Source organism: Nipponia nippon, unplaced genomic scaffold, assembly GCF_047370975.1.
Source record: "Nipponia nippon isolate SJK-2023a ecotype South Korea unplaced genomic scaffold, ASM4737097v1 scaffold_10, whole genome shotgun sequence".
Taxonomy (NCBI): Eukaryota; Metazoa; Chordata; class Aves; order Pelecaniformes; family Threskiornithidae; genus Nipponia; species Nipponia nippon.
The window spans coordinates 8,861,678-9,150,035 of NW_028262291.1; the positions used below are offsets into that span (position 1 = coordinate 8,861,678).

A 288,358-nucleotide genomic window follows, 5' to 3' on the forward strand; every position below is an offset into this window, starting at 1 on the left:
ACGGGCAGCCTGCAGGATTTACAGGAGTTAGCAGGCCAGCAGGCACGGACATGCCTTGCTCACTGGTGCTGCACAGGGGACCTTAGCACTGTGCGTGGAGCCGTGCCTTCCACAGCGCAGCTGGACACCAGGGTGCAAAGCGCCTGAGTGCTCTCGTGGCTTTAGTCCTGACCATGCAACAGCAATGTGAAAAGTGAGTGTGTTGGTCCCTGGCCAATACCAATGAGATGTCATGTTTGCAAGGTATGTGAGAGGGAAAGACAAGTTGTCCTTAATGATCAACAGGGAATATCAGGTTGTTGTTCCTCTCATGCTTCCCTAGCAGCTCTCCAGCTTTGCCCCCAGCGGTGCGTTTGTTCTCAGTCATATTCTGATCTAGTTACAGTTAGCTTTGGGAACAGCCCCTGCCATTACTGACAGCAATGGTACGTAGCCTATTGACTTCAGTAGGAGGGGAATGCCAGCCCTTTCTACGCGCATGTGTGTGTATGAGTGTCTTTTGAAAAGCACTAGGCATACATTAATACTAATAACTAAAACCGCTATTCCTTTGCATCTGCTTGATAGGCAAACCGCTCTATGTATCAATTAAGTGAAAAATAAATGCTAAGGAGAAAGTAATATCTTTAACAGTGTATTCACTGGCACATACATATTTATTAGATATCAAATATAATGCTGCTCATATTATTGTTTATGTTCACCATGAAGCCCTAAAGTCATTTATGGTATCATGGTTTAAATGATGAAAATCAGATGCAATAGCATTGCCATATTCCTCAAAGCAGGCTTGCTGATAAAGCCCTGCTTTCTATTTTTTTATTTCTTTCATACACTTGGTCCATTATTGATGTGCATCCTGCATGGGACATCAGGCTTTTCCAACCTAAGGGGATAAAATTCATTTCTAGACTTTTTGCTGTCTGCAAGTTTTAATGCAACTTTATCCTAGTCGTCCCATCTTTAAAGGCAAACCAAAGGGAGGCAGAGGAAGCAGGGCTCATTTAATGAAGGTGCAATGTGTGGGTGAGGTGAGTCAGGAAACACAGCAAAAGCATGTGTGATTTGCTAGATATATGAGTAGCAAGGGGACTGTCTCCTGAAACATGGTTAAATATGTAAACTCTGCCTAGGGAAAATGTTTATTTACCTAGATTGACAGCGATCAGGGTAAAAAGCACTCAAGATAAGTGGCTCTTTCGCCAACTTTAATTTGCTGATGGATGGATTGATGGGAGGATGGTCAAAGAAATGACAACATAACTCTCTGTAATGGAGATATCCTGTCTGCTGGATTTTGCAGTACCATTTGGTCTAATTATTCCTGATCCATCTATGAGCAAACTTTGCTGCCAGTGAGACAAGTTGTCATTCCTTTACTCTAAATAAAAAGATGTGGAGGTGAGATCAAGAACAATTAGAGCAAAGGATGATGACATCTGCAGTCAAAAATATATACAAAATCATGCATATTACTTAAAGATGGTTTACTATATTAATTGAAATAGTTGTGCATTCTATTATGCAGTTTGTATGGGAACAGATGGCCCATTTCACAAATTAAGCCTGGTCTTTTTACATTGCTTCAACAAAATAATGGTGAATGAACACTGCTATTGTAAGTGATCCCAAGTTCAAACCTCGTGGCATCAGAATGGGCTATGCTTTTCTGGTGGAAGTTAGCAGGAAAGCAAGGAAATCAATCATAGAATCATAGAATCATAGAATGGCTTGGGTTGGAAGGGACCTGTAAAGGTCATCTAGTCCAACCCCCCTGCAATGAGCAGGGACATCTTCAACTAGATCAGGTTGTGCAGAGCCCTGTCCAACCTGACCTTGAACACTTCCAGGGATGGGGCATCCATAGCTTCTCTGGGCAACCTGCTCCAGTGCCTCACCACCCTCGTGACCAGAGGCCGTTCCCTCAGCCTGGCCTTGTGTGCCATGTGCCCTGGCCCCTCACCATCTCGAAGGCTGGGTCCACACCCCATGCATCAGTGTCTTTCCTGGACTGGGGAGACCAGAAAGGGACAGAGGAGTCCAGATGCAGTCACCAAAGTATGAAATAAGAGAGGAAGAAAGCATTTTTACTTATATTTTCTTGGTGTATTGTTTTGGGTTTTTTTTAAATTGCTTATTGCCCAACTTTGAAAAGAACTCATGAAGCAGCTAGAAGGGACCTTCATGCTGAAGACCAGCACTTCTTCCTGGCAGAACTGCACTCTTCTGCTTCTCAGCTGTCTCTCTAACTTCTTTGCTTGATCTGTTGCTATTGCGCACTGCTGTGGAGGGTCTGGCTTCATCTTCAACCACCTATCAGGCAACCTTCTCATCCTCAGACTGAAGAAACCCCACCTCCAGGCCCCAGGGACCTCAGTGGTCCTCTGAGGGACAACCCCCGGCACAGTAGCCTGGCAGAAGCAAGGGCGTCTCATCTCCTTTTCTTGTGGCTCAGAGTGGAGGAGATGGCACCCCTTCAGGAGGGGTGAGGGGTGGGAAAAAAGGGCTCGCACCAACTAGGACAATCAACAGAATAATTGTTGATGGCAGGAGATGCAATGGGTGAGCCCGCAGGATGACCAGGCACCGAGGCTGGGCCTCCCAGCTAATGCCAGGTGCGAAGGGTGGGCCGATGGTAGGGCGCTGGCTGGGCTCTCCTGTGACGCCGTGTTGATGGAGTCATGGAGGCGAGCCCTGGCACAGTGTAGTGGTGCAAGGGGAGCCATGCTGGACGTCGATCCACTTCCATTGGTTCTTCTTGGTCTTCTGGTGGGTCCACCTCCATGGGCTCCACACCATCAGCCACATGAGCGACAGCCATCACTACCATGCGGCTGATGGTGTCCCCCCTCTGACGCTGCCTCCTTTTCCTCCACCTCTCCTGCAGCCACCTCTCTGCCTTCCCACACAGATGTGGGCAGCCACTTGCCTGGCTACTGTGGGACCCCTTTCTTCCAATCATTCTTGGATTCCAAGGGCCTCGAAGCTCAGCGAATTGTGGGCCAGCTGCCAGGGTCCCTATCAGGAGGCCACTGTGATGGCAAAGTACGTGGCCAAATATGGCTGTTCTGGGAGTTGGGGAGCCTGTGACCTGAAAGATGGGCTCATGTGGGAGAAGAAGGAGGGTCGGGGGGCTGAGGGCCCCTTTCCTGGGGATCGCTCCCCTGTGCCCTTCTGCTGCCCCTTGGGCACAGGGACTGCCCTCCACCTCCCCTCGTGTGCCTGAGCTCCAGCCCCCTCCTCAGCCCGTGCCTGGGCTCTCCTGGACAAGATGGTGGCAAGGGTGTTGCAGGAGGGTCGGGGGTCCTCGGTGACCCACCACCAACCTGGCTCCCTGCAAGTGGCGCAGCCCCCATGCCCGACAGTGGCTGAGAGGGGGGAAGCTTCCAGACATCCCGCCGGCGGGAAAGGGAGGCGCAGCCGGCCTGCGCAAGGCCTCCCAGCAGTCCATAAAAGAATTGCTGAGTGCCAAGTGTTGCGCGGGCCCTTCTTCCCCGTCCCCCGGCCCTGCCCCTGGAGCCTGGGGAGGTGCCATCTCCTCTGCACGGAGCCCCGAGGGAGAGGGGAGGAGAGGGCCTGGTGTCCTTTGGGCCGCTGCACCGGTGCCATGCAAGGGGTCTGTTGGAGGCCACCAAGGGAGCTCCCCGGGGCCTGGAGGTGGCGGGTTTTTTTTTCAGTCTGAGGTTCACCCTTGCTCCATTTTCTCATTTTAAGGACAAACCTTCTCACTTTTTTCTTTTTTTTTTTTTTTTTTTTTTTTTTGATCCCCAGAGATATTTTTGGTGTTCTTCTCTAACACAAAGTATGGTCTGAATCCTCTGCTCATCTGGGAGTTTCACCAAGACGTTTCACCACGGCTCTGGCAAAGACAAAGAGCAACTCATAATGCTTCAGTCTTGCTCACACTCTTCCTGGAATACAAAATAGTTAGACTACTGGTCCTGCAGCATGGAATAAGCTGGGAAATGGGCTGTGGGTTGTGGTAGCATATGAATTTTGTGGACTGTAGTGACAACAGTTTCTCAGGCTTACAGCAGCAATGACACAGTTGAGAAAGAGTCCCATATGTGAATATGGTCTGTTCTGCTGCTCAGTCAGAGGTGACTGCTCGCAAAGCGTCCTGAGGAACCACAGAAATATTCTGCCGTTATTACTGCACTTACTGCAGAAGAAAAAGCTGCCAATCAGCAGTACAAACTGATGTCTCAGATTTTCTGATCTGGCTGAAATATGCTTGCTCCAGGACTAACAGTGAAAGAGCAAATACCAGTAGCTGCTTCCCTAGCCAGAGGGGTGGCAGCACCCAGTGTAACTAAAGGCACCCATGAGGTTGCTCTAAGGCAACACAGCCAATGCTAATGCTTGTTTTCCAGTGCTGGATAGCCTGCAGTTTCTGAAGAATCAGTTCTCTTTTAGCTCAGACTCCCAAAATTTGGGTTAACCCATATCAGTGTCAACACTGGAAATTGCATCTACGGTGCAGCTTATTTTATGTGGGCTGGCACAAGGATGGGTGGCATGAAGGAGGGCTGCAGTTAAGAGCAACTGCATGTGAAACGGGTGCTGGTGTCAGCTCACATCTTCATAGAAACCATCACCACAAACAACCTGAGCGTGAGCTCTGCATGGGCCTCTCAGAGGAAAATTCATCATGGTGGGGAGGGGGGGTGGGAACTAAATTACTTTGGCACCAAATTCACTTAGCCTGGACCCACTGAACGTGTGGGCCTGCCTGACAATGTTTGATTTGCTAAATGGGAGTCAGGCAGTCCCCCACCTTGTAAAGCCAGGGCCCTCCCCACAGATGTCTGCCAACAGCGCAGGGGACACTGGCAGCAATTAGCCACCACTCTGAGACCAACCACTGATCCCAAACTCCTCTTGGAGTAAGGACGAGGCTGGACTGAAGCACGGGGTACACGCTGCAAGGAGCGGGGGACCTCCAGGAGACCATGGCTCCATTGAGTTGTCCCTGCCAGGGAGGCTGGCACACCGCGGGGGAGAACCAGGAGCCCTTTGACAGCTCTTCTCATGAGCGCAGCACTGCAGGGTAACTGCGGGCACGACCCTATCCAATGCACTGCTGCATGGCTTGGATCAGCCCCAACTACACGACAAGCACATATGCTGCTGCTGGAAATTTTATGTGGAAAAAAACTAGCCTAGATTGTAGTTTATAGTTCTTTTCAGCAGGACTGCATGAAGCTAATGACACAGAAAGCCATTTGGGTTAAATTGTGAAACTGAAAGATGCAGCACCTGCTTTTATGCTTCACGTGTTACTAAAAATACTTCTTCCTTTCTAAAATGCAACACAAATGACAATACAAAAGAAAACTCCACAATGACATTGGTGACATTATTAAGGGGGGTTTCATCAGTGTCCCTGTGCACAGAAAGGTGGAAAAAAGATAGCAGAAACAGAAAACATTATTAAGCCATTGCTTAAACCCTTGGTGCATCCATATTTGAGGTAATTCATTGCACTTCTGGTCTCTCGATGTAAAAAAGGGGATAGTGATAGGTTTTAGACAAGAGAGATGAGAATGATCCAGATTAAGGAAGAGCTTCCATATGAAACTAAATAGGATCTATTTATCCTGAAAAAGAGACTCCTGAGGGGAGAAACATGGCACAAAGGTGTGGAGGAGGCGAACCAAGTACTTCAACAGACAGATGAGAGAGAGGGGTTTAGAAACAAATAAAAGTACCCAATTTAACTGAAATCTAACATTTCAGGGGAAGGTGTGGAAGCCAGGTGAGGTCAATTGTTCAAATAAGGGCTTTACGCCGACCCCCTCGGGGACAGCACCCCTGCGGCTGCCAGGGGCCACATGGTGCAAAGGCCACCCAGCCCGGTTGCAGGTGCTGATCCGACCCGTGGCGGGGCAGAGCCTGCGGTCAGCCACGTCATCGCCCCTGACCCGTGCCACCGCAGGCAGCGGGTACAGGTGGGCACATGGATGCCCACCTCACCAGGCATGGGGAGACCCCAGGGGGTCTCAGGGGATGCTGCCGGGACCTCTAAGGAGTCTCCTTGTCGCAGGCGCAGCTCACACGATTCAAATATCACATTTATTCCTAAACATTTTCCCCCTTCATTCTTTAAAATCAAACAAAAAGCCCTGACTCAAGCAAATTTTTTACCAGTGAAAAGGGAGCATTGCCAGAGAGTACGAACCCCTGTAGAGATTTTACTTTTGCTATTGATTTTATGCGTGAGATGCTTAGCTACTCTGATAATATTTGACAGTATAAGAAGCCAGAGAGAATAGAAAGGTAACAATGTCACCAGGATAACTGATAAAATTTTTGGAAATTGTGGTTTTAAATCTGACTGAAATACTTCATTGTTTATCAAGTTAAGAAGTGTTTTGACAAAAAAAATCCTCCTCCCATTGAGGGGTTTTAATTTTTTTATCGTTATTTTTGCGAGAAGGGTATGCAAGGTAAAATGGGATATATAAGAGAGCTATAAATGCTTCATAAAAGGAGAAAATGTAAATGGCAGAAATCTAAGTGGTGAACTGAGGCATTCATGGTGCAGGTACATACATTTCCTACCTTGCTAACAGCTTGCTATGTAACTTATGTCGCGTTGGTATTAGGGCAGTTTCTAGAGTGTTAAAATCCCTCAATGAAAGCATAGTTTTTGAATAAAGAGGTCTCTGAATAACAGCAGTGCTCCCCTGGGACAACGCAGACCAGAAGGCATGGGGATGGGGGATGACGTGTCCTCAGCTCCTCTGGAGCCTCAGAAGACATGCAGCCAGACCTGCCCTTTCAACAAAAAGTTGCCCTACCAAGCAAGGCTGCACTCTGAGGATGTCCATCCACCCAAAACAAAACCTAGAGCCAAATGTGTACTAGAAGAATGTTCTTTTCAAGGGTAAATTGCTTCTAAAAATAAATAGTTTAGCTGAAAGGCTGGCTGTAGTTTGGGTGCTCCCTGGGTTTGGTCGCCCTCCTGGGGGTAACAGTTTGGATCTTTTTGGACTGAGGGAGGACTTGAATTCATGTCAGTCACTTCCTGGGCAAGTGCTCTCATATCAAGGGTCTTCAATATAAAGCATAAGCTAATGTATTTTAAAAGTGCAGGTCTGGACAGCTGAGCTCTGGAGGACAGGCAGAAGTCAGAGCATGACTGAAAGAGGGTAGATATAGACTACATACGAGAAAGAAATTTCGTACAAGGGTGGTGAAACACTAGAACAGGTTGCTCAGGGAGGTGGTAGATGCCCCATCCCTGGAAACATTCTATGATCCCACCCTTCGTGGTTCCAGCTGGTTAATGCCAGGACCTCAAGAGGGCCAAGGTTTTAGGGCTTGCCCTTCTGGGCAGCCCGTTCCTCCTCACGCATGGTCCAGAGAGCCTGGGCCTCATGCTGGGCTTCACGCCAGTGGCCTGGCCCTGAAAAACAAGGAGGTGCTCTCTCTGACCTCTTGCTGGACTGCCTCTGCACCGAATCTGTCCCCAGAGGTGCCTGGTTTTGGTCATTTAAATTATGTGTCAGAAATATTTATTCATTTAAAAAATTAGTGCTTTCCATACAGTTACTTGAGGATTGTATGTCAAGAGATTAAAATATCTTTCATTTCAGTTCGTTTAGTTCAGCAAGTCTCCCCACTGCAACTGTAACCCACTCTGCTGTCAGGGAATGTACTAGAGCTACCGCAGAGTTAGAGAACCAAAAAATATACATTTGAAGTGACAGCATGAAAAAAGTGAATGGGGGTGAAATATAATTAGTTGAGGCAAGGACAAGTAGGTAAGTCTCCACAGTCATAATTTATGTGGGATATTGTTATAGTTATTACCATGCAATTTAACAGGAATACACCAGAGCAATTTTCATATCTTAAAACATGCAGATGCACTCACATATATATGAGAAAAGTCTTAGAACTCAAATCATCCAAAATAATCAAGAAAGTTATTATCATAAACAGCACAATTAACATAGGATCACAAGGGATGAGTCTCCATTTCTGATAATCTTAAGAGAAAACGAAAGCGTTATTAAAACTTTAGTGTAGAAATGGTAGCTACGTTTGCATCTCTGTGCACATCACCAGCACTCTGTAGTCTCTGTCAGTCCCTCCTCTGCTGTTTCTTTGCCAGTCCCAGAACCAACAAAACGTGTAGATTTGAGATCTCCTGAACCATCAGGGGACACACGTGGTACTGAAAAATATTTGGACTGACCTTGCCAGTTTCAATTGATTTTTTTTTTTTTAACTAAAGAGGAACAGTCTTCAGTTACTAAAGAGGAGGAGGTATGGACACTATGGGTATAAACTTCTGGGGATTTAAAGTTGCAAAAAGAAAAATGGTGCTTTATGAAGGTCTGTGCTGCCATCCATAATTTACAGGCTTCTTTCTAATGTTGCTGTCAATACAGTATTACTCTCATCAGCTGTATAAATTATTTGTACCAGTAACATGAAACACACTGCTACCATTTCAACAAAAGGAGAAATTAATCATTTTAATTCATACTTAAATTGCTGAAGATTATCCACTGTCCATTAGATTTCAACAATATCCCAACATAAGCTGTTCTAATCATATGCTAAAATACAATAACCACCAACTCTCAGAACCAACTGAAAAAAATCTGTCACTCCCACACTGATCAAGTTTCTGTCTTCCTCAGAAGTTTTTTTTCTCTTCTATCCCTCTAATTATGTGTGCCCAGTGTGCTTTCAACTTAATATATGGCCAGCCCTTGCCTCCTCATAGTTGCCTACTTAAGGTGAATAGCTTATGTATATAAATATTTCAGTCTAGTAGGTGGGGTTTAGAAAGAGTTGCTCTTGTCTTGGGGCATGAGGATAGGCTGGAAGAACTCCTGAGGTTTACTGTTGCCTTTAAAATCTGTTCCTCAAGCTTAAAAATGTTGTCCCAGGTTTGGAAAGGGAGCACTTAGTTTGGAAGGAGGGAAGAAGTACCGCAGCTGTCAGTGCCACTGCTGGCATTTCCGGATCACAAAATCATTCTTTGTCTATTGGCCATGTACTCAAATAACAATAAAATGAATCTCCAGATAATGCAATTTAGTGGTTTTATCTTTTTCATTTTGAGCCTAGAGGTGAGTTGGGACCTTCTCTGAGTTAGCGCAGAGAGCCCCGTTACCCTGAGTCTGCCTTCCCGGCAAATGACTGTGCAGTTAAAGCAAGAGCCACACAAAACTCTTACAAATTAAGGCTTATGCATGTTTGTTTAGATCCATATTTTAGATGCATCAAATAAAGACAGCCCATTTTGTTATTCCATTTTTTTTCCCCCGTCATTTTTTCTAATACTGTGCCAGTCCATGTCTGTAAAAATCTTCTTCCCTCTGTTTGCTGAATCATGCCTGGAATCCACATTAGAAGTCAAGTGTAAAAAAAAGGAGGGGAAGCTGTGCTACAGGCAGCTGTTGTTGTCAATGCCCTTTCTTTCCCCGAAATAAAAGTCACACAAAAACTTAAAATCTTGCTAGGCCTCTACTCCTTATTGTCAACATTACCTCCCTTCAGATCTGTAAAAGGGCAAATCTTTTCCTAGCAACAGCATTAACTCATTCACAAGGTTTTGAAAATAGGCTGTCTTTCCCATAGCTGACAACACCTTGTACTGTTCCTACATGCCTGCAGTTTAGCATGTTATAGCCTCTCTTTAGCATTAGGAACTATTTCACAGTAACTCCAAAAAGAGCAGAGAAACAGTAAATCCTGACACTCGCCGGAGCATTTGCTCTGCTCTAATCAAGGCACCCAATAACAGAGCAAGGGAAGAGCTATTGATAGGACTTCAGAGGCACATGTTACAAATACAAAGTTACGGCAGAAAGTTTTATAATCCAGTATTAATTTGAATATGTGGGAATTTTCTGATACAATCTCCAGTCAATAATTAGGTTACTAATTGACAAGACACTCTTGTCTCAATAAGAGTCATGATCATACTCCTTAATCATTGTGTAATGCTCCTTGAATAGGAAGCAAGGCAGGTAAGCATAACCACATAAGAAAGATCTACAGTTCATTTCATATATCTAAAAATAGATACAGAGCTAGATATATTTTGTAGCAGCACCTAAAATGTTTTATGTATGTATCTTTCTAGCTTCTGGACCAAATCGAACTTTATTCCTTTTTCACAGACCACCAACTCAATAATCTTATTTCTCGTCATCAGTGTGAGGCACCAACACATTTGTCTGCACCTCCTAACAGGCTCTCGGCTAGGGAGCTGAAGCCAATGTCTAGCGGCACTATTTCCCTCTCTTATTAGCAATGCACAAAGCATATTTTCAGATAATTGGGTTTCAGGAGCCACATGCTCCTGTCTCCAGTTGAACAAAACTAACTTCATCACGCTGGCTGATGAAGAGCTATGGCCATATATTGCCTGCCGAAGGCCTGACCAGGTGCTCGCCAGCACTGGCAAGCAGTGAAGCTGACTCCTAACAGCAGATCTTTGGATTTTTCTTTACATTGCTGTAGTTTCCAAACTGTGGCTGATCCCTTGCCATCCTTAAGGTCCTAATAAATAGTCCTTTCATGCTCTAGGAAAATACTAAACAGCAACACATATGAACCTGTCACTTTGGTATGACAGGGACCTTGACTGAAACCCCTTATGTCTCTGCCCTGTCACCTTGTGTCCCAGGCTCTATATGAGGCTGGGGAGTTTGCAAGACATCAATGGCTGACAGTGGTTCACTGGTCTAAAGCGCTTGGGAGTCACAGGGTTATTGAGTTATGCATCCTTAACGATGTTAAGAGTGGCCTGTTGAAATCCTATCTACCTTTGGGGAAGGACCTGCACAAAAAACATGGATCATAACAACCATATACTGGTTGAGGCTCAGCTCCAAATCTGAACTTTGTGATGGGTCCCTCACTACAGAGGCAACGCATGACACTACTATGCTACACTGGAAAAGAAAAGGTATTCAGATTATAAAAATAAACCAATGATTTCTTTTTTTGTATACATGCAAAAATGTGGTCTCTGTGTATTCAAATGACAGGCAATTCCAAAAGGGAGTGGACGTCATTTAAAATACATAACTCTAGACCAGCTGTCAATCTGAATGCTTTTTAATAATGCTACTAGTATTTAGTGAGCTACTAACAGCCTGAAATCCATTGACATTTCTCATTCAAGACAAAGACGAAACCTAAAGATGCATATTTGGGGATATGTCAATGCTGCAATGAAATGAGGAATAGAAACCCTGTGTGATTTTTGCAGTATTCTCTACCAATTAAGAGTTAGGCATTTTATCAAAACTGTTCACAAGAGTTCTTCATTCAGAAATTATCAAAGAAAGTCTCCAGACAGCTGACCACAGTGAGTCTCCAGAAGTTGTCTTATTTTTTTTCCGAAAGGAAGCAAGAGGCAGAATCTCGTAATCTGCTCCTCAACCTATGGATCTCCTTGCCAGCAGATGATGTGGATTTGGAAAGGGGAGACTGGACAAGCACTTGAAAGAGATCTACTGAGAGCACTTAAACGGACAAATTGCATTAGACTTGGGCAAGCTCTTAAATCAAAACCAGTTTGAGACTCGGAGAGTAATATCATATGGAAATATCATAGATGCGTGCCTTGTTCTTACTCTACCCTAGGTGCTTGCTATGGCCACTGCTGGAGACAGGATGCTGAGATGTGCCTTCCTCTGAGTCCTTATGGTTATTCTTATGTTCCAGTGAAGTCACAGTAAAAGTCCTGTTGGCAGGAAAGACATGTTGGCTTCATGTTGCCTTCATGTTGGCATGAAGCATGTGGTTAGCTGTCCATCTTTTTTTTTTTTTAATATATTTTCTAGTCTTTAGTGCTTCAGTTACCTCTCAAATCTACACCTACAAAGTAATTAATTCCTAGCGGTACATAAACGGTTATTCTGCTGAATTTTAGATGGATTACATCTCAGGTGCTTCAAGACAACACCGAGGTGAGATGACTTCCCTTTTACTTCTGTGATACACCTGAGAAAGTGGTGACGCATCCAGAGCAATTTCTCTGCCTTGCATTTCTTTCCACGTACACATCATCATCCCTTATTTTTTTTATTACTTACCAAATTTTTGTGTGTTGCTTTTGCTTTTCACTACTGTGAAGTTACATAAGGTGACTAATGCTCTCTGACTGTGTAATAACTACATTTGATTTGTGAAAAAATAATTAGAGAAGAAAGAAACCGCCCTTGGAAAAAACCGTGAGACCAGATGGAAAGGTATGTCTTGGGCGTGGGAATGGTTACACAATAGTTTTGGTGAAACAATCATTTAGTGTTTTTGTTCTCCTCCTCTGCTTGCTCAGTGATGACCTCAGTGACCAGTGTCTCTTCTTAATTATCAGAAAAGTTTGGGAGAGAAATTCATTAGGGAACTTTGCCCTTTGTGACCAACAGATTCATCTGAGTTAAGCTTCTCCAAAACTTTTGACCAGCCAGGGAAATTCTTCCCCATAACTTTAGTATTTATCAGAGGGTTTGGTTCAGTTTCAGAGGACAAATCACCAGGCTGGTGTCTCCACACCCAGGTGGGAGTGAATACAGACCAACCTCTGCCAAAATAATAACAACAATAAAGAGAGATGTGTTGACTAGTCCTTGTGCTCAGCCACTTCCTCCACTGGTGAAGCAGGAAACAAAGGGGAGAGTTTCAGAAAACAAAAGCAATGCAATGTCATCTATTAGCATTTACTACACCTTGCAGCGGGGGCTTCATGCTTCAGTGGCACAGATTTAGGACTACATACCTTGTGACAGACCTCAAACTCCTTTTGCCCTTTTCCATAGGATTTGGAACAGCAGTAGTAAGTGCACGAGACGGTGAGACTGTGCAACTCTCACTGTCCAAAAAGCTGTAGAGGGATCTGAGCTTAAACATAAGGAGTTACTTGACTCAACGTATTGTGTGAATCTGAAATAAGATTGACATTTCAGAGAAGTTCTAACTTTATTCGCTTGAAAAGTTTTCCTCCTAAAAATATTTCCAATAAATGTCCAAGGGCACTAGAAATCTCAAAAAGGCACCTGTTCCTGCAGGCTTTCCCACTACCTTTCAAGGTCAAAAGCTTATGGCTTGATTTAGGTAGTACATATTAGCATGGCAGGGGAGATCTCAGTTGGTGCTGACCACCAAAACTGCATTGGTTTATGTAACACTGAGCAATTTATCACATCTGGCGAGAATTAATAGACCGTCTTCCTGCATGGATACAACAATATCATTTCCACCTGACTTTTTGATAAAAATCCTCTAAAAACTCAGTATTAAAATAGGTCTATCTACTTTCCTGTCTCAGGATTCTTCTTCCTCTCTAGTTAAAACACCCTGGCTTTTCTAGGACACAGCTTTACATTTCATTTGGTCTGAGAATCCAATGATCAGGATAGGGTGCAATACAAGTAATTTCCTCCAGTTCCAATGGGATCTCAGACGCTTTCAGCTGGAGACATTTTAGAGCTGGAACCAGTTCTATACAGTTCTGAAAAGCGTCAAGCCAAGTTTTGACATGTCATAAAATATTTATGTCTAACCTGGGAACTTGTGTAGAAACCGAAACAGGATTAAAAAAAAAGACCCAGTCAGTATGATGGGGCTATATATATAAAGGTTCTCATTCACTCTTGCATTTCACTATTGAATCTTAATTTTGCTACAACGTCATATTTGTTCCATTTAAAAAATACGCCCCCCCCCAAAAAAAAAAATTCACGAAAAATTAAGAAGAGTTAGGAACTATACTTGGGGTCTAACTCCACTCTCCAGCAAAGCCAGGGTGTGCAGAAGGTTGATTTCTTTCAGTCTTAGCAGCACTTGTTAATTCACAATCCAAAGGACCTATACTGGCTCATTTAAATAGAAGTGATGAGAATTTTAAGTCTTGGGGAAAAAAAACCTCAGGACGTTCAAGTCTGAGATTTCTCTGTTTACCTTCCTAAAGGTTCTTTAGCTTCTCCCAACATTAAAATCTATACACATATATTTGTGACATCAAGAAAAACGTGGGATTTCAGAAGCTTCTCAGCACTTGCTGGTAGAGAGAACCAGTTGGGACACAAATCTAGTATTGACTAACTGTTATCTTAATACACTGTTTATATTTCAAATGTTTACTTAATTAGGTGGCTAGTTGTGGTAGAGATCACAGGGACATTATCTATTTATTTATTTATTATGAAGAAAGCCTGTTCTCCAAATCTTATTTACTTCTGAAAAATGAATGGGACTGAGTAACCAGTGCCAGGGATGAGTAATCAGTGCCAGGTTACTCGTGCTTCACTGGCTTGTGAGGGATGGGAAGCTCACCCACATAGCAGCTCATCAGCCCAGACTTACCCTCTGCCTGGCTCAGTGTCTGGTCACTGTGGGTTCCCACTGTGCTGCTTTCCGCCACCTCAGATGGCCATGCCAGTCAAGTGGGTATCAGCTATTTCTGGCTTTTTGAGGTAGATGTCTCCTTGCTCATCTTAAAAAGATGCTTCAGTTGTGCCTGTGACACAAGCCAGAATTCAGACTGGCGAATGTTATTCAGTTCCGTCACGCGTACCAATGAGTGTTCGCAATGACGGCTTAGGCAAATTTCCTAACGATATGTTTCTTCTTGATGGGGAATTGTTGGCCAAGAGCTCACGAGTGAGCAGTGCACTCTTTCCAGGAGAAAAGGAGGTCTGTTCATTGCCCATGTAGAAATTCAGATGTCAGAGGGGTGTTCAAATAAGGCCTGGCGATGCAGACACAATTAGCGGCCGTTGCACCTGCCAGACCTGCAGCAGATATTAATGTTGCTCAGAAAAAAGGGTCATGAACAGAGATGTCAGACTCTGAGACTCCTAAGGAAATTACGCTGTCAGCAAAAGGCCAGGCAGACCCCCGAGACGGCAGAACGCGCCAAGAGGTTCCTTTTGCTGGGAATGCAGAGTTTTCCCCGTGGGGAGTGGGGGTTGGCAGCTGCACACCTGCCTCCTCTGCAGCGTCCCAAGCGCCTGCCCAGATGGGAGCGTTTGCTGGAGATGGCCCACACGGCTCCGAGCAGTTTCCTGAGCCCTGTGGCTACTGTCAGGGGAAGGAACAGTATGTGAAACATGGCATCGTTTCATTTCGCTAAAAGGAAGCAGATAACACAATGGATAAAATAATGTTCACAATTCCCATGCGTGGCTCAATACTGGTGCTTAAAAGGATTGTTTGAATACAGTGGGCCAGCAATAAGCACACAGAGAGGAGTTTTTAAATGTTTCTAAATCGCACTGCAACAAATTCCCTGCATTTCCTCCCAGTTATCACAGTCTCCATCACCATGACACATAAGTAGCTGGTGTAGTGCCTTGCTCCATATACCTTCTTGTTCTTGAAGCAATTGGGCTGCTCTGCACTTTGAGTGTTCTCCTTTCAGTTGGACGCTGAAGGGCTCACATTAAAAAGCAAAAGAGCTTTGTTGAAACTTCACCCGTGAAAGGCTACAAGACAGGACAGAAGCCCTGGAGCCACAAGCTTTGCCATGCTGATTTCTACAGACCTGGCCCCAGTAAATGCCCTCACACGCCTGTAGCCTCCATCTGCTGTGCTCAGTGAGAGTGAGGGACCTTAGAAGGGGATCTGCTCCCCCAGGCCTCCTGCACTGCCCTGCAGCCAGTGTGCTGCACAGCCTGCTGCCTGGAGGTAGCCCCTGGGGAACGGGGTGTCCTCTCCTGCCTGCCCCTCTCACCGGCCAGCTGCCCTGTGCGGGGCATCAGGCAGGCAATGCTTGTCTGGGATCCAGTGCCAGGAAACTTCTTCCAATAAGAACCTTCAGGCTTTTCTTTTTCTTTTCATGAAGAGATCAGGGTACACTCTTACTTTAAAACATGATAAGAGGAGGTGATGGAGATGTAACAGCCACAAGCCAATTAGAGCACTCACCAGAACGTGGGGACATGGGATCCCCTCAGCAGCCCATGGACAGTTGTGCTTTTGAAGTTAAATCCTGAAAAAAAAAAAACCAAACCAACAAAACCAGATAAATCATCCCAGGAGCAAGACCAATGCCCAGGACTCCAATGAACAGTCTAGGTGGCAAATGCCACTAACGCTTTCCTCTTCTCTTTGGCCCAATGAGACCTGAGTCATATTCTGGAAAGTGGAAAGCTCAAATCCATCACAAACATCACCTGATCTGCAACATGGAAAAGAGCTAGAATAATTGCTAAAATATGAAATTAAAAGTTAACTCTTTCCTCCTGCTCCCACAGCCTCTTCTCCCACCTTGTTTCCTAGAAATCTGTATCTGGATTCTCAGATCGAGAGTCGCTGCAGCCGGCCGCGCTGGGAGTCCACCCAGAGTGCTCACTGAAACACCCCAACTGCCCAAACTTCAGCAAGCTTCTGGCAGCAGCATGAAAACCTCAACATTTGCTGCATCAGTGAGAGAGAGAGAACAAAGTTACTGTACATTTTAAAAAACTTCTCGCTCTGCTCTGGATCTAAGGTGAGCGAAGAGAAAGCCTGCAAGTTTGTCCTGCAAGGGAGAGAGTGAGCGAGCTGGGTATCGACAGGGCATCTTAATACAGTTACAAAATTAAGTGAAGGGCACTGAAAGAGGGATATTCTGTCACCTAGTCACTTCTCCTTTTGTGAAGCCACACATAACACAAAGTTAATTAAAGCTTCTACTCAGAGAAAAAGGAATGTTCCATTTGGTAAATTTAGAAACAGCTGGTTAGTTTTATCCATTACTTTTGTGCTAACATCAGTTGAGCTCATTCAACTCTCTCTTTTTATGAAGCTGTCCTTCCTATGCTACCTGATAGCTACTAATTGCTGCAACTACATTTCTGAATTGCAAATTTTCTGCACTGATAAAAACTTTGATTGCCTGTCAGCTACACATAAGGAAAAGATCACCAGTGCTAAATGAGGTGTTCCACGCTTGGATAATAATGCCTAATGAATTATTCAAAAAAGAATGCTTGAATGAAGCAAACAATTTGAAGGGTTACTAGCAGCCGTAACAGTTCAACAGCCAAAAGAACAAAAGTATCATCCTGAAAATTACACTAATGATTAAAAAATGCGTATTAATTCTACATTTGGAGAAAAAAGAAATGCCAATCTGATTTTAAAGGTTAATCATTATTTTTTCACTAATGCTCTAATCTCTGGGAAAAACACCCTTTACCAATATTTTGGGACATATAATATTATGACATAACATATTTATATAATTTTCCAGGCATTAACCCTCTCTGCAAATCTGAAATTTCACTGTAAAAGAATGAAAAGCCCCATTTAAAAGCTATTACTGTCCACAGGATTCTTTCTGTGGCTTTAAATGAACCTCGGATCAGGCCCGGTTACCAGCACAGCAGCCTCATACTGGTTGCATTGTGGTCAAGCACCACTCAAGGTGCTCTCAAGAAGGGCTGTCGAGCCCGACCCCTGCCTCGGCTGCACCAAAACACGGTCCAGAGTCTCTGAATTACTCCGGTGAAGCCAGAATCTGGTCCTCACCGTTCACTTTACGTAAAGATTTGCTAAATGAGAATACGAGTGATGGAAACAACACACACATTCAAATTATAATAAAAATAATGGCTATATTCACATAACTGCTGTAATTAGTAACTCTTTCCAGCCCAGATTTGATTGTATCTTTAAAAAAAAGTGGATGGCTAATGGGGAAAGAAATATTTTCTCTAAATGCTGTTGGCTAAAAGGAGAAGGATAAAAGAAACAGAAATCCTTAATAAACCATGAGAATTTCATGGATGTCCAATGCCGACACATTTTCAGCTTTCATAAAAAATATATTTCCAAGACCAAAAGTGATAATTTATTATGACAGACTCTCTCTGGTTGCCAAAAACCAAGAAAAATCTGAGAACTAAATCCTAACGAACATCTCCTGTAAAATATTAGCATTACCTGTACGTGAAAAATAACGGTACAATGGCAGTGACACATTTATTTGCTTTGCTGTTAAAAACACTCCCAATTGTTCCATTTGGAACTGAGCTAACGGAGACGCACCATCGTATGCGGAGAGGTCTCACAATGATAGCACAATGTCGACTATGCTAAGGAAGGATTTTTAAAATAGCATTTATTAAAATGAAACCCAGTCAACCACTTAGCTACCTCTGTTGCAATTTTACAGCTATAAAGCCTTTGGTATTAGACGCCAATTAGTGATTTTATTATAAAGATGTTCAATGTCAAGATAACACTTCTTCTCATTTCTGGCAGTGACACTGAATGGTGGATAGAAGAAATGACTTCAGGAAAGCTTAGCTGACCATCTGCTTAGGCCTGCTCACTCACTGATGATTAATCCTTTCCCTCGAGGACAATGTCTCCATGTGTTTCTCTTGCTGTCTTTTTAATGTCACAAAAAGAGGTTGATAAACACATTCAAGTCACAATTAAAAAACATTTTAACTGACCAGTTGCCACTGATGATATTATTAGACAGTTTTAGTCACTGTTGTAACAATGCGTTTAGTGGTGTTGATGTGAAGTGGAGATGAAGTTTCTTTAATGTGCCTCCTACCTATTTTTTGTATGTTTAAGTGACATTTAAATGTTTACCTTGATGCTTGCAAGCAGGCAGTTTGCAAGGGGCATGGGGAGAGCGTTGTTTTTTACCCTACAGAAGCAAAAGCTCTGGAAACAATATTTGCAGGACTGCAAGGCAGCTGCTGTGTTCCCTTGCCTGGGGTGGGGGATGAGGAGGAAGAGGAGGGGCAAAAGACTCAACAGATATTTTAGGTAGATTGCAGCAATTACTTCTAGTCCCATACATGCTTCTGTCAAATGTACAAGTGATTGATTTGCCATTTCCTCGTAACAGGTTAGAGCACAGTGGTGGGCTCATGGGCCTCATGAACACGTGGGAGTCACACGTGTGCTGGGACATCACCCTGGTGGCACTGAAGCTGTTATAATAACAAACAGAGCAGCGTTGGGTCCTACCTGCCCTCTTTTCTCTCGAGATGATGGTAGGAATTTTGCTCCATGTGGGAGGCAGGTTCGTGCTCGCTACTTTACAGAGCTGTTCTGATGGAAGAGGTGATTAGCAAAGGACTAACCGCTGACAAATGAGAGGACCAGCTTTCATGAGGACTTGCAGTCACAGAGCTCAGCACCTCTGGCCACGAGATTACTTTTTATTTATATTCTAAAATAAGGATTTAGGGGAGTAATTTCTGGTGCTCAGGGCCTGACCTTTCATCTCTACCCTGGCATTTTCTTGCATAGCATACTTTTATTCCTCTAATTGATCTGCACGTGCAAACAACAGAATCAAATTTCTTGACAGTCCCAGAATAGAAGAACTATGATTCCCAAGTAGGTGGGCTGAATTATTTATCACCTACCTGATTTAAATCGAATTTGGCCAGCAGAACAGTTAACGATGATCTGCTTGCAATTGATTCCAAATGTTGTCCTGCACCTATGATAGTAGTGGTTTTCAAACTCTTTATCCACATCACTACATTTACTTCCATGAAGTCTCACACTCAGAGCATATCAACCCCCATCAAACAAAATACGTGGAGCACTTGATAAATCAGAAATCAAATAGGAAGGAAGTCAAATAGGAAGGACCTTTCCTTCTCAAAGGAAGCATAAGATCTAGTGATGTGAATCTACTTTATTCTTGTGAAGACATCATGGGAGGCATTGACTTCACAATTCTAGTGATGAATTCAAGCGTCTCCGCACAGATCGCCTCTCAGAGTTTCCTTTACCTTTTTCAGACCTATATCTACATCCTTGCCTCTCATTAGATTAAGGGACTTAAACTGTCTTGTGACTTGGTGGCATTTCTACATCTCTGAAAGTTTCCATACTAACAAACACACTGTCCATTGGTATCAAAGCCAGTCACTGTTTTTTGTTTAACCCAGAGAACTGCTACTGCCCCTTCTGTGGCTACATGGGGTAGAGACAGACACTCCTTGGTACAATCACATCCTCCCCTTGCAAGCTGGCATCTCGCAATAGGAATTTTGTTCATGAATTGAGATCATGATCTGGCCCTGAATGGTCCTACCTCTCCTTTTGCTGTACTGCCTTAGCTTCACATGCATACATAAAATAGGGCAAGGTTAGGGAAGAACACTATAATTACCTGCCAAAAAGTTATGAAATATGCCAACAATACCATCTTCAACATGAACAGGTAAAGAAAAGGCTCTCCTGTTGAAACAAAAATATTTACTATAATTTTAGCTTAAATTTGCCCCAAAGTATTCCTAACAGAAAAGGTATTTTTTTCAGTCCTACAGACCTTAGCAATTAATGTCAGATGTGACATGATAGGAAGCCAATAAGTTATGAGGGAGGACATAAGAAGGCGAGAAGTAGAAAGTGGTTACTTGTTGAAGGCAGATTTGACTTCTGATTTCATTGAAAAGATATGAAGAGGGATTTTCAAAAGCCCTGGAGTGACTTAGAAAACCAAGTCCCATTGACTTTTAATCAATTAGACATTTTTGAAATTCACGTAGACAATGAGTAAGCAAGTTTACAGTCCAGTCCAACCTGCACTGAAGTTGATGGTAGTGTTTGCTTTACGAAAGATAGATCTAGTCCTTAATTAGATTTCCCAGAAGCATTGCAGGAAAAAAAAAAAAGTGGTTTATATAAAGAAAGGGTATGGCCTTGCAGTTTACCAGTTCAGAAGGAGCATTTGATGGCATGAGAGCAAAGACACAGATATGGAACGAGAAGACAAGCAGGATGTCATAACTCACATCACTGGTGGATGGACCTAGGTAGTGTGAAATTAATAGCAACATTAGGCGTGACAAGAAGGAAAGGCCAGACAGCCTGAAGATCATGAGAAAAGGTAAGAACTTGGTGTGGCACAGAAGAGATTCAATGGAGAAATATATCAGAGGAAGAGAGGTGATTACAGAGGTGAGCCTTTAAGATGATTTTGGCTGAAGTATTTTTTCCATATGATGGCAGCAGGAATGGATATTGAAAACTTATTTTCCCATTAACCAAAAAAATAGATAATAAGGAAAAGGATAGGATTTTAAATTCTGTATCACTGAGAAAAAGTTGGTGCTTATAAATGGTTTCTTTGGAAAGCATCAGGATATATATACCAGTTTTCTGTGGAATCACATAGATGTTTTATAAGGGGAGAAGAGGAATAACCCTTGTAGAGGCTCTCAAGGGATGGTTGCTGACATGGAAAACCATTTGCCCCAATCAAACTTTTGGTTTTAATCTGAGATGAAGGCTCTAAGTAATTTAAGGGTGTTTCTGTTTACCCCTCAAGGTTCCTGGAGGCAAGAGAGAAGCTTCTGTGATCAATAGTATCAAATGGCATGAAGAAGCATAGAGCAATCCATATGAACATACTTGCTTTTTCAAAAGCAGAGATCATCTACTAGATAACAAGGCACTTTTCACATCAAAACCTACAATCAGTCAAACAGACCAATTCAGTGTAGTGGTAGGGAAAAAAAAGACTGACTTCTGATTTATTAGTGTTCTTAGAAAGTGGAAATTAAGCAGTAGGTGGTACCTTGAGCAAAATTTTGAGGGTGGATTACTGCAACAGATCTAGGCAAGTATCAGCTAGTAACAATTTTTAAAATGCCATTTAAAGATTTCATCTTGCAATAATTTCCTGTGCTTATTACAGAACCACCAGTTTCTCCGATGGACTTGTGGCAGTGTCTTCATAGAGCTGGATGTGAGAAGTAAAGTTCATTCATTCCCAAAGTCTAGCTCATATATTATCCAACTTTAAAAAATGCTATACCTCATCTTTAGGATATTGTTTCCAGTGATAAACTACCTGCTCTCTATTTTAATTTCTTATCACCACATGTTCCTTTCACTTAAAAAAAAAAAAAAAAAATCCTTTATTCTAAGAATTTTGACAGAACAGTACAAAAGGCTCTTCCTCTTCATAAAAAAGGCTATCATTTTTTCTCAAGTCAATGATAAATTCCAGTTAAAATTTTATGACTGAAATTTCCTGACTTAAGACTTTGGAAGCCAAATTATTCAAGAGTCTCAAGGAGACTGTTCAAAAATGAGACACCAAGAGTGTCCAGACACTCAAAACCATAGGCTCTTACTGTAAAACTGCCTGCTAAGTCCATGAGCAGTCCAATTTAAAATTAAATCATAAGCCCAATTGCACTAACAATTGCAAAAGCAGGAATGGATCTGGACTATACTGTTGAACTAGAAACCCATTATTAACAAGGTATATTTTAGGAGTTGAATCAAATGCTGTTGTGTTTGCAACTGAATTCTACCAGGGGGAAATCCAGAGGAAAGGAAAATGTGCTACAAAGGTAAGCCTTTTCATTTCTCTTTTTGTGTATATTTGGTTTGTGAGATGTTTCCAAATCATAAAAAGACGGCTTTGTAAATAGAATGTGTAATATGATCCTGAAAAAGAGGCAATTCCTTGCCTTCATGAAGCAGAGCTCAGATGGCAAAAGAAATGAAGTAAAAAATTAAGAGAATAGTGACAGATTTTTATAGAGACATTTCAAAATGTTGACATTCAAAGTAAATTCAAAGAGATTAAGTGGCTTTGAGCAGTGAAGAAACAAATCACATATACCTGTCATCAGTATAACACTGGAAGCTGAAACCAAAACCATCCTGGTGGCTGAAAAAACAAAAGGAGGAGCATATACCATAGAGATAGGTCTGCATCCACCAGCAGCAACTAAAATGACTAGTTCTGATAAGGTGGTAATTTTAATGAGTCACATAGTTAAGTGTGTTATGACTGTAATCAAGGCGTCAATAAAGCTCTACAAGTATCCTGCGGTCATCAGGACCATTCAGAGGGACTGCTGTCTTGTGAGTTGCCCCTGTGACAGTGTCTCTCCCTCTGCTGTGATGAATTTAAGCACCACAGACTCCTACCCAAATGTCACAACTTAGCCTTTCCTTAAAAAAAAAATCAGATATATCTCATTTTTTTGTTTCTACTCCGTTGGCAGCCTTGATCATCTGTTTGGCCGTTTCCCCTACAAATGTCTGTATTTTTCTCTGGTGGCTGTTTGTGCCTGGAAGCCCTTACCCCTGCTCTTCCTTGCATCACCAGTCCTCCCAAAACATTCTCCCGAGCACCAGCTTCTATTGCCAATCGTTAGCAGGAAACTGCCCATCACACCTGGAAAATTAAGCTGGAAACTGAGAAGTAAAAATAGAAAAGTAGGCTCCATTTTTACTTAATCCAGTGAATTCAGAGATGCATGACTGTAAAGAGATGAAAAATAGGTGTTGGGAATCACGGCAGCCACACAGTAGGATAATGGGAAGCGCTGGTGTTAACCCTGAAAGACCAAAACAAATCACACAGACACTGCCCTGGGCTATTAGATCTGGATTAAGTAATGAATTCATCAGATCTCCCAAGATCCAGGTGTGTGCCTCAAATCTTAGCCATAAGCAGTTTTAACAACAACACATAGTGCGCACATTATGAAAAGCCAGATATATGGCCAAACCCACATCAAGCATTTCACTCGAGTCCCAATACAACGTCCTATGAAACAACTATTTTCATTTCTCTTTACCTTACTGCCACCAATACAAGGGTAAAATAGAATGGTGTTTTCAGGGTGGTTGTTCCAGCACATTTTAAAAGTTCAGTTACTGCACTTGCCTTGCTTTTCCAGCTCTAAGACTCAGGGACTTTTCTTCATGCATCCAGTTAACTTTGTTTTTCATCCTAGTAAAACCACAAGGTATGGAGAAGAGATTTCAGAAAACCTGAGCAACTTAAGAGCTTTGTGTTGAACTGGAAAAACAAGTAATGAATGGGCAGGAGCAATACACTGTAATAGAGAGAAAACCAAATGCCAAAGCCAGTCCCGTCTGTGTTCAGTTTTTCAAATATTTCTCTCCCTGTATACATTGTCTAGGACAGCTATCTTCTAGTAAAGGCTGTTTTGTCAAAAATGTTCTAGAGTGACTTTATGTTTGTCATCTCTATATCAAGAACAATGTGCATTATTTCACATTTCTCAGTAATAAATTTAATTTGCCATGTGTCAGCTCAATTACTGAGCTGATCTAAGGCACGATGAATATTTCTTGCCACTCATTTTGTGCTCAGTATGCATCATAATTTAGTATCATCAGCACATACAGTGAGTTACAGTGGGTCTTTCTAGCTAGGTAATTTATTTAAAATCAAACTATCAATCCAGGTATTAATCACACTTAACTCTTCCCTTTTGGGGGACAAAGATCCCTCAGCACAGAAAATTCGTTTTCTTTCATGTATTTCTATGCCATGTCCTTCTCAGCCTCTGTTAGGTTCATCTTCAGAAACAGCCTGTCATGTAGATCCTTATCAGAGATTTTCTGAAAACGTAGATAAAATATGTCATATGCACTGCAATTATCTACTTTATAACTCCTAAGCTCATTAAAGAGGTCAATTAGTCATTATTGCCTTTTTTAAACCCCCTCTGGCAGCCTCAGGTTAGGCTTTGGCTCCTTAATGCAGGCAGTACTCAAACCCAGAGAGTGCTCCCAGGAGCCAAGCGCTTCTGCAGCCAGCGCTGAGTACCAGCACTTTTAGAGGGAAAAAAGGGAAAAGAAAAGGAAGGTAACTGCCCACTGTTCCACTCACATATTAAATATTGATGAAAAGACTGAGAAAATAGAGCTGGAAATATAAGGAAATCACATCTGAGAGAAGAAAAAAAAAATCAGAGAGAGAACAGGAGGGAGGGGGGAGTGAATACTGCAGAGCACTTTTGTAAGCAGAAGCTGAAATTAGCAGGGGGGTTATCTATTTGTAAGCAGAACAAATACAATTAGATGGTCTCCCTGCTAATTTTGGCTTCTGGTTGCACAAGTGCACTGCAGGGCACACACCTTCCTTACCATTTCCTCCTGTTCTGTGCTTTCCAGGTGAGATCTATGAAACAGCAAAGGAGGAGTGCCTCCATTTTGAGCACTGACTGTAAGCGCCTGGCTAGGATGATTCCTAGCAGTTTGTTATAAAAATAAGCACACACAGATTTGGGGTTATTCCTAGCAAAATCTTCCTCACAGCACTGCTCCAGTGTGGGGCACTGCTGGATGAACCAACAGAGCCAAGCATCCAAGAAGTCTCATGGCTGCCTCATTCTTCCCCTGTTGGCCCATCTCAGTTTCCCTCTGGGTCCCAGACAGGATCACACAGAGTCATGGGAAGATGGAGAAACCCAGCTCAGTGGGGAGGACAGGGAGAGAACTGTGCCCCAACTCCAGCTGAAACTCCATCTAGGACCCCTTTGCAGAGCGTGTCTTCCCTCTTGGCCATGAAGCATTCCCAACTCATGTCCTTGATGTTCTCTCTGCCATTGTTGTGGTGCAAATTGGAGGAGAGAAATGAAATGGAATAAGGGAATGAAAGAAGGCTATTCCTGCCTCGATCTCATTATCTCTGCTGAAAAAATGAGCAATCATGGCAGTGAGAAACAAAATCTCTGAGGATTGCTCACTCCAGGCAGAGAAAGCAGCAACGGAGGGAAAGAGAGCATTAATACGTGCTTTGCAACCAACTGCATTCCAATTTACTACTGGAATCTATCTCGCTTTTATTAATTTAGGAGTGTTTCTAGTTTAGTCTGTAATCTGTGCTCCACATTTTACTGAATTAGATTTCTATTTTCCTTTTCTATTCTTTTTTCTTAGTTTTGTTTGTCAGTGTTACAGATGATCACATTTCCTTCTATTTGCAAGTTTGCTTTATCTATATTTCACAGTTGCAATCTGGGCTGTCCACTATCTTATTACTGTGTGATAAGTGATATCTGCTATAACTGCACATGAACTCATTTTTCTCTGTTCCTTTCATATCCCTTCAAAGTTGGCTCATTGAAATAACAAATTGTTGTCTTGTGGCTGGGAATTATTAGTTTGGGCTTATTAGTTTTGATCTCCAAGGTAATTTAATGTGTAACCTTATTATAGTTACTCATAGCTCAGGACTCTCTTTAAAGTCAAATTTGGTTTTACCTTCTTAGCTATTAATTGCAACCTAGCTGGGCTGTGCATATATTGGAATGAAGCAAGTCTTTCATGAACAAGTCTCTGCATCATTTCCTAACCCCCACGTTTTAAGCGCACCCAATTAATGAGGACAACTTCCATGCTGAGGTAGGCAACACATGCTATACTATTTGTGATAGTGTCTTTTGTATTTACTACAATTCAGGCTAACAACATAACAGAAAGGGTTTTTTTAATAGAATAAGCCAGTCTTGCACTATGACAAGCTAACAGATTTATTAATATCTTAATACCTGTGATATACTGAGTTAATTTTTTTTTTCTGTACACATTTCTGCTATTTATGTCCTTGATCCTCCTATTTCATCCATGCTAGTGGAACTTTATATCCATGCTGAATCCTATGAAGGGCCACAGGGGCGTTCTCAGAGATAGGGATGTGTCCATTTGCAGCAAGTCAGACACACAAACAGCTGAGTTCGGCCAAACAACAAATACTCAGATTTTTTGCATTGCTTCCCAAACTAGGCATGTTAATTATTAAACTTGTTTCTAAATGGCCTAATATGCATTGGATATACTTACTTGTGCTAAAATTCCTCATGATCTAGAGCTCAGAAAGCTGATGTAGCTGAAATTTATTAAGAACTTGAAGGAGTCTATAATAACGCAATGCAAAGAAAAGCTTCATCCTGAAGGAAGAGTGGATGCTAAGAGATCCATAGTGAATAATAGAAAGTTATTTACATGGCATCACCAGTAAGAGATAAACATATGAACGAATAGGTAAGAAAGTAAGTTATAATGAACATCTTGACAATACTGGAAGAGCACTTAGGGGGTTTGTCTTACAACTGAGAAGAAAGCACAGCAGCAGGGAAGTTAAGTAGTCTGTGAATCTGACCCTTCACATCAAAGAGATGATGTTTTACTCCCCTTCATTTATTTATTTAAAAGTTTTCCTGTTTGTGAAGACACAGTATTTTTTTTGGGGTGGATGTGGGTGTGTGTGAACATGCTCCTCTGCTCATGAATATGATCATACAAACCTATGCATTGTTGAGAAATAACTGTACATGTACGCTGCTGTGAAAAGGGTTTTCCATGGTGATCACCGAGTCCAGTGAGAAAACAATATAATTTCAAATTTTGCTAACACTCCCGAATCCTCAGCCACCTCCTCTGTAGGAAGAGTAACACTCTGGTTAATGTGAAACAAGATCACCATGGATAAGAGCACTTGAAGACCTCTACACCAGGACTATGACTATTTAAAAATATTTCAGTACCCAGACCTTTAGACTTTCATCAGTGCTCAGACCTGCATCTCTGGAATACTAAACCCACTAAATATTCTGTAGCAAAATCATAGGTCTGGGAGCAAAAATCCTGTTTTACTAACTAAAAGCCATCTTACATGCTGTGCAGTTTTTGCCAGGACCATAGGCATTAAAGGAAAGTGCTATGTAGATCAAATATGGGCTCACCTGCCAGGCAGCATATGTTTTGCTACTGTCAAACCCAAGGGCTCTGTAAAGAATTGAGACAGATGCTCATCTCACCTTCTGCACCTTTCGGAGAGATCATGTCACAGCGTCCACATCGTTGGAATGCTTTATTGCGAAACACAGCACCCTTTTTAACACTAGTTTGCTGGCAATCTGAGACTTGCTGGTAGAGGTTTTCTTCCACGCCAGCTGGTCTTGGCTATCTTAAGTTTTCCTAAAGTGACATGTTGGAATTCCCTTCATGCATACCAACCTGGAGATACGTGAGGTTCAGTGAATTGTAAACTTTCACAACTGATTTACATGTTCCAGGTTTTAATACCCTCTCAATTCTTAAACGGATTAAGGAGGACAGTCTTTAACCACATTTGACACAGATTATTCTCGACATGGCCTATTTTTCATGGTAGTCATTTATTGTACTTGGTAATTAGCTATATGGCCTTTTGCATTGATTTTTCTTTTCTGAATCTACTTTAGGTCTGCTCCCTAAATGCTGGATATGGTGTTTAGTGACACCACTTTTGTTTATTCTGCAGTCTGGCATATTTGATAATTCATTCATTTCTTCACATGACATAAATTGGCAATGAATAAACTAAGGTTGGAAATAAAATGGTTTTGGCTGTCATAGGATGGATAAAAGCCCTGGAATAGCTGCCCAGTAATAGGAATAGTGAGGGCCAAAAACCCAACTGCTTTTTTAGATGAAGCTTAATCAGTTTCTGAAAAGGTTTATAAGACCTAACATAGTGGCTCTGATAACGAGGAAATGGGTCCCAAAATACAGAATGCCTTTTCCAGGCATATGAGAGATGAGTGTGCACACACAAGATGATTCATCGTCACAAAATATCACAGCATTTTCTTGTGTGTGCATAAAGCAAACAAAAAATTAATCATAGCTTGTTCCTTGTAGGCTTTCCTTTGTGCCTTGGAAAGGCTAACTCTAACTTTGAACAGCTATTGTTTCCATAGGGGAAGTCTGACTTTTAAAAAGTTTAGGGGCACGTGCAGACAACTTCTGATGCAGCACGTACTTGCAGTTTCTAGGACTGCCTATGTTAGCAGTCAACCAGACCGTGCTTTTATGATATTTTCCACAAAGATCAGACATCACTGTACATGCTTTTTTGTGCACACAGTTGCAGGCTTGCTATTTTGATAACCAAGTGATCTTTTTTTCAGGTTTTCATATTTGTCTGGAGACAGATTTCAGAAGGTTGTCAGATGCACCTATCTGTTGCACAGAAAGCCTGAAAGCAGTGAAGGAAATGCACACAGCGCAAGTGTTCCAGCTTCAGCTTATTATCCAAATGCTGATGAAAGATGATGACCTTCAACCTCCCAGCAACAAGAAACAGCATTAGTGAAGACACGGGAAAAGGCTCAATAGCAAGCTTTGGCCCATAAACCTTCCCTTTGCAACTGTAACAGAGCTACAGTGGGGCAGTGCATGGAGTTGTATTTGTGCAACGTGCAAAAATGCAATGCAGCTTGATAGGTGAGGGCATGTTTGGACTCCACTGTCTCCCTGTGGCTCACACACATGTCAATGCAGACAGAGTAAGAGAGGTGATGCCCAAGCCCCCTACTAATCCACCACATCCATTTCGCTCCCATGATTTCTGCTGCTTCTCTCTCCCAGGTATATTCCACTTATGAAGCTCCTTCCAGCTCAGCTTGCATCTATGGACCTGCGGTCCCTTTTCTTGGACAGTAGCAGGTGACAGAATTCAGTGTCTGCTCCCTTTTGGTGCATTCGTCACTTTCACCTTATCTCTGACAATACTGGAGAGGGCTGGGAACCACAGTAACACAGAAAAGCACCCATCAAAATACAAGTCAGTTTAGCAGAAGAGTCAGATAACATCCACACCTATAACACCTAGACTACGTCTGCAACCCTTACGCTGAGATCTCCTTGTGCAGCATAAGACAAATGTAATCAGCTCCAGGACAGCTGCCAAAAATCCCTTGAGGTGCCTCAGGAAGGCAGAAGCCCAGCTTCACACACCCTGGTCCCCAGTGCCTCACATGGGAAGACCCATGCTAAAGCCACCTAAAAGAGAAGAGAAAAGCATTCCCTGCCCTTCTGTGTATCTGTTACAACAACAGATACCATGACTGTGACAGTTTGGAAGCAGACCCATGGGACCCATTGTATATCAGTGTGATGGTGAAAGGCAAACACGGCACAAAGGCAAAAGGAAGCACAAGAACCCAGAACATAAGCATTTAAACAAATCAATATGCTGTTCTCCAGAAGCAAGCTCTCCATCAGAGCAGGCTTATGGCTCCATTTGACATATTCCATGCTCCAGTCACCCACTCAAGTCATCACCAGCAATGACGTTTCTGTTGCTGCTGCAGTGGCAGGAGGGTATAATTTTTCAGAAGGTGTGGGGCATAGGGTAGGGCTGAATTTATCTGCCACTTAGCGAAACGGGGAAAAAGCCAGGAGGGACAATCAGGTAAATATCTACATGTAATAGTAAGACAAATAGTTTCTGCACCAAATGGGAGCTGTAAAGCTGCCTTTGCCTCATGTAGTAATAGACTTGGGAGCTGTTTGCATAGCCCTTTATATTCCCAAACTTAGTTCTGTATACTAACCCAGTCCAGACCTGCTCTTTTACAGGAGCTCATGGAGTATGGAAGCAGGGTTACCACTCCTTGAACCTAAGAGAGGTCAGGCTCTTCTCTGCACCAGGGCAAAGCTCTCACGGCAGCTTTGTCAGCACCTCAGGCAACAGAAAAAGGGTTTTACCATGGAGATGTACTCAGGGGCTCAGGCTGTGGATGAGTCTCTGTAGCCTGAGATTTTCTAGCTGCCTCATGGAGTGTTAAAAACAAGAACAAGCTAGCATCATTTAGACAAAAATATTACTTAACACTTGAGACCATCCCAACCCAGGATAGTGGGAAACCCTTTGAGGGTTATATCAGTATCACAAAGTGTCTTAAAACTTTTTCAAACCCTACTCTGAATGTCCTCAGCCAGAACAAAGAAGTGGAGTCAACCACCATCACTTGTAGCAGAGAGTTCAGTAAGAATGCAACTGGGACCATCCCACCCCGGTCACCAGAGAGCCAAGAGGTCATGGAAATGACAGTTCACTCTGAACTGAAGAGAGACTTGAAATATCAGTTCAACAACAAAAGGGTACCTATTCCCATCTTGAGCCAATCTACAACGCTGGGTCTGAAAGAAAATTAGCGTAATAAAACATCAAGTCAAAGCAATATTACCTGCAATCTCAGTTTGGTTAATTACAATGATTTTAAATATTTAATGTTGGAAGCGTGAGGAAAATGCAGAAACTGAATTGAAAATTGATGTGAAGATGTGACAATTCCAGTAACATAATGCCTTTATAAGATGGACTACTAATAAAATGCCTTATATAATCAGATGCACAACAAAAATGCCTGAATGTGTCTTGCCATGTATCAGATAAAACGTGGAGTACTTATTTGGCATCAAAACTAGCTGCTAGTCCTTCAGCATCCATCCCACTTGCAATAGCTTTAGAAAGAACAAGACACAGAAGCATAAGAGGGAAGAGAAAGAAGACAATGATAAAGATATGAAAAATGCCTGTTTAATTATGCTCCAGATTTTATCTGTGTTTCACATCAGCTCTCTCTCTTTCCTCTCCAAAAGAAATAACTGGCATGTGCTGTATTTTGAAAGTCGATTGACACAAAGAAAGAGAATTGGCCATGTCTCCTGGCATTAATCTCCCTCCACAACAGCCTGTGATTGAGTCAGAGCTATTATTCTCACTTTCAGGTCTGAGTCACTATCAAAAAGGATGCTATTTCTCCAGCATCCTTTCCAGCAGGGATATACGCTGTCTGGCAGAGGTGGTACAGAGCACTTCAAGTCCTACAGGATTTGCTCTGGCTCTTGCTTTTGATCTGTTCACAGCTCATTCAATGAAAGACACCAAACCAAAAGGAGGACAAGGAAACAATATTGCTGTTCCCATTTTCTTATTATCGACTTTCTTACATCCTTCTTTAGTTTACTCGTGACAGCATCTAAAATGTTTTGTTCCTCACTATAACCACATTGCCTCATGAAAACCCTTCCCCATTAAATTTGAACTCATCCCCTTTACTTCATACATACAAAACCCATCATCTCCCATTATAGCTTCTCTTTTGTCCTCTCTGCTCCTCTGCCTTCTGCTTACATGCATCTAAATCCTTCTTCCTAAAGATCAGGTGGCATCCTTATTCTGCTCTTAACTTGAGATAGTCTTTAACTGGCCACCTTCAATATCCCTACTTACACAAGGAACTGAAATAACCTGCAGTGTCACTCTACAGCCCAACTCCTGAGCTCAGTATAGGACACCAGGTACTCAGAAACATTAATTCTCATCATATATATCATGTCTGCTCCCTGCCCTCACCTTCACCTCAGCAAAGCCCTGTACCCCCCCCTCATTTACCAACAGAAGGAGGAACGATCCTGTGCAGGAGGAAGATACTCAGAACCACAACTGCTTGCGCAGCTGATGAAATGGTACATGTAGCTCACTGACCCTTACTTTAAAGCTTCAGTTCTTTATCTCTCTCCAACCCTCTTTTAAAGTAACTACAGAGCTTTTTATTTGGCTAGCGAGATGGAAGAGACTGGCTTCAGATGCAGCACTTCCTCCCTGAATTTTCCCAACTCTCACTAAAGTGTCTGGGCAGCTAGGACTCAGTGCACCCAGGACAGAGAGCAGGCACCTTTCAGCCTTCCCTGGTGAAGACAGAGTATCACACTTGTATCAGAACCAGCAAATTGAATGCTGATCCTAACAAATGCTCCTGGTCTGCTTTACTCTGAAGGTGAAGAACATCTCATCTTCTCTTTATTTAAGATCTTATTTTGTTCTCTTCAGCAGAGTACCTGAGTGCTTTCCTCAGCCAAATTTCTCAGCTCACCACCTGCTTTCCTTGCAAACACCTGTGGAGATCTGAAGGCAGAACTGTGTCTGTTGATGCAGTTATGAAAATAATGCAAGACTCACATCATGCTATCCTTATGCTTAGACCCTTTTAATCAAGCAGCTTTCCTGAATTATTTTATTGAACTCTTTTCAGGAACAGTTCTGACTTCTAGTTTTAGCACTGCAGACATTCATCGTGACCGGCTGTGGGACTGGCTGGCAGATGCACCCGGCTTCGGAAGAGAGACAGGGCTGAAACTGCTCTGGGGTTTATGCAGCATTCATGGGAGCTCATTACATGCAGGAGATCACATTCCAGTATTTCTATTAGCAAAGGGATATTTGTCCAACACAACTGGGTGCCAGTGTCCAGGGCACTCATCCTTCCCTACCTCAGCAGCAAAGATACCGGTGCTCTAGAATGGAGTCCCTTCTAGCAGGTTTTGGATGGGACCATTTCTGTACCTGAGGAGCTGACAGCACTACAGCTTTTTCTTTTTTTTTTTTTCTTTTTTTTTTTTTTTTTTTTTCCATATCTAAAGTTTATTTTTCTCCTGTCATCTGAAAAAAAGTTGAGCTACAGTTTAAGTACATTTTTGTGTCTGGACAAATCTCAAAGAGACGTCACTTAATCCCTTCATCCAATATCACACTTCGCTTAAGTGACTTTTCAGAACTAAGGCTGTATGGAACTGACTGTAGTATTTTACCCTCACTGTGAAATATTCTTCCCTTTTGTGACACTAGTCTTCAACTAGTCTTGAAATGCTGTAAAAATGCTGACAGAAGAAATACCAGAGAACGGTTTTAAAAAGCTTGTGAAGGATCGGTAGGTCCAGAGGTGTTTTTTCAGCATCGGAACAGCTAGGGGACATTTAAAACCAAATGGAAAAAATTCTAGAGGACACAGAAGATTTAGTGTATTTGAGAGAGTCACCAACATGAAAGGTAACATATTTTGGTGGAGGCTGGAGGGGACAGGATCTGATGGACAGTATGTCAGCCCTATAGTAGTAATGGGGGGGGCAGGCGGCACTACTGGAACACGAGGAAAGCAATGAAATGAGAAAGGTAAATGAAGCGAAGTGTAGCATCAGGCAGAGGCCCCAACATCACAAACACAGTCACAGTGTACAGTCTCATAGATCCTCTGAGTTTTACATTGAAGAGAAGTGACAAAATCATCAGGAGAGAAATGAGAATGACCAGCAGAAGCCTGGGGAGGAACAGTGTGAGAAGGGAGTCAAAAACACTAAAGAGCTGCCTGAGGTTAGTGCTACTGGACTACGATTTATGAAGGGATACATTCAAAACTGCCTCAAAGGTTAAATGTGAAGCTTGGACAAGAGAATGAGAGAAAAGAAAATCTTCAAGAGTCCAAGATGCAAGCAAGATACATGGCACATACAGCTCAGCTAGCACAATTGCACTGTGAAACTGAATTCCTGAACAGCAGCTCTTTGCTTTACTGTCCTGAAGTGGCACTCCCAGTCATATCTTTGTCGTTTGAACCCTGCTGGCTTCCACTGCTGCAGCACCTGCACCACAACAAAGGAAGGAGCCTTAAAATAAGGCCGGGGAAGGTTCATTAACATCATACTAGTCTTCCAAGATTTCATTTTCAAATGTAAGCACCAGTCCACATATATGCTTACGATACAGATGCATGTGTGCACACACAAGTACATATACACATGTAGATTAGGTTGCATATTTTGCTGCTCATCAGAACTCTTCAAATACTATTTAGTTGTGTTTTAAAGTTTTTCTTTGGAATCCAGATACAAATAAAAGTAATTTATGCAAACATGTCCCACAGTCTCACTTTGGAGACCAAAGCAGTACTTCTCAGCCTCCCAAACCAAAGTCACAGTAGAGTTATATTTATAAAACCCCTTCCCATCTAAGCTTTTCCCAAGTCTTTGCTGAATTCTGGAAGAAGCCATACACTTTCCAAAGCAAGGGTTCCCACAGGCTCTTTCCTGGACCCACACCCCAGGCCTCCCCTTTGCATTTGTCCAGCTGCATCAACAAGAGTCTTGTCCAGCTACAGATTGCAGTATGCGGCTCCTGAATGGTGGAATTTGTGGCCAGCTAGTTTAATTTTGCACCCTCTATAATTATGGGGATTATGCTGCTTTTCATTTGAATCATATAGCCATTTTTCACTTAGCTTTGTTACATTTTTAATTACGACCTTAGGTTGAGGTGGTATAATTTTACTTTAAGAGATATGCCAGAACTCAAGTACTGACATCTCCAGGTTTCATAGAAATTGCAGGGATCATAGAAATTTAACTTGATAATTACCTCAATATTTCAAGTCAGACAATCACCGTATAAAATAATTATGGGTTGTTGCTTTTCCAAATTCACTTTGTGGGTTACTGCGGGTTACTGCAGGTTACAATATATGATGTTAGATAGATATAGAAATAGAGATAAAAAGATATAATATAGCGAAACACAAGATTATTCAACCAGATGTATAAGGAATACCAAAAGACAAAGAGAGGCACCTCTTTTAAATGCATAAAATAGCAAATACCACATTTCCAATTAAGGAACGTTCAGATCAAGGATTCTTTGCCACCATCTCTTTAGCCACATAAATTTCTTTCCCCATGGGACTTGCAAAGATGCAAAGACTGGCAAAATGGGAGCAAAAATGCCCTTTGTGCACTTCTTGCATGATACCTTCAATAACTGGCCCCTTTGTCACCCATATACTCTCTCTTCTTTTACTAATAGAAGCACTCTTGGCCAGCATTTTGTCATGTTCCTTGGCACAATTATGGTGATTCAAGTCATAAGCTACTACTTGCTAAGGTTTTCTTTCTTCAGTTTTAAAAAAGCAATTAACAAAGTCCAAAAGGGGAATATTTTAATATACCATAATTTGATTACATTTCATGGTTCTTTTTCCCCCCTCAAAATGCCAATGCTTTTGTTATCTCTTGCATGTAAAGATGAAGAAAAAAATTACTTGGCATGATTTCCATCATGTTGATTCTTCTGGGTTCTCAAATATTATGATCCATGGAAAGTCTGGATTCATGCTTACTTCTACTCTTCATTAAGTCAGTTGTAGTTGAATTGCTGGTAGGGCAGGCTGCTGATACAGTAGGTGGGCATGCTGAATAAAATACATACCACAGCTGTACCTGCACTTGTCAGAGAGCCAACCTGCTTTACGCCAGTCTGTTCTCTACTGCTTCCTGGTCATAGCCCATCTGTTTCTGAATGCATAAAATGCTGAAGAACACAAATATCTGAACCTATTATAGGTAACATGCTTCAATTAGGTTCTGATAGTGGAGCTGTGCTTAACAGACTAACATTGGTAAAGTCTCTCTTTCAAATTTGTCAATAAAATAGACACACATCCATAGATATTTCTGTGGAACTGGGAGGCTTTTCTATGTAATGGCTTCTACATATGGTGCACCTGGCCAATATTCGTGCAGTTGCAAACAAAATCTAAACCAAAAATAACTGCCAAACCAGAGTACAGAAGGTTACTAAGACAGATTAGGTAAAAACCTACATATAGGGAGAGGTTCCACAGTATGAGCACTCACAGGTGAAGTAAGCCAGACAGCTATTAACCTGAAGTTTACCAGTAGCTTAAAGGAGTGCTTTACTTTTCAGTTGGATTCAGTGATAACACAGAATGATAGTGCATGCAAAAACGATGAAACTAATAAAAGTTTACCTTGTACATATAATTTTTGCCTGGGCGTGAAACAATCAACTTTACAAGGTCAGTTTCATAAAAACTAAGAATTAGACGAACTCAGCAGGCTGTCAATAACTGATTTAATAGGAACAGACTTTAAACAGAAAAAGTAGGTGAGGGATATATCCCCATGAAATTTGCTGAGAATACCTACAGTACCTATGATTAAACTATCTGTCCTCTGGATGTCATCATTGCTCTTTTTATATGTTGTTGGTTAAAGGTGTATTTATGTAGAAGATAACTGCAGTCCTAAGGAAGTTGGCTTGGGTGCATCATTTTTGGTAGCTCAGTGCGTTTCTAATTAGAACTGAATACACAAGAGTGTGGTCCAGATCATTACTATTTATAATCTACAATGAGCAATTTTCTATAATGTAATGCAAAAAAAATGACCCCCTGTGTACATTTCATTTGATGTGAATTCACGTCTCTGCTTCCAGAAGCACTTTATGCCTCTTCACAAAAAATTTCCATCTTTCCATATGTGCAGCTGAGACATAGCTGCCAGTCAGCAATAGTGTTTGCCGTATTTGCAAAAATCTTTGCTTTAACATGGAACCAGAATTTAAAATTTCAAAATAAGGTGCTAGGTTTCTCCAGAGAGGGAATACTCCATTAGCGCTGATGTACCAGAGCAGAAAGGAAAAATTTGGAATACACCTTACTGTGGCAAGATTGACCCTGAGAGATTTCTTAGAGAACACAGACCAAAGTGGGGCACTGCAGATATTTACCTTATTTCCACAGGACCTTTTATAAGATATTACAGCGAAATACTCTAAGTAGAAGCAGATTCTAGGCTGAATCATTCTCCCAGCATGAGGTATAAGGTTGAATTCAAACCTTCTCAGTACGTTTCAAGTCCAGATGAATCCAAAGACGAGGAGGGGCTGGCTGTCCTAGCGCAGTTGGGCCTGTGGCAGGTGGTGCAAACTGAACTGGCCCCAGCTAGCTAGGAAAAGAGACTATCACCTCTGCACTTTTTTTCCTGAGCTGTGCCAAATGTTTGTCAGCTGCTGTCAGCATCCATCCTGAAACACTTGAAGCAGTGTCAATTTTAGCAGCATGGGGATCACTCCAGAAATACAAGTGTGATGTCCTTCTCCCTTCTGCATGGCCATTCCATGCAAAGTGAGTTGTCAGAGAGCTACATTACACCAAAAAACCCTACAGCTTTCACAGAGGAATTATTACAGAGCTTTCAGAGAGAGATGCTGCCCAAGTTGTGCAAACTAATGTTTAACATATTCCTTCCCAGCAATAAACACTCCTCTCTCACAAAATTGACCGAGGCTGAATTCTGCACAGGGGCAGGGGGATAGGTGCTCCATTCCCAGTTTTATCCAAAGTCTTAGTTAGACGGCATTCAGCAAATCACTTACACTTAGGTCTACGGAAAGCACCTAGGCTGAGCCTTGCAAGAAACAGAGACAGCTTCAGTGCTGAGCCTCTGAGCTCCTGGTCAGCCAAGCAAAGAGGCGCTTATAGTCTCTTAGTTTTCTACGTGCTTATGATTTTGGGGATGCTCAAAAGCCTTGTGCTCTTGGCAGGGCTGAACAACTCAGCATTTTTTTCATGCCTCAGCCCTGTGAGGATCATAAAACTTGATATTCTTAGAAGTACTTCACAGGTAGGGGAGAATCTCTTAGGTGAGCTAACTGGGCAAATCCTTCAAAAAGGGCACTTACCTTTCCTTTGAGGAAGAGGTGGAGGGTTTCCTCATCCTTTTACCCAATAGCTAGTAGGTAGCACACCAACTTCTGATGAAAAAGCCCATTTCCAAGGGTCCTTACTTCTATTTAAACAGAAACAGAGCAATAGGTGACAGAACAGGGACAAATGACAGGATTTCCCTCTCCCAGGGAAGTGTTTCAGCCATACAAGTAAACAATGTGGTGTGCACTTGCTCTGTCTCTTTAGTCCAATTAATCCTTTTAGTTTCATGCAAGTGGAGAACCTTGAAAGAAAAAGTTTCTTTCCCCATACCCCAATAGCCTCTAACTGGAGGCCAGAGCACTTCCGTGGGAAGCAGGAGATGCAGAGGTAAATATCTTCAGACAGTGATGCATTTGGAGCCCCCAAATACTGGCCACTGAACTGTTGTGTTGGAGAGGGCACCAACACTGCCCTGGCCATGCTTTGGAACATGTTGGGTTTCTTTTTGAAAAAAAGATGCCTCTGTCTCTGCCTTCAGGAAAAGATCTCTAGCACCAGGTAAACAGTCCAAATACTACAGTACATACCTATTGGCTTGCTTAAACACTGCTCCATGCTCAGTCTGCTGGGGTTTTGTGCATTTCCCAGCAAAGGCAGGGCATGGACAGGTAGACCAGAGCCCCTCCACCTCCACACCAGCAGGACACGGGCCAACAGCGATCTCAGTATGACAGAGCTGCATTAGCCCAGTACTGACAGGCTCAGGCTTTGAGGAGGGCTTATTGGTTTGGACACAGCAATGTGTTACTATGGCTTTATGGCTTCTGGATCAGAGCTGGCCCCAGTTCCATCTGGGACACAGAGAGACTCTCCCCCTAGAGAAGCCTTATATACCAAGCAGGGCTGTGAAAATGTCTCACTGGCTATCACAGAGCCAAACCCTTCGGAGGATGTGCACTTCAGCTTCTCCATGTCATCTTTTCCTGACTACCCAGTATTTTCAGAGGAGCTGAAAATTGTGCCTATTCATTTATTACAGTTGGGACACCATTTTGTAGTGAAGTATGAAGCAGCATTATTAAAAGATGTATTTTGGGATGTTCAGTCTATTGTTTTTAAGCATCCTCTGGAGATGCAGAAACATGGCTAGAAAAATAACTTTGATGTGCTGCCCCTTTTCAACACTGGAGTTTTGCCTTGCATGTTAATGTGTATGTTTTCATGCCTCAGCTACACTAACTGTACTCCTTTCCTGTTTCTATTTATTTTGGAAGCAATATATGTTTACTAAATCAGTCGAAAAGTGTTAATGATCAGTTCACAGAATACTAATGTGGATTCGAATTACTTTCACATGAATCAAGACAAATTGAAAAATACTATTTGATCATAAACTGCTTCAAATCCATGTCACAAGAATTCTAGTATCTTGAAATAAAGATTCCTTTTTTTCATTTTATTAATATCACATTAGATATTTACATTGATCAAGAAGGTGTGGGGACAAGAACATGTGGATCATCTCTGGTTCATATAACAGAGAAGAATGAAATAAACCCTCTCTGTGTGTGTATGTGTGGCAAGGAGGGAGGATATCAAAACCAGTTGCACCACAAGCAATGTCTCTTCCATGTGCCTGAAAAGGAAAAAGGAGACACGTAAGAGGAAGCAAAAGAGTAGTGACATGGGTACAGCCAGCCCTGACTCGTAGCATATTATTCAGCCCTGAGCAATACATGTGAAACCTGAAGACTGGTAACCTACGTGGACACTGGGTCAAAATGTTTCTAACAGAAATTTTTACTGCTCCCCAGAAAATTCATTGAAATTGAAGCATACTCCAAAGATGAACCAATTTCAACAACACTTCAGCTTGATCCTGTGTTTCAACACAAGCTGTGTTTCAAACAAACAAAGCTGTGTTTCAGAACTGCTTTTCAAGCATGTCTTATATTCTAAAGGCAGGAACTTCCCAACTATGAAATTCCTATAGGTTTTAGTAGGGGAGAGTATCTCGATTTAGTGACCGCCACTGGGGACAGGCAGACAACTCAGACATTATAGTACGCATGCCGTTTGGGAGCAGTGTGCTAGCTAAGAGCGTATGCCATACCCACTGGCCATACCTACATATAGGTGACAAGGAACACACAACCTCTAGCAAACCAGGCTTCAGTCATTCTGCTGCTCACAGAAAGCCATTTTTTTTCCATCTGTTAAAATCTGTCCTTTCCAGGCTCCCAGATGTTTTAAATTAACCTCTTAGTGCTTTATCATACAGAAATACATGTATGCTACACTAGCAAAACACTTCTTACATGGATGCATTGTGATAATACAAATGATGACTTTGCTGGGCAAGTCAAACTAGCATCACTGAGCAAATCAATATTGGAGGGTAAAAGCAGTTTTGCTAGGAAAACTGAGCTTCGACCGGGGTACTCGCTAGATCCCAGTGCAGTGAAGCTGTGCAGGCAGAGCAGCCTGTTGTGCAGACCAGTACTGGACACAATGTCCTCTACTTTCTCCTTTCTCCCTGTAGAAAGCAGAGAGCTTACAGTAATAACGCTAATCATTATATCTGCCTCGTAAGCTGACCCCTGAGGAGCTAGTGGATACTAAGAACTTCTCTCTTTCTTCACCTTTTCTTACCCATGAAGGAATAAGTGCAGGCACACATTTCCTTAACCATAATTGTCCTGAATTGTAGTTTAGGAATGCAAGCCAGGCTGTAAAGCAGGGTTCGCCTCCTCCACTACCGTTTTGCAGAGTCCAGGTAGAACATTCAGCTGTTCCTTTACTGTTTTATTTTATTTTTTATACAAAAATGTAATCTATCATGCATATTTTATGCATGACAATTAAGACTCATCTAGGAAACTATCAGAAGGAATAGGCTCTCCAACCTGCTCTATTTCATTCAAGACAATTTTATCTAACCAATTTTTAACAAATTTAAAACATTGCCCATATCTACTCTAGCTATGAGGCACTGGTAATCAAGTCAAGCACCATTGACTATGAGAATAGTGAACTGTAGAAAATGACTTCTCAGCATTATGTAGTGTCACAGCACAATTTAAATAACACGTTCATTATTCAAGGTCTCATAATTCGTACATATAGAAATAGATACAGGGAGTGGAAAGAGGCTTTCAAGCTTTCAACAGTTAAATAAATAAGTGACCTGTATCATTACAAGTGTACTGCACATTCTTTAAATATCTGATAGGTTGTTGGGAAGTCCTTCCAAAATTAAGTCCAATAATACAAAGTGCTAATTTAGGATGAGAGGTGCACATACAGTAGTGACGGCTATTACATATTGACACTGCTTTGAAATGAATGAACAGAAGGTCTGAGAGAAACTGTGCTTTCTGAGCAGGAATCTCAGACATTATTATTATGCTGATGTACAAAAGGGGTCTTACAACCGTGATTACAGAAATCTAATATTAAAGTCATGCTCTTTTCTATAATTTGAGTGGATTCAGTATTTGTTCCTGTGCAAGGTGGAATTTATTGCAGAGGTGGTTGTCTTGATTTTCATATGCATTTAGAAGATTTCAAAGTGAAATTGTTGCAATCACATTCTATCTGACATTTCTTGTAGGAGCATAGTTGAAAAAGAGTATTCTACAATTATTTTTATAGTACTCAAACCCAGTCTCATATAATTTCCTGTAACTCAATAATATCATATTATATTAGATGCATGTGAGTTACAAAATATAAATACGACATGACTGCTTATCTATAGATAAAATGTATAGATATAATAATCTGAGCTGTTTATAACTAATTTTTAAGGAAATTTACCAATTTAATATTTGCTTGTGTATTTTGTAAAAGGCCAATAAATCTGGCAAAAACTATTTAAGAAAGACAAACCAAATGACAAAATGACAAAGAAAAACACAAAAGAAAAAGACAACCCAAATTTTATCCATCAATTGTTGCTAAAGCAAAAGAATCTCAGAAGTCTTTCCTGCACCGGATACTTGCCCGCTTGGGACATGTTATCTGTCTCTGACGAATTTAAATTGTGAGCGAGAGATGAATTTATGCCATGCTATTAAGTATCTCAACAGAAAACATTTTTCCTTCTTCTTTGAGAAGAAAGTCTGTCTCTCTAGATGGAGCCAGGGCAGACAGCTTTATTCTCCTCCTTACTGAGGAACAGATGAGAAACACTGTCCTCTTCTGCCTGACACTGGAGCAAGTCTTTCAGAGGCCTGGTGTTTCTGGGGCATTTATGAGCTTATTATTCACTCGCTGTTGACCTCACAAAGCTGCCTTCCCAAAGAAAGACACAATTTCCCTCACCTCAGGACACACAGGGCGGTCCACGTCCTCCTCTTTCTGGGTAGTCCTGTCCAGACACCCATTTACCACTGGGGCAGGGATTGAAAATATTCTTGAAGCCTTGTAAATCTTCACTTTGCCATTTGCCATCTTCATGGATACTCCAAGCTCTCCCCTTCATCTCTCAATCCCAGGCATGAATATACAGCCTGCCTACATCACTCCCTGTTTTCAACAAATCCTTACTCCTACTGCCTCGTCCAGTCTATACAGTAGGCAGCCAGCTGTGCCTGATGTGATCATAATCCCTTCTGAATCTCTCCAATGCTCTCTCCTAACTTCCGTCCTGTCTTCTATTCCGCCATATCACATAGAATTGGCTCTATAATTTTGCCTTGGCCTTGTTATCACACCAGGCCCTATATCGAAAGCATCCTCTCTTTCTTAATACTTCTCAATGTTACCAAGCTGGTGAAGCTTTAATCCATTCTTTAGGCATTTCTACCATTTGTTCATGGCAAACCCCCATGTAGAATTTCTTTTCCATGTCGATTACTTCTCCATACACAATCCTTCCTGAATCCTTGTTCATGACTAAGGGGGAGATATTTCATATTTACCAAGGGATAACAGCACATACAAACTGTCACTGGTGATCTGTAAGCCCCTACTCCAGCAGGTCTTGCAGTATCTTGTTTATGCAGCCATGTCTTACTGCAGCATCTCAAAACAGGCTGGGTCTATCCTGCCAATCATAGATATATGCTCCATAGTACGTCCTGCATCCTCCCCTGGGTACCCCTGCTGCAATTCTGCTGCACAGTCAGATGCTGTGCACCTTCCTCTGTACACCCTGATTTCCTCTGGTAGAAAAAATGGCTCTGTGTGCAGGGAGGATGCTACTACAGATTCCACAAAGACCCACAGCCTGGATGGTGAGGAGATCATGATTACAGTCACGCTGTAGGAAACACTTTCCCTATAGGGCACCAGCAATCTTTGTACCTTAGCGCTGATGTAAAGTGGCTTTACTGAGGTCAGCTGAACTGCATGAAGTTGCAGTGGATTTGGCTTCATGTTATCTGACTATTAAAAAAGATCACCAGGCCACATCATTCATTCAGTGAGCATACCCTATGTTCCTATGCCTCCTCTGCTGTCTGTGTTGCTCTTTTGGAGAGCTAGCTATGTACATGGACGTCCCTGTAGGTCAGACCAAAATCCATCCTTGCCCTGTATCCTATCTTTGGGCTATTAGCAGGAGGTTCTTAGAGGACAAGAATAAGAAACAGGACAAATCAGAAATCCCTGTGCATACTCACTCAGCTTCCAGCAATCAGCTGCTTAGAGGACTTTCTGAACTAGGGCTTGCCACAGTACCATCATGTTAATAGTCCCCCATGGACCTATCGTCAGTAATATATCTTATTTTTTTGAACTCATAACATCCTGTGGAATGAGTTGCACAAAATAATTATGCCCTGCATGACAAAAGTTTGCTTTAAATTCCCTGTGTGATTATAACATTGGAACCCCCTTAGGTCCTGTATTGTCAGAAACAATGCATTAGTCACTCCCTAATCACTTTCTCCATGACACTCATTACTGTGCACATCTCTTGTCTTTTTCCCGTTAGTGGATCCTCTGAAGGGTCTAGATTATTTACTCTCTCCCTGTTATCTTTCCCTGTACCTTTCCTAGTTCTGTCCCTTTGAAACACAGCAATCAACCAACTACAAGATTCAAGATGAGGACACATTAGAAATGTGCACGGCAGAGATTTTAATGGTCTGATCTGACTGGTCTTTCTTGTGACTAAGTTGTATTTAGTGAGTTTGGCCAGCACCAGGACAAAAATAAAAATAACAATTAAAATAGTATTGGCTAACACTGGTTTCTCAAGGAACAATGTGAAACAAAAAATAAAATAAATAGGTGGAATAAAAAATAATCACAAGATGATTTCCAAAACGAAACAGTCAGTTCTTTTCCCCAATATCTAGTGAAAGCTTCTTTGCTCTGGGAGGAAATTCTCGAAGAAGTTTACCACTTCAGGGGAATGAAAAATAAAGGGAAATGCAGAGTTGACTCTCGAGGTCTCTGTGATACAGCAGACAATTGCATCTGCTCTGCTATTGACCCCTTGAACAGGGTTTCAGAAAATCCATGCATTTAAGAAACACTACATGACAGGTTATTACTTGCTAGAACTGTCACTTATCTCTGGCTGCAAGTGACTCAGCTGAACAAATATCGTCTCATACATTATCGTGTATCTGTTAGCAACAAGATTGCTTTTCTTATGCATGGTCAGCACAACACTTTTTCTCTTCCGAAGGCAAAAAACTAGGGTACATTTAGGCTGAAGAGCTCAGTACCTTAATAAGACACTTCTAGAGGCAGCTGCACCTCTGGGTGCTCTCAGAGCACCTATATCAGGAGTTGGACTTCTCAGCATTGCTTGCTGGCAAACTCTTGCCATTCCTCTCTAATTCACAGCAGAATTGAGGCACCTCTTCACTAGGACAAAGCAGTTCGCAGTCACAGTTAGCTAACGGGAGGCAAAATCCTAGCAAGGATGTGACAGTCTGCAACTGGTTCAGTCCCTTCACAAGCCGAGTCTCATGCAGCCTACGTGACCATTACAAACTGCCTTGTCCTCATTACAGTTTTCTCTTACTTACTCTTTTTCCCTAGTGAAACAAAACTTTCTCATTTAAAAAATGGCTTTTATACAGCAGTCAGTAACTGATTTAACAGCCAGTAATTGAGGCCACTTCAGTGGGATCTGGAATTGCCTTCTTCAAACCACCTTTAAGAATTAGTACCCTTAATGACCTATAGAGTTAAGCAACCAGGCTCTTGTCTGGTGCACAGACCCTGTGCAGGTGACAGAGATCCAGACAAGCTGTCAATAATTATGCAAGAACATACTCCCACGTATCATGCCAAGTCTTCTCTGTTATCATTAAGAAAACATTAAACAGGTTAAGCAGGCATCTCTTGTTCTGCTGGCTTTACTAATCTAAAAGTTCGTATATCAATTGATAGGTAGCTATCACAAATTCCATGAAATATGTGTGTGGAAATAACTTCTTTCCTTATGCTTCTGAATAGAGATGGAAAAATGGAGTCTGCTGTTACTTATTTGTTACTGAATAAGTGTTTCAAATTTCTTCTCAAGCAATAAAGAACTTGCATCTAACCCCAATGAACGTCCACCCCACTGCAGATGCAAATCCCAAGCACTGCCATTTCCTAAGGGCAAACCCTCCTCTGCCACAACTGCAAACCTTCTGGCTGGACTCCAGGGCCCTCCTGCCATCAGGGCCACCTCAAATTCATGTTATGGGTACAAGCTGAGAACTAAGACTCTTTGTCTGTAGAAAGCATCCAGCCAAAGCCTTTTGACCCACACACACTCTTTCCTTCTTTCTTGCTCTCACCTTTAAAATTGAGCATAGTTGTTTTTGCAGTAGAAGTGATGCTGATTCGAAAGATCAGTACTCAGGCCAGCGGGAAGACATGAATGTATATCACTAGTACAAGACTAGCAAACCAGATTAGCAAGCCAAGACTGGCAAGCCAGTTTCTTGATGGGACAAAGACTAGCTCATACCGCCTGTTCTGCGGCCCAAGATACTAAGTTCAAATGGTAACATTTACACTTACACTGCCCAGATATAACCAGACATGGTGTGAAGTACAGAATCATGGAGTCATAGAATCATTTAGGTTGGAAAAGACCTTTAAGCTCATCGAGTCCAACCGTTAACCTAACACTGCCAAGTCCCACTAAACCATGTCCCTAAGCGCCACATCTACACATCTTTGAAACACCTCCAGGGATGGGGACTCAACCACTTCCCTGGGCAGCCTGTTCCAGTGCTTGACAACCCTTTCGGTGAAGAAATTTTTCCTAATATCCAAGCTAAACCTCCCCTGGGGCAACTTGAGGCCATTTTCTCTCATCCTATCACTTGTTACTTGGGAAAAGAGACCAACACAGAAGATGAAGTTTCTTCTCTGGTGGGAATTTTTAAGAGACATTTATGGGATCCATTCACAGGGTATGGCCATGGGAGAAGGCAAAGAAAGACTGTGTAAACCAATCTGGATGCTGGCTTGTGGCTTGGGACACGCAGTGATGCAGGGAAGGAGGAGAACAAGATTCTGGTAACCATCTAAATTTAGGTGATCTGGGAGAAGGTTTAAATACAATCTCCAGAGTAGATGGTGTGAAAAGGTGGGGAAAGCAGCTTTTCATCTAGACAAAATGAAGGAGCTACAGACAGAGAAATTCACAAAGTGTGGAAGAACCATTTAGATTAGGAGCTGGGGCTAAGGGGACCCTTTGGAGAAGTTACCACAGGTTGTGATCAAAAAAATGCTGAAAAATGAGAGCATAATGCCTAGTCAGTATATGGGAAGCTTATTTTTTTTAAACAAGTCTGACTTAATTTTTTTATTTGTCAAAAAATTTGATTGTCAAAAATAATTGCATTTGAATTTTGAATTAATATTTTTTGAAAGTTTTTGCATTACATTCTGTTAAAAAACAACACTACTCAAAATGTATAATGCAGTAAAACATTAAAAACTGACAAAAGCACTGTTATTGGTTATCATATATTAATATGGGTGCATCTAGTAGTATTTCCAGTGTTTCTATTACTTTTTTTAAAACCCCTTTTGACTACATTCAGAACAGGAATTGATGGAAATATATTTACCTATCCAGGAGAGAAAATACTTCAAATATTTTAAAGTGGCTACTTTAAAGGTATGCAAAGAAAAAAATTGGTCAAATAACTGTTGGAAGGATAAGGACTGGTTAGTTATAATGTGCTATTTGAATCAGCTTGTAAAACAAAGCAATATTTTTAAAAAGGTCTTAATATAGGCAGACACAAAGTCAGATATGTCAAAAGAGAGAATGTAGGTCACACTAACAACACAGTATACCATATTCTGAAATGCAGTGACACTGAAAAGGACTTCAGAAAATCAATTTACCATGAATTCCCTATGCAATCTATGGGCTAAGGTTAATGCAATACTTGCATGATTATGCAGGAGACGATGATATTACAGGTATGTATCACTGATGGGACCAGCATTGCTATGTCCAGTTCTGGTATCCAATTTTCAAATAATGATGATTCTGGAATATTGCAAGGGAATCAAGAATGAGTCACTAAATTATTTGAAATTGTGGAAGCCTTACCTGTGCATAACAAACTGCAGACAGCCACCCCAAAAAAGGCAGAGATAACTCATCACAGTGCCAGGGAAGCGCTGGGAAGGGATGGTCCTGACAGCAGTACACTTTCAACTAGGGAGGAAAGCTGCAAAAGTAATTAATGATTAGAAAGAGAAGGTAGACAAATGCCGGTTGGAAAAATATGTGTCTGTTCTTTTAATGAGTAAAGTAAGTATTAGGTTAAAATTAACTGCTTGAGAGCAGTGGATATAATAAGCTGATGTCTTTTCAGCAGAAATGAGTGCCTTTACAAAAGATACACTGCAGCTCATCTGGGACTTGGGGGCTGAAATCACATGGCTGGCATGATGCAAGAAATAACAAACACTAGATGTTCTTAATAACCATAAAGCCACAAAATCATAATACAGTCAGTAGAATATGGGTATTTTGACACAAAGAGGAAGCAGAAGTCAAGGAAAAATAAATGTTTATGTTTACATGATAAGCTGTTTACCAGTTAGCTTTCAAAACAGAAGAACCCACATCAGCCGAAACCGACACAAAAGTACACACGCTACTGCCTTAAAAAATGCAGGACAGAAATTAGGTTCGTGAAAAAATTTCACAAGCAAGCAGTCAAAATAAAAGAAAAAGTAATTCTTTCATACATGCATGCATACAGAGGCACATACCCAAGAAGCAGGAGGAATGAAGGAGGAACAAATGAGCATTTAAGGATGATGTGTTCAAAGATCCCAAATATTTTATTTACACCTGTATTCATAAAAGGGTTCTATAATGTCATTTCAGCACATCTATTCTCCCATGTAAGAAAAATAAATCAATATTAAGGACTGTTTTCAAGGTGGAAGGTGCTGCAACATTGGCGTTTGGGAGCAACAGATCTCCAAAACTGGCTCGTGTGCATGCAAATATTTCAAGTAAGTGTCGGAGGAACTAATTAAAAAACCCTACATCCTTGCTCATTACCATCAGCTGCTGGAGAGCTGGAAGCTGCTGTGTGAGTACTAGCTTTAAAAAACACGTTGAAAATTGCAGCCTACTAAACCTTACTCTACCACCAGGAAAACAAAACTCTTAAAGTACGAAAACAACCAGATTATTGTTATATAAAAGAGAAAATAGTGCACATTTTTTTAAAAGAAAATTGCCTCAAGTACAAGCATATCTGATTAATCTACTGCTCTTTCTAAAAACAGCTGATAGCCTTCATCACAAAAAGTGACAAAGGGAACAAAATCAACTTGGGAACTAAAAATCACCAAAGAAGAGGAAGCAGAAAAGGCTTTCAATCGCTTTGACAATGAGGTGACTCAAAGAACTGTGTTAGGTACAGCGTTGTTTAATATGTTAGCAAACAGGAGAAGGGGCTTCAAAAGCCAGCTGATAACATTGGAATTTGATACAATTATTGAGACTTGGCTAATATTATGAGAATATTATGAACCACTTCAGAAGGACCTAATAAACTAACTAAATAGGCAGAGAGATGGCAAATGAAGGTCACGGGAGAGAGACGCATGTGAATGCGTATTAGAAAGAATTACTCCCACGCATCTGTGCTAAAAGGCCTGCACTGACACCGGCTTCGACCACATACAAAACCGTATTTGTGGGCACTGCTATTGACACTGCTGGAAGAGCTCCGGTAGGGAAGGGAAATACTTGTCTGGATCAGGCCCTACGCTGAATTTGTGACCGTTGTGGGGGGAGGTGGAACGGAGCAAACTGTGGGCAGCTGGCCGAAAATCTGCCCATCTGCAAGAACAGGCAAAGAAATAAAGCAAAACAAAACATGTTCCTTCTGCTCCACCATAAACAACTCGACCACGAAAAGAAAGACTAGGTACAGACTAAACTAGGAAATAGTGAGGCCATTACAATTTCATTTTGTAAAGGAGTGATTTGGCCTTTCTGCTCAGCACAGCCCAAGGAATTGCAGAAATGAAATGGGTCCCAGAAGAGGCCACAGAAATGATTAGCTCGCTGAGGGGAGAGCAGAGAGGAGGCTCACCCCCGGTGACACGTCCGTCCGCTCCCCGCAAGAGCCAAGCTGGCATCAGGAGACCCTGGTAAGAAGCGGTAGCGAATTACCCCTGGGGAATGACCCAGGTGAATAACGCCGGGGACCCAGGGGAGGGTCGGACGAGAACCGTGGTGGAGTCACGTTTCCCGCAGCACGCTGTCAGCCCCTGCAGAGAGGGCTAACCCCGGGGAGGCTGCCAGCCGTCCCCACCCCACAGCCGGCATCCACTGCGGGGGACCACAGCTCAGGAGGCCCCGCCGGCACAGGAGCCTCCATCCCACACAAGAAGGACCTGCCGGCACAAGAGATTTGGAAGCTTTCTTCAGGATAAGGGCCAAATGCCTTAAGCACCCCAGTAAATGCCGCCAAGCTCCAGAGGTGCTGGAATAATATCAGCTTAATTTATGTGAAAATGAGGGGTTCATGTGGGCTTGGACGTCTGACTACGTAGCAAGTTTTAAGACTAAACAAAAAGGGACTATCTTCATAATGGAAAAAAATAACGTTTTATTATAACCAAGTTTCTGAAGATATTAGTGACAAAACACAAATTGTTCAGTGTTTTCTGTTATAGCAAGCAGATATAGAACAGAATAAGAAAATACCTGGATGTTTTACATTATGCTTTTATGTATTGTGCATTGAGCTTGCCTAAGAGCTAAACAGCATTTGATTTGTGCCTAACAATAAATAGAAAAAGGATTGGCAATTAGGAATGTGGGGCATCTATTTTTAACAAAATGTTTTTAAACTTTTGGCTAACTACGAGAGAAAGGCAGTGCCATCTGTTGGGGAAAACCAGCCGGTTCAGGAAACCGCAGCGGGCACGTCGCTGCTTTGCCTTTGGTAGAACAAAAGCCCGCTTAGACCCAGTACGTGACAAGCCTGGTTTGATGCAGGATAAACTTTTTCTGGGGAATAGAAAGGAGAAGTAAAACAATCTGGATGGATTTAAAACCGAACCGTGTTAACCAGCAGCTATTAGATGTATTTAATACCTTTGCGCTTTTTCCCAGCAGCAGGTTCAGATTTGCGGAGGCCAGACGCGGGGCGCAGGCTGGAGCGAGGAGGGCAGGAGAAGCCGCGGTGGGGTAAATCCACGCGAATTCAGCTACTGTTGCAGAAACAGAAATTTTCCTTCCTTGACATTTCATGAGTCAGCACTTCTGATGTCAAGACTTTACACTCAAATTGAAACAAGCAGCGGTCCTGGGTGGGAGGAAGATAAATCTGAGCTCCACAAAGAGATAAGCTGGCAAGCTTAGGTGATCTGTCAATAATTGGGGCTTGTGTAATTTTTACTCAGCATTTGCAGACTGCTAGTGATTTCGCTTTAAATATGCAGCAGTCGAACGGTTGTAGCCAAATGCAGGTTTTGATAGTTGCACTGAATTCGAAAGCCAATGTATTTAACATTTAAATACACTGCATGCACCTTATGAATTATTTACTTACACCAACCTTTCTGGAGATGTACGTATATTCTCACACCCACACAGGCATAGCAGCACAAACACACCTATGGATATCAGCTGAGTCTTTTAGCTAATCATGCTTTTCTGTAGCTATTTAGCATGTTACATTTACAGGTCAGGGTAGGGCAGTGGATATCAAATATGGACATTTTTTTTGCCCAGTGAGAGACTGACACATCGGCTAGAATCACATTGATGGTTATTCAACAGAACTGCAGAAGCCGCTATTTTTGCTCCATTCCCACAGCAGCAATAAAACAGTAGCACAAAACAGAAAGTGACACACCAGATACATTGAACAGCAGCTGCCCTTAAAATCCCAGCAGCCCCCATGGACTGATTTGCCATTCGCAAACGGCTAGTTTTTGGTTTTTTTTTTTCTTTTTTGGACTGAGGGGGTGCAATTAAAGAAGAGGAGGGGAAAAATGGGATCATACTAGCAGTAAGAGCAAAGAGTAAACAATGAGACCAAAAATACATTTCCTCAGTTGAATAATCGTGCTGTGAGATGCGTGGAGAGGAATGCATCAGTAAGGTGTTTTCTTTAAGAGAAGATTATCAGGAATAGCAAGTGGACAGCCTCATGCTTCACTGTCCAGTCCTTGCCTGATGGGTAAAAAATTCATTTTTTAGTCAATATCAAAGCAAGCAGTTGTGTATAAAAGCCACGTAAATGGTGAAAGCATACATCAAACTAAGCCCGGAAAACTTATTTTTAAGGTGTTCCATGCTGCCCTGTTTTAAGTATTGCACATCATAAGATATGAAATGAAAAAAGCACTTCTCTGGTGCCAAAGGGGAGAGGGACTTGAAAGAACCATTCACAGAGGTACCATTTCACTTGTAAGAAGTGCACTCTGATTTTTTTTCCAGCTGAACTCTGTAAGCGTGTAAAGTCCAAGCAAACAGCATATTAATCTTTGATGAAGCAAACCTAAAATTGTATAGGCTTGGATTGCAATCATAATTATATTGTATTCAAATACAATTCCATTCTGAATAAATGCACTTAAAGTATTCTGTAGAACAATATTCCATGGGGAGACTGAACTAAACAGGACTTTCAAACTCAAGATGATATACAGGCCAGCCAGAACTAGACTTGGAGCTAAAAATATTCAATGACCCTATCACTGCATAGCTTGTGATAGTAGTCTTTTTTTTCCTAGCATATGTTCACAGATATGTCATCATCATCTGTTGTCAGACTAGTGGCAAATAAAGACTTGCAAATTTTCCTAGATTTTTCACATCTCTACTTGTTCCAGCAGCAACATTGCCTGCTTGCCTGTTATTCACCATGTCTGGCATGTTCTAGGAATTCTCAGTCATGGTAAGATCTTGTGCCCTCAATATTTGTTTGCTTGTTTTATTAAAATAGATGTATAGCAATTTCTTTTATTTTTTCCTCTTTCTTATTATCCGTATTACGTTTATTTCTTCTGATTTAGGTAGGACAGGAATCCCTTTCTATATCCTGCACACACCCTCAACAGTTTAAGACTCAAGTCATCCTTTTATTTAATATCAACAAACAAAAAAGCCATATTTGATATTGGATGAATATGTAACTATCAGCACAGCAAAGCTCGGCTAAAAGGCATGTCCCCAGTACTTCTAGCCTGGGGATCTGGAAACACTTCCCAGCTCCTGTGACTGTTCTGCCTGCATGTCAGGATCAGTCCCAAGTCTTAATCATTTCTCATACTCTGATTTTCACTGGGAGAAGGTCAAGGCGTACAGGTTAGGAACATGCCACAGCGTGCTGTAATAGGTCTGGATGATCTGAACAGTAAGACACTGGGACTACAGGGTACAGCCATAGAGTGTGATATGGATTTTGCTATTTACAGCACGGGAATGTTGTTTTTTGCCCCAAACTCAGGAATTTGCAGTACAGAAAATTGATTTCTGAAGTGTGAGAGCAAGTGAGTATTAACTAGCATTAGTGGCTGGTATCCACTGCTACAATTCTTTCATCACACCCAATGAGCCAGAGTTTTGCTCAAAATTTATTATTCTATTTAGTCAGGCCCAGATCAGCAAGCAAGGTAAATACGTGCAGAACTTCACATCTCAGTGGGATGACCCAAGTGAGTAAAGACAGAATTGTATTTTAAAAAGTGTATTGTCAACGCTCACAATAGGTCAAACTCATCCACCAGGTAAATTCCACGTACCTTAGGGATGCTATACCAAACATGCAGATTTTAAGGCTGTGAGTTAGTTTCCCTGATGCTGATGGGAATTTTAACCTCAGTCAAGGCAGTGTCTGGGCCTGAAGGAGCCTGAAGGCCAATAATCACTAGCAGGTGATGAGTGTCTGTGCTGAATACTCCCATTTAAAATCCTGCCAGGCATCTATTTGCCTCTTCAGCTCCTTAGTTACTTTTGTGTATCTGGCCTTTGTTATTTGGAGAGTCTTTGGTTTATTCTTCTTTCTATAGTCTTTTGTCTTCGAAGGATTGATTTATTGCTATCTGATATGAGCTACATAATCCAGCAAAATTGCCTTGTCTCAACAGCAGAACTCTGCTCAAGATTTATGTTTCATCGATCCTTCCAAGGAAAGTACTTGCTTTTTCTTCTTTACGATTTTAAATATTTGCCTATTCAGAAGTAAAATCCTCTTTTAGGAAAGGAAATTAACCTCAAATCTGAATCACTTTAAACTCTGAGATAGCTCAATTTAGGACTTGCATTACATAACATAAAACCATACACATGTTCCCTGCCACCCATGTTCCCCTGTGCATTTTTCCTATTGCACTCGGATTGTTCCTACCCCTCACTCCAGCTCTTCCTCAGAACTTCCTTACCTTCTGCCTGGACTTCTCTTTCTTTTTTGTTGTTTCAGCTTGTTTGAAACACTGTGGCCAACACAGTTTTAATTGATCTAACCCTGTCATTCACTCCTTTTTGAATCTCTGTGATTCTTTTTCTTCCACTGCCTGGAATGAGGGTTTTACCTTCAGCCCATGCATAACTGTCTCCTCGATTGCTTAATCTCTTACCCATCATCTTCCACTCATCCTTGGTCCCTTTCTTTACTTCCCTTCCAAATGTGGATTCTGTGTTAAAATCCTCATGAAAGCAAATGTTGTGAAAGCTCCTGTAACAGCAGATTGTTTCTGATGTAATGATGAATGCCGCAGTTTAACTTAAATAGCTATTTCACTTATCAGTAAATGGCTCTATTAGAACATCACAAACAGAGTTCTGCAATGCACCTTCTCTGGCACCTTGCAGGGTGCACCTTGCCATCAAAGGCAACGCAGCAAGGGGAAGCCCTGAGAACAGCAGCTTTATGCCCACCTGTGAGTCCTCCAGTTGTGGAATTGCATGAACAATTCTGTAGCTCAGAGAGCTGCAAGGCAGGGAACTCCAACCAACGACTTATCACCTCCTTCCAAAATTGCACAGTGCCTAAACTGACCCTCTGTTACCCCTGTTTGGAGCCCTCAGTCTGCTGGAGAGCTGTAACCCCCTTCACAGCACCATTGCACCAAGGAGGGACAGCAAGAACAGAACATGGTCCTCTAGACCTGAACATTCAGTGAATGGATGGGGCTGTGAAGAGGGGAAAGGGGACATGGCCTGGGTTTTTCTTCTGCAGAAGTCCTGGTCCCAGCTGTTGGGTCTGGAAGTATTTTGCTCTGGAAGACAGTCACATTGGTCCTTTAAGAATTCAAAGTAGTCTTCAACATCCTCTGCTTCGTGGATGCACTCATAAGCAAATACTTAAAGGCCAAACACGCAGTTTTTACACCAATAAAACTCACATTCAAAGTGAGAATGTTGTGGAAATTAAAAGCCTCTGAAAAATCAGGTGACCTTTACATGGACCCCTTGCCTCACCTATATAGCTACACTTTTTTTGCCTCAGCTACTTTTCTTCAAAGGTGTCAGAAGTTCTGCAGCCTCTATGTACTTCAGCAGAAGGCACTGATGCTTGATGTCTTTTAACGATCAACCCATTAAGTTCGATGCCATTGACCTCTGCAGCAGTGCTTACTATGCACAAAATATGATAATATTAAACATTTTAAAGAGTTTTTTTATGTTTCATTTCAAACCAAGTATTTCTGATTAAGACAGTCAGTTCAATTCCTATCACAGTTTGCATCTAAACCTTTTTAAGGTTTATAATAATCTTCTATATCTAAAAAAAGAGTGATGACTAACATTAGGTGTGCAAGCAGATAGTTTTAACGCCAGAACACAATCAAGGGTGGCCAGGTAGGCTTTGCTGTTCTCAACTAAGCTACGTATGAGATTTCTGATGTGATCATTCACATTTATGATGACTGTCAATCCAACATCTGCTTTTACCATATTGGACTGTGAATATTTCAGATCAACAACTGAAATCCAGATGTGTTTGTGTCATGAACTCTATGCACTCTACTTGAAATGATTTGTCTTTATAAACAGAATTAAGGATGCACTCATGCTTGCAATGGTATCCTGAAATGTTCCTCATGCATAGCAGAGCTTTTGTGGGAGAATCCAGCCACCTGGGTCCAAATTCCCTAACACCCTGGGCAAGAGGCATGTGCAGACAGGATTCTCTCCCTTCTCAGTGCAACAGCTGGAAGTACAAGACAAGCCATCATCACATTCTACGCCATTATTACCCCCACTTGTAATTTATTTCTCTTGCACTAAAACCCCCAAACTTTCAGTAAACAGTCTCCCCTCTAAGGATAGCATAACACTTTATATATGGTCACAAAAGCAACAAAAGCCATACATATTTTTTCCCGTGTCTCGCCACACAGCTGGATAATTTTAAAAAGAAAACAATTTATACAAGCAGTACATTTGAGACCTGCCATGTTTTATCAATTACCTTAACGCTTTGCCCCTTTTTTACTATTCAAGTTGAGGATTTCTGCCCTGGTCACTGGCTTCCCCTTCCCCTACATGAGGGAAGCCCCATGTAGAGGGATTGGAGGGCTGAGAGCTGCAGGAGAGCTGGAGGGATGATGACCTGTAGGGAGCATGGAGCACATCCCATAACCTGGAGGTACAGCTATGAGAATTTTTCAGACTGACTTTACGAGGACCATAGGGTTAGCCTAAATACTAAACATGGGGAATTTTGCATATATCTAATGCTTTAACATCCCCCCTAAAAATAGTGCAATATTTCTAATTACAACACAGAAAAGTTGTTGTTAAGGCTTAACTCATATCAGAACTTCTTAAGACCAGTTACGAGCTTTTTTCTTTGTTTTCTCCTTCCACCAAGCCTGGGTACTAACTGGTGCTATAGATTGAGTTCATGTGCACACACGCGAGAGCCACACATCCAGCTGCCCACTTGCACATGGTATCAAATATGGACGCCCAGACACTGGCACCCAGCTCTTACCAAAATCCTCAACTTCCAAGAGAAAATAGATGTTCACAGATTCAACCAGCTCCACTGGAGTTTTGCTGCTTTCAAAGGAGTACAGAGGACTGCTCCTTTCTCTGTGTGCGGTAAAACATTCAGAGTTGCTCTGCATCTACCATTAGCGTGGTCCAATGTGGCTCTCAAACTCCCTGCGACACCGTGGGGAAGCACAGCAGTGTGCACAGCTACACGGCGTCTCTGCCCCAGTCACCAGGGCAGCTGCGCACAGCCCTGCTCAAGGCTGCAGGTAAAAGTGTACCCGGAGGACAGAGAATGGACTCACTCTTACTGGAGCTAAACTTCAGAACTATACCACAGAGCTTAAAAACATGGCACTGAGTAGGGTAAAAAGATGGGAAAGAGATAGAGGGAAGTGCTCACCACAGCCAGGGGACCTACTTTTACCAGTCTGGGTCACAAATGCAGTTTATTTTCCTAATTTCTGCTCATTAACACATTTATTGGATCATCCAGTTCAGATGTGTGTAACCTCAGAAGCATGTTCCTTGTTTGTTAAAAGTACATGGCACTTCCCATATTCTGAGGAGAATTTATATTTTTAGACAAAAGCCTAAGTAAAGGTGCTTTTAAGAAAACAGCTACAACCAATCAGGAGTATTCGGACAAAAAAAAATAATTCACTGGAATATACTGATTCATGGAACCCTGCCCTTTCTTTTCTTTTTTTCAGTAGAAAGGTCAGAGAAATATTTTTCAGAACTCTAACAGACTATTTGGAAAAAAAAAAGCTATAGAGAATAAAGATATTACTGTATTCACCCGAGACACAGGAGACCCAGATTCAACTTGGAGCTTTACCTGATTTGATTTTGGCCTCAGCACATCCCAGCTGAATGCCCTGACCGACTGCATGCATCTCAGCCTCTGGTACTGGCCCAGGGAATTTATAGAACCTTGAAATTAAAAATGTTCCTTGGATACTCATCAAGGAGGCAGGACAATGGCAGGAGTAGGACCCAAATCTGCACAAATAATGGGAAAGAAAAAACAGGTACAAGAATAAATTTGCCCAAATGAAAGGAAAAAAAAATTATTTTACAAACATCAGTCAGAAAATGCTCTAAAACAGTAAGATGCCTAGTTCCTCTACTTTAAAAGCAGGAAAAATAGAATTTCTTCCATCAGCACTGAAATCCTCATTTACAGTGATAAATATGCTTTGGCCATCCTCTTGAAAACAAAATATAAGGATCATCAAATTCTAATACCCCTACGTCTGAGGAAAACTCCCAGTGACTTTATTAAGAGTTTTGTCTTGATGAATAGAGATTTTAGAGTTCAGGAGGTGGCCCTGAAATTTCAGGGTCAGATCTCTTTAGTAGCACAACTGAACACAAAACAACCCAGCTCAAAGGAATCACCCAGGACTCTGAAATTCTTCTCCTCCCCCTAAGGCATCATGCAGCAATGTACAAGTTGCAAATGTGATGTGCTATTTGCCTTCTATTTGCCAAGATTTGGATTCCTTTTCTGATCCGGACTATTGTGCTATCACACTGAATGCCAGTGCAGTCTCAGAAAATGCCATAAGATGCTACAAGTCCATGGGTTCTCAGATTCTGCATTTCCCACGCTGCTTAGATTTACTTGTCACTATTTTCCTGCTTGATAACTGCAGGGATGAGAATATTAGGAGTGGCAGTCTAATCAGTGACCACTCTGGGCATTCAACCTGTCAGAGCTGAAAACTCATGAATGAGCTGCAGTGGGTCAGTGATACGCTAGCACATCAACCAGAGCAGGAGGTTCCTCTACAACAGGGCTCTTCTTTATCACATACTCAAGAGAGAAATGGAAGCCATAAAATAAAATTAAAAAAAAACCAAGCCAAAACCAAGCAAGGATCAAAAATCACACAACACAGATCTAAGTCGCTTTTCAGCTTGATGGAAATATAACAAAAATTTACTTGTCCTTTAGACACAATATCAGGTAGATATTGAACTAAAGACGACTTTTTTTTTTTTTTGCAGAGTCATATCAAAGATCTGACACTTTCTCATGTAGTAGATCCAAATATGAGACATGCACAAATTCTTATAAATCTCATCAATAGCTATTTAACTATATATATATATATATATATATATATATATATATAAACATAAACAAAACCCACAAGTACAAGTAAATGAATTCAAATGTTCACATTGCTCAATTAAAGCTCAGCCAGAGATGGGCCTGGGCAGCTATGGCCCCAGTTCAACAAACCACTTAAGCGTACGCTTAAAACAAGCTCTGGATCAATTCCCAGCGAGGATTAATGCATATTCGTAAATGCTTCGCTCCTTTGGAGATCACAGAATGGAAAAGCCTTAAAAAGTAAAAGCACAATTCTGGTTGCTTGTTTTTAAATTAGCTTAAGCCAAACTGAATATTCTAGACTCAGCAAAGTCTCCAAAGACAAATGTTTATTTTCATTCTATAGCACCTTGTGCAATGAATTACAATTTGAGAATGTAGCACAGGGCGGCCAGAGGGAAAGATGACGACAGTAGGTGGAGGTTAATGCAGAAGGACTGTCTGAGCTTTCCAAGTACATTATAATAGAAAGCACATGAATAGGATGGCTAAGCCGGTAAATAATGATAAATCAATCTACTGCTATTTCTGTGGCTCTGCAAGATGCACATGTCCTGACACTCTTGTTTATGTATTAAATTGAGAATGTGAATTGATACAAAGTGAAATGTTTCCTTTCCCTCAAGCTCCTTTTGTGCCTAGATGGACTGATGTTCACACTCCACTTTTTTCCTTTGGTTAACCAAAGAAATAAATTCTTGATTAGATCCACATTATTCATGTTTCGCAGAGAATTTTTTGCCTACACATACAAGTCCTGCTGGGGTAAGCCAGCAGAGACCTATTGACTTAGTGTCGTAGCAAATTACATGGCCCTATAGTCAGATGAAATATTAACTCAAGGGACTGATAGTTTCACTGGATCAAAGACCGACTAATGAGAAACAGAATACTGGTTTTCAAAGAGGGTTTAAAAAGTTAGAACAAAACACAGATCACTTAATATACTGCAAAAGTTGCAGTAACTTCCTGACAGTTTGCTTGCCTACAAACCTCTTAGCCCTGATTTATTAATATTGGATGCTGTGCCAAGTTCTTGTCATAAAGGATAGATGCTGTGTGCCCACGCTCTGCTTGGAACTGCATAAACATGATCATCAACTAGATTTGACATCATAATCAAAACAATGAAAATAAGTTAAAGGTGGCAGGCAATATCTGAGAAACTGTATTAAGAAGCTGTGTCTACATTAAGAAAAATAAAATTTGTCTCCACTGATGGAGGGAAGGACCTATTTTTTAATGGAATTCAGGTGCTTAAAGAAGCAGATGGGTGCACAGTGGGATTTTTAGAAGCTCTTAGATGGCAACTCCCACTGAAATCGCTGTGTATTAGGCAGCTAGGTACTTTGGAAAATTCACATTACCTGCATCTTTAGGCACCTAAATACCTTTAAATATTTGGCCCAAAGACAGCTTACTGTAACGTCATAGGAAACAGAATAGTCCCTGCTCAAGGGAAAACAGTTTATTGTATGGTCAATTAATTTTCAAGCAAGAGAAATCCATATAAGCAATTTGTAAGAGAAATAAGGCCAGAACTCCTGAGCTATGACTTCTGAATGGTATTTTGTAATTGAAAGAAGAGATACGGCGCACAAAGAAATCTTGGGCGGTTTTTGGCAAGATTATAACAGAGGTGATACGGGTACAGATTAGGTGCTCATCTTAAACTGGAGTGCATCTGGAATGCATGGGCCTTAATCCCACCGAAGAGTAAAAGATAAATGTGGTACCTCTGTGTTTGTGAAGGAAGTCAGGGCTGGTAAGCGCGAGGGCTACGGGAGGGACACGCACCCTGCAGAGAAGGCAGGCAAATGGACATAGGCGTCATTTGTCTCTTTGGTCGAGGAGAAAGACATCAGCAGTCACAGCTTCTGTCCCGAGGAAGCTCAGGAATTCTGAACGTGAACCCATAAGATTTTTAGGAACGTTTATGTCGACCACTGTAACGGGAAGGGGGCACTCCAGGTGCCATGGAGGTGAGATACTGCACCCAAATTGGCTCACTACCATTTAGTTTTCTAATTCCACTGGTCCAAGTGCAAACTGAAGAGGCCTAAGAAAGCAAATCCCACAGAAATCCTTTGACACCTACCTCAGCAGTGGGAGCCACAAGTAAAGAAGGCCATCTACAGCCTGGCTTGTGTCCAGGCTTTGCCCCATTAGCCTGAAGCCCAGGAAATCAAACAAGTTTCTTGGCTTACCTTTTACAGAGGAGGAAAATAACAGTTATGGTTTTACACTGTGCCACCTTTCAGTGGCAGAAGAGGATTTCTCCTGCATCACCAATCTGTGTATCCCATCCAAGTCACTTCATTTAATGTGAAAAAAACAAGCAGTGACAGAACAGGGCCCTTAGAGTAAGGCTCCCAGCATAAAGCAGCCACAAGAATTTAACAAGTGGGATTTACTTAACTGGTCACTAAGTGTTAGCATTGCTTTAAAGACATATGGCTGAAAGTGTTTCTCTGGCCATAAAGAAACAGAACTGAGAGAGCAGAGAAAATGCCTGGCAAGCAAACTCTCTCCCTTTTGTTTAATAGCTCTCTTCAGACTTGTAAGCCTAGAAAAAGCTTCATTAAAGTTAATGGACAAATCTTCCAGGAAAAAAAAATTAGAGTACTTAAATGTTACTGGTTTTGGTCTGAGCATGCAAAATTTCTCTTCCTTGCTGGGTTCGCCCCAAGATAGCAATCTTCAGGCAGAATTACATAAATATTGACAGCTTTCAGGCTGGCTTTGTATCTCAGACCTGATGAGTGACTGGCAGAGTTCACGGGCCAGGTTCACAAGCCTTGTAAGTGGGCACGGCTTCACTGAAGTCAGTGGGAGACCTGCACACATTACAGGAACCTTCCAAAAATAGAACAGAGCTGTGTCCATTTGTACCAGAAATGACTGCAAATTACTGCCAGCAACATTACAGAGAACATTTTTCACCCTGTAGACTTCAGGCAAACAGTTCCTGAAGATACCATACAAAAATACCCCCCCACAAGTCACTTCCTTAGCTACTGCCATGGCACCCTTTCCCTTAACATTTAAACCCTCTCTTCTACACCAAAGCCAATTGCAATTCGCCTTGCTACACCTCCAGTGTGCCACTATGCTTACTTTTCAGTTGGTGACTCAGGCACAGATTATGACCTTCACTGGGTCCCAGTGAGTCAATGGGGAGAAAGAAAGTTGAATATAATCCCTTATATAATGGACTTAACACTCAGTCTTTACCCACAACAAGCATTTCACAGAAGAAATGCTTTAAATAGCTTCTTTATAGATTCACAGTGCATAAAGAAGTAAACTTACACTGCTCTATGCTTCTGAAGCAAAATTAAAAAAGCTCAGTTAAGAAACTCAGAGGACCCATACATGCTGCCATTTTAGATTTTAGATTTTAAATGGGTGGCCATTAGAAAAAGGCCACGTGACTTCCACCCTAAGCCAGACAACACTGCAACTAAGGATGGGACTCTGCACAAAGAGGACTGTACTCTGGTACCACACACCCTGAGGTGAGACATAGCAAACATAATCTGCAGTTCCCATTTGGGCGTTGAAAAGTGTAAAAACAGTGTTTGAGATGTCCTGTTCTTGCCAGACATGAATGCTGCAATCAAAGATAAAGTATCCCGCTGTGAAGTCTGCAGTTCATACAGGGAGCAGAATGTAACAGAGACCACTTATACAACATGAGACTCCTGACTGCCCTTGGTACAAGGTTGGCAGAGACCTGTCTGGATGAACAAGGAGGAATCATTTCTCATTAGTGGAGTGTTCCTAAAATTTTTACATACTGTCTTATTACAAGACAGCATGACATTGCTAACTGCTGTTCAAACTAATGCAGTTAAAACAATAGAAGAATGGACGGGTTTTGATACATAAGTGACTTGTTTTGGCAATTTTCAACAGTACATTGGTAAAGTGCATTGTGTCGTGGTTTCTTTAAGCAGAGTCAAGTGCATTAGCAGAAGAATCAGTAAAATACTCCGAAAGAGATTTTAAAAATCTGCGAGGATTTAAGGAATCTTTTGGCAGCACTGTCAGGTTACTCAGCAAAACCCACAATGTTTTAATACTGACTGTCAGCTCTCCAGCTTATAAGCAGAGGCCAAAAAATGTGGGTCTGATGATCCTCCTATAAGCCAGAAGACTGAACACTCATGTAGTCACCAAGAGAACTGGCAAGGCTTCCTGACAGAAAACAAAACAAAACAAAACAACTTTAGGAGTTCAACTTGACAAACCTCACATTTTCCCCATCAAAATTAAGGGGAAGAAATCCAATGCTTCACTGTGCAAACTTAGCAGTCCAGGCTGGGGGCTGGCAGCACTGCGTGCAGTACAGGAGAGAATGAGGTGCACAGAGGACCTGATGTTTGCGGCTTTGTATTTTGATCCTCAGCATCTGTTGAAGTTTCTGCAAAGCTATTCTAATTTACTCCTGAAAACACACTGACCCGCACAGGCTGTAGGAACCAAGGCTCAGGTTGCTACAGATATTTATATGCTTATGTCCTGACCGACCTCCTGAAGAAAGCTGGGTGAATACCTGCTTTCCAAAGCTGAGCTTCATGTTTTAGGCATAATCTAGCCACAATGCATAATCTAGTTTATGCAGACTTTAGCTTTTTCACTTTTTACTTTCAAATACAAAAATTCTTTAACACTGACTTCCCTAATTTTTAACAAAATGTCCATCTTGATGACTTTGTAATCCCTGAAATAAAGCGTCAGAAGGGTTTCAGAGCTCCCAACAGCCTTTAAAAATGGAGATAAGTATGTATTAGCCCATGATATACACAGGGACAGGTTAATAGCTAATAACAGCTTTCCTTCCCCATTCCAGCTCATGGTTCTACTCCCTGCGTGAAGCCACGGTCCCTGCGACTTCCACATCCATGATTCCTGCAGCTGTGGAGCTGCACATTTCTCCTGCATATCTTTACCTGAGCAGCAGCCCTAGTTCACATCTCCCACTTCCCAAAGAGGTCATTCACTTGAGATATTTTTCACTAATAGTCACTGGCTTTCAGTCCTCTTCTTTGGATTAGACACCACAGAACTACTTCTCTGGATTTGTCTGTCATCTGTAATTTTGTATCTGGAGAGCACTTTGGGGCAGAGCCAGCTTTGTTCTGTTTGTAGAGTACCTCCCATAAGGGCTTTCCTGTGATAACTGAAATAGTAACCTCCATGTCATTAAAGAGAGTCATTGGCAAAAGGAGGAAATGAGTAAGTGCTAATACCCATCACACTAATCTGTGGATTATTCTTCCTCTCTATGACCACAGTGATCCAATGGAATAATTAAAACTGATCAGTGTAATTGTTTCAACATTAGATACAGAACTTAAAATCAGAAACCGAGCAGCTGCAGGGATTGCTTGAAAGCCAGTGTAAGTATTGCCATCCTCACCTGTAGGTAAAGTGGTGAGACTAAAGATAATACTCTGATTCACAGCATGGTAAAAGTACTTTACTCCAGCATTTTCCAGTAGGCTTCTCTCCAAAGCTGCCATAACTAAAATGAATTTGAAAAGGTGTTCTTCAAGAACCCCATAGTAAAAGAGAGAGGGGAGGGATTTTACAGCTTTTTCCAAAGCATGCTGGTATCACTTGACAATTTTTTGCCACATCGATTCAAATTCACTTTTTCCCCTGAGAAGTATAAGAATTCATCAGCTTTCCCTGTCTGATTTCTGCTGTCAAACACATCAGGAAGCATGTACCTCTCCATAATTCAAATTCTTTCCTGCTCACCTTAATTGTATGTCTCTTTTCTAGATGTAACATAGTAAGAATGGGCTGTCTCGAAGGGAGATTTCCTCTAGATGTCCTTATATGATAGGTATACATGGGCACTGAAGGATAAGTCCTATGCGTAATCCTTCTGTCATCAATTTATTTTACATCCCCATGCTTCATAACAGCCATTTTGGTGGCCTTGTCTACAGGGAATATTGCCATGAACTTCCTTAGACTCTGCAAGGAATGAAAGGAAATTTGTTCCTCCATAAGTAATTCCAGCTGTTTCAGGAGAAAGCAAAATGGTAAATTCATGCTCCTCAGAGACAATAAAACAAATCCTGATTTAGCTGATTGTCTTAACATAGGAGTTGAGGATAACTTCACATTTCTGTGGAAGCCAGTTAAGATCTCACATATTTTCATTTACCTTTAACAACTTCCAGTCAGCCGATAAGCAGATCTGTTGATAACAAGAGGTTGGTGTGACAGACGGTAATTGCTAGCAACGAGTAGGCGTTCATCTCTGTGCTTCGGGTTTCACAGAGCTCTAACAGACTGTAGGTCCTGGAATTTGGATGCACATGGCTTTTTGGTTCTACTGACTCTGTCCCCAGTGTTATGCAGAAGGCATTTGGGCCCCCATGCTATTTGTGCTACATCTTCAGGGATTAGGGCATCTCACCCTTTTAACTCCAAATGTCACCCATTGCTAGGGAAGATCTTTAAAAATACCTAAAATTTGATCTGCAGCACTGGATTCCTTCAACACAGTAGCATTCTGAAACATCTTTACCACGAGATGCTGTGGGACCCACTGAGGATTGTAAACATCAGCAGAGGTAAGAAAAAAAAAAGAGAAAAGGAATTTCTTTGCACTACCTAAGTACCACAAAAATATTGAACAAAAAAGGAAGAGAGAAGAATGAAAAGAGAAGGAAGACAAGCCAACTGTAGTGAGGAAAGCTGTTCTTACCCTGATACGTTGGGGATTTCTGACAAGAGTTCACAACTCAGTCGTGTGAAAATATGTCAAGGTTATTGAACCTAAGGCATGTCTCTGCTAACTAACTGTTGCTCACTTTGTTTGACCTTTAAGAGTCTGCTTACCCACCTTCCCTAGGACTTTGTGAAGTGTACAAAATGTAGCCTTGACATTAGATGGCCAATACTTTGGGCTAAATTCCCATTGCTTACTGTGCAGCCAAAGAGCTGTTCCCTTGTTTTGCTCCCATGTTTAAACAAACTGAACAGCCATGATCTCTAAACTTCATTGTAAACATCTGGATGCCTCACAATAAAGTTATATACAGTTAGATATACAAAGGAGGTGTTAAGCTTGTTTCTGACCATACAGAATAAATATGGTGGAGGGGGATGTGTGCGTGTGTGTGGTGGTGGGGAAGCTACGAAGCTCTGTCATTGATTAACTTAACTGTCAATTCCTTCAACAGAAAAAAAAAAAAAAAAAAAGGCGAAAGAAAGCACATGAAATAAAAGGTTGTTCCATATTTTCATATTTTCCCAGCATTCCAGAATATCTATAGTGGAGATTTCTCCTCTTTTAAAAGAAGAAACTTCCTAAGACTTCTGATTCTATGAGAGCTTTCTAGGCTTACCATTATTCAATCTCATTCAGTTAAACCACTGCAGGTTTTAGAAACCTGGCATTCAGTGTTGTGTATTACCCCTTGATGCTCTCAGCAAATCTAAAGCTATGGCTCTACAGAATCCATGCCCCCCCAACCCCAAAACCTGGAAGAAAAGGCACCAGTAGCTGTGCCTGAGAGATGCTACTCTTGTCTTTCTTTTCCTAGCTCTGTTTAGACAGATTCAGCCTTGACGGAATCCTGCCATTGCCTACTTCCTGCTAAAGTCAGAGAGAATCAGAATAAGGTTTGCAAAAACCTGAGAATAAAAATAAAACAATCACCCAGCAAACAGAGTAAAAAGAAATTGTAAGCAAGTATTTGTATCGGTAAACTTGGAAAACATCATCTGCTCTCTTCACTTAATGTCAATAGTTACTGACGTCCACTCTCATAAATATCATCTTGTAACTGGCTTTTCATCCCTTTCCATACATGCTACCCCTCCCCTTCAACACACACTCTGTTGTAATATATGGGAAAATTGAGCTCTGTAAGGAAATTCCTGGATGGTGTATTGGCAAATCTCAACAGATTTCCACGTAGTGCTGGCAGTTCACACTGATAGCTCATCTGAAGAAGTTATTCTGGTCAACGAATTAGTTTGTTTATGAGTAAAAGGAAGTAGTAACTGTAAACTAAAGTGCTATTTGAATATTCTTAATTTACAAATTCTGGTTCAGCCAGGCTTACACTGTAGTTATATTTGATTAGAACTGATTCTGTGGTGCAACTTGAGTACAGGTTATTTAATGAGTATCTAACCAAAATAACACATTTTACTAATAAACGGTAATACTGAACTCTACCTCTGTTCCCTCAACTCTTTCACAAAAAATATATATCCATAAATATACATACATTGTTCACATGCCTGAAGGCCAAGTGAATATACTTAGTGCTAGTTGAAATAAGACAGTTGAATGCTGCTGAAATCTTACTGAAGTAGCTAGCAAAAGGCCTGAGGAACAGAACACAATAAGTGTTCAAAAACATCTCACAATGTAATAATCAATGTGTAATATGAGCTAGGGGTTAGTTAAATAAAATGTGAAAGCTGTATTAATGAACCCTTTTGCTGTCCAACACAGCATTTCATTTTCTTTCATAGGCTGCATAATGCAGGGCCTAGGAATAAATTATAGATGAAACCCCCATCATATGTTTATAAATACACTAACATTAGCATTTTACTTCCTCATAAATCTGCACCAAACATTCAGGCGCAAGATAGAAAGCCCTGTAAAACAATGATATATTCTCTGCTTGCAAGACTTGCCTAGCGGCCCATTCATTTCTACCGCTGTTCTTCAAACATTACTTTCTTCGCTCATGCCCCCTCATTTAAAATCCATTTTAATTTGAAGATGTTCGATGCAGTCCTAGTGGTACATTTACTCATCCTGGTTATACATCATGGAGCAGGGAAAAGAAAATTGTTTAATCTAGAGATACGGTTCACTGTGGTCACCACTGAACAGTGGAGTAATTACCAGATCAGCTCCGCTAAAAATGCACTCAGGGTGTTCTGTGACCTATCATCTTCTAATCTGCATAGTGAAGTATAGCTTCATAACTATAAATTGCTGACTTAATTAAAACCAGGACCTTTCTGTCATTTAATTACAGGGAGAAAGGTTATTGCTTAAATGCAATTTTCCAAATGTGATTTCTTAACAGTTATTAACTGCTTCACCATCATTTATTGTTTCAGATTTTTCAATTTGAAAATAGTCCCTGTGACAGAAGTAATGACTTCATGAAAAACTCAATCTAGATGGAGCTGAGCAGACCCATTTGTTTCTCGTAAGTGGAGCAGACAGAAAACTTGAAAATGTCACAGGAGGATCCTGTGATTGCTCCACTTTACAGGAGTAATTAAAAACCAAGAGGTTGTATTAGAGGTGAAGAAAAGAGCTTTATGACAATTTCAAGGTTTTTTCCCCTTACGGAAATATTGTGCTTGCATTTTCAACTCTATCAGGAGAGGTACAGATTAATAATTGTTAATTTATCCCAGTCCAATACACGATACTAGTACCAATACACTAAGATAAACCAGTTAGCTCTGCAGCTTTTCTATTGATCTTCTAACAGCCACCGTAATTTGAAGAAAAATAAGTTCCATATAATTTCCTTCTGCATATAATGCTTTTCACTTGCAAGAACTGTTGTTTCCATGAACTGAGCTAGTGCATGTTAACTAAAATTTGAACAGAAGCTCATTGTCTAAGACAGACCTTCTCCTCCAAGAATGAACTTGATTCTGCTAAGCCACTTTTATACCAGCCTGAGTCCAGTGAGAGGAAAATCAGCATCACTTTCTCCTGCAGAGTACTGCGTGAAATTCTACTTGAAGGACAAACCTGGACATTATAACTCAGAGGAAGAGCTAAAGCCCGAAAGGCTTCTTGCAGGGCACTGTAAATCCAATGCAAGGCCAAAAAAAACCCCCAACAACAAACCAACAAACCCCAAACTCAAAAAAAGGAGAGAAAAAAACAGATGCTTGCTGTTGCCAGGACAACAATTTCTTCCTCCCAATAAGAACACATTTTTAATCTGAATTTTCCTTGCATGCCATTTTGTGTAATTAACAGTCCTTCCAAAATATGTGTGAATGTTACATGCAGGAGGTTTTGCAGACCAAGGAAAGCTGCTTTGTTCAGGAATACCATAGGGAGATAAGAAGCTTTCTACCAGGCACTCACATATTCCTTTGCCCTCATGGTGAGACTCCTACATTCACATAAAGCTTCACTGACATCGCTGATGGGGGCTTTAAGCTACTGGAGGAGCTAGTAGTGGATATGGCAGGCAGCGCTACAGATCCATCCATTTTAAACAGCTTTGTGATCCCATAAGTGTAACACAGTCTTCAATTCATTAATCCTCCAACATCCTCGTTAGTGCAGGGAGAGCTGCTATCCCCAGGTCATTGGTGTGGAGCAGGAGAAGAGAGGCCACATCACTATGGTCCGGGACCTCCAGCTCCTGGGTCAGAGCTCCGAGAACAGAGCCTCTCCTTTCCTGAACAAACAAGTCACAAGGATTCATTTTATGACTGCTTTTCTGATTTATTCAGCTGCATCTGAACTAATTGTGAGAATCTGAAACTTAGTGGAAACTGTTACTTAGTAGTTAAATTCTGCAGAGCAGTTTGCTGCAGATAGTCACCGTATGCATGGTGCTGGCTGGATTGCGTAAGCCATGTGGCAATGTTTCCTCTCCCTGCAGCAACACAGCTGAATATTGCCCATTCAGAATCTGCTCTGGATGCACTATTAACACAACACCCAAAATATTTTCAAACCATGTGTCACCTCTGTTCCAAATTGCATTACTAAGTGGAATACAAGATTTTAACTCTTTTTTTTTTTCTTTTTATTGTGAGGACAAATCATGTTTTTGGTTAGTCACCAAACATATGTGGTGTTGGTTTTGTTCCCTGACTGGTAGACTTGCATAACTTAGCAATGGAATCAAAACTGTAAACAGACAACATATGTGCATGTACGATGTGCAGTTTGCTTTCAGCTAATGAACAAGCACTCTGGGTTACAGTTTGCCTTTGGCAAGTATCTGTACTAGCATAGCTTGAATCCTTACATGTTTACACTCAGCGCTGGCAGGGGAGTGGCAGCGTGGCACAGGAAATAGCACGAGGGAACATGAATTATCTATTTTAAGGCTCTCTGGAGATGGCCTCTGCAAGACTAAAAACTACAGAGAAAGAAAATGCAAGGGAGAGAGAGAGAAAATGGAGGAGCTTAGGTGAAAATGGGAAAGATAAAATGCAGCCACCGTAGACAGAGAATAGAAAAAGGGATGGTGGGATACAGCCACGTTCCCTGGAATGAAAATGCAGCAGCTCTGAGCAGAAAGCACCAGGCATAGACAGTCTTGACAAGGACTCAAAATCTGGACTATCCTGCCAGGCCAAAGCAACGTCTTAGTGATATATACTGTGGCCTTACCTGTTTATTTAGAAACTGGTGTTATTGCCGGGTTCATGGAATTACATGGTAGGGCTAATAAATTACATTATTTTCGTGCCCTTTTCACTGCACAGAGGAAAGCCCCTCTTCTTGCTCAGAGATCCATCCGAGTGCAGAAGTATCTCCTTAAGAAAACAATGCACCTTCCATCCCCATTTAAAATGAAGCTAGAAATTATACTCTAAGGAATGTGCGCTACTCCAGTGCACTGAGGAGCTTGGTAACATTTTTCCAGTCTCAGTTCTACACTCAGAACACTTCTGTTTCATTCCCCAAAGCCAATAGCTACCCTGCAGATGGAGGAGGGAAAGCCAGTGCCTGACACTGCAGACTTCCTGCTGGATTGTCCCCTGTGGAAGTTACAGAAGAGCTCCTTACTATCACATCCATGCTGGGTGTGAGCTTTCATAAAGCCCTTGTATTTGTACAGGAGTCCTAGGGAACGGACATTCTCTAAAAGGGCCTAAAACGCACTTGTAGAATATAATGATGCGTATCTTTTCTCTCCAGCCCTTCTCAAATACTTTTGTATCTCCGATGCCATTGTAGATGGGACTAATCCGAGAATCAGAGACCAAGTTCCTAATAGCAGAGGACAGGTCCCCTCCACGGAAGACAGAATTTTCCAGACTTTGATCACTCTTACCAAGTTTAACTGAAATTCAAAAAGAAGCAAACCTAACAAATTCCAGGTGGCATTTTCCATTTCCCCTTGCAGCTGCTGAGGCTCACAAGGCAACAGGACGGCTACCACAGTTCAGGGCCTTAGGAAAGTGCTCTAAGGACAGTGACAGTTACTTTACAAATACTTGAGGACTAAATTCAAGTGAACCTACTAACATCAAAGCTGTCTTCTTTAACATCTGGCAGATTCTCATAGGTTTCTGAACAGTAGATACTCTTTTAGTGAACACCAGAATAGTAATGGATGCCCATAGGTCAGTTAAATTCATCATTTAACCTTGGATATGCTGGGGACCAGTTATCCACTCTGAAGTAAACTTCTCATGCTCACCTATTCAGAAATCTTCAGTCCTATTTCACAGACAGAATTGGTCTGATCATGTGAAACAAGACCTGCTTTCAGTAGGGTCTGCCCAAGCATGTGCTTACAAAAATCATCATGCTGTGCTGTCTTATGAGCTTTCCATGTTTCCCTGTGAAGTACAAAAACACGTACCCTCAGAGATGCAACACATGGATTGCAAACCACACCATTATAACAGGACATAATGGCCATGCAGGTTAATAGCCTGAAAATACAGAATGAGCCTTTTTTGTAATTCCCTATAGTTTGTTCATTTGATTAATTGAGCCCATTCAATTTCCATTTAAGACTATTAAGAAGTCTGTAGCTTTAGCTATTTTTGTCTGTGAGACTCAGCTTGGAGATTTCAGAAGCTTAACATTCTAGCTGCATGTCACTGCCACCATTGTCTCTTGTCACAATTCTAATTCTATGTTCTGATAATAAAATTTCATTAGTGTCTGCACATCCTTTGCCTTACCTTTGAAGTACTGTCTTGTGCTGAAACGATTAGCAGTACTTTACGTCATATCACTTGACTGTTTGACAGCCATTGTGAGTGAGCTAAACGGGGAGAAATTAAAATTTCTGACAATTTCCATTACATCTAAATTGCTGAGAAATTAAGGGATATTTACTTTTACAAATATTAAAGGTTGTTTAAAATGTAAACTGACTTCATTTTATTAGTAGATTCCACAATGTGCTAATTCAAAATGACTACATGGCCTTATGTGAATAAATTACCAACTAATTTTCCAAAAGCGAAGGACATTTCCTCCAGGCTGCTTTTTGACTGTTTGTGTCAGTAGAAAAAGAAAACAAAAAAACTTATGAATATTTCAGAACTGAAGATATTACTTGGTGCCTGTATTCCTTGTTTCATCTCAACAGAATAATGAGGTTATGCCTGTATGATATGATTTTTTAACAGCTTAACAAAAAACATGCCATGAAGCACTGAGTTTATCATATGATGTTAATTTATCTTGGGAGGGGTCTCTCCTTGATCACTGCCTTGACCCCTGCGAATTTAGACAATCACATCCTACATGCTCGTCCATACAATGACTGAACTTCATTTTAAAACCAGCTTAGGTTTTTTTCTATTCCCCTTCTCCTATGCACTCTGCACAAGAACCACCCCACTTTGAGAGGTATATACCGATGTATATATGATGACTTTTGCAAAGTAGTAGCTTTGTTCTTTCCAAATGAACTGGCTGCCTTTCCCTCTGAATTCACCAGCCAGCCTTCCAGGCCTTGCTGGCTGGCCATCAAGTTAGACCACCTGTGCTGTGAATTCAGGTCACAAGATCGAGGGTTTATGTTTGGTGTCACAGTTACTTCCATGATTTGGTGTTTCGTCAAAACTAATTGGCCATTATCATTGCAGACTCTGAAGAGACTTCAAACATTTAAGCAAAAGAGATCATAAGAAGCTCAGCACACCTGCATGGGCTTGTGGGGTGCCACCAGTCAGGTATCTATTTCAGACACAAATACATCTCTGAAGCCTGATTTGCCATTTAACCACCCAGAGCTGTAGCTCAGTTTTTCTGCTGGTTTAAAAACTGAGTTAGTACAGCTGCCTATAGTTATTTAGGTTTCAGGTGGGAATGAGTGTTGTTAACAACAGTTATGACTTTCTTTTATCTCAGCTGAAGTATTACAGGGAGGCGAGACTCTCCTATACATTTTGGATTGCAGCCAAGAAAATCTGGTAATGGCTCTTCCACTCTAAAACCTTTCCTTTGATTCCCCCAGACCCTCTTCCACACTAGCTTTCTTTCCAGACTGCTGAACCTCCATTCCATCATTTATTAGGGTTTTTTATCTTGAATTATTTCCAAGACTTTTCTTAGTGTCTAATCACAGCTTTCTTCACAAACTATTTTTTTTAAAGGTCTCTGCGCAAGGCCCAAAGACAAACACTGCTCTTAAAAGTCCTAATGCTTTGCCTTGTAGGTACCTCTTTTATAGACTCCATTGCAGACAGCATTCACATGATCATTCTAGGATGAAACCCCAAATGGCTGTTCAACTGTGCTGGCATGTTGAATGCAGCTTATTCCATGAAGTCTGGCACCCATAAAATGGGTATAATAGTTACCTACCACACAGGATGATGTAAGGCTTAATTTATTACTGCTGTAAAGCGTTCTAGACACTTAGAAGGAGGGTGTTACAAAAACGTGAAATGCTATTGCCATAAAACGTTTGTCTGGCTGAAAGCTCTCTTATAACACTGGTCTGCTTGAAAAACAAAGTGGGATGTAGGGAATCAGAGTGTCTTACCAGGCATTTTCCATTAAGAAAAAAAGTACTGCTTTAATTTATTTGGTGTCAGCATACATATTCTAAGACTCTTGGTGATGGAGAAGGAGGAAGAGCAGTGAGTATGTCTATTGCATAACGCATATGTGAATAAAAGATTACTAGGACTTGCGAAAGCATACAAGCTATTTCTCGTCAGCTAAGCGCATTTACGAAGAGAAACAGATATGCAAATGCAGGAACTTTTAAAACTTTAGGTGCTTCAGATTAAAGTAAATCATTACGAATACTGGAAACTGTGTAAGAAATACTGAGTGAGGATGTGAAAACAGAGAAAGATTACAACATTTTTGATGACTCGTTTGTAGGCAAGTGGTTTGTCGGGATTTTTGAGAAGCAAGAATCACAGCAGTAAATGCAACCGTGTTCAGTGGCTGCCACCAAAGCTCACTGTGCTTGAAATTCTTTTTTACATGCTTTGCTGAATCAGGACTCTAGCACATGAAATATACTTTGATCTTGACAGTGGTTCAAGTCTTTTCCTTGAAGTCAAAGACCATTTTGGGCTTTTTTTGCTTTGATGCACCATCAAGCTCATGCACATTCTTTGTCAAAATATATCCATATAATAGGGTTATAATAAATAGTTCTTTTAACAGTTCATTTAGGATTCCAAAATGATGAGGTTTGCAAAATGCAAAGAAAAATCACATAGATTTTTTTAAGCAAACAAACTGTAACAACCCCTGAATTAATACTACGACTGAAAGAAAATTAAATCTGAGATAAGTTTACGTGACCTAAAGGCTTTGGGGCAGCACGCACCAATATGCTAAAGACAGACTCATAACCACAAGCTACATTTAAGACTCAAATCACATATGAATGGCAAATTTCAAATGTTCTTCAACTCCAAAATAGATATGTACTTACCAGATGCTGACAAATGGCCACTCCATAAATGGGTAAAAAAAGATTTTTTTCTTGTTCATATTTGATTTTCTTTTGCATTCTATGTCATGTCCAGCTTCTGCTCATATGCTACTGAGTCAAAAATAGAGCTATTCCACGAGAAATGTTGATGCACAGTATTTTAGATCTGCCCAGAAGACAACACAGCATGTGACAGAACATATTTCTTACGAGATTTTCGTGGAGTTCACTAGAAATCCCCATATAGGTGCTCATAATTTGGGCTCTGTATTTGGATTCCAAGAATCAGAGGTTATAAGTCTCAAAAGGACCTTTAAGACCCTGGGCTGCCCTCCAGCAAAACAGACACCACAATATTCCTCCAGCAAATTGGAAAGATTCAGAGGAGCATCTCAACTTTCAAGAATATACTTAGATCAAACTTCCAAACCTCTTCCAACAATATAAAACCAAATAAATCTGGCAGGTGCATCTTTTGCAATGTCCTGTAACATAAAATCATGGGTCACTTAATTGAAGCGATTGGAAGTCAAGAAGATAAGCTAAATATATACAGCCATTCTGGGAATTCTGCTACATTGCAGCTGGACTTCCAAAAAGTTTACTATGAAACTAGTAATAATATCTAAAATGAAATAGCACAAAATGAGCTTTACTTTAAATTCTGATGAAATTTAAGACTGGTATTGTATCCTAGAATACAACTATAGGAACAAATTACTGCAAGAATAGCTTAGGTGAATTCACCGTGCAGTGACCAGCTTCACAGTAACTTGTTTGCGCCCGTGCTCTCCCTCACTTAAGGTGTGCTAACGCTGCTGTATAGATAAATGTATAGATAAATGTATACTAAGTCCATACCTTACCTTGCTTCACAGTAATTTGTGTAAGCATACCTGGAGAAGGGATTATTGTCATGATCATGTCAACAGACATTTTTCTCAAGGCACTTAAACAGAGGGTACTCGTTGCTAGTAAAACCACGGCTTGCTCTAGGTTGAACATAGGATATTGCTGCCGGTGAAATGGCAGCGCTACGGCTCCCAGGGAAGCTGCAGAATTTATGACTTTGTGGCACCACTCTGCAAGGGTCTGCCCCAGTGACATCAGATCTTTGACAAGTGTTTCTGAACTATGCAAGGGCGGGCAATTCTACCTTCAGACCACAGCCTTTCCCCTTACAGAAAGTATTGTTAAGCAAATTTACCCCACAACTTGGTTGGTGTGCTGCCTACCCCTTATCACCAGTTTTACAGTGTCATTTCTGCATTTGTTTCATATGGACTAGCAACTTTAAGTACCCCACTCTAATTGACTTTAGCCTTGGAAATTTCGATCTTAACAGAACAGTCTCACTGATCGCATAGTGGCAAATGGAAGATTGTCACTTGTTTTTAAAGTGCTTGCTTTTTACAGTGAAGAGCATGAAGTGTACCAGCGATGTTAACCTTCTGGAAACACACAATATTTAAATTACATTGCTCAGAGCACAGTAATCGAGCCAAACAGACATAAGTTCATATCCACTGAGCTTCCAACATAGCAAATGCTGCCATCAATCCCTATGAAGTGCCGTAAGGATGGTTCATATGCCCAGAACGTTGTGTATTTTTTTCCAACTGTAGCAGTAGATTTAATAAACTAATAACTTCCCCTTACAAATCTTACCTCGGCCATGTGCTCTAGGCATATTCAGATTGTTGGCTAACTCAGATCTTTCTAACAGATCTGAAACCCTGAGTAAACAACAGAACACCTTTGCATAATTTCTTTGTCCCATTCTTGAGTGAGCAGACAGACCAGAGCCCATGCGTAGACATGATCATACATTTGTTAAACTGCCATGTTTATGAAGAGTCATCACATTATTAACAAGCACTTTAAGAAAAGATTAATCAATCAATCCAGAGTCCCCTATTTGTTTATGACCTGTACCTAATAACACAAACAACATTTTCCACAAGGACTGTCATGACACCTTTATCCTTCAGACGTCCCAGATTCCTGTTCATCAGTCTTTATTACCTTATTTGCAAACAAAAGTATAATAAAGGATGACTTGCTTGCCTACAGAATTCCTCAAGAAAACGTATTTTCATTCCTGTTGTAATTTTCTAAACATCTGAATCTACTATGCACTCACACATGAGTATTACAGACACCAGAACACTTAGTTGCCACACAGATGTTGTTACCAGATGTCTCAGCCTGGGTGCTGCTGGATTCCGGGATAAATGAATGCTAATATTCCTAGAAAGGGAAGGACTGTCTTGCCTGTAAAGTAAAGCAAGGGCACATCCTTACTTGTTACACACCATTGCAACGACTCTGGCATCGGAGGTACCAACAAGGATGCTTTACACTAGGAAAACAAATAAGGCAGCCTCCAGCTACTTCATATCTTGCAGTGAAACATAATATATATCTAACATACCTACGGCAATATTTCAAAAGGCATCAAGAAATGCAGCAGCTGCATTGTTCTCTCTCTTTACTTTGTACGTCATGCACTGAGTTTCTGGAATCACTGCACTTTGTGGCAGCCGTGACATTTTAAGTTCTTGCAGGGTAAAGTGTAACCTCTATGGAGAACTTGCACACGGCATATGAACCACTACTGTGCCTCCCTCATCTGCAAAGCAAGACAAATTCACCCCTTCTGAGAATATCAAAAAGTGCTGTGCTCTCCCTGCTGGGTTACACAGGCACAAAGCTGATTAGGCAGAGACACAAGCAAACACATTTACTCATCTAAGAAATCCAAACATCCTCTTAAAAATTAAGGTCTAAACTATCTTTTGAGGGAAAGTGTATTATATTCATGAATAAAATAAATATCTTTCTTTGTTATCTGTTAAAAATTTGTGGTTAAGCATTTTTTGTTTTATTGACTTTTAAAATCCTGCTTCACTGACAAATCCAACTCTCAATATGCAGGAAATGAGCAGATGCTCAATGTTGTCTACTAGCTGTCCTATCTGCCTATCAAAATGACATACTGAGGCTTAATAACAGATTTTTTATAAAAGTTTTACAAGCCAGGTGTAAAACATGCTATGTCACAAATACAAATGGTTTCACAGTGTCAGCTGAAGCCAGTTTTGCTGACTTTTTGCGGAGTAGGTATCTCAGAAGAAGCTCTGTCCATCTCAGATAATGCCAGAACTTTAATTCTACTCACTTTAGTAATAAATTAAACTATATCAACTGAGTCCCCACAACTAAATAACACCTTTTCACTCTACTTCTACCTGTACATACCATATCCTATAAGCAGGAATAACAACACATACATCCATGCACTCTCAATTTCACATTTCTAATGGATAAGCTTAAAGAATCCTCATAAGCAAAGTGTTTGGAATCTCATTCCAGACCCAAATTTTGCTGTTTTGAGTCCCTCTCTAATCCCAAATGCAATGTAAAGTGTCATACTGCAGGTTAGCAAACTCTTCACTAAGATACTTTGGGATAAGATAATAAGATACTTTGGGAGATAGTGATTGTTAACGGGTACGTTTGTCCTAGGGGAAGAAAAGCTGATGGTCTAGATCCTGACTGAGCAACATCCAGAACTGTTATTGAAAACAGGCGTGAGCTGAAGTACCTTGCAGAATTTGTCCTTAAATAATATAAATTATATATAAAAAGGAAAGCCTTTAGACACACAAGTATTTTTCTGCTCCAAAAGCACCCTGATCTCAAATGAGTTCTGCTGTGTAAATAAGCCTTACTCCTGATCACCGTGCTCGTCTCATACTTGTAAAAGCAGTTTAATTTAAGAAAAAATCTCTTAATACTTTGCTTAACACCCTATCCTTTTTACAAGTATTGGTCAATTAAAAAGCCTCATATTTATTTTCTTTCTTATTCTAGGCAGACTTGTTTATGGTGTTCTCATTTCTAAAGAGAAAAAAACAACATAAAGTCACCCTCCTTGGATTAGAATAAAACCATCTCAGGAACTGTAATTATACCTTTGCCTTTGTAATTTTTTCTCATTCGGATTCACAGAGAGCTCTTGAAATCGAATGCCAGTAAAAGCAAAATATCAGGGTTATTATTATCAAGCGTTTATACTATGTGTAAATTTACTTAGTGCTTTACAAGCAGAGATAAGATATGCTTCCCACCCCAAAGACCTTAGAATCAACATAAGATATGACAAACGTAAGGACCGCAAAGAATTGGGTGTGAAAGGGAGAACGCAGGGGTAAAAGAGGGTGATACGAGATAAGGTAATGCAAAGTGACTCACTTCTGTCACATAATCAGGCTGCATTAAAGGACCGAGCCGCTTCCTTCCCATCCAACAGCAGGTGGGGCTACTGCAGTACCAACCTCTGCCGGGGGCCGGCCGGGACGGGCCGCCAGGAGCGGGAAGCGCCGGCATTTCAAACTCACCCGGAGAAACTGAAGTCTCAAATCCGGAACCGCAGTATAAACGGCCCGATTTTCAGGTGACTTATTTCATCACCCCTGTTGGCCTCAGCAAGTCTTACCAAAACTCCAGAGTGCTTTTTGTGTGTGTTACTAGAAGAGAGATTCAGAAAGATGGGGGCCATAGACCCGTCCCAAATCTGGATCACATCTTTAGCGGCAAAGCTCCACTGGCTTGTGATACAAAGTCAGTCTACACCAGTTGAGGAGCACACCTGCATGACTCCTAAAATACTTGAATGCATCTCATTTAGAACACATATTGCAGATCAAAGCTAGCTATTTATAATACAAGGGTCAACTCCGTGTGCAGATCGTTCCCATTACCGTATCAAAGTTAGCAGCACGTAGAAATGATGTTCAAAGTAGAATGCAAGAAAAAGCCCTGAGGACAAATCTTGTCAGCCAAAAGACTGAGATTATTTTCAAGTCCAAAGGGCCAATTCTGCTGGACTGAGTGGGAAGCTGAACCCTTTCTCAGGAGAGGAACTGGGCACAGAAAGGTGGTGGGTTTAGCATCCAAAAACCACCTGCAAGGATGATAGATCCAAGTTCTAGACTCCACCAAGCAGACACGGTTCAGTGAGAAGCGCTGGCTGCCACTGCAGAGCCCAGATGTTCAGTTCAGCTCTGTGGTCCTTCACGAGTCTGACAGCTTAGGTAAGCCGTGCCCCAGGGTAAAACACGAGAGCCCCAGGGATCAGCCCGTGGCAGGTAACATCCCTATGTCCTTGTTCAGGGTTCGAGGCCCAGTTTTCATGCTCTATTTCTACCACTTCTGAGTCAGTGGCAGGTTGTTCTGCAGCATGACACGGTCTCTGTCAGCACTTTGCTTCTTTCAGAGTCAGGCACCATGGGAGGGTTTTAACACTCCTGGTCATTGTTTTTCCGGCATGGACTCATACTTCCAGCACTGGGGTGGAAGCATTGCTTTGTCCCCATCCCTCCTCTGACATGCCAGCCATAAAGTTTCTCTACATAGGAGCCAGTCTTCTCTTTGTTTGCCTCATTTTCTATCTTTAGTCTCTTAGCATTGATTCCATATGTGCTGTGGATGTGTCTGGATGAACAATTACACTGTTCACCCAGAACACTGTCACTGTTTCCCGTTAGCTAAAACAGGTGCATCCCATCCCCAGCAGCGTGGTACTCAGGACAAGCTGCAAAACCCACCCAAGAAGCGGAATAAACATTGTGGCCGTTATTTAACCTGGTCATTGCTAAGCAACAATTCACTCATTGTGAAATTTTTAACAGCTATCTCAGGGTATCCCTGCAAGCAGCAGTGTCAACATACCTTGAGATATATACACAAGGTCTCTGGAGACTTTATAACTTGGTTGCTGGCCACTGCTGCTGCATCTTCACTGCTACTGTTACCTCTGCCAGTTAAATTAGGACAGGCCAACATGCTACAATCACACCTTCATTTTGCCGGGTAGATCTATGGAGACAAACACAGCCCCAATTCAATAGAGAGTCCCTGATCACAGTGAAAGACAGATGCATCAAAAGAGAGGCCAAACTGTAACTTTTCTAGTGAACATAATAAGTCCACTCTTTGAAGAGCAGCATGCAGAACCAAAAGATGCTAAACAAAGCGTGAGGCTGGCCATGTCTCAGACACCGCTGAGGCAGATAAAGCTGCTTCCTAACAAGTGCGCAGCACCTCTCAGGCCCAGGTTCCCTGCCAGCCAGCCACAGCAGGACAGCAAGGGGGTGGGAGGAACAGGAACAGTAAGGGGACATGGTGCCAAATTAAGGACTCTCCTGACCTTTTCTCCACTGAGTGATGCTACCTTTCCTCACCTTTCCATCACCTGCGTGATGCCCCTATGTGTAGGGCCATGCATAGCTCCCTTATGACCACAGCATCTGAGCTTGGAGAAACAGCCGGGTTTTTCACTCACACAGGAAGAAATGGCCAGATAGAAGCACGAGGGACAGTCAAAGGAAGAAACAAACAGTTGGAGTCACCTTCAGAGGGAAAACAGACAAAAGAAAGCACTGCTCTTTATCCAGCAGTTTTTGCACTCCAGTAAAATGCCTGGCTCCAGTAGAGGCCCTCCACATGGAGAGGAGGAAGAAGTTGCTGTCTGAGCAATGGTGAGTGCTAGGGGCAGAGCTTCAGATTTGCATACGCACTCCTTTGGCCAGCCCCTGCCTCACAAGTTTGGCAAATGTGTCCCCTCCAACACATGGCCTGTTTTCTCACTGACTTGTATTGCACTAGGACTGCAAAGAGCCTTTGAAATCAGAGGGTCTGATTCTTCCCAAAGCCATTTTTACACCAGGCCAATCTCACTTTCTTCAGCAGGCTTAGTCCCAATTTGCACTTTGCTTGAGAGCAGAATCAGGCCCACAGATCTTTCAAGATGCTGCAGCGATGCTGAATTAGTGTCAACATTTTTTCAAGAAGCATCATTCCAAATAGACGCCTACCCCTCACAGAAGAAGGGCACACTCTTAAATGTGGTAATTAACAGGCAGCACTACAACAAATGCCGTAAACATTAATAATATGAAATCTTTAGCAGCCTTTCTGCATCTGCTTGTAGAGGGTTTGTTTTTCATGGAAGACAAAGCAGTGACTGTGTGTAAATTACTCTCACGTCAAGTGCTAAAATGCAATAATGTACCACTCTAGAACATGCATAGAAATGACTGCTTTGCCATGTATTTTGTACTAAAAGCAGTAACCTAATCATCTGAGTAAAGCTGAATGGGCTGTTATGCACCCTCAGCACAGCCCAGGAGCTCTTACCTGTTGTGATTTGGAATTGGCAATCCACATTTCCCACAGAAAGCCAAGACCAAATGGCACAGAGAAACTTCCTTACCCACCTCAGATGAATGCCTGCAAAGAAGCCCAACTATACCACCACAAACAATGTCCCATGCTTAGTCCTTGCAGCAGTCAAGGCTGCAATATCCAAACAACAGAACTGGTGGTCCACTCTCTCCTTCCACCTTGGATATTGCTCTCTCTAGCTGTGCTGGACTATGAGGAGCCTCATCCATGGACAAAATTATATAGCATTCCTGCCTCAGGACACTCCTAACTCCCTCGTGTGTTGCTCCAATACAGAAATCCAAGAAGAGGCCTTTGCAAAGGGGATTTCTTCCTTTTCATGATTTGCGCTTTGAAGCAGCAGAGAAAAATGTCACAGTCAATATCTGATCTCTTGTGAAGAAGTCTGGATTTGCCAATGCAACAGCTCTCTTCTGCCAGATACTTCATCCTGTTCCTCTAACTCTGTCTTCCGGACTTGCCAGCACAGGGCAGAGATTGCTGCCCCTTATCTGCTGGGGAAATCCCTGCGGGGAAGGGTGAGCTGTGGTTTGAGAACTGGCACAGCCAGCATCTGACATTTCCCCGCTGCGGTTGACCTCACAGGGGGAAGTTGACTTTGGCTGGAGCACAGTGTGTTCTGGCTAACCCAGCTGGCAGACAAATCCCCAGGGACTCCTGGCAGTGCGAACCAGAGCAGCCTGAGGCTGCACTCCTGTATTCAGGAAAGCCTGAGGCAGAGACACCGAGTCCAGCACAGAGCCCAGCCTTCATTGCCCTGTAAAAGCCAGAGCCAGCTTACTGTGAGGTCAATGCCAAGGCTCCTGTGCAAAAGGGAATCCAGCTTGTTCAGAACAGCGTCTTCTGTGTCACTGCCAAACCCTGCAGGATCTTGGGTCCGGTGTTAGTCATGCTGCTGGTGGCAGTACACATTTATGGGGTCTGTTGTTGAGGCTCTGCCATTTCCTGCTTTGTTCATTCAAGAAAGTCAAGTTGGCTTAATCTTATTGTGTTAATAGATCTAAATATGGACATAAAGAACTTGAGCATACATAAGCACAATGAATATGAGTGTCTCATTCATTCCTGCATAGTACACAGTACATTGCCAGTGCAGCCCTTTCAGCTTACTAACATCTTTAGACTTCGCCTCACAAAGATTACATTCCCCACTCAGCAATTCAACCTCCTTCTAATACTTTTAAAACAGAAGAAAGGCCAAGACCCGTAGAGAAGATGCCAAAGATCGAACAGTTGGCCCTGAAAACAGATGAACTGCAGCAGCCAGTAAAGCAAACAAACCATGCCAACAGCGGTGCTCTCAAGCAAAGGAAGTACAGTTTCTGTTCTGGCATCCACAGAACCCAAACACTTACGCACACAATGCAGATCTCTGCAAGGCAACAGCGAGTATCTGCTTGGAAGGGGTCTTTGCTGCTTGGAACTTTTTCAGGTTTTCTCGATGCTGTCGCTTTTCTTATGCTTCCCTCACCCTTCTGGTCATTTTGGAAAAATAAATTCATTGGAGCCCAGGCTCCCACACTTACTGGACTGCAGAAATATGCAACGTAAGGGCTGGAATATACTGGGCGATACTTTGTTTTCTTTCTAACAAGAAAGGACTTTCTTTTCTTTTTTTCTTTCTTTTTTTTTTCTGAACCATGCTAAGCACACATCAGGAAACGAGCATTTGCAAGGCTGAAATCTCAGCATCGAGCATTATTTAAATTTGTAGGGCTATTTAATGTTCATCACACACTTGATCTTAACAGTGCAAGTGATTTTCTATCAGAGCATTTTTTTTCCACTTCAACAAGGAAAACTGCCCCTCCAAATATAAGCACTGCTTGTTATTTTGAGGCAGTGAGGCAAAACATACAGCACATAGACCACATTTGGCTTGCTTAGCAGATGTCTACAGATCACTTGATGTTAATTTCAACATAAAAGCTATTATATTTCTGGCCTTGCCCTATTAGTTGTTAAATAATTATTTATGCTTGGCAGATAAATTCTAGGAACCTTGAATAAAGCCCATCAACCCTACTAAACTAACCATATTTGACACAACAGTTTTCACTCATAGAAGACCCTAGATGTAATGTTTGTTGCCTATATGATTCTGTTTCACAACCCAAAAGGTAATCCCATATTTATATTTAAACATAAACTGCATATAATATGCACTCCAACATTACTTCACAGGCAAGGAATTAGCTTGTCTGGTTCACTGACTTTTACAACTGTGTACTATAGCTAGTTTCAGTTTATAACTCAGTTTATCTAAATAATCTCTTATTCACGTCACAATCCTGGCACTAGTTAATATGTTTTTCCATAGATGTTTTGACTTTGCCTATCTAGTTCGCTATACTTGTGATGGGTTAGGAACTGGTGTGCTGCGGCCTTGATGGCTACAAAATAAAACAATAATTGGAAATGTAGACTTCCCTTAATGAATATATTTAAGCAGCTAACCCTTCTTACATGAATGCTATTTATACACACTCAAAACTGCAATTGTTGTGCATTCTGGTTGAACGGTTTGTAAATTCCAAACAGCCAATCTACAACAAAACTTGGAAAAGGTATTGAGTGCAAGGCCCTGTATGAAAGCCTTTCAACGAAGTCTTTGGACATTCATATGTTGTTGTCTGAGGAAATTTAGTTGATGTGTTGTCCTTTGTGAGCACGTTTTAGTGTAATTACACTTTTGTATCCTTAACAGACATGTTAGAATTTAAAGATTTGGAAAAATAAGGAATTTGAATGTTTCACTGAGGAGAACTCATTCAATATGCCTATTTCTATTTCATCTGTCTGGTTAACAGAGCACAGCTTCTCTATTATCGCAGTAATGTACATTATGTCTGCATTTAAGGTTGTGTGCAGTTTATGATTTGTCTGTGTGATAAATAAGTTAGTGATTCAAAAAAGAGTAAAAGGAATTCATATTGCTTACAGCGTACTGCATTTCCTGTGCTAAAAGCGGCGCAGTGTTGTTTTGCACTGTTGACAATTAAACCAAACTCACCGAAGTTCCTAAAATGCTTTCAGCTGATTCCAGTGGACATTGGACAGACCCCTGTTGCAGTTGGTGTGCCTCTATTCTGAGGCAGCTTAATTTCAGCAGGTAATCGTGCTATATCTTATCAATAAAAAGTGTCTAAGCTTAGAGGCAGTTTTCCCCTTTAATTTCCAAGCCAGCCCTGTCCTGCTTCTCCCAGAAAGCCAAGCTGCCTACTGAGGGCTGAGTGTTCATGTTTCTTCCCACTTACGCTTCAAACTACAGAGGTGTGAGCCTGCAGCACCTCTGCTGTAGCTTGCTTTAAAACTGCAAGCTATTTTGCCAGGCCTCAGTATTTGTCAAAACGAGGACCTTAATCCAAGCAGGGAAACCACCGTCAGGTCTGAAGGTTGAGAGATAGGAGGAACCTGCAGGCAGCAACTGGAACATGTTACCCACAGCCCCAGTTGCTCATGGCTGTACCAGCCTTTCAGAAATCTCTACCCGAGTAACGGAAGAATCCACAGGTGTTTCAGGAAGAGAACTGTTACCAAGGCTTCTTGTGCCATTTCTGCCCTGGCACAACAGACACAAAATGGTCAGTCTTAACCAGAAGCTTGCCATTTAATGATACCCTAAGAAAAAGCTAGGAAAGAAAGCGGAGTTCCCCCGTTCCCCTGGATACCTACATTCCAGGTTGCTCTGCAGCTACGGCCTTTATGCATCTCTCAGCCCTATGATGAGCCCCATCTACGCTTGACCTTTGCACATGGAGATTTTAACCCTGGGTTAAAAAATGATCAACAGATGAGAGCTGTGGGTGTTGTTTCACTTCTGCTCCCAGGAGGCAGAAGTTGTGGCCAAAAGCAGGGTTTACTGTAGGATTGGTTTTGCAATTATTATTAATGACAAGCCAATTTCTCTCCGTTGATGTCTGCTGCATGTGATAACACAATGTTTCCTTGAACATCATGTCATAAACTAGCAAAGGTGAGCAACTGGCGAGGCGGAAAAAGTGAGGAGAAGAGACAGTAAATAAAATCATGAACATCAATTATTATTTATTAAACGCACATGCTTTTTTGACATATGAATTTGATGTTATTATTTCCTTTGCTTTTTGATAAAATACACCCACTTGTTAAATACAAACTGCACAGCTGGCTAATATAGCAGTTTTTCACATGCCAGCAGGCTCCCATAGTTTTGTCAGCTAGAAGCAAATAAAAATGCGGAGACTACGTAGTGCAGGAAGGAAGGTAATACCTTTGCTAGAGCAGGGAACCAGAATCATTAAAAACCATGTTAACCCCACATGTGGCATTAACCTAGGCAAATCTTTTCTCACGCACACCTTTTTCCCTGTGTTGGAATGATACCGCAGCTCTGAGAGAAGATTTGCAATGTCAGCAGTTTCTGCAATGAACTTCTAAGATTGAACTTCTAAGTTGAACGCCTGTGCTACGATTTTCATTAACAACTGACACTGTTTCTCAGACATTCCTAGGTTACTTGCAGCCTTTTCATTTTTAATCCAGCGTTAATAATACCTCACTCTGTGAATAAAAACAGTAAATCAAAGCCATAGAGACATACTCTTTAACAAGACCACAGGGAAACAAAAAAACATGCCAGTTATGATCCCCATTGTCCCCTGAACTTACTTAGGAAGAGGTCAGTTCAATCCTGAAGAAGACATCCTAGCCATGGAAAGCAGAGGACTGGATAATTATAGTCAAATATTTTGTTTGGCTGTGATATTGGTCAGTCAAAGCAAGTGGCGTATAAACAGGGTTTCAGGAGGTCTAGCAGTGCTGATATTATGAATTTTATTTTGAAAAGAGTGTGTATTTAGTTTACCAGGACCTCAGTTTGGCTATCCCTATAATTCCAAGGCATCTACTCTTCTCTTCAATGTGATATGGAGTCTAAGGAGAGGCCATCCTCAGGCAGTCACATGCTGAATACAGAAATGACAAAGAAATGTCCATTATATGCAAAGTAAGCAGACAGCCAAAAATTCCAGCAGACAATTAGGCTCAATAGTTTCTGTCAGATGATAAAAAGTCTGACTTTACATATTTCTTTCTGGTACAGTTTGTTTTTCTTAGGTGGGCATCCTAGATGATGTTGTTTTTTTTTTTTTTTTAAATCCAGTGTAAATCAGGGATGTCTGTAGCTCCAAGCGTTGTTGCAATGTTTAACAACAAACTGGATTACCCGGACACGGGTACCTTTCAAATTCCACTGCCATCAATAGCAATTCTTGGCAGGCTGGCACAGCTGAACAGTGCCATCAGTGCTACCATTGGGCAAAGTATTGAATTGCCAATTCACAGAGAAATTAGAGGGGAAAAGATTAAACCTTACAACCTGGGATTTGTAGGCAGACCTGTAAGAGTGGCAAACACCCTGTACAGATACCAGGGGATACAGACTGGCAGTATTTTAATCTCCAATTAATTAACACTCTCTACATCTACTACCTCTAGCACAAATAAAGTTGCTTAGTGACTTCAATAATTTTGTTTCCACGCCCCACCATGGTTCTGTTTGAGAGACACCATGTTTTTATGATGAAGACAATTCAGTGCTGGCCTAACGAATAGCTCAACTTGCTTTGGGAACATTTTCGTTACAAACTGGGATCTGACTACATACGTGCCTCTGGCTGCCTGCACAGTCTGTCTCTTGACTCTCCGCAAATCTCCACTCTTTTTAATCAGGGTATTTCCTCATTAATGGCTTGGGCAGCGCAGCCTTCACTAATCAGTAACTTCAGCACTGATTGCAGGACTAACACCCACCTTCCCACTATTGAACCACAAAGCAAAAAAATTCAGCAACAGTTTCATTCTTCACCAGAAAAGCAAAACCTTCACTTTTAACCAATTTTTGTACCTGCTTTTTTTTTTATCTTTAACAAAAGACTCTAGTTACAGGTTAGAGGCTTATCTTATTTTCATACCTCCAGGGTTCTAAGGTTACACAAGGACTAGTGCATATGCAGATCAGCATTCATATAGATTTTTTTTGTTTCTCTTGCTTATGACCAAACAAGGGATAACTGTTACCAGCTTCCTCTCCGCTATTTCTTCATTTCAGTAACAATGCACTGTCCCTGATAAGTATTCAGCCACAGCGTGTCTGCTTTGAAAAACAAAGCTGCTCTCCCATATCCTCTGTAAATGATTTGAGGAAGTTTACACCTCAGTCCAAACATCTGTGGCTACGATTCCACCCCCCCATGCTCACACTCCGTGTTTACAAATGCAAGAACTTGGGTTTAAGCACAACACGGCCCTGCAGTGCATCCAAGTCTCTAGACTTTTATGTCCCACATACACTGTGGAATTTCCACTGTGCATACGAAATTATTCATGACAGAAACACTGAAGGACCACCCTCCCCCTCCCTCTGTATGAATACCAATGAGAAAAATAGCAAGAGGTTTTCTTTTCCTTCCTGATCATAGTGAGGAAGGGAAATTTAAAAACAACACGTATGGGGGAGGGGAAGGGAGAGTCGCTGCAAAATGTTGAAGACCAGGGGTGCGAGTACATACTTGTATTAACATCTTCCATCCCTGGAGCTGCAGTAATTTGCATGACATTATCTACCTGGGATGTTGCTATGGTTATCACCATACATAAGTAATTACCAGGGCAAATTGCACATACAGCGCACAGATTCATGCTGTCAGAAGCAAAGGATCTTTTTATACACTTGAAAATGTAAATGTCTGAAAAAACACTAATCGTAAAGATTCCTGATAAGAGAAAAACTTCAAGAATGCTCTCGAGTGATCTAAAATGGTTGTTACCTATGCTTATTGACAACAGTACCTTAAGGGCCAACTCAGACTATGCCCGAGTGAGCCAGACACTGCACAGGCTCAGCAGAAAATCAGTAGAAACAGTAACCAGTAGTAGTAACCAGAAACTAATCAGTAGAAACAGTAGAAAATCCCTGCCCAAAGAGTTTACAGTGCAATTAGATGAAAAGGGTACAGAGCAAGAGAAGCGGTGTATCACACTGAGCAAACAAGGTTGTCAACCTCATGATATTGGCATGATCATTTGGGGTAGATTATTTTGCGTAGATTATGTCAAGAAACATGCTTCTGGCAAGGTAGGCACAAAAAGACGAAAAGAAGCGAAGGAGGAGGGAGTGATGTAGACTACACCCATGCAAAAAAAAAAAAAAAAAAAAAAAAAAAGGGACATGGTGTTGTGATGAAGCAGCTAGTCAGGACAGGCCAAAACTAAGGCTAATCTAAGTTGTTCTCTGAAAGTTCCCCCAGTTCCCTTCTTGCAACATTTCTGCTGCCATTTGCAGGCTGGGATTTGAACGTGCTCTGATCTCCTAACTTCTAGTTTCCCACAGCGGCCAGCATAAAAGTTACAGTCCGTCCATAGTTGTACACCCAAACTGAAGAGAGCAATTAAAACCTAACAGAATTTGACTGAAAGTACAAATACAGGGTACCTAATGCTAGATCATCCAAAATAAATTAGATATAAAAAGCTCATTCTGAAATACTGCTACAACTACATTTCCAATAAAATACCGCAGCATTGCATACAAACAGCTTGAGCTGCAGTCTATTGGTGTCAATGGAAATTTTTCAAAAACTTTGATGAAGGTGTTCTGTGCCCTAAGGAAAAGACAAGGTTTTAAAAAATTGTGCTGCTGCTATGATCTGAGTAAAGCGTAGTAGGCTAACTGGAATGTAAAATATAAATCTGGAAAATACAAAATAGGTTTCTATAATTTAATTTGAGGTGACATACATTAGTCTCACATCCATCCAAACCAATCATAATAATATATTATTATCCTAATAATATTAGCAGAGTTATCATCAAAGATCACCATTCTCCCTAGCTGAGCTGCAGAATACATTTTTTCAGTGCTGAAATAGGCTCTGCTCCTCGACCTAGCCTTTCACAGTTCTCCCTAGGAGAGCAGGCAGCCTGCCACACTGACCCTAACAATGATGGTACTTCCCTACACTCACCAACAGTAAGTTAAGCTCCCTTGTGTTTCAGCATCCAGCCCCAGAAACCCATCATACCCTGATAACGAAGTGCCACCATGAGAGCCTGGACTGTTGAGTTAAATCTACTCTCTCATTCCTCCAGGTTGCCTCAGGGGACTATTAATCATAGCTACATGAGACTCTGAAATGTACTCGATTTGTTGATGAGAAAACCAGTGAGTGTATCAGTGCTTTACCTATTTACATAGGGATCTCTATGTAAATGGAGCCAAGCTCCATGAGGCACTGCATGTGAGCAGGAAATAAACAAAATGAATTTTGCAAAGGACAGAAGAAGAAAGGTATCAATGCCAGGATAAGTGTGTCTTTGCATGATGGTTAGGAACGCTGCACAGTTCATGAGGATTTAGACGAGGCAGAAAATTTCAAGCAGTTTTGCAGGCTGATTTTTTAACCGAAGCTGTATTTGCACTCTAAGAACTGTTAGGTGCTACATCACTCTTACTTTCACCATATCCTTTCAACAAAACTATGACTTAGTCTTCAGGCCTGAATCTCATTCTAGTTTTAATATGGACCTCAAATGTAAGTAAGAGTACAAAAAGGTCCTTACTTGGAAAGCTACACTATGACACCATCAAGTATTTTGACTATTTTAGCAGATGGGAGTCAGGAAACGTACTGACAGAGATTATATGCTCGGAGAAGAGTTTTGCTACCGAAAGCATGGTAAGAACAGGTATTAGCCAGCAGGCAGTTAGAAAACATGGCATCCCTTAGGGATCATTTACATGGCCTCAGGAAAGGCACAATTAGCGATGTCCAGAAACACTGACTAAAGATGCAGGATATAAGCACAGCCTTATTAGCATAAATGCAGACCGAAGGCATAGTGGGATATGGAACAAGTCATCTTTGGCTTTATCTGGGTAACTGGACGCACACGATGACAGGCATATTGTAACTAAGTATATTTCATACAAAGTAGTTTGTTGACTGTAAATATATCCGTGAAAGGGAAAGTAAATATGTGAAGAGCAAAATGCAAGATGGAAAAAGTGAGATAAATATTGTTAGATTCAGGGGAAAAATGCTATAAACAGTAAGCAAAGCTCTTTGATTTGCACTGTTTTCCAGCCCATAAAACCCTAATATCTGCCAGCGTTTCATTAAAAGCTTATAAACTACCCAGCATGCCTGCTGCTGCATAAATGTATTGCTAAAAAACATTGTCAATGTTGCAGACCTGGTATTTTGCAATGTTTCAAAGAAACCTTACGTGTATAAAACTCAGACACGTTACTGAAAGAAGTGTGGATTACAAAAATAGCGCCTTAAACTCTAAACCTAATTAATATTAATCATTCAGTAGCAGTAGGTTTCTCTCAGCAGAGATGTTCCTAGTAATACTACTAAAACAGAAAATACCGATACCTCAGAGAAAATTTTTCAGTGTTTTAAGAAATAAGTGTTGTGGATAAAGGATTTAACAGAAAACTTCTACCATTTTATGAATTGAGTAAGAGGAGTAGAAGGCATGACTTTTCACAGAGGAATGAGAGTTTAAGGTGTTTGAGGAGGTCACGATAGCCCAATGGAATAATCTGTAAACATTAATCTAAGTGATACAAAAATCTAGCAACACTAAGACTGACCGGATCAACAACTGTTTTGACTGAATGTGCAGTCTATTCTCAGCATTAAAACCTAAGACTTCAGCCCTCTAAGGACAAGTAATCATAATATCTTTCCTTTTCCACAAAAAGTCATATTGGATCAATCAAATTTTTATTGTTATTACCAACGGTCCTGAACCAAGTCTAGAGGGATCAGAACATTCACGATTTCCCATCTTGCATAAGATCACTGCATTTCAGGGCTCATTCACACTTGAATCCAAACACAGGGCAAAATTAAAATGTTCTGATGGCCAGAACCCCTGTCCCTAAGGCAACCCCTCCTAATGTCTGGAGGCTTTCAAATGAATGACCACATATGCACTTAGCCCATTCTGCGTTGCAATTACTGTAGCTTTTCTCACAGAAGCAGCTCCAAATTGTTCTGACAAGACAACACACAGATTCATTTCCCACATCCCTCAAATAACTTCCTATTCCTCTGCTGCAAAGATCAAACATCAAGCTACAATGTTACAACACTGATGGGGTGAATGGGCAGTAAAACATACCTGTTTTACCCCCGCAAACGACTTACCTCTTAACTAGCAGCACACTCCAGCACCATGTGGATCAAGAAGGTAAAAATTCAGCACCTCAGCACAGCCTTACCTCTGGAATAACATTAGAAATGATATTACAGATGTAGGAATCAGGGACAGGAACATTAGAAGACTGAGACCAAAAAAAGAGCAGTACCCGAATTATTGCACAAATACGAGATTCCTGAATATGTTAATAAAAACCTTGTTTTATAGGTATATGCTTAATACAAAAACAAACAAACAAAAAACCGAAAACACAACAATAAAAGCATTGCATCTTACTAGCTTTGTAAACTCAAACACAGTTGGTACAATCAGTTGAACCATTTTTAAGCTGCCACGTGCATATATCACAGCTCTCACCAAAACAACACTGGAGCACTTGCTCAGCTGAGGACGCACAAATGCGCCTAAAGGACAGTCTGTCCAGGCCTAAAGCAAAGGGCAGCTCGCGTGACTGAAGTGAAAAGGGTGCATTAGTGTTTTGCTCTATCTAGACTTAAGTAACAAACCAACATATTTGACTGTTTAAATGTTTGAAATCTGCTACTGTCGCCAAAGGTTCTGAGGCTAAACCACCCCTAGCCCTGCATGGCCTTTGTTCACATTTTGCACAAGTCACAAAAGGCAGAAAACAGCAAATGTGGAAGGAAGCCTCTGACGCCACCTTTTTGCTCTCATTACAGTCAAGCCCTGTGCCAGACAGGGTTCAGCTACCCATCAGGTTTAGGTCAAAAGGATGTCTAGTGGGGTAACAACAGTGGAAGGGAGGCTGTGGTCAGGTTCAGCATCTTGCATGTCAGCGTTAGCCGTACAGCCAAAGGCCACACCGTAAATATAGTTTATATACCCTGTGGGCTGGGCTGACAAATCAGATATTGCAGTTCAAAACTAGTAGTACCCGCAGGTCCAAAGTAACAACGGACGGACAAGCCGGGGTGGTGATGCTGCTCCGCACAGTTTGGCTATATAGTTTAAAACTGGACCCCTTGGCAACAAGACCATTAGCATACAACATGTTGCATACAAGGGCAATCCTCCTGAGCAGCCAAGGATATAACACAGGAAAAGGAAATATACTAGGTGCAAGTTTCAATTTGTCTAGAGCGCTCTACAATCCTGAGCAAAATAAATTGTAATTTAAGGAAAAAAACAAAACCTTTTTCTGCTCTAGAAGATTTGGGCTTTCTCTCTCCTGCAATTTTCAGGATCCTGAGTTCGCTTCCCTTACAGTGGTAGTGACCCTGTTACAATAAATATCCTCTATGAGAGTGCTGACAACCTTTTTTTTTTTTTACGTTTTTCGGCTATCAGCCACAGTTTTGTTTTGGTTTTGGTTTTTTTTTGTTTGTGTGTTTTTTTGTTTGGTTTTTTTTTTTTTTTTACTTGTAGCCTTGTTACTTCTCTTGAAAAGAAAAAATGACACTTTTGTCCTTTCCTACCCCATTTAGCACGACAGCAGAAACCACCAGCCTGACACTCTGGCTGAACAAACCGTACGGAATAACGGAGGAACAGGAATGACCCGCTATTCCGTGCTGACGTGGTTTTTCAGCAGCGTAGGCTCAGAGCGGGATGATGGCAAAGGAGCGAAGAGGACCCCAAGTCCCCGCTTCGATCTGCCTAACGGGGCTCTCCCGCTCATCCTGACAAACCGTTCTGGCCCAGCGGCCGTTGGGCTCGCGCGGCGGCCGTTGGGCGGCCGTTGGGCGGCCGGGCAGCGCGCGCCGCTCTGCAGACGTGGCGGCGGGCCGGGCCGGGCCGCACCGCGCTCCGCTCCGCTCGGCTGCCGCCGCCCGCTGCCCCCGTGGCGCCCGCCCCGCCCCGTGACCGGCCGGGGGCGGAGCGGGGCCGGGGCGGGTCCATGAGCGGGGCCGACCTCGGCCTCGGTCGTGCGCCGGGCAGCGGAGCGGTGCTGGGTGCCGCTTCGGCGGGGCCCTGGGTACGCGGGGCATGGGGAGCGGCGGGGCGGGGTGGTGCCTGGCGCTGCTGCTGCTGCTGCTGCCGCCGGGCGGCCTGGGCAAGCCGACAGCGCGGCAGGAGCGGGCCCGGCCCCCCGCCGCGCAGCACGAAGACCGGCCGGGCTTCCAGTACGACCACGAGGCGTTCCTGGGCAAGGAGGAGGCGCGGAGCTTCGACCAGCTCAGCCCGGAGGAGAGCCGGGAAAGGCTGGGGTAAGGGGCGCGGGCGGGGCGGGGGGACACTGCTGCGCCCGGTCGCGATAGCGCGGCGGCCTGCGGAAACGTGGCAGGGGGAGGGCCCGGCGGGGCGGCCTGCCGGCCGGGGTGGGCGCGGGGGGGGGAGGCCTGTGGGGCCGCCTTGCTCCGTGTCCGGGGGGCGGCGGGGGCTCGGCCGAAGGAGCGGGGAGCAGCTGGAGGGCGTTGGGTGCCCCTTGCCGCTTGGAGGGGCTCGTGGAGTACCCTGTACCCCTGTATGGCCAGTGGTACCCCTTCGTTAGGCTGCTTTCGCGCCCCGCCGATTTTGCCAACGAGCAACCAACAGTTCATCGCTTTTGCGTTTCTCTCTCCTGCCTTTTCTGGTCCTACAGCAATAAGCCTCGTGGAGGGAGCACACACAGCAGTGTGTGGTGCTGTGCCCGGTGTTGGACAGACCTCACCCACTGCTGGAGGGCTTTGCTGCTGCAGCTCCTTACCTCTGGGTCACTTGCCTGGACCATATCAGTTTGAATCAAGTTTAAACCATTCCTTCTCCACAGCTCCATTTACAAGTCCACTTGAAGCCATCCTCCCACAGCTTTTCTACTTGTGACATCTTTGCCTGCTCCCTTACAGCGGTGCTCTTGCTTCCACGCTGCTTTTTACACCAAGAACAGAGTCCATGCAACAGTTGCCTTATTTTACTGCTTCTCCCCCTTTTACACCTAGAAGGAGTCAGACCACTAATTAGAGCTAAGTTAAACAGTAGTTAAAGAAAGATCCTTTTATGTATTTACTCACAAGAAAATAGTTTAAAATACCTGCATGTTCTCACTAAGATTAGCTTTGCCTTTACTCCCATAGGGAGTGGTACTTGTTGTATGTCTGTCTAACTCCATCATAAGCTCTTAGCTCAATATCACTGTTATCTCACAGACTGACCTCTTGATCCTTCTGGAAGCTGTCACCTGTATCTCAGTGAGTAAACAGATAAAGTGGTTATCAGAAGTGACCAATTTCATCCACATTGTTTGAAGAAGGAGCAAAAGAAACCATGTTCTCAGCATGTATGATCTATGACTTAGATTCTCATAAAGCATATGACTAAAATGAACATGCCTTTTTAAAATTGGTCTACACTTATATTTACACAAGTACAGATATTTCAGTTGGGGATATGATTTAACAATAGAGTTGTTTTTTAACAGTTTTTACAAATGCTAACTCAGCAAGGGAGGAAGCTTAACTCTTAGTGATCTGCTGCGTGTACCTTGGAGAGGTGACACAGGCACATTAAGTTACAGCCGCAGTCAATAACCTTTGAGGTTTGAGGTGACTAAAGCTCCCTTCTGAGGGCCAAAACCCACATCGGGGTGAGCATTGTGTAGCAGAACATCAGAGATGTGGCTCCTGGGGGGCCCCGTGGGACAGTTTCATAACTTTCAGCATTTCCTAACCTTGTAATTTCAGATGTCACACTGGGACGTAGAAGAGAGAGAGGATTTCTAAAACATTTCACTTTCTTTTTTTTATTGTGGTTTAATAATCAGATATACTGAGAAAAAAAGGTTTGTTATGGGCAACCTCTGCAGTGAGGGTTACAAATAGTGTCACTTCTCAGCAAGTGAGTGGCTTTTAGGAAAAAGACATTTAATGAAAAGCTATTTTTAAATGCTTTCTTGGAGAAAACAGGAACATATAGTCTGCTGCTCTAAACAAAGCACGTGCGGCTGCATTTGTAACTCGTTTTGCCTTGCTTAGGAAGGGTGGCAGCACATTGATCATCCCAATGACCAATGCTGGGATTGGAATCCCAGGGCTAGACAGCAGTAGTGCAAAGCTACTCTCACCTTCTTTCAGGAAACAAGGAACTAGCTAGTATACAGAAAAAGCCCTACAGACTCAACTACCTGCAGCTTCAGTGGAGGAGCAGCCACACAGTGCGATCTTAGTTTGAGATTGTGGCACATACCAGCCCGTAACCGTATCATGACCTGGGAGCGCACCTGCCCTTATGACAGATTCCATGACAGGGACATCCCTTCTGGTGAAGGCTCTGGAGCACAAGTCTTATAAAGAGTGGCTGAGGGAGCTGGGGTTGTTAAGCCTGGAGAAAAGGAGGCTGAGGGGAGACCTTATTGCTCTCTACAGCTACCTGAAAGGAGGTTGCAGCAAGGTGGGGATCACTCTCTTTTCCCAAGTAACAAGCGATAGGACGAGAGGAAACAGCCTCCAGCTGCACCATGGGAAGTTTAGATTGGATATTAGGAAAAATTTCTTCACTGAAAGGGTTGTCAAGCACTGGAACAGGCTGCCCAGGGAAGTGGTTGAGTCCCCATCCCTGGAGGTCTTTAAAAGATAGGTAGATGTGGTGCTTAGGGACATGGTTTAGTGGTGGACTCAGCAGCGCTAGGTTAACGGTTGGACTCGATGATCTTAAAGGTATTTTCCAACCTAATCAATTCTATGATTCTATTTTCCTTGTCCTCCCGCACCGGATCACTTCACAAGGGAAGAATCATATGTTGCCCACCCATGCGGAGTACTACAACTCACCTGGCTTTGGAGAAGCACGACATAATCCTGGTGCAGCATCCAAGGACTGCATTAAGGGACTGGAGATGGGCTAAGAAGGATGGGAGTGGGGCTGCAGTCCTCTGAACCTCCTCCCTGCCATTCGTGATGGGCCTGTCATTTTCAGAGAACACAGAAGATGGTTACAGATCCTCACAATGTAAATGTTTCCGTTCTTTATACAGGCCAAGACCAGCGTTTATCAGCATACAGTTGTACTCACATCAGGTGTAGAGGGGAAGTCTTCCTCTTTCAGCCACTTCGTAGCAATGATTTCCTTGCCCCAACTTTGTTTCATCACCAGATGTCTTTGCAGACTGGCAGCTTAAATCTCTGTAACAGCAGGTTGTATGTACCTGTTGCATGTGCCCTCCAGCTTCTTCATTATGAGGTGGGAAACTAATTCTGACTGTATTCCCACCTAAGTTAAAAGGAGAAAGTAAGCTTTTGGGTGTTACACACTTGTGCATGTAAATTCCTGTGTATGAACTGGCATTTTGTGTCTGTTAACATGCTCCTTGAATTTTTGCTGTATTCAAGAATTAACTATTTAAAATAAAGGCACTAAGGCTTTTCAGACTGATCAATGTACATTAGCTTCACTACAAAACTCAGAATGATCCTGAGCCATTTTACAGGTAATCAAGTGAGGTCCACAGTCCGTACAATAGCTTCTTACCCATACCTTTGGGAGCCTGTAGGCAAGACTATTTCTTTGGTCGCATCTTCAACTGGGAAGCAGAGTGAAATAGTGCACATGGATGCAATGAACCTATAAAAACAAGAGTACAAGTGAAAAGGAAGAGACATGAAACATTTTCTGGTAAACAGTCCTGACTTCTTTCTTGGTAAAAATACCAAAGAGCTGCTAACAGAATCATTTATCATAACTAGTACATTTAACAACAGAAAGAAATATCAGCTAAACCAATTAAACACAATTCATTGTGGGGCAAATCCATTGACAAATACAGTCCATCATGCAGTGAAAGAGACCCTTGGCAGTCAATTCCAATAAATGAGATTTATACAAAAGAGAAAAGGTTTTTCAGTCAGTTATTTCATACTTTACTACTTCAGAAAGTGAAATCAGCAGCCCCTTTTTTCCCCCTGTAGCTCAGAAATAGCAGGTTTATAAATTCAGTCTGATAGTATCAGAGTCACACAGGATTGCTGGAAATTCTGCAGAAGCTGCTGCTATCATTTGACTCTACTTATCACTTTCATAACTAAGGCTCGGGAAAAGATATTGCTTCACTAGTTGAGCAGTTCCAGTTGGCCAGGGTTGGTTTCTTTGTGGAGAACGAAGATGTTGAATTGCAAAGAATATTTAAAAGTGCAGAACTTTTCCCTGTGTCCTTTGGCTGCGTGGAGGTTTAGGGAGCTCACATGTTTAATCTCAAGTTGGGATTTAGACAAGTCAACTCCTGCTCTTACCCCTTCTTACAAATGACATACAACTAGTCCATAGGCATGGTGATTAAGCTTATGGGGAATAGTCGTTCAGATTATCTCGAGTTGGCCACTGGGTGGTCGCTGTACTAGGTGCAGTGCAACTACAGACAATTTGCTCCTGTGCAAATGATACAGTGATGAGTATGAACAAGGGTGATGAGCAGTGATACACAGGTTAAAACAGCTGATGTGCCTAAAGACAATCTGTATGTGCAGAAGAGACACGGTGCTAAATGCCCCGGTTCCAAGAGCAGGGTACATAGTTTCCCACAGTCCAGTGCCCAGAATATAACAACACTATATGACAAGCTTACCTACAAGTTGTGGGATTAAAGCTGCATTCTTATTTTAGATAAAGGTTTTTATCATCTGGTCTGCCACTGTAGCTGGGACAGAAGCCAGTTTTACAAGCTCAAACCCAAACTGGTGGCATTTAGCAATTACAGTCATGCCTTGAGAGATTTATTGCATAGAACCTAAATGGCAGAGGAGAGCGTTGCCTGTTTTTTTTTTTTTTTTTTAACATAGTCTTTCAGGTCGCTTTTATCTGCAGCTGAGTGCAGCACTTTTCAAAGACTGAAGTTGCCCTGGGAGTGTGCCAGCACCTTCACTCCTGATTTCAACAGGACTTGAGGCTAGCAGCTTTGCACAGGACAGTGCCTTATAGCCCAGCTGCCAGCAATGACTGGAGACATGCTGCAGACTAGCTATTGCTTTAGCTAGTAACAAGCATTCCTGGCAACACAAGCAATATTGCTTTTTGCTGGGAAAGAAAGAAAAGAAACGGAAGTGGAAGAATAGGAATGGAAGGGAAGACAGTACGTGGTGTGCACATCCAGCATTACACAGTCATATAACTCACTCCACCCTAGCATCAGTCTGCTGGAAAGCCACAGGAGAAGCTGCAGGTGTCCATGAAATCCTGACTTTTTTGCCGTGGTTGCCTCCAGCAAGCTGCAGTACAGGCTTTGTCCCAGGGTGAAGTTAGTGTCTCCTATGCTGAGCCCAGCATGGCCACTCCCTATCAACAGTGAAGAACAGGTCCCCCTAAGTTAGTAGATACAACCTAAGAAATCCAGGTATTATCTGAGGTACTTTGTTCACTCATTTTGGTCATGTGAGTTCCATTTCAATTATTCATTGCAATATTGAATAATGAATAGAGACATATCCCTTAAGATAATCTACAAAATGCAAAGAAGACTTAGCCAGTAGGGCAGCTTTATAAGTTTTAGGCACTGCGTTTTTGTGGAAAATCAGGGCCAGATAAAGATTACTAAAATTGGACTGACATGGAGGTTGTTTTTCTGTCAACTCTTAAGGATGCTGGTTTCTTTTTACAGGAAAATTGTGGATAGAATAGATGACAACAAAGATGGCTATCTCACAACAGAAGAATTAAAAAACTGGATTAAACGGGTACAGAAACGGTATATCTATGAAAATGTGGCTAAAGTTTGGAAAGACTATGATCTAAATAAGGACAATAAAATTGCCTGGGAAGAATACAAGCAAGCCACATATGGTTATTATCTAGGTAAGATAACATTTTCAGATTATATGCTCAAAGACTATTGAGATTATAAGGCATGATGTCATGCCTTACAGTCAACAGGAGTTTGGTGTCATACTTAGGACTCCTGAAAATCACATTAAATTTTATAGATGCCCAGAGGTCAAAAGAACTTCTTAGTTGTTTATTGCAGCATTTCCACATGGGTCACCAGAACACAAAGTTTTGTAGAGGGATTATTAAATGTACTGACAAAGCTGCATTAAAGTCTCCTCCAGTTAGAAATATATATATATATATATAAACATTAAAAATGGTACTTTAATTAAAAAATAATACATTGCAGAATTAACCAGTATTTGTTAATTCAGTCTCTCTATACTCTTAAGATTCTAGATGCTAAAAATTTAGGATGGGTCTAAGCTATAGCAAAGTTATTGATTAAAATAGTTCTTACAGAATAACATACTCCAGACTGTGATCAACTGCAAATGAAAATCCTTAACAAATCAGGCAAAAGAAACATGTATTAAAAAATATACCTGAATCTTTTTTTCCCCCACATACATTTCCTTTGCTTTTTATAAGTTAATGAAAGGAAAGGAGGAGATCACTTAAGCTAAAGGGCAATGCTGACAGAACAACAAATTGGTATTAATTGAGCATTTATACTGGAAATGAGAAGACAATATCTACCTACCATAGAGGCAGTTTCTGGAGCAAGCTTCCAGTAGCAGTAATAATTCCAAAGTCTACCTTAGATTAAAATGGAGCTTATTACATTTGTGGAAGGAAATATTTGATGCACGACCCCTGCAGCAGTATCCTTGGGAGCCCTTCTCAGCTCTTTGTCTTTGCTCTCTGTAATTCCCAGCATTCGGAGAACAGCTACTACATTGTGGTCTTGTGTTAATGTACACTTAAAATACCCATCTGTGATTCCTGGCCTCGTCTTTTTCGACTGAGTTTGTCTCCCAACCTGCGAATTATGAAATTGTTGTAATATGAATATTTTTCAAGTTTGAAGTCAGTTTAGTGATCCTATTTTAAAAATTATATCAAATACCATTCATTTTATGCCACTGAACACCCTGAAAAAATGTAATTGTTTTAAACTGAAAATAATTGTTAGGTTCCCTGTAGCAGAGGCGTAGCAGTTAGATAATTTCAGTCAGTCTGCCAGCTTCTGAAACCACTTTCCTTTGGTTTGCTTGCTTTTTGAAACTGAAAAGTTGGGTAGATCGTACTGATTCCTAAGAAGAATAAAACTTCTGTGAATGAAGGCTACCCCAAATACTGCCTAAGCAGTGCTTGTAAAAGCAGATTAAAAAAAATAAATCTATGAAGGATGATATGCAATGCTGCAAAATCCATTATCCTAGATTCCAACAGAAAGCTTACGCAGACGTTTACCTATACTACCTAGGTCACCTTTAAAAATCAAACGAAGCGCTTGACCCCTGAATTTAAAACTTCACAGGAAAAGTTCCGTTTTAACGCAGCAGCTATTCTGGCAGTAAACCTTTGTATTTCTAGACTCTAACAGCAAATTGGAGTGCTTCATTGTGGTAATGTGTTTTAAAAGGAACATAGTTTTGAGATTGTCTTGATTAATTTGCAGAAAATCCAGAAGAATTCCAAGATGCAACTGATCAGCACAGTTTTAAAAAAATGCTGCCCAGAGATGAAAGACGATTCAAAACTGCAGATCTGGATGGAGACTTAGCTGCCACTCGTGAAGAATTCACTGCTTTCCTTCACCCAGAGGAGTTTGAGCATATGAAAAACATCGTTGTCTTAGTAAGCAGAGCAAAGCCAATGCCATTGTTTTTACTTTTCTTTTTTTGGATGAGCTTTGAAATGCTTCTCTAACCTTTCCATGAAAGGTTTAGAAAGACACACACACGTAATAGCCAAGTGGGGAACAGAAAGGGATGCCTTTCATGAAATTCACTTGATTTAGAGCTCTCAGTATAAGAAAGACTTGTTAAATGCACTTAGCTCCTAAATGGAATCAAGAAACAGTCTTAGGGCATGGACTTAACACCAAAATGAAAGGAAGGGTATGCTGACATGCAGCTGCTAAGTGTTTCCTGCAAGCTTGTATCTGCCCCTAACTTAAAACGTAGGCGTGGTATCCAGTTCATTCATGTGCAGGGAATTTTTTCAACATGAAAGGATATTTGTACATTCATTGTGTAAACAACAGTCACACTGGAATCCGTGAGAGTACATTTGCCTGTGTACAAGGGCAGGTCAAGGCCTCAAACGTGAAATGAAGGAAGAGGCGAGTAGCCAGAATTCTCAATTCTCTCTTGATTACTTCAATGCAAAACTATTTTCCAGGAAACCTTAGAAGACATAGACAAAAACGAGGATGGTTTTGTGGATCAAGATGAGTACATTGGTAAGTGTTGAGGTTTGTTTCGTATATAGTCTCCAGTCCATTTGTCCATCTTGTCTCAAATTTGCAGCAGTTTTAACAACCCAAAGATGAACATATCTGTGCTCCAGTCCAACTATTTTAAACCAACCATCCAATCCAGAAAGTTTAATTTCATTTTAGGCAGATAGCAACACCACCAGCAAAAAGTTCCTCATACTTTACAGCATAGGATCCTCCTCTGAGGCTCATATAATTTGGCTAAGAGGGTCTGGAGTAATATTTTTCATGACAGGAATACTATCTCTATACTTGACCAGATTAACAGCTTTTTGAAGGCATTGTTCAGAAATGCAGGGGGATCAGAAAGTAAATTAGTCTCTTCCAAAGTCTGAATGGTACTTAACTATGCAAAATAGCTGGGAAGCACACATTGCAAAAAAGAAAATTCACCTTTTTTCTACTAGTTATTTTCCTAGTTTAATTAGTAAGTAAGAATTCATACTTCTCTAATGGTTTGTATGGTGATGCCACTACGTTTCTTCTAGAAATATAGGATGCGTTAAAAATGAACTGTGTAAAAATAGCACTAAGGTTTAAGATTCTCAGAGAAGTTGTGAAGTGCGTGAAAGTCAGCTGTGCTTTACTTCAGTGGCAGAAAGAGAACAAAATGGGGAATATCAACAGCAGATCAGTCACAGTTAATTTGCACAAACTTCAGTCACACTAGGCAGTTAGCTGCTGTCTTGCACTTAGACCTACGAAGACAAAACGGAAGGAGGACTAGAGATCAGCAGTACATAATACATTTTAGCCTTTTGAATCATTATGCTGATACCAAAAGCTAACTTCTCCCACTGCGCTCACTTTGATGGGTTTTAAACAAAGAAAGTAGCACCAGGAAAGCATGGGTGCAAACTCAGATGAATCTTTCTGTTTCTAGTGGTGCTATAAAGATCACTTCACATATAATCAGGAACAATATACACACGTTAATTAATGGCAGGGGGTTTCTATTCCTTGTAAATTATATTTAGCCTCAGAATGTGAATGCTGTTCATTTATGACTGAAATAACAGAGCAGCATAATTTCCACAGTAATTTCAGTTCATTCAGTGACATTACCTACATATAATTATAAGGTAATTGTCAACATTTGTTACCATGTGAATGCTGGTTTTTCTTGTCTTCTATAGATAGGAACATAGAATGTTCTAGTCACGATCACCCCACATTGGCAAGGATGATAAAAATCAAATTGACAGGACATGTCAGTTGCTTCAAATAAACAATATAATTTGCACTTTAAAAAATGAAAAAAGAAAGTGAATGTGTTGTCTGAAGTTCTCTTCATGAGTTGAGGAAAACTGCTTAAAATATTCCTACTTCCCTTTTTCAGATACAATTTTTTAATTTCTGATCAAGCTGGGGTTAAAAAACAAACAGAAAACCAAATCTAATCTTTGGTAGTTTATAAGGCACAACAAAAAGAAGTCCAAAAATTGCAGTTTCTAGATCAGGTATTTGATGGGGAAATCTCCTGAAGGTTGTAGAACAATTCTTCCTTCCTCCTCCTTCCTTCCTCCTGTTTTGTCTTTTACAAAATTTCATTTAGATTTTACACAAGCAGGGAAGCAAAATATCCATGGTCACGTTAAGCAGAGAGAACTAAATTCTTATTGTGCATGAGCAGGTAACAGAGTATGTCAGGGGCACTGTGGACAGTTCTGCCAACAGAGAACTTCAGCCTAGTGTACGCACTCACACTGCAGGCTGGGGGCAAGTTATTCCTAGATTTGAGACCAGCATTTATACTTCCTATAGATAGCAGCCAGCCTCTGGCCCTGAAACTGTCCATGTGGGGTGCACTTTTCCTTAGCACATCCTTGAAAACCAAACCCAAAAGGCATAGGAGTAGTATCACAAAGCAGGCTTTAACTATAAATAGAAAAGTGGAAGGCTTGAGAAATAAGCAGCCCTGAGGAGCAGGAAACAATTGACTGGCCACCATGACCAGAAGAGTAAAATGGACACACCTAATTTGGAAGGCCTGTGCTGTAAAGAACAGATACAAATCACTTGCTCTTAATAATCACTGCTACTCTCCCAGCTCTACACAGGTAGCCGCTGCCACTGTGGCATTTTGTACTGATGTTTCTTAAATACAGCACAGGGCTGATGTACAGAGCAGCTCGTGTGTGTAATCTATGCATCCTATGTCACAAATGGTACTCCATCCCAAGGTGCCAGTTATGACAAGTGCACTGCGTGTGGTTTCTCACACTGAATGCACCACTGATTCATAATGACTTCTCCAGGTCTTTCTTTGTAGAAGAATACCTTCTACTGGAGTGTGCTGCAGCACTGCATGGTTAAAAAGGACTCATCTACTAAGATGAATTTCTCTTACACAGACCTCTCTAAAAGCAGGACAAAAGCATTCAAGTTCCATTTATCAATTTTTGTTTTCCTAAATTTCCCCTGTGCCTTTTTTGCCTTAACCACTCTGCTGGCTGGAGTCTGATCTTATCCACAAAGACATTTGCTGGCAGGGACAAGATAAAAGTGCTGAGTTCCTTTCTCCCTATGTGTCTGAGCCCAGCACTAAAGCTTATGATTGCTATTTAACTAAAGATCCTTAAAGAATTTTTTTCATTCTGAAATTCAGTGGATGATGGCCTTTGGCCACGTTCACCTCTCATGTTAGCCTCACCAGCAGCGCACAGTTACGATGCAAGGGTAATGTAAGAATGGGCAGAATCACCAGCAGAGAAGAAATAGGCCTGAGAGAAGAGACACGCATCTACTCTATTTACACCCCACATTTCATTTTCTGTGGACAGTGCAAAGAGTGAAAAGTTTAGTCTTCCTCTGAGGAACACTGGGCAAATGTCTTTACTTTGTGCATAATTTGCAAATTAAATATGACTCGAGCGAAACCTTTCTTTCCTCTCCAGCGGATATGTTTGCAAATGAAGAGGGTGGACCAGAGCCTGACTGGGTGATCACGGAGCGTGAACAGTTTTCAGATTTTCGTGACCTCAACAAGGATGGAAAGATGGACAAAGAGGAGATTCAGCACTGGATTCTCCCACAAGACTATGATCATGCACTAGCTGAAGCCAGGCACTTAGTCTATGAATCAGATGTAGACAAGGTACTTAGTGTTCTAGTACATTTTTTTTTTAAGTTATATAAGGTGGTGTGTTTTTTTAAACATATCAGCTAGCAAGAAATTATTCCTAATAACTTTTCTTATTAGTACACTTTAAATGGAGTTTTAGAGGCTAAAATTGCTAGCGTGTTAATGTATCACAGCCAATTTCAGTTGGTAGGGTTAGAATCACAAAGTAAAAGTAGTAAAATATAGTTCATCAGCTCTAGAGGTCCCACTGGCTTTCATTAGGTTAGGTAAGAAATTATTTATCATCTTAAACCTGGAAGTTTTAACACAGTAGAAATATTCTTTTTCCTTTTAAGAGTGGTCATGGGTTTTGTATGCTAATTTAGACTGCAAGAGAAAAATTAAAGATACATTACATAGGAGGTAGCAAAAAACCCCCATTTCTATACTCAAACACACATCTTTGACTTGAAGACTGGCTCAATGCATCCACTTCCTCTAACGTGGGAGATTAATGGTTCAGTAGATCCCAGATGGTGATCTGCAGAAGTTTAATGTGAGCAAAGCTGGAACCTGAAAAACCAAAACACTCTTACACAGAGAGCGTGTAAATTGCTAACGTGAGCAACCGTCTTCAACAAAACGCACCAGAGGATTTTCATTTTCACTGTTAGGAAGGTAAAACCAAACCACAGGGCAAAACCGCGTACCAGATAACCCATATACTGCTTGGCAGTTTGACCCAACTGAAGCCAGTGGAACTTCTGTTTTCCACTGGGGCCCAAATTTCACTCACCATGACAGCCACAACGCTACCTGAACCTGCAGTCCACTGCTTTGAAGAAATGTCTGTTTCCCAGGGCTCTTATAAGTCAACGCTGGTGTGTTTCTTACTTAGCTTTGAAAATGTTCTTACAGAGATTTTATTTTCCTCCCACCAGGATCAAAAACTAACAAAAGAGGAGGTTCTAGACAACTGGAATATGTTCGTTGGAAGTCAAGCTACCAATTATGGGGAGGACCTCACAAGAAACCATGATGAACTATGATACAGTGTACCAACCAATATGCCACAGACCTTTCTTCCACTTTACTTTTTGGGGAAGATGGACAAGGGACATACTCACAACTAAATGACTTGCATTAATATGTTTTTAACATGCCAGCTTATTACCTCAGAAACCGCATAGAAATAGCTTTTTACTCTTTTCACGTGGTTAAGTACAATATCTAATTACTACAGTTTTATTTTGGAAAACATAAAAAGGTAACTTTTCTTAATAGATTAGAGCCTGACCTGGATAAGGCACTTCTGAAACATAATTGCAAGGATCTTTAATAGTGAAATACTTTCTTCAAATACCCGTTTTTACTATAGTGAAACGCAGCTAGGATTAGAAAGAAACCTAATATTTAAACAGACTAAGTTATTTAGTCATCTTTTTTAATAGCATATAACAATTTAGAGTTATACTTTGACCCTCCTATCCAGAGAAAAGGTTTGCCACAACAAGATCCACAACCTTTTTCTCCACACTTTTTCTCTCCCTCTTTGGGCCAGAGGTGCTGAAGAAGGTACCCAGGAGCCCTCTGGCTCATAGCTTTGCAAGTGCAACATGTACAACTGGCCCTTCTCTCTAACCCCCATCACAATGCAGAGACAGCACACGTGGCCCAACACCCTGCGCCGGCATTCCTCAGCGAGGGTTGTAGAGTTTAGAGTGACAGCTGCTCCTTCTGACAACAGAATAGCGTACAATTGTTTGTGGGCTGTTGGTTATGCTGTTTCCTGGGAGGAATTATGCCACATGGAGCATAATTTATCTCATGCTTTTCGCACTTTACCCAAGCCGTGCTCTTGTTCACACAGTGTGAATGGCAGCAGTTCCATGATGGAGAAGGAATGAGACATATCACCCCTCTGGGCCTTCTGTCTTCTGTACCACATAAGAGGACAGATTTATGTGGCTAAAGTTCTGGTTTTGTATGTATATACGTATAAGTACGTGTTACTGAAGCAACTACATGAAGACAGCTTTCCTTCTAAAGAGAGGGGTAAGCTTTCCACACAGGTGCTTTCTTTTTTACTGTGTAATGTGAGCTATTACATATATATTTTTATATACCCAACTTAGGTAAGTTTGGTTGTTTTTAAGTGTACTGGTTTTAAAATAAGCACAATAAAACCAATACTTCTTTTTGATACTCTGAAGGTGCAATAACACTAACGCAGACTAGCATAGAGAGATGATGTGAAAGCAGGAACCAAGCCTTTAAAGCCAGTAGTTCCCAAAGCACTCGATCATTGGCAGCTCCTGCAGCACTGGTTGGTCATCTACAAACAGCAGCTGGACACATGGCAACAACTGTTTCTTCTTCACCTCATTAAAAAAAAAAAGCTAGAAATAGGTCCAATATGCATTGTTGCTGTCACTAGAATCTGTGCTTAACACTAATACTAGGGGATAAGGGCTCCACAACACAGTTCACTTGGAGGTTCCTTGAAGGTTTGGTGTACGGCATCACACACTGGTGATCACACAACCATCCAGAGAGGAGCTTTGAGGCTCCCAGGTTGTGATATACTTCAGGAATTTAACAAATCTGTGAAAATCATGAGACAATGCAGAACTGTGACCTCCATAAACAGTGTCATTTTTATAAGGTCATATAAGAACTGTGGTGAAATATTTTACATCTTCCAATTGAAGAAAATTAAATCTAGATATCAGAGTCTGGCGGAGATTACATGTTCTTGCTAGCACAATTATTAAGCTTTTGGTATGCACTTCCTATGACATTGCCAGCAGTGTCTCCAAAAAGTCCCTACCTCTTCCACTAACATACAGTAGGACAAATGTCATAAGACATAAGCGAACTGTTTTTGCTCTTCCAGTACCCTCAAGTTAAGTAAATGCCTAAATGCAGTGTTATCTGAGAAGCAATAAAATTGTATCTTGGCACACGTAAAAGATTATCTGTTTTGTTTATGACTTGGATTTGGAAAGGTTTATTGTATTCAATAATCCTAACAATCTTGAGAACGTGGGGGTTTGGTTTTTTTTTTTTTTTTTAGTAGTCCTTTCATACTAAATTTTAACATTTTTATATTTTAGTAACAGAAATGCAGTACTCTTTCTGTGCTTAGATTATCTTCTGCTGTTTCAGGAAACAATACCTTAAAAGACCTCAAAAAAGGCTTGTTTCCTGCAAGTGAAACCGCAGCTCAGACTGGATACTTAAGCCAAGGATTTTCACTGGAGCCCAAGGGAAGGTTGTTTGCTAACTCTTGTTGAAATTCAGTGGGAGTTGGGTGCTGAGACACTAAGCATCGTTGCCTTCAGCTAAACATGACACTTCTAAATCCACTGCATTCTGTCCCAACAAAAAACTGCATCTGAGCTTTGACAAGCAATCACATTTTCTTCCACGTTACTCAATGAATTTGGAATAGAATTAGTGTCAAATGAGAGAGAAATCATGTTCCCATGTTTGTTCTCAATTTCTATTAATGCTTGGAACACACTGGGCATTTTCCAGTATAAAACTACACTTACGTGAGTAACAATGCTAAAATCAGAGGAGTAACTCATGCAAACAGGAACTGGATATTTAGACCCACGGTATTTTACAGTAAAATATTTTTTTACAAAAAGAATGGTACTCAGGTAGACTATATCCAGCTATGAAAAAGGCAAACATGCCAACTAGAAAGAGATTTAAAATAATCTAATTATTTATCAATCATTGTAAGGGTAACGGGGTCATACTAAGATCAGGAGCTTTTTTATAAACAAGAATATAGAATCGTTTTTTTAGAGAACATAGGTATCACTGAAGTGATTTCACTCTGAAGGCTACCTTCCTTCTGCAGCTCTTCGTAGTGTTTCAGTTACCAACATTCAGTAATGCACAGTACATTTTGTGCACTAAATTTTCCTTTCAAGCTCAATGCACTAAGGAAGAGTAACTCCAAAAGAGACTAGAGCTTCTGGGTTTAAATTTAACACTATTTAAGGAAAGCAAACCTTTGCTAGGGGATATAACTGTTAACATTGTGATTTTTCAAGCCTAAGGTTTCTAATGGGGTTTGACTGTTGCAGAGATAACATTTTTTTTCCTAGGTAACATATTTCAAGTCATATTATGAGCAAACGTTACAAAATTTTAGTGTAATGTGAAATACTGTAATGTCAGATAGCATTATTTATCTGCTTAATATGACTAAAACCATTAATTGCTGGGAGCCATACTTCATCCCAGCAACATGAAAATCCATTTTGTGCCTATCTTGTCAGTTATTGCCGATTTTCTTAATGAATTGTGATGTAGTGAAATTCTGTTGGGAAACGTGTTTATATATTTCCAACTGCAGGTTCTGTATGGTAACTCTTATTACATAGATCCTCCATTAACTAAATGTTTTCATTATGCCTATGCCACAACATATCAAAGGTGCATTTTTCTTACTTAGATATCTGGAATAGCCATTATTATTGCACATGCAGTTTTAATTATTGGAATTTATGAAATGAACTAAGTGGCTAATGTTCATTGTCTTATATTTCCATTTAATGATTTAATCAGGTTAAACCTGTCTCCTATTCCAATCAAGGTACGGTACATAACTCCTTGAGGAAAGGAGAATGCAGCTCATCCTGATCTAATTACACTTACACAAGTATCTTAAAATAGTTGCATAATGCTTTACTATTTGCAGTGCAGAACTTGATCTTGATCCCAGTGAAGTTAATGGCAGAACTCCTAGTCCCTACATGGAGGGACTAAGGCCGTAGCCACCCAAAGGCAAGCAGAATGGTAGGATGGTGTCACATGAGGTTAGAAATAACCTCACGACCATCAGATCCTGATCTCCTTACTACTACTACTGCACAGTAACTTTTAAGAATTTAGACTGACTCATACTCATGGAAGATTGTGTAATTTAGACAGTGTCTAATGTTTCACTGGTCTGTTCAAGTAAACTTAGCTGTGTTAGTGAGCAATGGTGGCATTACTACTAGACAGCAAGTTACCATTAGCAAATGGAACTAGTTTTACAGGGAAGCAGAAGGAGCCACAGAAAATATCTCAAGGACAAAGATTTTGCAAAACGTGACTTGGGTTCTAGTCAAACACTTGGAAGCACCCACTGCTAGTAAGCGGTGCCCTTCTCTTTTCATCACTCCAATTTAGCGTGTGCTATATTCCATTTCGTATGTCCAGCAAGGAGCATGTTAACCATATTCACTAATTACAAAGGAAGAATTTAGGATTCTTTTCCACGGAAGTTTCAGGCACCAGTAGGACTGATGTCCCTCAAACTCAAGTGCTGTATAGCATATTCCAAACATGATGAATTTCAAAGCAACCTCAGAAGAAAAAGGTACCAGCTTTCCCATAGTGTGAAATAGCGTACAAGGGACATACATGCATATGTGACACAACAGGCAATTTCACACCTGCATTCTGTCTCTCCACAGGATAAGGTAAAATATCTTCAACAGATGGGAGCGTCTCTTCACTATGCCAGTGACAAGAATACAATTATCATGTATATGCATTACTATTCCTATTGATAATTAAGGGAGATCCATCTTCAGCACAAGTGTTGCCTCTGGTGAGGGCAGCAGAGTTCTGGAGCTCAGTTTCATATACTACATGTTTGTCATTTTCCTTGTGGAAGAGTTTATTTCATAATCATAAAGTGTCCAAATATGATCTGGTCGGCTAGCATTTGAAGTTTTAGTGTTCGCTTAAGTGGTTTGTAGTTGGCCTCACATTTGTGAGGCTGGCCACATTTGTGGTCTGAAACCACCACATACCTGAAATTCCAGGACATCTATATAGAACAAGTCATGGCATGATACCGAATCTGAATAGCAATTAAGAGTGACACATGCATTAGAAATGACAATGTTTCATCATATCAACAAGAATTTAGATACACATCAAGACACTTTCACAGTTAAGTGGGAGATTTTTTTTTATATGGGAATAGCCTGACAACCTTTAAAATGAAAGTCCATTGGACCAATGGGGGTACAAAAACTTAATGAAAAGTTAGTATAGCTTTTGAAGACATACCTTAAAATCCTCAGTAAAGCTCCTTGGTGCTTTTGTGGATGGTGTCACAGAAACATGAGTTGATAATCCCATAGCACGTGCCACATTCTCAAACAGCTCTAGTACAGCACTGGCCAAGAAACAGCCATCACTGAAGATGCTGCATTTGTACCCAACAGATTGCTGAGGTTTAGGTAAAAATAAAGTGCAAAAATAAAGCTATTCAATAGGGTGCTCCAGCGTGCACTGTCTTCTCTCACCTAAGGCTGCTGTTGGATTCTGGGGAAGTTTGATGGGTGCACAATAACAGACGCTGTGATGGTTGCCATGAATCCCACCACTACAATTCAAGTTAACAAGTTGGTATCAACGCCACAGTACCTGGGAAGAAAAAAAAAAAAAAAAAAAATCATTCTAATTTTCAATTACTGAACTCCCAAGAGTATGACGTTCTCAGGACTTCTCAGGACATATCTTCTATTTGGATAAAAGCCAGTGAATTTAATGGTTCAGGAAGACAAAAAAAAAGGGGGGGGGGGCTTTTAACATTAGATCAACTGTAAGATAACACAGACATACCAAAAATAGTATTGACTAGATTGAACAGGTTAGACACACCCCCCCCAAATTACTCCCAGTGCCTCCCCTCACCAACTTTAAATTCAGCTGAACTGAAGTTCTGCTGACATTGCTTTCACTGCACCTCACAGGGCCTTGGTTGCTGGGACACAGAAAAGAAAGGAATGCTAGTTGAGAATGCATCAAATGAAAAAGCGCAAAAGAATTCAGATAGCTAAAACTTCCTGTAACCTTTAGTTGGTAACATTTAGATGAAACATTTCAAAACCAAAGGGAAGATTTTTTTTTTTTTTTTTTTTTTACAAAGGTGAATTCACAAGTTAATTCCACAGGCAGCAGAAATAAAGGGAAAAGAGTGGCTGTAGAGGTGTCCTAGAATCTAACAAAACCAAAAGCTTGTCTTCTCCGCTGTGCTCTTCATTTAGAAGATTTTGCACCAATTCCTTTGCCTGAGTCTCCCTATTCTTTTTTTGTCCTCAAGTTTTAAATTCAGTTAACAGTACAGACATAACGTTTCTGGGAATCCCCAAACCTTCCCAAGTCACTGATAACTTCGAAATGCTTTATGCCGAAGAAAGGAAGTTTTCACAACTATTACCTCTGCTCCAAACTGGATACAGCAAAGTATAGTTAAACAAAGAAACCAAATGCAAGAGACTAAAAAGACTATTATTCCATTATTCCCATATATATTCATAAACAAAAATGTCTAACCTGGAACAGAAAGATTTAGGGTTATACTGAGTTGGAATATTTAATTTACTATAAAAACATTTAAAAGTGAACTCTATACAAGAAAAGTATTTGTATACTTCTTGTAGTACTGTTTGCCTAGAGACAATAAATGCAGTAATTGATGCTTGAGTTTAATCAAACTAGCACCTTGTGAGGCAAATGTTTCCTGCATTGGTCTTTCTTCAGTGTAGTTGCATGACCATTAAAATTCTAGGATACCTTCTTGAGCTAACAATCAAACCCCATGACTTTATTCCAAGGCTGCCTACTCAGTTTCTTAATAAAAATCCCTATGTTATATCAGCTCTATGATTGCTGCAAGTGCTGGGTGCAAAGTTTGGAAACTTTCAGTCATCACAAAAAGGTTATGAAATTATTTCAGTATAAAAAGGACCTTTCAAAAGCCTTGCTATCAACTAGCATTAGGTTTACAGAACAGTTATGTAGACATTTGAATGGATATAATATTTTATTTTCCCTGTTTTTGCACGGAAATGAACTTTTCGTATTTGCTACACCAAAGCTTGTAAAAAGGACAATTGCATACAAGATATTAAAATGGGTCCTCTGGGATAAGGAACTTGGGGATAAGGTAGGTTTTCCCCTAAATCAGGCTATATCTATGGTGCAGCTTTGCAATGTACTCAAAGAATTTTCTAGGCATCTAACTGTGATGTAAATAAACATTAGCTTAATAGTGGGAACCTAGGTCCAAAATGCAGTCAATATGGACAAGTAGGGCCCCCTCAGCTACGGCTTCAGAGGGTATAGTTATAGCTGCATAAAGCAGACAGTGCAAATATCCTCCCTTTATGTTTCTGCATCCCTTCATAAGATATACAAACACAGTTGAAATAAAACAGGCAAGATGAAGAGCAATGAGAAACGACATGATGAAATAGCGCCTTTAAAATCTACTTTATTCAACTGGAAACAAAACATTTTAAAAGGTGATAATGCTCTAAAAGCTATTTAACTCACCAGCCAAATCAAACTGACCAAAATCTAATTTATTCCTTGTCTTGTTTAGCAGATGCTTAAAAGATCAATATAGTTGTCTCTGTAGATCGGCATGAAATATTAACCAGTCTGAGTGTTCTGAAGCTTTTTACAACATATTCAGCCTCATTAAACATTAAGCAGCCTTGAAATATAAATATAAAATAACTATCAGTTTCCTATCCTTCAGACACAGAACAAAGGTAGCTCAAATGTGGGAAGCAGGAGGAAAAAACATTAAATGAACTGGGAATTCACAGAGAAGTTAACTTAGGAAAGCTGTCAGTATAAATTGATTCAATCAGATACACTTTACCGTAAGGAAAGATAATATTGCAATATCAGAAGAGTATCTGATAAGGAACAAAACAGTAGTGTGACTTTTATAGCATGAAAAATTCATAAAAATATGCCTCTGATCATAAATATACTCATCTTAGGCCCAATCCTCATTTATACTATAGCTCCTTTCATGCCTCATATTTGCTATAAGACCCACGCCATGGGTTCGGTGAGAATTAAGCCCTCTTCTCTGCTTTTCATTACTGTCTGGTATGTTAAAAATATCTGGGCAATACAGCAGAAAAGAGTTTCAGGTTCACTAAAGGGAAATGTCATCTTTGCAAATCACTGAAAGTAACCGGACATAAACTGTCAAAATAAGTCAGCGAAACAGTGTGGTTATTGTCAGTACATAACTCAAGCCTGCAATCTGAGATGTGGCTAAAGGTTATAGACAATATGGCTAGACGGTTCTACTATGATGTACAGATCAACTAATTAGTTAAAAATGCTGTTTAATTTTAATAGATGCAGTACATTTAATACCTTTTTTTCCCCCCATTTGTCTGCTTGCTTTATTATTACTGCATACTGATAGTGAAGAATAAAATTCAGCCTCGCACAGTATTGCCTTTACCACTGCAGAGTCTGTCTGGGTTTAGAGAGAAGCTTTTTATGTAGCTTTCTTATTGCTACTTCTAGTATTGTCTAGTATTGATATTGAACCAGACATACCAGTGTTAGAATTTATTACAGCCGCCTTCTCTCAATTTGGCAAGATGGTAACGGCAAGAAGTGAAACTGTGTAGGATTCATTCCCCTGCAGAGACGCTAGACTTTGTAAACAGTATACTGAGCTATTAAGTTAGAACTATCAAATTCTCTTATACAACATGATGGTAGGAATGCCATCAATCAGTCATTGCAAAAACCATAAGGAGTTGAGAATGAAACAGAGAAACTAATTCAGTACACCTAGAGGCAAAAATATATATATTTTTAAAATAGATATTTTTAAATTTTTGCGGCATAAGCAAGACATCAATGGGCTCAGATAAAGAATAAGTGCATCAGACACATTAAGAAACGATATTCAAATAGCATTTGACGTTGGGCTATTTTTGCTGCATTCTCAGAATAGATCTGAAAAGATACTTTTGCATTCCACTGCATTACGCCATATTTTTATACTTTCTCTACCTGTATGCTACACTGTTAACAAGCATTGATTAGAACAGCATCAAAACAAATGTTTTACACTTATTTGCATGCCAGTTCTCAGGTGTGCTTTGTGGATAGGGTTACACCATCTCCAAAGATGCATTTTAAAATTAAATTAAAAAATACATCTAATGGGAAAACATGATACACATTGTAAGCAAAGCCCGGTACCTTGCAGTTTAGTCAAAGGGGTGAGTCACAGTCTCACCGCAATACAGGCTCGGGGAGGGCAAACAAAGCCTTGGATTTCCTGTACCCTCTTCAGTTCTGCACCATCCCACCTTGCTCCTGGTAAAATTCAGAAGAATCTCAAATAAAAAACAGCCCTGTGTTACCAGAACCACACTCATCCCTTCCCTGTTACTCTTTTTTTTTTTTTTTTATTCCCTGATGCATGGGGGGGTACACGGAGCTGCCTCCTCAGTTCCACTGAGCAGAGGCAGTTGTGCAAGGAGTCGCTCACATTTCTTACAGCCACGAAGATGCACAATGAAGCCATAACAAGGCACGTGGATGAGGCTGCGTGATGCAGACAGGAACGCGCAAAATTCGTGTAACAACTTAAGGAGCACTACGTGGTGCCTTGCTTGCTTCTTTAATTGAGTGCTTTGCCTAAATTGCAGGTCCTGCAGGTTGTTTGGTAAGAAAGGTAATTTGACAGTAGTGTCAAGCATTTCTTTGATACCATGGTACAACACAGGAGTTGAGCAAGACAGGTTTTCTTGGTGAGATTGCCACAGCTCTTTTATCCAAAAATCCTCTTCTCTTAAGGCTATGCTCATTCATGTGTCACCCTTGTATCTCACTGAGCTTCTGGCATATAGGAAACAAAGTCTGGAGTTAGATGGTCACCTGAGTGCTATGAAATTGGCATTGAAGCTCGGGGTAGAATGAGCCGGCACAAAGATGGGGATATATAGGCAGCAATAGTACTGCACAGGGAGAGAAATTTTACCTATCCAACTGCTCTCCAATCAAACCTGGAACACTAGCCTTTGCACAGATGAAATCTGTTTCACTTTTTGTGCTCTGCCCCCCTTGAACCTTTGAGAGAGATGAAAAACAGTAATGCCAAATTTACTGTAAATATCTACTCAGGCAAGGTGGAACAGTCTGCTTTGATCAAGTTGCACTTACACTTCTCTTAGACATCCATCCAAACCCAGTTTCTGGAATGCATTCTTTGAAGTCTCTTTTTACACAAGACTTCTCCTGTCCATCCACACAGCTAAACTTTTAACTGGGCAGTCCCTCATTACTCATAACCTTATTACTACAGTATCTTTTTCCTGACAACAGACTTGTCCCTGCACATGCTCAGCTCAAAGCCGTACTGCAAAGCAGAGCCAACACTCCACTCCCTCCACTCCAACAAGCTCCAAGTGACTCATCTTCACTTTCAAAGCTCTTCACAGCCTACAGTCCCCAATATCCCTGATCTCTCACCCACCGCTGGAAGTTTTATTCCTATCATTCACCCACAACACAAACAGTTCATTTTTTAAAGGGCACCTAGAAGCCAAAAATTTTGTGCTTGCACTCCCATGCTGTTCCTCATATTTGAGAGGGTTTTCTAAATTTCTGGTTAGCTCACAGTGCCCTCCCAAAGCTCTCCTCAGCCATGACATCTTCTAAAAATATAACTGCCAACCAGCACGTTACTATGTTTTCTCTATCAGCAAGACAAAACAGAGAGGAAGAAAGGAAGCTATCTAATAAACCAATTGATATTTCGGAGGGTAGGGAGGAAGAAACTTCCTAGGACTTCCACCAGTCCCATCCTGGCTGTCGAACACCGCCTGCATGCATTCCTTCTTTTGCCTCCACCCATGTGCTTTCCCTTTTCTTGCGCTATAAATTCTTTGGCAATGTCTTTTGGTTCAGCGCTGGTACAGTGCTTAGGATAGTGAAATTGTGTCTCATGACTTGGATTCCTAAGCGTTACAGTAATACAAGTAATATAAAGTTAAAACTGTGGTTGTTTTTTGACTAAAATTCATACCTCAAGACCACCAAACCATGAAGCATACAAGGGAGAGAGAAAACAATCACACGGATCAGAATGGCACAATGCAAATGCATCAACCCTCAGCTAGTATTAATTGGTATGGCTCCAAAAGTATATTTTATCTCTCTCTTTTAATGTACCTACGCTCATTTACATCCACAGGCACTGTTTAAAATAAATTTGGCTGTAAACAACCCTCCTAGATAAAAAAAGAACACCGAGTAAAGCATCCCTGTGCAATTTTTTGCTGTTTTAGGGGATGTGTAATGGACGTGTGTGCAGCAGCACATAAAAGACAGATGAGGAAGCAAATTCTTCAGCTGTTTGGATTAAAACAGAATAAAAGTGTTCACATATATGCAAATTTCTTTCACTGAGGCCTATAAAGATATCCTGGTACTGCTGTAGCTTTCCGTTGTCTCTAGAAGAACGGAAACCTTATTTAAGATCAAGACAAGGACAGGCACACACGTATCAGAGGGCAGTGAGAATGACATCAAAACATGTCAATAGGAATATGAGGGCTCTTTTGGAACATCCTAATAGAAATCTATGACCTTTTAAACTCTACTTACTATAGGTCACTGAAAAAAATGAGTTTCTGGAGCAGATCTAATAGAATTAAACTTTTTTCTTTGGGAGTTAAATGACTATTTGATACATATGTAACTGGATACAAGCACACACAGAACATAGATGAACTACCAGCAGCAAAGTCACTGGATCACTTATTATCTTACAATGTCTGATATTCTTCAGTATGTTTATTTTCAAAAGGCATTGTGCTAGATTTGCAAACAGGCTGGAAAAAGCTAATTAGAAATAACTATTGTTGAGAAATGTTAATGTGGAATGGAAGGCATTTAAAGAACAGTAACGGAGTTTAAAATGTAAGTTCATTCCAGTAAATCAGTGTCAAAATGACAAGAGAAGCCAACATGGCTCAAGACAGATATATGGAACAATACGTAAGATAAACAAAAAAGCTTTTGAACCCATCCACAGAATATGAGACATGAAAGATTTGATTAAGTATTAAAAGAAAAAGGCTAAACCAAATGAAACAAACCCAAAAGTGAATCATACAGTTCAAAATCTCTCAGTATGCAAGGGGGTGTTTCTGGTTTGGTTTTTTTAATTTTTTTTTTTTAAATCAGGACAAAACCAAAGAATAAAGAATTCACTTTCCAGAATGAGAGTGAAAAAGATCAAACTAAAACACAGTGACTACCAGAAATATTTAAAGAATTAACTTGCAACTATTCTAAGATAAAACTGCATCTGGTGCAACATACCTGGATACTCCTATAAAGGGGTTTTAATGCTTTTCCCCACCTTTACCGCTCTCTCGTATCAATGCAAATTATGCACTGACAGCACTCACCAAGAGCAAGTACTTTGACTCACATTCAGGCAAACTGAATAAACAGAGGAGGCGATCACTGTGTGAAGTACCATCAGTCCATAACCCACCTCATCTCTACAGTAGCAGACATTTGAGGGGCAATTCCTTCCCTTGATTTTTGCAGTTATTGCACTGCATCTTCATTCAGCATGAGTGAAGGTAACGGCCCTTCTTCTCACAGACTAATTATCAGTGCGTGGTGGCTGGGAGCTTGTCCTGGTTTCAGCTGGGATAGAGTTGATTTTTTCTTCCTAGCAGCTGGTATAGCGCTGTGTTTTGGATTTAGTATGAGAATAATGGTGATAAACACACTGGTGGTTTAGTTGTTGCTAAGTAGCGCTTACACCGGTCAAGGACTTTTTAGCTTCCCATGCTCTGCCAGGTGCACAAGAAGCTGGGAGGAGGCACAGCCAGGACAGCTGACCCAGACTGGCCCAAGGGCTGTTCCATATCGTATGGCGTCATGCTCAGTATAGACACTGGGCAGAACTGGCTGGGGGGCAGCGATCACTGCTCGGGAATGGGCTGGGCATCAGTCAGCAGGTGGTGAGCAATTCTATCGTGTATCACTTGCTTTGTATATTATTGTTGTATTATATTACTATTATTACTACTACTACTATTCTATTTCATTTTACTTCAATTATCAAACTGTTCTTATCTCAACACATGAGTTTTCTGACTTTCACCCTTCCAGTTCTCTCCCCCATCTCACTGGGGTGGGGGGAGTGAGCGAGCGGCTGTGTGGTGCTTAGTTGCCGGCTGGGGTTAAACCACGACCGAGCTGTACACACTTCCTGGTCGAGGTCCTTCAGAAGCTCTGGTGGAGCACAGGGCTATAATCCATTGCACACACTGTCCTTCCCCCTCTCAGCCCCACAGTGTTCCCAGCACGTTACCTCTCGCTGACGTGAGGGCAGACAGCACAGACCATGCCAGCCCTTCACAATGACTGCTTTGCAATAGGTTACTGGGGCAAAGTGGCTTTAGCAGACCTATCTGGCTCCTTACCCTGTAATAACAATACAAAGTGGAAAGGTGAAGTTTTTCATGGTAACTGAGCTCTACTGAATTAAAATAACTATAACTTTTTTTTGCACAATTTGTCTAAATCAAAGTAAACTTTTGAGAGAAACAATTTAAAGTTACCAGCACACTGGGTCTTCTATAGATCTTCCTCAATCTTTCCTTCAAGGCTTCCCATAACTTTGCCTTTACACGTAAACCAGACCTATGTCCTAAAAGACTTCACTGCTATTTTAGTCTGAGCTTTCTAACTTTGATTAGACAACTAAACTAAGGATGCAAGCACTATATTGGCATATCCTGATGTAACCAGTCACAAGAATTTACTGCTTGATCCATTGGTAATGTGACCTGTACCAACTTTTTCCTGTTACAACTTATTTTCCCCTACTAGCTCAGTGGTAGTAGCAACTGCTCCTTCACATTGTGCCCTCCTACCTGAACAGCCCGTGCAAGGGAGTAAGGGAGTGACTTATGCCCCTTTCTTCTCTCGCAAAGGGATGCACAGCTACTTATAACAGAGCCCTAAGGAAGCCCATAGAGTAGACATCAGCTATCCAAGAGAGCAAAAAAAGCGGGAACAGAAATTGAGAGAAGTCTTGACTGACACTTTACAAGTTCATGTAGTTCAAGAGAGATCCCTGAAGACAAGAAAGAGACCATCATAATGCCATTAGTTAAGGGAAAGCCTAGGGAAACTGAAAACGTATGTAGGGAAAGCTTAAAAATCATTTTAGAAAACCAAGCAAGGGAAACACTTTAAACAAGCACACTAGTGGTTCAATTAAGGGTTTCAGAGATGCCTGAAGGAGAAAATCTCCAAGGATATTACCACTAGGATAGACAAAGAGAGGTAATGGGAACCTGATGTGGAGATGTTCAGAATCATTTCCCCAAGTTTCATATTGGAAGCTAAATGCATTAAAAAATTTAGAACAGCAAATGTATTCCAGAAATGTGTACAAAGTGCATTCGATAAGCTGTTTAATCACATATCGGTACAAACAGCGGGTTAGGCTAATAATTTTACAGACAGAAACCGCACTGAAATGCAAAGAAAAGGAAGTCTTGATTAATAAGGTGAGCAGGGGGGAGAAGAGATCATTTACTTCTCAATAAAATAATTTGGACATTTGTTAAAGAGAAGATGGAATTCCTTTTAGGAAGAAGTCTGCTAGCTAATCTTTCAAAGAATCCAGAACGAAGGCAAAAGGTAGAGAAAAAAGTCAGAAGGAAAAGCTGCTTTAAATTATTAATCAATACTTGGACTGACCAAGCGCTTTCCAAGACAAAGTGTAAATAATACTATTGAATTATACATTTTTTGATTAATTTTTTTTTTCTTTTAACAAGGATGGCAAGGTTGGGGTTTTTTGGGGGGAGGGTGGCAGCAGTGGTGGTGGAATTTAACAATAAACCAGAATTAAAAAGATGAGCAAACTTTATCATTTAGACCTTTCTTTTCCAAAACAGGGTTACATTTCCCCTAGAAGCTCAAACTGTACACAGCTATTTTCCATCCACCGATTAGTGTGCATTTTGCAGCCCCCAATCTGAGCCCCCACACTTACGTGCCGACTTATTCAGCAGAGAAATCTAAGAGCTTCCTTCTCCATCACCACTGGCACAAACTACTGCGCCACATATTTGCACATCCATTCTCCGTGATCATAGCTGTATGGCCTTCATTTAAAATTAGGTCTGCATTTGCTCTTGCCTCGTTCACAGGGAATGGGAGGTTTTTACTGTAACTACAAGCCTTTAGCTCTAGCTGCAGCCACATGCTTGGAGGAATCCAGTTTGATTTCCCATGTGTTTAACAAATATCAGAGGTCACATAAAGAGAGAATATATGGCTCTATAGGAGCATAAAACCTGTGGAGGAAGGCGAGAGAATAAACAACAGCTAACACCACCACAAAGAGTAGAACAAAACACACCATTTAATGTGGTTTAAAAATACTGACTACAAAAACTGGCTTTGCCCAATATCAGCCAAGCCGAGACAAATATTTGAGGGTGTACTACTCAGCTGTTTTCTTAAAATAGTAAACCTGCATAGTCTATTCCCAAAGATTGGCTTCTAAATAAGATGATAACCACATTCCAAAACGGCTAAAAATTCAATATGATCAAGCATAGTTTGACTGATATGCAACTGTAGCAAAACAATATAACAGACAACAATCCCTACGCCTCTTCTCCTCTGCCTCTTCATTTCGGAATCATGCTCAGAAATGGAGCCCATCAGCTTGCCTCACGTTGGCAGAGGCAGGAGGAACGAGGAACAGCAGAGGATGGTGCTCTGCACATTCCCCTAGCTGAGCTGGTTATCCTGCGCTCTCCTTGGGCTTTGGCAGTGACTACACCCTGCAAAATAATGGCCTCAACAGCTTCTTAGGCCACTCGCTGTTATAATCTGTATAATAAGTATTAGTTTAGCTTTTCGTATGGAAAGTTAATCCCCTAATAACATTTCAAATTACTGAACAGTGTTTGGAAAAAATCATAGCTACCATTCAGAAACCTGTGCTGCAATCAGCTACACAAGATATACAGCCTTCTGTAATTAGTGCACACCTTTCAGACTTGGCTAATTACCTCTTATGAATTAAAATTGTTCCCCCCCCACTAACCACTATACTTGAGAGAGGAAAAAAAAAAGAAGAAAAGATAAGCCCTATACTTCTAAGGCAGCTGAAAATTCAGTAAGATAATGTCACTGATTTGGTTATTTCCAAGTGAACATCAGGTTATTCAACCTAGGTGAATTTAATGATTCTGGACAGGTTGTGCAATGAATCTTCCTATAAATCACTTATAATTGCAAACATAAAAATTAAAAATCAGTCTGAAGAGAGAGATAACACAATATTAATGATGGAAAGCAGTAATCTACAGATAGTGGTGCTGCCATTTTAATCGAGGCCATTCTGATGAGAAGCTTCTGAATCTCATAGGGACAGCACTAGGATGAAGAGGCTAGGGTGTCTAACCTGCAAGAGTCTTTAAATGACTGCATGTGATTAACAAACATGTTTGCAATATACTGACATAAAAACTTCAGAGTTTTTCTCTCTAATACAATGTTCTGTACATTTCTCAGAAAGACCAAGCTCAACTTGGCTTTCCACACCTCCTCCCCAGCTGGCTGTTACCCCTGTGCTGAGCCATGAATTAGGAGATTTGCTTGCGTTAGTATCCTAAGTCAGCATTTTGAATGATGCAGAGCATTTCAGGTACCAAATTCCCTGGGTACAGACTGCCTTTTTTATATCTCTGTGTACTGATCAGCTCAACGATGCCATGACCTTCTCATAAAAGCAGTAGAAACAGCCTGGATCATGGGGAGATTTGTGCCCCAGCTCGACAGCAGTGCTGAAGTCTTCAGTTCAGTCAATGGAGAGAGTGTCCTGTCCTGTGACACAGGCTGACAGCCCACCGTGTCTGCCTGCCCTTCCCATTCTTTCAAGCACAAAGGCCTGTCTCACTTGTAGGTGTTAAAACACAAGAGCTGGTACAATACCTCCAGCCCTGCCCTGCCGCTCCGCAGCCCTCCGGAAAGTCATCACTGCACAACCCACACAGAGCGAGCATGACAAACAGCAGAAGGACAACTGACTCCAGACCAGTCACAAGGGCACTTCTATTACTTAGAACAGCAACTGAAAAATATAGCTTTTACCTTCACACTGAAAAAAAGGGGGGTCGTGGTGTTTCTCCTCCCCTTACCTGCCAAGGGCCTGTGTAGCAAAGGGCTACAGATGCAGCAAGAAGAGTGCATGTGTCCTCTGACCTGCTGTAAACATGTTTCATCACCTTCTACGAAACACAGTCTTATTCATGGATCTCATTTAATGAAGAAATCCTGCACTTTTGAAAATAAGTGCATTTTAATCTATCACCTCTTTGGAGTTTTTGAAAGGTTTCATCCCCTTTTATTTTAGACTAAAGCTTTTAGGAATATTAGCTGTGTCAAAAGGAAAAATTGAAAGCCATAGTACAGACTTTCAGAATTAGAGATTGCATTTAAATCTAGGAGCCAAACTCATCTGCTTTGTCCTGTAAGCAGTTTGGAGCCAAGATTAAAACCAGGGTTTTTCTGGTCATAATTTAGATAAAATTGAACTTTTCTGACATTAGCCATTTTTATCAGATTTTGGCTCCAGTTGAAAGAAACCTTGCGGGTACAATCATACAGTCAAATGACTAACTGCCACCCTTTGTGCCTGTTAATTATTTCTGGCCACGGCATTCTGTACATAATGGAGCATGGACACAATATGATGGCTTTGCTTTTTTTTTTTTTTTTTTTTTTAATTTGGCTTCTAGGTCAACATTTTGAGAAGTCAATACTTGCTTTGCTGAAAGTCAAGGGATAATCTGCCTGGAACACCTTGGGTTGTCTTGTATAGGTACTCAGTATTTGCAGCTCTCAATGACTTTTAACTAGAAATGTGAGAGCAACCATAACTACAAAATCAGGCCAAAACTGCTTCAAAATTAATCACTTCACAAACCCAGGAACTATTAAACAAATATGGAGATGATGTTGGGGGTAGGGTGGGGAAGGATTTTCATCCCTGGGAAAAACCACAAAGTCCTTGTCCTAGGCTATTGTATTTTATTTGATTTTTAACTCCTTCCTACTTGCCATGGGACAGAGGTATTGAAATATTTGTATGGTATTACATTAATATCAAATCATTCTGCTTTTTTTCTCGTGTGATAGTGAAGTGTAGTCACGTTAGCACATTTCATTGTAAGTTAGTAAAAATGAACGTTAATATGACCTGATACTAATCCACCATGACAGAAAATTCCTAATACGATAAAACTTTCATATCACATTAGTAGAAAAAAGTCAGTTCCTGCCTGTTCCAGGTCACTTTCAATGTTGCCTTTGAGCATAAAGTAATGGCAAGCATTTGTCTGTCTGCAAAAAGGGTCCCTAGCACTGTTCAATGGCAAAATAAAAATTTTATTCAAAAGTGCCCTTTTTTTGTGTGTGTGTGACTTAGCCCATTGCAGGAGATCATATCAATTAGCTTTCATTTCTAAGCCTGAACTCCGAGTTACTCAGCATGCCTCTTGTAATGAAGAGCAATCTCTTTTTCATAGAATCATAGAATCGTTAAGGTTGGAAAAGACCCTTAAGATCATCGAGTCCAACTGTTAACCTAGCACTGCCAAGTCCACCACCAAACCATGTCCCTAAGCACCACGTCTGCCTGTCTTTTAAATACCTCCAGGGATGGAGACTCAACCACTTCCCTGGGCAGCCTGTTCCAATGCCTGACTACCCTTTCGGTGAAGAAGTTTTTCCTAATATCCAACCTAAACTTCCCCTGGCGCAGCTTGAGGCCATTTCCTCTCATCCTATCGCTTGTTACTAGGGAGAAGAGACCTAAAGAAATGGCTGTTTCTTTGTATTAAAATTATAACAACTGCAGAAATAAATATTCAGTCCAACATGAATCCTCTCCTCATTTTCATGCCCAAGCTTTGAAAGGAAACAGTCAACCATGGGCAGCATGTTCCATGAGTCCTTCAAAGCAAATGCCAGGTAGACAAATACTGTTGTTTTCCTGCAAGAACTCAGTAGATGTCTGGATGAAGCAGAACCAAGTCACAGCTGGCTCCAGAGCAGCGTGCAGCCAGCTTTCAATGGGGCAGCTCAGGGAGGCTTTGCAGGCCAATAACCATACCAGTTACACTAGCTAGTTTGAACATTACCATCAGTTCTTCAAGTTGTCAATATTACGCTACCATTTACAGAAGCTTAAAGTCTGATCCCACACTTTTGCCATCTCTGGGATACTTTTGCTTGCTTGGACCAGGATTTGATGAGTAATCATCCTTTCTGTAAGACCAAAGTGGTAAATCTAATCTAAAATATCTAAATAAGATGATCAGGTGTCATCTAAATAAGATATCACATGTAAATAAGAAAGTGCTTCTCAGGACTTGTTGGGCATTTCCCAGAAACTGATACAAGATTTGAAAGAAACACCACCAACTTACTACAAAGCTTTGCAAAATCTCTGGTAAAGCAGACTCCAACTGATAATTAAATCTGTTTCCTTTGTCCCTGGTGACCCAAGTGAGGAACACTCGGGTCATTCTGCAACCCAGTGTAAAATAGAGGAGCTCAATTTAAATCCAGATCTTGATGCCAGTTTCCAACAAACTAGCATCTGGTTTTCTTGGTGTAGTTACTTTTTCATTGCACTCTCATTACCCTGGACTGTAAGAACAGCGGTACGATCAAGTAGTCCTAAGAGTTGCAAATACTGAGCTTCCTTACATAAACTGCATAATTCACAAGTTAAAGTTAGTGTTACACAGAATTTAATTTTTCAGTACAAAGATTTAAATTTTATCAACAGAAATATATCCAAACAACAACAAAAAATGAACTCTTTTTACTTTTCCTCTGGAAAAAAAGAGGAGGAATGAAGGGTTCAATTTAAACTTCTGTGGAACAGTACTGACGACAAATCATGCAACGGATCAGCTTAGTCTAGAGAACATCCCAGAAGTGAGTGTAATACTTACTTCAGTTTGTTCTTTAACTCTGATTATTGGATGCCCTTCTGTGTTGATGCTAAAAAAGGCCCAAAACTTTTAAGTAACTTCATTACTGTACCTTAAGAGGAAAAAGAAAAAAAAAAAAAGTGGTTCCAGTTGGGAACGACCAGGTTACTACAACCCAAAAAGGGTGATTTTCAGTTATATTACTGCCTGTGAAACATTACAAGTGCAAAATGTAATTACCTTAATGCTATTTTTGATATCATATCAGCAAATTACACCGAGTCCCTACTGTGACACTTATATCAGGGTAAGAATTATCCTGTTGTGAGTGTCGATCCCAGGGGAAAATGAGGCAGCATAAATGGCTGTGATTCTTGAGCAATTAGCTGCTCCAAGGCTGCAGACACTCTTATTTAAAAGATACTTATGGAATGTTTAACCTGTAAACATCTTGAACATTTACCTCCTATTTGTTTTTTTCAGTAATTAAGCCTCCAGGGGATCATCCTATGTAACAAGCATTTCTTCCTTATTTTGCCACCCAGTTTTCTTTTTTAATCATGAGAAAATCCCTTTCTGCTATTAAGATACACACCGTGAAATTTGGAATTGTTTGTAATAACTATGTCTTTCCATTAGTACTAATACCCTAATGCCACAGGACAGCCATGTAATATGCTGAAGGATTATATAAATTCATGTCGAGCAAAAAGAAATTACAAGTTTCAATCACCTTTGGGAGTTAGTTTTTCAGTTTTCAAAGTTCTTTAACAATTATTGAGGGAAGAGAGAAATATTGATCATTACAACTCATTTCAGAACTTAAGCATTTACTCTAGAGTCAGAGACATTGGCCTGAAAGAGCCAAAAATACAGACAACTGGATAAGGCAAAGGCTACGTTAACACCTGATGATAAAAGGCACAGGATATAAAACAGTTCTGCAGTAGGGCATCAAAAGTGTATGCAGCTCTTCAAGGAAATTTTATACACACAGCAATAGGAAAGGGATATAATATTAGTGAAAAAGTACCGTTTCAGCATGAAATTATTCAACAATATCTATATCCGTATTTTAAATTTTGAAGTTTATAAGCTTATATGCTACAATCAAAATTCTGGATGAATGTAGACCTTGTATTTTTCCATTCATCTGTACAGGTAAAAGCCAGCCAGGCCTATAACTGAAAGTAAAAGCACAAGTAAAAGTACACCTTAAAATTTAAAAAGTATGCCCTTTCAAAATCATTTTCACCTCTAAGCACAAATGGGAAGATAAACACATTCTGAAAAGAATCCAGAAATCTCTCTTCTAGGCATAAGAAATTACTTTTTGTAACATTAATTTATAGACAAAATACAACTGCATAAAAACATCAGCTTATAATTAGGTAATTTAAAAACCCATAAATTAAGTCTTTCTCTTTGTAAAAAAAGTCAGTTTCATGACATACAAAGCATCAGCTCGATCTCTCCAAATTTCTGATAGAGTATGATTCTGCTAAAAGTCATTCTTTTAAACTGAACTAAATTACAACTATTACCACACTTCCATCATTTTAATGCATCACTGAAGCAAACAAAGTATATGCTTTGGTAAACATGGAAATTATTGATTTGTTAAATGCCTTATATGACACATACAAGACTCAATATTATCCACGTACATGCTAAGTTATTCTACCATCTTTCTTTTACCATTTCTTTCCTTGACTTACAGTTGCCATACCACTAAACTTTTCTCCTGGCTAATAACTACCGATTTTTCTTATATAATTAACTCATTAGCAGATATTATCTTCTGTTTGAAAATAGCAACAAAAGGGTTTTCTTTACAGTAGTTAAAGGGCCTTGAAATACACCGGCAAATACAATAAGCTCTGTTCCAGCTGTTGGGAATTTTAAATCCAGGTTTTGGGCTGTTGTTATTATTAACTGCATGTGTGTCCCTGCAGGTGCTACAGAGCTCCGTGCAGCTCGTGTGAAGCACACCATAAAAGGACTAAGTTGCCTTGCACCATGTTGGTGAACACTGAGCGTACACACAAAATTTACTTTTTCTCCTGGCAGGACAAGGGTGCTGCTAAAAGCACAAAGTACTTGAAAACAGCAAAAATACAAAATGATGCACAATTGTGACATCTGTTGAAACATTTCTGCATTCATTCTTACAGTTGCCAACTGCATCAGACTCTCATGGGTCCTATATAATACAATAAGAAGTTATGAAGCATAACAGATTTTTCTCAATACCAAGACAACCATGAAAACAGGTAGCTTTCACTGCACTATATTTTTCTACTAAGTATCTGAATAAAAGGGTTCATATTAATCCCTTCATATGAATTCTGACATCACTGGCAATAAAATATAGGTTCAAATTCTCATTTAGTGATCAGTGGAGTTAACTTAGCCTACACTGGCAGAGGAAAAAGGATGATTAAGTGAAAAATGACTCATTATAATGCAATCCTTTGAAACAGTGCATGCCTGCAAATATCAATAATACTGCCAATTACCTTTAATGTACCAAGCGTTGCGCAAGACCATGTTTAACATCCACTTGAGAAGAATAGATAATAACAAATACTTGAGAAGTATCCAAACATCAACAGTATATTAAACAAACATATGGAAAACTATCACAAATATAAATGAAATATGTACATCTTCCTTCCAGTTTAAATTGCCTGCAAATATCTGTGATGAAGACACACATCTTAACTTTCTTAAATTAGAAAGAAAATAGACCCATCCCACATGCTCTTTCTGTATCTCCCAGATTGCTGATGACTCCTCCCTCACATGGAACAAGGGACAATCAAGAAATACATACCAATATGCCCTTTCTGGTCACTAAGACAATGTTCCTCACACTTAAGCTGCATTAATAAGATCTGCAACAGGGAGATTCACAATTCTGAAAAAAAATTCACTAAACACCCATTAAATTAAAATAATATCATTGCAGAAACCTATAAAGCAAAAAGGATTAGGATGCAGCAACAAACAGCTGGATTTTGGCTGACAAGATTTTAGAGGGCAATGTCTTTATTTCCTCATAATTAGTGCGAAGTGCTACATAAAGAGATTTTTTTGGACAGAATATAGCTGGTCTTTCTCTTGCTGCTTGATATTTCCTTTCTGTGTATCATCCCATTATCTTCCATTATGCTCTTCCGCTATAGAATCTCTATTTTTAGATTAAACCGAAATTAAAAGGGGGAGAGCGCATTTCATGTGAATCGTCCATCTAAAAATCACCAATATAAATGTAACAACAGCAGTAGAAGGAAACAACGCCAACAGCAGGAGAACTGGTCCTGTCTTTAAAATTTGTTGTGAAACGGGATACAGTTTACAAAATAAGGACAAACAGGAACCCCCACCCATCCCTTTGTCTGGCACTCAAATCTTTCATTCTCATGTTCTTACCCTTGAAAATGATGCAGGCGCTATTACTTACACAAAATATTTTGATGCAGTCATTCTCCCAGATCAGCCAAACTTGGTGCCTCAGAGTTTCTCTTTGCAGAAAGCATTATAATCAAATAGAGATTTTTCTTTTTTCCTTTTGGGAGCTACATCATAAATCCAAGTGTAAATACAATGAAGATTTTCTATAGTTAGTTGTAATGAACCTTGTATGCTAGGGGGACATTCAAATTAAAAAGGGACAAATCTTGTCAGAAACAGAATACTTTTGAATATCTCATTATATTCCTTTTTACAGCGTACTTGAAAACAAGATCATTAAGTAGTGCTTCTAAAAGTATTACTATAATTTTAGCAGTAACAAAGATATATGTTAAAAGAAAAAAAAATACTTTGGAGCAATCTGTAATAGATCTAAAGTAAAACTGAAGATTACCTTAACTAAATAATGCTTCCTTTGTCCATACCACACATTCCTAATAAATATAGAGAAGAAAAAGTGTTCATGCAAAATACTGAGATGACCTTAAAAATAGCTTTCTTACAAAAAGAAAAAGAGTCATATAAAGCAACTGCAGTGGAGGGTAATTTAGAAGAGAGAAATATATTTCTATATATTTCTATACAAAGCTGAGTATAAAAGTATTTATCAGATGCATAGATGGTCTAAAGATATTAAGAAAAATAATGAAAAATTACTCTTTCATTGTCATATGCTTCTTGCAAATACATGCTGGGATAATGCTTCAACTATAATAAAACTGCTCATTATCTGGAGATGCAGTAACAGGAGAACAAACATCATTTATATTGCTGAGAACCATTCTGTGGAGGCAGCGAAGGACTACAGGAACAGAGATTTCTTTTTGATATTTGATGTTTATGTAGGTTGATTGAAATGGAATGATTAAAATCATTTAATTAGAAACTGCACATGGGAGTTCTTTGCAAAAGAATAACATATGTATTTGTTTAACTTCACAATACCCGGTCTGGTAGTAGTACAAAATCATTTTGGAGGCAGAGGGAAAGGAAATCAGGAGAGGATATTTGTGCTGCTGTACAGCTGACCAGAATATATTTGATTTAGTGTTTGTCATATGGGCAGAGTATTGGATGTACTATTTGGGATGTACAGTTCTCCAGTTCTCACTGGTTATCTGGTGATCCTAATGGGATTGCTCTTTTTCCACTACTCCATATATACACACTGTGTGCAGTAGCTCCCATCTATAACGCACACTCCAGGTTATTAATGTCAGTCTAATGCTCAAACGATACCAGTCTATTTCCTGCAAAAGACAGAGTGTAATTTCTCAAGTAACGGGGATTTTTTTCTGAAAACAAGACTTAAAATGTAGATGTGCACGATAGTAAAAAAAAAAAACAAAACTGTTTAATAATAATACTTTCTTCCATTTAGAGGCTTATAGAGGTTCTCTATTATCTACAGTTGTCTTTCTTACACTATACTGAGAAAGTATTATTTTCTCTAAGTAATGAGGATAAGAGCAGCAAGATGTGAAGCAATTTACTTGAGGAGAGCTGGTAGCTGGTCTGAGCTGAGCTGAAAGCTCAGGAATTCCTGGATGCTATTACTGCACTTCTCTCCACAATCTGGCGCTGCCTTTGCTGTAATCATCTCCCGGCAGCATTTGTATAAATCATTTGCACTGCTGTAGCATCCAAAGAGCCCACTCAGGCCTGTTACACCAGTTAATGTACATACACAGAAAGAAACGGAATATCAACATCAAGAATATCCCACACAGTAAAACAACTTTTTTTTTTTAATTAAAAAAACAGCAAAGGGAGAGAAAGGGCAATAATCTAAACTGCAAAACGAGCAGCGCATGACAAGCATGTCAGTTACTTCCACCGTGTGATACAACACATAGCTCAATAAACGCCATTTTTACTACACTGCTCATCTAAACTTACTTTAGGCTACTTTGCTAATTTAAAGTTCTTCCCTTCCTCTTATTTTTTTGTGCAATGCAAAGTAATTTTAACCTCGTTACATGCAGTTATAGGATTAAAAGCAGTTGCGTATTCTGTCTTGTACCAAAAATATTTTCTTGTTTCCTGGCAGCACCATTCTTTTTGTTTTGTTTTCAGAAGATTTCATTAGAAGAACTTAATTTTTATGGTAGAATATTTTTATATATCCATATCAATTTGTGAGATCAGTGTTCATAAAACATTCTGTGTATTTTTTCAGATATATTAGCATTATTTGCCAGTCAGGACCGCTACAGTGTTTTGCTTTTGGACTCCCATGTGTTTGCACTGAAAATTAAAGACAGATCCACACTATGTAAGACAGGTCAATACCAAAATTTTTTTATATTTGTAAAATAACATTATCTGCTATCAGCAGAACTACAGCTAGCATCTGTGATTACTCACGTGATGGGAGCATGAAGGTCCTCCAGGCAGACTCCATGATAGCATTGTACAAAGGGAACGTGCCTGGGATCCGTGGTGCTGGCACCCACACCTGCCCTCCTGGCTAGGCAGCCCTGGGGGCAGAGCACTCCGAGTCACTCCCTGATCATTAGGAAGTCAAATATAGAGTTTGTTTATTGAATTAAGTTTCATGTTGCAATTGAAATGGTAGATAGGTCTCCAAATGAAACACTGGGAAAGGAGCCAGTTGTCCAGTTAGACACCATTTAAGAATGGAAGCAGTGACTGAAGATGGGATAACAGAAGCAGCACAGAAAGATGTCCTGGCACCGACAGCAGCACCTCCTCCATTCAAAGGTGGGGAACTAAGCAGATGGGAGGTGTGGCTGGGTGTTGCAGACACTGACTTGGGACAGTCTGGAAAACTATCACCTCCAAGTTTCTGTATGATGATGTAGTCCTTCTTGAGAGAGCAGGAGGAATATCTGACACTAACACTCTATGACTGAGACACCGCAAACACAGAGGTAACAGCAGGAAAAAAAGTTAAAAGATAGTGACCAAGCATTACAGTTGTGACGTGAACATGGAAATCTCTAGCAGTGTTACACGAGTGGGAGCCAGGACTCGCACATAAACAAGGAGGAAAAAAGTACTGGAATATAGAATAACTCAAGTCACAAAGTTTGGCCTAAAGAAAAATATACAGACGGTTTAAGAAAAATTGCTAGCTAACTGTTCATTGAGCCCAAAATTATTGACATCAAGCTAAAAGGAGTACAGCAAATAATAGATTCATATTAAGAATCTAATACTTTTTTCTGGCAACAAAACAAAAATTCCTACATGGAGGAAAAAAAAAAAAAAAAGAAAAAACGGGATCTCTTACTTCTCCCATACCAACAAGCAACAGGAAGCTGCCCAGAGATAAAGTTCTAGGATACTTGGGCTTTTTCTGTTTGCATATGCAAAAAAACAAGCTTGTGAGTCAGAAGAAAAATACTTCATTTAAGAGGTCTTGCTGTCATTTTTGGCATGGATCTGAAAAAATTAATGTATAATGTGAAGACCACAGCGAGACCCAAGCTAACAAAGCTAACATGAGACTCAGCTCCTGGCTGCTCCATATCGCACACCTTGCTCTGCCAGAACTGGGGAAGGGGATGAGCACGCAAAAAGCTCCAAGTCTGCCTCTTACACGCACTCACGACCAACTTCTTCAGCTGCGTAGCTCAGCCCAGAACTGACGGATATTCTGACCCAAACTGGACAGAGTTCACTGAGCACAAGTCTGCCTGGCAATGTCTGTTGTCAGGCTTCATTCTGCTTTCACCTCTTTTTGGGACATTTAAGAGTTGCAGGGAATTCCCCTCGGCAACAGCTGGGGAGAAGCTCTTCCTCCCAACACCCTGAGGAACCAGGGCCAAATTGGCTGCATTTCATAGCTGAAAAAAGAAACAGCCCTTAGAGCAGATGGCAGGCAGCAAAGAGTGGTGTTGGAAACAACCTTTCAAGGCAATTCAATCCAAAAATCACAATTCCACACAGCTTTCAAGTGAGGACCCAGCTACCTGAAAAATTCTTAACATCCTAGCAAAGAAAATTCTGATCCTTAAAAAAATAACGGTAAGGATATAACATCTACTGTTATTAAAAGCAAAGGTACATCAATACAGATTAGTGCTTGGGTACCACCAGCAGAGATGCAATAGAAAGAGACAACCACAACACCAACACATTTTTCCCCTCTGTATGGATATCAGAAGTAGCAGACAGCCTAATCATCAGCAACAATACGACACTCGTAGCAAAAAAGCATTCATTGAGATCACTCTGAGGCAATGTATTTTGCCACAGGACTGGAAGTATCACATCCTCCTTGCTGGCTGTAGCTCACTCTACAACGTTTTGTGTCAAACAGTATATGTAGTAATAAAACTATAATAATAGGTACTGAACTGATTAGTTTTACACCATGCTAAACTGGCTTCTTCTGAGATTTAAATTTAGAGTAGAAACTAACGGTATTCGAAGAATTCATTACTCAATTTTACTCAACACAGCTCATGCTGCTGTTATCTGCTAAACATCATCATCATCATCAATGTGCCCCCTTGCCCATTCTGCCAATTAAAATCACCCCAAAAGTACAACATCAAAAAGATTATGTTTTCTTTAAGTTGACCTTTAAAACTGAAGTTTACAATGCCCTGGTAAGAACTTATTATCTTCATTTACATAATTTTCTTCTAAATTACAAGTCATGTTTTATCAGAACAGAGTAAGCCAGAGGACATGAGGAAGCTATGAGCCAGCAGCAAAATGTTCAAACCCCAATGGGCTAAAAAGTTCTCACGGACAGGTTTTGCACAATGCAAGAAAACAAGAAAAATTAAAAAATCGTCTGCTACTGAATTACACATGCCCTCTTTCCCTTGAGGGTTGCCAATCATCTGCTCTTTCTCAAGATTTTAAACAAATATCCAAATAAGACAGAAAATAAAAGTTAACAAGTGTTGAATTGCTAGGGTTGTTCGTAGCCATCTGGAATGATATGGCAGCACAACTTCCTGAAATAAGAAAGGTTGTTGCCTTCACTTGCTGCATGGAAGAACACCTGAACTGAAAAGTTGTTGAGTCCACTTCTAGCCCCAGCAGCATCACAGAAAATTAACATCAATCCAGAAGGAACGGAACGATGACCACTGGATATAAAGTATTCTGGCTAGAGGAAAATCTCCCTCAATACATGTTAACACCCAGCATCCATCAGATATGTTATTGTTCCTTGACAAATGTGTGAAAATACAGAGTGGGGCCCCAGAATAGTCCAAATCTGGGAAGTACTTCATGCATTAAAACAAGTTTGCAAACATTTCTTGGGTGGAATGGTAGTAGTTAGAGACCTGTATGCGAGCATCTTGACACATTTTCAAGGCCACATGCTAGACTTGCAGAAACTTAAAAGTATATCTCTGATGGGAAGCACTTTTAAAATTCTTAGGCAGAAAATACAGGACTGCTTTCATATCAGCTGTGATGCTGGTTACTCACATTTAGAACACTTTTGCACAAAAGCTGAATAGAAATGAGAGCATGCTTGACACCCCTCCCAAAACACATTACGCAATGTTCTAGGAATAAAGATATTTTTTTTCCTCCATATTAATTAATGCATGATTAAAAGAATATACACAGCTATTACACCTTTTACATGTTTGATTTCTGAAGCAGACAAGATCCTACTAGCATATCATGCACACTTAATAAAACACATATACATGCTTTCTTAGCAAGGACGTACACTAGAAAGAGGAAGGTTTGCTGAGCCAAACCAAGTCAGCTGCTCTAGAGCAGGCTCTGCAAATCAGGTTTCTACATTATGCCTTGGCTAAATCTGCATGCGGTACTCCAACTCTTCATTGTTGGACTGTCCTTTTATCGAATTAGACACAAAGACCTAAAGAAGGAGGAAAAAAATTAAAATAATAAAATGTTCATACTTAATGCTCCATTTCCTTTTAATACTATGATTCAAAATAAGAATTTAATATTTAAAAAAAAGCCTTTCTCCTATTCCCACTGGCTAGAATGCTCATCAGGCTATTACTGAGTCAGTTGTTTCTCTCTGAACACACCTAACCACCATGGTTTTCACACCTTGACTAATGCAGGCAGGAAACAACAGGTAACAACCCATGTCCATGCTGAGCCATGTTGACTTCTGCCAGCCAAAAGCACCTGTGCAGCCACTCATCTCTCCGTGCACATGCAGCCATCCCGGCGATAGCTGTCTTTCAGCATGGGAAAACCATCAAAGGCACAGTCCTGCAGCCAGTACACCTTCCAAGTATTTAGGTGCCATCTCCAAAATCCTCAAGCTCTTCTGGCAAACGACTATCAGTGGCAATCAAACTCATTTACATTACAAAGCTGCTCTCAAGAGATTACCAAAATCCCCCTGATTCCACTTATTTAATTTGGTAAGCAGATTGTGTTGCTGCAAAGTAGATTTCCTATCTGGATGAACGCTTACTGTATGCAAAACATGATATTGAATATAGGCTCACAGAACAAGTTTATTTTTGTAACTGGGCTGGTGCTGTCAAAGAGGTGCACAAAGGAAAGAAAAAAAAATGCTACAAATTTTTGTCCCCATGGCTAGGTTATGGAGGTCAGAGCTGCACCACACCAACTCCTTGAGCACAGAAGTAAAGCATCTGTGTACTGTCATTTGTGCCAGCGCTGTAGTCCTGATTTCAAGCAGCACTACTATACTAAGGGGAAAAAAGAAGATCACATTTTGTATTAATATTTAACCCTTCTTATTAGGTACTTGTGTTATTTGCACAGCTACCCTCTTGGATAAAATCCCCACTGTAGGTACAATCACATCTGAAGATATTTAAGAAATAAAAACACTTCATTGGGCCCCTACGCTAGATCTTTCCTGCGTAGTCAGCCTAACCTCATCCAGAATTGTAAAGCACGTTTATCAGCCCTCTGAGCAGTACTGTGAAAGCTTGCCATGGAAAAATGTCATTTGCCTTTTGTGGTGACAGCTATAAATGTGAACTGCGAGTTTCAACAGGAAATAGCATTTCATAGCACGGCTAGCCCTCCTCCTCTCCTGTCACCAGCCAACATGAATGTTAGCTCCATTTACTGGAGAGGAATGGTCTGTAAAAGGGTACAGAAGGCAAGAAGTCATCTCTCAGCTTTCACCGTGGAGGATGCAGTTGCAATAGCCCTGCCTCTGGCTCATCTGCCCAGCAGTAGATTCAACAGACCCGGCTTGCACAGATGGGGAAACATGAAATACATTTAAAAAACACTAGGAAACAGTTTACTGCAGAAAGGTAGAAATATGCTGCAACAGAGAGAGTACTTGTCAGCTGTGGCCTCGCAAAGGCAGACTTTGACATTCTCTCAAACACAACGCTCTCTTCCACAGTTCTGCACAGAACAGGAAAGAATTAGGGAAAATACCTATTTAATCTGTAGCTCAGACAAGAGTAACTCACTCTGCTCATCTTATGAAATTACATACAGGCAATCCATCCAAGATTAGGAAATTTCATTCACATACACCAACATGCACAGAAGGTATGATATTAACTCTGATATGATATGATATTAAACAGAAGAACATGAGGCTCAAATAGACTGATAAATTAATCTGAATTATTACAAAGGCGCATGATAGGATTTCATGCCCATTTTTAACATTTATAAAATACAGGTATACATGGGTTCTTATACAGCCGAGATGTGTTTTGAAAGCAAGTATTATACTTGACACACACAAGTAACAAGGCTCTCCCCCTTCAGGGTGATCCGTTTCTTTTATGATGCCATACTACTTTGGGAATTTAATCTGATACTTTTTCTAGCCTCCTTCCATCATTCCTCTACCTTCATATAGCATTACTAGTTTTTAAAGAATGCAGAAACATTTTCTAGGTAAGGAGGGCCAGTATGAAAACAATGATTTTTAGCCTTTATGCTTGCCAGGGGCATCTGACAAATGGGGTGGCTTTTGACCAGCCTCCCTCTAACAACAACAGGGCAGTTAGGACAACATGTAATTCTCTGTTGTTTAAACACAAAGCCGTAACAGTTAAACCAGGCACGGAGAAGGTTTGCAGCCTGAGCTTTGCCAAAGTATTATAAAAGATGAGATCTCACCAGTGGTGGACTCAGCAGGAGGGGCTGAGTGGCCTCACCGCACCCCCGGAAAGGGGGCTGCAGCACCTCTGCCCCGCAGAGGCGCGGGGGCACCCACCTGTCCTGGGCCGACCTGCCACACACGTAGCCCGCGGAGACGGATGCCCAGGGCTTCAGCCACCACAGGCACAACCAAACAAAGTCTTCCCAAATTCCAACACCTTCTTTCTCCCGCATAGAAAGGGCGGATTATTCACGAAAAGTGTGCTACAAAAAAGCTTGACTTTTTCCAAGGTTGTTAAGTACCTGCAACTATAACTCCAGTTATAATCCACACACTGCCCCTACCTCTGAACTCTTAAATGCAAGTGTACGTTACTATACTCGAAGTGTTGAGGATGTGTATTTTTTGTTTGTTGGGTTTTTTTTGGGGGGTGGGGTGTGTTTTTTTTTAAAGGAGGAAGAATAGCTCTGTTTAGCTGCAAGCACCCAGCTACTAATTAAACCTGCCAAAGGCACTCCGGAGTTTTGTTTTTGTTGTTTTCTGAGCAAACAGGGAACCAATGTGTGCTGTACTGGCCTTGCCAGGGCACATAGCCCTCGCTTTCCAGGGTGAAGTAAGCAGCTTAAGGAAGAAGAAAGAGCTTTGAGGATTGTGTCATACAAGCATTAATATAATGCTCACATCAGCAGCACTGTGGCTTTTTAATTTAAAGCATGTATTCCTTTGAGAATTACCATTATCTCATTTTTTTGCACTCTACCTATTATACAATTCTTTTCGGAGATCTTAACGTGACTGTCATGGCTTCTGAAAAGCAGCAATCGCTACCCCCAGCCACCACCAGCCCTTTAAAAGGGCCCAGAGGGGAAAGCCAGCACATCAATTGTTACAGCTTTCAATGCGTCTTTTTAAAAGGAAGAGTTAAGTGTTATTTTATATATTTTTCATGCATAATTTCAGTTATTTCTCAGTAAACATATATCCCAGGGCTCTGGCATTTCACCACAGAAGTTTAATTGAAAAGGGGGGTAGAATGCAAAAGGAGGGGGCGTGGGAAGGTGGGGGGGCTGTTGAGCCTTTGGAGAAGGCGGCCGGGGGAGGGCCGGCTCCGCGGCGCGGCGGGGGGAGGCGGCCGCCCTGACACCCCCCCCCCCCCCCCCCCGCCCGGGCACGTCCCGCGGGGCCGCGGCGAGCGCAGCGCCACGGCGCCCCCTGGCGGCGCATGGCGCGGGGCGCGGAGGGGCGCGGAGCGGCGCGCGGCGGTGAGGCCATCAGCCGGGCGGGCGGCCCGGGGAGGGGGGGGAGCGCCGGCCGCGCTTGATGACTACACAATGAGGAGTGATATATTTTAATTTAAACACCATAAACCTATTGAGTGCTTAATTAACTTTAACCGTCTTTAGGGGAATGAAGCCAATTTGAGGGGGTCAAAAGGAGTTGTTTCAATATCAAACAGTTTTACATAGTCAATCCATTCATTCGGCCTACAGCTACTGATTAACACACAAAATTAACATGTTAGTAAAAATTCATATTCAGGTCTCTGGGGAAATTAAGATGCACATGCACAGAGCATGATTAGCACAACTATTGTTTTCCCTCAACAATATAATTTAATGGGTTTTCAGAATTACAGAAAGAGAGACTCGGTGCTGGTTTGAATTGATTATTTACCACAAAGCTTTGAAATATAGAGAAGACGGAAAACATCCTGAGCCAAGAGGCCAGCGACAGAGAAAAACAGGAGCAGAGCAAGTCCCCGCTGCAGAGGGGTATGGCTGGAGCAAGGGAGCAGGCGAGCGTCAGGCCCTCACGTCTCTCACATCGTGGCCTCCCCGAGAGCTCTTCCCTTTGCCCTTGGCTACTGACGCCTTCCCCTCCTCCTCCCCTCCTTCCCTTTCATGTCTCGATGTTATTTTTCCATTGTGTCATTTGTTTTAGTAAGAGAACAAACAGCTCAAAGCTTCTTCCTGTGCCTCAAAATATTGCACATGCCAATTACTTCTCAGAAATAAGAGGATTAGGAAAGGCGCCAAACAGGCAAAGCAAAGGTGAATAAAAGAGGTGATATTTTAAAAATATACAGTGGGTGAGCCAATCAAAAAAAATCACAGCCTGGAGAACCTGACTCAAGTAATACTGAAATAAAAGGAGAAATCCTCAGTGACTTCAGTAGTTTCTGGATCAGGACCTGACACACGGGCGTTCCCCCGCCATGGTGTCCCACACATCCTACAGGGCAAATCATCATTTCCAGTACAGAGAGGCACTGGGAGAGTTACCAGCCACGCGGTTACACAAGGAGGTGGGTCATAAGAGGCCACCAAAGCCTGAAAGTCAACAGCAGAACAGGAAGGCAGAGAGTAGCAAACATCTGATTTCTTGCATCACCAAACTATCAGTAGGCCTCTTTCATGTTCAGCAAGTAAAAAAAAAAAAAAAAGTCATATAGGGTTCAGTTCAGATCAACCATTTAGGGTGAAAACGACCCGTTCTCCCTCTTATCTGAATAATGTATCCAAGGTCTACACAAAAATAGATTAACTGTCAAACTAACAAAGGTCTTGTGACTGGCAAATGGTCCCCTGGCTTTCTAGGTACGACGGTAAAGCGAGAGAGACAGGGAATTCTCTCATCATAAATGGAGGCGACCATGCATACAGCTGGTTAGAAATCTAGCTACTACATCCACCTACTATGTTTGAGCTACCAAACCTCAGGTCCCCCAGAGCTCCAGCCCACAGTGCAAGAGAAGCTTATAGCTGCAGTGACTGTGGATACCAGCAACATCCACAGTCATGGGGAGAGTCTGGAGCAGGAACTGATCTTTCATGAGATAACCAGGATGAAAGAGGTGCCCAGAAAGACTGTCTAATCTCCATTCATGTTGTTTTTTCAAAACTCAACTGCACAAAGCCCCATGCAACCTAATACAACTTTTGAGTTAGTTCGGCCTTCAGCAAGAGATTGGACTAGATGACTTCCAGAGATCCCTTCCCACCTACATGATTCTATTATTTAAATCAAGTATTCCAGTAGAGTGCCTCCTGATGTTCAGAAGTCAGGAGCCATAACTCACACAGCACCAAGATGTTGCGGATCAACATCACCTAACCATGGCACCAACAGCAGCACTTGGGACCCCAGCTTGCAGTGAGCCTGGAGTTCAGGAAAAGCCAAGAGCACTGTTCTCTACAAAATGGGAACATGCCCCTAAAAATAACATAATACAATGCTGTCCTCTTCCATAATCCACAAAAATGACTTCAATTCAGGACTATGCTGATCCAGGAATCTCTAAATCCTTACGCAAAGTCTGTTACAATTAGAATCCCAAGTGCTGGAACAAGAACGCGGATATCTACGTACTTGGTATTGCAGAAGCATTTGGCAAAGGAGAGGAAAACAAAATCTAATAAAAATCAGCATACAATTAGTTTGGTCAGCATTTTCAACTTACCTTAACAAGACTTACGGTTCCGCTTCCACAGATTAACCTCTGGGCGCACAGTTTCAAGTGCCTAGGTATCTTTGTACAGGTCTAATTTAAACACCTAACAGAATTAAATTATTAGGATGGCTAACAACAATTATGAATCTATACTTAAATGATCATTTTTGGAACAAGGACTAATGAGAACAATAGCATAATCCCATTCATACTTGCATGTGATTTCCATTCTACATCTGATACTACAGTAGTTTTCTATGTTGAAAATTTTAAAGACCAAGGAATTTGAAATGCATCTGGAGTCTGTAGATCAGAAAACAGCATTAAAGGAAAATACTGTGGGTAGCGGAGCAGAAGGGGATGGGGAAAACCGGTTGAATGTCTCATGAGAACACAGGTTAGGAAACTAATGTTTGGTTTATCATCAGCTGATTTTTGCAAAAATTATGGTGAAGCACGTAGAAGTGGAAAGTTGGGAGCTATCTTGGACTCAGCCCTTACTCAAACGCTGGAAGGACTGCAAGAGAATAAGCACAATTCAGCAGTGATCATAGTTAAGGTTGACCTCCTTACAGAACATGGTATCATGTAATAGTAATCCACAGTAATAATTTAAGAAAAGGAAATTATTTATTTATTGCAAAGATGGAACTCAGAAACAGCTCATAATGGGAAAAGTTAGGAAAGTTAAAAATAACTCCAAAGAAGTAGAAATATATTTAAAGAGATGGTGTTAAAAATGAGTCTGAAGTGTGGGAAAGCAAGATATAAAATCGGGATTGTGATGTCACAGAGAAATAAGAGGAATCTGCAGAACCGACAGCCAAAGCTAGAGAAGCAAGGAGGATAACTAACTTTCAGAAGACTTCTCACTACTTAATCAGTTTAACCAGCAATACCTAAATAGAAAAGGAGAATTAGGAGACTACAGAGAAGCAAAAATATTTCTGTTAACTGGATTCAGCACAAAAAGAATCTTGCCATTTCACAGATACTGAGGGCATGGTGTGCCGGAAAACCTATTCAAATTCAGCAAAATATCCCATAAACAGAGACATCTAAGAAAGGGGGGGATTGTTTTCAGTGAATTTGCACTACCAATTAGGACCAGACAAGGCTGACAAAGATTTCCAAGAGAAGCAGACATTGTAGCTATTAAAAGAAATTTTGCTTGAATACAGGCATACGTTTAAAAGGAACGGCAAAGACCAAAGGATGATCATACTTAAAACCAGCTTACAAGACAGGTGTTATGGATGGGCCTGGAAATTGTGCATCACAGTCCATTTCACTGGATCTGTCTGAGTCTACAAGATAGAGATCTGGATGCGTTCTGTCGACTGAGCAAGGCAAAGCAGCAGAGAGAAGGAGCTGAAAGTCTGGCTCTGGCCGAGTCTTCTTTACATCAGTATCAAGCAGAGTAGTTAAAAACACATCAGCTCTTCTCCCAGTGCAATGTGAGACTAAACAAGTACAGCATCTGTAAAAGTGAATGAAAGCCTCCTGTCCTACACGTAGGAATTGTCAAAACGGCCAAACTAAGCACACGTGGTTACCATTTAGGCAGTATTTTAAAACTCTTTTGATCAAAGCGCCTTCTAAGGATCTACTAATGAAATCATCTAAATTGACTGTAAATGTGTCAGGATGGGTGTTGAGAACAGGGAGCACTAAGATACTGTCAAAACTAAACACGAACCAGCCGGGTGACGCCGCCCCGTTAAGGGCTGAACTCCAGGTAAGGCTCAGTAAACTGTTTAGGAAGAGGCGTCACCATGGGAAGAAGCAAAATGCTGGATCCAGACCAATTTGTGTATTCATTTTTAAATACTTGAAAAAAGTGGGCACATACGTTGTATAGACAGTAGAAGTCTCTGCGTTCAAAATGGTATAACTTTGGAAAACCTCAGAATTTCCCTGTGTATCTTTGCAATGGGCAATTCAGAAATTTCATGAAAACACATCCACAGCATCCAGTAAATAAACCGCTTAGCATCACCTATAACACTAGATACTAAAACATCTGAAATTAGTTTCCGTGGCTCATGTTCCGGGAGTCTAAATGTGTGGATAACATCTTCCCACTGTAGAAGCACTGTAAATAAAAAGCAACAGTACAACCAAGAGGAGTACCAGTACACACTGCCTTCCAGGAAAGCAAGAAATAAAACCACCGCTATTACATTAATTACCTTTTTTTTTTTTTTTTATCTTTAGCTTTGGCTGCTGCAAATCAAAGGATCCCACAACATTTTATGGATGGAGATACTTTTTTCACGGAAAGAAATTAGCAAAAATAAGATGATTTACCAGCAAAATTCTATAAACGACAAGAGATAGCACACATGCAGCAAAAGGATTTTCCACTGGCCTTTCTCAGAATCCATAGGCCAAAAGACCCAAAGAGAAGTAAGAGTGCAACAGCATAACACACAGGAGTCTAACACATAAGATGTAACAGAAGGGCTTGTACATAAGGAGTATTACTGAACCAAAAATTTACATTGAAATATGAAAAATTATTTCAAAATGGCTGACTAGAAAATAACGTTAACATTTATAGCAAATAAACAAAAGATACTTTTTATCACATACATAGAAGCAAAAAAAGAACATTTTTGTCATGATAGAGCAACAGATGGATACTGAGAAGCATCTTTTGTGAAGTCTCCAAGTCTCCTGGCAGAGAAAGCTGAGGGAGTATATGAACTACCATGTCTCATTGAAGAATTTCAGCAAAAAAAATCCATCTATTTACCTCACTTACGTAAGACTACTTCCTATCAAAAAGCAAATGAAAAATAATGATGAAGTTACCTCAGCCACTATTCAGTTGTCACATAATTATTATTTACCCCCATAATTTGCTTTTGTCACAACACAATAAATCATAAGTAGGTGATTCACAGATAAATTCCATGCAAAGGCCAAAAATGTATGGTTCATATCTAAGAATAAGTGAGCAGATATACTTTCAATAGCATAAATTATTTAGTCTAACACAGAACGAGCAACACAACTAGTAGGCAAAGTTTGTGAACTTTGTGTAGATCCTCAAGCTCATACAATACTCTTAATTGGATATGCGTGGATACATGGAATATATGTATATGTAGGTAATATAACTCTCTGCAAGTATACAAAAAGTTCTGAGGCATTTTTTGCTAGCTGGTAAAAAACATGTTTAGAAAAAACACTGAATTTATTTCAGATTACATGTTGTCTGGCAATTGTTTCACTTAAAATAGATAAATAAATGGAGAGGGAAAAAAACCCCTGCAGAAACCAAGAAGTACATTCACAACTTGCATCAGTAATTCACCTTGAAGTGCACAAACACACCTGACATCTGCAAACTCTGTGTACATTCTCCACTGAAACCACACAGGCACTTACCAGTGGCATATGACAGGACTTAAGCATACATACATTTTATAGAGGTTTACAGTAGCATATTCTAGACAGCTATGTGGCTTTGGAGTTGCAAAAAGAGCGCTCCTTTATTTTATGTACGTGATGAAAATAGTACTTGATGCAATGACATTTTTCTATGAACTTTTTGTATTGCACAAGTGATAGTCTGAACTCCATTTAAAAACAGAAGAGCAAAAGCTTCTCCTATTATGATCTTTTCAAGCAGAATAAGTGAAGAGTTATGGCAAGTTCATGCCACTTCTAAGATGTTTAACACAAGTATCATAATTGTCACTTAATGGGTCAGGAAACAAAGACAGACTTGTCTCGGTGGTGTTGTCTGTTCTCTATAGATCACACTTATTTTCCTTTCATATTTAGGAAATGTAATTATGTCTAATTCAAATTACAAGAGAGAATAATTACACAAAGCCATTTTTTTCTTTATAGTTAATCCCCTGAATATTTTATTTGCCAAGGCATACAATTTTCCAAAAAGAAAACATTAACTTATGTGGCCCGTATGGAATTTATTTAATTATATGATATTCCAATATGGTTCTCTGCAATTTATTATGTTAATTAGTTAGATTATGTGTGAAACATTTTATAATGAGCCCATTCCTTTACTTTATATGTATTTTTTTTTAAATCCTTCTAATGAACCATTTTTCTGCAGTTGTAAGAGATAACTGGGCTTTTCAGTTTAAACTAGATGTAATATAATTTATATCAATGTCGACTTACCAAAGATTTTGAGAACCTTAAACTGTGTATTTTGTAAGACTGCAATCTCCTTACTATAATTAAACACAATAATTGGATAATATTGTGTATTTGATATCATAACCAAATCCTATACTACTTTGGGAGTAAATGCTATATTATTGATTACAATTGGTGGGGGGGGAAGGAAAAGCCCTCCAATAGTTCTTCAACTAGGAGGGCAGAAGAGGATTAAAAGAAAGCCTCTAACAATCAGCATGTGCAAATCTCTTTTGGAAATGGGCCAACAGGCTAGATCAACATGGATTTTTGCAAGAAAGCAAGTTACTCTTTGTTTCCTACAAGTTAACTATAAGTTACTACTACCATGTGATCAGAGAAACAGATCACTGAATACAAAATCCCCTCCATGATGTCTTCTACAGAATATGTTTTGCAACAGTCCCGGGGTACTGGGGTACTGTCTCACTCAAAACTTCATTTTACACATGCAATTTTCCTTTTCTTACTAAGATGAGGAATGCACTCTACTTCCTTGCCTGAGTTTTCAATAGTGGAAGGTGAGCACCTTTAGGTAGATACCAGGGGGGTTGTGCCAACACAGCCTTATGTGTTGGGACCGGAAACAGGTTTCCAGGACCATGCTGGGGCTCCTAGTACATTCTGCATTTAGCTGGGAATTCATGTCTGGATCTTTAATCTCCAAATACACCCTCTGTATTTGTAGGTGGATGAAGTATTGACAGAACATCCTTGTCAGCTATAGATGCTAAACCTCGAGATGTGCACACCCACTACTATACTCCTATTACTGAATTCAGCCAAAAAGAAGTCTACTTCATAAACATGGGGCATGTATGTTAGGTTGTATTTCTTTTAATATTTATTCTGTAAACTGAGAACAAAATCTCACTTTCTTCACCACCATTTTCAGCCCAACACCACATGATGTAACACAGAACACTATCACAAAGACACGCAAGCTCACAGAAAAATGTACTGGTCAATTGGGATGTATACCCATGTACATGACAGCAGAAGTCTTAAATAGCACTTATCCATCACAAACTCAGTTTAACAACAACTTCACTATGTCAGGAGAAACAGTCTCTCAAACAGTGTAAAGAAAAATCCAGACCTAGAGGTCATGATAGGATCCATCTTTTGCAAATAGTACAGATGTCATTTCTTTGTAGGTGGTAGAGGACAGAAATAGGGTTGCAGAAAACCCTGCTGCTCAATGGTGAGGGCAATGGATGCTTAACACAAAAAAAAAATCTGCAAAGAAATTCGAGTTGAATCAGCCTCTCTCCTTAGATCGTGAAAGGTTTTGCCTATGTGTCACCTGAAAATATATTAACACTACAGAATCACTGATGTTGGCCTACATGTCGCATTTAAGTCAGTTTCCAATTATTATCTTACCATTTATATTCGTTTTCCCTTAATGGGAGCACTGTTAGAGCACTATAAAAAATTCTGCTGTGGTCACATACATTTCAAAGACTTGACAGGTCAGACAGCCACGGAAGCCCTATAAATATTTCAGATGACCTACATTTTTTTGACCAACAAATACTGATGTAATACTAAAAATAATAGATGGAGGCAGAGGAGAAGGGGTCAGGGTATATTCCAAGCAAACTAATCTTGTGCTGATTTCCTCCAACTGTTGTATTCGAGTCACATTCACTTCCTTGTACAGTCCATATTCTTAAAATGTTTATATACTTCATGTTATGTCTTTTGGCTTGACTGTTGTTAACCAAGAAAGTTCAGGACTACATTATTGTTTCTCTCTGGAGAAGAATGGAAATATTGCTACATGTCAAAGTAAACATAGTGCACATGGTAACAGGCATTGCATCTCAAGTAAATGCCATGAATTTTGGCTGCACTGGAGATTTTGCTGGCACTAGGTCCACCAAACCTAACCCCAGATCATTAAAAATTACAAACAAAACCCTCACATCAAAAGTTTCTCTCCAGGTCTGCAAGCAACTGATTCCTTAAATTTGCATTTTGTTTGTCTCCATACCATAGCTAGTACAAAACCAAAAAGGCAATCTTACCAAAGGTGGTATTTAGATGTCTTCCCATGTTATGAAATGCAGGAAACATCAACTATAAAATAACTAACCGACACAGATAATTTAAAATATTTACATTCTTTCCTTTTAATAAAATGACTCACAGGCTCACTTGCTCACTCTTGAAAGACTGCTGAATGAAGGAACTCTCCAGTGTATGTTCCTTTAGCAGATATCCTTGAAGAAAAATGTCACAATAAATTTGCTAGCCTAAGAAGGTATGTATTAATCCAACCATGTGTTTTGTGGTTTTGTTTGGGTTTTTTTTTTTTTCAAACTGCAATTTTGCAGAATAAACATCCTAAATGTTACTGTATAGCAAGAAGGAGTTTGTATCTCAGGGTCCCTTGGATCACACTGAGGCACTAACCAGCAAGAGGAAGGACGACTGTCTAAATTGTCACCACTTCTTCAGAGATCCCTCCCAATGACGCTCGCTTGCAGGTCACAGCTGAGAGCACAGCAAGTGCAAGTTCTTAGAATATCATTAAAGGCTCTCTGACAGTGAGCCTTTAAAGCTCCTTATCTTGCTTTAATACTCTTTAGAGAAGAATTAAATAGGACTAATACATTCATAATGAAGTTTATATGAATAGTTCAAGAATGCCTGCATTGTGCTTCAATTTTTTTTTTTTTCCAGAGAGCAAAGTAGTGACCAGATATAGATCCTATAAAACACATTCGGTTCCCACCACTAAATATCTCTGTACATCACAACTTGTCTCAGCACTTCCTCATGACCCAACAACCAGCCAGTCTCTGTGGCCTTTACCTGCTTTCCCCATCAAGACAGCGTGCACCATCAGAGCCGGGATTACAGTCTGTGTCATGCTATGACTGGCAGGAGTTGAAACACTCAAGATCAGTTCTTGAATCTTTTTGTGGTAGTCGCTGGATGCAGCTCTAACAACCACACAGTCTTAAGCTGCAGCACTGTATAATCCTTGACAAGTCTTTCCTGAAAAAAATCTGTGCACCAGGTCACAGGGTTCCTCAATTCTTTGCTCCAAGCCTTTCAATACTGCAATAGTTTTAAATTAAATGATTGGTGATGAACAAATATTCTTTCCACAGGTATTGTACACTTCAACACACCACTGACAGTTTTAAAAACTCATGCATTAAAATCGTTGTCTAGCTATGTATTTAAAACAATTAAGTCATCATTAATTCAGTAAATGCCATAATAGGCTTTTAGAAATTACAAAAGAATCCTTTCCCACGACATACATCGATATGATATTTGTCTACCTAGGTGATCTGCTTATTATGCACCAATTTAATGCTTTCTTAAAATATGTAGCAACAAAATGCACAAAGGAACAAAGTTACCCTACATAATTATTTGACACCGTAAGTTTCAAAATCCTGACATGCCAAGCTAACTGAAAACACATTAGTGCCACCACAGGACCTCCCAATTCACTTGGCACCAAAGGGTTAATCTCACACATTTAATATCCTACCTCAAACAAGAATAATTGTAGCAAGAAGTAAGCTCTTATGGTAGCCTTGGTAAGACCATGCTACTTCTTCAGAACACAACAGTAAAAAAGCCATGCAAATGGAGATGAATGGAGCACAAGCCACCGAGGTAATTAAAAATGTATTTTCCATCTCCTAGTAATTGAATTGTATACAAGCTGCAAGTTAATGAGGTCATCTACCCTCGAGCACTGACAGGAAAGCAGGAATAATTATCTTTCAATTTTTTCTTATGTAGCAATTAATTTTAACCATTCGCCTACACCCCACTCCCACTTCCCTCATTCCAGTCAGTCAAAGTCATAGCTAAGCCGAATTGACAAGCAATTGATATGGTAGCGGCACGGAGCCGCCGAGGCGGGCAAGGTAATCAAGGGGCTGCAGCTGTTGAGGGCTAAGCGCTTCCAGGTGAATGTCACCTGAGATTTTGCATTCTGCCACTCGGAGGACTTGGGACACACAGTAGTGCCTGACAGCACATCTGGTGCCAGGTGGGCAGGGAGGGGACGTTGCTGATTCAGGAAGGCAACAGAAGGATGGACAAGGATTGATGAATGGACAAGACTTGAAACAAAAATATGGGGTTTTGGGTTTGGTGTTTTTTTTTTTTTTTTTTTTTAGGGCTCATCTACTATCATTGAGTATTGCATACCGCGTTTGGTAGCTGTACAAAAAAAAGTGTCATGCCTTGGCTTTTGATTCAAAAACACAAACACCAATTAGACTCAAACCCTTATGATGCCTCCTGTAACTATCTGACATGGACTTACAGCAACTCTACACTTAAAAGGAACTAAACATGTGCCAAATCAAATCTGTGTGAGCGGGACACAAAGAGCAGTTTGGCACTTTGACTTGTGGACCGAGGCCTCGCAAGCTCTGTGCAGGTGCCCACATTTATAATTGGGCTGGCAGTCTCTGTGGTTCTTCCCGTGACCTGCACCATCTTTCAACAGCTAAAATGAGCAGTTCTGTTCACACAAAAGCAGGTGACTAGCGTCTTTTAACAATGACACCACCACCCATGTAACAAATGTACTTAACTTAAACATTTCACTGGAATGGTTAAGATCAAAGGGAGGATGCCTAAGTGTTTGGTTATTAATACAACTCCTACATTTCCTCCCTCAGTTAAGACTACAAATGTTATCAGCACATTGCATGCTAGATGGAGCACACGGCTGGACTCGAAGGTGGCCACGTGAGCCCATACCACGATGACAACTTGTCCCTGTATGTCAGTGTCTGTCAACTTGTCCCACTTGCCCTCAAGCTAAATTTCTTCTACAATTTTTAATTATTATTTTTGGCTAGCATTTTTAGGAAGAAGCCCTTTCCCGACAGCAAGAATTCCTATTCCAATTCTCTTACATTCATGAATTATGACAATGATTGTGTCTTACTCACCTGGCTGAGCAGAGTAGCAAGCCTGCCCGCCAGGTAAAACTCCTTTGCATTTGCAAGATGTATTAAAAAGTCTTTCTTATATGCACTACTGTAACTGAAACACCATAAAAATGGTAGAAATTATTCTGTGTCGGTGGTGTAAACAGAGAAGAAGTCTCAGACTGTTGCCTTGGACTCCAAGTCCACAATCCAGCTGCCTCCTCCTTTTACTCTTACTAGCCAATTCAAGGAATTGTTTGGAAGTTGTTTCTATGTATTTCAGGAGTTTCCAACAAATATGTTTCCTTTTAGATGAGCATAATTTTCAAAGCAAAGCTCGGTAGAAAAGGTAACAGAAGTTTCGCCCTAGTGCTTTACTTCATTAGAAATGCAAATAATGGCTATTGCATGGATGAAAGCTAGTAGGCAACACCTGGAAAAGTGGTACATATAAAGGTCACCTCAGCTTCAGTATAAAATTAGCATCAGGAATGAAATCAAAGGCAAGCAAAAGCCAACATGTAGAGACTGGAGGGAAAAGGAGTCGTCACTTTCTTTTGAGCACATAAAGAATGTAACGACACATGACAGTGCAGTAATATAGTAATAGCAGTAATTTCTGTACATTTATTTTATCACCTAACTTTCTATGTACTTTGCAACAGTCTTCTTTTCTTCCTGTTGATGCTGCATTTCACAATCTAAAAGCTGTTGAGCTAAATATAAATAGACCAGGAAGTGGAAAATAAGTTTGTTTCTCCTGAAATGAAGATCAAATTTTGCTTCTAGCAGAAGACTTCATAATCTCAATTTCTCATGTCATAGAAAGATGTCTGATGCATATCTGTAGCATATGCACAGAGCAATGCCTTCACAAATATCAGCAAAAGAAGTTTTTACCAGAAAAGAGCTCTGCTGTTTGCTTTTTCCTTCACTACTGACCAGTGCCCAAGAGACTAGAAATTGAATCAGTATCTACTCTAAGAAATGACAAGTGAAAACAAGGGCACTGACTCCCATTTAGCCAACCAGAAATGAATATTCTTGGGTAATCACAAAAAAAAAAACTCAAAACTTTGCTCAGGATTGAAACAATAAACCCAAAACTTTTGCTCAGGATTGAAACAATGAAAAAACCCAAACCAAAACAAAAATTCAACTTCCCCCACCAAGCCGCAGTAGTTTAACTAACTGCGGCTAAGTGCAAACCTGGGACAGTTGCGAACACTGGTGACAAGTCCAGATGAAAAGCAATCAGTTATAGTATTACAGAGAAAAGCACATCCATAAATTCATCACTCATAATTAAATTCATTTGGAAACACTACACACACGGACATGATGTAAAGACATGAATTGTACTACAAAGACAAAATCATTCTCAGTGGTTAGTTAAGTGTTGTCAGTCAATCCAAACCATTTCACAGCCAGCTTTCTCTCTGTAATGGCAGATTAAACTTGGCAGACTTGATGGGGCGTAATAAACTTCATGTAGCTACCGCTCCTCCTCTTTTTGCAAAGCTGGGGCATGTTCATCCCTTTAGGTTTACTCCAGAAAGCCCAGATAAAACAAGAAGATCAGTTTCCGTGTCCTCTGGAGGTTCTCCTGCTCTCATTAGGAGGGAAAGTTCAAACACATGTGCATAAACTGAGGAAGCCACTTCATCCTCTCTCCTGCCTCTGAAGTGCAAAAGGACAGAAGAACGAAGCGCTTACTCAGACAGTGCCAGTGATCAAAGAGCAAAGACAAGGCTTAAATAAAAAGTTAACATTATACAGCTTCTCTTCTGAACACAGACAATATTCTGCTGCGTCAGATAAATGGTCCATCCTGGGAAGCATCCTGTCTCCCATAGAGGGAAAAAGGAGATGCTATTTCATAAGAGCAGGCAACCTTGATCATTTTCTGAGTTTTGTTTTCCTTGCATCACCCAGCATCCAGAACCGTTGTCTTGGCATATTTCTAGGGCACATCCCTGCTTAATCTTTTCAGTATCTGTTTATAGAACTGTTGCCCATCAATTTGTCTACTCCCTCTTTGAACGTGCAGACACTGTGTCTCTGCAACTTTTTGTGGCAATTGATTTTAGAGTTTTACTACCCACTGTGTTAATATTTTCTGTTTGCTTGTCTTCTGATTTTTTGAAAGTTCTCATATTATGCCAATAGTGCCCCTTTCCCTGATCTGCTTCTGTCACAAACTGATCCCAGCAGTAGAAACAAGAGGTGGTTACTCCTGAAGCTCAGTAGAAATCACACAAGGATTTGAGAATTGGAGGGAGAAGAAAAAGAAGAGAATAAATCTTGCTGTTAGAAGTAAGCATTGTAATTGTAAAAATTGTAAAATTGTAATTGTAAAAACTGTTTTTACTGAAATCAAAGATGATACTATTTCCTTACTTTCAGGGATTTCAAATACCCCAGGTTTACCAGAGACTTGCCCACTAATGATAAAGTAACTTGAGTTATTTGACATGGAAATTCCATGACAAATTAAAATAAATAAATAAATAAATAAAGCAAGTGTAGAATAGCCTCTAATGAATAGAAGGTAAATTGTGATGATGCAAAAATTGACAGGGTTGGTTGGTTTTTTGGGTTTTTTTTTTGTTTTTTGGTTGTTTTTTTGTTTTTTTTTGTTTGTTTGTTTGTTTTAATACTTAGCACTGTCAAATTTTCTTCTACATATTAGTACCAGATATATTATTTGTATTAGATATATTTACACATTCTATCTCCACATTAAAATGTTTTGGAGATGTGTCTCTTTTTTTGTTACAATTTCTTGTATTTATACATCACAACATCTGTGTGAATTTTATGTTCCCTTTCTGTAAATCCAAGTCTTTAGATTTGGATTAATTCCCTTTTCCTTTCCTACCATTCCTGCAATGTAGACCTGAAGAAAATGAACATATGAAGAACTAGCCCCAGAATCGTCACCCTTTACCTCCACAAGCAAAAGCCTTTCTTGAATCATACCAGGGCTAACTGCTATTTGGGTTAACCAAGAGAAAGGGAACCACCTCTACCTCAACACACGTTGAACTCCATGACAGTAAGTATGTTACCCGGCTACCAAAAAAGCTCTATGATCAGAAGAATTCATGCAGCAAAGGTGACTCAAAAAAGCAGGTTAAACACTTTCTCTCCAAAAATCAGAAACAGAAACTTAGATACCATTCTGAAATAAACCACAGCCAGAACACAAAGCAAGAAACTACATAAAATGCTTAAGTCTAGAAAAGCAGATAGAGAAATGCGATCATCTTGCTTCACAATCAAAAACCTCTAGCACACAAATTAAATAGAAATCTCTGCTTGGATGCTGAAGTATAAAGGAACTCATGTTCCCACGACACTGCAAGCAAGACACATTGTCACAGACGTGCAGGAACAATTACACCTTGATATAATTTTGTTTAAATACAACCTATTCTTTTCAATAATGATCTGCACAGGAGAGCTGATATGATTTAATCCTATAGAAAGTCTGAAGGCATCAACACAAGCTATCCTAAAACATCAACATTAGACAAATCTTCAAATTTGTGCTTAAATTTTATAACCAAAGTGCCAGTTTGAAAGGTAGAACTTTTCACGCATCCGTCTTGGGCACTTTTTTTAAGTGCAACTAATTTTGGTCTAGCATAAGTTTTACGGTGTGAACTGAGAACATTGCACAACATCCCAGTTTGTTTGCCTATCCTGTATTCCTTACTGGATTTTATTACTGTGAAAACACTAAAAGAAGCAACCTTGCAGAACCTATTCAATCTATTACATTCTCTTAAAGTAACAGCTAAGAGCCCCAGCCCTGCATAAAGATGTGCATCCCTAAACTGTGCCAATCTGCAAAAGAGTGTGGTCCCACTCCAGAGGGATGTCCAACCCAAGTTTTAAAATTCAAATTTGAGTTTTCCATTTACAGTATTTAATTTCTATTATAATCGATGTTAACAACTTTTAACTTGAGACAGGTCAAATCCTGCACAAATTTTTTCTTGTAAAGAGTCTCAGAGAGATCAAAATCATTACTTGCTAGACTAATGCATCTCCAATAAGTAAGTACAGAATATAACTTTTTTTAATGCTAAAATAGCTTATTACATAAACATCTGCACTCATGAAAGATTTTAGGCTGCACCATTAAATACTTCTGTTTTTCTGAAAATCCCATCTACCCAGCTGTTGCTTATCAGTCATCCATTTAATTATTGTACTCTGTTGCCTTGATCTGGCTTTGCCACACTGTGATAAACTGTGCGCAGGTGTACTGCATACACTGTTCCAGGCACTTTCCCCCCCCACTTCTCCAAAGGGTCATATAGAAATAGATCGTTACAGGAAATTTCACACAAATAGGGAAATGCATTTTTTTTTTTTTAAAAGACTAAGATCTTAAAAGGACTCTGACCACTCTCACTAAACAGTATGTCAACTTACCATACAAACTTGCCAGTATCAAGGGTCCATGGCAGCCTACACAATGGCTCTGGGAGATCCAGGCATAAAGAAAACTACATGAGGCATAGATCACAGTATTGAACTTACCTCCAGAGCAGGGGATCAGTTTCAATGATCATAATGACATTTACTGAGTATCCTTAGACCTAGTGGTTCTCTCCAGCTGTTAAACTCCCAGATCAAGCTTATTCCATAGGATCTCTCTAAGCCCTCACAGAAAAGGTTGCTGACTGTGCAACTCTAGAATAAATAAATAAATAAAAGCAATTTACATTCTTTGTTGTCAGTGCTATTTTATTTTCAAAAGGGCTGTCATTTAAGGGTATTTCCATTCACCAGCTGGCTCAGTATTAATTTCTCATCCCCCCCTCCCCGCCCTCCTAATCACACATGAAAATTAGAGAATATGCAGAAGTGAATATAGCAAAAATGGAAGATTTTCAATAGGTGTTCAGGTAGCAATCTACGAAAACAGCATGAATTTCTGCTCAGAGCAATTGGGGAAACTCTGCTTCCTCCCAACACCATGATTAAAGTACTGCATATTAGTTCCAGCTAAGTCAATTTTCTTAAATTGAAAACTCCAATGTAACAAAGTTTCATCAAAAAATTTTGTGAAGTGCCGTTGTTCCTAACTATCCTCAGATTTGAATAGAAGTTCACATATGGTCAGTTATAGCAGACTTAATATTCCCTCAAAGTTTCTACACAAGCTGAGTTCTGAATTACCGTCTCCTGGCATCAACACTGATTTACTTTAGTTTTTTAATTTTACTCTTTTCATTGAAAATGTTCTTCCTCCATTACCACCTCTCCCAAATTGGCATGATGACCAACATACTCTATTTCTTAGGCATTATCTGAAAGAAGAAAAGTTATTTTAGTAGGTAATCTGTACCTATATATTAGAAACTGAGTTGAAAAACTAGAACTTGTATCACCAATCAAGATATCACAAATTACGCTTTGCAATTCTGATGAATAAAAATTATATATTTCATGCTTCCATTCTGTTCACATTCAAATAAGGCATTTACCAATCAAGTATTTAACTGAACAAAATTCTAGAGTGCTTTTTTTTCTTTTAAAGAAACATTTTCATGTGATATTTAGAGTATTCAGATGGTTTGCTGCTTTTGCAAAACATGATTCTATTGTATGGCTACTAAAAGTAAACTTTCAGTAACACATAGCATACGTGAATTAGTTTTTACAGCAAACTCCAGACAAGAAGCTAGAAAACTCAGGGAAATACTACATAGGCCAGCACCGTCTCAACACATTTTATACCATTGACTGATGATATAAGACTACTAACAGAAGAAAATAGAATGTGACGTTAGCATCTTCTTTTATAGAACATCATATTCTGGACTATAAAGATTTTATGAAACATAACTTGAAGCCCAGCTTAGAAAATTGCATAATGCTTTCAACAGCCAGTCTGTATCTGTGCAGGACTGAACTTCAGCAAAGCAGCACTACCCTGTAGCACAGCATAAAATAAGCCCAATAAAGACAGACTGCAAGAAGACAAAAGTAGTAAGATATCCCTGCTTTTCTTCTGTTTCCTAGGATACTTCTCTATAACTATGTTTCTTTCATGTCCATGTATTAAAATAGTCATTTGACATTTACACCTGAATTAATTCCAGCTATAAATACCCCCCTTTTAATATATCCAGCTGGTTTTAGGATGTTAGCAGCTCACAGTATCCATTTCATTAAGATCTTTAGGATTTTAAGTGATAAATTATTAATTATTGTTTCATGTTAAATAGATCCTCTGAAGTATAACAATTAAAACAGGCAAATCTAGACTAAGTAGGTCCCTGAAGACTTTTGCCCTTTCAAAATAGTTATCTGTCTTTATACAGTAGCACCTCTGGGTTCTTCAAAATGGTTACTCAGTAAATCTTAAATTCTGACCGAGAAAGTCAACCAGTGGAGTCAAGCAGCTGGTTTGGTCTCTCTCTGCACCTTTTAATCTCTATGGAAATTTCCACCTTAAGTGAAAAATCACAACTCATCACAGTAGTGGCTTTTCTGGCAGAAACACATGCCCATGATGGACTGGTCAATGCGCCCACTGGGTCTGCCAGGACATTGCAATACCTGTTAAAATAGAATGTTTTTTCAGTCCTGGACTAAATAAAAGTTAAAGATACAGTCTTTTCAGCTTACTCTTAACAGCTGACCTTCTCCAGCAATCAAATGAAGCATTCTACTCTTTTAAGTTCAAGATCAGCTAAACCCTCACCTTCCCCCAGCAGAGATGACTGCATGCGACTGCAAGCGTATGTAGAAAAGAATGACCCTGTGACAAAGTTTGCTAGCTGAGGTGCTGGAGCAGTCTACCTCTCTACCTACAACTCTCCTCCTGCTCTCTGTAGCCACATAATTCACTGTGCCCTAAGAAAGATCCTGATCACCTCTTCATGATTCATGAAGCCTACTACACTATGCCTGCTCTGACAGTCAGCCATACACCTTTTACACCTAGAAGACATGCACTGTGAATTAATTTTTTTTTTCTTCCAGGAAAATAGAAAAAGAAAGCAGAACCAATCTTCCCTTAGGTTCCTCCCTCCCCCCCCCCAGTTTATATGGCACAGACCAGCCCGCAATAATCAAACCAGAGCCATTTAGTGTATAGTCTAGTCTTGCTGTGACTAATAGGATGATTGGTTGTATAGCTTCTTTATGGTTGTTCATTATATCACCCTTACATAAAGTAATTTAATTTCAGTGGGATAATTAGGGTATTTCTAATCTAACTGATAGTCTGAATGAAATGAGATTCTCAGAGGGAGATTTGTGTACCAGGAGATTGGTGACCTTCGGCCCCAATTTTCACACAATGTATTAAGCTGACAGCCTTTCTTCCAAGCCCTGCTGCACCAGCTCTTCACCACTTGTGCAGATCTATGATGTGCTACAGACAGCATCATTGAACGAGGTTCTTCTACCCCAAATCCCATTATTAAAGGAAACTGTAGTATTTTATTTGAATTACAGAAAAATAATCCCGACCATCATTCACTGGTTGGAAATGCAGCGCTATTAGTAATCTGCCATGCAAAGCATGCAACTAAAGTCTTGATTTTAGATTGTGCCTTACAAGACAACATCAGGCATATACAACATTCACTTGATCAACACCTACACTTTTATAAGTATTGAAAGGAAAAAATTCCCCCCCCAAGTTTTCTGGAAACATACGCAAAAGTTGAAAAAAGCAGCTTCTGTACCACTGGCCAACTGAATCAATGCTGTATTGTACTTATGAACCAAAACCTAGGTTTCTCTACCTTTTGCTGTAACCTGTAGCTGTCAAGCCAACCAGACTACCTGGCTGGTTAACAGACAAGGCCCTCCATTTCTTCACTGACACTTACATACTAGCACCTTTCTGTCTCTCTCTCTCCGTTCTCTGAAAGCTGACGTATTCCTTTCCCACATGTGTATAATACCATCCTGGCTCAGACCAATTCAGCTCTCTGAAAGCAGCAAGAGCCTTTTTCCTTCAGTTAAGTGTGGATTGAATCTGGCTACTGTAACCTAAACCCTCCTCATCATACCTGCAGTATCGTCCCTGCGGTTGCACATTCCTCTGTTGATCCTTGTCTTTACAAAGGATGATACCCTTAAATACCAGAAGTCTTCATCCACAGACCTTTGAAATTGTTTCCCTGTGATTAGTAAACGTCTTCAACCTCAACAGTTTAGCCTTTAATCCTAAGAGCTAACAGAAGTAAAAAAGGCCTTAAGAACTGAGGAAAATACTTTGCTCTGCCATAGAATTTATTTTTAGTGTTCCAATATTTGATCTAAAGACAGCAAATAAGTTATACAAGCTTTCAGGCTTTGTCCCAGACTAACATAAACAGCTCAAGTGAGAGACTGAAGACATAGCTCAGAGTCTTCCTTTTCCAGACACAATGAAATCCTATATACAGTGAAGTCAGAGTTCCCGCTAACTTCAAAAGCATTACAATTTCACTTACAGCTCTGTAGTTACACACAAATAAGCAATACAGTGTCAAACATATATATATATATAGTGTGTGTATATACACACACACACTTAGCATATATATATATATATATACACATACACACAAAACTATTAACCAGTTTCCTATATCAGTATAATAAAGCATAATTTAGTGAAAGCATGTACACTTGTTCTCTGAAAAAGAAACCTTAACATTTACACTTGAGCACAGAGGAAAATATATAATCTATAGTATTTATACTTCCACACTTAAAACAATAGACTTCATACAGAGGTAATCATTTTCAAGAAATTATTCTGCAAGTAGCACCTTTTTAAAGAGAGATACATCATTGGTTTTAAAAATCAAACCCCAATAAGCTGCTACATATTATAGCTACTAAAGGCTTTTTCTTTAAAGAACAACAACATGAAAAAAATACAGTGAGGATTAAGATTCTCTGTACATCCATATTTTAAACCCATTTGGGGGGGGGGTGGGGGGGTGGATAAATCCAGCATAAGGAAAGCCCACCTCGATCTTTATTTCACTCAGTCTCTCACCTTATCATTATTCAGTAATGGTCATTTGTATTTTTATTTTCTTCACCAAGCCTTGCACTTACAGCTATGGCAGCCCACTTCCTTGAGAATTTCTTGTTAGCAAGTCACTAACCTGAAATATGGTAATGGCTCTTTTACAGGAGTAGCAGTCTTGCCAGGGCCTATTTAGGAGACTCTTGAGTTCATGGTTCATTGACCTGATAAAACGAAGGAGCCATTATAGTTTAATGGGCCAATACAGAGTTTCCATACAAGAAGTAAAGGGTTTATACTAAAGATGACAAAGGACCATTTTCTCCTTTTTGCATATCACAAACTTAATTTTAAATACATTTTCAGAGAGAAGACAATGTTGATCAAATTTAGTTTTAAAATAATATATATTTTATAGTGTCTTCATCAGATGGCTATCTTAAGATTTGCCCAAATATTCTTCTTGGTCAAAGGAAAGACAAACAACTGAACTTGCAACACTTGCAGATAATCTTACATTAAGTGATTGCCCAAAACATACCTAAAAGAATTAAGAATATTTCCTACAACGAATCTACTTGACATTAAATCATGAAAGCTTAGAAGGGCAAATTGAAAGCAAATGATTATTATATTAGTGTATTTAAGAGAACTAACAATGGATAGTACTGGATTCTGCTCTATTTCTGCATCTGTCATCAAGTCAACGCAACTCAGTATTCATCTGTACTTAGATGAGTCTTCACTGATAAAGTATCACTAACTTTCCTTTACAATGTACTCTGACATCCTCAGATGAAGTGCTCTAGACATATTTCTACTTTAAGGTTTTGATTTTCAAAAAAAGTTAAGTGTTAAGGAGTATACCTAACTTGAGCATTTAATGCTAAAATACACAAAATTGAAATTTTATCTATAGTCGTATGCATATCTACTCATTTGCATGGGCTCATCATTTTGCATGCAGAAGAGAAACAACTGCCCTGAAGTCCTAGCAGCAGGTTCTTCTGCCAGCCAAGAGAACCTTTTAGCACAACTCTGCTGCCTCAGTCTGCTTCTGTTCTGGATCCTTTAAACCCTGTCAGCACTTAATTTCTTACACTTTTAAGAGAAATCAAAAGCCCCACACTACAGTCCATTTTTATTCAATTAGGAAGACAAGCACTGAAGCCTTGTGCTAGGATGAACCGTGTTTTATGTACAAGCCAGGGTAGAGCTATAAGAACAACCTGAGGTGGAAGAGGGGAAAAAACAGCTGTTTAAACATTTAGCCAATAAAGCACATCTTGAAACCTGGCTACTCCTACAGCCCCTGTATGTGAGTTCAGAAAAGTTCCTTGTATCATTGAACCTTCATGAAAGCTGAAGGTACTTGGCAGTTTCCAAATGATGTTTCACTGCCTCATTGAAGCTCATCCCTTGTCCCTGAAGATGCACACAAAGCATTTTAAATCAATAGCAGAAAATTACCTTTTTTGTATAACTAGTAAGCTATGTCCTGATATCAAACTGAGAAAGAGCACACAAAAACCACCTTCCCTCCCCTTAAAAAAAAAAAAAAAACAAAACCAACAAAACACACAACACCACCCACCCCCCCCCCCCCATCTTTATTCTTAGTACAGTTAGAGTGACAAATTGCTATGGTATAGAGAGTGTCAGGAAAAGAGAAGACACATCTACTTTCACGTATTTCAGCAACATTCAAACCATGCCAGCATTAACAATGATATACTTCAATCACAAGAAACCTTACTAAAGCTCCATTTTTAAAAGCTACACCTGCTATGAAGACATGATTATAAAATTGCTTTATTTCTTACCCATTATATTACTGCCACCAAATAAAACAATTAAAAAAAATGCAGACTGTTCCAGGAAAAGTCTTGAACTAGCATCACTGTCAGCACTGTTTGGAGGTGGGGGACAGACAAATATTAGGCAAAAGTCACCCTTACTTAAATTTTACTAATCAAGTAATCTACTAAAATTTTTACTTTAGCATTCTATTATATTTTTTGCTGAATTTTATTTAGATGCAGAGTTCATGTCTTGTCCTTAAAAGCTACACAATATTAAAGTGCTCTGTAAAATGATTCCAACATTAGGTCTCCAAAGAGAACTGCAAATCACACAATTCTTACTGTAATTTGTTCAGTGCTTAAAACATTCTAGATTCTCCAGAAAGAGGCTATCTATATAGATGTGTTATATAAAACTCATTAACTACATAACAAACTTTGCCACCACATTTCAGCACAACCCACGTAACAAAATTAAGAGTAATTCTCCAGCACTGCAATGAAAACACAGGTTCTAAAAAGACAAATATACAGTCCACTACAAAACTCGTACATCATTCACACTTTGTGCTATGTTATTGTCTTGCTATTTTTTTCCTAGGAACAGTAATTGTTTACCTTGTTTCATCCATTTCTATTGTCTCCACTGATTACTGGAATCACATTTCTAGGGTAAACAAGGTGAAAAAAAATCCTCTGTCCCATTTTCTGTCAGGAAGGTTTGAAGCAAAGTAGGCCTCCCAATAAGTTTTCTAATCCAGATAAGCAGGGCTAAGATATCTGACAGCTGTTTCACGCTCTTCATCATCATCTGAAACAATCAGTACGCATTAGAGAGTACTTTTCCCTTTACAAAGGTGATAATTAGATAACAAGCTGAGATTAAAGTAATTACAGTTAGACAGCTGGCAAGGCAGCACAGTCATGTTGAAATATTGTTGATACTTCAGCATCTGGTTCTAATAACAGCACAGGCTAAAAGATTTTACATTAATTACAGCACATAATTTAATATAAACATATTTAATTACAATTGATGAGCGATAAACTGTTCAAGAATGACTTAACCCCTTACACATGTCAAAATGATTGGAACTTCCTATATATCTTTCCACTTTAGGAGCAAGCTACAGTCAGTATGAAAGGTTAGGCATCTCTGTTTTTAAGAAAGGGCTCTAACTGGAAAGGTGAATTATTGATATGTTATTTAAATCTAATTAAAAAACATGTTAAAACTGACAGCATACTACAGAATTCAGGACCGGCTCCAGTAAGACATTTAGGCAGAATTGCAGCTAAGCCCAAAATTGCTATCTCAAAAATTCCATCGCAATTGCCACCCAACCCTGAGGCATCTACAGCTCCCTGGTGCCTGTATGGTTTTCCCAAGGATGCTTTCAATTACTCTGATCTTATCAAAGCTAGGCAACACAGAGCCTCTGCTCCTTCCCTAAACCACTTTGGATCCCGACACAATGGCCTGCTCTGAGTGCAAGGGATGTAAGGGCCCTCCTATGTATTTGAAACAGTCATCGGATAAGGTGCCAAACAGTTCTAGGAGCGGAGCTGGTAGATCCTCGAAGGTACTGACCCTAACCATTAACTTTCTGCATCAATCTCACTTTTGTACTCCTCTCTGCCCCCATCAACATTGTGATTTCTTGTATGCACCCAGTCAAAACTATTTGTGGTAGGGAAGGTCCTAACAAGATCACTACAGATTAAAAAAATTACAGCAGTGGCAAAGAATGGTAGAAACGAGACAAGCTAATCCCTCTGACAAAATGGAATAAAATGAAACCTGATTTCCTAGGAATGTTTCATTCACCAGTAGTGTAAGGATCCCAGTGCTTACCTCCTCTCCTTATGCTCCTCCTTTGCAACCCATCTGTAAGAAGGAGGAGCATCCTTTGTTCCCCTTCTCCAGCCAGGAGCATATGCACCAGCTCCCCAGAGCAGATGCATGGCTCTGCCTCCCATGCAAATGGAGAACATTGCAAGGGTACCTGCAAGGCTGGCCACACGTCCTCTTGCAGCCTGAGGCCTCTGCTCCTATCGTGGTCTGTCCATGCACGTGTAGAAGAAATTATTGCTTTTGGGCTCCTGCCTGACAGTTGCCTGGGTCAGTGAACTCTTCATACCTTAGTTACATCTCTCTTCACAGGAATATTTTCATGTTTGCATCTGACAAAGCCAGAGCTTTGTATCTCACCGACACTAACTTATTAAAAAAAATTGACATCTGGGGCTTTTTCAAGTGAAATGATTAAAAAAAGACAAAAAAAAAAACCAAAAAAACAGGAGAGGCGGGGTATGCTGTGATCCTGAAGATGGCATGTGATAGAGTAATATAAATTGAGCAGTGTGCACTGATCGTGATGGGGAACCCATTAATGTATATATTAGGCCAAATGTATGTTAACATTGGTTTTCCTGAAGAAATAAAGTCAGAAAGATGAAATTAAGGTGAGCTTAAAAGACAGCAATATGCTCTTTATTATAATTTGGCTCTTTTTTTCTAAAAATGTAACTCTTTTTTTCCCCCATCTTCAAACAGGCAAGAAAGAAATCAGCTTACTGCCTTAGGAGAGAAATAGAAAAACTAGGCCTAAAGCAAGGGTGCAGACGAGCATAATTCTCTTTCCCAGACCAACCATCATTACAGTTACACACAGAATATAGGATACTTTTGTAGCACACCTTACTTAGCACTGACCCTTGGCATCTGCAGTGCACAGCCTACATGGTGTTTAAGCAGTTCTAGTTATCACGGACCTCACAGTATATCCATCCAGCTGTAATATTTCTGGCAAGGCTGTAAAACCATCTTTTTATGAGCCTGCTCCCCCAGTCCCCACTCAAAAGAAAACAGGCATCTAGAATACCACATCATTACATACAGGGCTACTGAAAAACAGCCCAAAAAAAAAAAAAAAAAAAAAAAAGGAAGAGATCCTGTGAGTTAGTATCTTTAAAAAAATAAAAGGATACATTTAAACATTAAACTTGAGAGAATGCCAGGGAGGATGATCAGGGATTTTAGTCCCATGATTAAAAGAATTATATGTCCCTTACAGGAAGGTGAGGTCTGAACACACTTTTCTGCCATTACCACCAGTGTCCTCAGTGCACACAAAGAAACAGAATATATGTTGTTGGTACACAGCAAGGACTTGACTTCAGTACTCTGTGCAAATGGACCAGCCATTTCCCTGACAACTGGTAATTTGTACATAGCTTGGACAGCTAGCTTCTTTCAGCAAGACCACAGAAGGAAAGGATATATCTTTAGCCTGAAGTGACTGATGCAGAATATACAGTAACCTCCCTCAGATTTTCTGTTGACCTCAGAAAATGATGTAACCTCACTCTTCTTCATAGTGTTCCCTGTAGCAAGTAGAAGCTGTGATGTTGTGCTGAAAAAGACAAAGGGTATCAGGACTGATGCATTATTCCATTTCAACATTGCCTCATCACTTAGAACCACTGTAGCCTTGCCCCTAACGTCACAACAGACAAGGCAAAGATGCTGAAACACAGAGTTAAGTTACTGCAAACTTCAGCTTGAGAAGGGAGACAGACATTAACCAGGGCAGGAGGAGGAAGAAGAGATGGTGGGGAGGGAAGGGAAAAAGACAGCTTCATATCTTTCAATGCTGGCCATTATTCTCTTAAGAAACAAACCACAGGTTACCTTTTCAGAAGAGGTTCAGTTCAAGAGAACCTCATTTTCATTCCATACTTTAAGACTTAAAATTCACCAGCTCAAAAAAAGTAGTTAAAAATTTACAGGTCAAGATCACTCACACTACCTCATCTTAGACCCTGACCTTCCCAGTAGTTTCAGGGTAGGGAGGCCTCTGAAGATGAAGGTATCTATACTATACTTTTAATTGTGCTGTGCAGAGTCACTGAGGCACTTCAGAACGCTTGGCTTTCTGAACACAAATATATGCAAAGAAATCGGGTGTGCACTGCTGTTTCATGGTAGACGATCACACTTTGGTAAAGGGTGATGCATGAAAAACATCAGCCATACTACTTAGGTTTTACTTCCTGTACAGTTTAATATTAATGTATAATAAATGTTTTGATTAACATTGTCTCTGTTTTAATGTTGCTATAGCCCTCTACCTCATAAAATTAAAAAAGTTATCTTCTGTAGGCATACAGTTTTGTACAATAATTAAGGAAGCATATTTTACGACAAGTAGCCCCAACAGGCTGTTTTTCCCTTTATGTCAGTCCTAGCCAGTTAAAAGCAGAGATGTTGAGAAACCCTCTTGCAGGACATATGACATCCTCTGTTTTGTAATGTGGGTCCTTGTAGCACATGAGACATAAATAAACACCAAATATGAAAACTGGAATTGCTCTGTGACCAATTAAGTCACTCATCTCAACCTTCGTTCCTAAATCTTATGTAAACACTGGCTGGTCTGTCTGCATCGAGTGCCATATGCCACAGATACCGTTTTAACAATACATAAACCACCCTGGGCGTGTCTGTATGAGCTATGAATGTAGTAGAAGATCCACACATAGGCTATGATAATTCAAGTGCTTGTGGCCATACCTTAGCAAGATCTATCATATGAAACAATACAACGTATACAAAACATTTTGCTATGTGTCTTTCTGGGTTGTTTTTAAACCAAATAATTTAATTGATCCTGCTTAGACTGTGGCCACAGACATCTGAGCAGGCACAAAGCAACTCTTATCCCTGGCAGGTATAATAAGAGTAAAAAGCTGAAAAGTGAAAAGAGGAAAGAACTGCTTACATTGCACCCACTGCAGAAATTCTAACAGGGGTGTCACGCCATCGGAATACCATTTCATGGCAGCAAAGCAAGCTGGAAAGTTTCCCTACATGCTTGTTCCCACGTGTACAGAGCTGTTACTCCTTAAAGTGCCGCCAATACAGCTGTCTGTGGCGTCACAGTAAAAACCTACCACTAAAATGATTCAGGTTAGAAAAAAAAAAAAAAAATGAGGAGAGTTATTTGGATCACAGATCGTTCTGGCTTATTGATGATCATGGCATCTTTTGCCACACAACTGCTAGTCTAAAGGAACAGAGCAGAAGCAAAAGCAAAGAGTGAACCTCCTCTGCCAAAGCAGCACTTCAGGGATGGACCACTTCAGTCTGCTTGTGGATTCAATTCACTGCTTTAGCATTCTTCAGATCCTGTCAGTGAAGTGTAACCTAACACAGAAGTGCAAGACATACACAATATTACTTCAAAATCATCCATGTAACATTACATATGTATATTATACATATTCCCATGGAGACACACACATACCTGATCAGATAATGGTTGATTGTAGTGTCAAAGTAGCTGTAACAGACAACACTGTTCACATGCCCATGTGGATCATTATCCTTCCATCTTATTTGTATGGGTAAGAAGTAAGCATAGGGAATATGCTATCAATTACAGTCCTCAGTTCCTCATTTCACAAACTAGTCAGATAACAGGACTTTCTGTGCACTGGTCCAGAAATCATTGTAAAAACCTCATTGTTCTAAGTAACATCAACACAATTCTGTATTAAAAGAGAAGAAAGAGAAAGATGTACTAACTTTGGCGTCACACTGTTAGTAGTTTATGGAAAAATAATCACAGGTCTCACCTACATAACTGGTACAGTTACACTGATGAAAATCCTTTACAATATATACAAAGGATTTAGGAACAGATTTATATAACAGCTAGAAGTAACAACACCGTCTTCTCATTCTTCAGCCTATACTGTTGTCAGAACAATCTGAAACCAAGAACATTCACTATTAGGTGGTTTTAAGTTCATGCCTCTAACACGTCTATCAGCTCGCATGCAAAAGATTTTGCACCTTTGTTCTTCTCATTCCCCCATACATATATCACCTTTATTCTGCCACTGTTCATCCCTGCTCTCATTCTGGCTGAGGAAGGACAATGTTTGTTTTGCCACCCATTATTTCTTATATCTCATGTGGCTAACTCTTACACACAATGTACAAAATACAACTATATAAACAGAAAAAAGAAGGCCAAAGATCCAAAGATTCATCCCTATATTTCCTCTTCCATACTCAGCCTTTTTGTTTCCCTAATCTACTCGTGCCTTTCTAATCTTTTTTTTTTTTTTTTTTTTTTTTTTTTACTTCATGTTCTTCACCTACTGCTATCTTCCATTCAGCATCTTGATTAAGGAGAGTATGGGCATATAGTGCAAACGAGTGTCCTAATTTCCTTCTCCTCCTCCTCCTCTATTCAAAATAGAAAACCTCAACCAAAAAAAGAAAAAAAAGGAAACCTGAAAACCACATCTGCTCCGCAAAACACTCCAGATGCAATGCCTGTTGGCCATGCTGCAATTGTTCTATGCGACTGCTCATGCCTCTTTAGAGCTGAGATGCTTCAGGGCAGAAATTCCTTTGTCTGGAACATCTACCTTTTGTGAATCACAGTGTACGCTTGGAGGTGAGCACAAGGCACTCAGTTTGATGCAGGTTCAAAAAAAAAAAAAAAACCCACCACATACAAACCAGATCATCAATATAGAGGTAAATTAAAGCCCAGGCTCTGACAAATGAATTTAAAAGCATCTTTACCTATGCTGGAGATATTTCAGACAGGCAATGACTATTTATATTCACTAAAACCAACACAGTCGAGGGGCAGGAACGATTTATAAGATTTGAGGGGAGAGGAGGTGGAGTATAGATCCAAATGTCCCCAAATTTTGGAGGAGTTTAGCTCTAAATCAGTACCTTGCATTCCATGGTAACTCCAGTGCACCTGGTTTCCTCATTGAGAGGTTTGGGTTTTTTTATACAGAATACACGACTAATCAAATCCATCTACAAGGACAGAACTTTCATTTCATTCTTTAGCATTTAAAATAGATTAGGACTCCAGGTGGGATTTTAAAAGAGGCAATATTTAAAAATTAGCATATTTACCATAACCATTTTAAAGCAATTTACATCCATCAATTCTTCTTACATGTTACGTATACACTAATGTCCACCCATGTGGACACATCACTGTACTAAAGAAAGAAAAACTGCATGTGTCTGAAGAGTACTAGGCAGTTTTGATAGACATCTGCTGCAAGGGCAATGGGGCTACTTAATAAAAAGTAGCTGAAAAGACCTGAGCTGGTAGAAGCTGTTGGACTGTAGCGCTGCATGCTAGCACAGTTTGATCTTTTTCATTCCATTAGAGGAAAAAACTGCTATGCAGCCCTCAAGAACCTAGAAATAGAGGCTGGGAAACGGATCCATGGCTTTGCTTTTTGCCTTCCTGGGAGAATTATGTTCTGCTTCCAAAAACAGAAATCTAGCAAGAAAACAGAAGTTTCAGGAAGCTGCAAATACACATTTGGTTTGATAAATTTATTCACAAGCTGAAATAGTACATTTAAAAAATGTTTTGTTTAATTTAATGAAAAAGTATTCATCTTTTTGATAGGTGATAATTAACTATTATTCTGTCATAAACAGAAGAGAAAGATGTACCTATGCAGCATTTAACTGAGCATTGTGTTAATCACACTGCAATGACTCAAAACACAAAACCAAAGCAGTGAAGTTTCGTGTATGAAGTGTTCCTTTTGCCAAGGAAAATACAGCCTTAATATCCCTGAAAGTTAACTCATGATCACATAAATAAACCTTCAATTCAGTTTTACCAAATTCATTTTGATTAAATTTCAAACACAGGTAGAAGCTGATCAGCTGTCATAACGACAGATTTAAATAATTTACACTTATGTTGAATGTTAAGGCTTAGAAACTTCTCTGCATGCACAATTTCAGGAACTTGGGAGCAATCCCTCCAAACATCCCATGCTTTAAGTTAGATAAAAATATGTATTGTTAAACATTTATCTTAACAACAGATAGAGGCACAGACCTTGACCTCTACTGAGTTGATACATTAGAATTAGGGCGGTGAGAAGCAGCAAAGAAGAGGAGGGTTTCTCCAAAGCGCTCAGGACGGTGCCAGAGCAGGGACTAGCTAACACGCCTGCACATCAGCCTTCTCAGTAGGAAAAGTATTCAATTCACCTTTGCAAAAAAGCAGTAACCACACATCAACCATGATATGCACTGCTTTCTTCAAAGTAGCAGTCAAGAGTTCAAGGATAAGGAATCCACTAAGTCCAAGGGTAAGGATCACCAATCAAATAAAACACTTACATATAACATTTTTATTTAAATATAGTTAAAACAGAAAATGTATGGGTTCAGATATACTATTTTAAGCAGTGTGAAGAAAAACAAAGTTTAGGCATAAAGATATTCCAGGTCCTCAGTTGCATACCTTTAAATTAAAATTATTTTTAACATGCATTTTCCCACTTTTCTCCAAGTACATGAATATAAATACTACATACTTTTCGTAATGGAAGAGAGGCTGTGAAGGACTTAAATATTGTACATAAATGTCTTTGAGTGGGTACACTGTCATGGCTGATCCTGTGGAAATCTATTAATTACTTTACAGGCCTTCAAGAGCCCAATAATGGCTCCAGTTCAGCAGTCATATGATTAATATAACCAATCCACTACTAGATTTTATTTCCATCCTATTTAGAGAAAATATACAAGCCAATCTGACCCAGTTCAGTCTTGCTTGAAACCTCCAGAGAATTATGCATAGATCTATGACATGAGAAAACTCATTTAAAAACAGATTAACATGCAAATCTGGTTTGAATTATTCACTTTACAGCATTTATATTTTTCCAAAAAAGTTAGGTAACACATAGACTGTGCTCACAGAAAAGGGCCTGCATATCTGAATTGCTACATCTCAGAAAAAACTACTGCAACATTTTCCATTTTCTTAACTTGAACAATATATGAAAGTCAGACAAAAATTGTGGCAGATGGATTTTTCCCTGAAGGTAATGCCTCATTAAATAAAGGAAACAAGAGAAAAAGGAATTTGTACTAAAGACCTCATTCTAGAAGTAGGACAAGGGTAGTTTGGCCTATCTGGACACAACTCTAATGACTTCAGCATCTTCAATATGTACGTTGTAGTCCAGTCAGTTAAAGGCAGTGGAAGAGCCCTGCACTAGGTAGGAAGTATTCATTCAGTTGATATGTGCAATACAAATGAATACAAAGCCCCAAAAAAGGAATTGAAAAAGGGGATTTAAAAAGAATCCAAAAACATGTTCGCCAACAGTCTATGTAAGACTCAGTCTTTTTATAAGACAGTCTCCTCAGCCTGTATGAGACACGGAACAAGTTACAGAAAAATTAAGGGGTTTGGGGACAAAAGGTTAGAGCAGATAAAACTATTACCAAGTACAGCAGTGTGAACATTCTTTCAAAAGTAATTTCCTCCCCAGTGTTTAATTGCAAAATGTCTAATTAAAAAAAAAAAAAATTTGAAGGGGAACTGTTCTTCCCCAATCTGTTGCTTACTATCACACTTTCTACATCTTCAGTCCTGAAGCTGGTTTGGGACTCTAAGACATCCAAATCTGAGCTCTGCTTTCATCCAAACCACATAGAAGATAAAGTTTTTCTCCATATACATATACACACACACACATAAATGACATATATACATATGTGTATATGTATGTATGTGCATACACACACAAAATGTGTGCAAGAATGTAGAGCAAATAAAATTACCTGTCAGGCTGAGGATGACAATGCTGTGTACATTATTCTATACATTGAATATATATATTCAAATACTAGAAATCAAAAAGGAGCTCACTGATATTTTGTCCACTGGGATATTTCATCACCATTGACATTAACATAGGAGAGAACCGTCCCAGTCACCATCAAACGCAGTCCAGTTCTTTTCTTTTTTCACCTTCTTTGCTCCCCAGCCACTCGAGATAGTAACAGCTTTATGGTGACTGCCTGCAACAGAAACAAGCACTGAGAAGAGAACCAGACTTCTGCTGAGATGGCCTCAACAATTTGTACAAACACTATACAAGCGTTGGTTGCGATCTTTTCACTCTATACCCCGAAAATCAATAGCCTGTGTGCATCCTGAAAGCAGAGCACATATACTTGATTACTGAAACTGCAGACTGACAAGATCTCAGAACTTGAGAATGGTGAATCTGACACCAGAATCACAAAAGTGATGCCTGTCCCAAGCCAGAATCTTCTGCAGAAAAGGATGCCTCCTCTGCTCCTTCAAGGACACAGTTAATGATATGACCCTACATTATCTGAAACGTAACCAAATACTTCTCCCCCAAGTCATGAAAATATGAGAACAACCAAGTTGCCACTGAAACTAATAACCTAGACTCAACATGATCAAGCACCAGGAAAATAAAGATGACATATAGCTCTACATAAGCTTTGCCCCATAGAAAGCCGTTACTAGCACACCTTAAAGCTTGCACAAGTAGCTCGGGGTCAGCCAGGTGAAGCTGAATCAAGGCTAAGGAAAATGTGCTGAATGGTTCACAGCTACCACACAGTTTTCTTGACTGAAGGTGCATACACACAGTTGGTTAATCCAGTCCACAGTTAAAGACTGAGCTATGGAGGACTATTTTTGATTTAGGATGCCAACACACTCTTAGATATCATTCCTCATAGATGCTACTGCCATCTCCAGTCGGCTAGAGGATGATAAACATGAGGCATGACAAGTAATTAGGATTTCATCTGCATTGTACAGAAGCCAAATTTAGCACACCAAGGACAGGCAGCAAAAGGCTTCTCTATAACTGATCTGGTTGCTTACATAATACAGGGTGACTACATGAAAACTGGATCAAACCCCATTGCTCATCTCATTCCCAAGCTGTGCATCATACCAAAAGACTGAAGCTAAGTGACATTTACTGGAAACAGACAGTCAAATATAATTTCAAATTTTTTGTATCTTATTTTTGTATGTTAACTTCTAACTATAAATGCCAAAATCATTACCTTGAACCTTGCTGAAGTAAAAGAGAGTAAAGGTTTATTTAAAATCTGTTTGGTGCAGAGATAAAAGTGCTAAATTTAGCATGCAATGCCTTCATAGAGACATTGGACGAGTGGAAAGGCAAAGGAGCATTCATAGTGACCTAAACCTTGAAGCTTTGCTTTGGGAGCCTCAGAGTTGCAGAGCACAGCTTGGCAGTCTGCAGAGGATCCGAGAGGAGGGCTGCGTTACAAGCTGCCAGGCAAAATGATGAACTTGCAGCAGCCCACAGGAACTGTGCCCCTGCTTCAGAGGGCAAAGGGGCTCACTGTGTAACTGTGAGTAATCGCCAAGGTATTAAATCCTTGCGTCGGCCAGCCTTGCATGCTTCTGACAGACCAAAGTGGTGCAAAATCAGAAACTGAGCCTCCAAGAATGAACAATGCCATAAAGAAAAAGTTTAGAGTTCTGATAAATGGCACTGCAGACATGCAAATCCAAATAGATATGAATTACTTATTTTGTTGAGTTTAAGTGTATTTAGTGGAAACACAGTGCTGTGAAATCAAGAACAATTAAGAGCACAGGTGATTCCCAAAGATATGCCTCCCAATGGCCAACATATGTTTTTCCTAAGTCCTTGTTTATCTGATTAGCTGCATACCTTTCCAAAATGATAATACCTACACTAAAATATGAATTACCCGAATAGACTTAAGCCACATACTCGGTAACTTACCTGCTAGAGCAATTAAACATCTGGTACATTAATCTAGTGAAATGAGTTCCAAGTTAAAGACTGAATTTCTTTATCTTTTTTGAAATATACAAAGCTAAAATGGAATGTCCTATTAATATTAAAGGACAGCTACTAGTAAAAGTCAGATAGTTCAAAGTTAAATAGAATGATCTGTTGTCCCTAAGCACTGATACACATATTCACACTAACATCTAGGAACCTATCTGTTCTAACCTCCACTGAGCAGTATTGTTGCTAATTGAACATGGAGAATGGGTTTGTTCCATCAGATGTGTTCGTTTCTTCTAAGAACACCCTATGGAATATCAAATGTACTAAATATAGCTGTCAACATTAAAAGCATGCAACTCGAAAGTGCTATTAAAGAGCTAAGTGTACTTCACTTGACATTATAAAGCCAAAGCCCTCTTTAAACATACATCATGTTATTAGAGACTATTCACATTAATGCAAAAATCATCATTCTTAATATATTTTACAAGACATGTCTAGGCTACTTCCAGGCTCAAGAGTTCCTCAATTTCTCCCACATTTACTGGTAATTACATAAATGAATCAATAGTGTTTCAAGTAGGGCAGAAAGAGAGTTAACTGTAGCAAATCGATACATTAGCTTTCCATTCCAAACCAACGGCCTCCAGGTAAAGCTTCAAAATAAGAAATGATGCAACATCTACAAAAGTTTGCCAACATCTTATTCTATTATATTTACTATTGCAGTGTATAGGTGTTATACATTTTCAGATATGACCCTGTATAATTTTTACAGGTTTTTAGTAAGAAGCACCGGGAGACTCCTAGGAAAACCTCTGCTCAGTAACTAGTAGAGGCTATTTGCCTTCCCTAATGTAAACACACATAAGATTCATGGCAGGGGCAGGTGGGGAATGTGAAAAAGAAAGCACAAGAGAATCTAGAAATAAGTAGGCCTGAGGAATAGCTCATTAAAATCACAAGCATTATTCCTATGTCATAAGCAGAACTACTGTACATCTGCTTACTTTCAGAGGCCCCTTGCTTCTACTTCTACAATTGCATCCAAATTAACAGCACCCCACTGATACTGTTTGAGAGCAAAATTTAACGTGTGTAGCTAGTACTGTTGTCTCTTGTCAGAGAGGTCTCAGAAACACTGATGAAAGCTCTGGTCATTTAAGAATACTGGAGTTAAGCACCACTAGTAGAATAACATAGAATACTTCAGGCAAAATGTATTAATTTAACATGACCCCTACTACATACCCTTCTGTAAGTCTGCTTGCTCCTAAAACATGCAAAATTCATTTCAAAGACATATGATTTTAAGCAACATGGTGTTAAGCACAGCAAGCAATTTGTGCATCTCTCAACTTCCCCCTGCCCCCCGCCTTCTAGTTTGCGGGAATTTGTATAATTTTAACTATTTTATTTCTACCTTAAAGAATGCACGGAGATCACTATCTTATTCAACAAGTAACTCAAGTTAAACACAAGGTGTGCTTCTAGCAAATTAAAAAAACACCCAACAACACTTCCGAGAACAACATGTAGTCTTCTCTTAAATAATTGGACAGCTACTCAAATTAGAGAGTAAAATTAGCCCTGGTGTAAAACAGAGAGATTGTGGTAAATAGCCTATAAATTCAAATACAGGCTGCATAACCCTGAGGTGTCTCAATTCCAACAAGCTAGATAGGTAAAAAAATGACTAGATCATTTATTACACATGGTAAACAAGAATTTCTCAAAGAATTAGTCTCCTCTCTACAGTAAATTGGGTCAGTTTAAAATACTAAGAGAACCATGGAACAGTAATGTCTCTTCTAGAATTCAGAATACTGCTTGGCAAAGCACTAATAAAAAAACAACTAATTCTGACCCTTTACCATAGTAACTGAAACATTCATGTTATTAATGTCAGCATGGTCTAAAACTAAAAACATACCCATAGCAAAACACAGTCAACTCACAGAAGCAAAACTATCTTTTTCCTCTGGATAAAGCCTGCCTAATATTCACGTCTGGAGTTAAACACTGGTATTGTTCTTCCTACCAAGGCTGATCCAAGAAAAAAAGAAAAAGAAATCAATTCAGAGGAAAAAATGAGAGCTACAAAAGCATAAACTATCATCCAGAAAATATTTCTCCCTTGTTTACTCTGTAAACCACACATTATTAGAGCGAAATCCCACAGGCCTTGTTTTTGTCAAAATTCCCACTGACTTCAGAAGCCATTTTGCCTACTTTTTCCTCAGCCAGGAAAGACAAATGCAATCTTTTCATGACATACAGCAGAACCCTCTTATGTAGCTCATCGTCTCTTTATTATTGCTTGCTGTCATAGAGCAGTGACTTTTGTATGGTTACGATTTTCCCATTGCAAGCACTCAATGAGGAATAGTCAAACCCTGATTAGATATTACAAAACCTTCTCGGAAGACTTTCTGAACCACAGCCAGCGGGATTCCCTGCAGCATTAAGGGCCAGTCTTGCTCCCACTACAGTCTGTGGGAGTTTTGCCAAGGATGTAAGTGGCATTATGACTGGTCTCCAACAGCAGATATTACCCATCACACTCAAGACTTGATTAAGGACCTACCCACCGGCAAATATATAATAAATAAAGGGCTTAATTGCATAATTAATTATAAGGGCTTTTAATCCACAATAGACAACACCATAGGTTTTAGGTAGCCCACATACACCAAACAATTCATTAGATCAGTATTTGCTTGACATCAGTTTACAGGAAGATTGCAGAGGGATTCAAAAGATACATATTTTTGAGAACAAGAGAACACAACAGGAAGCAATAAAATAAAGTAAAATCAAAAGAATACCACCACAGCCTGAACCCATGGGCAGAAATAATTTCATACTGTGTACACAAGCTTCCAACAAAGGTTTTCTTAACAATATATGCATGATGGGCAGTGATTTTGAATAGTAAGTACAGGACTGCTACTAGACTTTTCCTTTTCCAAGGCACCAGGCAGAGATGTAGCAGTGCACACAAGTGGGGTGTAAAGTCAATGGGATTACATTTTCCTAATTATTTTCTGCTTGAGGTTTACATCACATACACAAAATGAGATCAGCCGGGACTTGCCTCTCTAACAAATCACTCAGACTTAAACATTGCTCAGATAAACAAAAGGGGGGGGCAAGGCTGAGAAAAGGCAGAGAAGTGCTTCTTCAATCACAGTTGCAAGGAACAAAAACCTGGAGGGGGAAAAAAGCTGTTGGACCGCCACCAAATCTCCCCCCACTAGAGACAAGAGCCCATCTGCTGAGCTCTGCAACTTAGCTTTAACTACCATTCAACTCGCGTCTCTGCAGAGATCAATCTACAGAGCTGGCAGATGGACCCCTGCTTCCCTGAGTCGCTGTGTTATTTGTTTAATAAATTTAATTAATATCCATACTGCATTGGATTGCTCCCAGAAAGGGGGCTGCAGCTCTCTCTTTCCCCGATAGCAACATGATGAGTGATTTCCCAGAAAAGACCAGATAACAGTACCCCCAGGCCATTGAAAAATTAAAAGTGCCATGTGCTTACATTACTTTGCATGTATTAATTTTTGCAATGCACTAATTTGTTCTTGAAGCCTATTTTAACTTTATGAAAGTATGGGATTTTGAAAAAGTCATAATTCATTTTGTTTTATATCAGTTACAAAATTAGTTGGAAAGGAAAAAAGCATCAAATCTAATTGGATTTCCAAAAATTTTATCTATTTGCAAGAAAGAAACAAATTGTTAATGAGGGTGTCTCCTCAGGCAATATATATTGTCACAGTTTCTGCCAACAAGTTACAGGCATTCGGGGTCATGCTGGACATGCTTTACTTTAATGCTTAAGAACATACTTATTTTAACCAATAAAGACATATTCAGCCCACATAAAATAATTTTTAAAAGCATGAAAGATGAAAGAAAATAAAACTACTAGCAAATTTTTACAGTGAAAATCATAATGAAACAACACATGCTAAGATATTCCAGTAGCAAGAGGAGGCATAAAATATGCACAAGTATTGAGAACAAAAATGTTATTTGTCCGCAATATTAGCATTTCATATTTGCTTCATTTAAAGTGTTTCATTTTCATCCTAAAAAATGAAACTGAGGCATAAGTAAGAGAATTATTTCAGTCAAGTCTTTTTAACTCTCAGAGTTGTGTTAAATGGACACACTTCTCTTTGGGTCCCATTTCCTTATTAACTCACCTTATGGCTGGAATATTTTGCCCTCATACTTATTAGCTCAGCTCCAGCAGCAGGTGTCCTAGCAGACAGTACAGGCTTGCCAACGTTATCTTCAGCATCTAACCTTTCCTAACACCTTTTTCCAGAAGTAACTGTGGCAGGAAAGGTTAAGCACACCTAAATACTTACCTCTGCCTCTGGGGAGGGGAGGGTGAGATGTACCCATCTCTCAGGTCAGCCAGCACACCTGCTCCTGGGGCCAGCTCTCTAGTCCATTTCACTTGAAGTCAGCCCTATTTATTCAAATAATGAGTTTAAATATGAGGCCTTTGCTAGCTTAGGTGATTATGAGTGAAGCAGGTTAAGGCACAATAAGACACACAATTCCGCACACAAATCCAAAGAGGCATTTAACCGCTTTCAGTTAACTACTGCTTCCTTTCCTCTTGCTACTAGTCTATCCCTACACATTAACCTTTTCCACCACTGCTGCCATTTTCATAGTGAATGTCTAACCTTACCTTCAGAAAGCAAAACAGTAAGAATACTGGTGACCACGGATATTCTGTCACCAAAGACAGCAGTGATAAAAGTCAGGAAATAAGGGCTGGTACACTTCAGTGGTGTCCAAAAAGCAATTACCTTCTAGTTCCAGAATAAAATTCACTTGTTGAGAGAGGATCCGGGAAGGCAGCCCTGCATGGAAGGAGAAACAAGTGAAAAGACCTACTCAAAACTGCTGAAGACCCCTCTGTGTACTCCGGCCACATGCTTTGCAGTTGCAGCTCTTGGAGAAGTGGAGGCAGGACCAGCTACAGGACACAGAGCCTGGCAGTGTCCCCATCTACAAAAGCAGGAGTCAGCAAAACAAGAGGTGCCAGAGAATTAAAGCTGCCCCATGGATCACTTTGGGGAATTCTTTTCCTTCCACATCTCAAGTACTGCTATGCAGGGCTGACTGAAGGAGTGTTTCAAGGAGGCGTTTAGTGCAAAAAGAACTTGTACAGCTCAAAAAAGGTTGGCGCATGCATAGACAGATTTTTTTTTGCAGGTCTGGGGCATTTGACTGTCTTCTGAAACAAATTAAGATTTTCCCCCTTAATATAACATTAAACAATCTTTTCTTTCATACCTCTAACTTTCTAAAATATTTATAAAGTCAAATGACAAGCAAACAATGACTGGTTACCAAATATTTACATAGTAGCTTTTATTCATTAATGGTATTGTGATTGTCATACACGTATTATTTATTATTCCTGTCCTGTGAGCAGGGAAGCTGAGACACAAAGAGACAGCAACTTGCCACAATCACCCCCCCAAGGTCGGTGGCACAGTCAAGAGCAGAGCCCTCATTCACTCACGCATGTCCTGAAACTCCTCCTTGCCCAGTGTCTACAAAGATCATAGTAAGCAGCTGGAGTCTTGAATATAGAGAACATCAAAAATGAGACAGATTTTTTTAACAGGATTTACATTTCAGAGTGATGCAAAGGAGGAAGTACAATGGACTAAGCCACTGACATAGTATATTCCACTAATTTCAAGAGCTTCAAAATCAGGTACTTTTTGTATACAGCATTACATCACTCAAAGTAACTGTGCCACTCTTATACAGGGCAGGTTTGATACCCCAAGAGAAGAAAATCCTCCCTACAGCCACAAAACAGCCATTGCACAGTGTTAGTCAAAATTTCAAACTACTATAAATGCACCTCAACCATGACTAGTGAAAGCCTATGGGGTGAGGGCACAGTTCGTTCTTTGTACAGAAGACATCACTGGCTTCTCTGCCAGGAAATGATGGGAGGCTGCAGACCCTGTCTATTAAGGGAAACATGCAATGGACTCACCGCTTCCCATAGGCTATGAATGCCTCGCAACTTGTGACTTGACTTAGAAGAGAAGTTTCTAGCTCTGTTTTTCACTGCCTTGGCAACCTCATTTCCTTACTATGATTCAGTTTTGTTTGCCAAGGGGAGGCTGGTCATTTGTTGTCTCATCATACTGAGCTGCCTTGATATGATTAACTTCTTTTTTTTAAGCCTCATTTCTCCCTCCATAACATTTTTGTAAGTTGTTATTTATCATCCTCTAAACCTGAAATGAAAAATATCTTGAATGACTTGTATATTCTCGTTTTATTTTGGGAAATGAAATAAGTTTTAAAACACTGCCGGGAAAAGGGGAGAAAGAAAACTTGCTATTTGATTGAAAATTCTGATTTTGACAATATGATTTTGCTGATTTTGCTTTGGGGGAGGGAGGATTTTTTGGAGGAGGGGGGTTACATTTTGGTTTTGTCAACTTCACCCTGAAAACTGTCAACATCATCAGCACTAAGGATTCACTTTTTTAAAAAAGTCAGAAGTTTCAGACATCAAGTTCATACTCAGATGTCTGAAAAAGGAAATTAATTTTAATGCAACATAGAGATCAATATTCTTTAAATGAGAATCATGCACTTCTATTCAGGACAAGCAGATTTCTTGGAACAAAATCTGTCTACTTTCATAGCAGTACTAATTTTCACAACCTACCACATACTCATAATGGTATATGAGTTAATCAGACTACATCTGCCTAAATTTATTTTCACGTTCTCAATGATATGTTATTAATTGGAAGACTAATTCGCCTGACAGCCATTAAAGACACACAATAACATTATTCATATTCCCCTATGAAGTTATATGCATGTAAAATATTGAAAAAAACACAGAAAAGCAGTTGTCTATATAACAGATTCACTGTAAAACCCGCACAAGCTAAGTTTATAAGATATTAAACCCCAAATTTCTCTTTAACAGATTTACATCTGACTTTATTTCCCCTCCCCAACATAAATTCAATGTTCTTTTACATTCAGAAGGGCATAGTCCTTTCCAAGTAGGATTTAAATTTTGCAAATCTTAAAACATTAAGATGACAGGAAAGGTAGGGTTACTATTAAAAAGACCAAATGCTGGAAAATTAAAGAAAATGTGGCTAATATGACTCTTACACATAAAGTAAGCATGCAAGCCCGAAGTCTACCTTATAACCTATGTCAATATGCTCTGCATTTTTCTTGTGAGTACAGAAATTTTGCCTCACATGAGCTGTATGGACTAACAAGGAGGTAAAGAAATCTACAGGGTATTATCCTTTTCAATTACAATACAGAAGGAAAAAGTTCTTTGTAAAAGTAAATGAATAATACTCTAAACCTCCCTTGTGTCTTTTTCCAAATCAATTGCAAGTTGAATTGATAATGCAGCTTCCAGAACAATAAGAAAAGCATCATTTTTTCAATATATTCGTGATTTTATGGTTTTTATGTTTGGTTGGTTAGTTGGGATTTTTGTGTGTGTTTGTTGGCTTTTTAATTTTTTTTTTATTTTTACAATTTCCAAGTCAACAGAGGATTTCAAGTTAACTGTAATGCAATTCATCTGTTACTGAAAGTTTCTCAGTTTAATGATAAACTTCAGTCAAGTAATGAAATGCTATCACTGCTTAGCAGTTTACTATATTACTGTATATACTAAAAAAACCCACCAACATAGTATTCCTCCATGTCTGCTTTCCTGGACAAAAATCAATAAGAAAGATTATAAGAGGAGCAATTGCAACGGCTTCAGGTGTCGTTGTGCACTTAAAAAAAGGCAGGCAGAAATCTGTCTGTTGGATTGGGGAGAGAAAACACAGCACTTCAGAACATAATCCAGCACTCTTTTCCTTTCCTTTAGTCTCATTTTGAGCAGACCACTTGGGAAGTGTGTTAGAGCTGCCTCACCTCAATCAACTGATGCTACCAATTGCTAGAGGAAGATAGGATCCTATCATTAACATCTCCGAGTATATCTTTTCTTTGGTTATAATTTTGGACAACATTGCTAAACCAAGGGACATTTTCCACAGGCTCACATAACACTGCTAATCTAAGGTCAATCACCAATTCAAACAAAATAGCTAATGGAAGTATTTACCATGAAAAAGAAACACTATCTGTCCTTAGGGCAGGAGGTATCATCAGCATGAAAGGTTAGTAAAGAATGAGTTCAAGAGAGCGACTGGAGCCTCAAGCTGATCTCTCATCACATTATCAAAGATAGAGAATTAATTTCTTTACATAAAAAGAAAAAATAAAAGGAGGCATTCTAATACGCAGACACTACAATTACAATATGATAACTGACAAACACAACGGTATGCTTTGACAAGATGACAAATAAATATTGACTGTTATTTAAAATATCAGCTAAAAATTCTTCAAGAGTATCTTTAGGTGTCAAATGGACTTTTCAGATCAGAAATCATGGCAAAATGGACAAAATTCCTTTGTGTGGAGTTCCAGATTCCAGCTGCTTAATTCTATCAAACCCAAATGACACCTAGCTAAAACTAAAAGCCTTAAAAGGCTGAAGAAAGTCCTTTGAGGACATGCTCAAGCAACAAGGTATACAAGGCTGACTTGCAACTCCCTCACTCGGATATCTGCTAAGCAGCAGTGGACACTTAATTACGTATTCAGAGGGGAACATAATGTTACCTTAATTGCCTTAGCCATGTAACAAGTGTGAGGAAAGAGACCTTTAAGAGCAATATTACTTTTCCCAGAGTTGGACTCTGGGATTCACTTCAGGTTAGAGTTACTAATACAGGGAAGAAAGAAAAGGTGTGAAAGAGAAGAAAAATCAATCCCATGTTCCAAAAGCTCCACACAGAGGCTGTAACTAGAAGTGGATAACTTGGAGCTTCTGCAATAGTCATTGACAGTTAATTTCTAGAACAGATAACAAAGAAAACTCTTACTGAGGTCTAGTGAGTGGGCATTATACCACCTGGGAGATGAATCATCATTTACAGAACTCAAGTCTACTTAATAAGGGTGAGCTCATTCTAATAATGCAATCTGACAGGCTGACATTCCCTATTACTGACTTTTGAGGTCACTCAGTGAATTTTTACATAACTGGGTTTTTTCCTCCATGGCCTACTAATACACTGAGTGCCAAACCTCTACCACAAACTGACTTCTACGACTAGTGTACCTGAATTACACCAATGGAGCTAAGTGATCAAAAACTGTAGAAGAAACTTCAGAAAGCAGATGTTCTGAGAAATAATTTTGAGTGAAAGCATCCTAGTTTACAACTTTTGTGAAGACAAGCTAGTATCATAAAGCTGCCACTGCCCAATTAGAAAGCAAGATTTCCAAATTCAGTTGTACATGTCAGACTTACAACCAGAAACAAACATATAACATTAATGACAGATAAATACAAGTGTCTAGTATTATTTTCATTAATCCATCCATCTGCAGATTATTCAATCAGTTCCATTTCCAGAAGGCCTTAAATTAAACATATAAACAAGAAAAAAATTGTCATCATGATGACAAGCAAAATAACGCTTCACATTTTGAACCTGAATATGACATCTGAATCCAACTCCAACAGCAGTGCAATTCAAACATTTGGAAATCTAACTGCATTACAGCTAAGCCTAAGTTTTATTGAAGTATCTAAGAGAAGGTAAAATATTTTGATGTGTAGCTAGCTGCAGCTAGCTGTAGCGTGCCACTGATGCTGAAAGCAAAAAAGTAAACACATATACTTCAGTGAGTCAATCACGCAACAGAATGGAGGAACCATCCTTCATATGTGTATGGAATGTGTATTATACATATGGGAGAGAATGTAAACAGAAGCTCTAAAATGCCACCAGAGCAAAAACTTGTGAAAGTTTTGCTGAAGTAACTTACCCCACAATGTATGGTATGAGTTAACACCATTCAGAAAATCTGAAGCTCATTTGTAAGAATTTCAGGCTGGAGCATTTCAGGTTCCTACTGATCTTGCATAATTCTTGAAGTCAAGGGGAAGTCAGGATATTCTGTGAATGCTTAAGAATCCAAAGAAGAGCATCACAAACCCACTGATATACATGCTGTTAAGTATAAAAAATTAGTAATTTTGTGTAAATAAAAATGCTGCAAGCATCAGTTTATTACAATCATTTTTTGTATGTCAAGATATCTCTGTTTACAATTCAATCTTACAAGGACTCCTTCATCAGTTATTTAAGACTACAGCTCAAACAGAAGAAATGCGACAGAAGCAGCAGAACTGCCAAAGAATTTCTAAGCTGCCCATCAGGTAGTTATTACAGACTGCAAATCAACATGCCTCAACTTAGACTCTGCTGTAGTAAGATATGTTCAACTCTTCATTCAGCTAAGCTCCATTCTCCCTACTTATTTCTTATTAATAGGAAAAGCTTGTTTTTTCCCCTGTCAGATCAAGACTGAATGCATGCTGGCTGTTTTTATGATTCAGAAACATCCACCTGCTCAGAAGGAATTGAGCATGCTACAGTGTTTTGTGTAAACCTTCAAAATACCAACAAGTGATAGTCTTCAGTCACACTATGAACTGATATGAATAGTTCTAAAGAAGGAAGATCCATTACCAAGATCTTCAGCAAGTCCTTACCTTTCTGATCTGAGTTTCTTTTTTTTGAACAATATCATTTTATGATGTTTTGAAGGCTGGAGGCTAGAGGGACTCCACAGCTTTCCTGTGGGATTTTTGGCCAAACAGAAACCTGAAACTGAGTCTAACAATTTAAATGTTGTTGTTTTAAAAACAAAAGAGAAAAAAAAAACACTTTAAAAAACAGAAAAAAAAATCTTTCTGCAACAAAACAAATAACATCAGGCTTCTGTTATTTATAAGTGACACAGCATCAGGTAAACTGTTTCACACTGCTCAAAATTAATTTCACGCTGAATAACCTGACTAAATGTTTCATGTCAAAAATTAATCTTCGCAGAAGACACTATCTGATCTACACCACTTTACTCAAACTTACAATGAAAAAAAATTATCATTCCCTGAAATGTAAGTTTTTCCATTTGAAATACTTACATGTCATTACTGCGTGATCATTAAATACTTTATTTGGAAAGAACAAAGTACTTAGATATCTTCTAAGTATTGGATGAAAACTAAACAGTGGATTCCACTAATCTGAGCAGAGCAGCTTGGACAGATGAGCAAAATTAGCTTAAAATCACTCTTACTCTCCACTTCTAATGTTTGGCACTCCCACCACCATACCCCGTATACCATCATCCCAGCTCCAACTCTAAACACTTTCACTCCAAAGAAGCAACCTGTAGTTTAATGCAACAAAGCTAGACAGATGTTGTCTGTATTTGATAATATAGTAGTTTCATCAAACAATATCTCCCTAAACTTGGACTACAACAAGCAGCCTTGAAAAAAACAACACACAAGCCTTCATAAATTCAGCCTGGTTTTGTACAATCTGATGTTTTCCAAAGACTAAGCTTTTCTGTTTGTGCAAGTGCTACAAGCAGTTGAGTGCATTTACTCTTTTGAGAGGTTTCTGCCTTCCCATTAAACCAGAGCAGTTTCCTGATTTCACTTGGTGGATTTCTCCACTTTCATTCAACTGATTACTCCTTCCTCAAAGTCTCATCTTCCTGACCACACTGGGACACTGAATACATTAGCGTAGGTCCTGCTGTGCTGTATAAGTTGAACCAGAAAAATTACCACAATGGATATCTCCAATACGCAAAATCAGTCAAAGAAATCCTGAGGCCCCTGAAAAAACAGTATAGGGACAGGCTGGTATTTTCCCTCCACAGGCTTGGCCATTTTTGACATTACATCTGTTTGAATGTGCAATGTTTTTCTCTCTGGAACCATCCCTCTCTTAGATTTGGGACAGAATAATTTAGAAGTAACTTGAAAGGATCTTAATAATTTAATAACCAAACTTCATTTAAAGAACAGGTCAAGCAGCTTTCACTGCATTCTTAGGTCCTTGCAAAATACAAAAAACTATGTTTTCCTCAACTTCCTTAGGAAAAACTAGAGAAACACAGTATTTCTAAATCAAAGCTTTTCTAGCAGTCTCACATAAGGTAACTTTATTTCTAAGCATAGGATAAGATTTCCACTTTCATAAGAAACGGCTTACAGCATGACCCTTGCTTTAACAAGTCTCTTCCATGTTATAAACATTGTGAGTGTATGACAAATGCTCTAGAATCTGCACAAGCCACTTATTGGTAGAATTTAAGATATTTGTTATAAATATCAATTAACTTAAGTGAAGGAAAGCTTTTATTCTTATGATTTACTATTACTCCTATGCTTACTGGAGTGCATTTAAGAGACTCACCCTTAAGAACTGGGGATCCCAAATATGCCTAGGACTCTGAACTTTCACATCCTCTTGCTCTGAAATTGTCAAAGAAGTAGAAACCCTTTGAACACTGCAGAAGTCACTCAGTTTGCAAGCTTTCAAGTACAATTTGAGACCCAATCAGCTTTTGCAGATTGTCTGCCGATAAATTACCACCTCTCTCTGAATAGCAAAGACTGCTGGCTTGTGAAGTTTATTTTTAACTGATAGTTAACTCTAAGTTAGAGTTATATTTTAATTTATAGTTATTTAAAATTTAATTACAGTCTTGTCACTCAAAGCTTTGTATGGGCTTTCTTTTTTAATGGTAGACATAAATCAGTAAAATAAATTAAGTGCCACTGACTGCTACATAGTTATACGGCAAATTAATGAAATCACTCAGGAATACACAGGTAATATAGGCATAAACAATACTGAATCCAACAAGTGGGGCAAATGCGGTATCAAACCTGTCATGCAGCCATGAGAGAAGCTGCGGGGTACACCATGAAAGACAGCTATCTGCTTATTTTAAATAGCAGCATACACCCAAACCTCAGTTATTAATCCACATCTTAGCAACTCTGGTGCACTTGCTGGGGCAGTTTTCTCCTAGTTTTTCAAGCAGTTCTTTTGACAGCCTGCCAGGCTTGTTCTATGCTGTCTCTTTTTATGGCTTCTTGATAAATTAAAAATCATCAGCTTTGTACCTGTTGGACTGATACAGCTCTTGTGCAGTGAGGAAGATTCCCATACTTCAAGGTTGTGTTTTGGAAACAGCATGTTACTGTCTGAGGCCTTCTGGAGGGCTTTTACTGTAGCTTACTCCCCCTTTGTGGCTGCCATCCACAGCCCAAGTCTGTGTAAAATAACCTCTCTTTACAGGCATTCATTTAACTCCACAATGCTACTATTTACATGCTAAGATATCCAAACTGTATCTTAACTGAAAAGACTTGAAGTAACCTTGAAAGCAGCAGTATACCGAGATTGTGATTCTGTAAGTAAAATTCTTTTCTCCAACTCTCCACCAATCTGATTCACAAGCTATGTGAAAACATACTGAATTTCAAGAGTAATATATTCCTGGAGATGTTAGTTTCTGAATAAAATGTAATGCAGCCATTCTGTCCTCTTATTGTGACCAAGGGTATCTTTTCTGAAGACCAGGAATATTAAACGCAATATCCTAACCCAATCCTGAAATGGATATTGCAGCTAATTTCTGACTATGTAAATAGCCTATCCATTTTCAGTTTGATGGGCTATTTTATTTTTTTTCCTTCCTAAAAATGTTATGTAGTTCTACTGCTCACTGTTAAACAGCTTCTGAGTTTCACCACCGAGGTGCTACATGTCAGGGGTGGATGAAGTGATCCTTTTATATCAATTAGCAATTACTGTAAAGTGCTTTGGGGTGAAATGCCACAAAGGATTAGAACTTCAAGGGAAGAATAAGCAGCAGGAGCACATGAACTCATAAATGGCATAGATCCTATTTTATGTAAATTGCCCTAGTAATAAAGAATGAGCAAAAGGTCAGATAAATACAGAAAATGACATATAAGCAGAGTAGTCTCTAAATAGAATATTTTTTCTAGTTTTCTCAGGCACTAGTGCGTCTCTAGGCCAATAGCTCCCTCATCTGAGCATCTGCAATATTCAATAATACAGTATTCTTGGCTTTTACCAGCCTGCGAGTTAATTTCTTTCCAGGCTAACATAGTGTGAGCTCATAAAATCCATCACTGGAGAATCAAAATCTTCCCCAAATTTGGTAACAAAACAAAACCCAAAACAAATAAGCCTCTCTTCTCTTCCCAAGAGATGTACACATACTCCCCACACATCTAGTCCCAGGAAGATCACTATTCCTGTAACAATTTTACATAGGATTAATGAATCTAGACAGTATAAAGACAAAATCTAAACTACTCACAAAGGCTGGAACACATCAATAAAGTAACATAGTCATACATATTTGAGAAGCCTTGCAATTTGAGAGATGACAGTTCCATTCTAAAGAAAACTCATTTCCCATTTGTGCATTTTCATACCATAATAAACAATCTTGCATTAGCTTTAAAAGGTACATTACGGGGCTTTCTCCAAAACATGTAAAAGGAAAACAAGAAAATTAATCACTGGTAGAAGTAATTAATTTCTTCTACCACCAATACATCAGATCTATATTTCATTAAATAGCAGCCAAAAGCTGAAGTGAAAAAACTTTTGCTGTTCACATCTGGAATTTAAAAGTCATGGAAATGAAGGACCATTTACCTAAAACTTGAGTAGGGGAAGCAGAAACAAAATACAACTAGCAAGGACACAAGAAGTCACATTTGATTCTAAATTCTTCTATTAGTATTGCATTCGATATTCTAAATAAAAGTAACGTATCCTATATAATTAACAATATGGCTTTTTACAGCACCGACAGTTCATGTACTAGCTCTTTTATTTTGTCTTTACCCTTACACAACTTCTCACTTAACACCAAAAAATGACATATACACAGTGCTTAGTGGAACATTTAAATGTATCCCCCAAGCATGCAACAAAATACTTCATTAATAGCATGAAAAAGACTTTTATTATATTTAATTCTTTACTAATGCTTTCTGAGAAGTAAACACTACAGTAAATAAAATACCTTAAAAATACCCCAAACTCTGTAAAATAAACTAATTTTCTTTTCATTTCAATGCAAAAAATGACCCAATGCCATGTGTCCTATTTAGCATGATTTTCAGACAGTGCATATATACAATTTCTACATCATTAACTCATCTTCCTATGTTTCCAAATGTCTTCCAGTTCTGCTGGGTAAGCATTAGTGTTGTTAACATCATGGTGTTAAAAATGTTACCTTTTATACATGGGATATTTTACATGTTCAGTTATTTAATGCACAGCTACTGTGGCTGAAAGAAAAAAAAAAAACCAGCATACAAAAGAGGTCTCAAAACTATTTATCCTGTGGATTCAAATTTACTCTTTTTTAAATGGGTAAGTTAAAATGGATACCTAAAAAAATACAATGATCTACTAATTTTTATAAGATAATTTTTATATATACAGTATATGCTATTTAATTCAACATAACTATGCAATTGCAACACAGTCTTGTAAGGGTCTATATGCACATGAAAGAGTATGAATGAAAAAGCAGAAGGGAAAAAAATGAGAAAGAGCAAACTCTTGCTAAAGCAGAGAACTGCGAGACAGCAGATAAAAATTTCCCAACTCTGTCACAGACTGACTATATCACCCCAAATAAGAAACTAGTCTTTCTATGCCTTTTCTTACATATAAAGCAGGTAATACTTCTCCCTGACCTCACAGAAGTGTTATGATGCTTCATTTGTTAATATTTATGAAGCATTCCTCTCTGCACACACCTGTGTAGATGGAACAGTCATTGGATCTGACGATACATGAAACACTACAGAAGCTTTCTACAGGCAGTACTTCTCACTTAAAAATCTAGAGACTAGAAATTTCAAACATAGACCTATAATTTTTTACTCAGTGGTTAACACTGACTTGAGCTGAAACTTGTTGAACACCAAAGAAATGTTACAGAAAGCATTACTACTACACTGGATATTGGAAAACATTTATGCTAAGCACCTATCAAAAATGGAAGTTAGGCATGAGCACCATTCCCTGTCACCAGCACTGCTGCCCAGCTCTGTCCTCTACACCATCGCCCAGCTTCTCGCTTCTGCAAATCTACTCAAAACGAAAGGCAACATACTTTCCTGCGAGAGAAGCCCAGGAAAGCCCTTCTGACAGCCTGCCTGTGGATAGGTTTCAATCACTGTGTCCCCTTTCACAATTTATTCTTAGCGTTTGAAAGGCTTGTGCATTTTATGAGATCTCCAACAAAATGAGCCACCCAAATCTCAGATTGAGTCATTTATTAAGAAGCAAGATGTATCAAGTGAAAGAAAACTACATTAAAAAAAAAAGTTTGTAATGTCTCCAGACTGCATTCTCTGCTCAGTTATAGCTGAATCAAAAAGGATTTAGAAATTATTCAACACGTAAGGCTCACACATATACAGAAGGGTTTTAATAGATCATCAGCATCAGACAGTCTCTCCCACACCTCCCTCTATGGGTCCATCTTAAAACAAATTATTAGAAGCATTTAAATTTGTTAATCTTTGACTTAGATTATATGTGAACCCGTAACGTATATTATTAAGTTATGAAGCCTTCAAATACACTTTTGAGTTTGAAAAAGTTTATTTATCTGAAATTGCTTTTGCTCATTTCTGCAATTTCTACTTTTGCTAAGAAGTGGAACCGCTGAAATACAAGAAAGCAAATACTGTCTAAATTATCGGGGCATTTTATGAAAAAAGCTGATTTACGATGTGGTTTCTATTAATTTCTGCAATTCTTAATAACAGATCCAGTCTTTCAGTTGCATATTTTCTGTTAAATCTTTGGGTGGTCATTAGCTGCAGTGGATACCAACAGAACACCAGGAACAATCCCAGATCCTGACTGGTTCCCTGACTGGTTGATTAAGGGTAATACAAATGGTAAACCCAAGCAAAGCAGCAGTTATATGAGATGCAAACTAAGAAATTAAAGAAAAATCAAGATACCGTTGTGCAGGAAAACAATATAAAAACCAAGGCAATCATTTTATTTACAGGAATTTTTCTCCATTATCTGAAGGGCAAAGAGACTCTGAAGTTTTCGCATCACAGTTAAATAATCGACCTTTTCAATACCAAAAACCTGCATCACGTACCACATAGTTGCTGTGGCAATTCTTCATTTACAATGAACAAAATAAAAAGTGAACAACCAACACAGCCGCTTTGTTAAGCCAACAGCACACCTGTAGACTTGATAATTGGGGTTAGCATAACACATCAGGCAACCAAAACCAGAGCTTGGCATTTCTCAGGTTCTCACAGATACAGATGCTCTTACCTCTACTCCCAGACCCTCTGCTTAATCCTTGTAAATAATTCCTAATAGCCTACCCCAGGTGTGATCCCACTGCATGCAGCATTTTGCAGCATTAACTCAAGTGCTGGACAGAGATTTGTCTTTCCAAACTAAACCTTGTCCTTCCTGTTATGGCACTGCATCCCCACCTTCTGCTCTATCAAATGCAGGCTAAAACTTAGCATATGAGATTGCCAGATTGCCTTTGCTACTTCTTGTACAGCATCCTGCCCAAAAGACCCACCATACTGGAATACAGCGCCTAGCTTCTGCCTTTATACAAAATAGCAGTGCATTTCATTATAACTGCACCTCAGTGACAGAAATCACTTACTGCTTGTGGGTGTAATGCTGCTGGTGTCCAGGATTCCACACACAAGATGAAGGTAGAGAATGATGAGAAGGATATGCAGTAAAAAGTAATCCATCCTAAACTGAGAAAGCTGCTACACTGCTACCAGCAAACTCCTTTTTAGTGGTATTGCTCAAGAGTGTTCTGCCTTGTATGCTCATAGCTGAATATCTAAACTGATGTCTCTTTAGAGATATACCCATTTATGGATAGGGATACCAATTTCATGGCATTTCTCAGAGTATTATGGCTCAGTGTAGATTTTTGTGCTGGTGGTCATAGGCAATAAAGTCCTGGCACAGCAGTTTCCCACTTGTATGGCTAGAAACCATGATATTAGGTGCAGGTAGCAGCCTGCACCAGCAAACCGCCTCTGTCCATTAAGCAAGAAACTGCAGCAGCACTGACAAGGCACAAGTATCCTTGCTATGGCTGACAGCTGTAGTCCAACACCTCAACCACATCACATCAACAAAGATTTATTCAGGGAAGAACCACAGCATGGTGCAGGCTGGCAGGGTTAAGAAGACTACAAAGTGGGGTAGCTGAAGAAGGAAGTTCATCAAGAAGTTGGAATTGCAAAGTGGAACTGGGGAGGTGCTGGGACTAGGAAAAGCTATAGAATAAGTCATGGAGCAGGAGGCAAAGACAGGGCTGACATCTTCATTTTCATAAGCTTAGGGTGTATAGATTATTAAGGCTCATTTTTTTGATCTAAGACACGCAGGAAAAGCTCACACAGCAGGAAAAAGTCAAATCCAAAACACCAATAGGAAGAGATGGGGTTATTTTTATTATTTCAGACCAGTCTAATGATTTTGTTTAAAAAACCCCTTACTTATGATTTTCAAATATTCAAGACTGGCAATACTGCCTCAGTCACACACAGCATTCCCTTCCTCATGACTGCCCAACTCATGCGTATCTCAGCATAAAGACCAGATCACAGAGAACATCAGACTGACTACCCGGCATGGGGCACTTCACCCAGAGGCTCACTGTGAGCCTGAACAGCCTCCACGGATGCTTGCAAAACTAGTAGCATCACATTACCCAGCAGTCTGTCAGTAAGTTTTGGGGACTGGGCTAAACCCTGATACAATTTGTTAAACTGAGGTCCAAAAGCTAGATCACGCTTTAATGTATATACAACATCGCAAAATCCTTCATTCCATCTCTTTCTTAGAAAATCACGCTATGGCCTCAAGAACTAAAACTATGGATTGTAACAAAATGTATGATGTAACACGAGGGTTTTATGGTTTGTTTTGCTATTAGGAGAGGCAATTGCTACATCTTCCCTTGGCTGTGCAGGTGGGCTTCAACTTTTGCCAGCTATGCTCAGATAATGCTTTGCATTGTCAAGAACACCACACACAAGAAGGTCTGGCACAGCATACAACCCGTCACACTTAAGCAAGCGATAGTATAAGTCCAAAGTATCAACGTACACATCACCTATGTTACCCTAAACTAGACTGGATGGAGCAAAGCAAATGCACCTTCCTTCTTGCAGCGCACATCTCATCTATTGAGTTCTTTCTGCCAAGATCCCACTTAAATGCTATGTATTGCATCCAATAGAATCTAGATGCTATTGAAATAGCTTTTCTGTCAGTAGTTTTTGAAGCTATTATACATACCAACTACAAAGAGGCAAAGTCCATAGTAATACTGTCTGAAACACTTTCAGGGTTCAAATTTGGAGCCAGGGAAATCAGCAGAAGCCAGTAGTTTCCCAGACACTTTCCCTAAAATGAGACTGCTCATAGTGTGTTAAGTAGATATGCAAAACATAACCTGTGTGGTTACTTCTCTGATCATGGCTTCAGGTCTGCAAGGATCGCATAGGTCCCTAGGCTTTGCTTGAACTCGGTTTTTCATCTGTCCTAATTGGAAAAGTGAGCTGCATCACCCCTTAGGGCAACACAGAAGGTGAGACTCCAGAGCATGGGGATTCTACTCTGCTTTCACAAGAAAAAAACAGTAGTTCAATACCAGCATGAAAAACACAGCTAAGAAGAAACATCTCTCTGCAAACACGATCTTTCTTCAGTTATTCTCAGTTCACTTTTTTTTTCTCTTCTACAAGTTACCAACTGAAGAAGCCTTTAAAAGAGTTATGGAAGAACTAGTTGGTATGATATATTGATTGATAGTAGATTTTTCCCTTGAAGAGGACTTACTACCTGAAATTAATTCTCAAATATTAGACATTTAGGACAAAATGATCCCTATTCATGCAGTCAACAAAACTGCACACACTTCAACCACATTAACAATGCCTAGGAAAGAATCACCCTTGTGCATCTTCAAAGCAGTTCAGAGGCATGAGGAGAGGAGAGAAAGAAACATCTTTCAGTCTGCTCTAATTTATGTTCCACAGATCACCCTAGCAATGATTTAATTACAACATTTTAAAATTATTTAACTGTGTCTTATATTACATGCCTACATATAGAAATACATAACACTGAATAAATGCACACACAGCATTCTTATAGAAGTATTTTTTATAAACAGAAGTTTGGCCTCAAAAGCTATTTCTTTCTCTAGATATTTTCCCTCAGGATCCCTGTTGTCAGCTATTCCACTTATGCTTTTTTCTTCTCCTGTTTCCTAGTCTGGTAAAGTTGGAAGGCAGGGTAGCAGTAAAAAACATTAAAGATTCATTAAAAATATTTTATACATTTTTAAAGTCCATCCTTATTTAAAACAAAACAAAAAAAGTCTCATTGATCCAGGGGAAAAGGCAGTGTAGGAGTTTATTCTGCTTTGCCAATGCGGGCACCTGAAGGCACAGAAAGGTATAGGCAGCGCTGTGCAGGGCCGTGGTCCTCCACGGGGCTAATCAGCATGGCGAGACTGGCGTACTAACATGACTGCTCTGCCTGGGGGATCCAAACTGATTTCTTTTAAAGACAGTCAGACTACATCTGTGTGGCACTAAGCACAGCCCCAATCAAGATGACCTGGTTTCCTTTATTTTGGTTTGCTCGATCACTGGGTGACATTCAGACAACGGCTGTCAGACATACATTCAGGTTTTCTCTCAACCTGCCAAGACATTTTTCTATTCACTCATAATCTGGGGGAGATCCCCTACTTGCTGTATAGGTTTCTCATGTTTGTAGTTGATATTTTGTATCTCATACTTGAAAGTTATTACTATTTTAAAGCAGGAATTCATTCTTTATTATGACTATCCCTCTTCTCTCTTTCCCAATATATTACTTCAGATTCTAAAGTCAAGAATATTCAGAAATGGCAATTTTTAATTTTTACAGCTTAAGACAAGAATAACCCAGACTGACTTGTTGCTGTTCTGGTTGGGGTTTTTTTTGTTTGGGGTTTTTTTGGGGTGTGTGTGCGTTTGTTTGGGGGTGTGGTTTCAGTTGTTTGGTTGGATTTTTTAATTTAAATTCTTGGATGTATATACCTAAATTTTGCCCACCTTAGAGACGAACAAGGCAAAGGAAAATGAATAAAAAGAACATCTAGTCAGATCTATAACTAGGTATTACAGAGCATCCAATTTTCCTTTTTCCTTTTACCAGCTAGTCACAATTCACATAATTATTTAAAAAAGTAGAATTTTAATTTATATAGTAAGCATTAAAGATAAAACAAAACACTGAGAAAAATAATGTTAAATTCAGAGAAGACAAGGTAACAATCCAGAAGTCTGGGGAATGAGAGACTAGGCTGAATCAGGAACATAAGGAATGGAAGAATCCCTCAGAAAACAGGAAAAATTGGTGAAAAGCCTGGGGTGGAAAGATCTGAGCAGTAGATTCTCTTTAAATTATGTATAATATACATAAGGAGGAACTGAGCTGTCCCACAGCAATACTCACGTAGGCTGCAAAAATGTATGGAGGACCTTGTTCATCACTTGCTGTGACTGTTCAAATGCTGCTACGTTTTATGCAGATGTATTTCGATGATGGGTAAAGTATTTCTATCACATACTGTGTATTAATTGCTCCCAAGAGACAGCCCTCTCCTTATTTATATACTAAATTCTCCATTCTTCCACAATCCTATCAAAATGTTACTTGTTCCAAAATCTTCCACTTTACAAATCAATTAAACCAAAAACTGAAACTGTCAAATTAGTGGCTATGTGCCTGTTATCATAATTCACAGCTAAAAATTTGCCTTACAGAATCACAGAATAATTTATGTTGAAAGGGACCTCATGAAGTTACCTGTTCCAGTCCTCTGCTCAAAGTGGGGCTAATTTCGACATTAAATGAGGTTACTCATGGCCTTGTCCAGTCTAGTTTTGAGTTTCTCCAAGGAGAGAAATATCACACCTACATCTGAAACGTTACTCTACATTCCAGTGAAAAGTCTTCCATCTTTTCAGACATTCTGTTCCGAGAAAGTAACTTCTAAAATTCTTTAGGATCCTTCAGAATTTAATAAAACCCTATACAGTAAGAATAAAAGATTATTTTACACTATTATTACACTACTTTAGCTAAAATACTTTACAAATTTGGGAGTTGTTTTTTTAAAAATATGTATGTATATGTATAACTATACACATATTCACAGAGTAGTAATATTAAACTTGTGAATATAATATACATATCAGTACCTATTATAGCTACTATGCCACCCTGTTTTCAAAAGATTAAAATTAATCACATCCAGGAATTTTCAAGTAATATCATCGTACCTTGTAAAAAACATCATTGTTTGATCCAAGAATCAAGTGAAAAGGAATGCTAAACACCTGAAATTTACTCTTCATTTCATTTTCTCAAACTTATTTTGTTTCATTACAGTAGAGAAGGAACTAAGTCTGAATCAGAAATATTTAGAATTTTATATATTAAAAATTCAATCATAAAGCTCCACCAAGTGGAAATCCTTAAAACTACACTAAGCAAAATCATGAACAAAAATTCATGTTATAATTATAACCAATACTCACAATTCTAATTATATACAGTGAATAGCAAAGCTGGCTATCCATATCTATAACACATCATTTTCACCAGCATACACTAATCACATTATTGACTGGGGGGGGCGTGGAAAGAATAATTGTAAAACATTAACATACTGAATTTTCCTTCTGTTTAGATCTGCTCCTTTGTCAACATTAATTTTGCTATATCCAGTGTGGACTAAAATGATCTCTAGACACTGCTTTTTTACTTAAGAAAAGTCACCTTTCTGACTTGCTGAAATTGCTATGGGCAACCTTAAGTTCCCTTTCTTAATATGCAGCTTTGGTTATTTATACAAATTAACACGCATTGCCATTTTAGGTAATGTAAGATTCTCAAACAAATGTAGTTTGTTAAATGGTTTGCTCTTTCTCACTATTGAAATATTCATCATCTGTGTAATTTTAACAACCTGATAAAAACTGTTAAAAGCATAGCTGTGCTGCCCAGCAGGTAGTGCCATTTTTAATGAAACCATAACTATCATAAATAAATAATCAACTCATGAAGTATTCATAATGTACCTCAACTTCCATAAGAAAATTTGTTTCGGTATGGGGCTGCAAAACATGCCACAACTATTCTCATCCAGTAAAAGAATTAACAGAGAGATATTCTAAGCCAAAGTTTGTTTTCAGAACATTTGATTTTGACTTTACTGCACAGAATACGTAATTTTTACACACAGAACTCGGAGGGATCTAAACTCACTTGTACGTTTGATAACACAATGCCTCTCCCCCAGTACAACAGAAGCGTGAACAAGCACCTCCCTTTTGAAGTGACTCCCTTCCTTCTGTATGGATGCACCATCCCAACATATCTGTGAGGACCTTTGATACATGCCAGGAAACTGTTCTTCCAATGTGGGTCACTGCCTGCATTCAGACAACACTACAGAAAGTTATCAGCCTGGTAACTTGATCCTATATTATACAGCAGAGAATCCAAGACAGGCAGCCTAGCTTGTAAAGCCCAAACACCATCAGCCTGGACTGTGTCTATATTAACATGTAGTTCAGATCACGTGTGGGCTTTTGAAGTGAATTTCAGCCACCACTCTCACATACTGTGCTTGCGTTTGCAACATGGAACCGTCCTGGAGCATATCAGTGGGATTTCTTGGGGGTGAAATGAAACGAAACCAGAAGCTGCACTGCAAATACTAACAGACATTTAGTCTGCAGGACAGGCTAGCACTGGTTCAAAGTATCTAAAAACACGTATCGCACAGACATCAGGTCCTCAGCACCTATTACTCTCGTCTATAGGTATGTTTTATAGATACGTTTATACCACACCACCACGTTTGCTACGATAAACATGGCCTTGATTGTTTCAATCCTGCAGCTCCTATTTGGTTTTGCATTTTCTTGGTTTTGTTTTGTTTTGTTTTTCAACTCTGAGGCTCCCACAATCATACACTGAGAGAGTGTCAGCCTTCATTTGAAATAGCTGTTGAGAAACAATTGCAAATTCTTTACAAATATATTAAGAAATATAAGATCTGCTTACCAAAATAAGGATGGGTCAAGCTATCTGAGATTTTGCTATTATTTAAGTATTAAAATAATTTAGACACAGTATAGATGTACTGGAAAGAAGCAGAATGAAATATCGTGCTCTTACTGTGAAAAGGAAATGCTTTCTACGCTACCACTCACTGGGCAACATGTGAAACACTAACTACTAGAAGGAAAGACATTTAAATTTCCGGGACCAGACAGGCAGGTCTTTGAAAGATTTAACTTTTTTTTCAGAACAGAGTGTTTCTTCTTAGAAGAAATTCTAGAACTGGAGAAATCCTAATGCTTTATCGTTACTTAAAAAGGTTAGTAGTAGATGACCCAATTAAGTACAGGTTAGTCATATTAACATCAATACAAAGCTAAATCATGACAAGATAGTGTATGCAAACAGGACTAAAAGATAGCAGCGTAATTAACAATAATCAACATAGTTACCTGGAAAGTAGAGCTTGACAAACTTTTTAAAATATATTACAAAACCAACTGATAAGGTAACTGGGTTGACACTAACCACAGTCTGTAACAAATGTGACTGCATGACATTTTCCTTAAAGCATGACATTTCTACGGTGACATTTGTCACTATACAAAAATTAATGAGGTTCTCGACAACGATTGAAAACCATTGAAGAGATATTACGAAAAATATGTAAATGTGGAATCATTTTTAGTAATCTCAGAGACTTTGGCCCAGTGCTGTTATTTTTATCAATGACTGGAAAGAAAATGGATAAGTATAAAATCACTGGTAGAAAACTCTGTGTAACAGAAGTCAGCGAATGGGGCCATATCAGTTACACAAGTCAGCTAATCTCACTTGAATTCTAGTATAATCACACACACATTAATGCTTAAGAACAAAAGATGCAGATTACTTTCAAGATGGCAACCTCATCCACAGCCTAAAAAGCAGGAATAATTATATTACTTGGAAGTAATGATTACTAAAAAATAGAAAATAAATTCCTAGAGCAAAACCTTGTTTTATATGAATAGCAAGAATACTGAGGAGATATAGTGATGAGAGTGAATCTGAAAAGCATTGCAATTACACCTTGTACAGTGCTGCCCTAACAAGTATTTCTAAATTTCAGAAAGTCCAGAAGAAGCTCACAAAAAGTTAGCCACTGTGGGAAAGATGACTTCTGCCCATAAGCCTGAAAAGGCTCTGATCAATGTGCGTTTTTGGCAGGCGGTGAGGAAGAGAATTCATCAGAGACCAGCAGATACTTGCATGGGAAAGAGGCTTCTAATAAGCAATGGATCTTTAATCCGGAAACAAAAGACCTCATCAGATGCAGTCACTGAAAGCCAATGTTAGAAAAGCTCAGACTAAAAGAGAAGAATAATTTAACAGCAACAGTGATTAATTATTGGGACAATATACCCAGGATTCTCCATTACCAGAAATATTTCTTTCAGAATCAGATTTTTTTCCAAATAGAGCTGCTATAGCTCAAGCAGGAATTACAAGCTCCATGATGATTTATTAACCAAAAATGCCGGTTCCAAGTGTCACAGGTCAAGCCATATGAACAGAAGGGTCCCACTGGTATTTAAAAATCCAAACATCTATGACAGCACCCTAGTCAAAACTTGAATTTCTCACTATTTAAACATACCTTTGTGCTGTAAGCATTAGCAATACGGCACCTCTGATACATTTCACTAGGCTGATAATTGAAATGCCAATAGAAATATGGTTTATTTATGCTCATTGATGCACTCAGAATAATTTGCAAAATAAGAGCAAAAGCATCAGGCGAGTGATCAGAATAATGGCTGTGCATCTGTAGCGTTCGTACAGGTTTCTGCTATTCTTTTCACTCATTTGAATCAATCTGAATCATTTCTGCTTACCTGCAAAGAATATTTTTTCAAGCATTATACCCTGTTCTGTGGGAACATCCTCTCTTTATTTTGTTTCATAGGAATAGAGTATTATGATCATGAATTAGCGCTATGATCCAACAATAGCCTTCAAAGAAACAGCACTTGTTACATTCAAAATAAAAATCTTTGTGGAGTGCTAGGTTTTAAAACAAGCCTTTGTGACTGCTCTGGCACTTGGTTTCAGCCTAATAAAAGTAATTTCTGACCAATAACAGTTCATGAAGTCGACTTACACCAGTAAATGAAAAACCAACTACTATACAGAGCCTTACTAGTCAGCCACATTTCACCAATACTTCTTGAGATGCTATCACCTGCACCGAAGTGAAACGTTAGTGAAGGCCAAGCTGTTATCACAAAATATACCATTACTCACAGTAATGGCTGTTTGGAAGGCAGTATCACTTCTGTGGGATTCCTGAACTGCATTAATGTGCATAAGCCTTGTGTAATAAATAAATTGCTGTTCTTTCCAGCACTTAAACCACCTAATTGCAGAATTCCCCATGTATCTATTCCTCAGCTGTGCTTTTGTTTTGAATTGTTTATCCTAGCAGCTATCAAGGTGACCTGTACTTGCTAGCCACATGGTATCAGACTGCCATTATTTTCTCTTTAACTGCATTAAGTGAAGCAAAACACAAGTTAAATGCTCTTTTTTCCATATAATCAGTTACAGTAACTGCAACAAAGTTATGCAATTGTCTCATCAGATGCACCATATTCTCCTTCTTTTGCTCTCTCAAACTGTCACCTACACTATGCTTATCCAGCTGTTTTAGGAACATCAGAAGCATTTCAGGTAAGCAATGTTGTGGGTTGGACTCCAATTCCACAGCAGCTGGTTTGTTGTTTCATGTAAATTCACAGATGATTTTTCCAATCAGACAGAATGAAGGGCAATGCCCAGTTTATTATTACTGTGCTCAAACACTGCAAAAGGCACTGTCAATAGCTTTGCCAACCCCCTGTGGTTTTTTCATTGGCAGAGTTAGCAAATGGTTAAGCATGACCAAACCTCGAGCACTGAGACATGCTGAGCACTTACTAGACATTTTGGAATTAAAATAATATAATAAAAAAAACCCAAAACCCAAACAACCTAACACTGTGAAAACTTTATACAAAGGAAGATTTTGAAAGGGAAAAAAATATTCTATAGCAAGGAAGGCAGTACCTCACAAACAACTCACCTTTTTCAGTCAATTCAACTTCTGCAGAATGCAACTTCATCAGAAAATATTGATTTTATTTTTTTTCCTACCCTACTACATAGTAACTGGATGTTTTAAAATAAAACTCTTAAAAAAATAAGAAAAGTAGAATGTCTAAAAGTCACGCTTAAAATCCAACCCAGGTTTCCTAAGAAGGCCTGTTTTGCAGAGCTATTGTAAACAAAGCCATTGAATCTATGAAAGAAGAGAAATGACTTTAAGTGTGCACCTACTGAACTGTGTTTAAACTTAGTAGTTGACTACAGGATTCCTGGTTCTGTGCTGCCCTCCTCCCAGACAGCTAATCCTGTCTCCCCTGACCTGTCCCCTTGCCCCATTATTCGGTGGTGTCTGTGCGGAACGACCCCCCCTGCCCTGGCAATCATCTCCGAGTGTTTACAAGAGGGCAAAACCCCTTCAATTCTCTTCCACGGGCCGTGAGGAGACAGGGATAGGCAACGGTTTCTTAATGCATTTCATTACATTCTTCATTAGACAAGGAAGTAATTCCACGGTTTTAAAATCAAATAATGTATTTCTATATATCTTTCACTTCCTCTCCCACTATCTCCCATATAGCCTCTCTCCTTAATAATAAATCTGTCACTAAACAAAAAAACATAGTATGTAAAGGAGAGATTCCTGAACTCACCCCACACAATAAAGGCAAATACCTCAAGAAAAAACGAACAGAAGTTTGCTTTTATCAGGTGCATGCAACATGATAAATAAATTCTTTTATGCCAGCTACCAGCAAAGATTGTGATTTTAGCTTATGGGCACAGATCCCAGAAGACAAAAGCAAGCAACAACAGCAAACTGAGATATTCTTTAGGAGAATAACCTAGTGAATAACTTTACTCCAAGCATGAAACTGTACCTTCAAGCCTAGATTTCTGAAAGCTTTGTTTGTTCCACTTTGGATGTTAGGTCTTACCCAAGTTATTCCTGATTTAATCTGATGAAAACATAAACTAAGCCGAGGAAGGGAAACAGGCGAGCAATTCTCTCTGTATTCCATTCAGTGAATTTTATAGATGTTGCAGTTCAAAAACATCTAAGAAAAAAAAAACCAAAAACCTTGCTGTTTTTACATCCACCAAAGAGTTCAAGGAGCTGTGTACTCTGTACATATGAGGTGTGAATGCCATATTGCATACAGCTATCCAGCATGCAAGTAATCTACAAATAATGCTACAGACATCTGGCTAAATGTGAAACAAATGCTTCAGGTTTTATCTGTAAAGTCAAAGCCAGTTCATACAACACAGATTTTGTCCAGCAGAAAAAGCTGCATCATTGGAGCACTCTTGGTTCAAATGAGAGCAGGCTAATGGGAATTGTACTTCAGGAGCAATCTTGGCTTTTAAATGTCACCTCTGCAAGAACACGATGAACCTGCTGTGTTTCTAGACAAGCCTCAATACAATCTTGCGTGCTTTACACAGACATGTTTAAGTTTAGCACAAAATTAAAAGCATTTGGTTTCCCAGCAACTCTTTGAGGAATATTATCTGAAGAAAGTGGTTCATCTGATTTTTCAGACATAATATATCAAAGACAAATATGTATTTTAAGCCTTTCCATCCCTCCCCAAAATGGCCACTAATCAGTTGACACTTTTGAAAACCTGATGGAAACACATGAGCACTACTTACAGAAACATACAGCATCCATAGCAAGTTAGGGAAATCATTATTGGTGCAAAGAATTCCGGTCACAAAAATACTGGGGTTTGTGTTGTTGTTTTGTAAAGCAAAATGTCTGCCATTTCACATTCAAAAGCCAACACTGTTATTAAAAAAACCCAAACAACACAAAGTTGGTCACTCTCTCTCTGAAGCAACAGAAACAGTATAAACCCAATAAAGGATTGAATGTATCTTCTTTAGTAACGTCTACTTTAGTCTGAGTACATATACTTAGGGCTGACTTTCAGGACCCAGTCTAAGTTCTCAAAGTCTGACTTTCTTTGATTTAAATGTAAATTGGATTGGGCTCTCAACTGTTTCTCTTATAATACTAGTACAACCAAAATGGTTAGCTGGAATGGTAACCTAAAGTTTCACTTACCTCTGTAGACTTGTACCAGGTTATACCGGCACAGAGTTTCATTTCACTTTTCATTTTTTCGTAAACGCCACTCAACAGCAGTCAGATTCCAAACTGACCTTTATCTTTACACTAATAGCTTTTCTTATCAGCAGCAGAATCACTGCATCTTCCACACAGCTGATCTGTCACTGTGTTTGGAATAATCCTTTACCCTAACATTTGGTGCTGACTATTAATAAATTAAGAACTAACAGCAAAATAATTACCCTTTCACCTAGGAAAACACTGGTGGCCACCACAGAACGTTCCCTCAGTGACACAGTGTTTTGCCCTGTATAATTGATGCAAATGCGTAACAGGATACTGTTATGTTTTCTGCACTCGCTGTCACTTTCACACACATACTATTTGTCTCCATACTATGGCAGATGCAATAGTCTACTGCAAGGTTTTTTTGTTTGTTTATTAGAAACAGCTCTACTTTTAATGTCAAACTATTTCTTTATTGTGACAAGAAAGATAAACTTTTTTTTTTTTTTTTCAAAAGGCTGCAGATACTGGTGGTGTATAACATTCTCCTACATTTCACTTCCAGATAAATTTGAGCCTTGCAACAAAAGCCAAAAAATATTTATTTCCAGCTTGTATATATAACGTGTATGACTGAAACCTGGCAAATCTTTCTTATCTGTTAGCAGCAAATGCATCATGAATTACGGTGCGTAAAAAAAAAAAAAAAAAAAAAAACAACAAAAAAAACAGCATTTCACCTTGCATGAGCATATAATTCATAGAATACTGCAGATGAAGGAGCAGAGATCTCTTTTCTCCACTACCAATAAATTAACCTCCAACTTTGTTTTATACATCTGCCAGCACAGTGGTGAACTGAGGTGTTGCAGGCGCCATTGTGATGGACTAAGGAAATGCTAAGGTCTGTTGCTTTACCTCATCAATCTGGAACCCGAATGGAGCTTTCCCTGAAGGTTGCCTCCAAACACATTCCTGAGGAGCACTGACTGGTGACCAGAGCGGCTGGCTGGAAAAAAACAAGTTGTGCAGCATAGTAACAGTGTTAACAGCTCTTCACCAAGACATGCTACCTCTTTAAGGAAGTCTTCTCACCAGTAATGAGTAAGGGGCTGACCTGTCCTTGCAGCAGATAAAACATTCCGATAGCAAGGCTTAGGGTGTTTTTTTAAATTAACAATGTAGTATTTTCACATGGTAGTTTTTTTTCCCCACATTGTTCATACACTAATCAAAGTTAAGAATGAGACTATACATAGAGTAATGCAACCACCAAAGCTGCTTGCTCACTTTCTTAATATCTGCAGTAGAAAGTGCCATGAAAGGATATTCCTTCTACAGCATTTAAGGCACTGGATAGAGCTAGCTAGCAGACGTGGATTTTATTCTCAGCCTGTTCAGTCACCCTAGGGAGTACCTTCCTGTTTCACTTTTTTCCACAGCTTAGAAATGGCAACACTTGCTTTTTTGTAAAACTGTAAGATTTCTAGTAAGAAAAGAGAAAAAAGACATTAAAGAGGACAGTATAAATGTCACTATAAGGAATTTTTTTACCGACAAAAAGATTTAGCTGAGTTCTATCTACAACAGAGGCTAATAACAACAAACATTATTTACAAAGGATAAATTAGACTATATAAACTGTCACTGAATTATCTAATTGGCATTTTCTCTCTCCCAAATGCACTCCAGATTAAGTATATATTCACAATGACTCTTAAGTCTTCAAACTATTTATAACTCTCCTAAACATTGAAATAATGTATTTACATCAGGATTAATCATCACTATAATTTAATTAGCATTTGACAAGAATTGATTTGGCAGAACTTTTTCCCTTAAAAATAGGAAATGGCCATAAACCAGGGGAATGGCCATAAACTAAACACACTGTTTTTTCTCTCCATCTGCTTCTGGTAAGATGCATTCTTTAACTGCTAATTCAGTCAAGATCTCAGCTTCATTTATCCACTTAATTAGAGTCAGATGCTGACAACATCAAGATTATAAATCAAATCTGGGTATGCAGGCAAAAAGAAAGCTGCTGCTAACACCAGTGTACATGTTTTGATTCCTTACAGACCTACATATGAAAGAAGAGGATAAACTAGTAGCACACTAGGAGCAGAATTACAATTAGATCCCATAAAAAATGTGCCTAAAAGTTACATGCTAAAGCACTAACCTTGTAAACACTGGGACCCAAAAGCAGGGTCTAGAGCCTCACACTACTGCCAAGCTGCAGAGGAAACTGAAGCTGGGTCTCCTACTTTTAGGCCTCTGGCTCCAGCTAGTAGGATTGATATAAAAAGTTATTTTCCATCTCTTTCAGTTATGTTTCAAAAGACAGTGGTATTGACCCCAGTATGTCGTGGAGAGCCTGATCACCCAGTCAGTCACCAGGAGCTCCCAGAGCATACCTGTCAGATCCTCCACCTTGGATCCAGTCAGTCCTAAATGCCCCAGACTAGTGAAGAGGGGGGCAGTTTGGGGCATGCAGAAATATGCAATTCTACAGAGCTTCAAAGATCAAATGGAGTATGCAGTCTAGACATAACTGGAATAAAGAAACACATGTGCTGGGGTTTTCAAGATCACAGTTTTGTACTTGAGAATCCATGCATTTACACATTTTTTGAAGGGCAACAGGGAGATGTACATGATCCCATCTAATCTCCTTTTTGTGCATTTTTTCCATTTACTCTAAGGGATCACATCTGTGTCACCGACAAAGCCAATCATAATTAATGCTGACTCAGAAATTACAGAAGTAGAATACTCAACTACTGTAGCTCCTTCTACTTGCTATGTTTATGCTTAGATGGACCAAGAACTCTGAACAAATTGAGAATACGCCACAATACTAAGAAAGACACAAAACTGAAAGAAAAAATGTTGTAGTATATAATTTTCTCCTTACAAAACAAAAAGCAAACAAACCAACGCTTAATTCTGAAGCACAGAACAAGTTATTTCAGAGCGTAAAGGTTAAAAGGACCCTTGGGGTTTCTATTGAAACCATATAACAATGTTGAGTATCAGTTCTAAAATTATCTATATGCACAAAGCATGCACATTGTTTAAGGATATATAGACTCCTGGGTCACTCAGTCCAGTCTCAAACTACCAAAGTGTTTTCCCATATCTTTGATAATATTCCATAAGTAAGACTGTATTCCTTTTCACTCGACCCTAGAAATAGTCAGTTATACTCAAATTAACTGACCAACTACAATCCATAAGCAATAAAAAGTGATTTTTCAAAAATTTTTTCAGGTAGCAAGGGGCTCATTTCAATTACTCCTAAACTTGACAAAAACTCCTCTGCTCATGAAAATCTGCACTATAAAATGGCATTCCTCAACTCGCATTCTCAATGTATCCTTTCTCAAGGTCTTACGACCTTGCTACATTTCAAGTCATACAGTATGGCCTTGACAATATTAACTTACCATAGTGTCAGTGATTTTCATTTTACAGACTAACAGCCCTTCATCAGAAGCACAGGAACTGAACACCACTTCTGGGACTCAGCATCAACATTTTTGTCTTTTAAGCATCAAACCAGAAGTTTTAGACACTCGCCCAACTACAGGGCAACTCCAAATGCTCTAATTTACAGGATCAGGAAGATCACAGCAAAGGGTTATAAGACCATTTTAACTACATGTGGGTAACTCAAAGAGATTATGTTGGATACCTGAAGAGGAATAATAAGCTTATCCAAAGTTAACATGCCTTGAAACAGCCAAAGAAGCAAAAAGCAGCTTTATACAGGAAATTACAGTTTCTTTCTAAGTGCCCCAATTTCACACTGATACTATCTGGCACTCCTACCCCATCTTTCTCTGGATTCCTGTTGACCGCAATTCACTGCCTTTACTTAAAGAAACTTTAACCATCTCAGTCAGAAACATCTTGGCAGTAATGATGAAAAACTCACCATTCATTCTGGCAGGTCCCACAGCCATCTGCTGTTCAGGTGCAGGACTTGAACAGCTCAAGCAAGAGAATGAAACCCGCAGCTGAGGTGAGGAACATAGTCAAGAGCAGGCCAGGCAGGCATAATTGCCCTGGGAGGTGGCCACGCTGGGTCTGGCACAGTAAGACAACCAAAGACCAATCTGCCCTAAGGAAAGAAATTGCAGTGGACTACAAATCCTGCCTTATCGGTAAGCCCATGCCTCCAGAGAATCATAGAATCATTTAGGTTGGAAAAGACCCTTAAGATCATTGAGTATTAGAAGATACTAAGCTTTGGAAAGAGTGGACATAAACATACAGACCTACGTGATCCAGTCTTCCTCTACTGGAAAACTTGTCCCTGAGGATTGTAGAAGGTGGGTCTCCTCCCACATCGTGAGCGAGTAGGGATGTCCTGAAGTCTCAGATGAGATACAGCTTATGAACAGGTTACACATAAATAATTGCAATTCTAAACTGAGGCCTGTCATTACCTCAGTCTCCAAGGCAATATGCCACAAAACAATAGTATAAACTCGTGATATAAACAGATAGATAGCACAGACCCGTCCTTAGCACAGACCAGGTTACACACAGAGCTGAAACAATGCCCTACACTGAACTCATGTTTCCAAAACCTTATCGTTTCCAGGCTTTGGTAGGAAACAAATGCCTCAAACTAGCTTTTGCTTTCAGTTACAAAAGCAAAGATCACAAGTGATTTATCCTCAGCATATCCTTGGCATTAAACCACAGTGGATGTTTCCACCAATGACCTCAAGTATTTGGGTTTTTTGGTGGCTTTGCTACAGCACGTGTGATCTACAAGTATCATCCGTAAGGATTTGGTCTGCACAGTATTCCATTAAACACACTGATTTTCTCAGAGCTGGGCTCCCACTTTAATAAGATACAGCAAAGCTGTCCCACAAGTGAAGAAAATAAACATGAAGCAAATAGCTTTCTTTTGACCTGACTACATATGTTACACCAGCCAAGATGAGAGAAAAGGGGTAAGCCTATTAAAAACTCGTTCTCTTCTTGCTGCAGCTATTTCATTTGTCCTGGGTATCGTTAATAAAGCGAATGATCAGATTTATGCCATCTGGGTTTCTATTCTTATTCCTGAATAAGGATTTTTACACATTGAGCCATCAGTTATACTCCAAATAGGAAAATGTTTTCATATAAACACAGCTCAAATATACACATTATCAATCTGGACATGATTTTTTAACCTCTCAGGTATATATATTTTTCACTTTTTATAAAAGTATCTAAAAGTTTGACATGTTTAATTCAAAAGCCTCTCTCTTCCTTAAAATAAAATCTTATCCTCCATAGTGTTTGACAGTTCACTCAGATGTCAAGATTTATCTGTTCTTTAATTAACCTACATCTCAGTTTTTACCAGAGTACCAACCTAAGCTAGGAAACAATATTCATTCCAAGCCAGCAAATGATCTCATTTCATACGCACATTCTCTATCTGGGTCCAAGTCCCTACAAGGCGAGTATACAATGCAATTTCCTGCAAAAGAAAACCTCTGAAATTAGTCAGGCTGACAAGAAACTCAGATTAGACTTGGCAAAACGTTCGCAAAGACTTAGCCAAATTGGCTGTTTCTGATTTCTAATGACACCTAAAATCATGTTTGAGCCACTCCAGTTTTACGGATCATAATCCCAATAAAGCAAACCCCCGTTTCTTTTCCAGACTGATTCCCTCCCACAGCACCACAAACCAGCACGGCAACAACTGATCTGCAATAAACAAGCCCTTACTGAGCTGTTATAAGTATTACATATAAAATGACACTGTTTTATAGCTATCCAGCAATGTCACAAGATCCACAAAAAAACCCTGCTGTAATCATAATTCTCACAAAAATCACAAGTGAAAAACTTCCTGCTCACAAAATATAACAATACTGTTTCAGAAATTATGACACTTCATGCAAACCAAAATATAATTTCCATGCAAAAGAAGAGGTCAACTTAAGATATGACTTACATATATTGCAGTTCTCTACAGGAAATAAACCTAAAAACCACGGAAGAAGGTGCACAGTAGACACATCAATTTAAAATTAGTATTTAAAAGTGCATGGTGAAAATCTGTATATAAGTATATTCCACTGCAACTGTGAATAAACTAAACTGGAATTTTGATGAACATGAAAACAATCTACAGTTGTTATGTTGCTGATTTTAGCCTAATGGAGACAAGTCAGAAATACCTACAGCCCCACCAAAAACAAGCTGAACTCATCATTCACTGCATTTTGGTTTTATACCCATCGCTGCTAACTTACAATACAATATGGATTTAATTAACAGAATGCTTTCATATCATCAAATAATTTCACTGGCCAAGCACAAAGCATACCAAATCACCTTCTAAAAACCTGACAGAACATGATTAGGAAGGTTTAGTTTGCAAAACTTCTATTACTGCATGTTACTTTTTTGGAGTGGGAAATTGACCCAATTACGATTTTGCACATATTTACTCTTTCTACCTATTACTGCACTCTACTCTTTCGTGCTCTTACACTTTGCCTTCTTTTCCTTTAAAATTATATGAAAGTGATATAACTTGTACTGCCCAGGACAGGGAAGAAGAGAAATCATCAAATTCTGGAATCCTAGAATGCGCTGTTTCCATAGCTTGAGGCTCTTGCAGGGATCCGAGACAGAGGATGCATGATATATCATCTCCTACCAACTTAATTTCAGTAGGCTTGCTTTATTTTCCTTATTCTTTGGTTGCTTTTCCAAGTGAACACAAGAGGGCACAGCTCTTGTGCAATCTCAGACTGTATTTGTATTCAGCATTCGCCAAATTAAAATCACTTCTTCCTACATGCAAAGCACGCCCCTGTGGAAAGCTTGCATGCCAAAATAAGGCAAAGCGGCAGACCAGACCATTGTACGTACAATTTCAGCTACTATATGAAAACCAAAACGCTGCAAGTGAAATAACATAAGATTACCACGTGTTAAAGGTAAACCTGGACCTCAAAAAGAAACGTGTAGCACGTACAAGTTAAAATATCTACTTTGGGAAATCTGATACTAATTCAACCAACATCTGAAGATTCTGAATATAAAGCATCCTGGAAAAGGAAATACAGAATGACTCAGGAAAAGGGTCAGCCTGATAACAGGGGGGAAACAGAATGAGAATATACGATTCTTCCCTGCATTAATCCTTTGAGGCCAAGCTTATCAATCTATTTTTAACACAATGATTAAAAAAAGGCTGAGGCTGGAAGACTTACTAGTTTCTGCACTCTGTCTTAATAAATCAGGTATTCCACTTAAATATATTTTGTGCTCCAGCAAAATCCAAAGCAATTTTTAAAATTTTAGTTGTAAAAAATAGGTAATAGTCAGTAACAGAACTAGCCTTTGCTAAGTTAAAAAAAAAAAAATGAACTGTGTAGTGCAGGTAAGCAATGCATATTCAGAAGCTAGTGCAAGCACGAAGAAGCTAATCCATTCAGAGTTGACTTAATACTTAATGACTTGACTTAATATTTAATGACTTGACTTAATACTGCAGCGTCCGCTCACAGCTCAAGCACCTTCTACAAACATTTTCTCCCAATTCAAGATGCAGACAGGTAAAAAACACCAGGTATTTGGCCATCTCCTCACCCCCCTGCAGTAAGACCCTGCACTAGTGAAAAGCCCTGCCTTTGGCTGTGCAGCACCACATTGCACAGAAGTTTTCCTTCAAGTAGCTCCAGCCACAGACAAGCCTCACCATGGTGTGGAACCACCACAGCCCACCTCTCTAAATCAGTGAAACACCTTGTTCCTCAAAGCAGAGCAGCGATAATCTCAGCAGGCAGGCTACACCATTTTATTGAGTTTGCTGGTGCACCCCTCACTATATCAGTTGCATTATTTATCACACCTGCCTTCAGAGGAACCAAGCCCATGAATTCACCTGCCCAAAGACTGGTGCTCTTACAACACATGGTAACGTTATCAGTAAAAGCAAGCAACTTCTGCTTTTTGCACATATTGACAATTCATATAAGCAACAAACTGCCCTGTCTTCTTGGTTTAAAAGCACCTGTCTTCATGGCGAAGGTAAAGCCTAAGGAAAGCTACTGTGACATCTGGATGAGAAAGATGCAGTCTGAAAAGCAGCTCACAAGAAACATGCAAATGAAAATAGGGGTTGACATCAACTCTACAGTAGAAATCTCCAAAAAGGACATAGTACACAGGTGCGATTAGAGCGCAGATTCGATACACATTCTGTAGATTCTAGGATCCATCACAAATCCTAAAACAGCTTTGGCTATAAGATTTAAAACGTTTTTTAAATTGTTGATCTGAGCACAGTTTTTCCCGAACAAATACTTTGCTTTTGCTATTAAAATTTTAAAAAGCAGGAACTGGACCAGAAAGACACTCCTCTCATGGCACTACTGCCAATGAGACATCAGACAGCACGGTTCAATTCATGACAGGACTTAAACATGGCAATGCTCAGCATTGAGATGCTTGGCTGTAGGTGCTCAGATGTGTCTGAAACTCCACTGTCCTCGTGGGTGAGGCTCTTCTTTACAACCCCAAAGCCCATCCTGCACTTCAGACGCCTACGTCATCTTGCTGGATATAGATGACTGGCTCGCTTTTCTTTGAAAGTAAACCCAGTGAAAACAAGACTTTTTATCTAACAGTAATCAGTGTCCAAAAAGCAAGAAATCTGAGAGTACAGTCTCCTCAGTGAAAAAAGTTCAAAACACCTTCTACCTTCCATAAAACTGCCCTGACCACTAGGCTGCAGGCAGTAGCACAGCAGAGGCATCTGCCGCCTCTCCTACGACGGCACACCACTGAACACACACAGGTTCCGATCACCAAAAACCTGTAATCAGGTTCCTACCTTATGTGCATCTTCTACCTGGCCTTCTTTTATAGCAGGAGTAAACAAGAGTAATTACAATGAACTAAAGGGTGAAAAGAAAACAAAGCCTTTTATGCAAAGCATGAATGAAAGTGTCCCTGCAGTCCATGGCATGAATGTCCCTAGTCAGTATCTAACAGCACAAATGCAGCCTCGGCTGTAAAGTGCTTGTCTTCTTATAAATCTGCAGCTTTACAAAAAATGGCAAGCGTTCAACTACATAACTATGCAGAAAATTAGTACTGCTGTGTACTTTACTGAGGACTTTAAGGCCAAATTTTTTCTAGTGTATCGGATTATTGTACTAAGAAGCCACATTTTAGTTTGCATTTTTGCTCCTGGGATCCAAATAACACACTCTTTGCTGTGAGTGAGGTAAGTTACACTGAGCAAGTAACTACTAGTAGCAAAAAATAATATTTTCCTCCTCCTTTCTTAGTATTATTTATATTAGCAAGTGCACCATGTCTGTTTGTCCTCAGTATAAAAACATAACTGAAAAATAAAATGGTTCTCTAGCTCGGGTAAAAATTATGAAAAGCAGTTGTAGTATGTCCAGAATTGAGTGCAAAAAGAGAGCGAGCTCAGGAAAAGAGCAGAAAATAGAGAGAAAGGAATAAGCACGTTATCACGACGAACGAATAGACTGTTGCTTCTGATTAAGTTCTCACCAATAGTGTATAATTTTAAGAAAAATTATCTTCAAGATCAAAACCAATTTCCAAAAATTAGAGCCCAACAAAATATGAGGCACATCTTACTATTTGCTTTTGCTTACTTCAGTAGTATGATGTAAATTTGTCTAAAAGCAGAATTAGTTTTTAATTCTTTTCAGAAGTAACCATTTCAAAAGTAGTAACAGGCTTTAAAAGAAAGCAAAGATCACATCAGTCCACGTTAGTTTCTGGCTCCATTCTCTGAAATGCTATATGTTATCGCGCACATGTTTGTTTTTATCTGTCAGTGTGGTTTATTGTTAGGGAAGTGTAGTATCAGCTGTCTCTTCCCTGCCATCAAAGCTACTTCGTTAAAGTTAATAGTGTTTGACTTCCAGAGGATCTTTTACCAAGGTAACACAAAAAACTTCTGCTCATCATTATTTTTCCAGCAGTAAAGATACCAAATGGATGCAGTATCCCCTTTACCTTTAAAAAAATAAAATCCATTGCAGGAATCCATTGAAAGCATTTAAGAATTCTATTTATCATTTACTAAATTATTTTAGCTGTGAGCAACCAAAACGTTAACCGCACACCATCAGATGGCAGACCACACTGTATTGATGAATATCTGCCCTGGTTGGCAGAAGCCTGCTGTACGAAGGTTCCTATGCACCTGTGTTAATCCACACTGCCTTCGGTCTAACATTACCCCTTAATGGTTCTAACTACTTGTGGTAACCGACATGAAACATTTAGCAACACCCTGCCTCCAGCCCAGATGAACACATTATAATAGTCTTAACTAAAGAACATTTAGAGAATACAACACTGATTTCATTAATAACTTCTGCTTGGTTTTAACTTAACTAATTAGAAGTTGAGAAGTGTTTGATAAGCTGTATAACTTTAAAAACTTTTTCTACACTTCCAAAAATTTATTCCTTTTTATGATACTGTCACTGATTTTTAGTCTCTTTGCATTTATATCCCTCCTCATCACTACTTTCTGCAAGATGCTGTAACTGCATCTGATTTCCAGAATAAGGCTCTTTCCAAACAACTGGTGTTATTTTGGGGAGCGGGGTGGAGCAGCAACTGGCAATACTTTTTATTACTTTTAATCAGAAATCACCAATTCTGTGAATATCTATTATTAATATAAATTAATAAAAACAATAATTTTTAGAACTGCACGAACATAATCAAACATCATCAAAATTTATGGTGAGAAATATGTGTATTTAAAAGTTGCTTACATAAATAAAATGCTCCTGCTTTAAATAAAAACCTGTTAATTTTCAGAAAACCACTTAGGGACTGAGCGTATGGGTTTTAGTATAATAAACATGAATCCTATTAACAATAAAAATGCAAAGACATGACATAATCATCAGGAACTTGTTCCTGGATAACACAAGTTATCTTAAAAATAACAAACCCCAGTAATCTTTAAAAAGATCAACTCAGTTTTAGATATGTTACAATGGTCTGACATATTCACAAACATTTGTTAATTCTAACAAATGTTTATTAGCTCAAATACAAGAAGACCCAAGTTCAAATCAATTTTACTTTAAGTATGTGAAATACGCAATAAAAATCTTGCATACCTGAATAACATGCAGTAAAAGAAGAATAAAAACAAGTATTTTATGCAGTACTAAGAAACATCCAATCTCCTAAAAGACATTACAATAAAATATTGTAAAAAGAGAGAGGATTCATCTAGTGCTTACCATAGTAAAAGTAGTAAAATTAGTGGTTTATAATAGATAGCTTTCCCATGCATACACCCCTTTAAATATGAGAAGGATTTTTTTTTGCCAGCCATTTTTACCTGAATAATCTCGGTACCATCTTTTCAACGTGTACAAGTGCATCAACACTATTCACGGCAACGAGGCTGAAAATAAACTAACTATGCACATCGCATGCACCAACTATTAAGACTTCCAAAAAAAGCCCAAAAGAATATACCTGTAGACTATGGGTACGAACACGAAGGTGAGTGAACAAAGCCCTCGCTAGCGAGCACAAGGGGGAGCAGTCGGGTAATATTAACAAGGCTTGTGACCCTGCTTGGAGAAGTTCAAGCTGCAGGTTTACAGAACCTGCTCGCAGGCTGCCTCAGCCTGCTGCAGACAGCTGCTTTTCAGAAACTCCCTGACATGCCCTCAAACAAGCACCTACCGAAAAACAAAAGCTCGCTTCATCAAAACCACCCTCTCCGCGCACACGCTCCAAAACACAGCTTTGGCAAATTCACCACGCCGCCTGATGCAATGCCTGCAGCTGTTTGCTAAAAAGCAAAAAGAGTAATTACAGCCGCAATCTGGTTGCTGTTTTTCCCCTCAATTGCAATACCCAAATGTTCATGGGGAGGAGAGAATTTCTATGTAATTATTTCATTTTGGTAATACAGCAACACTGCAAATCGAGTGAATTATAAGACATCAGAGAGTATCATGTAAGTCTCTATGTGCTCCGGCATTTCGATTCATTTCAAGTGTTACAAGAAAATACTAAATGTCAGCTTTTCCTCCATCCTGAGGGAACTAGTAAGTTGCAGCACAGATTGAAATATACTGAAAGGAATTTGTAAGTCATTGGCCCTTGTGAACTTTGTTGTTTTACTGGCAAAAGTGATCCTTCTGCAGAAATCTGGAAGGAGATCCTCAGCCCAAGTTCGTTGTCACAGTTTACTGTGATGTTCTTCCAGATTAATACAGCTGTAGCGCTTCCTGTGCTTGCTCTCTGGAAACCACCTTCTCCGATACCCAGGGCTGTATGCTCTTTAGGCCCCAGAATCCTTTTAGTTTCATATTTGTGAAACACAGTTAAACACAACCACCTTCTGTCTGCGACTAGCAAGCTCTGCTGCTACAGTTAAATGTTACTTGAAACAAAAACTTTAAAAATAATTAGCATGATAAAAGAGGTAACCTTCCACGCTGAAGTGCCAAATGCAAACTGTTTTAAAAAAAATAATAAAAATCACTAGGCAAATAGATTTGAAGCAGTGAAGCAGGCAAAGAGTTCACTTGTAACCCAGAGCTTCAAACAATAATTTCTTTCTATGTAACAGATATTTCATTAATGGATTTATACTATTATCGTATCTAAGTCTTCACAACAACTCTAAGAAAACTGTAAAATATCAGACAGAAAAATCCTCCATCCAGCAATTACTCTTACTAGTACTTACTCCACTTTTCAGGTAACTTTATAAAAGAAATTCATATCTGCAAAACCCCACCAAAATTCCACAGAAGCCAGTGTGAGTCCTTCCACAGAAGCTTGTGAGAGCTTCACTGAGTTCATACTACTGTTCACTACACCACAGACCACAATCCACCCATTAGCATTTTGAAACCCACTAAAATACTAAAACTTCGTACTCAGGTAGGATACAATAAATACATAAAAAAACCCACACCTTTTAAATTCTTACCATCAGTTTTATGTAAGATTTTTCATTAATTGAAAGGATCATCACCAGTCAAACTTTAAAACTATTACTCTGCAACACCTGCAAGCAACTTTATCTCCACAGAATGGCTGAAGTTAAATTTCACAGCTGAGAAGACCATGATCATCATTAAAAGAAATGCAAGAAAATCCCTTCAGCACAGCAGAATCTGAACTGCAGGTCCAATAAATCAGCCAGTTAGTTTAATTATAAAGAGCATATTTATAGTGGAATCACTCCAAAAACATTACAGATAGGCCAATTAGTCACAGTCTTCCCTCAGAATAAAGTGAACGTAAACTGTATTCTTTACTTCTGTAGGTTATGTGAAGATTTGCATCTGGAAGAAAAACTTTTCTCGTTTAAATCCACATTGTCCTTTTTCTTTTTTACTTACTGCACACTGTTGTTAACCGAAGGAAAGATTTAAGGGTTTTTAACCAAAATATCTGTTGGAAGTTCCAAGTAAAGCCTTGACAGGGCCCAGCTTGCCAAGAACTGCGGTTTCTACCAGTAAGCAAGGAAATCTATCCAGCTTTTTTTTTTTTTTAAGAAAAAAGACATTTCCTTTGGAATTTATTTTCTCTTCTAATGAGTCTATGTGCTCGCTGCCCAACACAAACACACACCTTTCCCCAAGGACAGGGAATATCTCCAAGCACCCCAGGGGCCTGTGGTGGCAGGGAGGACCCCAGCCGGGGCAGGGCTGAGGGCAGCCATTTCCCGCCTCAGGACACAGGCCCAGGCAAGGAGGCTGGGCCAGCCGGGTGCTCCCGGGCTGTGGCTGTTCCTCTGCCCATGGCACTGCCTCTCCCGTCCTGCACAGGTTGTTTCTCGACCTTTTTGTGAGGAAAACCCAACGTTTTGTTCAGAAAAACCATCACCTCCCATGGGTATGGACCTAGCGCCTGAGGCAGGAAGGGGGAGTGCAGGCACCGCTGCCAGAGAGGGCTGAGAAATGGTTGGGCGTAGAGAAAAGGTCTTAACCTTTGAGTGTGCATTTTAAGAAAAAAAGGGCAGTCTTTTTAGGCCTTGCATTTGACCTCCTTACATCAAGAAAATGCTATAATCTGAAGGACTGCCCTTTTATTTGGAAGGATTTGTTCTAAATATATGCATCATCAGTGTGATGGACTGATAGATAAACAAAACGAGCGTGTTCCAAACCATTCATAATACCCTTTTATTACACAGTACCCTGGACATTATACTGCAACACTGGCCACTTGATGAATCCAGCTCATACAATGTTGCTGACAGCCCTGATGTGCCTACAAAGAAAAAAGACACTTGTTTTATCTTGTCTAGATGGTAAGAAGGCAGAGAGTCTCCATGCTATCACTCGATCCAAGACTAGTTTAGCCGACAGCACGAAACAGATCTGTAGTACATGGTTGTCTGAGGTTTTCTTCTCTGTAAACTATGTTGTATCACAGTGAAGGATTTGTACAGTCTAATGGGAAAGCAGAGAGTGTATCAGAGCAAACCTGGCTTTCATGGAAGTATTAGCCCTGGGCAGGTTATTAAAAGGGCCTCTGGAGTGTAGTCATAAAAAGAGGGACGCATTTCAAAGGTAACTCAGCACAACAGATAGCCGAGCAGGAACAACTTCATGTAACTGCCAAGAGGAATATGGCTGACGCTCAAAAATTCAAAAAAAGCAGAAACATGATAAGAATAGAAAGGATGTTCATTTTCAAGCAGAAGATAAGATATGGATTAAAGTTCATTCTCAGAATAGTGCAGAGAAAGATTTTACAGCTACACTAACCCCAAACCAGAAGATTCCTTACTGAGTTACTTAAGTAATAGGGTAAACTGAACCACAGTGCTTACTGTACACAACGTGTGCTGCTGTGGGATGTAAATCCTGGCACAGTTACACTGCTGAGGATTCTGGCAGCCTTTATTCTGGAGTTGTGGTAGAATTCAATTTTTATATTCTTTACATTTCCATCTCTGATTTTATCTACATGGACCTTAAATTTATTCATTCCTTTACGTTCTTTACCTCTGTCATTCAGTATTTAGCTCTCCCTCAAGAAAAGCAAATAACCACAAAAAGGGTGGTAACCATGTATCTAATCTCTTATATACAAATGATATTAACTTTCTTTCCTTTTTTCATTATATACATATAATTTCCACTCATCTACATTTTGGCTTAGTCAATATTAGTGGATAGGTTGGAGAAGGAGAGCTTGGGAAAGGAGAAGGGCTGGACAACAGGGGTCAGCTCAAGGAAAGGATTCCTCACTTTCTGATCAGCAGGGCACACCCTGCAAAATTAACTGGAGAAGCAGCAAACAAATGGTTTGACAAGACGTGTATCACCAGCAAAACAAGGCAAGGAAAAAGGCCTGGGGACAATATTAGTTAGGAAGGGACAGGCAAAGCTGTACGTGTAAGTTAAGGAAAGAAAGCTGAAGTAGAATAAAAACCTACTAGAGAAATTTGTGAAACTATACTAAGTTTCTTAAAGACCTGGCAGATTTCTGCAGTCTGCAAGTATACATTTAGCCTTCAAAAGTGATCTAGGACACTTCTAAAGTGTATAGTGTGAGTATATTGAGTCTATTATCCAAAACAAGAATGAATATTAATGACCTTCAGCTGTTAGGAAGCTGGTGCTGCAATTACAACTTGACGGAAGTATTGCAGGTTCACATACTAAGTCTCAGTTTTACCTCCATTTTAGCTTCCTTCATGTCCTTGGGCAAATCACTTAATCATGGCAGATCTCTTTCTTCTGTAATACAAATCTGTTGGTAATATTTCCCTTTGTCCATTCTTTGTCCAAGCAGACAACTGAACAAGGACAGCCACTTGCATAAAAATGCCACAGTAATAAAAATACTGATTTCTGAGTTTTTGCGGACTGTAAATTATTGGTTTACTAAGGAGAAATGTCCAGGTTTGAAAGACTTGATGACATTATCTGAAATGTTATTAATTGTTACCTATGGGTATTAACCAGAATTCACCAGAAGTTCATTAGTCACCTTTTCAGGCTATGAAGATGTATTTGGTTACTAATATGGGGAAAGGAGCAGCAGACTTTTCCAGTGCCCCTCTTGTCCTACTGTTCCTTTCACATTTTTTTCCCACTGTCAGCTTCACTTCTTTTTCCATGTTGCCTCTTATAGTTTGAATAACTTCCCATCTGCCACATGCCAAATCTCCTTTAGATCCTTTCTTAAAACCTACTTGCTTCACATAGCCTACTTATGCTGATATTTTCACCAAGACATCTCCATTCATTCCTCATCTGAACTATTGTCCCATAAATCATATTTGTCTTGCTTAGATTGTCAGCACTAAACATAAAGCATGTCCCGGACATTCTAGCAGTCATTCCTAGTCTACTGCCACATGAATGATAGCGGGGTCTTGTATCAATTTCTGTACATTTCCCAGCAGGACAGAGGAGAAAAAATAATTCAAAGAACTCAAGGCTTGTCTGTATTACACAGCTGGGAACAAACATTTCTTCCTCCTGTGAACTACAACTCACAACATTATTAGTTAACCAAAGGTTAAATGTAAGTAACAAATGTTTGTTCCTATTACACCCGACAGTTCCTTATACATATACAGACATCTCAGTAGATATTTAAACGTGCTTTTCTTCTTGGTTCTGGAAATGAATGTTTCAAATGACACAGTAACTGAACCTGAATGGAAAGCATAATTATTAGTCCTTAAGAGTCAATAACAAGATACGAAGTGCTTAATATTTGATGAGAAAGATCTGTAAACAGTTTTGAAAATGAATTTTGTCAGGTCATATTTAGTGAACAGCTCTCTATTTCAATTGTGAAGATTAATGTTTTTTCCATGAAACTAATGCCAAAACTTTGACTCACTGGAAATAAAACATTAGTTTAAAGAGCTACTCATTATCATTTGTTTTACAGTAAAAAATAAATTTCATGAATTAAGATATAAACCATTTTGTCACATAACAGTATGTTGGAGAAGACACGGAAGGTGACCTGTGTACAAATAGTTCATCCATCGTTGACAAGTTCCCAACTACCGTAACACTTGCACACTTCACATGGAAAGAGAGAAGTTTCACTTGCTCAGACTGTTGACTTAGGTTAGCTTTCCTCTGTAAAGTAGAAATTATAATGCATACCTTACCGGAGTATGGTGATGACTGACTGTCATTTTCATTACCCATAGCGTGCGGAACCCTGCCCTGCATGTTAACGCCCGCTGGCCTAATATCAGCACCAGCCTGGATGCACACTCAGTGAGATCTTCTGGGACACGACACCTTTATGCATGTGAGTAGAGATTTCTTGTATGCATAGAAGTTCTCAGAATAAATCCTGGCACAGGGCAAAGAGGCTGTACAGGTTGTAACTACAAAGTAACGAGCATTTCTTGGAACTACCTCTGTACCTTCAGCATGTATTGCTGCTTATGTGGAAGACACTGACAGTAGATCCCAAGGTCCCCTTCTTGACTGCAAAGACTTTATTCCCACAAGAAAGCAGCAAAACTTGGGAGGTTCCAAGCACTTCTGGGAAATGATGAATAGAAATGGACGGTGTCTAGCATCTGCAGGGTGAATTCATGTTTGTTTGAAATCAGATTAAAATCTTACTTTAGCACTGAAAATCTATCTATATATATCTAAATGAGACAAGAAAAAGAAAAGCTAGGAATGATTATTTTTTTTTAATATGTAGTGATATTAACTGTCAGTGCTGGAGTATCAAAAAATCATACCAGGAATTCTTGCAAATTTTGAAAATCCTTAACTTCAAATTCTCCTTTATTTCCCAGAAAATGCCATGGACAGCAGTTGTTATCCTGTCATACATTCAGTAAAATATATCTCATTTTATACTGCATTTAAGGTTTTAGTATTTTTTTTTTTTGTTTTTGACACAGTGTTTTGGTCAATTTTGCTCTCAGACCAGATTATTTTTTTAGGTATTTTTTCTCTACAAAATATTTGGACTGATTTTTAACCTACTGAGATCTGGAACTGGTATTCTTGCCTTTAGGGAAGCTCTAAAATGACAAAGCTGGGAAAGCACTGGCAGATAGTGCCTTTGCAAGCAGGGACAGGCATTTTGCAAAGGCTGAGAGTCTGCAGAATTCCTAAACCCCAGTGGGTTTAATGCTCCTTGCTGTCTTTAAAATACCAATACTTTGATATGTGTCCCATTTCCTGGATTCACTAGCACTGTGAATTTTGGGATCTTTGCAGAACATTTAAGTTTTCACTTCTGAATATACATCCTAAATATTTAGAAATACTTTATTTTCTGAAGAAACTGCCAGTGAAAATGTTGTTAAAGTAAAGGTAGTTCAGAGCCCATGTAAATAATCTAAAAAGTATTTCCTCTGTAGAAGCTGATTTCTTCAAATTTCCTAATGCTGGTCATGATTTTGGGAACCTTGACTTTGGTTCTACAACATGAAATACTTTGAAAAGGTTGTGATTTTTCAGAGGAGAGATGAGTAGTTTCAGAAAACAATACATATTCCTTTTAGAAAACAATACATCTTCAATGTGCCCCCACTTGGCTACTTAAAAATGGAAGCATTCAAAGTTTCTAGTTACCATGGATAAGTTGGGCATACATAAACCCACTGTGGATTCTTACGCTGACTGCCTCTTTTTCCATGTCCAAAAGTGCTCAGTTTGCAAACAGGAACCTCATCTTTCTCTACTCAAGCTCATTTGGATCTTGGTATTTCCAAGAGAGACTTTTCATGCTTTTCACATTATCGCAGATGAAAATTGTTCAGGTACATCTGTGACAGGTCACCACCTTCATTTCAACCTCTCTGGTTCTAATTCAGGAATGCACTTCAGCAAATCCATCATTTCTAAGCAGTGTGTAGACTACACACATATTCAACAGTTTTCTGAATGGGAATATTGTCTTATAGATTGTACAGCTGGAACCTACTCATTGTCACACACCACAAGAAAGAATTACATCCAGTCTTCCCAGGGTTAACTGTTCTATGAATAAAAAAGCAAAACAAAACAAAAAAAACCCAAAGGAAATACATTGTTTAGAAATAAAGTTACTAGATACAGCTGAAGGAACAGATTCCTTGAACAAGAAATTTTACATTGCCATTTTTGAAAATCAGACTGGACTTGAACAGTTGAGTTAAAAACAGTAGTTACCTGAATGCAGACATTAAAAAACTGGGAGTTAAGAATGAATTTTAAAGAGACTGCCTCAAGGAGACAGTAAGATTTTGTTAAATTACATTTGATGTTCTAATAGCCTGAGCAGTAGTGAGTGACAGTGTTAGGAAACCAGCAACTGCTGGACACAGTGTATGAGGGAGAGATCTAGTGCCTGGCCCATAGAGAGGGCAGTTACGATCAAGGAAGATACTGTTTACATTTCAGAAGCCTGCGTATTTTTACAAAAATAACCATCATCATCGTCATTTGATGTCAGCTCCACAGCATATGCAGTGATTCACCTCCAGCAAAGGTTTTTAGGACCCATACTTCCGTCCCTTTAAAGAGTGCCAATACTCAAACTTTGGGAATGTCGAAGTATTATGTGTGTGCAAGGGACATTGTACTGAGCATATTATTCATTTCTTAATTCAATAAAATCTCCTTTGTTGAAGCTATTCAACATTGCTACAGGATTTCCAGTCTACTAGTAGAATTCAGAGCTGTTATCCCAGCAGTCTGTTCTGGCTTGCTACATGACGTAGAAAATATTTCTTGTAACTGATTAGCAATAGGTTGTTTTTATAAGTGTGTTTCTGTATACATGCCCTCCTCCAATATCCCTTCCCTATTCCCAGGACAGGGACACCAACTCAGTAGTCACAGACTACTATATTACATCAGAGAGCCTCATTAAATCACTGTAGACACAATTATCTTTTGTATCCATCAAACCATGAAAGGTTACCTGAGTTACTAAAAAATTCCAGGCGTGTCTTCCTAATAAACAACAGTATAGTGATTAATTGCTAAAAGAATCTGGTGCTTTAGGAGTAGCTTTTATTTGGAAAGTTTAACATACTCATTCACCAGACAACTGAACTCTCCACTTCTCACTTTCTCAGGTCACCTGCAAGTACTAAAGATTTATGTGAGCAAGAAATATCGTTACTTTTTAACATGGCGATGTTTTTTTAAGCAACATATCTCAGATAGAGATTTAGCCCCATGATGCACACAAAGAAAGAGACTTTGCCTTGAGAGGATTTGGTATGAACTGGGTCACAAAGGCAATTAAAAGTCGTAAACCAGATGTATTATGTCTGTTCTATCCTTTTCGTTTGTGTCAACGGGTGAAATCGTAGCATGGTACGCCCTGGTTCATTTTGTCATTCTAAAGCTAGAAATGACGTAAACAAAAAAGCAGCTCTCTTATTTTTTTAGTACTGTGAAGAAGAGTCATTTTATTCCACTTAAATCAATGAAAAATTCGAAGCTGAAAATGCATGTGTATTTTTAAAGATTCGGATTCTATAAAGTGCATTCCGTAATCTGGATTCACTTTAGTTGTGCTTAATTTGTTTTCTTCTATATCCTGTAGTATCTATACATAGGATGAAACATATGTAAATAAATCACACCATTAACACTGTGTTTTCATTCACCTGTGGAATCCTTCATAAGAATCACTGGTTCATTTAAAGTACATTTAACTTTCACGTGACTGAGCTGGGCTGAATATGCTTTCTGATTTCATGGAAGATCAGTTTAAACACAGTGAAACAAGTAAATCATGTATGTGGTTGCTCAGTAAGGAGTTACTCAAGTTAATTATATTTCTGTTGTTTTTGGCAAATAACTAATGCTACAGTATTTACTTTAATAAGCTGAAGTAAGCTCTGAGCCTCTTTAAAATCACACTCTGCAGAGTGCAAAAACTGTAAACACTGCAGAATGAGGATTCCACTTGAAAACAGATTCATTACTTATTTGCCAAACTTCCTGCAAATGGGGGAGGATTTGCTGTTCTCAGTAAGGTATCTTTATAGGTAACTGCTGGGAAAACAGTTGCAATAACTTGGTGGCACTGAGCAGCTGGTGCTGTGGCATCATTCCTAAATAAATGCCATCTTTGAGAACCCGCCCATTGGGGGAGAGTAAAAGTCTCTTTGGCCTCTTTGCTACCTAATAGGGTGGAGATCAGGACCTAACCTAGTAAGTTCATAAAACAAACTAGCTTACACGTCCCCTTCTCTGCTCTAGTCCCAAAAAACCACTGTGTCTGCCTGCCCAGGAGATCTCCAGACATGTAGGATGCCGTGGCATAGAGGGGTCACCCCCATTCCTTCAGGTTTCCTATATTCCCCATGATACCAGTCCCTGAGGCAGAGCCAATCAAAATGGGTAGAGATTTCCGCCTCAAAAAGTTCACCTTCATTAACCATATGGTTCTTTCTTCAAATGCATTGTTTGGGTCACATTTGTGCTCTCATCCTCACCTGTGGGACTTTCAAACTCATGCCTGATACAGTTATCTGCATTTTGGGGGGGGGGGGGGGGGGGAAATGCCATTTGTCATCCCTAAATAGCTTACTTTCCATAGCCAGACAGAAATGCGCCTGTAATTTGCTTTATACTGCCAATACTTTTTGTGAGAGGAAATTGTTGGGGCACTGGAAGTTATTTATTTTCCACTATATTTTATTAGGTTATTTCCTGTTTTTCTTCCTGTTCCTTTGCTCTGTCTAATTTGGCAGATTGATTTTCTTCTTGCACTTTCCTTCCTCTTAGTTTGTTCTCCCAGTCCTGCTCACCATCTACTTGTCCAAATCTTCTGGGCATCAGTTGAATCTTAGAAAGTAGAGCTGGCCAAGGATTTCAACATTTAAAATGCGGATAAAGCTTTTCAGCTAATTTAAACCTTCAGGCTTGCCATAAGAGTTACGTCCAAATCTAGAAAACAGTTGTTTCCTCTGTGATTTTTTTTTTTTTGCGTATTTACTTTTCCTTTTATTTTATTTTCCCCAAAGTTATGCTAGCTCCTGCTTTATCTTGTTCCCGTTCCCACTAAAGTCAGAGTGAGGCTGGCTCAATTCTACTTTCTATTTTAGGTATTAGCATGTTCCCAAAGACCCAGACACCTCAGTAGTTTTTCAACCTTTAGACTGGGACTGGTAGAGGGCAAAAGAATCGGGAAGTAACACAACATTCCTGGTGCCACCTGATGAGTGTTGGGCAAAACGGGACATTTGTTTGGGGGTTACGTAAGCTTACCTGGCCTAAGACCCTTATTGCTGAACACATTCACCTTCCTTCTCTGTTAATCGCAGTAAAGTATAACTATGTTAAAAACATTTACTTACTGGTGAGTACAATATTCAATTTTGGCTTCCAGCATATTTTATTGTTGTGTTAGGAAGAGAAAATTGCTCATTGCATGATGAAAATTAACCACATTTCTCTGAAGATGAATTTTCCAATCTACTAGCTCACAAGTTGCTAGTGAAATGCACTGTGCTTCAGAAAATAAGTCCCTCTAAAGTCATCTGCTCCTCTAGACTGAGATAAATTGAACAACATTAGATGCATCTATACCTTGGGAAAAGAGACCATTAAGTTCAACTCACAGAGAAATAGCCCCAAGGGATCTTGCGCTTATTCAGGCTAGCCAAAGGCCATAGCCAGCACAGCAAAAATTCCAAAATTTGACATATTTAAGCGATTGATTTGAATTGCCAAATAGTCTTTAGACATATTGTTACAGAGCCCTGAAGTGGAATTGCTCAGCAGTTAATTTTACTCATCAGCTGCATCAACACATGTTCAAGGAAGACAGGAGTGTTGTGTTATTCCCACAGGATTTTATGATTTCTCTCTTAAGAAAAAACAATTGGATTTGTATTTATTTTTAACAAAGGCATTACTTTTGTCATAACTCTTCAAAATAAACAAAACCGTGACAGCACACTATTGATTCAGTTCAATAGCACATAAAACAATTGGAGAAAAGAGACTTACCAAAATGTTATCATTACGAAACCCAAATGAGGAAAACTCATTTATTTTAATTATATGTTTAGTAGTAACTGTGCACAAGCCGTCAAAACTGGAGAGGGAAACTCCTAACATTGCTTTCCTAATCAGTTTCCAAAATGTTATCTAAGTTTCAGCATTTGTTAACCAAGCACAAATTTGATAGCATTGAGGGGAAGCAATACACTCAAAAGAGATTACAGAGACAAGAATATGCTGATACCAAAGGCAGTGAAAAAAATATTTTTTATGCCAAGAAAGAAAAAAACTTGGGGTATGACCTGGAAATTTGAACACTTGAAGAACAAGGGTTCAGCATTTTTTATTTTTCATTTTTGGCACACTTTGCTCACTCCAATTTACTGTTCATGCATTTGGACACAGATTCAACTGTCTCCTGTATCCAAGGATAATGACCTACCACTCCAGTGATTTAGTAAACCTCAACTCTATGCAGCCACTCAATCAGTGATGGGCTAATCCCTTAATGGCCATTTGTGTCTTTCCAATGCATCCTAAAGAGTTCTGCAACACTCCGATTCTGCTGCACAGAATTATGTGCACTTCTTCCACCCTCGTTATCTTATCAGGTAGCTAATTCCCACAAATGATGATGCGTTTCAAGTTTAAGATGAAATTGCAATTGAATCATAAATTTGTCACTCTCCAGACAGCTGCTAAGTCAGTAAAATCTTGATCAAGTGGGGATTAGTCACTGGATTGAACAATTAAGACCTGTGAGTGCATCTGGCCCTCTGTCAGAGACATGTTTATTGATAAAAAAAATAGTTTATGTAGAGGTTTAAAATGTTATTAATTCTTAAGTGGGGCATAATCCTTTATCTAGTATATTGTGACACATAGCTAACTATCCCACTAATGTCTTGTTCTGCTCAATTGACTATTTAAACAGAATTAATCTTTTGAAATAATGATAACTGTGAGCCTGTATAAATTCCCAGAGGACAGTGCAGTGAGAGATGTCATTTACAAAAATTGTTTGCTTCCGTGGCTTTTTTTGTCTGTAAAAGGGAAACACCCTTTCAGATCATCACCTAGTTATCTTTTTATTAAAATGTTCATATACATTAAGCAATATATTTCCTGCACAAGAAAAATATGTTTCCTGCAGAGAACCGACATATACATCTCTGAGCCCTATTTTGAAAAAATTAAGGCACAATGGGATACTGGAATGCTATTTTGCACTGCTTGTTACATAATGGAAACAAATAAAGGAGATAAGCACTTCCCTCAAGTTAGTGACCCCTATCCAAAGTTTTCCTTAGTAGAGATTTTTCCCATTGTATCACGTATCCATGTTTTACCACGATCTATTTTTGTTAGTTTATTGTAGGAAACAGTAGATCTCTGAAATGTGAAACGTTACTGTTCCATGGCTGTACATTTTACACCTTTCATATTTTGAACATCGAGTAAGTTTCTTAACTACAGGTATAGATGGACTGAGATTCTGACTACTTCTATAACTCTTCAGTTACGGAGTTTCCATTGTGTTGACAACCAGCTGTGAAGAACTCAGCACAGAGTAAAAGCCTCATTTGAGGCATGCTACTAAGAGCAGCAATTTTTGTTCATCTTTGTTCTGACTGAGACTTCAACTAGTAAATTAAAATTAAGTGATTTAAGGTATAATTCACTAATGATACCATGAGTGTGTGCAATCTTGACAGATTCCGTGCCTGCAAGGTCTGTAGTAGGTAATCATTGACCAAGCTCTTCCAGTGCCGCCAGTATCAGTTTTTCTGATTTATCTGGTGTAATGAAAAAAAAAAAAAACCCAGCATTCCTGTATCTGTAGATAAAAATGTGATTTGCTTGCCTGATGGAAATCTCCATGTTGTACTCACTTGTTATGAAAATGATTCCCTGGAATTACACCAGATGAAGGAGAAAACTGAACTTGCATTTTCTGCAGCCCAAATGCTCTCATTCCATAGCGCTGAGCACAAGACTTCTTTTTTAAGCAGATCTGTACCCTTCAATCCCTTTGCTTTTCTCACAAGACACTGAAACAAAACATTCAGTTTGGGGTTTGAGAGAAATATTTTGTTTAACTTGACATAGCAGTTTTCAGCATTTTACTGCCACAAAAAAGACGCAAAAGATTAAATATAAATTCAGCCTAATGAAAATGAAAGTTGGGACAGATACCGACATTTGGCTGCCCATCTGAAAAATCAATTCATATCCTTAATTAACTTAGCAATGTGCTTTATACTGCAATGTTTCAGAGTTCAAAGCCACATCAATATAATAACAATGCATTAACTCCGCACAAAAAACTAAGATGAATTAATGTTATGGAGGAATTTAGTATCTCCTTACAGTAACACAGCAGTGATATTTTTCCTTGTACAGTTACACTAAGCAGCAACAAATGCAATATCATATGTAGTAAACAATCATTATAATGTTTAGCTATGTAAAGTGCTCACAGAGGTCAGCTGGAAATAAAGGTATATATAATTTCAGCAATGCATAATTACACGCTGTATCTTTAAAACACTATTTATCCACCACTTGTTACTGGCTCCGTGTCTGGTACAGACTCTCAGTGTAGAAATGAAACCAAGTATGGTTGAAAAAGTTCTCAAGGGAACAGTTTAGTCAGGCAGGTACTTTTACTTGAGGTGTAAACGTTGGCTGGATTTAGCACTGGGATATGGTGGAAAACTTCAAGTCCAAATTAACCATCTTCTGTTTTTTGAGCAGAACAGCTCAAGAGAGTCCCAGCCATTTCACGGGCATAACACTTCTGCAGCCCATCTCACACAAGGAGGCCTCAAGCTCTGATTTCAATGGCTCGCTCATGCAAGCCAAGATGATGCTCTCAAAGATACCTTTTGCAGAATCCCTGAAGTGCTTAATTCACACTCCACTCCAGGCTACAGTGCACAGGAGGGCAAGGGAAAGCTGTAGTTGCTGTTCAGTCAAAGGTAACAACAGCCATGGGCAGCAGTGTGCAGAGGTGGCCGAGTCCCTCGCCACTACTCCTCGTTTGGGCCTTGCTCCAGGCAGGACCAGCACTGATGGCTGGTTAGGTGGGTACCTGGGCCTGGGCCGCGTACACCTGCTGAGGCTGGAATGTTTTAATTTGTATTCACTACGGCAAATCCTCCCTCAGTATCACACCCTATGCTCTTTGTCAAATCATAGCTGAAGGGCCTCTTGCTCAAGGAACGCAGCCCAAATTCTTCTGACAACCAGGCTGGATTAGGGTGATTCACTTCATGAATCAGACAGAACATGCCCTACACTAGCCATTGCTTTCCCGTGCTGCTCAGAAGCCTAATTTTGTAAATACACTAAAATCCTACTTGCATGGGTCACAGTCATTTCATTTTGCCCTTGCCTGTGGCTGATTAATGGAAATTAAATTTCATGCCAGTCAGCTCAAGCAATCTGCACAGTGTACAGAAATCCAGAGTTTCCACTAGAAGGCAAAATTGTTTTCACCAGTTACTAATGTTTGCAGAAAAGGTCAGAATTCTAAAGGCACTGATATCAAAGAGAGGAATTAAAAAGTTCAATCACAATAATCTTTGATTTAAAAGTACAATTGAAAAATCCAGCTGGGTTACTCATGATTTTTTTTCTGAGTTTAGTATATGTCTGAATAAAAACATTTAAAATGTAAAACAACAACCCTGCCTTTAAAGATGGATCTCTGTAAAAAGAGCCAGGAATGTACTAAGCAATTTCCAGCAAATGGCCAAGTTAAACAACCCAGTGACAAAATTTTCCCTGACTAAAAGCAATGTTATACATTTCATGGCTATTCACTCCATTGCTCCTACAGTGAGTTCATGTTTTGGGCCAGTGTTTCAACTGGGTCTCAAGATTAGCTCACCCCTATCTTCCAACATTAAAGACTCATTCCAGGCAGAGGGGGGAAGTTAAAAAAAAAAAGAAAGCAAAAAAACTTGCCCTAAGTTTCTCTGTCACCTGAAATTTTGTTCTACTTAAATAATATACAAATCTTACAGTGTTACATGCAGAATCACGTATCAGAGGTGCTGGAATCCAGCTGAACTACATGATATACAGATTATAATCCCAATACCTAGACCTTCCTGTAGTCTTGATGTCAATGTGGAACACCCTCTAACTGTATACGTATGTGGAATAACTGGGATACTGAATTTGGAATAATCAGTGGAGTTTGAACCTAATCCAGCAATTTTGGGTCAGGTAGAAGCCTTACTCATATTAACTTCAGGAACATGGGGCTTTTCTGAGTAAGAGTCTAAGACTGCAGATTCAGCAGAGGCTCATACTATTAGAAATACATTACATTATATTACATTTATTAACAAGGGAGATTAATGTTTTAACTGGCTGGTCTCAAAATTCATAGTTAGTTGGGAAATTCAGAGACTTTTGTGTTTTTTGGTTCCCTATAGTACCCAGTTCCAATAAATATGCTGGTGCCATTAGAAATTACATTGCGTAAGTCTCTATTAAACTAAACATTTCAAGATGTAAACACTTAAAAAGAGCAGTATATGTTTTGCTGAGGCCATCCCCCCAAAAGAGGTTTGGGTCAATCCAATTTTTTTATATTATTTTGGATATCTAGACTGTACAAAACTTTTTGTAATGTAATTACATGAAACAAAGTAACACATCAAAGGCAAAAAGGTGAACTCTAGAGGCTCTTCAGTAAGAAAAAATCACTTTCTTTTTTTCTTTGATATTCTTTAATGAAGAATTTTAGCGCTCTCTGAAATGCTCAAGGAAGTTCTCTAGGCAAATGTCACCTATCTATCTAGGAGGTTTTAAATGTTGTGGCTGTAAAGCAAGTATAGCTAAATAACATTACCAAGGTATCCGCTGCTTCATGTTTGTCATTGTGGATATGGAACATTCTCCTGTCAGCTGACTGTCTTTAATTTAGCCCAAGCTCATAATAAAACGTTTGGCTGGATGATCAGCGCCTGACGTGAAGGGAGCCCGGGGACTTCAGCCCAGCTTCTAGGGGCTGCCCTCTCCACGTGCCCAGCCGCAACGCACGAAGGCCGAGGACTGGGAGGGTCGGAAGAGCAACCTCTTACCTTCCCATGGGGTGCCAGTCTGGGACTCTCCAGTTTGGACCTGAAGTACAGTGGAAAAGGCCTGAAGTGAAAAATACACAGCTACTGCCTCGTCTCTCTGTGTTGTGCAGCTAAAAGCGAGGCTCTGTCACTCGGGGCAGGAATATTTCCCCATCAGTGCACTCATTTGGTTTTTGCCTTTAATAGTTAATGATATGTTAAGGAGACAATGCAAGTGTCTTCAGTGTTTGATTCAGCTTTAGGAAAAAAGGGAGATTCTGAAGGACTTATCTATTGGACCTGTGTGTGGTAGATGAGAACTAAAGGGTTAAAAAAACCAATCGTGGGCAGCCATCAAATGGCAGAGAGTAGCAAACCTACGGGACACAAACAGGTGATAAAAGCCGACAAGAGAGATGACAAAATTAAGAAAATAAAGAACACCGTTATAAAGATTTATAGATCAGCTAAAGCAGAGCAAAATAAATGATAACAAACACTGATAAAAAAGAAATGGGGCATCAGCCATATAAACACGCAGGAAACTTCAATGCTTCTGTATAGTACTATGACACTGCTTTGTTTACACCAGCATTGACCTTTTGCTCCCAAAGAAGTTTATTAACCATCTTGGTCTTTCTTTGTGTTGCTTTACTCATCAAGAGAAAGTTGTACAGGGTTGATTCTGATGAATGGCTTTTTCAGAAAGTCAAGTTATCCTTGACTAGATGCAGATGGCCTAGTAAAAAATGAATGCTGCCAGCAGACATTGTCTTTATCAGTAGTAAAAGTTCAGCAGGGACTAGACTTCCTCATCTCTGGCCAGAGAAACCCAGCCTTCTGTTTCAGCACCATATCACATATTGTCCTAATGAATTCTTGTAACACACTGCAGCCCAGATAAATATGCTTATATTAATGTTTTTTGGCAGTCTGGGGCATGGTACAGAATTGACACAAGTGTTTGGATTCTGCCTGCGGCAGACACTAGGAATTTATACAGCTTAGAAATATTAGACTGTTGTTAGGTCCTGTGCGATGACCTTCAGTATTGCGAACTGCAGCTCGTCCTCCCCAGACTGGCTTTGCAAAGGGAGGCCCGTAGCAAGCCGCGCCGAAGTCCTGCCGCCCGGAGCGGGGTGAGGAAGCAGCTCAGTCACCAGAGCGTTTCATTCATTCCACAACCGTGCAAAAACTGATTTGAGGTTTGTATTTCAGACGGTCCAGTGGACTTTCACCAGGGCAATATCTATTGTACGCACTTCAAATCCTGCTGCCATGTGACCTTTCCTTTCTTTGATTCCCTATTAATTTTTCCTTCTAATAACAGAAACGTGCATCTCCACACTTCTGAGGCAATGCGCAGTGAGTGATTTACAGCACGCCTCTCGTCAGAGCACGAAGCACCGTCCTGGGCAGCCTCAAGGACAACAGGAGCTTGGCCTTTGTAGAAGACCCCAGCAACCAGAGTTTTAAAAGTCTGTAATTCTCAATAGCTACCCAGATCCACTTGGATAAATGCTGTAATTACAATAACAGCACAATACCGTACGCAGACTACCGAGCTACATTTTGAGTTGTATTACACGATAGTCTTCGGCTCTGACTGCTGCTTTGTAAGTCCTGTAACTTTCTGTTGCAAGTTAGGAAATTCCTGCAGCTGCAGCCAGCGGCTTGGCTGCATCACGTTCCCAGAAACGCAGCTGTCCTAAGAGCAAGCAAACCCTCTAGGCTGAGCCGTCTAGTGGCTGAGAGCGAAAAGGCTCTCCTGCTCTAAGGACAGGTCTTTGTTGGGCTGGCGTGCTTGCCACACAGTAGATAAAAACCTCTTTATTTGCCTTTACAGTGTACCTTTACTGTGCAGCTAGACTGATAACTTCACCTAAAAACCTCAGCGATATGGTTAAAAATGTCAGAGACCTGCCTGGGAGGAAACATTAAGCAGACGTGATTATTGTACGAGTGGAGCACGTGCGCGAGGACACGCCATTTCCCAAGAAACTCTGGGGCAGGATTTTTTCCGGTGAGGTTACTTTTTTTTTTGTCGTTATGTTTTTCAACATTTCATTCAAATGAATGGGAGTTCTGGGGCATGACTCAGATGAGAATGAGCCATAAAAAGAAACAGCCCGAGAATAAATACAGTTGTATTTCTCTCCTGCACCTCCATACTAAAGTGCCTCAGTGCCCTGTGTGTTTTTATAATCCCCTTGCACCAAAGGGGCTTTTTTGATGCTGGGGAAGGGCAACTAGTTTTATATTAGATTTATCTAGTTAATCAAGCCAGGATGATCAGCCAGGTCTTCCCATTACCGCTCAGCCTGTTTTTGCAGAGTAAGATTTTGGCTCTGCAAGAGTTCGTCAGAACACAACTAGCCTGTTTCACGTAAAAAACAGTGATGCTATTAAATTATATTTATACCTATGGGATAAGCATTTAATCATCAGGAATAGAAAAGCCCTGCCTGGGACGACACTTTCTCATTCAAGATTTTCAGTGCCTTTAAACACTTGTCTTTTAAAGCCTTACCTGTGGCTTGCAACCTCTTCAGGGCAGAGTCCTCCTGCTACTCCGTGTTCCTGCACCCCCTAGCACAAGACCTGTCCATGTCACGCGTGTCTTCTAGGAGATCACCTTTCAGACCATCCTCACTGCTCAGAGCCCTTTGAGGTCTCAAAGGTAACTTTTTTAGCAGCAGAAGCTGGCATTTGTGTTTGGATTGCAATCTATAAAGCAAGCGGTACCTCATTTATTTGATGCTCTGGCTTACTTCCAGTGGCCATGCTGGTCTCGGTTCCCTCACCACCATCATTTAAGGACACTACTGTGCTGGTGGAACCACATCTGCTCGTCAGTGCAGAGATGGCCAAATCAAGCACTTAAAACTAGGCTTCATCATGCTGCTATTTGAAGCCGCAGAAGTTCTGCCAGCTTTTTTTTATGGGAATCAACACAGGCTGTGCTGACAACATGAAAGTATGCAAAGCTTCGTACAAGCAGAGAAGAACACAACCTTTGTATATTTTGTCTTTGCCTCATTCGAATCATATTCTAGCCAACCCTGTTCTTTCCTACAAGTAGTCTTTCATGAAAAATAAAAGAAGTTTTTTCTTTCTGTTTTTCTTTTGGTGCCTCTTTCTGTGCTTTGCATTGGTAACTTGCAAGAAGACAAGCTGCTTGGGTAGAAGTTCCTCAAAAACCTGCTCTTTAGCAAGCCTCTAAGCAAACCAGGGCATCTCACCGGTGAAACCAAGGGCAGCGCTTACGACCAGTGCATCCGGGAGCACTCCCGTTTCTGTCTGCCCGGCTCATCTCCCTTTCAAACCGTTCTGGCACTTTCCCTTCATCCCTCACAGGACGCTGCCGACAGCCCTGGCAAGTCTCCCCCGAACGCCAAGGGCCGCTCTGCTCCCCTCCTCTGCGGCTATTGGCCCACCGTGCCTGTCCTCCGGGTTTATCTCAGCTCTACCCCCGGTTTTGTCACTGTATCCTTCAATCCCCTCTCTCCCCATAAAAGTGTCTAGCTGTCTCTTAAACTCACTTTACCATTTGCTTCTTTGACCTCGCTTGGCAACTTATCCTTGTGTTTATTATTTGAGGTGGAATAGTTCTGGCTACATTCCTGGTTTTACTCTTAATTGTCTAATTTTTAGAATGGTGTCAGCGGGGTTGGGATTTGGGGTTGGGTTCTTTTTTACCTCATCGCTCTTGTGACCAGGTCTTCTGTTTCATTAGGCTCCTTCGTGTCATCAGGACTTCCAATAACTAAAAGAATCCTAATGAATCTTTTATTGGATCTTCCCAAATATTGCAGCGGGGCTTTCTTGTCCATTAGTGCCATTCTGAACTGCACGCACTGTCTTTAATTGCTTTTTTGTTAATTGGAGGGGAGGGAGGGGGGAGGAGGATTTTCCCCAAGCACGGAAGAGTTCCCCAGCTGAGAAGCTGAGTGGTTTCTCCCTGCCGGTGCTTGCCCCAGAGGGAAGGGACAAACAGGGCTCGAGCAGGACCGAGCAGCAGAACTTTTGCACGTCCTCCGGCGGCACGCCTCTGCCTGCCTTTGCACACCCACCTCACACCAGGTCCAGGCCGCTCTGAGGTGTGGGGCTGCAGGCGCCTCCTCGGAGCCCCTCGATCTACTCCAGAGCCTTGTCGGGCTTCTGGACAAGGTGCTGGGAGCAGCTTGCTTACCATATTGGATTTGCCGTCAGGTCACGTTGATGATGGGAAAAGACTGCCCATGACAGGGTCTTCTCAGTGCCTGTCTGGGAAGGGGAAGGAGGGAGAAACACTGGTTCAAGGCACCTACCTGCACCTTCAGGAACTGCTCCCAGTTGCTTAAGGTTGGTTGCTGGAGCGGTGAAATGAATTCTACTGACATCAACAGATAGGCCTGCTTGGAGTGGCTTCTAAAATGAACAACTCGCCTAACCCACCACGGAGAGAGAAGCAAGAGCTACTTCTTTGCAAGGCCCCTGCTTCCCGTACATGAATCGGCACCGGTCCGAAGGACGGGTGCCTTCGGGCTGGCTGCCTACCTGCAGCAAGGAAACGTCTTTGTACCTTCTGTGCCGTCAGTACAGTCCGTGCCCTTAAAGAAAATGACATGCACCAAGAGTATGGTCACGTGGCTACAATTTAGGCACGTTGGCTCTCAGGTTTTCCTAAAGTAGAAGGGGCGCTTTGCTGGATTCACCTACCTTGAAAAAAATTGGTGCAAGTGAACCCTTGAAGCTCAGCTCACACCATCAGAGAGAGAAGACATCACGTTCCCTTTCCTACCCAACACATCTCGTACATGATGAAGTGACAAGAAAAAGAAGAAGCGTTACTACATAATTAGCATTCTCCATTCTGGGGGGCTACGGAAGCCACAGGACAGGAACAGTATGCCAATCGCAGTAAGACATTCACCATCAGCCAAAATAACATCGATCACTATTTTCAGTTTAAGAACAGAGGGCAGAGGCAAAAAAGATTTCCTCAATTAATTGTGGGATTGAAAATTTTCCAGAGAGCTAAGGATACTTGTAAGATACAGTGGAGTGCCACCCCCTCATCTTTCCTATGGAGGTCAAGCTCAGAGACTCGGCCTGCTGCGCGGTTTCTGGGTGCCGCAAAATGAGCAATTGCATGCTGCAAGAACCAGCGTCGGGGGGCTGCTTCTGAGAAATTCGTGTGGTAAAGCACTTCAGTAAAGGTGGCTTACCTTGCTGACAGAACCTTGAAAACAGGGAAATGAAACGGAGAGACATAAAATGCCTCTCATGACAAAGACTGTAAAATAACTAGGAATAAAAATTTTAAAAAAATCTTGTAAACATTTACCATCGTCTTCACTGTACTCGGCAGGTCGGGGACGTAATGACCGTCAAACAACAGAGTAGCAATAAGTACTTTCGTTGAAAAAGGGGCGACAGCAAAACCAAAAGGACACGCTCTGTCCCTCATCAACCCGTGCTTCATTTTCTGTAGCCACCCACCATTAGTCTCTGGCGCGCGATTTAAAAGCAGCCAGACCATGGCTGTAGCTATTTGCAGGTCACTGGAAGCCTGGCCTGTGCTGCAGTGGAGTTTTGGTTGTATTTCACAAAAGATAGTTTTAGTTATGTTTGACTAATGCAGGCACAACTGGAGGCTGATTTTTCTTTTTTTGGCTTTTAGGATAAACACTCGTGGCAGCTCTCTATTTTGGGTGCAGACTGAAAAACAGATTGTTTTGTAGTTGCAGAAGAGTGCTGGGTAAATCAGAGGACGTTGTTATTGCGACTGAACTCTTCTCTCAAGAAAGCACGAGGAGTTGCTTTATTTTTTAATTCTGTGCAGTTTTATGTATTTATTCGCTCCAAATATTTGATGTTTGCCACACTTGTTATGAGTTTCTCCAGAGAGATGCTGTCTTTTGGCAGCAAAAGACAAAGTTGACTGATACAAATGAGTCGCAGTACCCCAACAGTAATTAACAGTGATGCAATACCCATGCGAAAAAGAGGACTTGAAGAATTAACTGTTGAGTTTTCTTGACGATGCAGCTGCACTTTAAGAGAGAAAGCTCAACCCATCATAGAACTCCATTGTGTACATTAGAGAAAAAAGCTTGGCAAGATACATTAAAGATTTTTGCTAAAGAGATACAAATATTTTGCAAGGTCAAAGGGCGCTGAGGCAGGCTGTACTTACTTCCAAAGAAAAGTAGGCAGTATGACAAAGAAACAGTAATATTTTTTTATCTTCATTTTCACACTTCATCATCTCGGAAAGACTGTCTTTTTCAACCTGCTGAACTGATTTAAGCCACCCCAACTCTACGTTAACTTTTACTTAGAAGTCAGTCTATGACATCCTAATCTAAGACGTTATCTGTGCTTACGGTTTCAGCGCGGTTCTACAGAAGGCCGGTACTGCTATTTATAAACCGGGGTTTACTATTCTGCAGAGTTCTTACACAAATCTCACAGGTCGAAAGAAAAGGAGTAGTTTGGTAAGAAGACGAACAATTGAAGCAACTGTTTTATGGCACAATATGAAACTCGACACTGTTTGCTGCTGCCAGTATGATTCCCAAGTGAGATGGATAAATTGTGGTCAAGACCTGGACAGGTTAACTAGTGGTCATCAGTGCTGGTGGTACCTTTATATACAAGAAAAAAAAAATGGATACTATTGGACAGGGCATTTGAAATTTAATACCAGACATGAAACAAGACATCTGTTGGACTCTCATTTGTTTCTCTTTGAATGGGCTTTAATTGAAAGCTCAGTGAAAAATGCAGGTTACATTCTTAGTGTTATCAATAGTTTGTAACAGCAACAACATCAGAACAGTGATGCATCTAATATTTATACACTTTCTAATTTTAGATGTCTAAGAGCAATACATTATCAGATATATATATATACACACAATTTCAAGCAATTAAAAGTAAATAATAAACCCCTCCTCCCAAAACCCTGAAACAATATATTTCCTTACACTAATAATGTCTTTTTCACATATACTTGACAAAGAGTCTTTTTAAGTTACTTATCTTAAGAGTAATCTGTTAATGGAGATCCTGGACCAGCCCCATTAAAAGTTCAGTTTTAAGTTTATACAGCTTGCTAGCCACATAACCAGTGTGGCTTTACATTGTAAACAAATCCCAAATGTCTACAATGATTGGAATTAGTTTTGTGTAAAGGAGATCTATGCATCTCGTGATAGAATAAATTTAAACCAATACATTAAAAAGAGAGAGAGAAAGGGAGAGCGTTACTTGACAAACAAAACCGTTCTGGGGGATCAATTCTGTGATTATTTAAAAATCAAGTTAACTTAATGGTAAGATTCTTATTTTCTGTACAGAGAGGCTCTGGTTCATCTAGCTTTAGCTGCTCTAGAAACACGTCCTTTAAAAAGAGGTTTGATTTGTGAAATTCAAAAGCAGAGCTTCCAACTTTAAAAGCTTGCCCTTTGGCAGGACGAGTACAAAGTTTACCAAAAGTATCTCAGGTGATCGTTCCATCTCATTTTGCGAGGATAGCTGTACCAGCATTTGGAAACCTCGGCATATGCACAGATGCGGTAAGCGTAAAGCTTACCTTCGTCAGGGAGGAATCACCCTACCCACTGCAGGACTTAAAAAGGTACAATATGTACCTAGAAAAGGTTTAGTGAAAATAAAACCAGGAAACTGGAGACAGACGTGGAAGGCAACCACAGTCTACAGTAATCTTGAAACTCTGGCAATCTTGCTTGCTTTTTAACAAAATTACAAATAAAAAGCTCTTGAACTTATTGAATAGGAACTTGTGTAAGTCCAAACGGAAGACAAGGCTGAGCAGAATCCTACGGTTTAGTTAACTTGTGTCAAATGGGATGCGAAGACAGCTGCAGCTTTCTGACAGAGGTGATCGAAGATGGCTGATAAAGTTTGCAGTAGCTCATAATGTCCCATCTGGTTTATTCACTTGTTTGCACTGTCTAAAGGGCCAACTGCAGCTTAGTCATGTTCCTCTGGTGCATGTTGTGATGACGAACTAATTCATCAGACCTGGCAAATTTTTTTTGACAGCTGGGCCACCGGCAACTGAAAGGCTTTTCACCTGTTAACAAAACACCCTGTTATTAAGGGGGTATACAGCTCGCCTGAGACACTGCTATTTGTTTTCTTGCTGCAGGGCTGTGAGGAGCCAGGCAGAGCCCCTGTCAGGAGGAACGGCAGCCCGGGCTGTCCTGAGAGGGTGTGGGAGTGCCCGCCGTTCCTGCTCGCACCAGCGCTCAGTGCTTTCTTACATCTCCCTCAGCTGATCTTTAACATCAGCCTTTTCAGGTGACGTAGACCATTTTGCAGTGGTTCATTCCTGAAGGGAGGCCCTTACTGAACACCATCTTGCCGTGTCTATGCTACTCTCAGCTCTACGGCGTTCGCACAAGCTTCAGCCGCACTGGGACTGTGGTGCAGACATACTGTTAGTCACTGAAAACCGTCGGTGACTAGAGCTTGACCTCAAGTCAAGGAGAGTTTTTCCAGCCAGTTCAATGAGTTTTGGCTGAAGGTCTTTGAAACTGGCGAGTGTAAGTGAATACGGTAGAAGCAACAGAGTTCAGCGTGAAGCCTGCAGAGCCAGACCGAAAGTTTCCCACTCCTGTCTAAATAAAGTAGGTTCGCATCTATGGGAGGTGCTAAAGGCTCAAAATAGTCAGTATTTTTCTAACATGCCTATGAGCACAATATTCACTAGAAATGACCCCAAGCAAAGCACGTTCAATTTTAACAAGAAATGCCATCACCTTTTTACAGTTTAATCTGGTCTCTTGATTTTCTACAATGTTTAAGTGGAATTTCAGGCCGTGTTTCTGATGCCGCAGGAATGCTGATGGAATGCTTTCATTAGCTCAGAGCAGTGCCCAGTGATTCATGTTTCTTTTAGAATTGCATTTTCTTTTTTTTTCCCCCCAAAGAGATGCAGTATTTTAAAGTAGGTTCAGCTCTGGGACTGGGCTCTTCAGTGCTGACTAGACACCCCGTACTCTCCAACTCACGACACACTGGGGTGGTACAAGCTCACCCAGCCACCTTCTCCTCTTCTTTGCCTCACAAGTTGTGCATTTCACAAACATCCAAATTCAGGGAAAAGGGGATCTGGGATTGGCATAAATGTGTATTTCTGTTTGCAAAATCCCATGCAATATATTGGGCAGGGGGGTTTAAAATCTATTTTATCCACCTAATGTACATGCTGGCAAAAGCATCAACTGTCTCACATGAGTGCATAAAACAGCATGGGACAAAACTGATCTGGTCAGAGCTACTGACAAAAATGACAGATTGTAGAAAGTGGTCTTCCTCCATCTCAGCAGCATTAGCAAAACCATCCTGTGAACTGATGCGAGTTATCTGTTACTGGCCAGTGTTTCACTGAACTCCCACAGTAAAAGCAGCACAGTTTTGCTGTTTCACAAGCAATTCTGGTTGTCCTCTCGCAACAGGGGGCAGCAATCCCTATTAGTTCTGTGCTGGGCACAGATTACTTCGTACAGCTTCACTGTACAGATATCAGAAATCACATTTCCATTGATAAAAATGTATATAGATGTATGGAGTTTTCCTTTGATTCATTTTTTTGCTTTCTACAGCAAAGATTGCTGTCACAGTAAAATTGCTTGTGGAGACAAAAAACCCTGAATTCGTAGCTTACCAAATAGTTTGGCAGTTGACTTAAAATTAGGATGGAATTAGATGGAAGTCACCTGTGCTTTGCTTCATCAAGATTTAACATGCAGCAAGTTAACTAGAGCTGAGTGTTTTGTTGCAAAATTGAGGGCGTACAAGAACGGAAGAGGAATGAAGCTACAGGGCAAGATGGAGATGGAAAATCTCCACCCACCATTCGTGCTCATTCCCTTCAGGATATGTGTACTTTGCAGTCAAAGGAGCCCGACACATCCAAAACCGCTGACAGGAGCATCATCACAGCAGCACGCAGCTGGGCTGCGGAGCTCGCGCAGAACCTGAGCCAGGGGCAGGCAGCAAGCCCACGCACAGGTCTGTGCTGTGAGGTTATCAGTGCTCAAGCGAGGCCGCTTTCAGCAGTGAGTGCAGTGTGGGCTTGGATCACACGGAACAAGGAAGAACTAGAACGGGCAGATGAGTTTCACTAGAAAAAAAGAGAGCAAGCTCTTCACTGATTTAGCTAATCTGTGATAAAAAATTACTGGACTCATGAAAGCAATGAATTAGCAGACCAGTTAGCAATGAAATGTGATGGGGACTGTAGTTTATCCTGACTTGCTAGCACGTGACAACCGCTTGCCATTTGGCCTCCACCAGAATGTTACCTGTTGCTGATTAAGAAAAGATCTTTCTTCATGCAAATGCACACAGACCCAGGCCCTGCAGCTCAGCGTGAGACCCTGGGGAGAACCCAGGAACACAGCCATGCCCTTTACCATTTGCAGACTGCAAGTGTAGATATGGCCATTACTTGAAGCATTTATTTGGCCAGTGCCACAGAAAATGCCATTGTTCTCAGGTGAATCGTTTCCTTTATTAAAATTTCTCTTTTATTTTTGAAAGTCTTAAATATGTGTATTTATGGTCCAGAAGAGAAAAAAGAATCCTTAGCAGGGAGAAAAAGATTTTCAGGCTCCTTGTCCATCTGTACAGAGACTGAATTTGAAAGGTTAACGCCAGTATAGAAAACACTGTGACATCTAATAACACGTCAAAGTGCTCAGTAAACAATTACTTGGTAAAAATACTGCATACACAGCGGAAGGGAACAGAAAATGCCAGTTCATAGGAACAATTCTAAAGCTTAAAACTAAAATATAGAGGTTGCTGCAGTTGCTCCTTAATGGTGTTTACATTTATGTGAGGGCAGAGTAGACTAAAATGGCCTCCTATTTTTTTCCCTGTACTCATATGAAATACTATGGTTTCTACGAAAAGGTCCTTGAATATTTGAGTAAGCTTTTACTTTAGTGTCTGTCAGTGTGAGTCTGCAAAAGGCATTCCTTTTATCTTCTGGAGAGATTACAGTACAAGCAGCAACAGCAAGAGCTTTGCTGTGCTATCCTGCATTAGGCTCAGCTGACACTTCGGAGGAGCATGAGTAGGCATGAATACTTTAGATTACAGACCTTCGGCTGAAGCTAGAATTAAAATTTCTATCTTGTAGGGTTTTTTTCAGTAAAGGCAGTAGATCAACTTGACATTTGTGGGCTGAGACCATGATGTTCATTTCACGATAGCTGACAAAATGTATTTTGCCAAGCTGAAATTTCTCTAAACGTAAAGGAAGAAAGCGTAGTTTCCAAAGTCACCTAAAACCCTTTGTGAAAAGTAACTAGGACACTTGGGGAATGTGGTCACACTGAAAAATCAGCACACTCTGAAATTCTTTCTGCCGTTCTGAATATTTAACTCCTGGTTAAGAGACTTTCTATTCATGTAATTTACAACAACATTGATTTAAAATTAAAAAATAATGAAATATAAATGTGAAGAAAAGTTTACGCACTTGTTTTACCTGTATGAGTCCTGGTATGAGTCTTCAGATGATCAGATCTGGAGAACTTTCTCTGACAGGTTTTACACTGGAAGGGCTTCACACCTGAAGAGACAAAAAAAAAAAAATCTATTCTTATATCCCAACGCCTTTTGGAAGGGTGAATGAAATTAGCTATTTTGAATTTTCAAAAGCCTGGATTTTTTTTTACTAGTTACTGTAACTGCTCCTCCCAGCTTCATGCCTACACATTACCGAAAGTCATTAATCAGGCTACCATCCCTCTGGAACTTCCTCTTCCGATGGCTGGGTCTGAAGCATCCAAACAGCACCATCATAAACAAACACCCACCTACACTGTTGGACTGAGGAGGATCTGCAAACGTTGTCAATTCTGATCCTGTGGCTTGGCACTATTGGTGTCATGTATGAGCAAATACAACATAAAAAGAATAGAGGTGCAGAGGTATATTTTTACACGCTCCCAATAGGCTTAACCTACTTTACACTTCTACTACTTACTTTACACACTACACGTAAGTCTTGGGGACTGTTTAACACAGATATGTTCTGGCATGCAGTTGCTAAAAATCTAAGATCCCAATAGAGTACTTTTACCACCAGCTTTCAGAGCCACTTCCTACATCTCTCAATAACACCGTTTACGTGGGACAGAACATCTTTAGCAAGAAAAGTAGTAGGCAGAACTCCACCACAGAACAGTGAGTAAACCAATTGCCAGGCCGCTCCCTGAGACAGAGGAGACCAAGATGGAATGTCTTGCTGTGATGCAGCCAGAGGAGTACTCTGAAGCCCTTGCTCATGCTCCATGCAGAGCACCCTCACGGTCCCACTCCCAGCTAGGAGGCTGGAGTCATCACCATCTCCTTTTTTGTGACTTCGGGAAGGGCAGCTGTCTCCCCTGTCAATCTAATCTGGACCTCCAAGAACTCCTGAAATGCTGAAATGGGCTGTCTTGGTGTTTTCAGAAAATGGTGTATGCATAAAAAACAACTTGCTGAATTTGGACTGAAATCACAAGTAGTTTTGGCTGTCTCAGAACATTTCACCCAATAAATGACTGACTGAAAAAGATACCCAAGTCTAGCTAGGACCCAGACCTGCTCATGGCTGCTGCTGCCCTCTCCGCTGTATGTGACCGGCTGTACGCTTTCCAGGCTGTTTGTGCAACCCAACCAGCCAGATCTTTGGTGTTTCTCTCCTTCCTGCTCCTAGAATCCTTCTTTAGTTGGCAGAATTCAAGAAAGGCTCAAATCTAAGCTTACGTGGTTTGCTGAATTAGGGTCTTAAGCAATATAGCTGGTGTGGCTTTTGCTTCTCTGCTTCTGCTTTCCACATACAAACGCACAGTAATTCCACCAGCCCGTCAGGTTATGCACAGGCTGCCTTCCCCTATTAGCATTGCCACACAACCATCAGAATACCAACAGTAGCATTCATCAGGTTACTCATTGGCAACTTTTTCTTGCAGAACTGTTTGGTTTTTAAAAATAATATTTTCCCTATATTGCGGATACAGTATAGAGCAAACAGTTTCCGTAAGAAAGCTGTTTCAAAAAGATGGCGGCACGATTAAAGGATCACCTATACAACCATAGTAGTGCTGAAATGCCAACAAAACCACTCAGCTGCAGCCCTCTCCTAAAGCTAACTCCAAGAATTTGGCACTACAGGTATCGTGTATGAGCAGACACAACATCAGAAAAACAGAAGTTTACAAGTATACTTTTTGGATTGCAGTTCACGTATAAAGATGAGCTCTAATGAGTAGCGATGTGTTGCCAACAAACCTGTGTGTCGTCTTTGGTGCCGTTTGAGTTGGTCTGAACGAGAAAATCTTCGTTCACAGTCCTTAAAATCACACTGATAAGGTTTTTCACCTGTAATGGACAAACAGTTTATCAGAAGATGTGGCCACATGAGGGAACACGTCAACTAGAATGAGAAGATGAAACATGTTACGCTAAAAGACTTAGACTTCTCTCCTGTCTAAAGCAGGCTAGTGGTACACGAGGACTCATTTGCTATAAAACCGTACAACTGTGTTGGAATCAGTGGGGAAAGGCTGGCATAATTCTACTGCATTGACACTGATATTGAATCTGCTCATTCTAAAAAAATAGCACACTAGGTTAAAGCTGCAAAAAAATTCAGGTTGCATGAAATTTTTGTTATTGTTTTCTGCTGGAAAAGAACAGAAATCCCTTGTTTTATATTTCTCTGAAAACCACATTAAGCCCTTTCCACGTGTCCTGGTTGCAGCTGGGATAGAGTTAATTTTCTTCCTAGCAGCTGGTATAGCGCTGTGTTTTGGATTTAGTATGAGAATAATGTTGACAACACACTGATGGTTTAGTTGTTGCTAAGTAGTGTTTATACTACTCAAGGACTTTTCAGCTTCCCATGCCCTGCCAGGTGCACAAGGAGCTGGGAGGGGGCACAGCCAGGACAGCTGACCCAGAGTGGCCCAAGGGCTGTTCCATACCGTATGGCGTCATGCCCAGTATAGAAACTGGGGGCAGTTGGCTGGGAGGGAGAGATCACTGCTCGGGGACAGGCTGGGCATCGGTCCACGGGTGGTGAGCAATTCTATCATGTATCACTTGCTTTGTGTAGTAGTAGTAGTACTACTACTACTAGTACTATTTTACTTTATTTTATTTCAATTATTAAACTGTTCTTATCTCAACCCACAGGTTTTTCTCACTTTTACTCTTCTGAATCTCTCTCCCATCCCACCACGGAGCGGGCAGTGAGCGAGCAGCTGCGTGGTGCTTAGTTGCTGGCTGGGGATAAACCACGACACCACCTGTTTCAGTAATATATAATTTGTATAAGGGAACAACTTGCATTTTGCTCTAAATTGGATTTAAAGCAAAACCTAAACAAATGTCATCCATGTAGGTGGCAATTTTAACCACACTAAATGAAGTAAAAGAAACTGAGCAAAATTCAACCACAGAAAAATACATATTCTTCCTCAAAACACAAATGATGTTTCTTCCATAAAGCACCATTAAATAGAATTTCTCATGTAGCTGCACACCTCCCGCAGGCACGCCTATGAATTATTGCAAAGCCTCACATAAATGTAAACTCTTCCTTCACCTCCCATACAGTTCAGCAGAGATCCTCAGGATGGGTTTTCTCTGGGACGAAAAGTGAGATTCTGACTTTTTAAAAAAATGAAATCCCTACAAGCTAGTGTCTCAAACGAACGTGGTTTTCAATGCAAAGGACTTCACCAACCACATCAACAAGCAAAAAGAAATGCAGCTATCAAGGCGCTTGAGGAAAGAGGGGAACACTGCTGGCACGTAGCATACCACAGAGTTGGTGAAATCTGGCCAGCACAAAAAAAAATACCCTTATGCTGTTACAGGAGGAGCTCTGTGATCTTTCAGATCTGATTCGCATATAGTCTAAGACCCCTTTGCACAACACTGGAATCCTGCGAAACCTCAGATACAATTACATTTATACCTACATAAAGTCTGGTTACGGTGCCACAGCCCTGCGCAGAGGCCTCAGCGCAAGAAGCCAGGAGGACCCTGGGCTTTATCTGGAAGGTACGCACGAGACCAGCTGGGACCTGCTTTGTCTACGGTGGAAAGCTGAGATGTAAAACAAAGGTCCAGTAGGAAGGACCTAAAGAAAAACACCAGCTGAAGTGGGCAGTGGGTTTAACTTCTCTGGGTATATTTTAAAACACATCACTTTCATAAATCTTCATTGCAAGTGTCCGCATTTCTCATTTTATTATGATGAGGAGAAGTTTTCTGGTTGCACTGGTATTCTGAGATACCCATGCAAACTAGTTTAGTTTAAAGCAGAAGCCTTTTGATCTAGGTGACCCAGTATAAGTAGCATATTGAGGAGAGCATTCCAAATCCATACCGCTGTAGCTAAGATCAAAATTTTACAAAAGCAACTAAATCTGCAAGGACAAGCTAACTTCCCGTGACAGTCACCCAAAGGAGTTTACTGATTCTCAAACCTAGGTGTGGACAATTTCCATGTCTGCTGTGCTTAATTTATTAGCATAAGGGATTAAAGTTGCCACAGGTGTTTGAAATAGTTCTGTACACTTTGACCGCAAGGACTCCCTGGGGGGTGCCTGCTTTTCAGAAACCACTTACTTCCAAGGAATTCAGCCCTTTGGCAGATTTAAGAGGGGGAATGTCAGCAGAGCAGAATGCAGTGACAGGATGATTGTCTGCTAATTGCAATATAAACGCAGAGATGGGTAAGGAGGTATTTGAATAAAACAGTATAGCGGGTCTGATGGCATGCACATTAAAGTATTTCTTTAACTATTTGAAATATAATCTTGATTAAATTAAGGACAAATTTAACCAATGCATATATTAAGGGAATCAATCCAAGATGCTTACATCGAGATATGATGACACTGCATAGAAAACAAAACGCAAACAAACAAAAAGAGGCACAATATTTGCACAGAAATCCTAATTTCCCTTCCCCTCTGCATCTTCCGCGTTAGCTAGTGCCAAGCAAAACGCCTGCCAAAGCCAGCCGTCACATACCTGTTAACTCCCACAAGTTTCATCAGAGCCGGACAACAGAAACGTCCCAGATTAGAAAAAGTCTGTTAGTACCTCATTAAATCACTGTACCAAGAGGGGTTAGAGCAGTGTCTAGTTTCCCCAGGCCTATTAAAGCCCCTCCAGTAAAAGGCTAAAGTCTCTTAATGTATGGAAAATACCCCATAATGCTGTCACCTTCCTATGTGACCACGTACAATTTCAAAACAAAACAGGAGATGAAGATGAAGCTTCACCAGTCCTTCCACCTGCGACTCAGAGGCTTCCACGATTATTTACATTTCATTACTGAAAGAGGGCATGCAAAAGAAAGGCTCACCTAGTGCATAATGAAATAGTCAAGATGAAAAAGGACAGAGGGAACAGCAGTTCTCTAATATTTAGGAAAATATTTAGAAAAAATAAAGCTCAGCAATCGCAGAACAAGTATGAATCAGCCTTTGCACGTATCGCAATAAACGCTTCTAATAAAATAAACCTATTTGCTCAAAAGTAGTTAACGTAAACTAGAGGAAGCGTGCACGTTTTCTCTGGAGCAAATTCATTTGCCCAGACACATGGGAAAACAGAAATTCCTACTGCTGTAGCAGTTGCACAAAATATTCATAATTGTTGCATCTAATTAAGGAGTGCCGCAAGAGCAAAAGCCCGCTGCTGACAAGGAAACACGAGAGGAGGAGGCTGATTTGGAAACCAGAGGCTGCAAGTCTGAATGAGAACCTGAAGGCTTGCCTATGCTCCTTTCACCAATTTAAACCCCTTTTCTTGTATACCCACTTAATCAAACGAGCACAACCCCATAATCTCAACTTTACCTCGCTAATATAATATTTTTTCTATTCAATGTAATTTGCTTTAGCAAACTTAGATAAAAAATACATTTCTTTATTTAGTAGGGAGCCTTTATGGGTAATGTTTTCTGTCACCTTCACACCGTAGTTCAGGTGTGAGATGTCATTACTATTTTGAAACTCATCTTGTATTTTAAACACATAAGTACTCTTATTTTATGCCGTAGAAAGGAAAGCCTAAAAGCAGTCCGTGCTGGGTGAGGCCAAAGGTCCATCCAGCCCCGCGGTCTGCCCCCATGGCTCACCGACGACGCCTGCAGGAGAGCAGAAGACAGCACGGATTCAGCAGTACTTTCCCCGGACACCCTCCTAGTATCCAGCAGTCCATGAGTTAGCAACTTTCTACGCCAAAGGTGGCTTTCTATTTAACACTTGTTAATGGGGTTTCTTTCCATGGATTTGTCCAGTTGCTTCTTGAACCCACGGAAGCTTTCAGCTTCCACAGCATTCTGCAGAATGGTATTCCATGGCCTCAGTACGACGGGCAGTACTTCAAAGCAACATTAATGAAAGAGCGCTATCCTAGAACTTACCACGCCAGTCCCTTAGGAGGACAGCCCGGGCAGTTCCCAGCTCAGGCACAGTTACACCCATTTATCAGTTTATCATCTCTGTATATAGAGGACATAGCTCTGTCTTTCAAAGGTGGTGTAATGATGAACTGAACTAATGACTGTAAAGCATTTCGCAGCACGGTGGCACATGCCATAGTAAAAGGATATTTGCTTTGGTCAAAGCAAAGAAATCATTGTTAGATGATTAGCATAAAAATCATTATTAGACTGCACTGCTTACACCCCCCAGTGCCTCAGAAATTCACTAGCGAGACCTGAGTCCTCTACCACATAAAGGACAACCTTCCTGATTTACAGATTCTCATACTCTTTGTAGAAGCTCATACCTGCAGCTGAGCGTATTTAGGCTGAAGAATATCCCTGGCAAGCAGGCAGAGGGTATTTTCTCTGCAAAGATGCTCAGCTTCCCCTTAGAATAAATCCAGTTTTTCCAATGTGTGGCACTGAACGCAAAGGGTCTCTGGTATGAATGCTGATGTTTCCACCATAAATGAAATTTATGGAGGTCTAGACATCAATTTGTTTCTGCAAAGAAGTCTCTGGAGTCTGCCACAGGATGACAACTCACATTATTCGCTGTACTGTTGAAAAGTTATATGTATTTTTGCATTTCCTTTCAGAGGCCTATCTACTGCAGCAAAACACACCAAGATAAGAAAAAAGCTTTTTTGGCTGTACATGTTTCAATAAAGGCATTGTTAATAACGGACAAGCAGTCTTGGAGGGTACAAAATGTCAACATATTTTCAACTAAGGCTATGTTGAAACATTGGTAAAAACTGATTACAACTGATCCAACTTTGTGTTTCAGGGCCCTGCTTGATTTTGCAATACTGCAACCGGTGAAGAATGAAAGATCTGATGAGCCAGTCCTCTGTAAGTATTTATTATAGAAAGAAAAAAGATAATCAGGAGCCAACATTATTCTGCAAAGATAACTATCTGCTGGTTTAATATTAGATATATGTAGCAGCTTGTTTTCAAATAATGTGTTCATAATTTAAAAAATGACCTACCACTACACTAAAAGCGAGTTTCAAACCCATGACTGAATCCAGAACCACCTTACAGGAGGACTAGTAGAATTTTATGTTGGCTGTAGAGAGGTATACCAAACACAACCAAATTATCCTCCGCTTGAGTTGATGTCTAAGAGCTCTCCTGACTTTGGCTCGTCAGGATTCCTCCCCATCAAAACACTGAAGCAGAAGGGACACATCCCTTTGATTAGTAAGAATATTAGGTGTTACATTTGCTGACTACTTTCTAATATGCTAATTCCACCAAGCCCAATTTCTGTACCTAGTAGAGAACTCCAGAATGGAGTTTTGGAGTTCATTGGGTTACAAACAGAAAGATGATCAGAGAGCCTAAGAGACAGCCACATAATTATCAACATAAGCCAACAGCCTCACTCAAGTCATACTGGCCCCTTAAGATATCCCCTAACATATAAAACAAGCAGGTGGAGAAAAGAGAGAAGGTGCAGAGAAGCGTGAACTGTAGCTACCATAACTGTTATCAACATGACACAGACATTCTTCACAGTGATGACTGATCTGCCCTTGGAGAAAACCGGTTTCCAAATTTTGCTTTTGACAATCAGCTTTTCCACACGCAGGAGACACAAATCAGAGTCAGACGGACACAGACATGAAATTACAAAGGAGACTGGAAATGGCTTTGCACCACAACAGTTGGTTCAGCTGCCCAGGACTCCTGAAATGCATGGGACTGAAAAAGATCGTTACGGCCACCAAGTCCAGACCCTCCACCACACCAAGCAGCCAAGAAAATATGTTAACTGAGGACTGTTTGTAGACTGTCCACCTCAGATGCTCCCATATAGTATAGTTCACCAAGCACTCCTAAAAACTGGGACTAACAGACCACAGGAGGAGACAAGAAATGAAGAGCATCCCATTCTAAGCCTCTACAGCAGCTGGGAATTCGGTAAGTAAAATTTCCAGACAATAATCATAGGAAATGGCTAGTACCCACACAACAGGCTGAGGACAAAACCCCGCCAGCCTGAAAAAGGGGAGAACTCCCTTCTGATCCTAAATCTGAATGCCTCAGCCAGGCAAGTTACCCAAGCAATTCTCATAGCAGCAATGCACCCTTGCTTCCTCTCTTTAGCTGCAACCAACCGCAAAAGCTGACACGGTCTTATCAATGGCAATGTTTGTATCAGCAAATACAAGCCTTGGGAATCAAGTTGGCCTCTTCTGGAAAGTAACTTGCAAAGGTTTGAGAAATAAGTAAGTTTTGTTTTCAACACGTCAAAAAATAGTGGCAGAAAGATCTGGACCCACCTGTACGGAAGAGATGTTTGAAGGGAAAAAAATGGTTTTGCTCTACACTGTTCCACTATAGCGTAAACCGAAGGAGGGGCACGTGTGACCTCAAAGCCAATGGGAGAAGTCTCTCTAGGGATGATAGATGGCCACAGTCCTATCCCCTATGTCTTTTGGGGCTTTTGTGACTCTATGTGCCTAGATGTTGTGTGGTATAATTCTGAAAATCTTCTCCAGTTAAGGAAAAAAATAAAGACGTAAGTTGAAGTCCTTGTGATGTATCCAGAAATAATATTGCAAAAGCCAAGCAACTAAATGGAATAAAATACAGGACCAGAACAAACAAATTATGACTGTTAAAATACAGAGTAAATCAATCTGGGAATGAAAGAAATAGTGATTATGAGAAAAATTCAGAACTGTTTAGGCATACTTGACAAAAATACTGGAGTTAATGGACCCCAAAAGATCTCCTAATTTTCTTCTTTCCAATTTATTTACAGAAAATAGAATAGCATTCCTGTAGACCTTCATCTCTAAAGACTAAATTCCAGTTACAATCTAAATTATCTTGAATGTGTAATCTGAGCAACACCGAAGATATCTATCCGAATATTTTGTGACTTGCCCATTCAGAAATTAAAAATGCTTTGTAATGTTCATTTCTCACCTATAAGTATCTTACACAATTAATTAATATCCCGTCATGGTCTCCAAAAGGAAAAGTTTGCAACTATTTTTTATGAAATGTTAGACAATCTGCTAGGTCACAGCAGTACGGACTGCCTTCCTGTTGTCCGTTTCATCCCTTTGACCTTCCATCATATTAACAGCAAACTGAACATCCATATTTGCAGATTTTATCCACAGATTTCTAGACAGAAAGAACTGTCTAAATAAAAATATGATAGGCAATTAAAAAAAATGCATAAGGAGCATATCTAAAGGTATATCATAATTTTACATTTCCAACAGCATACATCTCCCAGTAGGGGAAATAATTCTATTTACTGTTTGGCAAGGTGCAGCAGGACATTTGATTTCCACGTTTTGAGATACAACTTATATTGCCTGACCTCAGAGGGAATCCAGATCTCAGCCTACAAATGACTGGCTTCAGGCTCCAGGCTCAATTCTTCATGGAAAGATCCCATAGCAAGGAAGCTCATCTGCCAATCCTTGCCTCCACCCCCAACCAGAAAAGACTTACACAGGAGGACAAGAGGATGCTAAATGTCTAGGTTCCTCTTGCAGAGGAAGCTTCTTAATAGTTAACAACAGTTAAGATTTGGAGCAAGCTTTGATGCTCCCGAATGAGGAGGGTGGGGAGGAAGATGATTCACAGCCTTGAGTGTTGCCCTATAGCAGTAAGAGAGAGAGGCAGGTGATCTACTTGCCGTCAGTGCTGCTCTGCGTTTTTCTTCACTAGATTCAGAGAGTCTTTTGCATCCAAAAGAGGGATCGCCCAGATGACAGAGCACATACATACTCATCTGACAGATTCTTGCTGCCCCTGACCTGGCAGATCATTTCTTGCACCTTATGCTATTTTCAAATCACCCTACCCACTTTGCTGTCCAGTTCTGTAACGTGATTTATATCAAGCCATGCTGACACTTACCAGTGTGCTTTCTGCTGTGCATCTGTAAATGGGACAACTTAAAGTATCGCTTGTTACAGCCAGGGTACGCACACATGAAGGGACGTTTTTCGTTTGTCTCACTTGCTGATCGGACAATGGCTGGAGCTACTCCTGGCACCCGTCGGACATCCTGCAATGACAGAGACTTGCTAATGCAACGTGAATGTTCTCAAGCTTTTACTTAACATATCCAAAGACAAAAAATCAGACGCATTTCTCCATGACAAAGAGATACTTAAATATATTATACTGCAAACAGGCAATTTTATTTTATTTTACATTAACGAAGTACAACCTTAGTATACCTTAATCAGTTCTTTGCAGAGTATTAAAATTATTTGAAGGTGAAATACAGTGAACTGTACTTATTAGATTCTCTCACCAACATTTACACGCAAGATTAAATGGGCCACATTCTGACCTCATGTGTAATCACACAATCCTGGAAGAACACTCATTGGCATATGAAAGAGTTTTAGGCTTATACCAGTGTAAGAGATAAGAGCATGAGCCAGAGTAGCATTATCCTCTTTATTTTAAATACTCATACGAAGTTAAGGGACAGGGAAATTAATTTATTGGGTTAATACAAATTGGTAAAAAACAAACCAAGACAGACTGTCTAGGTGGAGCTGGTGAATAGTTCAGCCTTAATGCATTTTGGCCACTGTCACAATATTCCACCAAAGATGATCTTCTCCTTCTGGGGTAATTAACTTCCTCAAACAATGTCAACTGCTTACTTTTATTCACTCAGCAAAAGCTGGCTCACAAGCCTATTTGTGAGAGCTTGCTACTGAATAATGACTTGTTCAACTATACAGAAAGGGAAAAGGAGAGAAGATGCTATCTAAAACCATTCATGTATGCTGACAACACAAAGAGACAAATATTATATAATGACTTTGCCACCAGTTTTAAGAAGGTACATCTTTTACAGTGGTATTTCTTGATATGACTGTTTCAGAAAGGGAGGAAATTAACTCCCATGAATGGTAAGTTCCTTCCAAATATTCACTAATTACTTAGTCATTAGGAAACAATCACTTATTATATTTTGTTTTAAGGAAACGTGTTTGAATTAGTAAAGTTTCAGAAATCCATAAAAGCAAATAATCTAACACTTCCATATATAGTTATCAGGTGTAGTCCATTGTAACCACAGAAGCTTCACACAGCCAAAGTGACCGGAGCTAGAGGTTGGAAACTGGATCGTGTATTTTGGACCATCCTGAGAAGCTGGTGATGAATATTGTCTCGCAGATATATTTTAGAAGAAGAAATAAACAATTTTAAATTACTGTGTCAGAAAGAAATCTTACATCATACTTCAATGGCTTCAGTGAAGTCCAGACACTTATGTAAATAACATTTCTTGATAACGCAGGGAAACAGCAAATCAAGGATGGATTTATAAATACCAGTGAAGTAGTAAATGAACATTATAAACAGGCAGCAGTTTTACTTCCCTATGAAGAATGCCCTACTATACTCACTTGTATGCCTCTAAAAACTCCATGGGTGTGTATTCTGTATTGGGCCCCACAGCTGTATAACATGGGAGCACTGTGGTTCTCATTTTCATATCCTGCTGTATGGCTGTAAATAAAGAGGGGAATAATGGAGAAATGAAATATTTTTCAGTACTCAGCTCCACGTGAGAGGTTTCATTTAAGTCGGTGATAACATACGCAGAGTTCGCTTTTGTAGCCAGGATAGCCAAGTTCAAACGAAATTCACCAAAGGAAGCCTGCTCTGCCTTCGTATGGATCTGCTCCTGCTGGCACAATGCACTGACTCCATACATACATCTATTAGTATCCATAAGACAGTCCAGTAAAAAAAAAAAAAAGGTCATGATCTGAACTCTGATATATTTCCACAAAGATTTTAGGTAAGAGGAAAAAATCCACATAGCAGCATAACTGTGTCATGTGCACATGTACACGTTATTTATCAGTTAAATGTGGGGCTGGCTATTGCTAATATCTTTTGGAATGAGCAAAATGCATCAAGTTTCACATTAAGTGCAGTGGATTTTTGTCAGCACTTCATGACTCAGATATTGCCAGATCCTACCAAGAAAGTGATGACATTTATAAGAATAGCAGTCATGTACTCATAAACAGAGATTACAAATCAGTGTCCAAACTATTTATCCCACGTATGAGCTTGCAGGATGCACTACAAATTAACCCTTTATAAAAATAAAATAAAAAACCCAAACCAGCCTATCCCTACTAGGTATAAATTTTCAAGATTCCTCATGCAGCAGCATCACAATAATTTTAAAAATTTGTTACCTTTGTTGTGTTTTGGGGGTGTCACAAACATATATGTTTTACCTAATTATTCTTCAAAATCCTATATTCTCCTGTCCAGAATGTCAGGAACATTGCCATGTTTCCTGTTTGCAACCTTCTTAATGTCAACATTATGCAAATAAATTTTAGTTTTTATTTTTAAATGAGTACGTTACATTAGTGTGTACACTGCCACATGTGTTAATATACATTGGCAACAGTAAGTGTTCATGTTTTACACTGCACTAGAAATTAGAAAGCCCAGAACAAAGCCCAAGGGCACACAGCTAGGGACAAAGATGGATACATAGGATGTTATCCCAGTCTTTGCTAAATGCTTGCAATAGCAATTTGAAGGGGTCCCTGAGGCCCAGACTCTCATTTCACTGGTCCTTCCTTTCTCTTCACTCAAAGTTCATGTGCAGAGTAGAATTACAAGGAAGTTTTAAACCTCTTAAGTGATTTGCAGAACAGCCAATGGAACTGGAATGCGGGAGATGTCTAAACGGTTTGTGAACCTCGCTGAACAGGAGGGGAGCGGTGTTTGGGAGCAGCTCTGGCTGCAGAGTGTGGGTTGCATTCCTCGCTATTCGTCCCCATAGCGGCTTGCAGGCTGCCACCTGGCAGATGTGTTCCTTTAGATCAAGTCCTTCGCTGCTTACACTACTAGATTCAAATCCTGGCTCCACCTGGCTATTCAAATCAAAGGCTACACCTTTTAGGAACATATGCTCTGTTTACTTCAATTTTAAGTGGCAAACAGATGATCGTAATGAAATAAGTTATAGAGTGGTGGCAAGAAAGTATCTCTGATCTGTAGTATTATCTGTAACAATAGAGAAAGGAAGATACCGTTATCTGATTTAAATGGGTTAAACTCTTCTCTAGATCTGTACCATGTCCAACTAAACAGAGTCTCCTCTCTGCTCAGGGCCCAGATGTGGCCTTTTGTTCCCTAATACAAGTAACAAATGACCATTTGCTCAATTCAGGTTTCCCACCAGCATCGAATTTTCCTCTCTGTTGAGAGGCAGCAAGTCCATAGATGTTGGAAAAAAAAAAAAAAAAGTTGAGAAGCACCCAACCCATGGTGACAGCCCTGTTAATCACAAATTAAACAGTGCATTTTAAAACAGAAATGAAATGAGAACTACCATTTATAAGGAGGATGTTCTGCAGTAGAAGCTATTGCTGATCTGCAACGTAGCAGCAAATCAAGGGTAAATACAAACTTCAGCATTAGTCACCCTGAGAAACCGTGAAACCTCTCATTCACGCCTGTGCTAGCAACCTTACACATTACAATAAACAAGAGACACAAAGTTAGATAAGAAGAATTCCCAGGACAGAAACTTTAGAAGGAGGAACAGGAATATGCAGTAGAAGCTTATACCATAAACCACAGCCTAACTTTCCCTCCAAATTCACATGGTTTTCATCTTTAAGTGATAACCGTTTTTGTAAAGACCAGTCAGTTCTGAAATAATTCCTCCCAGGAATAAGCAGCAGAACAAAGACCCTGTCTGTGCCCTAAGGAAAGGCTCTATGAATGGGAGGGATCCTCCAAATGATCTCCATCTCGATTTTTATTGCACAGTTGGGAAGCCTTCCTCAACATTCAGCCTTTTTCATATTTCCTCCCATTATTTCTAGTTACACGTCACTAAACCTGTACATACAACTGCAAAGCCTTGACGATTAAAACCTGTTTTCTGAGCCTCTTGACCCATAATACAATAAGTAATGAATAGCCATCTACTTAAGCAGCTCCCTAAGAGAGATGCTTTAACAATCAGGAACCCTAGATCCCATTTTACATTGGGCACATTTCCATCAGCATTGGCTGGTACCCAGCGTGGTCATACGGATGATGACAGCAAAATGGATCACGTGAGATTTTTTGGTTAAAATACCATTTATTTACTATGAAGCACTATGGCATAATCTGACCTTCAGGGAGGTGGAAATTACCAGGTCAATGCTCTTTCCAGTCCGTGGAGAAACTGGAACACTGAAGGAGGAGTTTTCACAAACCGTCCCTACACCACTGCTCTCTTGAGCTTCAACCTTCACTCTGCATCAATAGCAACCTCACTGCGAAATACACTTCTTTTTCTTCCATCCCCTTTACTCAATGCATCCATGATGTATGCCACAAAATGTATACCACGGTTTGCACAGTTGGCTTGTTTCATATTGCTGCAATTTATATACTAAAATAAAAGCACTGATAGAAGAACTGATATAAACCTCCTAAACACATTACTGGAACTCAAACATCTGCTTTCTTGCACACAAGAGATAATGATCAGATGCAATCCCACATACGTGAGCAATACAAGTAACTGATGAATTTATACCTGCAGTACGTTAAGTCAATGGAAATCTTAAGAGAACAGGAGATTCCTTAACCTTCACCTTTTCTAGTCAGGCACTCTATGTTTAACTAGGCAAAGAGACAATGCCTGATACGCTTAGGCCACCATATCTATAAGAATAATTGTGAAAAATTGTCCCACTAGATTCTCAGGACTAGATAACAGCCTAGATCTCTGCCAAAGCACTGCAATGTGCACACTCTACACCCCAGATCCACTAACGATATATACGTTATAAATTAAAAAGAAGACGCATTAGAGATTATACTGCGGTGTTCAGATGAACAGTGATAGTCCAGGGTAAGTAAACACCGATACTCCAGGAGAGACAGCCTTCTGGGAGCAGGACCCACACGTTCACTCCCAGCAAGACGGGCTGCTCAGGCAACACCACAGCAGCCTGGAGGACTGCCAACGGAGCCGCTCGCTGCCCCGCTGCAAGTGTACTCAGAGCGCGGCTGAAAGCACGGCCAAACCTCCACGCCGTGTCTTCCCCTGCCCCCAGGGGAAACTCAGCTAAGGCCAGGGGGATAATCAGGGGGCGAACAGTTGAATTGACCAAAGAAGAAGGAAAAAAAAAAAAAAAATCCTCAGTAAGGCCCGGAGTTATAGTTAGGAGAGACACCAGACCTCCACAAGTCCTGAACGGAGTCAAAACTAAGCAAGCCCAGACGCAGCCAAACTGGCCTGCCAGGATCCGACAGAAATTTTTGTTCGAGCAAGGACTGAAGGATTTGGCCTCACAGTCTAGTTCCGCCTTTACTTGTAAATAGACAACTCCCTTTAACTTCAATGGGAACAGCACGAAGGCAGAACGGGGCTATAAACATTTAGAATTTGAGCTAGTTGGTGAAAAAAGGACCCAGTATATTTTGTTCTCTGGTTCTAGGCAGTCAGAAACAGACCTGGAAACATAGCCATAAAATGTAGCTCTAGATAACGGCGAAACAAAGACTGATACTTACACAACATAAAATGCTAAGCAAGCGCTATGTTTTGTAGAGTATTTAGAAGCACTTGCATTTCCCATTAGCCCAGCAAATCCTTAACACTCGGAGAGTAGCTCTTTTAAAATGATTAATCTCAAAGTTGTACAGATTGTACAAAGATTAATAAAAATGAAGGTTTTACAGATGAGAATGTGTGATGAAAAACAGAGCAGCTTTAGAGAGTTGTATCAATCTAAGTGGTTATAAAAAAACTCATAAAAGATGACATTCTAATCTGAATATTTTAAAAAATAATCAAGCTGCAATTTCTCTCTCACACCATTTTTACTTTGTTAAACTGAAATTGTCTGTCTAATGTATAAAGCAGTTACAACTTAATCTGAAGAGTTAAGCTTTTTATTATTATTTCATAAACCAAAAAAGGGAAGCTTTAGGGCATACTGAGGAGAGTTAGAAAATTTCAGATGAAACATGAATACACATTGATTCATGAGATTCAGACTTGGAAGAATATAAAAAGCCAGAAAGCAACATTACATAAAACAGGCACCACATTAAGCCTCAATTTAATTGTGTTTCAATGCAGGAACAGGAATTTTAGGGTTTAGAAACAGAGCCAAAAATGAGGCAAAGTGAGGGTGTGGGCTAGTCGCGTTGATAACGGAACATAAAGGAAGAGAAGTAGAGTTAATTCCCTCTGCTAAAATATTTACCATCCTAGCACCCTGGGAAAAATATGTATGGAGACAGCAAAAAGATTCTGATTAGTTATATAGAAGATCATGTTTCTGCCTGTTTTTTGTCTAATACTATTACGGAGGGTAGAGCATAAAGCTGTGTTTTTATCTGTACTTTCCAAGGCAAAGGAGTATTAAAAAATGTGATTTCACAGACTACAGCTCTTCTGCCATCTTCAATGAGAAAACCAGCTGGTTGATGAAAGGAAGGCACTGGATTTTCAGGGGACCCTAGTCTCTCTGACTTCAATAGTCTTTGTTTGGTTTGGGTTTTTTACCATTGACCTGAGTGGAATCAGGATTTCACCCAACACTTACTTCCCTTCAAAATGAGACCCTCAGCTACCAGCGGGAAAGGGGCAATTCAGTGTTAGAGACAATAGGTCATTGTCCATTTCCAGCTCAGGTAGATTGCAGAACTGAACCCAAGAAGGAAGTTTTGCACCTCCAAATTTTACTAATAATACCATCACAGCTAAATAAAAAAACCTTTACAATTCACTCCTAGACAAAATAAGTTTTCACTGTCTTGTTTTAGATGCGGTTTTAATAGTGTTCTACAGAGATCATACCTAATTTTCCTTCCACTGAGCCTGAGCAAACAGCAATATATACAAAGGTCCATGGAACACGCTGGCTATTTAACACCTGAGCAAAACCAAAAGGAAAAAAAAAAACCAATACACACAAAATTTGTCTGGTTATACACTCAATTTCAGATGACTGTTGGAAATATGGATCAAAAATTTTCACTCGAGCAGCTGAATAAACAACTATGCAATATTACCGTTAAGTCTTGCTGTTGGGTGCGTGGCTACACTTCTTGTCTACCATGCCATAGCATTTCCAGCTTGGTATAAATCATTTCCATGTCACTTTTATACAGAACTCATCAAAATATCAAGGAGGTTTTTATAGTCCTGAGGTCTACCTCTACAACACTAGGAAGGGAAGCAGTATTTCCCATGTTGCACAAATAAGAAAGCAACACAAAAATATTAAGGTCAAACTGAAGGGAAAGGTGTCCACTAATGTGGAACACCCCTTTTGAGATGTCTGGGACCTGAGTTCTCGGGGTTATAAGCAAAAGACCCGCTGACTTTCCTGCAACAGTATAAATCTGATCTCAGCTGCTCCAAACAGAAAACCACAAAATGAGGAACAAACCATCAGCAATCTGAAGAGATAAAATCCAGTCCCACAGTGATGTTCACTGCCTTAACCATGAAGTTTTCCTTTCAGATCCCTGAAGCTGCCAGCTTGTGTGACAGCTCTCGCAGACAACAAGCCAGCCCTCCCGCTTGTCTACCCAAAGTTCAGAAGGTGGCAGAGAAGTCCCTGGACAAACAGGCAACACATAATCAGCGCTCACAAGGCACCAAGTGTGGACTGTTCTTCCCTCAAATGAGTTAGAAGCACAACTTGAACTCATTCTTTGGCATTCAGAACCTAAGTGAAAAGCTACAGATTCAAGCCACTTGGACTATAGGGGGTTGTCTTCTTCCAGATACAACTCCTTGCAGAGAGAAGCTCATTTGGGGCCATCAGACCTTCTTCTGCTTTGCCAGCAAGTAGAAATGCCTAGAAGTCAACTTTCAGGACTTACTCCATGTTTTGGAGTAGTCTGGCTGCAGCCTTTTCTATCTACTTCCCCATTTACACCTCTCTCCCCTTCCCCTGCCCATCTACCACGCTGTTGTACTCTGCCAGAAGACATCATCTCTCTTCACCTTACGTGTCTCTCTCCACCACCTAGCAATGGCTGGCCAGGCACTCTATTCCATAACTTCTACTGCCGAGTTCTGCTTGACGCTCAGGCCGTGCCTTCTGCAGTTCCCTAATGCTTACACCTACTGAAAGGACTCAAAGACCAAAACCCACTGAGACGAAGAAACTTCTTGCCCTCAGTTCCAATATCTGACATTAAAATACCCAGAGAGGAAAAAACATTCAAGAAAAAAAGTCTTCTAAGGCCTCGAAGCCATAGGCTGAAGCAGGCTCTGAGCAGATAAAATCATTCGATAGTTTAGATGCCAGGCCCTTGCTCCTGATCGCACATGACCAGGACTGTTCATAAGCTTGCGGCTCAGCGGGAAAGATTTTCACAATGACTGGAAAGGACGCAGCTTTGGCCACCTGACAGTATTCCTTGCCAAATTTCAAACTTTTAATCTGAAGTGAGGAGATTCTGGAGCTGACCAGTCAAATATTGGCAAGAATGTAAACAGCTAAAACCAGAATGCTCTCAGAGAAACCGCGAGATAACTTAAGCATAGAAGCTGCTTACTAACTCTACCTGAAATGCACGGCAACAGCTTCATTTCAGTATATTAAACTTACTCTGAACATGAACCCAGAAAGCAAGCTACTGAACTGGTCTACTGTCACATATAAAACGTATGACCTGTAAGTTTTATATAATTGTAGAGTTCTCTAACTATTTGCAGAACTTACTGGTAGTGTTTTCTTCCTTCTTATAATGTGCAAAGGTCTTATCGAAGCCAGGAAGAAGTGCTGGGGAGAACTCGAGGCAAGGAGCTAAACAAGGACTGTCATCGTTGGACAGAATCTAGAAGCTCCATATTTCAACAGAAAGACTGATTCCAAAATTCTTAAATTACAACTACAAGATTGAGAAAAGCATCTGAAATACTAAACGCCTGGGAATCACTTATGAACAGTTCATATATTTTAAAGATGTAAATCTTGGGAAGAATACCTTATGTTCATGGCAACTGAGATTGGAGGTACTGTGTATTGTAACTCTCAGCCAGAAAAGACAGATAACTATTTTGGCTCATATTACCAGTGATGAGGCTATGTCTAGCACCGATTTTCCACAGAATCTACAATCTTGGCCTATACCAAAACTTTCAGCTTTGTTTTACCATAGATCATTCATCTTGATTTCTTTTCCCACCCCCTTTCATGCATCCTAGGTCACATACTTTACACTGCTAACAGTCTGACTCCTGGACAAGTAAGAAGCCATTTATTTTGTTCAGTACTCCTTTAATATTTCTATTGTGTCTTTTTTTTTTTTTTTTTTTCACTGAGTTCCCCAAAGAATAACCTCTTCCTTGCTTTAATAACTTGGACCTCGGTCAAGGTTGATATGTTTCTCCATTTCGCAGGATATTTTCTTCAGAAGAGACAAAACAGTGTCTAATATTGCAATGACTGATCTTTAAAGGGTACAGTCTAAAGAGGAAATCAAAAACACTTATGGAAAATAAAAGTAGGAAATAACCTTTAAAAAGAGAGGATTGGCAGCGAAGACACTGAAGTATACACAACTGCAGGATCTGGGGATCTTCTCTAACCACAAGAGAGCTCCTTGATGGATCTCTTCAGGCCCAATTCTCTTGTTCATTCCAATACAGATGGTTTACTATGCTACTATCTCATCCCTCTAACCTTCAAACGCCATTTGTGAATGAGCTAGCAGCAGACTCATAATATTTTTCCCTTTATCACGCCACAGCACTGTACACAAAGTCCATCTCGAACAAGGTTTTCACATTTATGGACAACTACGTGAAAGCATAGATCCAGGGGGCTCTTCTAGATTTCTCCTATTGTTCACTTGAGACTCTTAGCAGATGGAGAACACCTCAAAGCAAGCTGGCGGCACCTGCCTTCGGTAGGGGCGTTTTCATAGCCTGTCATCTACCCAGAGCAGAGCAGGCCATCTTTGGCTTTACCTTGGCCAAGAAAGGCGGCTCTTTCGCTCAGGCTAGCGACCGCAGATGAAACAAGGCCAAGCGTGCCAAGCCCGCGGTCCGGGCCCTGCCGCACGCTCCCCTGGCTGCGTCGGAGGCCGAGCAACGCGGAGCAGGCCTGCTGCGGGCGCCGGGCGCAGGCACCGACAGCCTCCCGCCGCCTCGCTCGCCCCTTCTCCCCTTCCTCCCGCCGCAGCGTCCCGCCCTCGCCCCCAGGGCCGGGCCCGGGGGAGCAGGAGGCCGGCTGCCGGCGGGGGAGGCCCGGCGGGGGAGGCCCGGCGGGGGAGAGGGCCGCCCAGGCCCCGGCGGGCGGGGGCCGGGAGCGCTGCCCCCCTCAGCGGCCGCCACCCCGGCGGGGCCCCGCGGCGCCTCGGGGCCTTCCTGCCCGCCCAGCGGCAGGAAGCCCCGCGGGGGAGGCGGGCCGGAGCCTCTTCCCGGCAGGTGGGAGGGCGACAATGGCCGGGAGGAAGGAAGCCGGGAGGCGGCAGGGCCGGGACACAGGACGCAGCGCCTGGCGAAGGGAGGGAAAGGGAAGAGGGATGGTGGGAAGGGGCGACAACGCGAGGAGGAGAGCGCCGAGGGGCCGCAGCTGCCCCGCCGGGGCGCCCGAGCCGGAGCGGGGCCAGCCCTGCCCGGGGAACCCCGGCCCGGCCCCGGCGGACCCCGCCGCCCCGGCCCGGAGAGCCTCGCCTTTCGGACACCGGCCAGCGCCCCCGCACCTCGGGAGGTTATTACAGGCATTTCTGAAAACACGCTACGCTGGAGCCAGCTGATGGGGCGCTGTCGGAACTGGTCGGTGGTTCTTCGTGCTGGCGGCTGGGTTCAAGTCGTAAAACACAAGATAAAAGTTAGCTGGGTAATACAACCACACTAGGGCAAAAGATTGGAAAAGAATAAAGCACCTTACCCCTTCAGTGTGGATCCCAAGTTCATTTGGTTCCATGTCATGCATTCAAGCTGTGAGGTCATTTGGTATAAATTGTCACTGTTGTGGAAACACGTAGAATTAGAGGTACAGTTACAGCGATCGAATTAAAACCGATACGTCAAGAGAGCAACATTTTCTTTGTTACTGTTTTTAAATACATAGCAGCAGAATTTATTTTATATAATCCCTTTTATCGATGTATTATAAATTTAAAAAAAAGAGAAAAGGAAATAAAAGAAAAGAATGGCTGTGGATTGAAAAGGCTCTTGGAACCTGCAAGCCCGTCAGTTCGTAAATAGCTGGAAGCGGAGACATGAAACTTTTCCCTTACAGAACAGTAATACCCGATAGTGACACACTGGAATTAACGAAACGAATCCAGGCAGCCTTGGGGGCTAACGGAGCAGGTTATTTGTTTTAAAAAGGCAAATCTGTTAACTGCTTTAACCGGGAGTGCGGGAGCCCACGTGGTTAACGGAGCGAAGCAGCTGTCGCGACGGATGATGGATGTCCCTGCATCGAGGGGCTTGACAAGCGGGAGAAAAATGGGGCGGCTGGGCGATACGGGGCGCTGCCCGCCGGGACGGGCGGCTGCTGCGGGGCGCCGGGTCCCGGCCGCCGCCTTCCGCCGTGAAGCGGCAAACGCGGGCCCCTTGCCGGCGGTGAACGATGGCGGAGCCCCGCGGAGCGGCTCGCCCGGCCGTGCCCGTCCCCCGGGCCGAAGAGGGGCCCTCCCCCGCGGGCGCTGCCCCAGCTCCGGGCTCTGCCAGAGCGCAGCTCCCCGGGCAGCGGCGGGGGAAGGAGGCGGCACCCCCCGCGCCTCTCAGCCGGGCCCTCTGATGGATGCCGGGGAGCAGCCGCTCGCAATAAACGCAAGTCTCCCCGTTGATTAATTACACCTGAACTCGCTGGACTTACGCGGCGAAGTTACATCATTCTCTTATTAGAAAAGGGCATTTTCTTTTCTTATTTTTTTTCTTCGTGGCAGGTAGAAGCGACCTAAAAAAGTCAGATTCCAGTGGGAAGCTTTTGCATATAAAAACAAATTAAGTGACTTCAATCTCGAAGTATGGGTAATATCATTTGTCAGTATCACCGGACACTATTATTCATCAGCGTGTCTGAAGTGCTATTATGCTACTACAATGTCCCGCATATCAGCTCAGGAATTGTTAAACTCTCCTGCAGTTTCCCCATTTGCAACAGCAGTCCGTGCTGGTCTGTGCCAACTACGTTTTGCAATTCCACGAATTCTTCCTGTAATGCTGCTGTAATTAATTCCTCCAGGACCCTGATTTTTATTAGAAGTGCCCGCCCGATGCATTTACAGCAGGAGATTTCCCTTTAACTTTCTTTCGCTTGACAGTTCATTTATAAGAGCCTCCCCCACAATATCCACTTTTCCCCCTCCTTTGCTTTTTCATAAAGCAATACACTTATTCATCTTGTCACTAGCTCGCAGCCACTGTATTGCGTGCCGCCTGCGGGTGACAGTGTCCCAAGCAAACCGCTCGCCAAACGGCGCGGTGGCCGGCGGGGGGGCGGCCGCCGCTCGCCCCCTTCCCCTCCCCGGCCGCTGCTCCCTCCTGCCCGCCCCGGCCGCTTCGCTCCTGGCTTTGCAGCTCCGACCGCGGCTGAACGGCGGAGCCCGAGCTGCCCTCGCCCTCCGAGGGAGCCCGGAGCGGCCTTCGGGCGGGCTGGGCGCCGTGCAAAGCTCGGAGACGGCGGGCGAGCGAACCCCGCTCTCCCTGCTGAGCCCCGCTCCGCCGCGGCCGGTGCCTCGGCTGGGGGCGGCCCCAAGGACAGACCCGCAGCCCTCGCCCCCCGCTTGCCCTCCCGCTGCAGCTGCGGTGGGGCGGGAGCCGGGGGAATGAGTGCCGGGGGCAGGGGGCCCGGGCTCGGACCCCACGCCATCCGGGCTCGGACCCCACGCCAGCCCAGCTCTGCACCCCACGCCAGCCGGGCTCACACCCCACGCCAGCCGGGCTCGGACCCCACGCCAGCCGGGCTCAGACCCCACGCCAGCCCAGCTCTGCACCCCACACCAGCCGGGCTCGCACCCCATGCCAGCCGGGCTCGGACCCCACGCCAGCCAGGCTCAGACCCCACGCCAGCTGGGCTCAGACCCCACGCCAGCCCAGCTCTGCACCCCACGCCATCCGGGCTCGGACCCCACACCAGCCCAGCTCTGCACCCCACACCAGCCGGGCTCGCACCCCATGCCAGCCGGGCTCGGACCCCATGCCAGCCAGGCTCAGACCCCACGCCAGCTGGGCTCAGACCCCACGCCAGCCCAGCTCTGCACCCCACGCCATCCGGGCTCGGACCCCACACCAGCCCAGCTCTGCACCCCACGCCAGCCGGGCTCGGACCCCATGCCAGCCGGGCTCACACCCCACGCCAGCTGGGCTCGGACCCCACACCAGCCCTGGCCACCCCCCTGCGCGGGAGCCGAGCGGAGACGCGTTTCACTGCGTGACCTGGGGAGGAGAGGTGTGGCTGGAGGCTGTGAGAGCGGATTCCTGCGGGATGTGTGGCCGTCTCGGCACGCCACGGGTGAGCTATGCCCCAGCAGCGGGGTGCCCACGGAGGGGCACCCCCACGCCTCACACCGGCTGCAGAGAGAGGGCTCTGTGTGACCTCTGCTGCCGGCAGCGGCCAGGGGGAGAAATTTCTCTCCTGCGGAGATGCTGAGCCCACGACCCCGCGAGGTTTTACATCTCGAAAGACCCGGGATCGCCCGGGCTTTGGCCCAATCGCACGGAGGCGGCCCCGGGGCCGGGGGCACAGCCGGGCTCTGGGCTCCGTGCCCCGGCAAGCCCGGAGGCAGGAATGGCTGCGCAGGCCGCCCTTTGCCCGGGGGCCACCGGGCATCGACACAGGATTAAACATCTCGCATCTGAGATGTGACAGAGAACAGGCCATCCCTAACCCCGGGTAGGCCCCGCCATGGTTTATCATGGACAGTGCCGTGAGATGGTCGCACGGAATTCACAGCTCCTCTCAAAATCTCGGATGAGGTTTGCATGATGAGAAGGAAAGCGGGGTCTCCGGGGACACGCCTGCACTGATTCCAATCTGAATCCTTGGCCCTCCAAACAGCCACAAAGACGACACTAAAAATAACTTATTTTCATTACAGAGATGCTTTTAAAGAGAAGCGAGAGGAAGGGGGGGAACATTTCTACAACGGGGATTAATGTAAGTTGGAGTGGAATAAAAGGAAGTCAACGCTGAGCAAAAAGGGAACTTAAAAGGAAACCAGTAGTAGATCATATAGAGTTTGTTTTGGCCTGCATTGCAGTATTACCGAGTTCTTGACCTCTGCACAGAAAGAGCTATAATCTGAACCGAGACTCCTCCACTTTTAAAGTCTTTCTAAGTGTGACTCACAGTAAATTTTCAACATCGAGCATGTTTACTACATTAAACAGCGCGAGGTAGAAAAGTTCACATCACCATTTTAATGGACCCACAAATGCTAGTCATCCAAAGCACACTTGCAGCCTGTGCGGGTTTGTCATCCACGTCCAGCTATCAACAACCGCCGCAGTATTCCTTGGCAGAGGGGCGGGCCGCGCTATAAACAGAGAGCAAGTAGTCGCCGAGGCGAGAGATTTCAGAGATACTTTTGCTTCCAGTATAAGAATTACGATCTTTTAACCATTTCCTTCAAGCCGTCGCCTTCTCGTGGTACGGGAGGGAGGGGGGCGCTCCCCAGCCCCGGCCCGCCCGGCACAGCCAGGCCCGCGGCGCTCCCGGCCGCAGGGCCCCGCCGCCCACGCCCCTGCGCGGAGAGCGGGGAAGCCGAGAGCGGCTGCGTGGCGGCCTCTTGCACCCGGCTGGTGGGATGGCGGGGAGGGAGAAGAGAGGGAGAGCGAGCATCAGGTGGAGGTGGTTCGCTCCTGCATCTCCCGGCGGCTGCTTTCTCGCTCCGCCCCTGCTCGGGGAAGGATTGCCCCTTGCGCCTGGTGTCGGCGCGGCAGGGACCCGGGACGGGGGCTGCCGGGGGGATGGAGCCCGGCGGGACCCAGCGAGCGGGGGCAAGGCCGAGCGGGCCCCAGGCCTGGGCTGGGGGGTGGGCGAGGGACCACACGCGGCCCCCGTGCCCCACTCGAGCGTCCCGGGGAGGCGCAAAGGAGCGGCGGTGCGGGGCAAGCACCGGCCCATGCCGGCCCGCCGGGGAAGGAGGCAACACCTCCCGTTCCCCAGCTCCTTGCCTCCCGCCGCACCGCTCCCGACCGCCTGCTGTCCTCAGCCAGCGCGAGGAGCGACAGACGGACAGACGGACAGAGGCCGGGCAGGGGTACGGCCGCGGGCAGCCTGACCGCCCCGGCCCTGCCGGCTCCGGCGCTCAGGCGCGGCAGCCGAGCCCTCCGCTGTCAAAGCAGAGCTGGCAAGCTCGACCTGAACGGCGAAAAGCAAAATAAGTCTTCGCAAAGGAGCTACGGAATAAACACGGTCTTAAAAAAATAATAACAAAGATTCCGCCAGATCAATACGAATACTGAGTGAGACAGCGCGGTGGGTTTTCAGGCCGTTTGTGGCTAACGAGTCCCGCCCGTTTCTGCGCGGGAAGCAGTCGCCCACTTTCCTGACAACACTTCCCAGGGAGAACACTTGCGTAGTAGGAAAACCGTTTTCCCCAGAGGCGCGGGGGAGGCCGCAGGGCGCTCGGCCCCTGCTGGGGCTCAGGTGCCGGCTCTGCACAGCCGCGGCTGCCCTCGACGTGCAACAAGCAGCCCCACGCAGCAGCATTGGCTCGCGTGGCTTAAGGGCTGAAATCCCTTACAGGATCCTTACCCTGCCGAAGCAAGCAGTAAACCTCCCGGGGAGCAGAGCGGGATCAAGGCTGAGGCTCTGCGGCCGCCTTAGGGCGATGCCAGGCTGCGCTCACCCCCTCCCCGACGCTTCCTCGGTAGAGGCGCATGGAGGAGAGAGCTCTGGGCACAAGCAGCGGTCTCCTACCGGGATCGCCCCTCCCGGGGCCAGGCTCTCCCCACGAAACCTACACGCCAGCACACACGGCGGCGGAGGCAGCGCCCGCCATGCCGCCGCCGGCGGAGCCCGGGCGCGGGAGGCCGAGCCCCGAGGCGCGGCGGGGCCGGGGAGAGCGGCGGCTGCCCGGAGCTGCCCTCCCCGAGCCTCCCCACGAACCGTATTTATAGATTTCCCTGCGAGACGAGCAATCTCTGTCACTTGAGCGCAGGAGTTCGCCCCGCCAATTATTCTGCAAGCTAATCTCTCTGGATAGGCTTCTTTCCTTCCTTCATTACCTCATTCCCTCCTTCCCTTGACGTCAACTCACGTTCATTAGCGAAGTGGCTTTTGGAAGTGACAGAATTTTGTTGTCCCACGTCCAGTGTTGATTAATCGGAGATGATAGCACCGGCCTACGAGAGGAGCCGCTCGCGGCTTCCTTCGCGGAGGCACGTTGTTTTGTGTGCGGGAGTTCCTTAGCAACTCCGAGGTGCGGGACTGGCTCCAAGTTCACAAAAAGTTGAAGAATAAATTTGGGGGAACTTCTTTGCTCACTGACCACGTTGTAAAACTGCAAGGGACGCGCCCAGCCCCCATGCCAGACCGAAGACAAGGGGAAGCCACGCTTGCGATGGACCCCTCCGTTGGCAAAGAGAGTTCGTGCCTGCAGCAGAGCTCCCGATGCACCTTTCTCCCAGCAAGGAGGTCCGACAGGTTCCTTGCCCCGTTCATAACAAATAACCGCCCCGCAGGCCATCCCCGGCGCTCCTGGGAGCCGTCGGAAGGGCTCCTGGTCTGCCAGCAAGGGGATGCTCCGGAGCCGGGCTGCCCCGGGCACTCCCCCCCCCCGGCGCGGATGAGCGCACCTGGGGGCAAATCCCAAACGCTTCGCAGCAGCGGGCTCCCTCCGGGACCGGCGTGGCCCAGGGAGGCCGGGCAGCTCGGCTCCCGCGTCCCAGGGGTGGCCGGCACCTGCCGCCAGAGAGGTGCCCCGAGCCCCGCAGCCCCGGCCCGGCCCGGCCCGGCCCGGCTCGGCGGCCCGGGAAAGCTGCGGGACACGGCGGGGCCGGGGCGGAGGGAGCGCTGTCTTTCCTGGGTTTATGTTGTTGGTTTTTGTTTGGGTTTCTTGTTTGTCGGTTTGTTTTAAACTTGTGCATCTTTTTTTTCTTTTGAGAAAGGAAAAACTAAACCCGTTTCCTTGCATCAAACAGAAAGCCGTTTGAACGACAGGCGGGGGAGAGACCGCGTCCGCGCAACGCCCCGCGCAGGCGGGGCAGGGCCCAGCTCCCCCGGCGGCCGTACCTGTTGTAGGGGGTCCGGAGGAGCAGGGCCTGACTGCCCGTGCAGCTGTCGGTGGGGGTGTGGCAGCCGTACACCGGGGGAGGCACCGAGTACTGCTGGTCCCCTGCGGAGAGAGCGACCAAGAGTTAACCCCTGCGGCGCCCGGCCGTCCCCCCCGCCCCGCGCTGCAGAGGGGGCTGCAGGGCCCCGTCCCCAGCGTTTGGGCAGCTCTAGGCCTGTGCCGGGCTTGCGGGGAGCCGCGGGGGGCAGCGGCGCGACGCCGGAGCCACTCCGGATTGCCAGCCGGCCGCCAGCGCCCTTTGAGACGGGCCCCCGCGGCCGGGAGCGCCGTCCGCACCCGCGGAGGCTGACATTACCTAGCGAGGGCTGCTGGCTGATGGGGTCCTCGTGTTTGAAGGAGTGGTTTGTGAACTGGGCGGCGTGGTGAGACGGCGTGTGGCCATAGCTGGGGGTCCCGTCAAACGCCACCGTGCTGTAACCTGCCGAAGAGACCACAGCGCTGTTAGGAGGGGCCTTCGGCCCGCCCGGCCGCCAGCTCCCTCCGCGGCCTCTCCGGGCAGGCGTCGAGCGAGAGGAGCCCACGCCCGGCCGAGCGCCGCGGGCTGCCCCCGCCACGCACCCACGGCACCGCCGCGGGCTGCCGAAGCGCTTCGCGTTCGTTGCGCCGAGTTGCTCTTCCCCCGGGGGGGAAAAAGAGGGAGCACGGCCGCGCCCCTCCCTTCGCCCTCGCCAGCACACGCGCGTCGCGGGGCCGCGGGTGGGACCCCCGTGGGACCCCCGCGGGACCCCCGCCCCGGGGAGAGGCGAGCCGGGCAGCCCGCTCCCAGCGGCGGGAAGTCGGAAGCCTCGGCCGTGTTTAAAGAGAACAGATCGGCTTCGGCAATAAAAAGGATGTTTTCATTAATTGTTGCTCATATTAAAGAGGAAGGTTCCCATCTGCTCAGTGTACTCCTCTGCCGTTTCCAATTTAGAAGTTACCCTTTAATCTCTCTTTTTTTTTTTTTTTTTAAGAGCAGCTTTCTGCAATAAAGAGGCGGAATGTTACATGCAAAAATAAAACTCCTCCTTTCAGCGAAAATTGCTCTCCAAAATAATAAACAGCCTATTTTGTTTCCTACACCGAGCAGATTCGGATGGAAAGAGACCATCTCTGCTGACCCCGGGCCGACACGGAATCGTAAATCAGGTGCCTGGACACCAACTTTCATTAATGACTTGGAGCTGGCTAAACAACTTCAGCTAAAAAAGTAATTACAAAGTAATATTATCTCAGAGGCTTCTCGGCTCATCAGCATTTACCCCGCGAACCAAGCTCCTCCGAGAGTCACTCTTCCAAAAAACAAAACAAAACAAAACAAAACAAAACAAAACAAAACAAGACAAAACGTCCGACGTGGGCTGGGAAAAGAAACCAGCCCGGGGAGGAGCGCTGCCCCCTCGCCCCCCTCTCCCCTAACCCGCGCCCCCAGCCCCGCTGGATGCGGCCGCGGCCGCCGTGACTTTGCGGCCGAGCGGGAGCCCCGGGGCGGCCTTGGGGCGCCTCTCTCCGCTCCCTCCGGTGCCGAGCGCTCGGCGCTGTGCGGGTCTCTGCTTCACCACCGCCGGTACCGATAACCGCGGGGGTTTCGGGGAGGATAAAATAAATGGAGGGCAACGCAGGGATGCGGTTGTTGCTGCTGCTCCATTTTCTCATCTCTGCAGACAGCCTGGATCCAGCGACATTACAGGGCTTAATTAACCTGCGGGGTTGCGTGGGAGAAATGAAGGGAGCAATGGGCAGGGGAAAAAAAAAAACCAAACAAACCAAACCCAGAAGGCTTTGAAACCTTCACCTTCGCGATGACTTGAGGCCGGCCCTGAGACTGCGGAGCTGGGAGAGGAGCGGGCCCGCTCTCTGACAGCCCCGGCCCGGGGCGCAGGGCCCTGCCGCGGCGCTGACAGCCCGGTACCCTACCGGCTCCCACCCCACGGCGGGCTCTCCCCCCTTATCTCCTCCCTGAGCCCCCAGGGTAGAGGCTCAACCTTCAACTCCCTTTTCCCCATTTCCCTCTGCCTCTTCTTTAACTTTCAGAAAACACCGACACTTTCTACGTTACTTTTGGCCCAGCGCAGACTTTCGGTGACCTTCAAAACTCAGCTCGGAGCAGAACGAGGTTTTGGCCGCATTTTCCGGTGTTGCCTGACCCAAAGCTTCAGGAATGTGATAAGAAAGTTGAGTTCTGAACCAAGCTGCCGATAGTGAGGTCTCTTTAATTAGGGCGTTATCAGAGCCAGGCCTGATTAAAATGTGCTGAAAATAATTGAAAGTTGTACATCTGCTGGAGAACGGGGCCCGCTGGAGGCATCCAGTTGTTGGAGGAGCCCAGCTGGATGAAAGAGACAGGAGAAGGAGAAGAGGAAAACTGGGCAGAGGTTTCAAAGCCTTAGTCCCTAACCCCCACACCATCCCAGACTTGGCAGTAATGTCATCGCAGAGCCAAGGTAGCGTCTTTCCCACGGTCGGAGGAACCCGCTAAAAAAAAAAAAATAGGAGTTCAACCTTGAGGAGAGCCAAAGCAAGAACATTTTATCCATCCACGAAAAAAAAAGAAAAAAAGAAAGCAAACACCCTTTGCCGAATTCCTCCTTGCCGAAGGAGCTCGCTGAGTGTCGCCGAAAATAGCTTGTGGCTAAGCCGCAGGGCTGCCCGTGCGGGGAGGCAGCCCCGAGCAGAAGGGACACCCCCCCCCCCCCCCCCAGGGCAGGGAACGGCCCCGCGGCGAGGCCGCTGGGCCCGGGCAGCACGGGAGGGAGCCGGGACGGGGCCCCCGCTCCCCGGGACGGCCCTGCCTCCAGGCTCCCGCAGGGCCTCGATCCACCCGGCCGGGGCCGGGGAGGTGTAGGGCCGCTGGCCCCGGCTCTGCGGGCACGCACAGGTTGTGCGGGGCTTGCGGTGCCGCGGACCGAGCTCCGGAGGGCGAGTAAAGCCCGGCACGGGGCCCGCGTTTCGGTGCGTTAAGGGCTCCGTTTCTCTCCGGGGCGGCTACGCTCAGGCGGCAGGATGGGGCCGCCGCTATTCTGTCCCTCGCCCACCCGCTCACCCGCCCAGGGCCGAGTTTATTTCCCTCACCTTCCTCTCCGCCTTCTCGTCGCTATTTCGGCCCAGCGATTACAAACCCTCTCCGATGTCCAAAATCCTTTCAAATGTCTTAAAAGTACCCCCGGCAGCGCTCCCTGGCCCGGCGGGCTCTGTGCTGGGGCGATCGCAGGCCGCTCCCCGCCGGCTCCCGCCGCTCGCAGCCTGGGGCTCGCAGCGGCTCCGGGGCCTCGCCGCCAGCGCGGCCCGGCGCGGCCGAGCCTCTCCCCGAGCCCCAGGGATGCCGCCCGTCTTTCCCAGCCGGGCTCGGCGGCACGGCCCCGGCCCCCCGACGTTAGAGCCCGGCGCCGGGCGGACAGCGGGGGCAGGGGCCGGGAGACGAGGGCAGCAAGAGCGGTGGCAGCGGGACTGCGACCCGGCGCTACCCGGGAGGGGGGCCCGCCGCTGAACAACCGCCTCCCCTCCGCCGCCACCGCCTCGCCTCACCGCAAACGTCGCCCCGGGCCGCCTCGCCGGCCCCGGGCCGCCCCTCGGCGCCCGGCCTCGGCCTCCGCTGCGGCCCCCCGCCCTGCCGCCCCTCGGCAGCCGCCAGCCAGCCGGGCACAGCCCGAGCCGCCCGCGGCGGTCGGCCCCAGCCCCTCTCCGTGGGGACGCGGTTGCCCCCGCTGCGCGCAGCAAGCCCAAGCTGCGAGGCTGGGCGCGGTCGACCCCGCTCCGAGAGCGGCGAGACCCCGGCGAGGCGGCCCGCTCCGCCGCTCGCCCGTCCCCCGAGTCCCGGGGCCGCGGCGGCCCGAGCCCCCCTGGGCCAGGCTCCCCCGGGGCCCGGGAGTGCGGGTAGGGGCTCGGCTACCCGCGCCTCGGGGGCCAGCTGAAGGAGGGAAGGGGACCCGAGAGGGCTCGGCGAGCTCTCCGCACGCTCGCCCCCTCTCCCTTCTTCCTCGCGTTTGCACCAGCAGATGTTTATACTGCAGCCACTGCAAGAAAAACGATTAGATGATGATCCCTGTGCCACAGGCAGGGGATGACCCACCGCCCGGCCCTGCAGCCCCCGGGAATTTCCCAGGGCGGTGCAAAGAGCAGCCTGTCCTGGCCGCGGAGATGCTGGAAAGAAACTACGAGGCGCCCCCGTTTGTGCGCCCCGGCCCCGGGGCATCCCGCGCTCCCGAGGTTAATTCGACAAGCGGCCTGAAAACACCACCGTGCGGACAGCGGTTTTGGGTTCAGGAGGAGGTCCGAAGGTAAACACCCCCCACCCCCGGAGACTGTAGAGGGAATTTTCTCGGAGCAGCGACCCCATCTCCGTTCCAGGACTTGCGCCCGAACAAACCTGCGAGGCGAGGGGCTGCTCCAGCCCGGGGAGGGGGCGGGGGGGCTCCAGCCCGCCGGGCAGAGCCGCCCGCTGCAGCCCGCTGCCCCACGGGAGGCGCGGGGGCAAGCAACTCGTGGCTCCTCGAAGTCCCCGGGGCGAGGCGGCTGCCGCCCGGGGGGGCAAAGGAGGCAGGGAAGGGCTGGCTCGCCTCTACCCTGCCCGGCTGCGGCGGGGGGAAAGGCTGGGCTCGGCGCTCGCAGCAAGCGCGGCCCGGCAAGGCTGAGCGGGGGCCCGCGGGGGCCGCCCCCCGAGCCCGGGGCGCCCGGCAGCGCTGCCCTTACCCTGGTTGCGGATGGCTTGCTGGCTCTCCAAGCAGTTGGGCAGGTAGGGCCCGTTGGGGAACATCCGAGCCTGGCCGGAGGGCGGCTGGCTGGGCGGCGGGGCGCCGAAGGGCCCGTAGCGGCAAGCCCCGGCCGTGCCCGTGAACTGGCCGGAGAAGTGGACGGTGAAGGCGCTGAGGTATTGCTCCTCGTGTGGGTCCGACCCGTTCCAGCTCGGCTCCTGCTTGATGAAGGAGTGCGGCCCCAGCGAGCCGTAGGAGGCCCCCGGGGGGAAGTCCAGGACGGGAGCCCACTGCGCCGCGCTGCTCACCGGCATGGTGCAGTTGCTGTTGCCCGGCAGGGAGGGCACGGAGGGCAGCAGCGCGTTGAGGTCTCGGACATCGGAGCCCATCTGCTCGCAGACCTTCTGCCTGCCGCCGGGCAGCCAGTCTCCCCCCGGGCCGCACTTGTTCCAGGATACCTGGCCCCTGCCCGCCAAGCCGGAGGCCGGCTCCGGCTGCAGGCACCAGGCCGGCGAGCTCAGCCCTTTGGGGGAGGTTTGCTCCGCGACGCAGCTCCCCGGGTCCAGCCCTGCGGGAGCCGGCAACAGCGACAGGGAAAGGTTGTTCTCCAGGATCGCCTCCGGGGTTGCGCCCGCTCGCAGCGCAGGGCAGGGCAGGGCGGGGTGTGCGTGTGTCTGTGTGTCCGCGTGTGCCTGTCTGTCTGTGCCTGTGTCCGTGCTAGGGGGCCACGGCCGCCTCGCACGCCTCACCTCGGATGCTTGCTCGCCCTCAACTTTGCAAAGCTCAAATAGAGGCGCTTGCAGGGGAGGAGGAGTCAGCCACGCCGATCCTCCATTCACACAACCTCCGCCGAGGGGCTGCCCACAGCCCGCTCTGCTGAACCCCGCCGGACCACAGACGCGGGGGGGAGAGGGGGGGCCGAGGAGAGCCGGGGACGGAGGGGGAGAGGTTACTGTGGGAGAATATATCTCCCCTACACATCACTCCCACCCTCCTGCTGGTGCAAGCGCCACTAAATCTCACCCTAACGTCCCTTCGCTTTAGGAGAGACTTGCGAGGCTGTTAGAGGGATCCAGGTGGCCAGTAAGTACGTGCTGGGTGACTTCCCCCGCCAGCTCCGTGCGTGTCCGTGGGGACTCCCGAGGGCTGCGGGGCCGCAGGCCCTGGGGACGGCGCGGGGAAGCCCCCGCCCTTGCAGGAGCCAGGGGAAGCGGCCCAGCCCGGGGCGGGCGGCCCCGTCCCTGCGAGGGAAAAGTGCCTTTCCAGGTGCCTCTGCCGCTGCGGGGGGAACCCACGGCTCCCCGAGCCGCTGCGGGGTGCGGGCTGCCTGCCCGGGCCCCCGCCCCGCACGCCCCGGCCCCTCGGGCGGCGGCGGGCCGCGCAGAGCCGGCCGTGCCAGGGTACCGGGGCCTCCGCCGGCCAGGGGAGGGGAGGGGAGGGCGCCCGTTGCCACGGGACCGGGGCCGGCGTGGGCCCGGTCCCAGCCCCGTCCCTCCGGTCCGCCCGTGGGTGAGAGGGAAGGAAGCGGCTGGGCAGGCGGGGGGGGGTCGCAACGCTGTAAGTAACCTGCTTTGGGGAGATTCAGCTGGCTCCTGGGAAGCCCCGGCCTCTCGCTTCCCTCCCCAGGCTCCTGGCCAGCAGCCCCTCAGCATGCATCCCGGGGGCGGCGGCGGGAGAGCCCCCGATGGCATCTTACACGTTGTCCCTGGACGGTCCTTCCAGGCGACACGGCGGGTTTCGGGTCGGCCCTGGCAGCGAGGGATGCCACGGTTTCGGCGGTGCGGGACCGCCAGGGAGCCCCGGGGCGGGCGGCAGAGCCCCGCGGGACGTGGCGGTACCCGCCGCGGCCAGGCGCCTGCTGGGACCCGGGGCAGAGGCGAGCCCGCAGCCTCCCCCAGGGGAGGGCAGGGGAATCCTGCCGTCTTCCTTCAAAACTACTAATTAATAATCACCCGGGGCGGGGGGTTGCTTCTACGAGCACGGCGACCCGCGGGCCCTGTCCCTTGCGCACCTCCACCGGCCGAGGCCGGAGCCGGGGCCGGGGCCGGGGCCGGGGCTCGGCGCGCCGCCAGCAGCCGCCTCCCCCGGCCGCCTCCCGCTCCCGGCGCAGCCGAACAACACGCGGAACGCCGTGAACGTTTACCTGCCGCCGGAAAGACCGAGCCCGTTGTCTTCCCGCTGACAATTTACACTCCGGTATTTCCTTCCCCCCGCGGCATTAACCATCACCGCAAGCGTCGCCAATCTTGAAACGGTGTTTTAAAATTCAAAGGGTCGATGCTACAACAAAAGAAATTGAAATAGCTCGTTATTAGAGTAGCCAAGTATAATTTCATTTTCTCTTTAAGCTCTTTAACCAAAACGGTCGGGTTTTGCTCTTAGTGAAATGACTTTAATTTTCACAAACTATCTTCAGAGAATTCCCTTTTAAAACCTCTCTTTTGATGAGTAAAACTATTTATTATGGAAATCTACGTGTCACGTCAGAGCGAAAGATTCGTTGATTATCTTTGCCGATATTAAAGATCGTCCGCGGGTACAGGAGCTGCCGCTTCTCGGGAGCGCACGCAAAACCAACCGGCTCTGGGGCGGCACTCGCAAGGCAGCCGCTGCCCCGGGGTGCGCAGCCCCTGCCCCGGGGTGCACTGCCCCCGCCTCGGGGTGCGCAGCCCCCGCCCCGGGGTGCGCTGCCCCCGCCGGCCCCCGCCGCTCCGCGCCGCTCCCCCGCACGCCCACGCCACCCCGCACCGCGGGGGCCTGGCGGGGAGGTGCAGAACCGGGAGCCGGACTCGCTCCTTCCTGTGATGGACCGGCACCTGAAGTTGGTCCCGGTCATCCCCGGCTCTAAAATCGACAACGTACGTATCGAACCAGAAGCCTTTGGCCAGCCTAAGCGGAGAATTTAATTTCCCGTGAAAACCAGACCTCTCTTGGTACAAGCAGAAAAAGCCTCTCCCGCAGCGGACTATTTTCCGAACGGGTTTTAGCGCGGGTTTTTTTCTTTTCTTGAAATAACCTAGCTTGATAAATCTTCTTGAAAGGGAAAGATGTTTTCTTGATCGTTTAGGTCTGCGTTATTCCACCTGGGAGGAAGAACTGCCGAAGTCCTTCCAAATCTTCGCCTCTCTCGCACTTCCCAGCGCTGAAACAAGAAGACCCCTTGGCCATCGGCGCACCCCCCCTCCCCGCGGCCGCCGGCGGCGCCTGCAGCCCGGCTGGGGAGCGCGGTGCTCGGCCGGGGGCTCCGGGGCTGCCCGCTCAGACCTGCGCCGCGCCGGGCACCGGCCCCTGCGCCCTCCCGGGCCACCTCCGCCGTGCGGGGCACCGAGGGATCTCCCGGGAGAAACCCTCGGCGGTGCGGCCGAGGAGGAGGAGGGGAACCCGGGCCCTTCTACCCCGGGACGGGCTGGCAACTTCTGGGAGACGGCCAGCGCCACTTTCCGCGGCCGTTCCCTCCTAGCCAGCACCAGCGGGAGAGAAAGATCTCCCGCCCCGCCGCAGAGCGGGGGCACTTTCCTAGCCCGGGCCGGGAGCGCTGGCAGCAGGTCCCCTCGGGAGCGCCCCGGCCTGCCGAGAGGAGCCTCCCCTGCCTCCGTGCAGGGGACATTTGCTCGCCTCTTCCCCGGAGATCCCGACTCCAGTCGCTCTCCGGCGTCGATCACCCCGCGCCCCGCAGAGCGGCCGCCGCGTCCGGGCCTCGGCGCCCAGCTGGAAGCAAAGGCCGGAGGGGCGGCAGCTCGGGGACAGCATCTCCTTTGCCGGTGTCCAGACCCAGGCGGTCCGGAACTTTTTGTCCTCTCCCCTCCAAACACGGCCTGACCCAAATCTCTCCCAGACAGCAGTCAGGCTTTATTGTTTTGCCCGCTATTCCATAGCTATGCTAATGCCTGATAATGCTCTCAATCCTCGCTTGTGCTCTCAGGCACACTCTACACGATTAAACAACAGATACTTCCCGGGCGAGGATTGCTCTACCGAGAGTCCCACTCCATCCCGGGCAAAACGGGCTCGGGAACCTGCTCCAGCCTGAGCAGCCCTGAAGCACCTCCCCAGCCGGCGTTTTCCCGTTCCGCTTTCTCCCCTGCCCTGCTAACCAATTAAGGGACCGGTAATTCTTACTGCACTTTACTAAACTCATAAATGATCCCCTCGCGGCTCCGAGGTGGGGGAGACTGGCTTAAACAGAGATAAATCCCCGGCCCTTCCAACGCTGCTCACGCCGCTCAGCACGCAGGGGATCTGTCTCCTTTCACTCGGGGAGCTGATCAGAGTTTGATTATTTAAGTGCCAAGAGCAGCAGAAACAAAGCTGCGAAGCATCTCCAGGAGCGCAGGGCGCAGGAACTCATCACGGCGGGCCCAGTCCCGCATTCCTCGCCGCCTCCCCGCCGCCTCCCCGCCGAGCGCTGCGGGCACCGCGGAGCCGGGAGCCCCCGGCACGGCGGGACCGGCCTTCCCCGCCCGGGCTGACGGGGGCACTGGCACGCTTTCGAGCCGCGGAGAGGACATTTTGTTTATCCTTCGAGGGGAAAAAAAAGCCTTTTTGGATGGCACAGGGAGGGAAAGGTGCGCGCCCTCTCCCCGGCGGAGAGGAGCAGGGCACAAGCGGGGCGGGCGCTGAGGCCCCTCCGAGGCCGGGGACCCCGGCCCTGAGCCGTCGCTCCGGCCGCGGCGAGCTCCGGGAACAGCCGCCTCGGGGCTGCGCGGTGGGCAGCCCCCGGCGCCCGGGCACCTGCGCCTCTCCCTGCGGCCCGGCTCCCTGCCCGGCCCCGCCACCCGGGGCAGCGCGGCCCGGGGCTCAGCCCCCTGAAGGCTCCCCCGGCCCCCGGGCCGCCTCCCCAGCGCCTCGACCGCCGTGGGGCGGCGGAGCGCGGCGGGCCGGGCCCGGCCGGTGGGGCTCAGGCCATTATTTTACCGTAAATCTTTGAAACGCTGGAACTAATTACGGAGAGGATATGTCTCAATTTGTTCCGCATTAGTGCCGCGCCGGGACGCAGGCACCGAGCGCGGCAAATTGATGAGCCCAGCCCAGCCCAGCCCATCCCCGCCGCGTCCCGGCGGGACCGCGGCCCTGACCCCGCGTTCGGCCCGGCGAGCTGCGGGGCCGGGGCGCTGCGAGCGGGGGCTCCGGCGGGGTCCGAGGCGCGGCCGGGGCTCTGCTGAGCCGCTGAGCATCCCGCGCAGGATCGGGCCCGTACCGCAGCCCTCCCTGCCCTGCCCTCGGCGGCGCGCCGGGGGATGGCAGCTCGCAGAAAGCCGGGCATCGGCAACATCTTTCCGATCTGGCCTATGCGGCATTTTAAAAGTCTTAGATATGCAATGGGATATACTCATCCGGCAGCTAAAACTGTTATATAGAATTTTTATAGGTATTTGGTACTTACATACAAAAGAAATTGGGGGGAAAAAAGCGCTCTTAGGTAATATGCTCAGTTCTTGGCATTATCTCTAATGGTTTTAAAAGTAATAAAATTATTATTTTGGGAGGGGAAAATAAAAAAAATATTCTAAAACTTAGCACATTATAAATGGATGCATGGTAACTGAGATCTAAGGAATTCATTTCTCCCTGGTTGTAGAATGCAGATACCACTATAAAGGCATACTGAACGCTAAATGTAATAATATAGAAACAAATCAGTAACAGTACCTGCCGCGGACACAAATGCGAAGAGTTCTTTGAGCCGCCTGAAGCAAGCACCATCTCTGAATACGGGTACATGTCAGAAACGCAAACCCAAGATTCCTACATGCAGAAGTGTTAGGAACACGGCAGCTGAAGCGGACCTGCTGTCCCCAGCCACACACTGCAGCCGTTCTGGTACCTCGCGGGTAAGGAACGGCGGTTTGCAGCTGATGCCACCAGCAGCCTCAGGTCTCACAAACCGTTGGGTATTACAGGACAGGGACAGAAGAGGAATTGTCCTTTCCTCCGGTAGACTGGCCATGAACAGGTTTTCCTAAACACTAGCCATCCATGCCTTTATCTTTCAACTTCATTCTTGAACAAACACACTTTAACAATGCAAGCAAAGTCCAAATCTCACTTTGCTCTTGCAAAGCCCTTTTGCAGCCCTGTGCACGGAGACCCTCTTGACCAGCCCTCCGCAGTGGGAAACTAGCGGGGCTCCAGTGAGGCTGAGGGGATCCTCAGCTGAGGATCTAAACCCCTTTTCGTGGGATTTTGTTCTCATCCTACACCCTTCAGAAGAATTCTTGTCTGTAAGCACCCAACTAAGGGTGCTTTAGCGCATGAGTGGTCCCACTGAAATCAGTGCTTAAGGACCTCAGCCCACCAGGGTCTAACGCCTCATACCACACAGCGGGGAAAGCCAAGCAGATCCTCCTTGCCTGCAGATATCAGTGAGTGCAGAAGACAAGCAAAGAAGACAATGTGCCTAGTGCCTAAAGCGGACGAGGAACAAAAGCTCCTGGGTTCTGTTCAATGCCTTCTGCACGATCCAGAGAAATGGAAAAGGTGACAATAGTTTTGCCAGAACACTGGGGGACTCCAGCAGTATTCGCAGAGTGCTTGGAGAGCTTGGGTAAGCAAAGCAATGCAGATGGTTGTTGCGTTACGCAGCACAGCTCCGTGTGATCTGCCAGCGATGGGACCTGTGAGGGGGTGGCAGGGCTGGAGCTGGAGAGCTATTGCAACACGGCGAGTCCTTGCTCCCAGCCCCGTTAGCACAGCATACGCCAACGGCTCCTTCACAGCCTGGGGAGAGACTCCACTGCCCTCAGCCCCCCGGCACAGCCCTTCAGCTTCATTAGTAACTGAGCATACCCAGTCCTTCACTTAGCTGCAGCTCCATAAAGGTACGTGTCTCTTTTCTCTCTCTGGACTATATGTTCTGATACATGTGGATTGCAGCAATACACAAAAGGCAAACAAGGTCATTTTTCTCATCTAGTTGGCTGGAAGCAACAGGCAGCAAAAATGTAGCTCCAACCAAAACAAGAGCTTTCCCAGTTCTTTATTCTGCGGCTTCCCACTCAATGTATTTTTTTCTTCAAAACCAAAGCTTTACAGCCAGCCTCTCCCTTGTGTAGGTATCACATGCTGCTGCATGGGATATCTGGTCTGGCCACGAGGGTGAACGGTCATGCAAAAACTTCACAGCTTCAGGGCCTCAGCCCAAGAGAGAAGTGCTGCAAGCAGGGACAGAAGCCCTGCTGCCCTCCACAGAACGGGTACGACCTAACTGGGCTGTGCAGGTGCCTGCGCGGTTCTCGTCAGCGTGGCACTGCAGGACTCGGCTGCTTTCACATTTGTGGCTGTCACTGTTCGGCAGCAGCCTCTGCTGACCCCACTGCCACCAACAGACGTGTCTCACAAAGCTCCTGCCGAGAGCCAGCTATGCAGGGGCAGTTAGAGATGAAGCTTGCACGGAGGGGCGGGGGAAGAAGGGAGAAGAGGGAGGGAGCCCATGTGTTGAACTTGCCTTAGAAGTCAAATTTCGTCTTCATGAGACACAGGTGATTCCTTCCCCTTCAGATTTTATGTATGTTTGATTCTGCTAAATTCATCTGAGTACTGCTACGACAAAGGAATTACAAACACCGAAAGTTTACTTTAGCCATTGAGTCATGGACTCAGACTGATCAAATCTACCACTTCTTTTTCCTTCCTATTACACAAAAGCAGGGTTCAATAAAGTTCAGATCGGAACTAAGACCCACCTTTGTGATGTCTTGACAAACCTTTCTTGAAGTACTTAACATGTTAGTTGGAAAGAAAGAAGCACAAAGAAACCCTGTCAACTTGTTATTTATGTTTTTTTAAATGAAGCAATGAAAGAAACAACTAAGTAAGTGTGATCCCTTTCTCTAGATTGCACTATCATAGATTAATAGCTCTATGAACAGATTTGCAAGTAGCACCATCATGCTAATCAAGATATGAAAAAAGTTTATGAGCAGTTGCTTAGAAAAAACAAGATAAAGCCTATGGAAATCTGATACTGGTCAATGGTGCATTTATTCAAAACATAATACTCACTTCAAGTCTCCATAAATCCTTTGCAAACGAAACTTCCATTGTGATCGCTGTTCCAGATCTAAATGATTTATTTTTTTTCTTTGGTAGACATTAGATATATCTGAGAATGTACAAGTTATGTACCTATTGATACAGAGTTAATCATGCCCCCATGAGACAATAAATAATAAATTCAAATAAGAAGATAATTCAAAGAAGGAGTATCTTTATAAGAAGATTTTTTTGATTTATTAGTGGATTAACTTACATGAAAAACTCACATTTCTGTGTGATCTGTTTCAAAACTCAGGGCTTCCACGGTTCCAACCATTTAGCTCTTGGGAGCAGCACAGACGTTGGATTGTGTGCAGTTTCAAAACTGAGATCTTAGCAATGTTTATCTCATTGCTTCACCCTGAGCAGCAGCAGCCTTTGCAATTTCTGTGTGCATTTGAGGAAATGGGTTCTACTGCTTTGAGCGGCTGCTAGAAAAGAAGGAATATACTGAAAGGCCAAGCAGAAGAGACCCACCAGGAAAAGAGCCTGTCAGCCCATTTTCCTAACTCCATGTTCTCAGCTTCCCAATTTGCAGAAGCTTTGTGGTCTTCACTGCCTCTGGGTTTTTGCATCCTTCTCTCCTAATTGTCCAAATCCAAATGGATTCTCAGTTATCAGTTTACTCTCAGAACCTCTAGGCAGAAAGTCAAAATAAGTTCAGCAAATTGGTTGGGTATCAGCTAAAAACACACTTAATTTTTCATCAGATAAACTTCTCTCAGAGGAACTACTAGAGTCAGCTTTAGCCAGACACCAGATCTATAATGAAATAATTCGACGTATGGGTAACATGAACACCTTGTAATAGCTACATATGCTTTATCATGGAATGAAAGTTCTTGAATAAGTTGAATAAGTTCTTGAATAATTTTCCTTAGTTTACTAGTCTCTGTTGAAGCATAAAAACTCTCTCCAGCCAAATAAGGACTTCAGAGTATTTCACACTTGCAATATGCTCCACTCCAACACCATCTATCGATAATATCCATCCAGACATTGCAAAGGTTTGGCCCCAGATTTATGAGGACGTACGCAATTGCCACCTAATGCATCTTCAGAGATAGTGTCCCTTCGGATAGCTGAATCCAACCTTCCAGTCTCCTGCACTTAGCATCAAAGCAACAGGATCAATCCCATAACCACAGTAAACATATTTGCATGCACAAGCTCAGAGGAGGTAGGTTTTCGTCAAGAATTGTACTATTATTTAGTAATCCTAACCAAAAGAGAAGTCATAGGCCAGCCAGCACACAAGGGATGCTCTGGGCTGCCCAGCAAATGCAAGGAATCCAAAGAACCTCAAACACAGTTAAAAGATGGAAAGCACTATCCACTCCTGGATGCCAAGTTATTAGGTGACTACAGAGCTATGCTTTGTGGAGCACTGCAAGGCTCTGCATAGTCTTGTACAACTTTTCCCAAATCACAGAAGTCCCCTGGGAAACTTCAGTAATCAAACAAGATCTCGCGGTCAGGAAGCTTTTCTTCATCCAGCCAATTTTATTTCCCCTTCATCATTCCATCTATTACTCATTACATCCTCCCGCCAAACTCGACATAATTCTTCTCTCTCTCTCTCATGCTTACATGTTTCAGTTACATATAGACCCTTATGTCCTTTCATCCCAGCTTTTCCTACCCCTTATTCAGGCTGCACGTATTTAGTCCTTTTCATTTTTCCTGCTGTCCTCCTCTGAGCTCCCTCCAACAGCATCTCTCCAGAACAGAAGTACTCAGAGTTGAACTAAATATTCTGCAAACAATTCCATTTGGCAGTCTCTAAATGTAAGGACGCACAAACCAATGACTAAATCACCTTGAACAACTGCGTGAGAGTTCAAAGCCATAAAATTGTCAAATCAGGATAGGGAACTTTGGATGACACTGCAAGATCAACTTCACAGGAAGCCCTCAAGTAACGATGTCTTCAGAAAATTCCCTGGTCTGCTTTATGGTCCTTGTCTCAAGGAATGTGTCATTAAGTACATATTTGCAGTGATTTTTATGTACAAAATATTTTATAAGCATTCTGCCACTGCGATATTAGGAAGATACTGATAAGTGCATATTATCCTTGCAATCTTATAATATATTCTTAGACACAACTTAATTATTGTTCCAAGATACTGAAGTTCATGCAAAGGCAACTTTTTACCCAATTAAATCACTTATTGTTGAACAACTCAGGCTTAAAACATTAGAACATCACTGCGTTACACAGTTACAATAGTTTGCTTCTATCATCATGTCCTGCTTCAAAGAAACAGCTTCCACAGCCTTTCACTGCTAGAAACGTGTGGTTCTTATCCATAAGCAAGGCAAGGTCATCCCACAAACCAGAGCATATTACAAATTATACTTCATCTACATAACTTACAGTTTTATAAGCTCAGGTTGAAAGACTTCAAGTTTAGTCATCTGAAGGTGGTGAACATGGTAGTTTATCTCTTCAAAACCTGGGAGCACTATATATTTGAAACTGGGTTTACATCCAGTTAGGAAAGACAGTTATTTAGATAGCCATTTTTGCTAAACTTTATCAGCTTTACAACTAGACAACGATAATGGCGGATGTTTGTGTAAGGGGCCAAAACTGACACAGAGCTACATTATCACTCCCTGAACTCAGAGTCTGATTCTCGTTTTAGAGCAGAAGAGACAGTAACGTCACTGGAACTTCAGAGCACACATCAGCTCCGACGGAAGAGACGAGACGCGTACGGGCACTGCGACATGCAACGCAGCATGTTAAATGAGCTGTGTGCAACACACAGATAAGCAGTAACTTCTTTTTTAATCCGTGGAAGGTTTCAGGGTTAGAGTGAGCCCTGATGCTTTCTGGGCCCTTGCCCAAAGCGTATGCTAGGACTGCTCAAAGAGCACAGTCCTTTTGGGGTCACCGAAACTTTCACCATGCCTGGGAGGAGGGCGATGGCTGCAGAATTAAGACAATTACTATGTGACCTGCCGGAGCTCTCAGTGCCTGAGCAGGAAACATCTGGGCATCTTTCAAAATGGAAAGGTCAACTGGCAGATTTAAAGGATCATGAATATACGATAGGAAGGAGACATCTCAGTGAAGCACCTGCATCTACCTGCTAAGCCTGCCCCTCCGTGAAGCAGAAATGGCACATAATGTGCATGTCCCAAGCCAAGCCCAAATATTTGTACTAGAACTACATTTTTACAGGGTGGTTTCTGTCTTTCTGCAAAGCTACTCTTTCCCTCTCCCCCCGACTTCTGTGCTTGTTCTCCTCCCCCTGAATTTATTCTTGTTATAAAGAGAAGGATGCACTCCATTTCGGCCTTTCGTAGGTAACTGAAAGGAGCTACACAACACAGAACATTTGCAGATAATTTTCATGCCAGACACAAAGGTGCTGCGATTACCTGGCATGCATTTACGGGGGGAAAGGGAGTGAAAGGAGTCTTAGCCCTCTTCCCCTCTCCCCCGCCTTTAACGCTGGCTGCCGCAGCACATGGCTCTGCCTCACCTCCTGCAGTCCTGGACTCTCGACTGCTCTCTGACTTTTCTCACTGTGAACTGGGGTCACGTTCTTTCTTGATTATGGCCAGAAAAAATAGGTGGCACAAGGTATGCAAGGTATCAGGCCCTATGACCGCTGACAAATCTCTAAGTACTTATGTGGATTATGTTGGAAGCATATTCCTAGAGATACTGTTCGTGTTTATAAAGTCTTTTGGGGTGAATATTGCTCAATGGAAAAGCAGCATAGAAATTTAACAAAAGCCACGCTGCAAAATGTAAAAAAGTAATTCTCCCACAGGAACTGAAAGGCATTTCATACATGTCCAATGAGACATTAAAAATAATTATGTGGAAGAGTAATAGCTCCCTTGGTTATTTTAATATATTTTTGTCTACAAACAAGAAACGTTCTCTAAACTGCTGCCTTGGCTTGGCTTGAAAGGTCTCTCAAACAAAAGCCCTTCAAGTGACCCTTAGATTATTAAAGCTCAGTAACAATGAATGTGGATCTCAGTTCAAACAAAGACTGTAAAAATAAAAAGACAGCAGTTTCGGTCTTGGAAATGACTATGCCTCAATAAACTGGAAACACACAGAATGTATTTTTGATCAATAGTCATACCTTCTCTGAACAAACCCAAAAACTTTCGTCTAAAGTTTTCAACATTGTTTTTCTCTCAAACAATAACTGCAAATAGCCTCACTTCTAGTACAAATGGAAAGGTTGGCTGCTGTGTCTGAATTTAAACTTCCCAGAGTTCATTCAGAGAGCACTTCGGATCACCAAGGGTTTTTTTGATTCTATTCTTAATGATTTTTCCTCCAAAACTTGCTAAATGTCATTAGTATCATCGGAAAAGTTTGTGGTGAACAAAAAATGCCAGCAATGCCAAAACACAAAGCTTAAACACTCTGATCTGTGTCTCCCATGAGAAATACACAAAGGTTGAGATGTTCAATGACAGACATTAATGTCAGATGCCAAAGCAGGAAAAGCAAACATAGGAGTGGGGAGAGATATGCAGACCCCGTAGAATATCTTGTTTTGAAAGTCATATGTCATTTAAATGGCCTTTATAACTGAAGAAGTTAATGAAGAATATATTTTTGTGTAGTTTTCAGGCAGAACATACACTGCTGCCAGTTGACAGAGTCAGTTTTGCACTCGTGAGCTGGAGGCACAACTTTTTGGTATCTGCTTCACTGCTGTGAGCACCAACGGCTGTGCACAGCACTCCCTCTAGGCATAGGCCACAAAGGACGTTGCCAAAGCAAGTGGACCGTACAAAACGTCGAAATGATCACAGTTCCATCTCTTTGTGTCTACCAGACTTGCTCTTGCAGCCAGTGGAAGAACTGGAGAAGTAGGGACTGCAGCTATAGCTGGGAGAGGGGGACAATCTCCCTAAAGGACCACTGGCCACTGGCCCTCTGTGCTTTCCACCTAGCTCACCAGGCAGCTCGCCAGCCCCTCACCAGTTGCTCTGGCTCTCCATGTGTGCCCTAGTCTTTCTTTTCCCTCCCACTCTCCTTCCTTTAGAAGGAGCCGCCCAGCTCTCCCATCTCTGCGACGCCTACATCAAATCTGTATCATGAGCTCCATGTGCTATTATCAACACAGTGGCATCAAGCAGACACAAGTGTTTAGCCATTTCTTAGCTGGGTAGACCATGTCGTACTGAAAATCTCTCTGATGTTTTCATTATGGAAGTTCACCACCACTGGGAGTACTGGTAGAACTGAACAGGTGGGTAAAAATGCAACACATTTTCCCAAAAGAGACACCCTCTATACATTAACAAAGGAAGGCAGACAACATGTGTAGAAATGATTCCTTTCATTTGCCATGGCCAACCAACCTTGTCTCTCCTTTGTCAAATTTCTGAACAGAAAGCTCACATGGGCTTGATACTTGTAATAGAGAAAGTACAGACAAAACTGGGCATTTGCTTTAACAGCTTGGAAGCCATAACATCACTTCTGTACACCGGGATGCTTTATGACTGGAACTGGATTAGTATCCTTGCTGACCAAAGCTTTCTATTTAACCTATGTCTATTCAGAGCAGTAAACTAGCTACCTTTGTGTTATGCCTGATTCCTGCCCAGGGGGTTAGGGAGATGTTTGTTCTTCATAACCATGGCAACAAAGTTGGCAATTAGCATCAAGTTTGGGTATTCCTGTGAACAGGAGTTACCCTGTGAACTCCATTTACCAGACACCAAGCAGCCAGCAGTGTGACAAGGATGCATTTAATACTGTCAAGACTGGATTTGAATACAGTAATAATAAAAGACTCTATGACCTACCAATCTACCGCTTTCTCACTCTCTCCCATGTTTCCAGGCATTTGTATTTTCTCTTAGATTTAGTGAGCATCTCTCTTTCCTGCCTTAACAATGATCTCTGCTCTCGCATTGCAAAGACTAATGCACTAAAGCTCACCTGTAGCGTGGAGTGATCACCCAGTTCCCTCAAAGTATAGCTTCTCTTAGTACATTTTACACAATGAATTAAATGAAATACAGGACAAAAATTAATAAGTATAAGCAGGAGGAAAATATTTCTGAATGAGATCCGGAAATGAAGACAGATGAAAAGAAGACATATAATTTACTGAATAGATTAATAGTTGATAATGTCGTTACTGATGTTCTTCAAAGCACTGATTTACTTTTTATGAGAATGCATAACCCTTAAACACAGGAATCTCCTCTCTGTTCTGTGTTCGTACAGTGCTTAGAACAGTATGGCACTGGTCTGCCACCAGGGTTGCTAGGTGCTTCAGCGGTACAAATAAATAGCAGCAGATGAAAACGGATTATTAGAAAATCTTAATTCTTAACAGCTTAGCTTAACATCTGGTACTAAGGAACTAGGGCCTGGATTTTGACACAATTCTTAGAGCTACTGATCGCTTTTGCCAGTTGCATCAATTCTATAGTTCATACAACTCTTGTTACTCTAAAGTTAGATAGATGATGATAGCATTGATGGCCTCCTGTAGTTATCTTTTTATTATTGTTCTTTCTATATAACAGTAGAATAATAGTAATTAGCTCCTTGGTCAGAAAAGAAACCCTAATCACCTTGTGTCTCTGCAAACACCAAGATCACATAAGGACCTGCAGTGCGTTACAAAATGCTGGTCATAATTGTAGAATGAGTTAGGGAAAGGAAGATGAATTTGAGAGAAACTGGGTCCAGTGAATGAGATATTTATGAATTTAAGAGTCACGTCTTTCTTTTCATGAGGATGGACAATCAATTCATGTTGATGGCTGCTATGCTCACAAAGAGGAAAACGAAATACCTTTATCATTAAATATGACATGGCAATACGTGCCGTAAGACTCCATCCTGGTATTCATTTCTATCTGTCAACAAAAAAGCTCAAACAGAAGCATGATGTCTGTTCAAGGAAATGGCGAACTAGGACTTGTCATTTCAAAAGGCTATGGTTTATTAATACTTAAGGTGTACTCAGCCATTTCTTTATCATTTTTGATCTTCCATATTAAGTAAAGCTACATAATAGCTGAAACCATGCTAAGGTGAGGAGAAAACCACTGTTGGACAAATACCATAACCTTTTAAGAAGTCAACAAAGTCTCAAAGATACCATGTATTTCTCCCACGAAGACAGCCACATTTGGGCGATGCATCAAACGCAGAGGGAAAGAAGAGGGATATCGAAAGAGTAGCATCATGATAGCAAAAATTCTGTAAAGCCAACACAAACTAGGCAGGACTAGCTGTGCCATGCTTTGCTTGTAAAATATGTAAAGAAATAAATACACTGCTATTTTTTAA

At 41.6% G+C, this 288,358-nt stretch overlaps 2 protein-coding genes and 3 long non-coding RNA genes across 17 annotated transcripts; 1 reads left to right on the top strand and 4 right to left on the bottom strand.

Annotated features, from left to right (window-relative positions):
* Positions 1 to 39,354: 39,354 nt before the first annotated feature.
* LOC148057055 (uncharacterized) lies at positions 39,355 to 161,118 on the bottom strand. 8 transcript variants are annotated; one of them, XR_015701312.1, is made up of 17 exons: positions 161,028 to 161,118; positions 158,747 to 158,831; positions 157,655 to 157,818; positions 154,161 to 154,313; positions 110,769 to 111,128; positions 99,875 to 100,153; positions 98,524 to 98,682; positions 96,892 to 96,978; positions 96,189 to 96,627; positions 94,454 to 94,600; positions 94,130 to 94,357; positions 91,470 to 91,545; positions 79,753 to 79,899; positions 57,095 to 57,258; positions 50,398 to 50,608; positions 47,374 to 47,494; positions 39,355 to 39,477 (listed from the first exon to the last, which is right to left on the bottom strand). It is a non-coding gene; the product is annotated as an uncharacterized LOC148057055 (long non-coding RNA). The 8 variants fall into 8 exon arrangements; XR_015701309.1 differs by having other exon boundaries at positions 94,130 to 94,375; XR_015701308.1 differs by having other exon boundaries at positions 94,130 to 94,600; positions 99,875 to 99,930.
* Positions 93,357 to 107,655, top strand: RCN1 (reticulocalbin 1). The gene is made up of 6 exons (XM_087743776.1): positions 93,357 to 93,650; positions 99,005 to 99,198; positions 100,796 to 100,974; positions 101,521 to 101,581; positions 104,515 to 104,714; positions 105,623 to 107,655. Exons 1-6 carry the CDS (start codon positions 93,430 to 93,432, stop codon positions 105,728 to 105,730), a joined length of 963 nt encoding a protein of 320 aa, XP_087599902.1. The 5' UTR covers positions 93,357 to 93,429; the 3' UTR covers positions 105,731 to 107,655.
* LOC148057056 (uncharacterized) lies at positions 129,006 to 131,582 on the bottom strand. Its single transcript, XR_015701317.1, has 3 exons — positions 131,384 to 131,582; positions 129,411 to 129,450; positions 129,006 to 129,120 (listed from the first exon to the last, which is right to left on the bottom strand). It is a non-coding gene; the product is annotated as an uncharacterized LOC148057056 (long non-coding RNA).
* A 1,544-nt stretch (positions 161,119 to 162,662) lies between the features above and the next one.
* Positions 162,663 to 182,094, bottom strand: LOC148057057 (uncharacterized). Of its 2 annotated transcripts, XR_015701320.1 has the most exons (8): positions 182,010 to 182,094; positions 176,903 to 176,956; positions 176,450 to 176,553; positions 170,150 to 170,301; positions 166,050 to 166,184; positions 165,719 to 165,962; positions 165,517 to 165,618; positions 162,663 to 163,825 (listed from the first exon to the last, which is right to left on the bottom strand). It is a non-coding gene; the product is annotated as an uncharacterized LOC148057057 (long non-coding RNA). The 2 variants fall into 2 exon arrangements; XR_015701319.1 differs by having other exon boundaries at positions 162,663 to 165,618.
* A 53,324-nt stretch (positions 182,095 to 235,418) lies between these two features.
* Positions 235,419 to 273,830, bottom strand: WT1 (WT1 transcription factor). Of its 5 annotated transcripts, none has more exons than XM_087743883.1 (9): positions 273,017 to 273,540; positions 268,647 to 268,769; positions 268,291 to 268,393; positions 261,988 to 262,065; positions 252,487 to 252,589; positions 250,970 to 251,120; positions 242,851 to 242,940; positions 241,061 to 241,144; positions 235,419 to 236,177 (listed from the first exon to the last, which is right to left on the bottom strand). In XM_087743883.1, the coding sequence occupies exons 1-9, from the start codon at positions 273,405 to 273,407 to the stop codon at positions 236,152 to 236,154; spliced, it is 1,149 nt and encodes a 382-aa protein (XP_087600009.1). In that variant the 5' UTR covers positions 273,408 to 273,540; the 3' UTR covers positions 235,419 to 236,151. The 5 variants fall into 5 exon arrangements, with proteins under 5 accessions (XP_087600009.1, XP_087599999.1, XP_087599973.1 ...); XM_087743873.1 differs by having other exon boundaries at positions 235,420 to 236,177; positions 241,052 to 241,144; XM_087743847.1 differs by lacking the exon at positions 235,419 to 236,177 and adding an exon at positions 237,206 to 237,631 and having other exon boundaries at positions 241,052 to 241,144; positions 273,017 to 273,830.
* Between the last annotated feature and the right edge of the window lie 14,528 nt (positions 273,831 to 288,358).

Bases quoted from the DNA above. Each gene is read 5' to 3' on its own strand.
- RCN1 (XM_087743776.1), top strand. From the start codon at position 93,430: ATGGGGAGCGGCGGGGCGGGGTGGTGCCTGGCGCTGCTGCTGCTGCTG. The intron at 100,975-101,520 runs GTAAGCAGAGCA...ACTATTTTCCAG, and splicing joins TGAAAAACATCGTTGTCTTA to GAAACCTTAGAAGACATAGA. The intron at 101,582-104,514 runs GTAAGTGTTGAG...TTTCCTCTCCAG, and splicing joins GGATCAAGATGAGTACATTG to CGGATATGTTTGCAAATGAA.
- WT1 (XM_087743847.1), bottom strand. From the start codon at position 273,407: ATGGGCTCCGATGTCCGAGACCTCAACGCGCTGCTGCCCTCCGTGCCC. The intron at 241,145-242,850 runs GTTTGTTGGCAA...TTGTCTCTTCAG, and splicing joins GCACCAAAGACGACACACAG to GTGTGAAGCCCTTCCAGTGT. The intron at 237,632-241,051 runs GTGCGTAAACTT...TTTTGTTAACAG, and splicing joins GACTCATACAGGTAAAACAA to GTGAAAAGCCTTTCAGTTGC.